This window comes from Nomascus leucogenys, chromosome 2, assembly GCF_006542625.1.
Source record: "Nomascus leucogenys isolate Asia chromosome 2, Asia_NLE_v1, whole genome shotgun sequence".
In the NCBI taxonomy this organism is placed as follows: domain Eukaryota; kingdom Metazoa; phylum Chordata; class Mammalia; order Primates; family Hylobatidae; genus Nomascus; species Nomascus leucogenys.
The window spans coordinates 44582068-44868390 of NC_044382.1; the positions used below are offsets into that span (position 1 = coordinate 44582068).

The window sequence follows — 286323 nt, forward strand, 5'->3', positions numbered from 1 at the left end:
ACCCGGGTCTGCGTCCACGCGGGCCTCCACGGCACGCTTGGCCTGGCTCAGCCACTGCATCTACAAAAGACGCCGGTCCTTTGGATCGCGATGCATTCAACAGCAGCCCCCCTTGCAGGTTTCTGTGCTGGATTCACTGTAGACGCTCACGCCTCTTCTGAGAGCAGTTGGAATAGAGGGTGTTTGGGGGAGGGCCGGGTATTGGACGCCTCTCCCGCTGAGGGCCCCACAGGACCCCTGGCAGCGGTGCAAAGCCGGGCCGGAAGACAGCCGTGCCTCCCTCCGGGTCCAGGCCCGGCGTGGCTGGCTGCGGATCAAAGAGCTAGGGCATGCTTCCCTGTGTTCAGATCCTATCTGTGCCCGCCCAGCGGGGTGCCTCGGACATCAGCTCCCACACTCCACTCCCCCGCCACCTCCGGGCTAGGGTGCCCACTTTTCCTCCTTTCCCCAGGCTGGGGCTGGGGGGTGGCATGGGCACGAGTGCTCAGCTTGGTGATGGAGTTGAGGGGGACCCTGCCCATTAGGTCTTCCCAGCCTCCTCCCAGGGTGGGCTTGCCGCTCAGTCTCGCCTTATCTGCTCCTGATTGGCGGGGAAGGTGGGGCTCGGCCCTGCCCGGAGGGGAGAGGTACAGGGACAGGAGTTCAGAACCTCCGCCACCTCAGCTCTTCAGGTTATAGGTAGGGTCTGGCTTGGGCTGAGCCTCCTCTGGGACAGCTGAAAGGGAATCCGGATCTGCCCAACCCAATGGCTTTAGGGGTCCTCATGTGTTTGTAGGGAACCCTGGTTCAGCAGGAACCTCCTCCAGAATAGCTGTCCCCAGACCCATGAGTTCCCCCAACACAGATCAGTGGAGGCTGAAGTGTTCTCCAGTCCCTGGCGAAAGGAGAAAAGTCAGAACAACAGTGAGGTTCTTTTTGTTTTGTTTTCTCAATAAGGTTAAAACTTTCCAGCTTCGTATTAGCCTTTAATCAAGGATTATACCCTTACTGCTTTATTGGTGTGAAAACATCCTTTCTTTACTAAAATGGTGGCGGGACAAGTGTTTTTTTTCGTGTCTTTATTTGGTGAAAGAACATAAGGAACATTTTTTCCCCATCTGTTAACTCCCCCACCCTCAAGTTTCTTTGGACATTTTATAGTCTGGGAACAACTGTCCCATGGGGTCATAGCTCCAACTCCCCACCCTGCTGGCTGGAACCAGAGGAGAGGGTGGGTGAGTAGGGAGAGTGGGACTGTGAGGAGGAGTGAGGGAGAGAAGGGCTGAGTCACAGGCATCCACAGCCCCACTGAAATCAGTCTGAAGGCTTGCTAAGGGATCATCTACTGTGTACCTAGCCCTGGCTTGGGCTGTGGAGAGGGAAGGGCTAGAGGTGTCTGCCTTCCAGGAACCATTGGCTGCTTTGAGAAGCTGAAGAGTTATTAGAGCCGATTTAGGTGCTAGAGTAGTCTATACAGATAATGGACAGAAAGAGCTCAGATATGGTGAGATCAATGTGGACTAGAGTAGTCAGGGTAGCTTCCTGAAGGAGGTAGATTTCATGTGGGCCTGGATGGCTTAGGAGGGTTTGGAAAGCTGGAAAGGAACAAGAGCTCTGATTTGTTCCCCAGAAGTTGGTGCAGCCCCACAGGAGCCCCTGGTCTAGTCAGCACTGATTCCTTCACCATCATCTACACAATGACCAACCTCATATAATGAGTGATTACTATGTGCCAGGCATTCTGTCAAGAGCTTCACACACATTATCTCTATTTAATCATTACACCAACCCTGTGACATAGGGACTCGTATCCCCATTTGACTAATGAGGAAACTGAAGCTCAGAGAGGTTAAGTCACCTAAGTTCTCACAGCTTGAAAATGAAGGTGTCAGAATTTGAAACCCACGAAGTCTGACTCCTGAGCCCACATCCTAACTATCACACTCTAGTGTTCCATTATGAAATTCCAGAGGGAGTCCTTATTTGCTTTGTGGTCTTGGCAGACAAATGCTGACAAATGAGCTGTCACTAATCTGGAGCCCTGACTTTCTGGGTGGCTCATGTTGCATGAAGGGGGCCATCAACAGGTTTAGGGAATCATCTTGGTGGTCTATATAGGGGGCCCAAGACCTTTGCTGGCAGAGAGGGCCTAGAATCTCTCCCTTGAGCCAGACAGATCTCAGTGTGTACCATCTCTCTCCTGAGCCCACCCAAGGCCACCTGTTCTGGGAATTGGCTCAGATCACATACAGAGATGATAGACACTGGGGTTCTTCCACAGGGTAGTGAGTACAATCTGCTGTGGTTGCCCCTGTGGAGGTGACCAGGGAGTTTCAGGACAAGGACCAGCTGCAAGGAGGCCCCAAAGTCTTCTGGATTCATCCAGACCAGACCAGGCCAGGGCTGGTGATTTAATAAGGCTTCATCTTCATGCAAATGAACTTGCACTACTCAGATGCTGGAAACAGGACTAAGTCAGGACTCCCAAGGCTTGAGGGTTGTTGGAGCAGAAGAGCTCCAGCTTTAGATTTGGGCAGTCTTTAGTTTCCATCTCTGCCCTGCCACTTACCAGCTGTGGGACCTCAGGCAAATTGCTGACCCTCTCTGAGCCTCAGTCTCCCCATAGCGGGCCTGCCCTGCTCTGTTGGAGTGCAGTCGAGATGAATCACTGTACCCTAGTGAAGAGCTTAGAACAGCAGCCTGGTGCATTCCAAGTGTCTAATGGGTGCTCTTGAACGAGATATTTTTCGGAAGTTGTTAGGCTAATTGGCTCTTCATGTAACGTCATGTAAATCATCTGAATGTTCTCATGGCCTGAGCCCATTAATCATGGCTAAAGCTGAAAATATACATTTCCTTTCCTTTTCTTTCAAGCTCCTTTAACATGAAAGGCCTGCGTGAACTCTCTGACCTTTTCTAACAGGGAGACCCTTGAAATGTGGCATTTCCAGAAAACGGCTCAAAGGAGCCCCAGATGGATTTAGTAAATTACAGCAAGGAGAGGTTGTGAGCGGCGTCTCTTCCTGCTCACCAGCCCGCCTGGCATCCTGTTGGGGCTTGCCCAAAGCCGCCTGGAGGCTGGGCTGCTGGCTCTGGGCAGGAACACTTCCCATGGAGCATCCTCTCAGGGCAAAACCCGGTCACAGGTCCTAGAGGTAGACTGTGGTTTGTTACTAGAAACACAGTTTGCTTTCTGGAAACTCTGTGTAGTTTCGCTGTTTGTTGAGGCGTGTGTGTCCATGTGTGTGCATGTAGGTGGTTGTGACCTACAGAAAGGCAAGCACACACAATTGCTGGGATGCTGCTACTCTGCATCAGGTACCAGACAGCTGCCCTTAAAATGAAGCAAGGGGGCTTTGGGGTCAGTTCTTTCTTCATAAGGAAGGAAGGACTCTTCTGTGGGTTCTCCCCTCCAGCTCCATCCCTCGGACTTCTTATAATAACCAAGAATTGTTATTAAAATAAAGACAATAACGAAATTGGCAGTTCATATTTCCTGATGAAATCCTAAGGAAATTTGGCCAAAGTGGCTTGAGAGGTGATGGGCAAATTATGAGAAGAGCTGCCCCAGAGCTTCACAGGGCTTGTTAGGGCTATTTCCCGTGGGTTATTTTTCCCACATTGTGCCAGCCATTGTTCCTGATGAATGGGATTGTGGTTCCCTCACCAGAAGGAAACATTAGGCTTGAATTTCCCCAAGAAGGGGTCTAGAGTCAGAGACACCAAGGTGGCGACAGCAAAGGCAAACGTGGAGTGGCCACTGTGTGCCAGGTCCTAGGCTGCCAGGTGTACCAGTTGTCCAAGGGGTTGGGAGTGCCAGCCTATGTAATAGTCCCTGACCCAACACTGGCTTGCTGAGTGAAGTCAAGTCAGTCCTCTGCCTTCTTTGGACCCAAATTCACCTGGAAGCTGCAGGTGCCTCTAAGTTCTTTTTTTTTTTTTTTTTTTTTTTTTTTGAGATGGAGCCTCGCTCTTATTGCCTAGGCTGGAGGGCAGTGGCACGATCTCGGCTCACTGCTACCTCTGCCTCCCAGGTTCAAGCAATTCTCCTGCCTCAGCCTACCCAGTAGCTGGGATTACAGGCGCCCGCCACCACGCTCGGCTAATTTTTGTATTTTTAGTAGAGATGGGGTTTCACCATGTTGGCCATGCTGGTCTCAAACTCCTGACCTCAGCTGATTCAACCGCCTCGGCCTCCCAAAGTGATGGGATTACAGGCGTGAGCCACCACGCCCGGCCAGGTGCCTCTAAGTTCTAAGGATGCCATGAAGAGCTTATGGCCTTGAGACCAGAGGTGAGAGACAAGAGGCGTCACAAATGCAGCAGAAGGTGGAGCACACCAAGGCCCGGTGTTCATGTGGGAGTCACCTGCAGCTTCACAGAGGAATGCGCCTGCACTAAATCCTATGTGGCCTGGGGAGACAGCCTCAGACACGTTGAGAGAGGAATGTCTTATTGAGAAAGAACTATTCAATATCGCGTTTTGAGACAGGGCTATACAGGGCTTTGTTGCTTATCCCTAGGGCCTGGCACAGAACTGGCAACCTGCAGTGCTCAGAAGTTTTTGGATGGATGGCTGAATGGAAGGATGGATCATCCATAGCGGTGATCACTTAGAATCCAGGGAGTAGTTAGCAGGCCCCGTACCTGCCGTCAGGCAACTCACCATCTTGTGGAAGACATTAGGTGCAAAAGAGGCTCTGGGAGCCAGGGGTTCAGAAACCCTCCTGGCTGTTTTATGCATGTCATGGCACACAACATGGCAGTTAGGGAGGGCTTCCTGGAGGAAGGAGGTCCTAGGTCAGCCTAGGAGAGAAGAGGGATTAAAGAGGATGTGGCCTTTTCCAGGTGGGGCAGTAAGCCACGCTCTGGGTGATGGTGGACTTTGACCCCATAGGGTCCCTAGGACCTAGGTGAACTAGGTCCTAGGGGAGAGTTTGGCCATCCATTGAGCCTTGCCTAGAATGGCACCTTTTCATGTCTCAGTTCCTACAGTCCTCCAACCCCCGCCACCTGGGACAATTCCCCCAAGTATTCTCTCCCCAGGACACTGGCTCTCCCTCTCTGTCCCCTCTCCTAGAATAGACTACCTCCCAGTATATGACCCACTGCCTTGCATGGGGCTTCAAGACTTTCCTGGCTCAGTGCCTCGAGGAAAGCTCACCGTCTTATTCCATATTCACCCCTCTCCAGCCCAGGACAACAGGGGTAGTAGGGGAAGGAGCAACAGGATGTGGTGGGCAGGGTAAATTTGAAGAGGACCCATACCAGATCCTGTAGTCACTGCTCACCACAGCTCTAACCAGGCCTCCTGCCTGCCCAAATGGATTCTCACTTCTTGGGATCATGGCATCTTCATCTGTGGCCCTGCTGAATACTAACATGGGCCAAGCATACTGTGGCACTTAATAAATGCTTTCTGACCAGGGGATGGGGCTGTTGCATAATGGTCCAGTGTGTTTCCTCAGGCTCCCAGGGTGGGCGTTGGGAGTGGGGACGGATGGGTTTCCAGTTTGTTTGTTAGCTGGGTATTCTGCAGTCTGAGGCGTCTTTTTCTTTTTAAGGCCCATTCCTGGTCTCTCCCTAATCCAAGAAGCCTCCCCACCTCCCCAGGTCTGCAGAGATCCTTTCTCCTTTCAGGAGTCCCATTGCCTTTAGAATTGAAGCCACCATCATATCCTGAGCTGTTGGCCTCTGTTTCCTGTGAGTGAGTCTCCTGTCCCTCTGCTGCTGTGTCTTTGTTTTCTGTTGGTCAAGAGCTGAGCTTGAAACTCACGGCCTGGGTGTGAAATCAGCTTCTCCACTTACTCAGTGTGAGCGGGACCTTGGGCAAGCCACCTCCTTCCTGGAGCCTTCTTTTTCGCATCTGTTAAGTGGGGGTAAGAGTAATACTTGTCTCAAAGAGCTGGGAAGATGGGATGAGTTCCTGCTTGTAGAGTACTTAGCCCAATGTCTAGGGCAGAGTAGATAGATACTTGCTGAGTGGTGACTGTTGTCACTTATTATTATTGTTCCCAGGCAGCAGGGCTGAGCTCAGGACCAGGCCTGTCACGGTGCTTAGCATCTGTTGCCTGAGCAAGCAGCTGCCTTTGCAATCCTGCAATCTTGCAGGGGTCATGGGTGGAGAGTGGGGACCAGGGTGGGGAGGGCACCAGGAATCCTGCTTTCTGAGGCCAGGCTGAGGCTGCCAGGACGTTCAGCCTGAGTGGTGACTCCTCTTGCCAAGAGATGGCCATCTCCAGATGTCTGCAGGTTGGAGGAGCCGGCTGGCCGTGTAGGGGCCTGGGGGCAGAGACGGGACTAATGGGAGGAAATTACACAGAGAGATTTCATCTCGGCTTGAGGAAGCACGTCTAGCAGTCAGAGCTGGCCAGCCATGGCCCGCCCGGGCTGCAGCAGAGGCAGTGAGCTCCCTGTCACCAGAGGTGTATGAGCAGAGGCTGGGGGCTCTCTAGGGAGGGAAGCCACGGAGGGGCTGTCGGCCCTCCTGGCCCCTCTGAGGCTGTGAGCAGTCCCTTCTACTTCCTGTGTGGCTCTGCCCATTGCTTGGCCTGGTTGAGCCTACTGCAGGCATCTGACCAGCTGCAGGCTCTGAGGTGAGTGTGAGGGCAAAGGTTTGGACACCTCTGGCTCCAAAGTGGGGCTGGAGGCTGGAGCAGGGGTGGTCTCTGTAAGAGTCTGATCTCGAGGGGGCCTCATACCAACAACATCACCTTCTTTTTGGAGAGGCAGCCTAGTGGAGTGGCTGGTAGCCTTAGGCCTTCTGGGGCCAGGGAGGACAGGGACCAGAGGGAGAGATTATTCTTAAGCCAGCCACCCCTCATGGGCTTCAACTTTTTCTAAAACCAGGAACTGGAAGGAGAAAAATGGGAAGAAATAGGAGAGAAGAGAGCCTGGGTTTCCATTTTGCTCCCGCCACTTGGTAGCTCTGTGGCTTTGGCAGGTCACTTACCCTTTTTGGGTTCGTAAGTCACTTACCCTCTTTGTCATTTACCCTCTTCAGTATCATCTGTAAGATAGGATGACAGGCCAGGTGCGGTGGCTCACGCCTGTAATCCCAGCACTTTGGGAGGCCGAGGCGGGTGGATCACGAGGTCAGGAGTTTGAGACCAGCCTGGCCAACATGGTGAAACTCCATCTCTACTAAAAATACAAAAATTAGCTGGGCGTGGAGGCGCGCGCCTGTAATCCCCAGATACTCGGGAGACTGAGGCAGGAGAATCGCTTGAACCCAGGAGGGGGAAGTTGCAGTGAGCCGAGATCGCGCCACTGTACTCCAGCCTGGGTGACAGGATGAGACTCCGTTTCAAAAAAAAAAAGATAGGATGACAACACTGCCTGTCTCACTGGATTCTTGTAAGGATTAAACTGGTTATTGTTTTTAATGTACTTGGAAGAGGTTGTGGTCCTGTGTTTGTTAAATGTATACAAATTAACTGCCCAGCTCACCCATGCCTAGTATTATGCAAGGGGCTTCACATCAATTACCTTGTTTGGTCTTCACCACAGCCACATGAGCTTGGAATGACTATTATTAGGGAAAGTGGACCCAAGAAGGTCAAGTTCCTTGCCTGAGGTCACACAGCTAGTAAAAGGCAGAGCAAAGGTTGAAACTCAAGATGGTCTGTCTCCAGGACCGGGGCTCTTCACCACTCAGCCCTGCCTATTCCAGGGCTGGCAGCCTCTCTACGGAGTTGAAGCATCTACTGGATCACATTTGACCAACAACACATCAGCTGGTAGAGGGAGGAGGGGTGGGCCAAGAAGGGCCCCTTCCCCCTCAGGCCGGAGAGATTCCTCTGACTAATTTGCTGGGTGACTTTGATGGCAAACTGCAGCCCTGTTCCCTCCAGCTGAGTAAGCTCTGTCTTGGGGTCCTAGAAAGAGGGGGTTTCTGGTGTGGGCAGCTCCCAAAGTCAGATCAGGGGTTGGCTGTGTTTGCCTGGGCAGGGGCACTGCCAAGGGAGCAGGGCCACCCCAGATGGCCTCCAGGAGCAAGGCACAGGAGCTGGGAGACCCGGGTCCCCGTGCAGGTCCCTGGGTGTGGGTGGTGGCTGCAGCCTAGGGTGTTTTGCTCACTCTCATTTTCTGTTTTCTCCCAACAGGACTCCTCAGTCTTGCTCATGACTGGGTCCCCTGGGCAGAGCCAGGGCCTGGCAGAGAGCAGATGTCCAGTAAATACCTCTTGGCCATAAGAATGACTGGGAACACTCATGCAGTGAGAACACCTTCCTGTGTGTTATCTCATCTCATCCTCACAGCAGCCCAGAGAGGTAGGTCTTTTAACCCCATTTTACAGACGTGGAAACTGCGGCTCAGAGAGCGGAAGTGACTCGCCCAGGTCATACAACTCAAACTTTTGGGCTCCAAAGTTTTGGGGCTCCAAACTGACTCTAGTTCTGCAGCCTACAGAGAGCTCACCCTGTTCCTTTTGTGAGGATAGTGGGGGGCAGCAGGAACCCCAAGTTATTGGAGGCCTCCCCGGCCTCCTTTAACACAGAGGAGCTCCTGGGAGATCAATGGGGATGGTGTTATCAGCCAGCAGGAGGACAGAGCCTGGGGCTGCAGAGCTTCTGGTGGAGGTGGGGCATCTCAGGGTTGCTGATGGTCATCCATTCACGGAGTTCTTTCCCAGCCTCTGCTGGGTGCCAGGGCTAGACAGGGCCACGCTCTCAGGAGCTCTCGGGAGGTAGGCTAGATGGGTCCAAGTCACTGTCCCAAGGCAGGGGCATCAGAGTGCTGCCTCACTTGCAGGGAATAGCATGCTGTTTACGGGAGACAGTATCAAGGAACCGCTTGGGACCCCTGCCCCCATGCCTACAGCCTTCAGGGCTGTCTGGGATTGGGCGTGGCAGGGCAGCTCCTCTGAGTGCATCCGTTGTGAGTGGTGAAAGTATATCCCCTCGCTTTGGGGTCACTGGTGGGCCCCTGTGGTTTTCCTTGTCAGCTTTGCTGTTTTTAGTCTTTGTTCACTGCTCTGTTATTACCGACATCTTAAAGGGTTTCCCCATCGTGGTCAAATTGGTCTTTTGTTTTTAGAATTTCAGAATTTCTCTCCTTTTCTCCTCCTGGCCCATGGTTTTGGAAAAAGCTGAAGCAGGAGGTAGGTGGGGGAGGGAGGTTAAAAGCAACCCCACCCTGCATCCCTTGCCTCCTTCTCCCTACCCTCAGCAGGCCTGAGGGGCCCCCAGGGTGGACCTAGCTCAGAGGGCAGCATCTCAGGGAGAGGGCACCCTTATAAACTGGAGATTCTTGTTCCTGTTCTATGCGAAGCTTTGGTGCCTCTCGCCCTGCACGTACAAGACCCTTTGTGCGGTGATCCAGCCATTCTCCCTCCCTCTGGGATTATCACCCGCTCAGGGACGCCCACCCACTGTGGGCAGCCGCCAGCACCCCTGCACCCGCTGACTGTGAGCAAGTCACCTCCCTTCTTGGGGCTTGTAGTGGCCTGGGAAAATGGGTACATGGCAGAGACAGATGAGGGATGAGGGGAAGGGCTTTCATGGGGCCTCTCTGCTCATTCCTGATTCATTGTGGGACTGGTTCTGTGGCCAAAAACTCCCCTTTTGAAATTCACAGCCCCTTGGTTGGGGCGGGGGTTTCCTCAGTTGCAGCAGGCTGGGCCCTAGTGACATAACTTGCCCATCATGGTGGATTTCGGGACCCAGGCCAGGGCTCAGGGTGGGCTGGGTGGGTCCCTCCAATCTGCCCCTGGGGCTGGTGCCTGGCATCTGGTTCTGAGAAGGTGGGAACTGAGGAGCTGAGGAAGCCCCAGGTCCGCAGAGATGAGCCTGCCTTTCTACTCCCACCTAGGAGCCGAGCAGCGCTCCTAGTGCCCCTTGCTGAGCCCTGCTCTTAGGGCCTCAAATTGGGGAGGGACAGAAGTCCCAAGGCTTTTTGCCCCCGCTCCTTCTGCTACAAGATAGCCGCTGAGCTATCAGTGTGGTGTTCTGGCCTGTGCCTGAGCTACTCACGCTTGTGTGGCAGTGCTGGTAAACATTTCGTTTTATGTTTGAGGATGAGATTTAAATCTGCAGGGGGGAAGCACTTAAAAACAACCCTTTGGCTGCTGGGACTCATACCTGAGACAGGCTCACAGTGTGTCTGCATTTCCAAGCGTGAGAAATGCTGTCTGGGCCTTTCCTATGCGCCCACAGAAAGTCTCGAAGTACTCAGGGCACCAGCTTGAAGGCTGGCGGAGAGCTAAACTATGAGGCCCTTGCAGAGGGGAGTCGATCTCTGCCATGGGAGGTGCCAGAGCACCCAGAGAAACAACAGTGTCAGTTGGTGTGAAGTTAAAGAATGACACCAGCTTGGCACAGTGGCTCATGCTTGTAATACCAGCACTTTGGGAGGCCGAGGTGGGAAGATCACTTTGAGCCCAGGAGTTTGAGACCAGCCTGGGCAACATGACAAAACCCCATCTCTGGCCAGGTGTGGTGGCTCACGCTTGTAATCCCAGCACTTTGGGAGGCCGAGGCGGGCGGATCACGAGGTCAGGAGATCGAGACCATGGTGAAACCCCATCTCTACTAAAAATACAAAAAATTAGCCGGGCTTGGTGGCGGGCGCCTGTAGTCCCAGCTACTCGGAGAGGCTGAGGCAGGAGAATGGCGTGAACCCGGGAGGCGGAGCTTGCAGTGAGCCGAGATTGCGCCACTGCACTCCAGCCTGGGTGACAGAGCGAGACTCCGTCTCAAAAAAAAAAAAAAAAAAAAAACCCATCTCTACAAAAAATACAAAGGTTAGCCAGGCGTGATGGTACATGCCTGTAGTCCCAGCTACTCAGGAGGCTGAAGTGGGAGGATGGCTTGAGCCTGGGAGGTGGAGGCTAGAGTTAGCTGAGATTGCACCACTGCACTCCAGCCTGGGTGACAGAGCCAGACCCTGTCTCAAATAAATAAATAAATAAAAGAATGACACCGTCTGGACAGGGCGTGGGGTCATGATGTGCCCCAAATAGCAGAGACTCTGAGCTGAGCCGGCCCTCAGAGGGGAGGGAGGACAGTGAGGGCTCCTGTGGGAGGGGCAGAGGCCTTGGGAGCAGAGGCCGAGGTTTGGTCCTCCCTGTCCCACTTTCTCCGGGACCAGGCTTGAACACCAAAGAAAGAGACTCTAACAACTCCCTGAGAACTCAGGGAGACTCAAGAGAACACTAGGACCTCCAGACATGCACCAAGGGGAAACTGAGGCCCAGAGGCAGGGACCCTCCTCTGCCCCATAGCCCAAACTCAGGAAATCCTGAAGCATGCAGCTAAGTAAAACAAACCAGAAAACCCAGAGCACCCATGTCATGAATTGACCATGAGTTGCTTTTGTAATTAAAAAAAATTATTTAATGTTTTTATTTTATTTTATTTTTTTGAGACAGAGTTTCACTTTTGTTGCCCAAGCTAGAGTGCAACGGCATGATCTCGGCTCACCACAACCTCCGCCTCCCGGGTTTAAGCGATTCTCCCGCCTCAGCCTCCTGAGTAGCTGGGATTACAGGCACGCGCCACCATGCCTGGCTAATTTTGTATTTTTAGTAGAGACGGGGTTTCTCCATATTGATCAGGCTGCTCTCGAACTCCCGACCTCAGGTGATCCGCCCGCCTCGGCCTCCCAAAGTGCTGGGATTACAGGCTTGAGCCACCACGCCAGGCCTAATATTATTTTTAAAATGCAGGTGGAAATAAAAGCTTTGGGGTGGGGAGTGGGGGGTGGGCTGGGGAATCTGCTCCATTCACACCACCAGTGTGGCGCGTTCCTCAGCCTCCTCCCCTCTCAGCCCAGGCGAGGCCCGGAGTCCCCCGAGGGGCGGGGGCTGCTCACAGACCCCCCCTGGTGGCTGGATTTGGAAGGGGCCGTGCCTCTCAACTGCAGGAGTGGGAAGTAGCCAGGGTGATGTTTGGACCCCGGGACCCTCAAAAGGAAACCGCTCCCCTGTGCCTCCCGTCACAGCTGCTGCCACTGAATAGTGGAGGATGGGCAAGTGGTCTCGTTCCAGTCACCAGGGAGCTGCGACAGCGTTCTCGCCTGGACTCCAAAGCTGGCCTAGTGGCCAGCATGTTGGTTCCCATGACTCCTAGAAGGGTGTCTCTTGGAATGAAGTCGCTAACATGGGGCCTAATGGGAGGGCCAGGCTGCATCTGAGCCCTGGCAGCTGCTCAGCAGTTCTGAAACTCCTGCTGGGGCCCCACGTCAGTGTTGGTGACAGCTGTGACACACAGCTGACGAGGACCCTAGTGAGGGATGGCACAAGGTGTCCCTGAGAGTGACCCAGCGGTCAGGAGTCCCGACCCTACCCTGACTCAGCTACTCAGGCTGGTGGGATAATAGCAATAACAATGGTGACAGGAACAACGTTAACTCACATTTACGGATTACCTCCTGTGCCGACACTGGTGAAGCTCACAACAGCTCACAGGCCAGGACTCTTTTTTTTTTTTTTTGAGACAGAGTCTCTCTCGGTCGCCCAGGCTGGAGTGCGGTGGTGGATCTCGGCTCACTGCAACCTCAGCCTCCTGAGTAGCTGGGACCACAGGCATGCACCACCACGCCCGGCTAATTTTTTTGTATTTTTAATAGACATGGGGTTTCACCATGTTGGCCAGGCTGGTCTCAAACTACTGACCTCGGGTGATCTGCCTGCCTCAGCCTCCCAAAGTGCTGGGATTATAGGCGTGAGCCACCGCGCCTGGCCAGTCCTGTGTTTCTTAATTAACAGCATCATCTTCTAGGTGAGAGAATTAGGGGCTCGGAGAAAGGAAGTGCCCAAGGTCAGGCCCCTGGAAACTGAGAGGAGCAGGATTTGAAGCCATGCTGGTCCCTTGAGGGTGGCAGAAAATCCAGACATGTGTCAGGAGCTGAAGGTGGCCTTTGTCAAGGACTTCAGGGCATCTTGCCATCACAGAGAATGTCTGGTTTCTGTTGGGATTACTCCCTGCAAGCAACAGAAATCAGCTCTGGTGGTCTTGCAGAATAGTTTGCTGCATGTGTATGGGTAGCTCAGAGAGAATGGATCAGAAGGAGGAAGCCAGGCCAAGAAAAATATGAGCATAGAGCCCTGGGGCCTGCAAGGCAGCAACTGCTCCCGGGTCCAGTTCCAGCTCGGCCCCTGGGATGAATCCACTTCTGCCTCTTTCTCTGCTTAGATGTAATTTCTGAGCCCAAGAACCCAGAGAGAAAGTCAAGGGGCCTGGATGAAGTGACATGGCCGCTGCCCATCCTGGATGGGAGGCACAGCACTTTCTTGGAGGGTTCTAGAGTGCTGGGCCATGGCCAGGGCTTTTTAAAGGAGTGAAACAGAGAGGGAGCTGGAGGGGATTCCCCGACGGAGTCTCAGCCGGCTCTGGTTTATCACACTGTAATTCTGCTTCTGGTCCTTGGTGTGAGTCACACGTGAAAGTACCTTGTTTTGCTAGGCCTGTGTCTGCTGCTGCCACCCCCTTCACAGGAGCTGCTACCTTTAGGCAGGAGGCCACAGGCTGGGTCCCAGGCTGCAGGGAGCCCAGATCTAGATCACAGGCAGGACCCCCGTCTGTCACAGGGTGCCACAGCTGTGGGAATAAAGTATTAGAGACTGTAATCTTGGGGCTAAGCACTGGGGGAATTTTCCATTCTTTACATTGTATGCAAATCAAATGTGAATGTATGTAAATGAGGGGGATACTCTCAAAGCTTAATGGCTGGGTAAGATTAGAAAGGAAGGTAGTTCTGGCTGGTTTATGCCTCCTCTGCCCTAAAAATATTTAACCCCAGCTTGCTTTCAGGGAGAGCCCTGACTGCCTCGTCCTCCTGGAGACCAGCCCAGGCCACTGCTAGGGTCTATACTCCTGGCACTTAGTACTCCCTGAGGGGCCTCCACTCCTTGTGAGAAGGAGATGGGGCATCAAAGCTAGATTAACAAATAAAAAGCATCCTGCTGCTTCTGTTTTCTCTGCCTGTGCCTATGCACAGGGCCAGCCACATAAGGCTGGGCTCACAGGGCATGTTTGGATTGACCCCATATCAGCCAAGGGGCCAGGCTGTACCAGCGAGGCCTGGGGAATGTGGGATGGACCCCTTCCCACTCTCTCTCAACCCTGGGCCTGGACAATAGATTCTGGGGAGATAAAGAAGGTAGTTGGGGCCAGGCATGATGGCTCACACCCATAATCCCAGCACTTTGGGAGGCCGAGACTGGAGGATCACTTGAGCCCAGGAGTTTGAGACCAGCCTGGGCAACTTAGGGAGACCCTGTCTCTACAAAAAATAAAAACAAAATTAGCTGGGGATGATGGCATGCGCCTATAGTCCAACTACTTGGGAGGCTGAGCTGGGAGGATTGCTTAAGCCAAAGAGGTCAAGGCTGCTGCGTGTTGTGATTGCACCACTGCCTTCTAGCCTGGGTGACAGAGCAAGATCCTGTCTCAAAAAGTAAAAGTTAAAAAAAGAAGGTGGTTGAGAAAGGTGAGAAAGGCTGCCTCCAGGAGGCCATGCAGCATGTTCATTATGACTCCCCATACGTGATGCTCTGACCCTCTGCAGCTGTGCCAGACTGTGCCAGGCTGGTCAGATAAGGAGCATGAGCCAGAGGAGGAAGTGGAAAGGAAGGGGGTGAGAGGGACCCCATGGGCTCCAGCCTCCTCTAGCATCCCCAGATGGCACCTTTAGGGCCCTGAGAAGCAGAGGGGTTTTCTGGGAATGTAAAAGACTGGTCCCATTGAAGGGCAGTTCTGCAGTGACAGAGGGTAAGCCGGAGCCACCCTCCCCAAGCCAGACCCAACCAGATGCTGGCTTATTTTGATGGCCCAAATCACAGTCCACCCAAAGCCCTACTTCTAAGAGGCTGTGCTCGACCTGAAGCACACAGGCTGTGAGCTGGTAAGTTTCAATGAGTTCTGCCTTTCCTGCCTGTCCACCTCTCTGCCCGCCTTCCTTCTCTCCTACAGTGTCTCTCTATGAGTCTCCGTTTCTCCTCTGTGTCAGAATTTTACCCAGTATTTGTGTAGCCCCAGTGGCGCCTGGTCTGCCTTCTCATTGCTCCTTCAGGATCAGAGCCTGGAGTCCAGCCTGGCTTGCCCTCTGCTCCTGAACAGGTTGGGCCTTCAAAATTACAGGCCTTCAAACATGACTTTGGATCTGGTGCAGCTGAGCTGGTTTGTTTTCCTACCCATTGTGGACTAGAACTTGGACCTTTTGCACTTTGCTCCCTCCCCAAGTGACTCAGCCCTCTGGGAGGGCCCCTCAGGGTAAGAGTAGGAGCTGGGCTTGCCCTGGTCACCGTGGCCTTTGTCCCCTCACTTGTGCAGGTTGCAGACAGCCCCAAGGAAAAGATCAGGCCCAGCTCATGCAGAAGGCCTCAGAGGCCTGGGGCCAAGGGTCTTCATGTTATAAAGATGGAGCTGGTGGTCAGGGCCACCAGGACACCACCACCTTTCCAGGAGGTTGAGAGGAGAGCATTGTCAGAGGTTAGCAGAGGAATGGTCCGGAAAGAAAGGAATCCTTGGCCAGGTGCGGTGGCTCACGCCTGTAATCCCAACACTTTGGGAGGCTGAGGCAGGTAGATCACCTGAAGTCAGGAGTTTGAGACCAGCCTGGCCAATATGGTGAAACCCTGTCTCTACCAAAAATACAAAAATTAGCCAGTAATGTTGTTGGGTGCCTGTAATCCCAGCATGGTGGTGGGCACCTGTAATCCCAGCTATTTGGGAGGCTGAGGCAGGAGAATTGCTTGAACCTGAGAGGTAATGGAGGTTGCAATGAGCTGAGATCGTGCCACTGCACTGCAGCCTGGGTGACAGAGCAAGACTCTGTCTCAAAATAATAATAATAAGAAGAAGAATAAGCAGGGCATGTAGCTCACACCTGTAATCCCAGCACTTTGGGAGGCCGAGGCTAGCGGATCACCTGAGGTCAGGAGTTTGAGACCAGCCTAGGCAAAATGGTCAAACCCCGTTCTCTACTAAAAATACAAAAATTAGCCAGGCGTGCTTGGCAGGCGCCTGTAATCTCAGCTACTCGGGAAGTTGAGGCTGGAGAATCGCTTGAACCTGGGAGGCAGAGGTTGCAGTGAGCTGAGATCTTGCCATTGCACTCCAGCTAGGCAACTAGAGCGAAACTCCATCTCAAAAAAAAAAAGAAAGAAAGAAAAAGAAAAAGAAAGGAATCCTTGTGTTGGCAAGACTTGTCCCAGTAGAAAAAGCTTCAGAACCTTGAGCTGCAGTTGCAGGCAAAATTAGACGTCTGGCTCCTTCTGTCTGTGGGCCTCATTTTGAGAAAACACACACTCTCCTATTCTCCCTGCCACGTCCAGAGGAGCATTTCCACCACCTTCACCAGCGGCCCCTCCACCGTGGGTGTGGGATGTGGGACCAAGCACCTTCCAGCCATTGAAATGACCTCTACAGGGTGAACTGAGGTGGCCGAGGGATTCCGGGAAGAGGCTCCCCTATGCCTGTGCTCATCTGTGATCAGAAACATACCCTCACCATTTCAACAAGCAAAGGCTTTTTGAAAGAGTTTTGTGTTGTGGCTGTTCTGGATGAAGTTCTTGATGATCTAATTTTAAAAACCGTTTTTTCCCTGGACCCTCTGTGAGTTGCCATAGAGATAAGTTAGAGGCAAAAAGAGCTAATGAGCTTGGTTGGGTCTTTTGTGTTCCTGAATGTTTTCCATTCTGAGTCCTTAACATGTAATTAGACAGATTATTTAGTGAGGACTTTTTCTTTTATTGTAAATTAATTTCAAAACCAAGTTCTGAGGTTAAATAATGATTGTATTTGTTAATCAATCCAACCTGGGTTTCCTTCCAAAAGAAAACAGGATGCCATTATCAAAATGTTGCAAACAGGATGTTTGAGACTGTGGGGTTCATTAATTGCAGTGATGTGAAGGGTCCTGACAGCACTAATGCTGATATCTTTTTATGAGACAGGCATGTACTTTGAGAGAGGCAACACTGGAGACGCTGGTAGGGATGTGCGCCGGGACCATGAGTCTCTAGCAATGGGCTAAGTCCCAGGAAATCCACAGCTTCCCCAGAGGGGGCTGCAAGCCCCTTAGCTAGGCCTTAGTTTGCCTGCTGGAGAGCCCATAACTGTCTATCTAAAGATGGGGCTGGTGCGGTGGCGTATGCCTGTAATTCCGGCACTTTAGGAGGTGGAGGCAGGCAGATTGAACTCAGGAGGTCAAAACCAGCCTGGGCAACATGAAAAACCCTCTCTCTACATAAAATACAAAAATTAGCCAGGTGTGGTGGCACACACCTGTAATCCCAGCTACTTGGGAGGCTGAGGTGGGAGGATCACTTGAGCCCAGGAGGTGAAGGCTGATCATGCCACTGCACTCCAGCCTGGGTGACAGAGTGAGACCCTGTCTCAAAAAAAAAAAAAAAAAAAAAAAAAGAAGAAGAAGAGAAAAGAAAAGAAAATATAGATAAGCATAGAAAGGAGGAAGGCAGGGGTGTGGGAGCAGATCACCCTTAGTTGGCTAGATAAAGGAGAGATCGTGTGGCCCACAGCCCCCTTCCCCAAGACTGGGATTGGATAATGCCGAGAGCCCTGGCAGAGACAGCTCCTAGAAGCTGCCCCAAATCCTGCAGCCGGGGCTGCTCAGTCAAGCTGTGGGCCCGGTCCCTGGCTGGGGGCAGAAGCAATCTTTTAGATGCCTTGTCACCTGGCATGGAGGGTGAGGGCACTCTGGGACTGGGACTCCACAAAGCAGCACTGGAGAGAGGAGTGCAACCCCTCACTTCCCTCTTCCAGGACTCACTGCCCTCGGCAGTGTCAGTGGGGCCTGGGGAGGGCTGAGGAGGAAGCCCCTAGGAGGGAACCGAGGCGGGGGAGTCAGGGGCTGCCCCGCACAATCCCGGGCCCTGGGGAAAGGAAACACACACTTCCTTGCAGTTTCAGTGAAACTCCTCTGACACACGGCGTAGAGTCTGACTTGGTGGCTGGCACCCATGGCTTCTCGGTCTCAAGGGAGCTTGGTTCTCAGATTCTGAAGCCAAGAGTGGGAGGGTGAAGCTGGTTTGGCTCTTTCCTAGAATTTTTCTATGGCTCTGGGCTTGTCTCCCAGCCTCTCTAGAAGCTAGATGAGCACCATTCTTCCAGAACTTTCTGCAGTGACGGAAATGTTCTCTGTGTTGTCCAGTACAGTAGCCACTAGCCACATGTGGCCACTGAGCGTTTACAGTGGGGCTGGTGTGACCGAGGAACTGCACTTTACATTTGATTTAGTTGCAATGAATTTAAATGTAAATAGTCACGTGTGGCTGGTGGCTGCTAAACTGGGCAGTGCAGTCCTAGAGTGCTGTGCCTCAGCTCGCCTCTCCCAGCTCACTAGGATCACTGGGCAGTGGGAGGGGATGGCAGCATTAGGTATAGAGGAAGGCCACCCAAGGATTCCAATAAACCCCAGTCTGTGAGAAAAAGTTAGATTACATCTGGCAAATAGTCCACTCTGTCTTCCTCTTGGATTTATTTATTTACTTATTTACTGAGACAGAGTCTCACTCTGCTGCCTACGCTGGGGTGTAGTGATGCAATCATAGCTCACTGCAGGCTCAATCTCCTGGGCTCAAGCAATCAGCCCACCTCAGCCTCCTGAGTAGCAGGGACTATAGGCACGTGCCACCACACCCGGCTAATTTTAAAATTTTTTTGTAGAGATGGGGTCTCCCTGTAGTGCCCAGGCTGGTCTCGAACTCCTGGCGTCAGATGAGCCTCCTGCCTCAGCCTCCCAAACTGCTGGGATTATGGGTGTGTGTTATTGTGCCCAGCCTCCTCTTGGATTTTTGAGATGTGTATTTGCATGTTAAATAAAGGCACTGAGATATTCTGCTCAGAAAACAACTGTTTTATTTAATCTCAAATTTTCCAAATGTATTTGACCACACCACCTTTTTTACATGGCACATCTATTGGCATTTTGTGGAGTTCCCCTTGGGAAATGCTAGAAAAGGACACTGGACATGTGGAGGCACTGATGCTCCCAAATGGGGTGACTCCTGGGTTCTGCAGCATGTACGTGGGAAACTCAGAGCTCTTGGTTAAATTGAAGACATTTCCTTGGGTTTCCCCAGGCCTTTGCAGTCTGGGCAGGAGCCCAGCAGTGGCCCTGGCAGCCCCATCACTGTGTACTCTGCCCTGGACATGGCAGCTGTGGGGCCCAGGGCAGCTCCTCCCTACTCTGCAGGCGGCCCGTTGGCATTAGGGCCTCTCACTGAGGAGCACAAAGGCAGCTGCCCCATTTCATGTCTTTTTTTTTTTTTTTTTTTTTTTTTTTTTGAGATGGAGTCTCACTCTTCGCCCAGGCTGGAGCGCAGTGGCACGACCTCAGCTTACTGCAAGCTCCGCCTCCCGGGTTCACGCCATTCTCCTGCCTCAGCCTCCCGACTAGCTGGGACTATAGGCGTCCGCCACCATGCTCGGCTAATTTTTTGTATTTTTAGTGGAGACGGGGTTTTATCGTGTTAGCCAGGATGGTCTCGATCTCCTGACCTCGTGATCTGCCCGCCTCGGCCTCCCAAAGTGCTGAGATTACAGGCATGAGCCACCGCGCCCAGCCTTTTCGTGTCTTTTCATTCTGTTGCTCCTCTAACACACCAGAGTTCGATATGGAAGAAACTCTGTCGTTGTTCCGGTACCTGGGCTGGACCCTGATGGGAAGACAGACAAGGCAGGGCGGATATCCATCAGGCACTACCTCTGACTGCCCAGGTATGCATTGTGGAGGCCAGGGCCCAGAGCTGCCTGGAACGCGAATGACCTGCACCTGCAGGGAGGATCCAAGCGCTCCGGCTGGAATAGCTTCGTGCTTGGTTGGATGAGGCAGTGCTCAAGCCTGTTAACTTTGCATTAAGCCAAGAAGCAGGGCACCTGCCTTCCACCCTGCCCCCCCTCGCTCACTGGCCTCATGGAGTCCAGGATCACACAGCTCTGGTCTCTGGGGTATTTCAGTGGGGTTGATGCTACAGATTGCAGGAAAGTAACAATTACTCTCAGATGAGGCAGACAGGAGACTCACAGCTGGGGGACATTCAAAGGTATCTCACAGTGCTTCCCAGAATAGGGAAAGGCCCATAAGAGAGGGGCTGCCTTGGCCACTTTCTGTCCCTCTCTGGGGAGTATCGGCTCAGCAGCCTGTTTCTTCCTGGGCTCAGTCCTCTGGGCAGCAGAGAGTGGTACCCTCGCCTCCACTCCCCCTAGAACTCTGTGGGTGCAGGTGGAGCCATGTATGCTCAGGGCTGACCCAGGAGGCCCATTCTCCTGTACCCAGCCCACTGCTTTGAGCCTGATCGAAGAACCTGGATGGAAGATCTGGAATGCTTCTCTCTGCCGGCTCACGCTCTTGACACCGGTGCTCATCTGAAGTCACATCTGGGAAGCCTGGTAAGACTCTGTGGAAAGACATCACCAACCAGCCAGGAAATTACAGGTCTGTTGGGCTTGGCCAGAGATGGGATTCTCTGCTTTGCATTATGAGGGGACAGCCTGCCCTGGCCTGGAGTGCATGGCGTGGTCTGTTTTCCTGTAGACATGCTATAAACATATGCATGGCTACCGTGTTGCACAGCTCTGGGACACCACTCTAAAGGAACACAACCTGGGCCTTTCTGGACACACACACACACGCTTATATGTGTGTGTGTCAATCTTGCCACTGTGCACACCTTCCTCACCATACCTCATACTCCCAGTACGTCAGTATATAACTGCACTCAAAAGCCAGGCAGTGGTATTACCCATTCTAGGAAGCCAAGGGCTTCCCCCAGGGCATTTGAAATGAGGTTCTCTTTACATCTAACCTTTCAGGACCCATATCCAGTTCTATCAATTGAAATGCACCTGTGCTCAGATGACTCACAAGTACATGCAGGCTTGCCAAGGGCCAGAAAGCTGCTGTTTCCAACTGCAGCAGATTGCTGGTAGATTTATGACTCAGGGTCATGAATCCATAAATCACCTTATCCCCATGGAAGGATGATTGTGCATTAGCTTGAAAGAGGCCTTTGCTGCAGGTGTCTTTGGCAAAACTTAGTCAAAGCTGTGAACCACCAGACAAGGAAATTCTAGCAGCTCCACTGGTCCCTGAGAAGTGGCAAGGGTTGCAATGGAGAGGGAAGACTTGCGTGCAAATCTATAGTAACCTAAGCCCTAGCATTTACTGAACTGTGTGTCAATCCTGTAAGTATAGTACCTTTGTTCCTTCTGTGTGGGGGGTCGCTGGGGTTTTGGGGTAATCTGACACCAGTGATTCCAGAATCAGTGTCAGAGGTCACCCAAGGAAACCAACAAATCTTTTCTTTTTTTTTTTGAGACGGAGTCTTGCTCTTTCACCCAGGCTGGAGTGCAGTGGCGCGATCTCGGCTCACTGCAAGCTCCGCCTCCCGGGTTCACGCCATTCTCCTGCCTCAGCCTCTCCGAGTAGCTGGGACTACAGGTGCCCGCCACCACGCCCGGCTAATTTTTTGTATTTTTAGTAGAGACGGGGTTTCACCGTGGTCTCGATCTCCTGACCTCGTGATCCACCCGCCTCGGCCTCCCAAAGTGCTGGGATTACAAGCGTGAGCCACCGCGCCCGGCCCTTTTCTTTTTTTTTGAGACAGAATCTTGCACTGTTGTCTGGGCTGGAGTGCAGTGGCACGATCTCAGCTCATGCGACCTCTGTCTCCCAGGTTCACGTGATTCTCCTGCCTCAGCCTCCGGAGTAGCTGGGATTACAGGCGCCCACCACCACGCCTGGCTAATGTAATGGATCCAGAAATGTCAAGACACTACCCCAGGATTCAACAGCACATGAGGGACAAAGCCAGGACCCCACCCTTATTCTTTCAAGGCTGGCCTATGCCCTGGAGCTCTTCCACACACCTCCCTCTCCAAAACAGGGAGAAGCCCAAGACAGTGACTCAGAGCCCCCTTGGCAGTTTTGCTGATAATTTTTTTGTTTTGAAGTGAGATGTTCTGCCTCTATTAAAGTCTTTAGGAAATTATAGTGATTTTGACTTTTTCAGACATGTTTGAATTACTCACAGTCTGGAATTCCCAGGCAGGGGGTGAGATTTAGAGAGGCCTTAGAATACAGAAGTTAGGGGCACAGGATTTGGGATTAGAGGGATCTGAGTTCAGATCCCCACTCTACCACTTAGTAACTATGTGAGTTAATCACAATGAGCCTTGGTTCCTCATCTGGTTTTGATAACAAACACCAGGACTTAGTTCAAGGGTTGCTGGCGGACTAAATGAAGCAACGAGCAGAGAGTGGCGCAAAGGAGACCTGAGTACACGGGCACTGGGGTTATTCCCTGGACACCTACTGAAGCAGGAAGGCCAGGATCTGACTTATCAAGCACACTCCCAGCCTGCATGAAGGCTCGAGTGCGGCCTGCGTGGGCTTATTCATCAGGAGCTGGATTGCATGGTTTCAGATCTGGCTCTGTCACTAATCTGGGGCCAAAGAACGTCCCCTCTCTGAGGCTCTGTTTCCCTCTAGGAAAAATGTGGACAATGACAACTCAGTTCTGTTGTCAGGACCCACGTGGTCAGTGCTTAGAACGGTGCCTGGTACACAGTCTGTTTATGGATGATCCTTTTATCACTGTCTCTGTTTTTTCTGCTTGTACCTGTGTTTCCAGCAAGGCAGCAAGAGCTCATGTGTCTGCAGACCTTGTGGGAGAGTTTCCATACTTCTATTTCTGCCAAATATGGTGTGCATTTGTGCTTTTCTTGTTCAGTGTGGCCCAGCCTTTGCCCATGCTCTTCCCTTTGCCCGGAACTCCCATTACTTCTCTGTCCCCATCGGTCGACATGCTTCCAATGTCCAGTTCACAAGGTTGTGTGAAGACCTTTCCCCATCTGCCCAGTCACATCTGATCTGACCACGCACAATGATTCTGTGGTGTTAGGGGATAGGCAAGTTTGGGGGAAAACCTGAAACGTTCTAAGTGGTTACCCTACGTTGGAATAGTGGTAACCTTCAGTGAGGAAGAGGGAAGGATGTGGGTGGGACAGGGAGCATTTCCAGGGCACAAGCCATGCTCTATTTCTTGATCTTCATGAAAAGTTCAACACATACTTATTGTCTGTGCTGTCCAGGGACTGTGCTAGAGTTAGACCCTCTGTTCCTTTTTCACAGCCCATTTCTGTGCTTGAGCACTGATTTTATTCTGCTCTACCCTATAGCATTAATTTTTCTCCCTAGAGTGCAGATAGTAAAGGGCCTTATAAACTTGCATAGTGTTCTGTGGCCAGTTTGTGCCCTGGCAGCCTCTCTGTTCTGGACTTTTCTTCCTGACCATAGATCAGGGGTAGGACCAGCTGTATGAAGTCTCTGAGCCACTGCAGTTGGATCTGAGCATGCTCAGAAGGACTATAGGTTACCACCACCCAGCTGGGGATTCAAAATCCTTGAGAGGTAGACCCCAAAGGAAGATGAAGGCTTCAAACTGTTATTGTAAGTGTGTCTTCTCCTCCGTGGGTTGCATGGAGATCAAAGCCCGAAGGAAGTAGAAGGTTGCTCTCTGACAAAAACACCGTATTTTTAGAAGCATTCGGTGGTTTAGGATGTTTGCCCCAATGCTGCCTTTCAGTGGCAGGGGGTGGGGCTGGGGGTGGAGGCCAAGGGCTGCGACCTTGAGTGGAGGTTGGTGGGAGCAGGTTTCCTGGCACAGTGCCCAAGGGTGGAGGCTGAGGGTGGGAGGACAGCCAATCATCACTTACCTTTCCTGAAGACCAGAGAACCAGGCCAAAGCATTTCATGGTTGTGGGGAAGGGGGCTTATGGAGTCTCTGTGCCATCTCCTTCTTTCAGAGATGGAAAAACTGAGGCCCAGAGAGGAGCAGAGGCTTGGCTTAGCTCCACCCCCACCATCCACGCACCCTTCCCATCTGGGGATTTGGGGTTTGCACATATGAAACTGTTAGAGAACAATGCGTCCATTCTGTAATCAAGGCTAATTGGTGTGGTTCAGAAGAGGAGAAACGCCAGGCGTTTGGGGGCAGAACATCAGTGGGTCTCTGAACCAACCACCCAGGAATATTCCACGAAGAATTAGAGTAGCTCCTGGGGCCTGGGAAGGGCAAACCTTGGGTAGGTGAGAGGACATTCAGGCAGCATGGGTAGTGCTCGGAGGTGGGACCTAGCTTGGCCTGAATGTGGGGACTGATGGAAGGAGAAACTGGGGCAGAAATTTGGGTCCTCCCCAGACTGAACGAGGCCTGAGAATGAGCACTTTGGTGCCCACCTCACTAATTCCTACTGAGCCACATTTTCTTTCTTTTTTTGGAGGGACAGAGTTTCGCTCTGTCACCCAGGCTGGAGTGCAATGGCATGATCTCAGCTCACTGCAACCTCCGCCTGCCAGGTTCAAGCCATTCTCCTGCCTCAGCCTCCCGAGTAGCTTAGATTACAGGCATGTGCCACCATGCCTGGCTAATTTTTTTGTATTTTTAGTAGAGACGGGGTTTCACCATGTTGGCCAGGTTGGTCTCGAACTCTGACCTCAAGTGATCCACCCGCCTTGGCCTCCCAAAATGCTGGGATTACAGGCATCAGCCACCACACCCGGCCATGAGCCACATTTTCAAAGGTACCTGGGAGAGGTGAACTGGCTACTCTGCATGCAGAAGGGAGCAGGGAAAGGCATGTTGGGGGTGTTTCCTGGCTCCCCCCACCTCTCCTCATTGCCTCTACCTTATAATCAGGGTGGCCCTGCCTTAATGTGTCTTCCAATATCCTAAACAGCCAGGCTGGGATGGCGAGCTGTAATTTCTATCATTTTTCGTATGGGTTATAGTCTCCTTCAAATGGGAACCACATTGGAAAAGGGGCAAACCATAAGGGCAGGATGTTGAGAAATATGGTCCTAAGAAGCCACCTGCTTCTCATTTGGGATGTGCACAGTTTATTGCTTGGTCCCAGTGCCCAGCTGGTTTCGGAGCTGGCAGAGCAGCCATGGATTACTGTCCTCATCAGTCATCTGTGTTGAGGCTGGGGCGAGCAGCTCAGAGCCTGGGGTGTGCCCCCATGCAAAGCTTTGCAGAGATGGTTGGGAGCACTCTGCTCTTTGTCCTCGCCTGTCCCTGCAGGTGGCCATCTGGAGAAAAGCAAGTCCAGGCAAAGCCCCAGAGCCTGTGGCAGGCTGGGCACCCCCGGCTGATGCAGGCCAGGAAGGACTCTGGGCTCCCACAGTCTTAGCTTCTTGCAAACTGAGAATTAGGGCACCAAAGTAGGCAAAGGGGCCAGCTGCCATGATGATGAAGGAACCACGCTGCATGCAACAACGTAGATGAACCTTCAGCATGACGTGTGGAGCAAAAGCTGAAAGGATGTGTGTGATTGAGTCCATTCATATGAAGTTCACAACCGGACAATCTATTCCATGGTGTTAGGGGAGAGGTAAGCTTGGGGGAAAACTTGGAACGTTGGAAGCAATTACCCTAAGTTGGAATAGTGGTAATAGTGGTAACCTTCAGTGAGGAGCGAGGGGGAAAGATATAGGTGGGACATTTCCAGGGGACAGGCCATGCTCTATTTCTTGATCCTGGAGGTGGCTACATAAGTGTTCACTTTGTCATAATTCATTAAGTTATACATTTATGCTTTATGTACGTTTCCTGAGTGTTTTTCTTTTCACAATAAAAAGGGTTAAGAAAACAAAAACATGTATTGAATGATTGAGCCTGGCACCTTCCCCAGTTTGCCTCCTTCTCTGTCTCATTTTTGCCCACTGGTACCCCTGGAATGCTCTCCCTTGCCTCCTCCATACCTGTGGTCAGTCCCCTTCCAGCTGTGTCTCCCAGCCTGGCTCAGGCGTAGGCCTGCCCTAAGACTGATGGAGTCACAGGCTAGTGGGGCTTCCTGACCCCCAGAGAGCTTGGAAGCTCAGCAGGCCTTGGGGGCCCCCTTTTCAGTAGCGCCGCCCACCCTGTGCCTAGTCCAGCACTGGGATCTGTGATGGGTTTCATTGGGGGCTCTGGGGACAGGTTCCCTTGCTCAGAGATTTTCTGCTTTTTCCCTCATCAAGTAGTTGTCAGAGCTGCTTCGTTTTTGTTTTTGTTTTTTTTTTTTTTTGAGACAAAGTTTCGCTCTTGTCACCCAGGCTGGAGTGCAGTGGCGTGATCTCGGCTCACTGCAACCTCTGCCTCCTGGGTTCAAGCGATTCTCCTGCCTCAGCCTCCCGAGTAGCTGGGATTACAGGCATGCACCACCACACCCGGCTAATTTTCTTTGTATTTTTAGTAGAGATGGGGTTTCACCATGTTGGTCAGGCTGGTCTCAAAACTCCTGACCTCAGGTGATCCGCCCGCCTTGGCCTCCTAAAGTGCTGGGATTACAGGCGTGAGCCAACGTGCCCTGCTTGTTTTGTTTTTTAGGGTCTCACTCACTCTGTCTCCCAGACTGGAGTGCAGTGGCGCGATCTCCGCTCACTGCAACCTCCGCCTCCCGGGTTCAAGTCATTCTCCTGCCTCAGCCTCCTGAGTAGCTGGGATTACAGGCACGTGCCACCACACCCAGCTAATTTTTGTATTTTTAGTAGAGACAGGGTTTCACCATGTTGGCCAGGCTGGTCTCAAGCTCCTAACCTCAGGTGATCCACCAGCCTCAGCCTCCCAAAATGCTGGGATTAGAGGCGTGAGCCACCACGCCCGGCCACTCTTTTTGTTTTTAAGAAGAACTGTGGATACATGAGGGCGAGTACTGCCTTTCAGTGGGCACAAGGAATCCCTGGGTGTTAATGTTGAAGAAACCATTTGAGAAGGTGAGGCTTGTGGGGTCGGGGTTCCTCGGTGGAGGGGGTTGGGCTGCAGGCTGGCTTCCTCTCCACTCCCTGTTTTTCTGGGCTAGATGAGTCTCCCCAGCGCCCAGGCCTCCTAGCTCTTCCCCGGACCTTTCAGGTGAGAAACTTTCCATTGTTGCCTTATCTCAGCAATCCGCCTCCCCTCCTTGCAGCAACCGCAGGTGCACACAGATCTGAGGGCCTGATCTGTTCCACTCTCTTTATGCCAAATAGAGGAGGGACGCGAACCCCAGCATGAAACGGCGCCCACAACCACAAGGCCCGGTGTGCGCCCTCTGAAACCGTAGGTAAAGACAATTACCGGCAATTTCCACAGCATGGTTTGTTTTTTGTTCAAAGGCCGTGGAGGCATTTTCAGCAGCAGGCCCAAAATGTAGTATTCCTACCGCACGCCGCCCTCTTGAATTTGTGATAAAAGCTGTGGTCGCTTTGTCTCGGCTCTTTCTTTTAACAGTCAAACCTTCAGGTTTGATGTTGAAACTGCTTTTTTCTTCAAGTGTACTTTGATGGTGCAGATAACGCTCCATGATAAGGAACCTGCCTTCAAAACCACTCACTGTACCTTGTGCTTACCATTAAGATGAACGTCACAAGGGAAAATCAAGCACCCGAATTTTTGAGTAGTGGGATGGGAATGTGCTGAGTCTGTGAAATTCTCCTCTGTGCTGCCCGTACTGGAGATTTGGCATCCCCCAACCCCCAAGAAAAGGAGAAGAAGAAGGGGAAGGGGAAGGAAGAAGGAAGAAAGAAGAAGGAAGAAAATGAAGGAGAAGAAAAAAGCACCAGGCATTGATCAGAAGGAGGTCCTGGGACAGGAGGAAAATGGTGGGAAACGTCCTAGAAACAGCTGTTTTTCCTTTGGCAAAAGCTGTCAAGAATCTACACATTCACGCCCATCTGTTTTCCTTAATTAAAAAGACTCTGCGAAGCTGATGCTAAGTGGCCCAGAGTCTCTAAGAGCTTGTGAATATCCGAGCACTCTTGGGGAGGCCGCCCAGGTTCCAGATTCCTCAGCTACTGCATCTCCTGTGGTTGTGTTTAAGTTCTTCCCTTTGCTCATAAATATTTGCAATCTCTCAAGGGCTGCCTACCCTTGGAGCCATTACATCACAGTAGGAATACGCCCTGTGATGTAATACACAAAGCTGTTGCTTTGTGTAAGCAATGATTGTTTTTTCTTTCTTTCTTTTTTTTTTTTTTTTTTGAGACGGAGTCTCGCTCTGTCACCCAGGCTGGAGTGCTGGGGTGCAGTGGCGCGATTTCAGCTCACTGCAAGCTCCGCCTCCCGGGTTCACGCCATTCTCCTGCCTCAGCCTCTCCGAGTAGCTGGGATTACAGGCACCCGCCACCACGCCCGGCTAATTTTTTATATATTTAGTAGAGATGGGGTTTCACCGTGGTCTCGATCTCCTGACCTTGTGATCCGCCCGCCTCGGCCTCCCAAAGTGCTGGGATTACAAGCGTGAGCCACCGCGCCCAGCCGATTGTTTTTTCTTTCTAAAGCACTTTCATATCTATCATCTCCCATCCTATGGAGAAAGTTTTTATTATTATTATTTAGTATTATTATTTGAGACGGAGTCTTGCTCTGTTGCCCAGGCTGGAGTGTGGTGGAGCAATCTTGGCTCACTGCAACCTCTGCCTTCCGGGTTCAAGTGATTCTCCTGCCTCAGCCTCCCAAGTGGCTGGGATTACAGTCACACGCCATCATACCCGGCTACATTTTTTTGTATTTTTAGTAGACACAGGGTTTCACCATATTGTCCAGGCTGGTCTTGAACTCCTGACCTCAAGTGATCCACCCGCCTTGGACTCTAAAGGTGGTGGGATTACAGGCATGAGCCACTGTACCCGGCCTTATTTTTTATTCTGCTTTTCAGAGATAGGGTTTTATTCTGTCACCCAGGCTGATCATAGCTCATAGTAACCTCAAATTCTTGAGCTCAAGTGATCCTTCCAACTCAGCCCCTCGAGTAGTTGGGACTATAGGTATGCGCCACCATATACAGCTAATGAAATTTTTTTTTTTTTTTTTTAGAAATGGGGTCTTGCTATGTTGCACAGGCTGGTCTCAAACTCCTAACCTCAAGTGATCCTCCCACCTTTGCCTTCCGGAGGGCTGAGATCACAGGCGTGAGCCACTGCGCCTGGCCCTGTGTAGAAGGTTGACCAATATGGCAGCCCATGCAAACCCCTGAGGTGTTCTCTGCCCATTTTACAGAAAAAGTAAGAATGATTTGAGCAGCAGCTGCAGAAAGAACCCTGAGGCCAAAGGAGGGCTTCTGGGGGAGGTCCCATAATTGTGTCTGAAGAGACTAGGCATGTTCAAAGACCTCCAAGCTTTGTACTGAAATCAGTGGCTTCCCAGGTTTCTTAAGGGAGATCATCTCAGGCCACATGCCTGTAATCCCAGCACTTTGGGAGGCTGAGGCAGGCGGATCATGAGGTCAGGAGATCGAGACCATCCTGGCTAACATGGTGAAACCCCATCTCTACTAAAAATACAAAAAACTAGCCAGGCGTGGTGGCGGGCACCTGTAGTCCCAGCTACTCGGGAGGCTGAGGCAGGGGAAAGGCGTGAACCCGGGAGGCGGAGCTTTCAGTGAGCCGAGATCGCGCCACTGCACTCCAGCCTGGGCGGCAGAGTGAGACTCCGTCTCAAAAAAAAAAAAAAGAAAAAAAGAGATCATCTTGGCTCTTGATTTTATTTTTCACTTTGTCTTGTGCCCAAGGACCCCAGAGATCCCAGGCCTGTGAGGTAGAGAGGTGAGAGCTGGCTTACATTAGCCAAACCGTAGGTTGAATCCTGGCCTACTGGCTGTGTGACACTAGGTAAACTACTTTAGATCTCTGGGACTCAATTTCTTCATCAGGAAAATGCCAGTGTCACAGTAAAATCTCTTTAGGGTACCTGCCAGGCGTGACAGTTCATAGTTCTGTTATTCCCTGGATTGCCCTGGATTTGCACCAGCCTAACACCTGGCAGGTTTTGAAGCCCATTCACATGCTTTCAGCAGCTCATTCAAACCCCACCACAGCTCTGTGGGTTGGGGAGGCAGGCAGGCCTGCCATGTTTTCCCATTCCCATTTGAGAGATGGGGAAACTAAGGCACAGAGAGTTGAAGTGGCTGGCCATGGGAACCACAGCAGGCTGGGGGTAGCCAGGACCTGAGCAGGCATGTGGGGACCTCTGGACCACTGTCTCGTGGGCAGCCCCATCAGCAGGGACCCCCACCATGCCACCCTGGAGGGCCAAGCATTTTCATGGCCATGACACCTGCTTAGACCAAAGTTCGGGCCAGTTTCAGGGTCTGGCTTGGAGTGTCTGGCCCTCTGAGCCTCCTTACCCCATGCAGCTCCAGTAGCTCAGCTCTCGGCCCAACATAGAACACTGGGCAGGATTCAGGAGCTGCTCCCGGAGGCCCCTACAAAGGCCTTTCAGAGGAGAAGGCCCTGGAATCAATACTCCAGTAGACTCTTCCTACCTCGGCACTTCCCCTCTGTGTCCACACTCCCTGCCTTAGATCACACAGGTTTCCTTTCTTGGGATCCTCTCATTCCTTCTCCCTGCCAACCTGATTCCTAGCTATCCTTTAAAGCCCAAGGACCCTGTGTTTGAGCCAAGTGCTCTACATACATTTTCTTATTTAATCATCTCTAAGTTTGTTTTCTCATCTGTAAAGTGAGAATAAAAATACCGTCGATAGCATAATTTGCCCCCTGTTTTACAGATGAGGAAAATGAGGCTCATGCCACATACCTGAGGTCACACAGCTCATAAGGGCTGGAGCCAGGATTGAACCTTAGGGCTTAAAAAGCCTGGGACCTCTGCACCACTCCACTTTGACTTGTTTTTCCTGGTCACAAAGCACTGGAGGACTGCTCAGGCCCGTGGCCACTCTTCCCTCACTGGAGCATTCCCAGCCTCTGCTAAGTGTCTGTCATCTGGGTCTCTCTTGTCTCCCTCTCTGGACTCTGAGTCCTACAGGCCAGAGACTGCATCCTGTCTGCTCCACACCCTAGCCTGGCACGTAGTTGCTCTTGGTAAGTCCTTGCTAGTTGAAGGCTTGTAGTGGAGACATCTGCTGTGCAGAGGGGTACCACGGCCAGCTGAGGCCTGGAAGTCTGGAGCCTGGATATTCCAGAGCTCTTTGACAGCACTTAGAGCACAGAAGTACAGTTTTCCCCACTGACCACAAACTTGGTCATGATTCTTCTAACCATGCAGGATAATGCGACATTTAAAAGCACAGGCTTGGCTGGGCACAGTGGCTCATGCCTGTAATCCCAGCACTTTGGGAGGCCAAGGCAGATGAATCACTTGAGGTCAGGAGTCTGAGACCAGCCTGGCCAACATGGTGAAACCCCCATCTCTGCTAAAAATACAAAAATTAGCCGGGCATGGTGGCAGGTGCCTGTAGTCCCAGCTACTCGGGAGGCCGAGGCACGAGAATCACTTGAACCCAGGAGGCGGAGGTTGCAGTGAGCTGAGATTGTGCCACTGCACTCCAGCCTGGACAATAAAGTGAGACCCCATCTCAAAAAAAAAAAAAAAAAAGAAAAAAAAAGCACCGGCTCAGGGTTTGACACTCTGTCTTCCATCACTGTGTGACCTAAGGCAAGTGACTTTATGTATTTCATAAATCTAAATCTTATGTATTTCATAAATGTAAATCTGCATCCATTGTAAGGTATACCATATTTTATGTCATACCACAAAAGGAAAAGCACTCCTTGCCAGTTTAGCTATAAAAGCCATCAATTGTAAGATGCATCTCAGTTTCAGAGATGCTAAGATTTATACAGACATTTCACCAAAAAAGTTTATATATATATAGATATAATATTAATTTGCATTTCCCTGGTGACATATATATATGAATGGCTGATAAGCAGATGAAAAGATGCTCAACATCATTAGTCATCAGGGAAATGCAGATTAAAACCACAGTGAGGTACTACTACTGCATCCATTAGAATAGCTGAAAAACAAAATGAAACAAAACCCGAACTGACCATACCAGGTGTTGGCGAGGAGGTGAAGCAGTTATATTGCTGATACGAATATAAAACCAATTTGGATAACAGTTTGGCAGTTCCTTGAAAAGATAAACATGTATCTATTATATGATCCAGACATTCTACTCCTAGATATTCACCCAATGGAAATTAAAACATGTCCACCCAAAGATTTCTACACAAATGTTTATAGCAACTTTATTTATAATAGCCCAAAGCTAGAAACAACCATAATGTCTACCAATAAATGAGTGGATAAAGATACTGTGGTGTATCCATGCAATGGAGTAGTATTCAGTGATCAAAAGGAATTTACTATTGGTATGTGCAACAACATGGATAAATCTCACAATAATTATGTTGAATGAAAAAATCCAGACAAAAGAGAGTTCCTACTGTATAATTTGATTTATATAAGACTCTAGAAAACGTGAAGGACTCTATATTGACGGAAAGCAGATCAGTAGTTGCCTGAGGATTGGGGTGGAAAGAAGGAGGAATGCATTACAAAGAAGCACAAGAGAACTGTTGGGAGTGCTGGAGATGTCTGTCATATCGATTGTAGTAATAGCTGCACGGGTGTAAACATGTTCAAACTTATCGACTGGAGGCTCAGACCAGCCTGCAGAGCTGCAGCCATCCTTCATGCCCTCCCTACCCTCGCTGCTGATGATCATGCTCCAGTTCCTACTTGGATTCACTTTGGCCAATGTGGTTGGAATGTATCTGGCTCAGAACTATGATGCACCAAACCTGGCTAAAAAAAGGACTTGATGCCAGGAAGAAAGAAACCCCCTAGTTCATGAGGCCGACTCCAGCACTGCCTTCTGGATACACTGATTCCACCACTCTTGAGGGCCTCCTTTACCATCTCAACCAAAGCCTTTTGTTTTTATCTCCAGCCTCAGTGATTTTCTTCCTTGCTAGACCCTGTGTTTTTGCCTTAGAGGAAGCAAAATGGGGCCCCAAGTTGAGAACTGTCATTATGTTTCCTCTTGCCATATCCTTCTTCCAGCTGAGTGGGAGGTTCTAAGACTGGAATTATGGTGCTAGATTAGTAAACATGACCTTTAATAAGTAGTCTCTTATTTATTTGGGATTTCTACTACCTTTTGTCAAAAGAAAAATTGATGAGTTTTGTATAGCAGGTCAAATACAAATAATACTTTTATTTCACAGTTTTTAGCAATTAAAATAGGTGCTTGTTAAACATTTGGTACTAAATTGTGTTGTTTTGGCTGGACGCAGTGGTTCACACTTGTAATCCCAGTACTTTGGGAGGCTGAGGTGGGTAGATTGCCTGAGGTCAGGAGTTTGAGACCAGCCTGGGCCACATGGTGAAACCCTGTCTCTACCAAAAATACAAAAAGTTATCTAGGGCTGGGTGCAGTGGCTAACGCCTGTAATCCCAGGACTTTGGGAGGCCGAGGCGGGCAGATCACCTGGTCAGGAGTTCAAGACCAGCCTGGCCAACATGGTGAAACCCCATCTCTACTAAAAATACAAAAAATTAGCCGTGTGTGGTGGCGCATTCCTGTAATTCCAGCTACTTGGGAGGCTGAGGCAGGAGAATCAGTTGAACCTGGGAGGCAGAGGTTGCAGTAAGCTGAGATCGCGCCATTGTGCTCCAGCCTGGGCAACAGAGCAAAACTCCGTCTCAAAAAAAAAAAAAAAAAAAAAAGTTAGGCATAGTGGCGCCCACCTGTAATCCAAGCTACTTGGGAGCTAAGGTGAGAGGATTGCTTGAGCCTGGGAGGCGGAGGTTGCAGTGAGCCGAGATCACGCCATTGCACTCTAGCCTGGGCAAGGGTAAGACTCTGTCTCAAAATAAATAAATAAAATTAAAAATTTATGTAGTCTTAACATAATTAAAATTAATATATAGAGAACCTCTTGTCAGTTATACACTTTAAATATGTATAGCTCAGTAGACTTTGATTATACCTCAATAAAGTTGAAAAATATGAACAAATGTTTATTTTAGAATAGAACCATGTCCAGGAATATTGTTGTGAGAATTAAATGAGATACAGCACTAGCCCAGTCTGGTGGGTGGTAAGAGCACAATAAATGTCAACTCATGTTGTTGGTGCCCCAACACTTAACCTGCCCGTGGTACTGTGCCTCCGTGACTTAACCTGCCCGTGGTACTGTACCTCTGTGACTTAACCTGCCCGTGGTACTGTACCTCCGTGGAGGCTTGCAGTTTTTGTTCCACTGCAAGGTCCCATTACAGACAGGGGTCTGGGGCTGGGAGAGACCAAGGGCTCTACCCCAGGTCCCACAGGGAGTTCATGCAGTGCAGGCCAGCTTTTCTGGCCCAGAGTGAGTCCCGGGCCCCGTGGCATCTCTCACCGGCTTGACCCCAGGCCGGGCAAAAGGAGATAATCCCAGTGTCCAAGGGCCTAGAAATAGTCTGTTTTGTGGGAGTAAAGGCCACCAGCGACTGTGAAAGTGGCCACCGGACATGTGAGAGATCTTTGGTGTCTGATCATGGGTTCTTATCGAGGGCAATTGACCACAGTGAGCGGCCTGAGAGGGGCCAATGTTCAGCCGGCTTTGATGTCACACATCTTGTGGCCTGTCTACATGGATGCAGTGTTTCTCTATGGAGCACCCACTGGCCGGGCCTCACGTCCCCTGTAAGCAAATGCTTGAAAGCCACTCTTGACAGCAATTGTGAGAAGCCCCCACCGCAGGCTGCCTTTGGGGCAGGCCAAGATTCAGCATTACTCAGAGCTTCCAGTACCTGCATAAGCTCAAACAGGAAGCCTGGTTTTTCCTCTTATGTCAACAACAGCCTGTATTCTCTGTTCTGGCCTCTGAGCTCCCTCATGGAGTGGGTTTCTTGGGGTGAAAGTTAGGGTATCAGTGGCCCTTGAGGCCCCACCAGCGGATGCCTCCACCAAAAGCAACTCACCTGGGAAGGCCTGGGGCTTTGTGCTACCAGGCCTTGGAAATGATCTAGCAATCTAAGGCTTTGCAAACAAAGGGAGGATCTGGCTGGGCACATGGTAGGCCTCCAACTAATTTAGATTGAAATGCAACCTGTCCCAAAACAAATGCCACTTCTCCCAGATTCCTGGCTCAGCAAATATCACCTCCACCTGCTCCCTTTAGCCAGACACCCTGAAGGCACCTCCTGGGCTTTTTTGCTCCCTCATTCTCCACCCTGTGGAGACCAAGTCCATCTGTCCTTCTCCTTCAGTGTTTCCCAAATCCTCCCCCTCCTCCCCCTGCTCTCTGTGATGGTTTTAGTCCAGACCCCTGGTCCCCCTCAGACGGTGATGCCACTCTGTCCTCACTGTGTCGCCTGGTCCCATTCCATGTACGGGCCACACAGTGGCCAGAGCATCTTTCCTAGATGCTTCAGGGGGCTGGGCGTGGTGGCTCATACCTGTAATCCCAGCACTTTGGGAGGCTGAGGCAGGAGGAACCCTTGGGCACAGGAGTTGGAGATCAGCCTGGGCAACATAGTGAGACCTGGTCTCTACAAAAAGATTAACAAAATTAACCGGGCATGGTGCATGAGTCTGTAATCCTGGCTACTCTGGAGGCTGAGGCAGGAGAATCAATTGAGCCTAGGAGGCAGAGGCTGCAGTGAGCCAAGATGGCACCACTGCACTCCAGCCTGGGCCACAGAGTGAAACCCTATCTCAAAAAAAAAAAAAAAAAAAAAAAAAAAAAAGTCAAAAAAAATAGACCAGGCACAGTGGCTCATGCCTGTAATCCAAGCACTTTGGGAGGCCGAGGTGGGTGAATCGTCTGAGGTCAGGAGTTTGAGAGCAGCCTGGCCAACATGGTGAAACCCTATCTCTACTAAAAATATAAAAACTAACTGGATGTGGTGGTGGGCACCTGTAATCCCAGCTACTTGAGAGGCTGAGGCAGGAGAATTGCTTGAACCCAGGAGGTGGAGGTTGCAGTGAGCCAAGATCGTGCCATTGCACTCCAGCCTGGGTGACAAGAGCAAAACTCTGTCTCAAAAAAAAAAAAAAAAAAAAAAAAAAGTTGCTTGAGGGACGACGTCACAAATGGACCTTCTTACTTACTATCTTGTACGCCTGCTATGTGGCAAATGTAAAGGCTCTACTGGGCCCAGGGTGGCCTTCCATCTGTCAGAACTCATCCTTGCTCCCCAGTGTGCTCTTTGCTCATTCTGTGAACACCCAGGTGCCTTGCGGTGGTGGGTCCCTAAACAAGCCCCAAGTCTTCCTGTCCTCCTGGGCTTTGTGCAGTGCTCTGAATAGGCACCTGCTCCCAGCTGCTGCCTGCCCCTGGACTGCACATTGCACCAACTCTCACCTTTCAGCCGAATCCCTCGCCTCCTCCCTGTCCTGCCCCACCCACTTCACCTTTCCTGACCACAGCTGGAGTGGGTCTCCCTCCTCTGTCTGTGCGTGCAGCTCAGTTTTGCATGCACCTTCCACGGGCATCTCTCGTCTGTCTGAGGGCAGGGGTCCAATTTGGCTCTGTGTCTGCAGGCCAGCCCAGCCCGGCCCTGCTCAGTCAAGAAGGGTCTGGCATAGAGCAGGTGTTGGGCAGTGTGTGCTGGATGGCCACCTCTCTGTGCCTTTCATAACCTCAAGGCGTCAGACTGGGCCTGGAAGCAGCTTGTAGCATGTGACAGACTCCACCTCTCCCCTGCCTCCCAGGCTCCCTGATGCGGCTTGCTTTAATAAGGAAAAAGTCCCGTGGCATTGATAATTAGTGGGCAGGGCCAAAGGGAAGGGTCTTTTTTCAGGGAATTTCTCTGAACATGGAATACCTTTCATATCCTTCTCTGGCTTTAGTAGGAGAGCTGACCTGTGGCCAAGGCTGGAACACTCAGGCAACCCACATTCCATTTTTGTGGAGCTCTGAAGAACATATTACTGGACTCCTAGAGAAATGCCTTCCCTGCCCCGGGCTGGGTAGCTGCTTGGGGGGCAAAAGGGAGGCCTAGCTCTTCTCTGTGCCTCAGTTTTCTCATTCTGTACAATGGAAAGTACTTGCCTCATAGGGTTATGATGATGATTAAATGAGCGAGTATGCATTAAGCTCTTAAACAGAGTTGTCACACATTAGTTCTGATCGTGATGGTTTATGGGGCATCCCAGCGTGATGGGAATTGTACAAGTCACAGTTTGGGAAGGTCAGATCCCATGCACATGAGAACAGTTCATAGATCCCTCTCTCCTGAGGAGTAGGCTCCATGAGGACAGAGGCTGCATCTGGCACATGGTAGGTGCTCAGTAAGAGTTTGCTGAATGGATTTTCAGACCAGGCTGAGCTGAAGTTTTTTTCCTGTGCCGGGGAAGAAAGGCTTTGGTAGGCAACTGGGAGAGTAAAGAGGTTTAAGGGTGAATGTTTAATCCCTTTTTTTTTTGAGATGGAGTCTTGCTCTGTTACCCAGCCTGGAGTGCAGCGGTGCAATCTCAGCTCACTGCAGCCTCCACCTCCTGAGTTCAGGCAATTCCTGTGCCTCAGCCTCCCAAGTAGCTGGGATTACAGGTGCATGCCACCACGCCTGGCTAATTTTTGTATTTTTAATAGAGACAGTTTTGCCATGTTGGTCAGACTGGTCTCGAACTCCTGGCCTCAAGTGATCTGGCCGCCTTGGCCTCCCAAAGTGCTGAGATTACAGGTGTGAGCTACCGTGCTTGGCCTTCTTAAACAAAGAAATACTTAAATTGCTTATTTACAAGGGTAGTGCTAATTAGTAATAATTACTATCTGGTCATTAAATTAGACCTGCCTCTGGATCTCCTGCTAGGTACCCACAGAGGCCCACATCAGGTGAAGAACAGGCAAACTGTACATGTTTAAAATAACCTGATCAGCTCCCAGAGAGCCAGGTGGTTGTCTCTCCTGCCTCTTCAGCCCCCTATACCTAAGGCCTCTGGAGTCTTTGGATGGGGTGATAGTCTATCTGATCCAGCCCCCTGCCTTACAACTAGATGCACACAGCCACTGGGAGGAGGGCCGTGTCTTGAGCCCTTTGAAAGCTGTGTGGTGTAAGAACTCTCAGCCAAGGATGAGCCTGCCTGGGTATGGAGTCCCTCACACACACCATAGATCTTCCTGGGACCTGAATCCACTGGGTACTGGGCTGCGCTGGGTGCTGGGGTGAGAGCAGTGAGCTAAACAGACTCAGCTTTGCCAGTACAGGACTCAGGGTCTGGGAGGGGAGATCGAGAGACAGACATGCACAAACTTTAGACACACCTAAACACATATGGCAACAAAAGAAATCTCTGAGGTGACAGTGAAGGCTGACCTTGCAGAAAATGACCTGTGAGTCTGGGGGACTCAGGAAGGTCTCCACAAGATGTGAGGATCCAGCAGAGATCTGATGGGTGCATAGGAGTTATCAAGGTGAGAGACAGCTGGGCGCGGTGGCTCACACCTGTAATCCCAACACTTTGGGAGGCCGAGGCGGGTGGATCACCTGAGGTCAGGAGTTCGAGACCAGCCTGACCAACATGGTGAAATCCTGTCTCTACTAAAAATACAAAATTAGCCAGACATGGTGGCATGTGCCTATAATCCCAGATACTTGGGAGGCAGAGACAGGAGAATTGCTTGAACCCGGGAGGCAGAGGTTGCAGTGAGCAAGATCGTGCCATTGCACTCCAGCCTGGGTGACAGAGGGAGACTCCATCTCAAAAACACAAAAAACAAAAAAACAAAAAAACCATGAGGGGGGTTGAGAGAGAGTGTTACAAGCTCAGTAGTGCATGAGTAGTGTTGTGAAGAGTATTGTGAATAGTATGAAAACAGTAGCATGGGCCGGGCATGGTGGCTCACGCCTGTAATCCCAGCACTTTGGGAGGCTGAGGTGGGCGGATCACGAGGTCAGGAGATTTGAGACCATCCTGGCTAACACAGTGAAGCCCCATCTCTACTAAAATAATACAAAAAATTAGTCGGGCGTGGTGGCACGTGCCTGTAGCCCCAGCTACTCGGGAGGCTGAGGCAGGAGAATCACTTGAACCCGGGAGGTGGAGGTTGCAGTGAGCCGAGATTGTGCCACTGCACTCCAGCCTGGGCAACACAGCGAGACTCTGTCTCAAAAACAACAACAACAACAAAAAACAGTATCGTGTATAGTGTGTGAATAGTAGTGAGTAGTGTATGAATAGTAGTGTGAATAACAGTATGAAAGCATTGTGAATGTAGTATCAGTAACAATGTGAATAGCAGTGTAAATAGTGTGTGAATGGTAGTCTGAATAGTAGTGTGAGTAGGGTGCTAACAGGAGTGTGACTAGTGTGTGGATAGTATTGTAAATAGCAGTGTGAAAATAGTGGGAAAGGCAGTGTGGATAGTGCTGTGAATTGCAGTGTGAATAGTAGTGTGAATGGCAGTGTGAATGGCAGTGTGAGTAGCATGCAGATAGCAGTGTGAATTGTATGAATAGTAATAGCATGAATAGTGTGCAAACAGTGCAAATAGAAGTGTGAATGGTGGTGTGAACTGTGTGCAAATGGTATATAAATAGCATGTGCATAGGAGTGTTACTAGTATGTGGCCAGTACTGTGAATAGTAGCAGCGATGGTAGTATGAATAGAATTATGAATGGTAGTATGAATAGCATGTGAATTGTGTGCAAATCATAGTGTGAATAGTGTATCCAGACTGTGTGCATAGTGTATGAAAAAGCTCTGTGGCCTGCTGAGAGGCCAAATGGCTGGAAGAGCTGCACCACTGAGCAAAGTTATGAGTAGAGAGGGGGGCTAGGACCCAGGTCTGGGGTCTGGGGCCTGGGGCAGTCACTGTGGCACCCATGACTGTGCCATTTGCTCTGTCTAGGTTTTCCTGGCGAAGGAGCCTTTGATGGCGGATGTCTTCATGGCACATGTGAGGACCATCAATACCAAATCTCCCTTCATCTGCTTGGAGTTTCCTGAATCAGTACATGATCCCTTATAGGGCAGGGTAAGCATTGTTCTTCAGGTTTCTTTTTAAAACTCTAAGTGCTATTGGGAAAGGGAAGCCAATTGTCCTCCCACCATTGAGTGACTGGGGCTAAACCTGGAGGAGAAGAGGCCTGGGAAGGGTGAGGCTGCCACAGGTACCTCATAGGTTGGTTGACCAGGTCTGACTGGTGGCCTGTAAGGCTGCTACCTGGCAACCAAACCTCTGACCTGGGCTTGCACTATGAGCCCCTCTTCCCTCTTCTCAGGGTGATCTCGCATTGGTGAGTCAGGGTCAGATCTCTGGGGCCCAACTCCCATCCAGGCTCTGTGTCTGACATGAGGTTACAGAACACCCCCATGCTAGCATGTTTGCTCCCAAGTTTAATGTCCTTTTTCAAAGTAGATGTAATTTCAAAGCTCAAAGCTTTTATTCATTCTTTTTTTTTTTTTTTTTTTTTTTTTTTGTGAGATAGAGTCTGGCTCTGTGGCCCAGTGTAATGGCAGGATCTTGGCTCACTGCAAGCTCTGCTTCCCAGGTTCATGCCATTCTCCTGACTCAGCCTCTCAAGTAGCTGGGACTACAGGTGCCTGCCACCACGCCAAGTAATTTTTTTGCATTTTTAGGAGAGATGGGGTTTCACCATGTTAGCCAGGCTGGTCTCGATCTCCTGACCTCATGATCTGCCTGCCTCGGCCTCCCAAAGTGCTGCGATTACAGGTGTGAGCCACCGTGCCCAGCCAGCTTTTATTCATTCTTAGGTTGACTTTCAATGACATATATAATACAAATAATGGGAAAAAACAGCATCATTAAAGCTAGAGTTCTCCCATCTCTGTTCCCCACTTAGGGTTATTGGTTGGATGTGTCTTCTTCCAATCTTTTTTAAATGCATTTTCACTGATAAGTATGTAGATACAAAAATAATTTTGTTTGGGATATACACACACACACACAAGTCTGAGTTATATGTATTATTCGGCAGCTTCCTTTTTCAGCTACTGGTACATGTTGGAGATCTTTGCACATCAATGTATGTAAACCTACTTCCTTCTTTTAAATGACTGCTTAGTATTCTCCAGTGTGTATTCCGTGGGTTATTTACCATTCTGTCTCTGATGAACATCACATTGTTTCCAGATTGTTACCATCACAAGCAACACTGTAGCAAACATCCTTGTGTGTGAATCAGCCTAGCTCAACTCAAGGATAGCTGTTTTGTTTGGTGATGAGGTCTGCATCAGAGGAGGTATTCAAGTAAAAGGTGAAATAATATGTCTTCTTCAACCCACAGCAGTGATGCTCAAACTTTGTTGGGTATGGAAACTACCTGGAGAGCTTTTTAAGCTATACATTGGCGGCCCAGACCCCTGGAATTTCTGATTCAGGAGGACTGGGATGAGGCCTGAGAATTTGCATTTCTAGCCAGTTCCCATGTGATGCCCCTGGTTTATGGACCTGACTTTGGGAATCACTGCCTCAGGGTGTTAGCTGCTCAGCCTCTACTTACTTGAAGAGTCACATCATCCTAGGAAGACAATATTCAAGGAGAATTAATCTTGGGCCCCTCCCTCTACTAAGAGGTAGGCACCCTACTACCTGGCATCCCTTTGGGAGGCAGGGGCTTCAGGGCACTGGTGATGGGTCCAGAGGTCTGGCTAGCAGGGCTGTTGGGTCAGATGTTCCAGCTAGGCCTAAAAGCCTAGGACCTCTTGACTCTTGACATAGCCTGCAGGACTGTCCTTTTCTTGGCATCCAACCGCCCACCCCTGTGCAGTGAGCGACTCACCCCATTCTTCCCTTTGGAGCCAAATGAAGGGTTCTGAGGCTGGCGGCGAGCTGTTTACACAACATGATTGGGAAGTGCTCTGGGGTTTTCATAACAGAAACAACGGGAGACCACATCCCCAGAGAAGGTCTTCTAAAAGTCTTGAGGTTTCAAGACCCTGATGTTCTCTTTGTTCCCAGCTGGACTGCAGGAGGTCACAATGGGGTTGGAGGAGACCATCTCTGGGGCAGAGGTAGGAGGAAACTGGAGCTTGGACCCTTGGAACTAAAGACCATCCAGAAAGACTTACTGCCCTTCCTGGGCTTACTTGGTGGCTCAGACACTTCTGCACCTGAGGATGGTCCAGTTGCAGGCTGAGGGTCAGACCCAATGGGCATTTGTCTGGTGTTTCTGCCCAGAGCAGAGCTGTGTCACCCTGCAGTTCACAGAACTCCTGGTCCTTCCCCCCAGTGTGCTGTCCACGAACATCAGCCACCTTGATCATGAGAAAGAGGATTCCTGTCAACTGCAGCCTCCTCCGTTTGTTGCAGGTAGCGAAGGGAGGTGGGAAGGAGGCTCTGTTACCTATCACAAAGTGACCACAAATCCTGTGAGATGGATGGAAGCTCCTTTGGAGCTCCTGAGAGCTGCAGCAGGTCCTGCCCCTTCAGTGGGACGGAGTCTGGCTCTAGTTATAATCCTGGGCAGTAATGTTTGGGGTACCCTCTCTCTCTGGTTGGGTAATGTATAAAGTCTTGTCTGTCTTGACTGTTGTTCATGGTTGTAAGCCCAACACCTAATATATAGCAGGTGCCTAACAGCCCCTGTTGAATAAATAATGAGATAAAGTTCTTAGAAGGTGTCTGCAAGATGGACTAGCCTTTGTATTCCCTGGAATCGGTGGGCTGGACCCTAGGGCGAGCTGCTCAGCTACTTGAGAACCGCTTTGCATCGCTGCTGCTGTGGGGGACTGGGTTCCACTACCAGAAACAACTTCCACACAACCTCAGCTGCCAAAGGAGCCCTGGGGGGGAAACTCCAGCCTCCTATCCAGGGGTTACCCTGGGACAGGCCCACCACAGACGAGCATGTACAGAGAGGGGAGACTGGCTTCTCCCTTCCCAAGGAGGAGGGGTGGAGTGGATCTGTGACCATTATGTCAGCATTTCGCAGACCCCAGGTCCGCCCACACGGGCTAAGGGTAAGGCCATGCTGTGTCCAGGATCCATCTCCCCACCCCTCAACCCACAGCCACCCTCCAACTCCTCACTAATACTGGAACTGGGTGGGGGTGGGGGCAGAGAATTTTAATTCTTTCAGACTCAAAACTTAACTTCTCATTTCTTTCAAGACATTAACCCCTCACCCAAAAAACGAAAGTCAAGGCTAAGGGGAATTCTGCGTGGTGGAAAAGCTTAAGGTGTTACTTTTGCTCTGGGTGAGGCTGGTCATCGGCATTTACCACACGCAGCCAAAAGTGCCCGAGGCTGAGAGCCCTGAGGCTGAGGGTCTCTAGGTGGGAATGACAGAGTGGGGTGGGGGCGTGGATAAGGGCGCTCCTCTGAGGCTGGGCGAGGAGGACGTCGCCACCTGCACAGCTGGCGCGGCTGTGCCCGGGGTGGGGGGAAGGGGCGAGTCCCTTTGCAGGCTCCAAGTCCAGTCCTTCCCCCGCAGCCCCACACGCGGCGCTTTGAAGTGGCCGCGCTGGCTGCCCCCTCCCGCGCGGCGCCGCCCCCGCTGCGTCCGCACCTTGGCAGTGGCTGAGCGCCGTCAAAGGGAAGGGGCGGGTGGCACCCGCTGGGAACTCTTTGTAAATTCATCCCCCAGGAAGGCTGGGCCGAGGAGCCCTTCGGGGGAATCCGCCTCCGGGGTCGCGGGGTCAAGGTGTGTTGGGTTAACCCCTGACACTTCCTGAAAGATTGGTCACCCCTCGGGACTCAGGGTGGGACTTCAGAGCCCCCACCCCTAGGTTCTTCTGCTGGGCGGGGTTTACGGCCCTGGGAAGCGGCTGGGGCTGGTGAAGCTGGGACCAGTTTCCTGTGAAAATCCTACGAGCCATTTTGGCAATAATTTGTACAAGTTCTTTAAAACTGTGCAGACCTCTGATCCAGCACCTCCTTGCTGCCTAGAAAATAATCGCAGATACGTGCAAAAAGGTATGTGCTATGACGCATTGGAGCATTGCTTAGAACTGGGAAACCGTGGGAATATTCAGCAGTAGAGATTATTATATTCACTAATTAACTAATAGTTTACCACTGGCCAGACAGCATTGGAGAAAATCCGAGACTTCAAATCATGAGTAATGATGACATGGAATATTTACTATGAACAAAAAAAATGCTTTTGACATTGTTAACCAATAACTATATAAGCCTGTATGGAAAAAAGACTGGAAGGAAATAAGACAATACATTCTTAGTAGTGGTTCTCTCTGGGTGCTGGGATTAAAGGATGACTGTGATTATCTTAGGCATTTCTGAAATGTTTAATACTCTATGCCATAATCATGTATTTAAAAATAAATGTTATTTAGATAAAACCTTAGTTCAGCCAGGTGTGGTGGCTCAAGCCTGTAATCCCAGCACTTTGGGAGGCCAAGGTGGGCGGATCACCTGAGGTCAGGAGTCCGAGGGCAGCCTAGCCAATGTGGTGAAACCCCATCTCTACCAAAAATAAAAAAATTAACTGAGCATGTTGGGAGGCACCTATAATCCCAGCTACTTGGGAGGCTGAGGCAGGAGAATCACTTGAACCTGGGAAGCAAAGGTTGCAGTGAGCCGAGATCACGCCATTGCACTCCAGCCTGGGCAACAGAGTGAGGCTCCACTTCCAAAAAAATAAGAAAGTAAAGGAATAAAAGAATGGCTACTCCATAGACAGAGCAGAGGGCTGCTGGTTGCCCATTTGTATGGTTATTTTTTTTATTACATGCTAAACAAGGGGTGGATTATTCATGCCTCCCTTTTTTAGACCATATAGGGTAACTTTCTGATGTTGCCGTGGTATTTGTAAACTGTCAGGGTGCTGGTGGGAGTGTAGCAGTAAGGATGAAGATAGTTCACTCTTGTCGCCATCTTGCTTTTGGTGGGTTTTGGCCAGCTTCTTTGCTGCAACCTGTTTTATCAGCAAGGTCTCTATGACCTGTATCTTGTCCCGACCTCCTATCTCATCCTGTGACTTAGAATGCCTTAACCATCTGGCAATGCAACCCAGTAGGTCTCAGCTTCATTTTACTCAAGATGGAGTTGCTCTGGTTCAAACACTTTTGACACATCCATCAGCATGCAAACCAGCCCTAACCCAACCTGAACCCTCAAAGGTAGAGAAATAAAGAGAAACGCTGAGAAGCAGGAGTGAGACCCCCTCACTCCCCAAAGGCCATAGTGTGGTCTCCCAGAGGTTCTGGGTCTGATGATTCAACCTTTCTTCGATGCCATTCAGGAGGCCTGGGTGGTAGAGGAAGCTTCCAGGACTTGTGAGACACTCCACTCAGCTTCCTTCCTAATAGGTGGTGATCAGCTGGCTATGGGAGAGACCCCTCACCTCTGAGGGGATCATCATTCCTTCCTCCTGCCCTGCTCCACCTTCATATGTTCCTCTGATTAAGAACAGTCCTGAATTATTAGGTGATGGCTGGTGGAGAAGTATTGAGAACTATGTTCTTCCAGGATTTATTCAGAGGGTTTGGACTATGGCCCATTGAAATGGGCCCCTCCATCCTGCACCATAAGGTTTAGAGAACACTAAAAAAATTTCCCTTATCTCTAGTCAGCTGTGGTGATCCTTTGAAGTTTTTGTTTCTAATTTGGCAGATTATTACTGTAAGTCATTTTGTGCTTCTGATTTCTTTAACATTCATTTTTTTTCTTCTGAAAGCACAGTAAAACATGGGGGGTGGCTGTGTGGGTGGGAGTCTTGCTGGGACTCCCAGAGAGGACTGCTACTAAGTAAACTTTGCTTTTACTAAAATGGGCATGCGAACACACACACACAAACACACACACACACACACAATCATCTCCCAGAGAAGTTTTTTTCTGTTCTAAATTCACTTTAGATAAGTGTACTGATTCAGCCTAGAGATTTTTAAAAGAGAAAAGAAATGAGAAAAGAAGACCAAGATGCACAGAAGATAGAGTAAGTGGAAGAAACACCTCTACTATTAATTTCGGCAGAAGACAATGGAGAGAATGGGGAAGAAGCAATATGCAAAGAGCTGACAGCTAATAATTTTCCAGAACTGTTGGGTCTGTGACTCCTCAGGCTGAAGAGGCACAGTGGTTTCCGAACAGAGAAAATCTAAATCACTTTATACCTAGCCACGTTGTAGTGAAACTTCTTGACACCAAAGACAATGAGAAAATCCTAAAAGAAACCACAGAAAAAAGAAAAATTACCTACAAAGAAATCATAAGTAAACAGCTTTCTCGTTAGCAACAAAAGAGATCAGAATAATATCTTCAAAGGGCTGAGGGAAAATAATTGTTATCCCCAAATTCTAAACTAAAATACATGTTGTTCAAGAATGAGTGCAAAATAATGACGTTTCAGACAAAAAAAAAAAGCACTGAGAAACATTTTCACATACATCCCCTCATTGAAAAAATTGCCGAAGAGTATTCCTCAAAAAGAAAAAAAAAAACTGATAGGAGTGGAAGGAAAGACACAATACTAAGGGGGAAAAGAATATATGTTGGGTAAATCTCATAATCCTTGTGTATAAAACAACAACAATAATGATAGCAACTAATTGGGAGGGTTTAAAATGAGAAAAAAAATAAAGTGATAGGTAACAATAATTAAGAAGATGGAGTAGAGTAATTGAAGTGAAGCATTCTGTTTTTGTTTTGTGCTTTTTTTTTTGAGATGGAGTCTCCCTCTGTCGCCCAGGCTGGTGTTTAGTGGCACGATCTCTGCTTACTGCAACCTCCACCTCCCAGGTCCAAGTGATTCTCCTGCCTCAGCCTCCCATGTAGCTGGTATTATAGGCTCACACCACCACGACCGGCTAATTTTTGTATTTTCAGTAGAGACAGGGTTTCACCATGTTGGCCAGGCTGATCTTGAACTGACCTCAAGTGATCCGCCTTCCTCAGCCTCCCAAAGTGCTGGGATTACAGGCCTGAGGTATCATGCCCAGCCGAAGTGAAGCATTCTAAGGTTCTTTTGTTGTTTTGGAAGAGAGTGTAACAGAAAGTGAATTGATCATGAAGCTAGGGAAGTATAAGCTGCAAGAGTAATTTCTTCTCCTTCTCCTTCTCCTTCTCCCTCTCCCTCTCCCTCTCCCTCTCCCTCTCCCTCTCTCTCTCCCTCTCCCTCTCCCTCTGCCTCTCCCTCTGCCTCTCCCTCTACCTTTCCCTCCCCCTCCCCCTCCCCTTCTCTTCCTCCTCCTTCTTTTTTTAAAAAAGAGAGCTTCCAAATTGAATAAGCTTCAGATCCCATAAAACCTGGATCTGCCTCTGAGGTAGCACTAATATTTTATATTTGGACTTTATTAAGACAGCTCTATAAGTTAAAAATGTAAAGACAACTAAAAGTATAAAAAACAGAATATATAACTTTTTTTTTTTTTTTTTTTTAGAATGTATAACTTCTAACCTGCTAGGGAAAATAAAGATAAGAACATTTGATCTGGCTGGGAGCGGTGGCTCACGCCTGTAATCCCAGCACTTTGGGAGGCTGAGGCGGGCATGTCACCTGAGGTCAAGAGTTCAAGACCAGCCTGACCAACATGGAGAAACCCTGTCTCTACTAAAAATACAAAATTAGCCAGGCATGGTGGCATATGCCTGTAATCCCAGCTACTTGGGAGGCTGAGGCAGGAGAATCGCTTGAACCCGGAAGGCAGAGGTTGCAGTGAGCTGAGATTGTGCCGTTGCACTCCAGCCCGGGCAACAACAGTGAAATTCCGTCTCAAAAAAAAAAAAAAAAGAACTTTTAATCAAACCAATCAAAAGCAGGAAAAGGGAAAAGAAACAAAGAAAACACATTATAAACAAAAAATACAAACTAGAATGGCAGATGTGGCAAAATTTATTACTTAACCCTAGATATCTGTTCTCCCTTCCTAGCATGGGAAAGGATATTTTTTGCCAAGCAGATTTAAAATCTATTACACATCCCTCAGCCTCTCTTACAGATAGATTTGGCCAGTGGTATGTGACCAGAAGTGACATTGCAATTTCTGTGTTGCCATTAAACAGGGGGAAATTCTCTTCTATTCCCTTCTCTTTCTCTTTTTCCTTTTCTAATTGGCTGGAATTCAGGTGTAATAACAGGAGCTACATCATCTATCTTGCACCAAAAGATGGAAGCTGTGTATTGAATATGACAAAGCAATAAGAAAGGAAGAGACTGGGCCCCTGATAATTTTGTGGAGAAGAGCTATCACACTAGCCAGGACTTTTATGTAAGAGTTAAAAATTTCATCTTGTTTAAGCCACTTTTAATTTGATTTCACTGCAAAAGCAGCTAACAAATACACTAACACATGTAGCAGGTATAAATTATGTTAGAAATTACAGTAAAAGTAAATGGAGTAGACTAAAAGATAGTGATTTTCAGGTTAGAATAAAACAAAGACAAAACAAAATAAACACAGACATGCTCATTTGCTACATACTGTCTATAGCTGCATTCACACCTTACTACGAGTTGAATAGTTACAACAGAGACTAAAAGGTCAAAAATATTTACTATCGGCCGGGCACGGTGGCTCATGCCTGTAATCTCAGCACTTTGGGAGGCTGAGGTGGGCGGATCACAAGGTCAGGAGTTTGAGACCAGCCTGGCCAGTATGGTGAAACCCCATCTCTACTAAAAATACAAAAATTAGCCAGCACTCTCCAGCCTGGGCAACAGAGTGAGACTCCGTCTCAAAAAAATAAATAGATAAAAATATTTACTATTGACCAGGCGCAGTGGCTCATGCCTGTAATCTCAGCTTCTTGGGAAGCTAAGGCAAGTGGATCATGAGGTCAGGAGTTCGAGACCAGCCTGCCCAATGTGGTGAAACCCCATCTCTACTAAAAATACTAAATTAGCAAGGCATGGTGGTGGGCACCTGTAATCCCAGCTACTCGGGAGGCTGAGGCAGGAGAATCACTTGAAACCAGAAGGCAGAGGTTGCAGTGAGCCAAGATGGCACCACTGCACTCCAGCCTGGGCAAAAGAGTGAAACTCCATCTCGAAAAAAAAAAAAAAAATTTACTATCTGGCCCTTTACAGAAAAAGTAAGTTTGATGACCCCTGAACTAATTCATAAAGCAAATTTTAACAAATATCAAAGAATAGCTGTCATACTGACTATATTATCTCATCTTAATGAAATAAAACTAGAAGTTAAAACCAAAGAGGCAGGGCACAGTGGCTCATGTCTGTAATTCCAGCATTTTGAGAGGCTGAGACAGGTGGATAACTTGAGGCCAGGAGTTTGAGACCAGCCTGGCCAATATGGCAAAACCCTGTCTCTACAAAAAATACAAAAATTGGCTGGGTGTGGTGCCACACGCCTGTAGTCCCAGCTACTCGGGAGGCTGAAGCATGAGAATTACTTGAACCCAGGAGGCAGAGGTTGCAGTGAGCCGAGATGCACCACTGCACTCCAGCCTGTATGGTAGAGTGAGACTCTGTCTCAAAAAAAAAAAAAAAAAAAAACACCCAAATAATTAAAATTAAAACCAAAGAGTTAGCCAAAATAACCCCATTATATTTGGATGTGTGTCTAAATAATTCATAGCGAAAAGAGGAAGCCACAAAGAAAATTACAAAACATTTGGAAGTGAAGGTCATTAAAACATTATATAAAATATTTTTGGAATCAGCTAGAACAAAGATTAGAGAGAAATTTATATATATATATATATATATATATTTTTTTTTTTTTTTTTTTTTTTTTTTGAGACGGAGTCTCGCTCTGTCACCCAGGCTGGAGTGCAGTGGCGCAATCTCGGCTCACTGCAAGCTCCGCCTCCCGGGTTCACGCCATTCTCCTGCCTCAGCCTCTCCGAGTAGCTGGGACTACAGGAGCGCACCACCAGGCCCGGCTAATTTTTTTGTATTTTTAGTAGAGACGGGGTTTCACCATGGTCTCGATCTCCTGACCTTGTGATCCACCCGCCTTGGCCTCCCAAAGTGCTGGGATTACAAGTGTGAGCCACCGCACCCGGCCTATCCTTTAAAGAATATATTAGAGAAAGAAAAAGACTAAAAAGTAATAAGCTGAGTATCCAGTTCAAGAATTAGAAAAAGAGTAACAGGATAGCCTGAAGAAAGTAGTAAAAAAGGAAATGAAATAGGAAACTAAGGCTGGGCATGGTGGCTCATACCTATAATCCCAGCCCTTTGGGAGGCTGAGGCAGGCAGATTGCTTGAGCTCACAAGTTCAAGACCAACCTGGGCAATATGACAAGACCCCATCTCTACTAAAAATAGAAAAAAATAGCTGGGCATGGTGGTGCACGCCTGTGGGTCCCAGCTACTTGGGAGGCTGAGGTGGGAGGATCACTTGAGCCCAGGGAGCAGAGGTCACAGTGAGCCGAGATCATGCCATTGTACTCTAGCCTGGGTGATAGAGCCAGAACTTAGCTCAAAAAAAAAAAAGAAGTTACAGAAAAACTGAATAGTTCTATGTTAGTTCTATATCCCTTGTATCAGTTATCTATTGCTGAGTAACAAATTATCCCCAAAACATAGTATCTTAAAACAATAATCAGACCAGGCCCTGTGGCTCATGCCTGTAATCCCAGCACTTTGGGAAGCTGAGGTGGGCAGATCATCTGAGGTCAGGAGTTCGAGACCAGCCTGGCCAACATGGTGAAACCCCATCTCTACTAAAATACAAAAATTAGCCAGGTGCGGTGGCAAATGCCTGTAATCCCAGCTACTCGGGAGGTTGAGACATGAAAATTGCTTGCACCAGGAGGCGGAGGTTGCAGTGAGCCGAGATCGAGCTACTGCACTCCAGCCTGGGTGACAGAATAAGACTCTCTCTCTCACTCACAAAAACAAAAAACAAAAAAACAATAATCAGTCAGCTGGGTATGATGGCTCACGCCTGTAATCTCAGCACTTTGGGAGGTTGAGGCAGGAGAATCGCTTGCCCAAAATTACAGTGGAAGAAAAAAATTGCAATTTTATATTCAAGATGCCATGATTGTCTATATAAAAAATTCATGGACCAGGCACAGTGGCTCTTGCCTGTAATCCCAGCACTTTGAGAAGCTGAGACAGGAGGATCACTTGAGCCCAGGAGTTTGTGACCAGCCTGGGCAACACAGGGAGAACTTGTCTCTAAAAAAAAAAAAAAAAAAAAAAAAAAAATTAGTACGGGTGGTATGCGCCTGTAGTCTCAGCTACTGGGGAGGCCAAGGAGGGGGAATCGCTTGAGCCCGGGGGTTTGAGGCTGCAGTGAGCTACAATTGTGCTACTGCACTTCAGCCTGGTGACAGAGAAAGACCATGTCTCCAAAAATAAATAGACAACTAAGTAAATAAATAAATAAAAATAAGACAACAATCATTTTATTTGCTCATGATTCTGTGGTTAGCAGTTCAGGCCAGGCACATCTGGACAGTTCTTCTGCTGGTCTTACCTAGGGACACTCTGGCAGTGACAGCCATCTGGCAGCTCTTCTGGGTCCAGACAATCCAGGATGCCCTCCCTCATGCGTCTAGCCGTAGGTGCTGGCTGTCAGCTGAGTCACACATCTCCATCAGGTTATTCCAGACTTCTTGTGTTAGCAGAAGGATTCCCAGCAAGCAGCAAAATAGAGCAAGCCCCAGTGCACAAGTGTTTTTCAAGCCTCTGCTTATATCACACTTGCTGATGTCTCATTGGCCAAATTATAACAAATCTTGGCCAAAGCAAGTCACTGAGTCAACGTGGGAGGGATTATACATAGGTAAGGATACAGGGATAGAGACAGAGATGGGGGTAGGGAGGCTGTTACTATAACAACCAACCAAGATTGTTAAGTAAACATATAAATCAACCCTCCCTGAATACAGTGTGGTAGTCCACACTGGATGTTGGAATGGAAAAAGGACATTAGTGGGAAAACTAATGGTGGTGGTGGAATCCAAACAAAGACTGGAGTTTAGTTAACAGTAATATATCAATGCTAATTTCTTATTTAGACAAATATACCATGGTTATATATTCATATATTAACTTGAGGGGAAACTAGATGACAGATATAGGGAAACTCTGTTTACCATCTTTGAAACTTTTTTGTAAGTCTAAAATTATTCCAGAACTAAAAGTTTATTTCAAAAAAAGCAACAACTTTCCAACATACTGGGAAACTATAGGCCTAGGTAATTTTATGGGTGATTTTTGCCAAATTATTCGAGGAACAGATATCCCTCTCTTATTTAAAATGTTTCAGAAAATTCAGGCCGGGCGCAGTGCCTCATGCCTGTAATCCCAGCACTTTGGGAGAGCGAGGAGGGCAGATCATTTGAGGTCAGGGGTTCAAGACCAGCCTGGCTAACATGGTGAAACCCCATTTCTACTAAAAATACAAAAACTAGCTGAGCGTGGTGGTGGGCGCCTGTACTTCCAGCTACTCAGGAGGCTGAGGCAGAAGAATCACTTGAACCTGGGAGGTAGAGGTTGCAGTGAGCTGAGATTGGGCCCCTGCACTCTAGCCTGGGCAGCAGAGCCAGACTCCATCGCAAACAAACAAACAAAAGCAAAACAAAAAACAAACAAAAGCTGTTTCAGAAAATTGGAAAAGAAGGAATGTTTCTTAATTAACTTTATGAGGTTAGTATAATCTTGTTTGGTCAAGGGCAATATGAGACTATTACAGGCAATCTCATTTGTGAAGAGAAAGGCAAACTTCCTAAATGTATTAGCAAACTGTATATAGATACACACATGCAAACACACATGCACACACCAGGGATACAAGGACAGTTTAAAATTAGAAAACCTAAAGTAATTTGCCAAATTAACAAAGTAAAGAAGAACAATCATATAATCATCTCAACAGATGCAAGTAGAAAAAGCATTTGATAAAAATTTCGTATCACTCATTGTAAAAACTCTTGACCAGCCAGGCACGGTGGCTCAAGCCTGTAATCCCAGCACTTTGGGAGGCCAAGCCAGGAGGATCACGAGGTCAGGAGATCAAGATCATCCTAGCCAACATGGTGAAACCCCATCTCTACTGAAAATACAAAAATTAGCCGGGCATGGTAGTGGGCTCCTGTAGTCCCAGCTACTCAGGGGCTGAGGCAGGAGAATCGCTTGAACCCAGGAACCCAGGAGGCAGAGGTTGCAGTGAGCCAAGATCATGCCACTGCACTCCAGCCTGGACGACAGAGCAAGACTGTCTCAAAAACCAAACAAACAAACAAACAAACAAACAAAAAAAACAACTCTTGACCAATCCAGAATTGAAGGAAACTTCCCAAACCTGAGAAAGGGTATCTACCAAATACTTAACAACAAACAATATCCTTGATGGCAAAATATTTTAAGCATTTCCATTAAAATCTGACATGAGGAAAATCTACCTGCTACCACTGATACCACTCAGCATTGTGCTAATGTTTTAGCTAGCATAGCAAGATGAGAAAAATAAATTCAAAGAATAAAAATTACACTGGAAGAAAAAATTGCAACTTTATATGTAAGATGACATGATTGTCTTCATAAAAAATTCAAGAACTGTGTGCAGTGGCTCTCACTTATAATCCCAGCATTCTGGGGGGCTGAGGCAGGAGGATCCCTTGAGCCCAGGAGTTCAAGACCAGCCTGGGCAACATAGGGAGACCCCATCTCTACAAAAAAATTTTAAAATTAGCTGGGTATGGTGGTGTGTGCCTGTAGTCCCAGCTACTTGGGAGGTGGAGGTGAGAGGATTGCTTGAGTCTGGGAAGTTGAGGCTGCCGTGAACTGTGATCTTACCACTGCATTCCAGCCTGGGCAACAGAGTGAGACCTATTCCAAACAACAATAACAAAAAATTCAGGGACATTTACAAGGGAGCTGTTTGAACTAAGAAGAGTTTAGTTAGGTGGCTGGATATAAAGTCAGTATAAAAATGTGAAATAGAAATATTTAACAAGTATATCCAGGAGGGAAGATGAGGAACAGGAAGAACAGGATGGAGGATGGGGCTTTAGCCATAGGTATAGTTTGTTTCTTTAAAAAAAACAGAAAAAGAAAAAAGGCTAGATGTGGTGGCTCATGTCTGTAATCCCAGCCCTTTGGGAGGCCGAGGTGGGCAGATCACTTGAGGTCAGGAGTTGGAGACCAACGGGGTGAAACCCTGTCTCTACTAAAAATACAAAAAATGTGTCAGGTGTGGTGGTGTGTGCCTGCAATCCCAGCTACTCGGGAAGCTGAGGTGGGAGAATTGCTGGAACCTGGCTGGAGGTTACAGTGAGCTGATTGCATCATTGCACTCCAGCCTGGGTGACAGAGTGAGAACCGGTATCAAAAAAAAAAAAAAAAAAAAAGAGGAGGAGATCTGCAGCAAATAAAGCACAAGTATGTCTACTATATTGTTTTCATTTGTTGAATGTTTCCATGTAATATACATAATACGCATAGAATGATATATGCAACACATATATGATTTATAAGGTATAATTTCAAAATAAGCCTCATGACCCTTACAACTAACTTAAAAACTAGAGTTTTACCAAGACCATTTTACTATTGTATCCTCCTTCCCCATCCTTTGTCTTCCAGCCTACAGGCAAGCTCTATTCTGAATGTTGCAGTTATAAATTCTTCGATATTTTAAAATAGGGTTTGAGCTATCATATTATTTTCTGTACTTTTCAATGTGTTTGAAATGCTTCCAAATTTTAAAAAATGCAAAATATGTCTATTCACGAGTGTATCATATATCTCTAATAAGAAACACGATTATTGGAAAAGAAATGTTTGGAAATGACTAGGAAGCTTTTTGGTTTCCTAATGTGTACTGACCTTACTATTCATTCATTCATATTTCCTGAGCACCTTCCTGGTGCCAGGCACTGTGCCAGGTGCTGGGGATGCAGACACCTGCATTGGGCCAGTGGTCGATCCCCGGCTGGGATGAGGTGCGTGCAGCGCATCAACGTGGTAGCTGGAGCACAGTTGCACTCAGTGGTAACCAGTATTATTATTAGTTCCTAAGGAATGGCACAAAGTTTCCAGCTGCTGAAATCAGGATCAGTCTCTGACTCTTGGCTTTACTGTGCCCAACATGTGTTTGTTAGAGTCTGTATCTGGCTTGTTCCATATACTTGATGAGGCCAGCATCTTTAGCAGGGGCCCTGGGGTGTGGGAGAGGATCTCCGTGGAACAGCCCTGGAAGGCGTGCAGGGTGCAGAAGGCCTGTGGATTTTAGAGATGCTCAGAGTCCTGGGGGTGGGTGTGATTGCTCCTGAAGGAGACACACAGTCTCCCTGGGCCTCTGCCCAAGCCTAGCTTTGGCTCTCATTCCTTGCTGTTTGTGCCTCTCTGCGTCACCTTCAGCCACACAATCAAACATGTATAACAAAGAAACCCAAACAAGACATCAAATTCGGGTAGCATTTAAGTTTGCTGTTGCTGAGAATCAGTTCTTGAACCGAAAGGAATTTTGTTGGGGGCAGGATTGAGGTGGGGGGTATAGGGTCTGGTTGGCTTCATTATACTAGCACAAAATAATGACCCAGTTCTCTGAAAATTCTGGAAACCCTGCTGTCATGGACAAGGATACCCAAATGGCTCGGGGGTGTGCTGATGCTCAGAGACCTGTGGGGTCAGCTCCTGTTTGGTGGGAGCTCATGAAACAGTGCGACGGGCTTCTAGCTTCCTGGCCCTATGAACAAGGCTACTCCAGGCCCTCCCTGGGTGTGGGGATATCTTAGAGGGCAGAGGACCACTTCCCTGGGGCCACCGCCTACAGCACGTGGGAGGCTGTCCCATAGTTTCACTTGAAAGATGCAGACTGAAAGTGCTAGGCTCTGATGCCAGCCGCTTCCTCTTGGTCTAGAGCCAAAGAAGCCCTGGGTCAGAGCGTGTCCAAGCCTCTCTCCTGGGATCACATCACTGAAACTGTGCCCTGGCTCTGTGTCCTGGGAGCCTGGGAGCCTCACGTTGGCTGGTGGGGAGGGAAGCTATAAGAGTGCCCAGTCTGCTGCTCCTGTCTGGGCCTTTCTTTCCTTACAGCCCTAAGCCTGGAGCTCTGGAGCTCCTTGCCAGCGTTGCCACCCCGTAGGCTGGCAAAGCCTGCTAGGACGGAAGGCCTGTAATTTGTGACTCATGGCCTGTCGCCGACCATGGGTTGGCAAGCCACAATCCAGGCGGTGCTGAATCACTCTGGCTTGCCTGTTCTGCTGGCATGCAGGGTGCATAGCCTCTGCATTGGCACGCAGGCATGAGGAGGCGGTTATTGTAAAGCCCACCCTTGATGGCTGGGTGGAGTTGGGCTCAGCTCCTGGGGAGAGTGCAAGGTGGGGCCAGGGGCTGTCTGCTTGGGCTGCAGCTCCCTGCAGAGAGGCTTGTGGAAAGGCCTTGGAGTGCCGGTCATGTTGCTGTATCAGGTTCAGACACCCTCTGCCTCAGGAAGGCCCTGCTTGCTCAGGTCCCCTCAGTCCCTGGGAATGACGGGCTCCATCTTTGCTCTGTTCCCTACCTGGCCCTGATTAGAATACAGTTTGCATGATCAAGGCTGGTGCAATGCATGGTCTGCCTAAGGTCTCTCAGGTGGCCTTAAGAGTCAGAGTCCCTGGGCCGGGCACGGTGGCTCATGTCTGTAATCCCAGCACTTTGGGAGGCCAAGGCGGGTGGATCACAAGGTCAGGAGATCGAGACCATCCTGGCTAACACAGTGAAACCCTGTCTCTACTAACAATACAAAAAAAATTAGCCGGGTGTGGTGGCAGGTGCCCATAGTCCCAGCTACTCGGGAGGCTGAGGTAGGAGAATGGCAAGAACCCGGGAGGCAGAGCTTGCAGTGAGCCAAGATTGCACCACTTCACTCCAGCCTGGGTGACAGAGTGAGATTCCGTCTCAAAAAAAAAAAAAAAAAAAAAAGAGTCAAAGTCCCTGGCTGGCCAGGGACAGCCTGGCTGCTGACCTGGGCCCGCTGGCCACTCACTCAGCCTTTTTTTCATCATCAGCTTACAGAACAAGGACAGAAGTCAAAACAGTGAGAAGCGACCGGGCGTGGTGGCTCACGCCTGTAATCTCAACACTTTGGGTGGCTGAAGCAGGCAGATTATTTAAGGTCTGAGACCAGCCTGGTCAATATGGTGAAGCCCTATCTCTACTAAAAATACAAAAATTAGCCGGGCATGGTGGCGGGTGCCTGTAATTCCAGCTACTTGGGAGGCTGAGGTGGGAGGATTGCTTGAGCCCAGGAGGTAGAGGTTGTATTGAGCCAAGATCATGCCACTGCACTCCAGCCTGGGCGACAGAGCAAGAACTTGGTCTAAAACAAAACAAAACAAAACAAAAACAGTGAGAAGCACCTTTTATTTTTTTCTGCCCATCAGACTGGCAAAAAATTTAAAAATATCCAGTGTTGAAGTGAATGTAGGGAAATGGGTACTGCAATGTGGCAGGGGCAAGGGGGTCAAGACTGTTTCTGAAGGGCCATTTGGCAGTATCTGTTAAAATTCAAAAGACATATATCCTTTTTTTTTTTTTTTTTTTTTCCAGATGGAGTTTCGCTCTTGTTGCCCAGGCTGGAGTGCAATAGTGCAATCTCTGCTCACTGTAACCTCCGCCTCCCGGGTTCAAGCAATTTTTGTGCCTCAGCCTCCCAAGTAGCTGAGATTACAGGCATGAGCCACCACACTTGGCTTATATATAGATATAGATACAGATATAGAGATAGATTTTTTTTTTTTTTTTTTTTTTTTTTTTTTTTTTTACGGAGCCTCACTCTGTCACCCAGGCTAGAGTGCAGTGGTGTGATCTCGGCTCACTGCAACCTCCTCCTCCCAGGTTCTAGCAATTCTCCGGCCTCAGCCTCCCAAGTAGCTGAGATTAGAGGCGTGTGCCACCACAGCCAGCTAATTTTTGTATTTTTAGTAGAGATGGGGTTTCACCATATTGGCCAGGGTGGTCTTGAACTCCTGACCTCAAGTGGTATGCCCATCTTGGCCTCTCAGAGTGCTGGGATTACAGGCATGAGCCACTGTGCCCAGCCTTCACTTGGCTAATTTTATATTTTTAGTAGAGACAGGGTTTTACCATGTTGGTCAGGCCGGTCTCAAACTCCTGATGTCAGGTGATCCACCTGCCTCGGCCTCCTAAAGTGCTGGAATTATAGGTGTGAGCCACTGTGCCCAGCCAAAAGACACATACACTTTAGACTCAGCAGTAAACTTCTGAGAACACTTCACATAGAAAAACTTGGGCCGGGCGCGGTGGCTCATGCCTGTAATCCCAGCACTTTGGGAGGCTGAAGGGGGCGGATCACCTGAGGTCAGGAGTTCGAGACCAGCCTCAACATGGAGAAACCCTGACTCTACTAAAAATACAAAATTAGCCGGGCGTGGTGGTGCATGCCTGTAATCTCAGCTACCCAGGAGGCTAAGGCAGGAGAATTGCTTGAACCTGGGAGGCGGAGGTTGCGGTGAGCCAAGATCTCGCCATTGCACTCCAGCCTGGGCAACAAGAGTGAAACTCTGTCTCAAAAAAAGAAAAAGAAAAACTTACACAATAATACAGAAAACATTTTGCAATCCCAAGAATAACACAAAACACAAAAAGTTATGTTCAAGAATGTTCACTGGGGCCAATGCAGTGGCTCATGCCTGTAATCCCAGCACTTTGGGAGGCTGAGGCTAGAGGATCACTTGAGCCCAGGAGGTGGAGGCTGCAGTGAGCCATGATGGCACCACTGTACTCCAACCTGGGCAACAGAGAGAAGCCCTGTCTCAAAAAAAAAAAAAAAAAAATTCACTGCAGCTTTGTTGGCAATTGTAAAAAAGTAAAAAAGACAACAGCCTTAATGTTCATCAATACAGTGATGTACACACTAGGCTACTCACAGCTGCACATCTTTATGTATTGATTTATGTGAAAATCATATATTGTAAGGTAAAAATAAATCACAGACCCCTAGATCTTTTTTTTTTGAGACGGAGTTTCACTGTTGTCGCCTAGGCTGGAGTGCAATGGTGCTATCTCGGCTCACTGCAAACTCTGCCCCCCGGTTCAAGCAATTCTCCTGCCTCAGCCTCCCGAGTAGCTGGGATTATAGGTGCACGCTACCACGTCCAGCTAAATTTTGTATCTTTTTAGTAGAGATGGGGTTTCACCATGTTGGCCAGGCTGGTCTCAAACTCTTGACCTCAGGTAATTCACCTGCCTCAGCCTCCCAAAGTGCTGGGATTACAGGCGTGAGCCACCGCGTCCGGCCGATCTCTGGATTTAATATGATCTATTTAGGTAAGCAGGTTCTCTCTGTGTGTGCATGCATGTGTGCTTGCACGCCCATAGGAAGGGTCTGGAAGGATGTTAATGGTGCTTGTCTCTGGGAGGGGCTGATAATAATTGAGATAATGGGAGACTTTCACTTTTTAATCTATATAGTTTACAGGCATGTATTTACTTTTAAAGAAAAAGAAAAAGACAATTAAAAACAAAATAAGCAGCTGGGCGCGGTGGCTCACGCCTGTAATCCCAGCACTTTGGGAAGCCATGGTGGGCGGATCACCTGAGGTCAGGAGATCGAGACCACGGTGAAACCCTGTCTCTACTAAAAAAAAAAACATATATACAAAAAATTAGCTGGGCGTGGTAGCAGGCGCCTATGGTCCCAGCTACTCGGGAGGCTGAGGCAGGAGAATGACAAGAACCCGGGAGGCAGAGCTTGCAGTGAGCCGAGATCGTGCCACTGCACTCCAGCCTGGGTGACAGAGCAAGACTCCATCTCAAAACAAACAAACAAACAAAATAAGCACTTGTCCTCACATGTCATGAGGACCAGAATGCATGTACATGTATTTGTGCATGCCTGAGACACGGGGAAATCTCCTCCAAGGCTGAAAACTCTTCCCATGCCCCCCTTCCTCAGATCAAATCACCCCATAGCCACCACAGCAGGGTCCAACTGCCATTCCTAAGAAACAGACATCCCATATCCACCCTACACCCCACCCCTGTGGCTTCCTGGGGGCCACCTGCCCCATCTCCCAGAGCTGCCAGCCTGTCTCCTTTGTGGCTGCTTCCCACTCTATCCAGCATCCCCACCCCATGCAGCTGAGCTGTGGGCACCACCAGGGCAGCCATCCTGCCCTTCTTTGCTTTCCATTTATGTGCACAGAGAGGGGACTCAATCAATGTCTGGTGATCGACATATGACTGAACAATAAAGGAACCACCAGAGTTGCACTGGGTGGGGACGGACCTCTAAGGTCACCTAGCCCACTTGCCTACCCGATGCCCAAATGCCCTCTGCTCGCCACCTCTAGCAATGGGGCAGTAACCTCCTTCCCAGGCAGCTCAGTCCCTGCTTCCTGTGGTAAGTGGTTCGTCAGGTTAATCAGGAGGAGGACCAGTAACTGAGGCACTTCCCAGTTTGGTTGAAAGACTGTGGTCTGGTCGGGTGAGGTGGCTCACACCTGTAATCTCAACACGTTGGGAGGCCAAGGTGGGCGGATCACCTGAGGTCAGGAGTTCAAGACCAGCCTGGCCAACATGGTGAAATCCTGTCTGTACAAAAATACAAAAAAATTAGCTGGGCATGACAGCGGGCGTCTGTAATTACAGCTACTCCGGAGGCTGAGGGGGAGAATTGCTTGAACCCGGGAGGCAGAGGTTGCAGTGACCTAAGATGGCGCCACTGCACTCCAGCCTGGGCAACAGAGCGAGACTCCATAAAAAAAAAAAAAAAAAAAGGAAGGAAGAAAGAAAGAAAGAAAAGAAAAGAAAGACAGACTATGGTCAGTTCTCAACAGGGAGAGTCTAGAAGCTTGCCAGGGTGAAATGAACTACCTCCATTTCCCCAGGCAGGAGAGCCCTGAGCCACTGCACCTTGTTCCTGCCTGCGAGATTCATCCAGTTCCAGCAGGGCAGCACCACCCTATCCACCATGCTGGCAGAGTAAATCAAGCATTAAAAACAAACTAATTAGTACTTCAGGGCAGTTTCATTCAAAAAATTACCACACTGAGAAGGTGTCTCATTTAGAACCGACTTAATTAAAAGACACTTTGTAAATTCCTGCCACAGATGAGGACAGTACTTTCCAGAAACGCCATAATTGAAATGTTTCACTGCATATACCAAATGGTTATTAAATCCTTAATATCATAATTCCTTAAGAATGCCATTGTCAGTGACAAACAGCAACTCGCACAACAAAGGAGCTGATTGTTCCCTCCTCTGGCCCGTAACCCACAGGAAGTCATAACGTAAGACTTCCCTGTTGCTGTACTTGGTTCTTTGCATTTTTAATGAGTAGGAGTAAATGCCAGCTCTGGGAGGAATCCACCATAAAGATAAAGAATGGAAAGAAGCCCTGTTTCTGACTTGTTGACTTGTGGTTTAGGGAAAAAGGCATCTTCCCCAGGTGAGGGCAGGCGCTGGTTGACTGTCTGCTGTATGGGTGGGCTGCCCTGACTGGGTAGCACAGAGATGCTGAGTAAGTTGCCCAGCAAAGTGGAGGCTGGAGAGAAAGTCCCACCCATGCAATGTGGAATGGCCTGGAATATGGCTGAGGGGGACAGGATGGGGTGCCCATAACCTGTTCTGTTTCCCCGCCAGGCTTCCTCCCAGAGCAGCTGCCCTGGGGCGAGGTCCTCCAGGTCTGACTCCATGCAGGCTGCGCTCAGTGCTTCCTCCTGCAGGATCCTCCTTCCTGGCGCCTGCCCCTGGCACGGCTCACAGGAGCCCTAGACAGTGATGAGGGTTGAGCAATGGGTCCATTGACCCACAGCAAACTGACAAAATGCAGAGTATCCCCAGGCATGGTGGGTGCGGGTTGGAGGCGGATTGTTTGTAGAATGGAGAGTTTTCAGAAGGAACTGAAAGCCATCTTTTTGCTGACTTGCTGGGTGACCAGGCAAGTGGCATGGCCACTCCATGCTTCATTTTCCTCATTTAAAAAGAAGATGGTGTTACCAGGGCCTGGGTTTGGAGTCAGTCTGATCTGAGTTCAAACCCTGCTCAGTTACACATTGAGGTATTTGGGGCTTCTGTTTCTTTTCTTTCTTTCTTTCTTTTTTTTTTTGAGACGGAGTTTCGCTCTCGTTGCCCAGGCTGGAGTGCAATGGTGCTATCTCAGCTCACCACAACCTCCGCCTCCCGGGTTCAAGGGATTCTCCTGCCTCAGCCTCCTGAGTAGCTGGGATTACAGGCATGCGCCACCACGCCCGGCTAATTTTGTATTTTTAGCAGAGACGGGGGGGGGTTTCACCATCTTGGTCAGGCTGGTCTCGAACTCCCGACCTCAGGTGATGGCCCACCTCGGCCTCCCAAAGTGCTGGGATTACAGGCATGAGCCACCGCACCTGGCCAGGGTTTCTGTTTCTTAACTTTGCAAAGTTGGGGGAGCAGCAGTAGCTCCCCACGGCATGGTGTCGGGGCTAAATGAGCATGTGTGTAGAGCACCTAGCACAGCGCCTGGCCCATGGCAGTGCTCAGGAAGTGGACTGAACAGGGGAGCGAGAAACATCTTTCCTTTTAACCTTCTAGGTTCTCAGCAGGGACTCATAACAAAAGACAGCTTAACAAGAGAAAAGCCTGCAAACTTATTTAATATAAGTTTTGGCTGAGCACGGTGGCTCATGCCTGTGATCCCAGCACATTGGGAGGCTGAGGTGGGAGGATCACTTGAGCCCAGGAGTTCGAGACCAGCCTGGACAACATGGAGAGACCTTTGCCTCTACAAAAAATACAAAAATTAGCCAGGCGTGATAGCACGGGAGGATTGCTTGAGCCTGGGAGGTCGAGGCTGCAGTGAGCCAAGATCAAGCTACTGCATTCCAGCTTGGGTGACAGAGTGAGACCTTGTCTCAAAAAAAAAAGTTTTACATAACACAGGAGGCTTCATAGAGAAATGAAGACATGAAGACAGTTAAACCTGCGTTTTGTACCAGGTTTAATGAAGTGTGGAGAGTTGTGGGAAAAGGTGACAGGACAAAAGAGAATGAGGTCAATCAGAGTAGCAAACTGGGCAAAACGAGGAAAGCTTGACCCTTCAGATTTCTCTTTGTCTTCAGAGGTAAGAAGACGCATCTTCCTTTCCCGCTGGTGGAGGGAGGGTGCTTTCAAATGAGGGGTTATGACCTGCTTCAGGGGAAGGTCAGAGAGTCCTTCTTGCTTGTACCCGCTGTTGCTCAGATTCCTTCAGCTTAAAATATTCGGCCTTATGCAGTGGCTCACCCCTGTAATCCCAGCACTTTGGGAGGCTGAGGTGGGCGGATTACCTGAGGTCAGGAGTTCAAGACCAGCCTGGCCAACATGGTGAAACCCCATCTCTACAAAAATACAAAAATTAGCTGGGCATGATGGCAGGTGCCTGTAATCCCAGATACTCGGGAGGCTAAGGTGGGAGAATCACTTGAACCTGGGAGGTGGAGGTTGCAGCGAGCTGAGATTGTGCCATTGCACTCCAGCCTAAGCAACAGAGCAAGACTCCATCTCAAAAAAAAAAAAAAAAAAAAAACTGCCCGGGCACCAGGGGTAGCGTGTCCTGAACCCTGTTGATTGGTATTGATGATTAACATGATTTAATATCTGTAGGAAGAGAGATATGGAACAGATGGTGTCACATCCAGGTATTGAGCAAGGGGACTGGCTGACTCACTCAACAAGATTCTTACAAATGATCAAGCTCACAGAAGGGCACTGCCTGAAAGGGAAAGGCAATGGAAGAAGCTCTGGCCCCAAACCAAAATGTGAGTGACTCTGGAGTAGTCTTTTGTTTGAAAAACATTGGTTAGTCTGGTTGCCCTAACCTGTAGAAGCATCCTAGGGCGCCTTCTTCACTGTAGCCCAGGCCTAGCCCACTGTGGGTGCTGCCAGAGCTGCTGTGGACTCTGAGAGCGGGCTCAGCATCAGAGCTGGGTTGGGACCATTGCAATCTGGAGGGCTGTGGCAGAGTTGGAGTCAGGGCCTGGCCTCCCTGGCTCCTGGGCAGTGCTCCTTCTCCATCTCACTGTCTGTACAGTCCAGGCAGCTGTTGGCCCACAGGGTGCCTTTGAGGAAACTGGAAGAAGGTGCTCTGTCCTCCTCTAGCTGGAGGGCATGGGGTGGATTTCGGCCTCACTGGTTCCCTGGGCCAGGTGCCCTTGTTCAGGGCACAACACATACAACTGTATAAGGCCTAATACACTGCCAACTCTTCCCTCAGCCAGGAGTTCACACATGCCCTCAAGAACCACCAGAGGCCTCTTCACTTGCAAGGCCCTTCCTTATCCCCAGAAACTCCTGACGGCTTTTTTGCTGGGAAGGAGTGGATTGTTTTTATCCGCCTGAGCCCCTGCTCCCATCCCCACCTTGACTCTGCCACCACACTCGCCCAAAGCCAACTCAGCAAACACAGATATGCCCAGTGACACCCTCATCTCCAATCTGACATGTTTTTAATATTCCACTTTAACAATTTTTGCATCCTTTGAGTTTTTCAAGAAGTTTCTTAGGCTAATTCCCATTAGGAGAATTCTGCCTTAACTTTAAGTCAACCAGTACATTGTGGAAGCTTCTAAGAAGAAGTGGAAGACTTTGAGAGAAAGTCATTCATGTGGAGAAGAACGGGCAATCATTCCCCTGTAATTTAGGAAGACATCGTCCTCGCTATTTCACACTCTCAGTATTTTGCATTCTCTTTCATCTCTCCCCCTGCCCAGAGGAAACAGTTGCTGGGGGGGCTTGGAAGTGTAAATGGGGCTTCTCTTCAGCGCATCCCCCAAAGGATGTGCTGAAGAGCTAACGCATTGAATAATTTAAAAGCAAACTGTACAACCACTAGAAAATAGAATTATTAACTTCTGTAGAAGGGTAAAGTACTTCAAATCAGGAAACAGTGAATAATATTGAACAAGAGAAGGTGGTGGATTTATTTATTTATTTTCTTTTAGACAGAGTCTTGCTCTTTCACCAGGCTACAGTGCAATGGCGTGATCTCAGCTCACTGCAACCTCCACCTCCCAGGTTCAAGTAATTCTCCTGCCTCAGCCTCCCAAGTTGCTGGGACTACAGGCGCCCGCCACCACACCTGGCTAATTTTTGTATTTTTAGTAGAGATGGAGTTTCACCATATTGGCCAGGATGGTCTCGATCACTTGACCTCATGATCTGCCTGCCTCGGCCTCCCAAAGGGCTGGGATTACAGCCGTGAGCCAACGCGCCTGGGCGGTGGTGGATTTAGTACATCTAAATTTCCATATGTAAAAGCTAAACTAACTAAAGTTGAGTGGAAAAACACACCTCAAAAGCTTTAGGCCAGGAACGGGGTGGCTCACACCTGTAATCCCAGCACCGTGGGAGGCCAAGGGGGCCCAATCACTTGAAGTCAGGAGTTTGAGACAAGCCTGGCCAACATGGCTAAACCCCCATCTCTACTAAAAATACAAAAGTCATCCAGATGTGGTGGTGGGCGCCTGTAATCCCAGCTACTTGGGAGGCTGAGACAGGAGAAATGTGTGAACCTTAAGGATGGAGGTTGCAGTGAGCTGAGATCACACTACATTCCCTCCTGGGCAACAGAGTGAGACTCTGTATTAAAAAAAAAAAAAAAAAAAAACAACTTTAGAAATGTTTGTACCAATTGAACTAGTAATTCACTTTCTGGGGAATTTTTGCTAATGAGTAACCCTTAAATATGGAGTTGGGTTATGCATCAAGTTGTTTATTGCAGAATTATTTATAACAATAAAAAATAAAACCAGAAAATAATCTAAATTTGCAGTGATTGAGGAATAGCAAGGGGTGGATGAGGTGGCTCACACCTGTCATTCCAGCACTTTAGGAAGCAGAGGTAGGACGACTGCTTGAGGCCAGGAGCTGGAGATCATCCTGGGCAACATAGAGAGACCTTATCTCTATTTTATTTAAAGAAGTTAAAAATTAAAGGATAGTATGAAATCATTTTAAATGCTGTTTCTGAAAATATTGACAGAGAGTCAGTGATACATACTATTAGGAAAACAGTCTTGACATCAGCCAGACCTGGGTTAGAAACCCAGTGCTACCCATGTGCTTTGGGACTTAATCTCTCTCTAAGCCTAAGTTTACACATCTGTAAAATGAGGATAACAGTAGTGGCTACGTCATAGGATTACTGCATCACGTGAGATAATGCATATAAACTACTTAGCACAGAGTAAGCCCTCAATTGTCACATATCATGATTATTATTACTTTTGTGTGACATAGAAACATTATCCATGTTGGTTCATTAATTCATTCACTCAGCAAATATTTACTGAGGTACCATTTGTGCCAAATACTGCTCTACATACTGGAGCTGCAGCAGTAAATAAAGTAACGCTAAGTGAAAACACAGAAGGTATGCATGCAGCACGAGCACAGATATGTTTAAAAAAAAAAATGCCCGGCGGGGGATAAGGACTAGAAGAAAGATGTCCAGCGGGGGATAAAAGCTAGAAGAAAATAGATCAAGATACAAGATACTGTATGATCTGGATTGTCTTTTTTTTTTTTTTTTTTGAGACAGAGTCTTGCTTTGTCACCCAGGCTGGAGTGCAGTGGCGCGATCTCGGCTCACTGCAAGCTCCGCCTCCCGGGTTCACGCCATTCTCCTGCCTCAGCCTCTCCAAGTACCTGGGACTACAGGTGCCCGCCACCACGCCCGGCTAATTTTTGTATTTTTAGTAGAGACGGGGTTTCACCGTGGTCTTGATCTCCTGACCTCGTGATCCGCCTGCCTCGGCCTCCCAAAGTGCTGGGATTACAAGCGTGAGCCACCGCACCCGGCCTAGATTGTCTTTGAATAATGAGGGCATTGGGTGGTGTTTCCTTGTGGCCCAGTTTTCTTTAATGAGTATTTCTCTTATGAGTAATAACGAAGATTCTATACATTTAAAAAGTCAGGCCAAGCACGGTGGCTCATGCCTGTAATCCCAGCACTTTGGGAGGCTGAGGCTGGTGGATTACTTGAGCCCAGAAGTAGGAGTTTGAGACCAGCCTGGGCAACATGGCGAAACCCTATCTCTACTAAAAATACAAAAATTAGCCAGGCGTGCTAATGCACACCTGTAGTCCCAGGTACTCGGGAGGCTGAGGCAGGAGAATCGCTTGCAACTGGGAGGCAGAGGCTGCAGTGAGCCAAGATTGCACCACTGCCCTCCAGCCTGGGCGACAGAGCAAGACTGTCTCAAAAGAGAAAAAAAAAGGCCTGGTGCGGTGGCTCACGCCTGTAATCCCAGCACTTTGGGAGGCTGAGGCAGGCAGATCACGAGATCAGGAGATCAAGACCATCCTGGCTAACAGGGTGAAACTCCGTCTCTACTAAAAAATAGAAAAAGCCAGTCATGGTGGTGGGCACCTGTAGTCCCAGCTACTCGGGAGGCTGAGGCAGGAGAATGGTGTGAACCCGGGAGGCGGAGCTTGCAGAGAGCCAAGATCGCGCCACTGCACTCCAGCCTGCCTGGGCGATGGAGCGAGACTCCATGTCAAAAAAAAAAAAAAAAGTCAGAGAAAAATGATGGTGCTTGTTGACTAGCCTCTTATGATGCAATGTCATGCCGTCATGTTCATGTGGATGTCGTGAAAAGCAGGGCACTGTGCTGAACTGTGCCTTTAGGACCCGCCTCTCGACATCCCCTTCACTGTGCAGCCAGCCTCACTTGCCCTGTGGTGACAGCACTGGGCCATGTGCAGATTTGCTTTGCCCATCTCTACATTGCACAAACAGGTACACTGAACCAAAAAGGAAAACAGAAAAAACAGAAGAAACAGCCCATTGGGTTGCAGCTGATGGATGGTGCCTGCAGCACCGTGAGCTGATACAATACTGCTTAGCAGATGGCAGTGAGGAGGCAGCACCGAGAGGGGCCCAGGAGGCCGGGCAGCCTCTGCCGCCAGTTTCCTCCTGTGTGGGCTGAATGGAGTCCCTGGAGTCTGGAGTTGGACACGAGAGCATTTGTCCTCCCATAGGAATGGTCCTTTTCTGAGGCCCCACTCATGGCTTGGGCTCTGGAAGCCTTTCCAGTCCTTCGGGAACCATCCCCACCTCCCGTGTGGAGATGCATGGGCAGCACCTCTGAAGTGGCCCCCTCTCTGTGGCCTCTCTGTGGGTGCCCCTGCCCTCAATGTACCACCTGCCTGCGTCTCTGCAATCACTTGACACCCAACCTTTTATTAACCAGGGTTTCTGCTCTCCCCCAGCAGGCGGCTTTTCATGCAAAAAGCATCCCTTTGTTCCCTTTCTATGACCCACTTAGGTATCAAAGGCTTCATTCACTGGGGAGTTTCCAGGAAAGTGACCCCCCTGGCTCCGGTCTACTGCTCTGGGAGGGGCAGGAGAAAGGTGAAGGGCATTATCTCAGTTACCAGCCCTGCTAGTCCGAGTATAGTTCCTTCCCTCTCCCTGCCCTCACGTCTCCCATTTCTACATGAATTAGGGTGTGTCTCTGGGCAGGGTGGCAAAAACATTTGCCAAAGCTCTAACAGTGCAGCCACAAAACAGGCTCCTTGTACCCTCGAAACAGGCCACATAATGGCTCCTTATCATTGTCCCCACTTTACAGATGAGAAGATCGAGGCCTGGAGGAACTAAGCCACATGGCCAAGGTCACCCCACTGGTAGGTGTAGAGTGGAGATGAAACTCAAACCAGGTGCTATTGACCACTCTGTGTATAGCATTTTTTAGGAGACAAGCTTAAATATGTGTTGTGGGGTAGTCCTTTTCCTTTCCCCTGAGGTGCTGCCCAAAACGACCCAGAATTGGGGGACCCGCAGCCTGAGTTCTGGCCTTGGTCAAGCCCATCAAACCTTGGGCATTTTCCTCTATTTCTGGTGTGGTAGGCAGAACACGGTCCACCTGCCCCAAGATGTCCACATCCTAATGCCTAGACCTGTGAATATGTTGTTACCTTATATGGCAAAAGGGACTTTGCAGGTGTTTGCAGATGTGAATACATTAAGAATCTTAGGGCTGGGCATGGTGGCTCATGCCTGTAAACCCAGCACTTTGTGAGGCTGAGGCAGGCGGATCACTGGAGCCCAGGAGTTCAAGACCAGCCTGGGCAACATAAGGAGACCCCGTCTCTATTTTTTAAAAAAATAAAAATGAAAAGGCCGGGCGTGGTGGCTCATGCTTGTAATCCCAGCACTTTGGGAGGCCGAGGTGGGTGGATCACGAGGTCAGGAGATTGAGACCATCCTGGCTAACATGATGAAACCCCATCTCTACTAAAAAATAGAAAAAAATTAGCTGGGCGTGGTGGCAGGTGCCTGTAGTCCCAGCTGCTTGGGAGGCTGAGGTAGGAGAATGGCATGAACCCAGGAGGCAGAGCTTGCAGTGAGCCGAGATTGCGCCACTGCACTCCAACCTGGGTGACAGAGTGAGACTCCATCTCAAAAATAAATAAATAAATAAATAAATAAATATGAACAAAAAAAAAAAGAATCGCCGGGGTCCATGGCTCACGCCTGTAATCCCAGCACTTTGGGAGGCTGAGGTGGGCAGATCACCTGAGGTTGGGAGTTCTAGACCAGCCTGACCAACATGGAGAAACCCCGTCTCTACCAAAAATACAAAAATTAGCCAGGCGTGGTGGTGTGCCCCTGTAATCCCAGCTACTTGGGAGGCTGAGGCAGGAGAATTGCTTGAACCTGGGAGGCAGAGGTTGCGGTGAGCTGAGATCCCGCCATTGCACTTTAGCCTGGGCAACAAGAGTGAAATTCTATCTCAAAAAAAAAAAAAAAAAAAAAAAGAATCTTGGGATGGGGAGACCATCCTGGATTATTCAGGCAGACCCAATGTCACCCCAAGGGCCCTTCAAAGAGGGAGGCAGAAGAGTCCGTATTAGAGGAGATGAGACTATGGAAACAGGCCGGAGACAGATTTGGAGATGCTGCTGGCTTTGAAGACGAGGATGACGTCCTGAGCCAAGGAACGTAGGAAGCTTCTGGGAGCTAGAAAAGGCAAGGAAATGATTCTTCCCTAAAGCCTCCAGAATGAAGGCAGCTCTGCAGGCATCTTGGTTTTAGGACTTCTGACCTCCTGAACTGTAATAGAAGACATTCTGCTGTTTTAAGCCGCTAAGTTTGTGGCACTTTTTCCAGCAGCAGTAGGAAGCTGATACACTGGACTTCAACTGTCCTCTCTGTAGATAAGTGGGGCAGCTGGCCAGACAGGCCACACACACTGTGCTTTCTTGACTGAAGCTGATGAGTCCAGGCCAGCAGGGCCTAAAATTGTTCTGATTTTGTGGACTTTCTTTGGGAATCTAGTTCTCTGGCTGTTCTTCCTCCCCCGTGGAAGGAGCTTTGTCCACTGTGGCTTTGGAGGGTTTTCACCTGTGATGTGACTGGGAAGCACAAGGAATGGAGCTTCACAGGGCCGGCCTTTTTGGGAGTTTCTGGGCCCCTGCTCTGGGCCTTGTCTTGGAACCAGCTGCCCAAAAGGCCAAAACTGCCCTCTGGCTCCCAGGCCTAATTACAGCCCCTGCCTAGGCCTCCCTTCCCCAGGATGGCCAGGGTTGAGGGGGTCTCACATGGTGATGAGCTCCTTGAAGGCTCTGAGCTTTAGGCAGCCAGTCTCTTCTGTGCCCCTAGCTCTGGCGCAGTACCTAACATGGGGTAGGAGCTCAAGAAATATTTGCTGAATGAATAAATAATTCAGTAGCACACATACACAGACACACACCCAGCTTGGCAAATCACACAGTCTTTTCTATACCTAGATGCATACCTAGATAAGTACCTACATACCTGTACACACACACACACACACAGATAGCAATATGCACACACAAACACACACAGATAGTTATGTGCACACACACGTGCACCAATGGGTATGTGCACACAGACACATACAGATATGCAAATATGCCATGGAGCCCTATTCTGAAGCAAGAGAGGACACTTCTGTCCACTGAGGGAACTGAAATGCCAGCTAGCTTAGCAGGGCCTTGGAAGTTTTTATCAATCCATAAAAATCCTTCAGCTGCCTGGGGAGCCTCCCAGCAGCTGAGGAGGTCCCCCGACAGGAAGGATGGGGCGGATCTCCCATTGATGGGGAGGGGACACAGGTGTTGGCTGCTGTTGGAAGGGCCGTTGTACAGACACCTGCATACGATGGGAGCTGGAGCTAGGGCGGAAGGGGCTGGGAGCGCAGATGTCTGAGTTGGCCCCCAGTGAGGGGAGATGGGCCTCTAAAGTTCAGGCTGCCAATCATAACCTACCTTGGATCTTGGAGGAGGCCCAGCTTTTGGACAGCTATACGGAAACGAGGGGGTATAAGCTCAACATTCCGTTGGTAAAGGGATAGGGATGGGAGGCAGCGTACTGAGCAGAAAACAGCGCCTGCTCTGGAGTTGGAAAGGCTCGGTTTGAGTCGCAGTCTGTACTCATCAGCTGGGTAACCTTGGGCTGGTTGATCAACGTCTCTTTGCGTCAGCTTCAGCATCTCTGAAATGGGCGAATGAGGGCACCTACCTGTCAGGGCTGGAGTGAGGATTAGGTGAGAGAATGGAAGTCAAGTGCTCCATCTATCACCAAAGAACTAAAAAAATGGGAGCTTAAGAAAAATGGAGGCACTGGATAAAAGTCTACCTAGGCTGGGCACGGTGGCTCACACCTATAGTCCCAGCACTTTGAGAGGCCAAGATGGGTGGATCGCTTGAGCCCAGGAGTTCAAGATGAGCTTGGGCAACATAATGAGACCCCATCTCTACAAAAAATACAAAAATTAGCTGGCCATGCTGGTGCACAACTGTAAGTCCCAGCTACTCAGGAGGCTGAGGTGGGAGGATCACTTGAGCCTGGGAGGTCGAGGCTGCAGTGAGCTGTGATTGCACCAGTACACTCCAGCCTGGGCAACAGAGTGAATCGTGTCTGGGAAAAAAAAAAAAAAGAAAAGTCTACCCAGCCCATCCTAGGGCAGAATAACCAGAGAGGAGGAGGTGAGAGTCCTTTCCACCCACCTCCTAGGTAATCCCGCGGCCTAGAATTTTGCTTTGGTTGGGCTAATTCCTGGGAGGGGTGTGGCCCAGTGCTGCCCTGGTCCTAGCCCTGCCTCTGGTGCTAGCTTGCTGTGTGACCTGGAGTATGTTGTTTTGCTTCTCTGAACCTCAGCAGCTCCTTTTCTCTATCCTGGATAGTTGTGAAGCTCACATGAGACTGTGCATCTGAAACTATTTGGAGAGGTGAGAAATCCTCACTCAGAGGGGAGCATCTCTGGTCACCCTCAGACAGTCGAAATTGATGATATCACTTTGCCAGGCCGACAGGCCCACCATTCACCCTGAAGCCTCGATCACTCTTCTCCTGCCACCCTGGCCCCAGGATCATAGTGTTCACTGAGGCTCTTGGCAGGATCCAGCGGCATCAGTTGGACCTCCCTGGATCTGCCCCTGCTGCTCCCATTCTTTCATCGAAGCTCAGGAAAAGAAAGGCCTAGGCAGGGTTTCCACCAGTCTGTCTCCTAGGACCCACATACTCAGTGCCAAGGGGGATCCCCAGAAGTTTGGAGCACTCTGGTTTCTGTCCCACTGTGTCCTTTCCTCTGGAGGTGGGGGACCTGGGGGAGCCCAGTTTCATTAAGAAAGATAAGTTCAACAGGCAGGTAAGATGGTGCCTGGCCGAACTCCCATTAAAAGACCCAAAGCCAGGCACAGTGGCTTACGCCTGTAATCCCCAGCACTTTGGGAGGCTGAGGCAGGCAGATCACTTGAGGCCAACAATTCAAGTTGGCCAAAATGGTGAAACCCCGTCTCTACGAAAATAGAAAAAGTAGCCAGGCACGGTAGTGCATGCCTGTAGTTCCAGCTACTCTGGAGGCCGAGGCAGGAGAATCGTTTGAACCTGGGAGGCAGAGGTTGCAGTGAGCTGAGATTGCACCACTGCACTCCAGGCTAAGAGACAGAGCAAGACTCTGTCTAAGAAAAAAAAAAAGAAACAAAAACAAAACCAAAAAATGCCCAGTGCTGAATGGGCCCTTGTGGTCTCACCTACTGGCTAGGAGTTACCACGGGGCAGGTCACCTAGCCTGGGCACCCAGCATGGGCCTGTGGGCAAGGGATGGCAAGATAGAATGGGTGGGGGCCGTGAGGTCCAGGGTGTCCCCACACTCCTCCATGGTGAGGAAGGAGGTCTGGACCAGTGACTGGAAAGCTTGTCCCTATCAGGGCCTGGTCCCCCCCGAAGCCCACAGTGCCCAGGATGAGTGAGCGTGGCCATGACCCTGAGCCCACCATGGCAGCTGTTGACCCCAGGCCATCAGTGCCTGGTCAGTAGACAGCCCTGCTTCTGACCTTCCCATGCTGCCCCTTGACTCATTCTGAGAGCATTGCCACAAGGGATTCTGGCCTCCAAGTTCACCTTTGGTTTGGTTTCTGCTCGGGCAGCTCAGAGCAGTTTTGTTTTCAAGTGGAAACCCACAGAGCTGCTTTCCCCTTTCTCTGATCCCCCAAAACAAACAAAGGATGTTGGTCTGCATTTTGGTTTGTTTTGAAGCTGCAGAGGAGAGTGAGGGAAATGGGTCACCTCAGGAGCTTCGAGGGTGGCCAGGCCAGCCAGGGAGTGTGGGGTGGTGGCCAGGATGGCGCCTTACTCTGGAGGACTGGCTGGCCAGCCCACCCTGGGTGGGCCCTGCTCCCAGGGAGCCACTCATCAACAGGGATGCTTGGAGCTGGGGGCTCCTCATGGGGCCATGCAAAGTGCCCTGTGTGGAAGGCAGGAGGCCCAGGTCCCAGGCATGGCTCTAAGACCCCTTGCTGTGTGATGTTAGGCAAGGCCTGCCTTTCTCTGAGTTTCAGTCTGGTGAAATGAGGCGCACCAGCTCAGTTCTACCATCTCTCCCATCCCCGCTGGAGTGGGGAGGGGGCACTATGGAGTCCCATGCCACTCACAGCGCTGATGTCCAGGGCTCCCTGAGCAGCTAGTCCTGGGATCACTGGATAAGCACCTTATATTCTGCTAGGACTTTGGCCATCAGGACTGGCCTTCTCTAGCCCCAGACCCATTCCTTCACCTTCCCACTGGTCAGCAGAGGCCCCTATACTGCTTGGTTTACATGATCCATGGATGTGCCCCTGCTGGGCCTGTGGCCCCTCCCACAGTGGGTGTAGGTACCTGAAGCAGTAAAGATTAGGTCAAGGAATTTTCAGCAGCAACCTCTTTTCTGACATCCCCCAAAGAAAGAAGTCCCCTGAGCAAGGTGAGCTCTGTCATTCCCAGAGCCTGCAGGTGACCAAAGATGTTTGGAAGGAGCCTGTGGGTCAGCCAAGTCTTTGAAGCATCAGGAGAAGGAGCTGGTAATGTTTTCCCTTGAGTAGGATCAGTAGCAGGGGGTTGAGCAAAGTGAGTGCATTTATTCCAGAACAACTGAACTGGATCCCAAGGACAATATTTTAAATTTCTTCATTAAAGTCCATCTGTTTGGACAGTTCTTCATCTTTTGTATTATTAATCCTTTTAGTGAAAGCTACAGATTCTCTTCTTGGGGGAAAAACACACACACAAAATTTTGTACCACATTTAAAAAGGTTCGCAGCCCTCCATGTGTAATTCTTGGGAAGTTAAAGTAATTCAGGGAGAACTGACTTCCTAGAGTGACCCCTTTCCCAACTAGGGAGGAGACACTATTGGATAGCCTGGCTTTTTCTTCAAAGGATGTTTTGGAGAGACACAGAATCAATTGCTCCTTTTATTTTTTAATTTTATATTTGAGACAGAATCTCGCTCTGTCGCCCAGGCTGGAGTGCAGCAGTGCGATCTTGGCTCACCGCAACCTCCACCTCCTCGATTCAAGTGATTCTCCTGCCTCAGCCTGCCTCCACAGGCACATGCCGCCACGCCCAGCTAATTTTTTTTTTTTTTTTGAGACAGAGTCTCACTCTGTCACCCAGGCTGGAGTACAATGGCACGGTCTCGGCTCACTGCAACCTCTGCCTCCTGGGTTCAAGCGATTCTCCCACCTCAGCCTCCCGAGTAGCTGGGACTACAGGCACATGCCACCACACCCGGTTAATTTTTGTATTTTTAGTAGAGATGGGGTTTCACTATGTTGGCCAGGCTGGTCTCGAACTCCTGACCTCGTGATCCGCCCATCTCAGCTTCTCAAAGTGCTGGGATTACAGGCATGAGCCACTGCTCCTGGCCTATGCCCAGCTAATTTTTATATTTTTAGTGGAGACTGGGTTTTGCCATGTTGGCCAGGCTGGTCTCCAGCTCTCGACCTCAAGTGATCCGCCCATCTTGGCCTCCCAAAGTGTTGGGGTTAGAGGTGTGAGCCACCGCGCCCCCTAATTGCTCCTTTTAGAATGGGAGTGCTAACCTCAGGGGTCTCTCTTTCGGGTGCCAAAAGAGGAGATGCCTTTTGTGTGGACCCATGGAACTGAAGCCTCCGTCCTTGTCCCTGGAAGGGCCCAATTTTGGGGTTCCAGGAGCTCCTGCGCCTAAGGGGGTGCTGGCACCCTGTGGTTTTTCTTATCTGACAGCTCATAGGTGCTTGGGAATGTGCTGTGTCTGCGTTCCAGACCGCGGGAGCAGTCTGGAAACTTGGCTGTGGGCAGACATGCCACCCTCCTAAGGTGAAAGAAACCTGAGTGGCCATAGCCTAGTGTTTGCTCCCCTAATTTGAGAGCAGGGAGCTGTGCCTCCTCCTGGAGACCGCAGGGTTTGGGAGCCGGGAGATGGCCCATCTCGCTTCTTTGGACAGCTTCTAGCGCCACCTCGTGGCTAATTCTCTAATAGCAGCCAGGTCTCATTCTGGCACAGAGGGTTCTCAGTAGAACCACCAGAGGGAGCTTTAAAAATACGCACGTCTGCCGGGCGCGGTGGCTCACGCCTGTAATCCCACCAGTTTCGGAGGCCGAGGCGGGCGGATCACGAGGTCAGCAGATCGAGACCATCCTGGCTAACACAGTGAAACCCCGTCTCTACTAAAAATACAAAAAATCAGCCGGGCGTGGTGGCAGGAGCCTGTAGTCCCAGCTACTCGGAAGTCTGAGGCAGGAGAATGGCCAGAACCCGGGAGGCAGAGCTTACAGTGAGCCGAGATTGCGCCACTGCACTCCAGCCTGGGCGACAGAGTGAGACTCCGTCTCAAAAAAAAAAAAAAAAAAAAGCCACTCATGTCGGGGGCCATTCCAGACCATCTGTTTCATTGGGCCCCAGCATCAGTATTCATTAGGGCTCTCCAGATGACATCAATGTGAAGCCAGGGTTGCGAATCACTGTAACAGCAATAGGTTGGTTCCTTGGTCTTGGCCCACCGGCAAGGGAGGAGAAATTACAAGGGCTTTCTGGAGAATGTGTTTCACTTTGCTTGCATGGACCTACTTGGTGCTCTGGAAAGCACGGAGGTCAGCGAGTAATGAATGCCACAATACAGAACGTTGTAAATAAAGCGCCTATTGCAAATAAAGTGTCTATTACTGGGCCTTTACATTAGCATCTGTGGGCGTTTCCATGGGCCCTCTATGGGCATTTGTTCATTTTGTGTCTATCTCAATGATAACATTTAAAAGTCCACATATAAACACACCTTGGCTTACCTGGAAGGCTATTAACTGACTTTCTCTCCTGGTTTCGGTGTCCAAAATAACTTTGGAATTTACTATCCTATTGCTGCAAAGCAGAACTACTTTAATTGTCACAGGGTAATTAGCAAAGGGTAAAAGGATTCACTTGGTGAGGGATGTATTTGAGCCAGGCAAAGACAAAAGACTTGGCAGAATTGAGTTATCTTTTCAAAATATTTTCATGTTCACAAAACAATGCTGTAGATGTTTTGAACTCACAAGTACCTGCCCCTGAATGATACTTGTGCGGGGGTGGGATAGGGAGGGGGTCGTGGATAGGAAATAAAGTCCCAACTCTTGGCCAGAGCAGGCAAAACCCTGTATGCTCTGCCTCTGCCTTCCTTTCAATCCCCGCTCTTACACTCCATGCTTACTGGCTCCCCTCCAGCCACACTGGGCTTTTTGCTGCCTCTCAAACATGCCACCTTGTTCCCATCCCAGGGGTCTCTGAACCTGCTGTTTGCTTTGCCTGGGGCGCTCTTTCCCCAGCTATTTATGTGGTTGGCTTTCTGAGTTCTTTGAGGCCTTAGCTGGAATGTCAGGGGCCTTTCCTAATCACCTTAATTAAATTAGGACCCCTGCCTAATTCTTCTCCCCATTGTGTATTCTCCATCGTACTTTTCACTGCTTGAATTGTATTGTTTATGTGCTTGTTTCCTTGTTTATTGCTTGGGAACCCACATGTGTTGTAACTCCTTGAGGGTAGAGGCCATATCTAGCATTTACCATAATTTCCCCAGTCTCTGGCACATTGACATGATTTAATAAGCATTCTTTTACAAATTCTTGTATTTTGGAATAATTTTAGTTGCAATGATATTACAGAGTTATGGTATATTTTCACTCTGATTGCCTTAATGTCAATATCATATATAACTGTGGTACAATGATCTATAAAAGGAGTTAACATTGATACAATACGATTCACTAATCTACAGGTTTTTTGTTGTTTTGGGGGGCTTTTTTTGCAGTGAGAGAAAGAGGCATTTATTGCAGGACATCAGGCAAGGAGGATGGGGAGCTCACGCTTAAGACCCAACCTCCCTGATGGCTTACAAGCAAGGGTTTTTAAAGGCAGGGGTACATTTCAGGAAAGGAGAAGTTACAGGCCAATGTGTAAACAAACATATGGAAGCTATACATTGGTTTAGCCCAAAAAGGTGGGATATCTTGAAGCAGGGGCTTACAGGTCATAGATAGATTCAGAGATTCTTTGATTTGCAATTGGTTGAGGAAGGAAGACTGTCTAAAACACTTGGGGTCAGCAGAAAGGAATGTTAAGGTTTGGCCTTAATATAGGCTAGTTAAGATCAGGAAACCCATTAATCATCAGGGGTGCTATGCCAGTCAGGTCACCAGAGCAAGCCCTAATGCACCAGGTCAGAGTGACCAGTTTAGCAAATTGATGGCCTGCAGGTGTCACTTTCTCCAAGCACCTCAGGAGGAAATTTAGAACACAGGGCAGCGATCAGAGTTCAGTCCTCAGTTCCCCCTTATCTGAGGTCCACATGACAGCAATGGGCATTTTCTATCTGGTGGGCGTCCAGGTTTCTGAAAAACAAATCTATTAGGATTGTTGCTTATTGGGCCTCGTTTCTTCCATCTGACTTTCACTTCTTGTCCTGCAGTGTCCATCCTGGTCTCTGGATGGTTGCCTGTTTGTGCTGTGGTTGTTCCTCTGTTGTCCTGCACTTGGTTACTTGTTAAAGGGCACTTTCTGCATCCTCATCAGCCTGAGGAACTGCTAATAATGTCATATTAACAGTTTGTGTATTTGCTTCAATTTTTTTTTTTTTTTTTTTTTTTTTGAGACTGAGTCTCGCTCTGTCGCCCAGGCTGGAGTGCAGTGGCGTGATCTAGGCTGACTGCAAGCTCCACCTCCCGGGTTCACGCCATTCTCCTGCCTCAGCCTCCCGAGTAGCTGGGACTACAGGCACTCGCCACCACACCTGGCTAATTTTTTGTATTTTTAGTAGAGACGGGGTTCCACTGTGTTAGCCAGGATGGTCTTGATCTCCTGACCTCATGATCTGCCCGCCTCGGCCTCCAAAAGTGCTGGGACTACAGGCGTGAGCCACTGTGCCTGGCCTTTTTTTTTTTTTTTTTTTTTTTTAGACAGTGTCTTGCTCTGTCACCCAGGCTGGAGTGCAGTGGTGTGATTATAGCTCACTGCAACCTTACACTCCTGGGCTCAAGGGATCCCTACAGATCTTACTAGAGGTGCACTTGACCTACTAATGTCCTTTTTTTCTGGTTGGTGTTTTAGTCCAAGGATCCCACATTACGTTTAGTTGTCATGTCTCTTTAGTGTCTTCCAATCTGGGACAGTTCCCCAGTCTTTCATGACCTTGACACTTATGAAGAGCGTTGGCCAGTTATTTTTTGAATGTCCCTCAATTTGTGTTTGATTTTTTCAGGATTAGACTGAAGTTATGCATTTTAGCAGAAATACCACAGCAGTGATGTGCTATTCTCAGAGGACGGTATCAGGAAGCACATGATGTTTATGTGCCTCCTTTCGGGTGTTACTAACTTTCATCACTTGGTTAAGGTGGTACCTGCCTGGTCTCTCCACTGTGAAGCTACTATTTTTTCTCTTTGCAATCAATTAAATATCTTGTGAGGAAATACATGGAGATGATCCAAATGTTATATTTCTTGTCATATTTTGGCTCACTAATTTCAGCATCCATTGATGATTCTTGCCTGCAACAATTCCTGTACTGTTTGGCAAATGGGAATTTTTGTTGTTGTTGTTTTTGAGATGGAGTCTCACTCTGTTGTCCAGGCTGGAGTGCAGTGGTGCAATCTCGGCTCATTGCAACCTCTGCCGCCAGGGTTCAAGCGATTCTCCTGCCTCAGCCTCCCTAGTAGCTGGGATTTCAGGCACCTGCCACTGCGCCTGGCTAATTTTTGTAGTTTTTAGTAGAGACGGGGTTTCACCATCTTGGCCAGGCTGGTCTTGAACTCCTGACCTCATGACCCACCCACTTCAGCCTCCCAAAGTGCTGGGATTACAGGCATGAGCCACTGCGCCCGGCCTGGCAAATGATGATTTTCTATTTGCATTATTCCTTCTGCATTTATGAGTTGGAATTTGAATGTAAGGAAGAGCTGTCCCTTCTCCATTTATCTAATCGATTTTTTATTTCCATCAGTATGGATTTACAGACATTTATTCAGTGGGTTATCACCCTTTATTATGTATTTTGTTGCTCAAATTGTCGCTGGTGTGTTGGCTTAAGCCTGTAATCGCAGCACTTTGGGAGACCAAGGTGGGCAGATTGCTTGAGCTCAGGAGTTCAAGACCAGTCTGGGCAATATGATGAGAACCCTTCTCTACAAAATGTATATTTTTAAAAATTAGCAGGGTTTTGTTGTGCACACCTGTAGTCCCAGCTACTTGCAAGGCTGAAGTGGGAGGATCACTTGAGCTGGTGAGGTTGAGGCTGCAGTAAGAGGTGATGGCACCACTGCACTCCAGCCTGGGTGACAGAGAGACCTTGTCTCAAAAACAAAACAAAACAAAACAAAAATTGTCCCAGATTTGGCTTATTACTTTGTTTAATTACAGGACTTTAATTACACATCTTTAATTACCAGGACTGCAAGAAGTGCCAGGTTCATCTTGTACTTCTCCTGCCTCAGCCCAGGGGCCAGCCATTTCTCCAAGAGCCTGGTCCTTTCTATTGCAGCACAGTGCTTGGAAACCGAGATCTGGGCACTAGATGTCCTCATTGTTGGGAGTGTCATTGCTCCTAGGCCCTCTCGGTGGACAGAGCTAGGAAGTGTATGTTCAGACAGACATATACATGCACATGTATATCCATTTCTACATATCCCCCATCTCTCCATCTACCATAAAAACCAAGAATTTTTCTCCCTATGATCAGTTGTCAGAGGAAAACATCATGAATGTATACCGATACCTCAGATTCCAATTCAACACCACAGGGTTCATTTTAACCTTGCTCCTTTCCTTACTCGCAGCTCCTTTCTTCCATAGTGGAAACCTGGCTCTCACTGTCCGCCATGTTTATTCACCAGCTCGGTCCCAGCATGCACCTTGCATTAGTGTCCCAGGGCCGCACAAGTTACCACAAGCTGGGTGGCGTCAAACACAAAATTTTATTTTCTCACAACCCTCGAGACTAGCAGTACAAAATCAAAGTGCCTGAAAAGGCATATTGGTTTCCTGCTGCGGGCTCTGGGAGAAAACCCTATCCCGGCCTCTTCCCAGCGTCCAGCGCATGGCATTCTGGGCATCCCGGGCTAATGGATGCGTCGCTTGGATCTCTGCCTCAATCCTGGCAGGGCCTGTGTCAGGCCTCTCCTTTCTCTCCGGAGAACACTGGTCACTGGAGCTAGGGGCCCACCCTCGTTTCAAGATCCTTAACTTAATGATAGTATGTGTGAAAATCCTGTCTCCGAGGGTCACATTCATAGGCTCTAGGGGTGAGGACTCAGGCTTGTCTTTTGGGGGACACAATCTACTCCACACAGAAAGTAGTTTCAAATTGCTAGCCGATATTCTTCTGAAAAACAAATATACTAACATATATGTGTAGAGTTCTTTTTATTTTTTTTTGCCCGTGACACAGCCCTCAGGAGATCCTGAAAACATGTGCCTCGATCTTTTTGTCTTTAGTCTTACAAATGCATAATCAAATAATGCTTTCCAAAGTCATACAGATTAGCTTTTTTCTTCCCCACCTTTTTCATGTGGCTGGTTCTATTATTTATTTCTAATATATTTCGGTTCTTTTTTCTTTTTTTTTTTCTTTTTTTGAGATGGAGTCTCGCTCTGTCGCCCAGGCTGGAGTGCAGTGGTGCGATCTCGGCTCACTGCAAGCTCCGCCTCCCGGGTTCACGCCATTCTCCTGCCTCAGCCTCTCCGAGTAGCTGGGACTACAGGCGCCCGCCACCACGCCCGGCTAATTTTTTGTATTTTTGCTAGAGAGGGGTTTCTCCGTGTTAGCCAGGTTGGTCTCAATCTCCTGACCTTGTGATCTGCCCGCCTTGGCCTCCCAAAATGCTGGGATTACAGGCGTGAGCCACCGCGCCCGGCCTATATTTCGGTTCTTTTTTTACTTTTTTTTTTTTTTCCCCATTTTGGGCTCACCCATTTCCTGATTGATTTTAATTAATTAATTAATTAGTATTATTGGTATGTGAAATACTGTCATGGTTTTAAGACCCGGAACTACAAAAGTGGAGCTCCCCCAGCATGACTTCTATCCATTCACATTTCCTCATTCTTACTATTCTATAAGCACCTGCCTGCCCCTCTAGGCCAACAAACCTTATTTACATTTAGCTTCTCTGTGGCCGGGCGCAGTGGCTCATGCCTGTAATCCCAGCACTTTGGGAGGCCGAGGCGGGGGGATCACGATGTCAAGAGATCGAGAGCATCCTGGCCAACATGGTGAAACCCCGTCTCTATTAAAAATATAAAAATTAGCTTGGAATGGTGGCGGGAGCCTGTAGTCCCAGCTACTTGGGAGGCTGAGGCAGGAGAATAGCTGGAACCCGGGAGGTGGAGATTGCAGTGAGCCGAGATCACGCCATTGCACTCCAGCCTGGGTGACAGAGCAAGACGCCGTCTCAAAAAAAAATCAGTTTCTACTTCCTAGATTTCCTTGAGCATATACATGTATATTTTCTTTCTCTTTTTCCCTCTCCTCTCCCCTCCCCTCCTTTGCTCTCCTCTCCTCTCCTTTTTTGAGATGGGGCTCTCACTCTGCCCCCAGGCTGTAGTGCAGAGGTACAATCATAGCCTTGACTTTCTGGGCTCAAGCAGTCTTCCTGTCCCAGCCTCCTGAGTAGCTGGAACTACAGGCGTGCACCACTGCACCTGGCATTATTTTGTTTTATTTTGTAGAGAAAGAGTTTCACCCTGTTGCCCAGGCTGGACTTGAGCTCCTGGCCTCAAGTGATCCTCCTACCTCGGCTGCCCAAAGCATTGAGATTACAGGTGTGATCCACTGCTCCTGGCTTTATTTCTTTGTATCCTCTTCTTTCTTACATGAAAAGGAGCATGCCATAGATAGTCTTTTGTATTTTTCTCTTTCCAGTTAATATCTCTTGGGAATCAATTTGTACTAGTTTCCTCTTTCTATTTATAGCTGCATACTACTCCATTGTGGGGTCATACCGTGGCTTATTCAACCATTCTTCCATGCATGGACATTTAGATAATTTCCAGTATTTGGCAATTATAAACAATTTTGCACAGAATAACCTTGCACATGTATGTTTTGTACTGTTGGAAGTGTATCTTCAGAGTGAAATCCTAGGAGTGGGTTGTGGGTCAAAGGTGCAGATGTGGATTTGTTAGGTAATATATTGGTTTCCTATTGCTGCTGTAACAAATTACCATACATTTATTGGCTTAAAACCAGGCACATTCATTGTCTTGCTGTTCTTGGGCCACAAGTCTGAAATGGTTTAACTTGACCAGAACCAAGGTTCGTCAGAGTTTGTCTGAGGCTCTAGGAGAGAATCTGTTTCCTTGCCTTTTCCAGTTTCTAGAGCCTTACTCCTTGCATTCCTTGGCTCTTAGTCTCTTCCTGTGTCTTCAAAGCCGGCAGAGTAGCATTTTTTTTTTTTTTTGAGGCAGAGTCTTGCTCTGTGGCCCAGGCTGGAGTGCAGTGGTACAATCTTGGCTCACTGCAACTTCCACCTCCCGGATTCAGGCAATTCTCTTGCCTCCCAAGTAGCTGGGACTACAGGTGCATGGCACCACACCCAGCTAATTTTTTTGTTCATTTTTTTTTTTTTTTTTGAGATGGGGTCTCGCTCTGTCACCCAGGCTGGAGTGCAGTGGTGTGATCTCAGTTCAATGCAACCTCTGCCTCCCAGGTTCAAGCGATTCTCCTGCCTCAGCCTCCCAAGTAGCTGGGATTACAGGCGCCTGCCACCACGCCCAGCTAATTTTTGTATTTTTGGTAGAGACGGGGTTTCACCATGTTGGCCAGGCTGGTCTCAAACTCCTGACCTCAAGTGATCCGCCTGCCTCAGCCTCCCAAAGTGCTGGGATTATGGCATGAGCCACCGCGCCTGGCCTAATTTTTTGTATTTTAGTACAGATGGGGTTTCGAGGCTGGTCTTGAACTCCTAAGCTCAGACAATCCACCTGCCTCGGCCTCCCAAAGTGCTAGGATTACAGGTTTGAGCCACTGTATCCGGCCCAGAGTAGCATCTTACTTTCCTGGTCACATTGCATTCTGTTTAGAATCTCCTGTCTCCCTCTTATAAACAGACTTGTGATTGCATTTAGGGCCTGCTGGGATAATTTTCCTATTTCAAAATTCTTATTTTGTGTCAGCAAAGTCCCTTAAGCCATATAAGGCAGCATTCACAGATTCTGAGGATTAGGACCTGGATATCTTTGGGGGTCAGTATTTAGTCTACCACAGGTAACACATTCTTTTTTTTTAAACTAATAAAGTTAATCCCTGAAGACTTACTCTAAGTCTTCATTTTCCCATATACGAAAGGTAGGGATAAAACCAGGAGGTCTTCAATGTTCCTCACTGTCTAAAATCCTGTGCTGGGCTTAGTTCTTTCTTGATCAGCTGGAATGGCCTGCAAATGGCTGCTTCCAAGGCTAACTTGATCCCCACACCAGGTGGTCATCCAGGACCACCTGAGGGCAAAAGCGTGAGGTCCCTGTAGTCTGTCTCATGAGTGGCAAGTGATGGTAATGGAAGTGGTAGCTGGAACATTACTGTTGTTGCGTCCCTTGGGATCCCTAGGGAAGGGGCCTTGTTCCAGCAAATCTAGGCATAATCCATGATTCTAGCACAAACAGAAAGCTGAGGAGAGGCCGGGAGCAGTGGCTCATGGCTGTAATCCCAGCACTTTGAGAGGCCAAAGTGGGCAGATCACTTGAGGTCAGGAGTTTAAGACCAGCCTGACCACCATGGTGAAACCCCGTCTCTACTAAAAATACAAAAATTAGCCAGGCGTGGCGGCAGGTGCCTGTAATCCCAGATTCTCAGGAGGCTGAGGCAGGAGAATCACTTGAACCTGGGAGGTTGGGAGGTGGAGGTTGCAGTGTGCTGAGATTGCTGTCACTACTGGACTCCAGCTTCCAGCTTGGCAGACAGACTGAAACTCCATCTCAAAATAAAAAAAAAAAAAAAAGAAGGAAAGAAAGCAAGAAAGCAAGCAAGCAAGCAAGCTGAGGGGAAACTTTTCTACCCTTACTGAAACCCGCTGGTCTGAGCTTTCTTATTATTAGAGCTTTCAAACAGAACCTTGTGAGGAGGTGAGCTCTCTGCCACTGATAGTTCTGAATGACTAGGAGATTTTGCAGAGGGCTGTATGCATTATTGGGGCCTCCCTGTCCAACATGATGGGCACTAGCCATATGTGCTATGTAATGCTTATTTCATATTAACATTCTTTTCTCTTTTTTGTTTTTTTTTTTGAGATGGAGTTTCACTCTTGTTGCCCAGGCTGGAGTACAATGGCACGATCTTGCTCACCGCGGACCTCCGCCTCCCGGGTTCAAGCAATTCTCCTGCCTCATCCTCCCGAGTAGCTGGGATTACAGGCATGCACCACCACGCCCAGCTAATTTTGTGTTTTTAGTGGAGACAGGGTTTCTCCATGTTGGTCAGGCTGGTCTCAAACTCCTGACCGCGGGTGATCCGCCAGCCTCAGCCTCCCAAAGTGCTGGGATTACAGGTGTGAGCCACCATGCCTGGCCTTTTTCCTTTTTCTTTTGAAATAATTATAGATTTTCAGGAAGTTGCAAAAAGTAGTTGAGAGAGGTCTCATGTACCCTTCACCCAGTTTTCCCAAGGGGTTACATTCTACATTACTGTAGCGCAATATCAAAACTGGGAAGTTGATGTTAGTACAATGTGTGTGTATAGTTCTGTGCCATTTTCTCACATGTGTAGATTTATGTAACTACCACCTAATCATGATACAGAACTATCCCAGCATCTCAAAGACTTCCCACAGGCTATCCTTTTATAGTCACTCCCACCGCCCTTTTCCCACCATCCCTAACCCTTGGTAACCACTAATCTGTTTTCCATCTCCCTACTTTTGTCATTTCAAGAATGTTACATAAATGGAATCCTACACAACTGCTATTTAAATGTCAAGTTTAATTTATTAAAATTAAATCAAATTAAAAAGTTAGTTCCTCAGTCATATCAGCCACATTTTGAATGCTCAATAGCCACGTTTGGCTAGTGACCGTCAAATTGCACAGCACAGATACACGACTGTTCTATCATTGCAGAAAGTTCTATTGGAAAGTGCTGCTTTAGGGAGTAAGACCAGATCGTGGTTCACAAATGCTGATTCATAAGCCCAATTACCCAACAGTGTGACAAAATACAGATTCCTGAGTGTATTACTTATATATTGTGGCATAATAAATTACCCCAAAATGCAGTGGCTTAAAACAATGATCAACCTTTATTACTCCACATATTTTCTGTAGGTCAGGAGTTCTTGGGTGACTCAGCTGTGCTGTTAGGCACAGAATCTCTCACGAAGCTACAATCAAGAGTTTGGTCAGGGGCAGCCATCTGAAGGCTTGGCTGGGGCTGAAGGAGTCTCCTCCAAGGTGGCTCACTCACATGGCTGGCCAGTTGGTGCTAGATGTTAGATGGGCACTCACTTCTGTTTGCCTGGGACTAAGAGGTTCCCTGGGATGTGGGACTTTCAGTGTGAAAACTGGAACTGTCCTAGACAAACCAGAACGATTGGTCACCCTACTGCTGCCAGGAGGGCTCAGTTCCACCCAACATGGGCCTCTTCCAGGGCTGCTTGAGCATCCTTATGCCGCCATCTTTTCCTAGGATGAGGGATCCAGGAGAGTGCTCTGGTCCACATTCAAGGACAGGGGAATTAGCATCTGCCTTCTGAAGGCAGGATTCTCAAAGAATATGTGGACGTATTTTAAACCTTCCATACTGTCTCATCTGATTGGGCAGATGATACAGAGCCTAGGAATCTGTACTTGGCTGAGGGATCAATGATCCCTGATGTACAGTCACATTTGCCCACTAGTGGTTTGGCTGGCTGCAAGGTCTCTTCCCACTGTGAAATGACGGTCATCCCACCTACCTCAGGAGGCATTCACGGGAGGGAAGGAGGGGGAAGAGCAATGCCAGGCCAGAGGAATTAGTGAGCTGAGCATTGTTAGATGACTGGATGTTCCTTCCCACAGAAAAAATGAACAATAATTAGAGAACCATTTAGAAAATCCTCAGTGAACATTGAACATTGAAACATTGAACACTGTTATAAATGATGATCACCAAGCCTACATAGCAACATGGAAGAAAAAACTCACAATACAAAATACACCCTCAGGGCGGGGCGCAGTGGCTCATGCCTGTAATCCCAGCACTTTGGGAGGCCAAGGCAGGTGGATCATCTGAGGTCAGGAGTTTGAGACCAGCCTGGCCAACATGGTGAAAACCTGCCCCTACTAAAAAGATAAAAATTAGCCAGGCATGGTGGCGGGTGCCTGTACTCCCAGCTACTTGGGAGGTGGGGGCAGGAGAATTGCTTGAACCTGGAAGGTGGTGGTTGCAGTGAGCCGAGATGGCGCCACTGCACTCCAGCCTGGACAAGAGAGTGAGACTCTGTCCCTAAATAAATAAATAAATAAATGTATACACACACTCAAAGGATGGCTAAAATGCTATAGAAATACCTGGACATGGCCGGGCACAGTGGCTCATGCCTGTAATCCCAGCACTTTGGGAGGCCAAGGCAGGCAGATCACCTGCAGTCAGGAGTTCGAGACCAGCCTGGCCAACATGGTGAAACTCTGTCTCTACTAAAAATACAAAAATTAGCAGGGTGTGGTGGTGGGCGCCAGTAATCCCAGCTACTCAGAAGACTGAGGCAGGAGAATCGCTTGAACCCAAGAGGCGGAGGTTGCAGTGAGCCGAGATCACACCACTGCACTCCAGCCTGGGTGACAAGAGCGAGACTCCATGTCAAAAAAAAAAAATAGACAAGATCTGGAAATGAATTTATTATACCAGAAATAACACAGAGATGCAGTCATGGTAGGTGGGCAGGGAGAAGATCACGGGTAATTGAAACAAATGCAAGTTAGTGTTGGTTGTGTTGTCTTTTCAATTAAAGTGGGTGGCTCCTTCTTCAGACCTTAGCTCAGCACTCACCTTTTCAGAGGCTTTTCCAATCTTCTTTGTTTAAGTTGGTCCCCTCTGTATTATTCTGTGGCTCAGTCCCTTTTTTGTCCCACACTAGCACTTGTCACATTTGTAAATACTTTGTCTCTCCCCGCAGCCTGCGCTGCTGGAAGGAAGGCAGGGAGGGGCTGTCTCTCTCTTGTTCCCCGTGTTCTCTCCAGGGCCCGGCACAGCGCCTGCACACCTTGGTACTCAGGAACTGTTCATGAAGCAGTGGGTCTGAGGGAGGGATGAGAGAGATCTGCAGGTGAAGGAGGCAACGGGAGCCCCTCTCATGGCTGCTAAGGGGGCAGAGGGGGAGGAGGGCTGGGATCATCCTATCCAGTGGCCCCTGATCCAGGGATGTCTCAGCACTTTGCAGGCCATTGACTCTTGAGAATCTGATTAAATCAGTGTTTCTCAACCTCATCACTGTTGATATCCTGGGCTAGACATTTCTTTGTAGGGCAGGGTTGGGGCCTGTCCTGTGTAAGATGTTTAGCATCATCCCTGGCCACCACCTGGCAGATGCTAGTAGCACCACCTCTTCCCCAAAGTTGTGAAGTTAAAAATATCTCCAGATATTGTCAAATGCCCCTGGGAGTCCAGGGTCAGGTTGCCCTTGGAACTGGGTCAGAAAACCAGCCTAACACTCTAGTGGGAATGAAATCTTTGCAGCTCGGGCTTAGAAGCATTTCCTCAGCAGCCTCAGTTTCCACATCTGTAAATGAGGGAATCTGATGCCAGTTTCACACAGGGGAAAATCTGTCTTGAGAATTTACCTTTGCGCAGATCCCTGCAGGCTTGGGGTGACGGGCTTGGAGAGTGCTGCCGCTTGTTGGTGAGTAGGTGGGAGTGCACCCGTGGCTCATTCAGCTCCAGTCCACAGGGAGGCAACTTGCCTGCCAGGTGGAATGCAGCTGGCTTGGCTGGTAAAAGCCTGGCTCTAAGACTGGGCCAGGGAAGCCGCAAATAAGGCCAGCTAGGGTGTGTGTCAGCCAGGGGAGTCAGTGGGGATGGGACATTTTTCTATCATTTTGATCAATTGTTTAGTGATTTTTTTTTTTTCTGAGATGGAGTCTTGCTCTGTCGCCCAGGCTGGAGTGCAGTGGCGCGATCTCGGCTCACTGCAAGCTCCGCCTCCCGGGTTCACACCATTCTCCTGCCTCAGACTCCTGAGTAGCTGGGACTACAGGAGCCCGCCACCACGCTCGGCTAATTTTTTGTATTTTCTTTTTTTTTTTTTTTTTTTTGAGATGGAGTCTCGCTCTGTCGCCCGGGCTGGAGTGCAGTGGCGCGACCTCGGCTCACTGCAAGCTCCGCCTCCCGGGTTCACACCATTCTCCTGCCTCAGCCTCCCGAGTAGCTGGGACTACAGGCGCCTGCCACCGCGCCCAGCTAATTTTTTGTATTTTTAGTAGAGACAGGGTTTCACTGTGTTAGCCAGGATGGTCTTGATCTCCTGACCTCGTGATCTGCCCGTCTCGGCTTCCCAAAGTGCTGGGATTACAGGCATGAGCCACTGCGCCCGGCCATTTTTTGTATTTTCAGTAGAGACGGGGTTTCACCGTGTTAGATGGTTAGCCAGGATGGTCTTGATCTTCTGACCTCGTGATCCGCCCGCCTCGGCCTCCCAAAGTGCTGGGATTACAGGTGTGAGCCACTGTGCCCTGCCGTTTAGTGATGTTTAAAAACAGTTGGGTCAACTTTGTTTATTTCCCTCTCCCTTTTCCTGCAGATTCAGAGATCCCTCTCCCTTAGAATCTCTCTAATTCAGGGCTTGGCTATTTGGATTTGCATGAGGGCAGGGAGTCTGAGGGTTGGAATCATGTCTAGCTGCTTTCCCGGCAACGACTCCCCGTGGCCAGACTGGTGGTGATTCCAGGCAACTCCCTCCTCCAGGCCAGGCTCGGTGGAAAAGGCAGAAGGTTGGCACTGCCCATGGCAACCCAAACTCACATCTTTCCCTAAACCTGCCCCTCCTCCAACCCAGTAGGGGCTGGACCAGACCCTGAGTTCCACAGCTAGAAACATCACCTCCACTTGGGAGGCTGAGGTGGGAGGATCGCTTGAGGCCAGGAGTTCAAGACCAGCCTAGGTAACATAGTGAGACCCTATTTCTATGAAAAAAAAATGAAAAGAGAATTAGCTGGGCATGGTGGTGTGCGCCTGTAGTCCCAGCTAGTCGGGAGGCTGAGGTGGGAGGATTGCTTGAGCCCAGAAGTTTGAGTTGCAGTGAGCTGAGATTGCACCACTGCACTCCAGCCTGGGTGACAGAGTGAGAACTCAAATAAAAATAAATAAATAAATAAGAGAGAGGGAGACAGGGAAACATCACCTCCGTCACTGAATCCTACTGGCTCTACTTCCTAAATAAGTCCAGTTCATCAATTTCCCCCACCCCTACTGCTGCCCTCAACTCAATTTGAGCCTCTGATATGGTCTAGATATTTGTCCCTTCCGAATCTTATGTTGACATGCGAGTCCCAGTGTTGGAGGTGGGGCCTGGTGGGAGGTGTTTGGCTCATGGGGGTGAACCTCTTATAAATGATGAATGGCTTGGTGCCCTCCCCATGGTAAAGAGTTATCATGAGATCTAATTGCTTAAAAGAGACAGCAACCTCCTCCCAACCCCACGGTCCCTCTTTCGCCATGTGATGTGCCTAGCGCCCCTTCACCTTCTGCCATGAGTGGAAGCTTCCTGAGGGCCATGCTAGAAGCAGATGCTGGCATCATGCTTCCTGTACAGCCTGCAGACTGTGAGCCAATTAAGGTATTTCTTTATGGCAACACCAAAACGGACTAACACAGCCTCCCTCATCCCACGCCTGGGACAGGGCAGTGGCTCGGCTTCACCATGCTGCTCCATGTGGTGTCGGCTGGGGCCATGCATGCGGCTGCCTTCAGCTGGGAGCTTGGCCAGGGCTGGAATCTTCTAGATGGCTTCACTCACATGTATGGTAGCTCAGCTGGCTAGGGAGTAGGGGAGTGGGTGCAGAGGTAGCTGAGCCTCTCTCTCCAGCAGAATAATTGGACTTCTTACTACCAGTGTGGGTCTGGGCTATAAAAGCAAAGAACAGAATCTACGTGGCTTCTCAGGTCTAGGCCTAGCACTGGCATAGTGTTCCTGCAACCACATTCCACTGGTTAGAGCAAGCTCTAAGGGCAGCACAGATGCCCAGTGAAATGTGAGGTGAGTAGACTCCAGCTCTTAAAAAATTTTTATTTTGCTGCAGTCATTTTATTTATTTACTTTTTTTTTTTTTTAAGTTTCTACCTCTTGAAGAGAGAAGTGGTTGGGAGGAATTGGCCACGTTGTTTTTTTTTTTTTTTTTTTTTTTTTGAGACAGGGTCTCCCTCTCTCGCCCAGGCTGGAGTGCAGTGGTGCAAGCTTGGCTCACTGCAACCTCTGCCTCCTAGGTTCAAGCAATTCTCCTGCTTCAGCCTCCCAAGTAGCTGGGACTACAGGTGCCCACCACCACACCTGGCTAATTTTTGTAGTTTTTGGTAGAGACGGGGTTTCACCATGTTGACCAGGCTGCTCTCAAACTCCTGACCTCAAGTGACTGCCTTCCTCGGCCTCCCAAAATGCTGGGATTATAGGTGTGAGTGACCGCACCCGGCCTGGCCACCATTTTTGCAGGCGATCCACCATGCCCACCTTCTTCAAGTCAGGTCAGGGGTCTCCATGAAATACTTGCTCACTTCATTTTTTTTTTTTTCCCTCTGGAGATTGAGTCTTGCTTTGTTGCCCAGGCTGGAGTGCAGTGGCACGATCTCAGCTCACTGCAACCTCTGCCTCATGGTTCAAGCCATTCTCCTGCCTCAGTCTCCTGAGTAGCTGGGATTACAGGTGTGCATCACCATGCCTGGCTATTTTTTTTTTTTTTTTTTGTATTTTTAGTGGAGACGGGGTTTCTCCATGTTGGCCAGGCTGGTCTCAAACTCCTGACTTCAGGTGATCTGCCTACCTTGCCCTCCCAAAGTGCTGAGATTACAGGCATGAGACACTGTGCCCAGCCCACTTCATTCATTTCTGCTTGTAAGTCACCTCTTTGGAGAGGCCTTCCATGACAGTCCTGAGTAGCCCTCATCCGTTATGCCCACTCTGCCTTATCAACACTTGCCATCATACTCTTTTTGCTGTCAGTCTTGCCCCCTAGACAGTAAGTGCCAAGAGGGGAGGAACCACATTTATTTTGTGCATTCCTGAGTCTCCAACACCTAGCAGAGGGCCTGGCCCATGGTAGGAGCTCAATAAATATTTGTTGAATGAATGAATGTTCCGAAGAACGTTTCTTCCAAAGCAGTTATCAAAATCCATAATTACATATTTATTTATCTGCCATGGAGAGGGGGCCCAGAAGAGGGTTGTCTTTTGTTTGTTTGTTTGTTTTTTACTTTAAGTTCTGGAATACATGTGCAGAACATGTAGGTTTGTTACATAGGTACACATGTGCCGTGGTGGTCTGCTGCACCTATCAACCTGTCATCTAGGTTTTAAGCCCGGTATGCATTAGGTATTTGTCCTAATTCTCTCCCTCCCCTTGCCCCCAACCCCGACAGGCCCTGGTGTGTGATGTTCCCCTCTCTATGTCCATGTGTTCCCATTGTTCAACTCCCACTTATCAGTGAGAACATTTGGTGTTTGGTTTTCTGTTCCTGTGTTAGTTTGCTGAGAATGATGGCTTCCACCTTCATCCATGTCCCTGCAAAGGACATGAACTCATTCCTTTTTACGGCTGCATAGTATTCCATGGTGTATGTGTGCCTGTGTCTTTATAGTAGAATGATTTATATTCCTTTGGGTATACACCAGGTAATGGGATTGCAGGGTCAAATGGTATTTCTGGTTCTAGATCCTTGAGGAATCGCCATACTGTCTTCCACAATGGTTGAACTAATTTACACTCCCACCAACAGTGTAAATGCGTTTCTATTTCTCCACAGCCTCACCAGCATCTGTTGTTTCCTGACTTTTTAATAATCATTCTAACTGGTGTGAAGGGCTTGTCATTTTTACAGTTGAATGCAAAGACTTTTATAAGAAACTGATGAAGGCTGGATGTCTTATTTGCATAAGGCACAAATTTCTGGTACCTCCACCCCCATCCTCGTAGCGCTCATGTGGGCCCTTAACTTGAGTTTCTCCATATTGCTTTGTTCCACTTACTGAGCATGTGTTAGGGGATGGAATTTTCCACTGTGGGGGGGTAGGACCTTTAAGAGATGATTAGGTCTTTAGGGCAGAGCCCTCATGATTGGATTAATGCCATTATCTTGTTATTTTGGGAAATGGGTTGGCCTCCTCTTTCTTCCTCTCTCCCTCTCTTTGCCCTTCTGCCAAGTGATACTCTTCCACTATGGGATGATACACAAGAAGGCCCTCGCCAGACGGCAGCATCTTAATATCAAACTTCCCAATCTCTAGAACTGTGTGCCAATAAATTTCTGTTTATTATAAATTACCCAGTCTGTGGTATTGTTATAGCAGTACAAAATGAATGAAGACATGGATGTAAATAGTAATTTTCTGAATTGATTTTTTCAACACCCCAGGGAGCTGGTGTTTACAGCAGCCACATCCTGAACTTCTTTCCATGATACTGTGTAAGGTCACAGCCTTTCAGCCGGGCACAGTGGCTCACGCCTGTAACCCACCACTTTGGGAGGGTGACACGGGCAGATCACCTGAGGTCAGGAGTTTCAGACCAGCCGGACCAACATGGAGAAACCCCGTCTCTACTAAAAATACAAAATTAGCTGGCGTGATGGCACATGCCTGTAACCCCAGCTACTCAGGAGGCTGAGGCAGGAGAATCACTTGAAGCCGGGAGGCAGAGGTTGCAGTGAGCCAAGATCATGCCATTGCACTCCAGCCTGGGCGACAGAGTGAGACTCCGTCTGAAAAAAAAAAAAAAAAAATCACAGCCTTTCTCTGAGCCTACTGCTCCAGTATTACTTGGGTGCTTGTGAGAAATACAGGTGCCAGCCCCACCCCAGAAGTATTAATGGAGAACTTCCAGGGGCTAGGGGCTAGGCCCCCCCACCTGCACATCCCAGCAGCCATGCAGGTGATTCTCATGTGCACCACATTTTGTGGTAAGGTGTCATCGCCTTCCCATTTCTATGCTCTAAGATGGAAGTTTCTTGGGCTGGTTTTTCCTTTAAGACATCCTGTGTCTCTTAAGACCTTGGTAGCTTTATTTCCCCAGAAGGCTTATTTTTTCTTTTTTCTTTTTTTTAAGACAAGGTCTCAATACTATGCAGTCATAAAAAAGAATAAGTTCACGTCCTTTGCAAGGACATGGATGAAGCTGGAAACCATCATTCTCAGCAAATTATCACGAGGACAGAAAACCAAACACCACATGTTCTCACTCAGAGGTAGAAACTGAACAATGAGAACACTTGGACCCAGGGCGGGGAACATCACACACCAGGGCCTTTGGAGGGTGGGGGGCTGGGGGAGGGATAGCGTTAGGAGAAATACCTAATGTAAATGATGAGTTGATGGGTGCAGCAAACCAACGTGGCGTATGTATACCTATGTAACAAACCTGCATGTTGTGCACATGTACTGTAAAACTTAAAGTATAATAATAATAATAAAAGACAAGGTCTCATTCTGTCACGCAGGCTGGAGTGCAGTGGTGTGATCACAGCTCACTGTAGCCTTGAACTCCCGGGGCTCAGGTGATACTCCCGGGGCTCAGGTGATCCTCCCAGGGCTCAGGTGATCCTCCCACTCCAGCTTCCCGAGTAGCTGGGACTACAGTTGCACACCACCGTGCCTGGCTATTTTCTTTTGTATTTTTTGTAGAGACAAGGTCTCCTTATGTTGCCCAGGCTGGTCTCAAACTCCTGGGCTCAAGCAATCCTCCCACCTCGGCCTCCCAAAGTTCTGGGATTACAGGAGTGAGCCACCATGCCTGGCCTCCCCAGAAGGCTTTGTAAAGAAGCCTGTTCCGTAGCTGGGCATGGTGGCGGGCGCCTGTAATCCCAGCTACTTGGGAGGCTGAGGCAGGAGAATGGCGTGAACCTGGGAGGCGGAGCTTGCAGTGAGCCGAGATCACGCCACTGCACTCCAGCCTGGGCGACAGAGCGAGACTCCGTCTCAGAAAAACAACAACAACAACAACAACAACAATAAAAAGAAACCTGTTCCATAATCCCTGAAAAATGCAGCATGTTTATGTACCTTTTGAGGCTTGTGGAGAGGTTACATGGCCCAGGGCCTTATGACTGGGCAGGATGACGCTGAAGCCACACCAAGTAGGGAGGAAGCAAAGCTGGATTCTCTCCCTCTTCAGATTTACTGTGTGTGGAATTGGGAAGTTTATGTTTGGGGTTTAGGGAGACAAGGGGTGGGGTCCTTGGCTGTGGTGATGGGGAGGAGACTTGAGCACAGTTAAGGGGAAGCAAATATTTCCTCGGGGGTGAACAGGAGCTGGGGAGGGGTGAGCGGCGGAGTCATGGAAGAACCTGTTTTGTAACAGGTTGGGTGGCAGGCTGCTAGGTTTAGATTCGAACCTGAAACTTTTGGACTTTGAGAGGCATCTGAGGCTGTTGCTGCCTCTGACTATGCTGGCTCTGGCAGGAAAGTCTGCATCTGTGGCTTGGCGAAACAGTGGCATTAGAAAAAGGTGGGACTGAATGAGTTTCAGGAAAGCTATGATATTTCCAGAGAAAATCCTGATGGTCAGCGTACCCCTCCCCACAGAGTCTCTCTTCGAGCAGGAAAGGCTAGAGAGTAGGTGATGGGGGATATGAAAGGATGGGGTGAGGACAAAGGCAGGGGCACTTGCAGCCTCATTGGCCAACCTGGCTATTAATTTATTGTGTATCTACCTGTCATTGTCCATGTCAGAGAGAAAGTCCTCCCTGGCAACCAGGACAGAGGAGGAGGTGTTGGTGTGGGGCCATGGAGGAAGCAAGTCCTCTCCAGATTCAGGAGGAGGCTGGAGAAATAAGAGCCCATAGGCAGTGTGGTCTCAGACAGGCCAGCTGCTTGGTTTGATACCAGGCCTCAGTCAGCCAGGAGAAGCCAGTCCTCATTCAGGTGCATGTGCGTATGGGATGGGGGTTGGGGCAGCTGTGGGACAGTGCAACGTTAAGAGTTGTTGTAGCCTTAGGTAGAGAAATGTGGCTTCTGTTATGTTGCTGCCTGGAAGGGTAGGAGGTGGGGAAATAAATACTCCATTTTTTGTTTGTTTGAGCCAGAGTCTTGCTCTGTCACCCAGGCTGGATCACAGTGGTACGATCATGGCTCACTGCAGCCTTAATCTCCTGGGCTTAAGTAATCCACCTACTTCAGCCTCCTCAGTAGCTGGGACTACAGGTGTTCCCCACTATATCTGGCTAATATTTTTTTATTTTTCATAGAAACAGAGTCTCACTATGTTTCACAGGCTGGTCCTGAACTCCTGGGCTCAAGCAATCCGCCTCCCTTAGACTCCCAAAGTGCTGGGTTTACGGATGGGAGCTACCGTGGCTGGCCAAAGTTGTGGTTTTTGCAGTCTTTTGTGATCATTCTTGAATTAGGTGTACATGCAGGAGAACCTTCAGTTCACGGCCTTCCCTGTGTCTACTTGTAGGGTTTTTTTTGTTTGCTTGTTTTTTTGTTAACACAAACGACTCCATTTTCATTCCAACACCTTCACACATTTTATAAGTCATTGGAGGGACCCAGTGCGATCTTATCCTAACAGTTACATTTTATTACAGGGGAAGGATGTAGATTAAAATCAGCCAAGTGGGGAGATGCATGGGGCAGAGTCAAGGAGGGTTCTAAACACAGAGCTTCCATTGTCCTTTCCTGATGGAGGCATATGGAGGGTGTGCATTCCTCCAGGCGATGATGTGTAGGGGTACACATGGAGTCTTGCCAACCAGGAAAATTCACCCGAGCCTTGGGACCTAGAGTTTTTACTGGGGCTCCCTGGTCAAATGCCCACTAGGCTGACATCGTCTCCATTCTCCAGAGATCCAGCTGAGCATGCTTGACTCAAAGTCCTCACCCTGAATCACATATTAGTTTATCCAATGTGGCCAACTCCACCCTAAATCACATTGTTCGTTTATCCGGTGTGGCCAGCCTCTGCCCTAAATATCCTCCTATCTGGCATGACATTGCAAGGGCTTAGAGATTACCTTCTGGAAGCTGAGGGCAAAGGCCAAGGCTCTCCTTGGGCAAGGTTAAATTATTTACTCCACAGGCAGACTAAACCGTCCCCAGCCTACGCCAAGGGTGTGAGTCCATTGTTTCTGGCAGATTGACAACCCAAGAGGCATGATTCCTATAGCTGTCCCCCAAATATGTGATATGGTTTGGATATGTGTCTCCTCTAAATCTCATGTTGGAATGTGAGCCCCAGTGTTGGAGGTGGGGCCTGGTGGGAGGTGTTTTAGTCATGGGGGCAGATCCCTCATGAATGGCTTGGTGCCCTCTGCAAGGTAATGAGTGAGTTCATGCTCTGTTAGTTCATGCTAGAGCTGGTTGTTTGAAGGAATTTGGGACCTCCTCCTTCTCTCTCTTGCTCCCGCTCTTGCCACATGATGTACCTGCTCCTTGTTGGCCTTCCACCATAATTGGAAGCTTCCTCATTAGAAGACACTCACAGGCCTCACCAGAAGCTGAGCAGATATCTGCACCATGCTTTTTGTGCAGCCTGCAGAAGAACCATGAGCCAATTAAACCTCTTTTCTTTATAAATTACCCAGCCTCAGGTATTTCTTCATGGCAACACAAACACAGACTAACACAGTGTGCAACCTGCATAGAGGGGTGATAAGCCCCTCTACGTCAGTCACCTGCCTTTATGCCACACGTCATTCATCATCTATTCAGTTATTTTTTTTTTTTTGAGACGGAGTCTCACTCTGTCGCCCAGGCTGGAGTGCAGTGGCGCAATCTCGGCTCACTGCAAGCTCCGCCTCCCGGGTTCACGCCATTCTCCTGCCTCAGCCTCCTGAGTAGCTGGGACTATAGGCGCCTGCCACTATGCCTGGCTAATTTTTTGTATTTTTAGTAGAGACGGGGTTTCACCGTGTTGGCCAGGATGGTCTTGAACTCCTGACCTCAGGTGATCTGCCTGCCTTGGCCTCCTAAAGTGCTGGGATTACAAGCGTGAGCCACCACGCCCAGCCTATTCAGTTATTTGTTTACTCACCATTTATTATTTATTAGGTATTAGTAATACCTAAGATGTGGCAGGCACTATGGAAAAGACACAAGCATGGACAAAGCAGAGCTGGTCCCTGCCCTCACGTCCTCACTCTAGCGAGGAAGCCGGAGCAAACCAATGATGAAATACTTTTTTTTTTTTTTTTTTTTTTTGAGATGGAGTGTTGCTCTTGTTGCCCAGGCTGGAGTGCGATGGCGCGATCTCGGCTCACCGCAACCTCCACCTCCCAGGTTCAAGTGATTCTCCTGCCTCAGCCTCCTGAGTAGCTGGGATTACAGGCATGTGCCACTACGCCCGGCTAATTTTGTATTTTTAGTAGAGATGGGGTTTCTCCATGTTGGTCAGGCTGGTCTCGAACTCCTGACCTCAGGTGATCCACCCGCCTCAGCCTCCCAAAGTGGTGGGATTACAGGCATGAGACACTGCGCCCGGCTTGAAATACTTATAAGTTGCTACAAGCTATGAAGGAAACAGACGGCTGAGCTCAGAATAAGGAAAGAGAGGAGAAAAGATCCTGTGTTAGATTTTGTGTCAGGGAAGGTAGATTCACGAAGGTCCCGTTTAAGCGGAGACCAGAGAATGAGAAGGCATCAGCCATCTGGGAAGAACATGCCCAGGAGAGGGGCACATGGGCCTTGCTGCCATGCCCCCTACAGACTGTGAAAGCAGAAACACAGCCCTTTCCTTGTGGCTGACATAGTCTGGTCAGAATCCAAGCTTGCAAGCCGTGCATGGCCAGGGTCTCAGCCCTACACATCCCCTGTGCTGATGCAGTGTGTAAGCCACACGACCCTACACAGTAGGTTTGGACAGACAGTGCCTGAAAGCCAGCACCCTGTGCAGCTCTACCAGGCTGGCACCAAGATGCCAGGCCATTTTAATTGCATCTGGCCTCAACCACATTTTATTTTTATTTTTGTATTTTTCATGCTCCCTGTCCTTGCATTTGTCCACATTTTAAATAATAAAAAACAAAGTGGTGCCCGTTAGCAGAGGCCATGGTGACAGAAACTGGGACACTCTTCAAGTCCCAGCCACTTAGGCATAAATGCAAGTCAAGTGGAAGATACAGCTCCATTTTTTTTTTTTTTTCGAGACGGAGTCTCACTCTGTCACCCAGGCTGGAGTGCAGTGGCGCGATCTTGGCTCACTGCAAGCTCCGCCTCCCGGGTTCACGCCATTCTCCTGTCTCAGCCTCCAGAGTAGCTGGGACTACAGGCGCCCGCCACCGCGCCCGGCTAATTTTTTGTATTTTTAGTAGAGATGGGGTTTAACTGTGTTAACCAGGATGATCTCGATCTCCTGACCTCGTGATCCGCCCGACTCGGCCTCCCAAAGTGCTGGGATTACAAGCGTGAGCCACCGCACCCGGCCAAGACAGCTCCATTTTTGGCTCAAGGAAAAACTGCTTGGGTCCACTCACTGGTGGGGTCTGGAGAAGGGGTTCCATGTCCTTTGCAATACAAAGGGATCCCAGCCTAATTTTTTCCTGCTTTTCTTTAACCTTTATCAGGGACCAGAGTGTGCTGAGCAAAGGGGGAAGCCCTTGCCTTCTCAACTCAGAATTTTCTGGTAGGATTCCAGCCCCAGGCCAGTTCTCCTTACAACACCCACTCCCCATCACAGCCATGTGCACAGGCACACACAGTCCCTCTCAGAGAACGTCACAGTTACCAGCACTGGGCCCGAGTTTGCTGTACAATAATAATGAGATCTGCACTTACCCCAAATTGCAATCTGTCTTATGCAGCAAGAATCCCTGCCTCTTTCCTGATTGTTTGATTTTAATACCACACCCAGCCTCCTTTAAAAGTTGGAGACCTCCTTTAAAAGTTGGAGGCCAGGTGTGGGGGCTCATGCCTGTAATCCTAGCACTTTGGAAAGCCGAGATGGGCAGATTGCTTGAGCTTACAAGTTCAAGACCAGCCTGGGCAACATGGCAAACCCCCATCTCTACAAAAAATACAAAAATTGCCTGGGTGTAGACAGGGCACCGTGGCTCATGCCTGTAATCCCAGTACTTTGAGAGGCTGAGGCAGGCAGATCACAAGGTCAGGAGTTCGAGACCAGCCTGGCCAATATGGTGAAACCCCGTCTCTACTAAAAATACAAAAATTGGCTGGATGTGGTGGCGTGCACCTGTAGTCCCAGCTACTTGGGAGGCTGAGGCAGGAGAATTGCTTGAACCCGGGAGGCAGAGGTTGGAGTGAGATGAGATCGTGCCATTGTACTCTAGCCTGGGCGACAGAGTGAGACTCCGTCTCAAAAAAAAAAAAAAATTACCTGGATGTGGTGGGACCTGTAGTCCCAGCTACTTGGGAGGCTGAGGTGGGAGAATGGCTTCAGTCCAGGAGGCAGAAGTTGCAGTGAGCCGGGATCATGCCACTACACTCCAGCCTGGGCAATAGATCCAGACCTTGTCTCAAAATAAATAAATAATTATAAATATTTATTTATTTATTTTGAGACAGAGTTTTGCTCTGGTCGCCCAGGCTGGAGTGCAATGGCGCTCAGCCATAAATATTTTTTTAAAAGTTGGAAAGCAGGGAGAATAAAAGAAAAAGGCTGGCTGGGTGCAGTGGCTCATGCCTGTAATCCCAGCACTTTGGGAGGCTGAGGTGGGCGGATCACCTGAGGTCAGGAATTCCAGACCAGCCTGTCCAACATGGTGAAACCCCATCTCTACTAAAAATACAAAAATTGCTGGGCGTGGTGGCGTGCGCCTATAATCCCAGCTACTCGGGAGGCTGAGGCAGGAGAATTACTTGAACCTGGGAGGTGGAGGTTGTAGTGAGCCGAGATCACTCTACTGCACTCCAATCTGGGCGACAGAGTGAGAGGAGATTCTGCATTAAGAAAAAAAGAAAAAAAGGCGGGGAGGGGGGCGGGGCGCGGGCACGGTGGCTCACGCCTGTAATCCCAGCACTTTGGGAGGCCGAGGTGTGTGGATCATGAGGTCAGGAGATCGAGACCATCCTGACTAACATGGTGAAACCCCGTCTCTACTAAAAATATAAAAATTAGCCAGGGGTGGTGGCATGCACCTGTAGTCCCAGCTATTCAGGAGGCTGAGGCAGGAGAATCGCTTGAACCCGGGAGGCGGAGGTTGCAGTGAGCTGAGATCGCGCCATTGCACTCCAGCCTGGGTGACAGAGCGAGACTCCATCTCAAAAAAAAGCGATTCAAAAAAGAAAAAAAAAAATCGTTCAAGCGATTCTCCTGCCTCAGCCTCCCGAATAGCTGGGATTACAGGTGCTCCTTACAATCTTGCCATTTGTCTTAGTTCATCCAGGCTGCTATAACAAAATGCCATAGACTGGGTAGCTTATAAACAACAAAGTTATTTCTCACAGTTCTGGAGGCTGGAAGTTCAAGATCAATGTACCAGAAGATTCAGTGTGTGTTGTGGGCTTGCTCTCTGATTCATAGATGGCACTTTATTTTTCTTTTTTCAATTTTTCTTTTAGATTCAGGGGTTACATGTGCAGATTTGTTACAAGGGTATATTGCATGGTGCTGAGGTTTGGGGTATGATTGAACCTGTCATCCAGGTATCGAGCATAGTACCCAACAGGTAGTTTTTCAACCCTTGCCCCCCTCTCTCCCTCTCTCCTCTCTCTTGTAGTCCACAGTGTCTATTGTTCCCATATTTATGTCCATGTATATCCAATGTTTAGCTCCCACTTATCAGTGAGAACATGCGGTATTTGGTTTTCTATTCCTGCATTCATTCACTTAGAATAATGGCCTCCAGCTGCATCCATGTTGCTACAAAGGACGTGATTTCATTATTTTTTTTATGACTGTGTAGTATTCTGTCATATATATGTACCACATTCTCTTTATTCCATCCACCACTGATGGGCACCTAGGTTGACTCCATGTCTCTGCTATTGTGAATCACGCTGTGACAAACCTACATGTGCATGTGTCTTTTTGGTAGAATGATTTTGTTTCTATTTTTGAGATGAAGTCTCATTCTGTTGCCCAAGCTGGAGTGCAGTGGCATGATCTCGGCTCGCTGCAACCTCCACCTCCCGAGTTCAAGCGATTCTCCTGCCTCAGCCTCCCGAGCAGCTGAGACTACAGGCTTGCACCACCATGCCTGGCTAATTTTTGTATTTTTAGTAGAGACTGGGTTTCACTATGTTGGCTAAGCTGGTCTTGAACTCCTGACCTCGTGATCCGCCTGCCTCAGCCTCCCAAAGTGTTGGGATTAGAGGCGTGAGCCACCAAGCCCAGCCATGACTTATTTTCCTTTGGGTGGAATGGTAGTTCTATTTTTAGTTCTTTGAGAAATATCCAAACTGTTCTCCACACTGGCTGAACTAATTTACATTCCCACCAGCAGTGTATAAGCATCCTTTCTCTGCAGTCTCTCCAACATCTATTTTTTAACTTTTTAATAATACCCATTCTGACTGGTGTGAGGTGGTACTCATGGTGGTTTTGATTTGCATTTATCTGATGATTAGTGATGATGAACAGTTTTTCATGTTTGTTGACCACTTGTATGTCTTTTTTTTTTTTTTTTTTTTTTGAGACGGAATCTCACTCTGTCATCCAGGCTGGAGTGTGGTGGCACGACCTCGACTCACTGCAACCTCCACCTCCCGGATTCAAGTGATTCTCCTGCCTCAGCTTCCTGAGTAGCTGGGATTACAAGCGCGCGCCACCACGCCCGGCTAATTTTTGTATTTTTAGTAGAGTCGGGTTTCACCATGTTGGCCAGGTTGGTCTCAAACTCCTGACCTCAGGTAATCCGCCCACCTTGGCCTCCCAAAGTGCTGGGATTACAGGCATGAGCCACCATGCCCAGCCGTATGTCCTCTTTTGAGAAGTGCCTGTTCATGTCCTCTGCCCACTTTTTTTGGGGGGGTGGGATGGGGGACGGAGTCTCACTTTGTCACCCAGGCTGGAGTGCAGTGGCACGATCTCAGCTCACTGCAACCTCCACCTGCCAGATTCAAGTGATTCTCCTTCCTCAGCCTCCTGAGTAGCTGGGATTACAGGCGTGGGCCACCGCGCCCGGCCGTTTGTAAATATTTTCTCCCATTCTGCAGGTGGTCTATTTACTTTGTTGATAGTTCTTTTGCTGTGCAGAAGCTCTCAAGTTTAATTAGGTCCCACTTGTCAATTTTTTTTTTTTTTTGAGACACTGTCTCACTCTGTCACCAAGGCTGGAGTGCAGTGGTGCGATCATACCTGACTGCAGCCTCGACCTCCTGGACTCAAGTGATCCTCTCACCTCAGTTTCCTGAGTAGCTGAGACTACAGGTGTGCGCCATCATGCCAGGCTAATTTTTGTATTCTTTGTACAGGCGGGTTTTTGCCATGTTGTCCAGGCTGATTTTTGTTTTGCTGTAACTACTTTGGAGGACTTAGTCATTTATAAATTCTTTGCCATGGTTGATGCCCAGGAGGGTATTTCCTAGGTTTTCTTCTAGGATTTTAATTGTTTGAAGTCTTACATTTAAGTCTTTAATTCGTCTTGAGTTAATTTTTGTATATGGTGATAGGCAGGGGTCCAGTTTCATTCTTCTGTATATGGATAGCCAGTTATTCCAGTACCATTTATTAAATAGGGAGTCCTTTCCCCATTGCTTATTTTTGTCCAACTTGTTGAAGATTAGTTGGTTGTAGGAGGGTGGCTTTATTTCTGTGTGCTCTGTTCTGTTCCACTGCTCTATGTGTCTGTTTTTGTACCAGTACTATGCTGTTTGGGTTATTGTAGCCTTTTAGTATAGCTGGAAGTCAGGTAATGTGATGCCTCCAATTCTGTTATTTTTGCTTAGGATCCTTTGGTTATTCTGGCTCTTGTTTTTTGTTTAATATAAATTTTATAGTAGTTTTTTTTTCTAATTCTGTGAAAAATGATGTTGTTAGTTTGTTAGGAACAGGATTAAATCTGCAGATTGCTTTTGGCAGTAGGGACATTTTAATGATATTGATTCTTCCAATCCATGAGCATGGAGTGTTTTTCCATTTGCTTGTATCACATAGATGATACTTTCTAACTGTGTCTTTACATGGTGGAAAGGGTGAACGAGCTCTCAGGCCTCTGCCCTAATGATAATTACATTTCAAAAGCTCTGCCTCCTAATACCATCATCTTGGGACTTAGGATTTCAACATATCAATTTTGGGAGATAAACATTCATACTATAGACCCATTCTAATAAGTCATTTCCAGAACTGTCTTTTAGAGGTTGTATATTAGTTTCCTATTGCTGTTGTAACACTTCCTATTGTGTTGTAACTGTGAACCACAGACTCAGTGGTTTAAACAACTCAGATTTATCATTTTACAGTTCTAGAGGTCAGAAGTCTGAAATCAGTCTCTCTGGGCTAAAATTAAGGGGGCATCAGGGCTACCTCCTTCTGGAGGCCTCGGGAGGAGAATCTGTTTCCTTGTCTTTTTCAGCTTCTATAGGTTGCATGCATTCCTTGGCTCATGGCTCCTTCCTACATCTTCAGAGCTAGCGGTGTAGCATCTCCAATCTCTCTCTCTCTCTCTCTTTCTTTCTTCTTTCTTTCTTTCTTTTCTTTCTCTCTTTCTTTCTCTCTCTGTCTCTCTCCCCACCCCTGCCCCACTCTGCTTCTGTCATTAAATCACTTTCTCTCACTCTGACCCTCTTGTCTTCCTCTTATAAGAACTGTAGGCCGGGCATGGTGGCTCATGCCTGTAATCCCAGCACTTTGGGAGGCTGAGGTGGGTGGATCATCTGAGGTCAGGAGTTTGAGACCAGCCTGGCCAACATGGTGAAACCTCGTCTCTACTAAAAATACAAAAATTAGCTGGGCCTGGTGGCGGGCACCTGTAGTCCCAGCTACTTGGGAGGCTGAGGCAGGAGAATTGCTGGAACCCGGGAGGCAGGGGTTGCAGTGAGCTGAGATCATGCCACTGCACTCCAGCCAGGGTGACAGAGTGAGACTCTGTCTAAAATAAAATAAAAAAAGGAACTTGTGATGACATTCTTGTGATTACATTGGGCCCACTTGGATGATCTAGGACAATCCCCCCATGTCAAGATCCGTAACATCTGTATGATCTCACTTAAATGTACAATCTAAAATAATCACACTCATAGAAGCAGAGAGTACAATGGTAATTTTCAGGGCTGGAGGGAAGGGAAAATGGAGAGGTGATGATCAGATGGTATGAGGTTTAGTTACGCCAGATAAATAAATTCTGGAGATCTATGCATCTGACAAAAGGTCTAATATCCAGAATCTATAAGGAATTTAAACAGTTCAACAAGCAAAAAAACAAATAACCCCATTAAAAAGAGGGCAGAGGGGGCCGGGCGCAGTGGCTCACACCTGTAATCCCAGCACTTTGGGAGGCTGAGGCAGGCAGATTGCCTGAGCTCAGAAGTTCGAGACCAGCCTGGGCAACATGGCAAAACCCCGTCTCTACTAAAAACAAAGAAAAAAATGTGGGCAGAGGACATGAACAGGTGCTTCTCAAAAGAAGACATACAAGTGGCCAAGAAACATATTAAAAAATTCATCATCACTGATCATTATCTACTATACATCACAGTGCCTACAGCTAACAATACTGCACTGTATACTTAGATTTGCCAAGAAGATAGATCTTAAGTGCTCCTACAAAAAAAAAAGGGAATGCGGGTGGGGGAGGAAACTTTGGGAGGTGTTGGGTATGTTTATATGCTTTATGGTGATGATGGTTTCATGGAAATATACTTATCTCCAAACTCATCTACATATATATATTAAATATGTACAGCTTTTTATATGCAATCCTATCTCAATGAAGTAGTTTTTGTTTTGTTTTGTTTGTTTGTTTTTTACATTCACAGGTTCCAGTGAGTAGGACGTGGATATCCTCGGAGGGCCATTGTTGTACTTACCACAGTTTGCCTCCACAGTTTTTAATGTTGGGGCTGCAGTAATACTGAACATAGATTGCCTTCCATTAACATTGTAACAGAAATATTTCCCCACACGAAATTTGTTGTTGTTGTTGTTTTTTTTTTGAGACAAAGTCTCGCTCTTGTCCCCCAGGCTGGAGTGCAATGGTGTGATCTCGGCTCACTGCAACCTCTGCCTCTCAGGTTCAAGCCATTGTCCTGCCTCAGCCTCCTAAGTAGCTGAGATTACAGGCGCTACCACTACGCCTGGCTAATTTTTGTATTTTTAGTAGAGACAGGGTTTCATCATGTTGACCAGGCTGGTCTCAAACTCCTGATCTCAGGTGATCTGCCCGCCTCAGCCTCCCAAAGTGCTGGGATTACAGGTGTGAGCCACTGTGCCCGGACCCCCACAGGAAGTTTTTGTAACCATATTTCCTCAAGGTTGTGAGTGATTCAATATGCCCCAGCTGGAAACCAGGTTGTGTTCCGTCCTGGGCTGCTGTCCATTTTCCTGCAGCAGGCATTCCCCATACTTACAATGATGGTCTTAGCCTGGGTTCCCAGCAGCAGGTCAAGGGGGGTGGAATAGGATTATGATTCTGATCGCATATAGCCTAATTGCTTTTCAGAAGGACTGTATCACTTCACACATCTCCTGATGAACCTCATATAATTTTCCTAAAGCTGAAAAAAGTTCGCTCTTTTTATAATCAAGGTATTATGTCCTCATTAAAGCATATTTGGAGGCCGGGCATGGTGGCTCATGCCTGTAATCCCAGAACTTTGGGAGGCCGAGGCAGGTTGATTACTTGAGGTTAGGAGTTTGAGACCAGCCCGGCCAACGTGGCAAAACCACGTCTCTACTAAAAATACAAAAATCAGCCAGACGTGGTGGCACACACCTGTAGTCACAGCTACTTGGGAGGCTGAGGCATGAGAATAGCTTAACTCGGGAGGTGGAGGTTGCAGTGACCCGAGATGGTGCCACTGAACTCCAGACTGGGTGACAGAGGGAGACTCTGTCTCAAAAAACAAAACAAAACAAAACAAACAAACAAAAGAATATTTGGGAAATGTAAAAAGAGCCAAAGGAAAACATCACTTATAGTCTCATAAACAGAAACACAACTTAATAATTGTGTTTCAATTTATAAGAATTGATCAATTCTGGCTGGGTGCGGGGGCTCACACCTGTAATCCCAGCACTTTGGGAGGCTGAGGCCGGCAGGTCACAAGGTCAGGAGTTCGAGGCCAGCCTGGCCAACATGGTGAAACCCCATCTCTACTAAAAATACAAAAATTAGCTGGGCGTGGTGTCATGTACCTGTAATCCCAGCTACTTGGGAGGCTGAAGCAGGAGAATTGCTTGAACCAGGACCTGGGAGGCGGAGGTTGCAGTGAGCCAAGATCATGCCACTGCACTCCAGCCTGGGCTACAGAGCAAGACTCCATCTCAAAAAAAAAAAAAAAAAAAAAGAATTGATAAATTCCCATAAATACTTCATTAATACTTAATACATTTCTTTCCAATATTTGTCTCTCTGTGTATATATATACAAAATTCTTAAAAATCATAGCTATGATGTTGAAACTTCTTGGAATTGTTTTAGATTAGATCTAGGACACCTCATGTTTTGGGATATGCAGGAGAACATTATCAATTGTGTTTACCTTGGGATGGTTTCTGTCCTGTTTCCCCAGGAGATTACTGCTGTCACTCAGAACCTGGAGGCCTGGCTGGGTCCTTCCCTGGATGCTGAGTGTCAGGGCACAGTGTGGGGAGTGTGGCCTGAATTCCTTGACCACAAACACGCCATCTTGATTCTTCCTACCCAGACTCTAGTCTGAGGAGTTCACTGGAAAATGATTGGAAGGTTAGGTTTTATGACAATGCAACTTTATAATCCAATTAATTGATGCTGGTTACAAGCAGAATATTTTTCTCTTTAAAAATTAATTTACATAAGTTACTACCATTTCTGCCTTCATGAACTTCATCTTCAAGCTCTGGTACTTGGCATAGACAATGCTAAGAAACCACATAGAAATCCAGGGACATCTGGCTCTGAAAAGACAAGAGCTGGGAGTGTTTCAACCTATGTTCTTGAAAGGGGGTGGAATAGGTTTATGATTCTGATCATAAATTGGCTGCTTTCCAGTTTGATAAACATCTACAGTAGAAGCCCTAAGGCTGTAAGTTAGAGATAAGAAAAAAACCAAAAACTCCCTAAAATGAAATAGTCTTACATTGGTAATCCATTCCAATATTAACAATGAAAGAAAAATCTCATTTTCCCTGGCTGTTTTACATTGTTCTGCTTGAATGGAGGAGAGGAACTGAGTTAGCATCTGGAAGAAAACAATCCAAACTGGACTAGGCAAAACAGGAATCCGTTGGCTCAGGCAGCTGGTAAGTATAGGGTGTAGGCTTCAGCATGGCTAGATTCAGGACCTCATCTCTGCCTTTCTCTTATGGGCTGACTTCATTTTCAGGGAGTCTTTATTTCTGTAGCCCCAGAAATTCTCATCTGGTCTCATTGGTCCATCCCTGCGGGGCGGGGATCGGGGGCGGGGGGGTGGGGGAGGCGAGGATGTGCGGGCGGGGGAGAGGGGGGGCAGGAGAGGTATACAGGGCTCTAATTGGTCAGACTGGGCCATGTGGCCATGTGGCCACTCCCAGGAAGGCTTTGGAGTCAGGGATGGAGTCAGCTCCATGAAAGCTTGCTGACTGAAAGGAGAGGGAAACAGGGTCATTCCCCCAGAGAAAAACTGAAGTTTGGATTGTCCTGTCCCCACAGACCTCCTTCTCCACCCACCAAGATTTGACTGTCTTCGCCAGGGACTTGCTCTAGCCGGGTCAAGCTCAAGTGGGGTTATTGAAGTGGCACAGGGAAACCCACGCATGGCAAGAACAGGGGGGCACTCAAGGAACAGGGGCCCAGAACCACCCTCTGCAGCGGCTGCTCCATTCTCTCTTCTGTGAAACGCCCTCGTTAGCTTCCCAACGCCGACAGGGATGCCAGACCCAGGTCTACCCAAGGGCCTTGAAAGCTCCCGCATTTTCCCCTCTGCCATACTCATCTCTGGGTTTCTCAGTTCAGATTTGCAAGAGAGGATCTCATTGACCTGGCTTGGGTCAGGGGCCCAACCCCGACCCAATCAGCTGTGGCAGATGGAATGGAGGTGGGGCTCAGGGGGTTTCCCTCTCCCTCAGGGTTGTGGTGCGTCAATGGATTCTAGTGATTATGGGACCTGCAGATCTCAGCTGATTTTCTTTTTAAAAAAATTACTAATACTATTTCTTGAGACAGGAACTTGCTCTGTGGTCCAGGCTGGAGTGGTGGGATGCTAGCTCACTGCAGCCTCGAACTCCTGGCCTCAAGCCATCCTACCTCCTTGGCCTCCCAAACAGTTGGGATTACCCGCATGTGCCTCCGAGCCTGGTCCAGTTACTGAGTGCCTACTCTTTTTTTTTTTTTTTTTTTTGAGGCGGAGTTTCACTCTTGTTGCCCAGACTGGAGTGTGATGGTGAGATCTTAGCTCACCGCAACCTCCACCTCCCGGGTTCAAGCAATTCTCCTGCCTTAGCTGCACGAGTAGCTGGGATTACAGGCATGTGCCACCACGCCCAGCTAATTTTTGTATTTTTAGTAGAGACGGGGTTTCTCCATGTTGGTAAGGCTGGTCTTGAACTCCCTACCTCAGGTGATCCGCCCACCTTGGCCTCCCAAAGTGCTGGGATTACAGGAGTGAGCCACCGCACGGGGCCGAGTGCCTACTCTATGTATCCCATTTTAAACTTACACCAACACTCTGAAGCTGAGGCTCTTAGAGGCCAGCCTTCTTGCCTGGGTCAGGCAACCACTAAGTGAGTGGTTAATCCGAAACTAGCACCTAGGGGAGCTGGCGAAGGGGCCCAGGGTAGCAGAGGCCATGAAGATCTCTTTCCAGGTTGTTCTTGTTTTTTTGTTTTTTTTTTTGCGGGGGGGGAAGTCTCACTCTGTCACTCAGGTTGGAGTACAGTGGCTCGATCTCAGCTGACTCCAGCCTCCTCCTTCCAAGTTTAAGCGATTCTTGTGCCTCAGCCTCCTGAGTAGCTGGGACTACAGGCGCGCGCCACCACGCCCAGATAATTTTTGTATTTTTAGTAGAGACAGGGTTTTGCCATGTTGCTCGGGCTGGTCTCGAAGTCCTGGCCTCAAGTGATCTGCCTGTCTCGGCCTCCCAAAGTACTAGGATTACAGGCATGAGCCACTGCGCCCGGCCCAGACTGGTTCTTTAAAGCGGAGTTGAGAGGTGGCGCTGGAGGGGAGGAAGCCCTTCGACATTTGCTCCCAGCCTCAAAACTGGGCTGCACTGGCATCTGTTCCTAGCCCTGTGAGGTTCCTGGAGCCCTGCCTTGTCCCGCCCGGCCTCCCTGAGTTCTTGTCCTCTCCCTGCCCACCAGTCTCAGTGTGCGGGGTGGGGACCACCAGGCTGGGAAGCCCAGAGTCCCCAGGCAACTCGTGGGCCCGGGAGGGTCATAGAATCCGTCCTACATCCCCAGGATCTTGAAGGGGGCTCTTCCTTACATTCCCAGTCACCCCTCCCCCAGCCCCTACATAGCACCCTGTCTGCACCCCACTCCCACTCTGTATCAGCTGCCCTCTTCCTCAGCACCCTATCCCACTGGAGCACCTTTTCTAACTCGAGTCGCCACTTTCACATTTAATCTGCCGCCTCTTTCCAGCAGCCAGTCCTGATTGCCTCTTCCGCAGCCCCAGTTGCCCACTGCTTTAGCTAGTGTCGCTGCTGGCTGTGAGGAGTGTCCTAATTCTGTAACCCGGCACCTCCTCCACAGGGACCTAGACGCCTCAAGCCTTCCAGGACGTTTGTTGATCAAAGGCGAAGGATGTGCAGAATCTTCGTCCATCTACGAATTAATTCTCGAAACCTGCTTCGAGTGGGCCTCGCGCGGAACACAGGGGACACTCAGTGGTGAACGAGACCACTCGCTTAGGCCTAGCAGCGAGAAGGTGACCGTTCACTCAACACACACTAACTGGGTCCCGCAGGACAGGCCCCGGCTGGTCGCGGAGGTTCCCCGGGGCGCCCTCAGCCGGCCGGCCGGCCATAACCGGCGTGATCTCCTCGCGCCGAGAGACCAAGAAGGGACCTCGCAAAACCCAATTCACGTTTTGTTTAATTTTATCTTTTTACCTCTCAAATGCATGGAAATTGGCTGCTAGTAGCTTTGCTACAGGAGAAAATCGCTAATCTGTATCGCAAAATCGGCGCACAGGGATTTTCTCTGCGATTGTCTAGACGCCGCGCAGGCGGGTCTGAGGCGCCAGACACATTGTATCCTCAGCGCGGAGCTCAGGAGCAACAGTCGCCGCCTCTACTCTGTATCTGCGCCGCCCCAGGAGCCCAGTGTCCGCACTGGGCCTGGGACTGCCCTCGGGGGATGGGGCCCACGCGGGCTTTGATGGGGGGCCGGGGGCCACTTCGTCCACCCAGGCGAGGCTCGGGTCCAGCGCCCGCCACATCAACTCCCGGGGGATCTAGCAGCGCGGAGGCCGAGCAGGAGGCCCAGGAGCCCCGCGCGTCTTCCATTAGCGCAGGGACCCCCGGGCCACAGCTCAGAGAATCGGAAGGCCTCCTCCCCCTTCCTGAGAGCTGCCACTGGGGCCAAGGTTTCCAGCAAGAACCCGCGTGTCCCTGCGCACGCACACACGGTGCACACGTCAGTCCGGCGCCTCCCCGTGCCCCGGCTCACGCAGGTTCTCCCGCTCGCCCGCAACACGCCCGCAGGCTCTTGTGTCTGCTACCGGGGCCGCCGGGCCCAGAAGGGTAAGAACGCGGCTCGCCAGCGGCATGGGGACCCCGGCCCAGCCTGGACTCTGTCCCGGGCGGGGCCTGGGGGCGGAGCGCCCCGGGCCGGGCGCGCGGGAGGGGAGGCGGGTCCGCGCCGCCGCCGTCCGCGCCGCCCCGCCCTTGGCCCCGCCGCTCGCTGGGCTCCGCTCCCTGCCTCCGCGTTGCAGCCCCCGCCGTAGCCGCCTCCGAACCCGCCGCCACATCCTCTGAGGTAGGCGCAGCGGAAAAGGACCCCGGCTCCCTTGCGCCCTGGACGGCGGGGGCCAGACCCCTGGGGAGCTGAGAGGGAGGTGCTGAGGCGGGAGCGGGCGAGGGGCCCGGGCAGCCCGGCCCCGGGGAGGGATCGCGAGCGGCCGGCGCGGGCCTGGCTGGTCAGCGGGCGGGCAGAGAAGGCCGCGCAGGCGGGCGCCGAACGGGTCCGGGCTGGGGAGCGCGAGGCCGAGGGTCCAGAGACGCCTGCGGCTGGCGGCGAGAGGCGGCCTGGGCTTGCTGGCGGAAGGGCAAGGGCAGCCGCGTGGAGGCCCGGCGGGCCGCGCGTCTAGGTGACCTTCCCCGGCGGCGCCCTCTGGCCCTGGATCCCACCAGCGTGCATCCGGCGGGGACCCACTCGCCCCCCACGCTTGCCGGGCCAGGCCAGCGGGAGGGTGCCGGCCACGCTGCCGCCTCGGGGTGAGCTCACGTGACCACCGTGGCCCCGCGTCCCCAGGCCCACGCGCCCTGGCCGGCCCACGCCCGCAGAAGCTGGCGCCCGGCACCGCCCGCCTGTGCCAGAGCCTTCTAGAGCGGAACGCGCCGGCCGAGAGTCGACTTAGGCTGTAGAGGCCGGAGCTCGGGCCTGGGCTGAAGGTTTGGCCTCGGAAAAGGAGGCCCCACGGGGAGGGATGTGGCCTTCTTGGTCTTAGGAGTGATTACTGGTTTGGTCGTTCATTCATTCGCCAAATGCGGCGGTGCATTCCGGAAACTGTTTTGGAGCCTGACTTTGGATTAGAGGCCCGCAGTCCTAGTGGTTTGTACAAGGTCACACAGCTGGGAAGACCCCAAACCTTCGTTTTCTCATCTGTAGGATGGGAGCAATGATACCTCTCCTTCGTTGAGTTTTGGGGAATAATAAAATGAATTAACATGAAACCTTTAGAACAGTGCTGGTATGGAGAAGGGCTAAGTAGAAACCCTGACACCCTTGGGGCTTTTTGGGTGAGTCCAGCCCATCCCCCGCAGACCATTTTGCTACACGTGGCGTTGTGGAAAGGGTTCAATAAATGTAGCTCCTGTTTTTAAACATTCTTGCACTATTATTGACAAGCATTTGTATACCAAGTATGGAGTAACTTTCAGGTTAATTTATGAAAAATCTTGTAAGTTTACAAATGGACATTGTCAAGCTCGAGCAGTAAGTTTGCATGTGGAGATCTTGAATGCAGGAGCAGACCCTGGTTTAGAGGCCCGTTCCGCCTGGGGTCCTTCTCCCCTTGACTAGCCTCCCCTCTCCTGGGGAGATAGGGGAAAGGGCTCCTCTGTTGCCTAAACTTCTCCACTGAGGCAGAAGAAGGCCAGAGCAGACTATCAGGGGCCAGCCTTCATTCTGCCCACCCCAGCTGTGGACCGACTCAGCTCCTAAGGGTCAGACTTGAGGCATTGAGGCCCTGTGCTACTTTGTCTTCAGTGCCTGGGGTGGTGCTGCCTGGCACACAGTAGGTGCTTGAGAAGGGTCTGTGGGGGTAAATGCACTCTTGTATCAGAATCCACCCACCTTTATTACAGAGTTTTACTATTCCAGTACATGGCACATGGTAGGTGCTTATTAGGTATTTGTGGAATTATTGAAAGGGCATATGAAGGGCTGCAGACCCAGACCACAGTCCTTTGATCCTGGACTTTTTTTTTTTGAGACAGAGTCTTGCTCTGTTGCCAGGTCTGGAGTGCGGTGGCACCATATTGGCTCATGGCAGCTTCTATCTCCTGGGTTCAGGCAATCCTCCCACCTCAGCCTCGCAGAGTATCTGGGATCCCAGGCACACACCACTACGCCTGGCTAATTTTTGTATTTTTAGTAGAGTCAGGGTTTCACCATGTTTGCCAGGATGGTCTCAAACTCCTGGCCTCAAGCAATCCACCCCCCTCAGCCTCCCAAAGTGCTGGGATTACAGGCGTGAGCCACCATGCCCGGTCCTGGACATCCTTTTGAGGGACACAGACATCTCACTTGTGGAAAATAGCCTCACCTAGCAGAGAGTCACAAATATTTAAAGAACTGTAGCAGTATATATAGTCTCTTGAAATAAGTGCTTTAAACACATCGTCTTCATTCTCTGGTTTTCCAAGTCCCAAGGGAAACTTGTTGAACTGGTGTTTCTGGGCTTGCAGGGAGGCTGACATGGGTGACTGGGATTCTACAGAAGGTATTGGGCCTGTTACCCCTTCCCTCATGGTGGGTGGATGGACAGTTTGTGCTGGGGTTGTCCTGAGTAGGGTGCCTGCCTGTGGGTAGTGGAGACTACTCATTGTTGATTATTTAGTTTTATTTCTGCTATTCTAGAGTGGGGCTGTAGGCAGGGGTTATTTGTAGCTCAGAAAGTGGGGGACCATACAGGGATGAGGTGCCTGTGGGCCCCTGGCCTTGCTGAACAGTAGGCAGGTGTGGACAGTGAACTCCATGCTGGGGTGGTGAAGGGCATCTATCCTCCACCCTTACCAGGAAGATGCTCCTGAAGCACTGAAGTCCACTTCGCCCTTGATGGAATTTCCCGTGGTGCAGTGTCTTCGGTGGTAGTGACTGGGAGAGACGCATGTGTGGTTGAGGACCAGCCGAAGCCTGGAGGCAGCCCCTCCCGGTGCTCCGAAGATTCTGTAGTCTGCGGCTTTGGGTTTTCCATGGAGTCCTGTGGTAGCCACTGAGAAAAGGTGACCAGTGGTCTCCTCAGCTGGGTCTGGGCACATTTCTCCATTTTACCACGTACTCAGGGGTTTAGGGATGAGTGGGACTTTAAGTTCTTTACTCAGAACTGTGCTGGAAACAGCACTGGAGAGTAGCTTGGGCCCACAACACAGGTCTGATGAGCCATAGGGTCGGTCTCATACAGGTCAAGTCACTTTCTTGTGCCTCAGTTTCTCTCTCTCTCTTTTTTTTTTTTTTTTTTAGATGGCGTCTCGCTCTGTCGCCCAGGCTGGAGTGCAGTGGTGCAATCTCAGCTCCCTGCAATTTCTACCTCTCGGGTTCAAGCAATTCTCTGCCTCACCCTCTCGAGTAGCTGAGATTACAGGCACCCGCCACCGTGCCCGGCTAATTTTTTTGTATTTTTTAGTAGAGATGGGGTTTCACCATCTTGGCCAGGTTGGTCTTGAACTCCTGACCTCATGATCCACCCACCTCGGCCTCCTAAAGTGCAGGGATTACAGGTGTGAGCCACTGAGCCCGGCCCAGTTTCTCTGCTATAAAAGTATGATTGTCGTCATTACAGTGATTGCTGATTGAGGGCTTGCTCAACACCCTTCTAGGGGCTCAACGAATGTTCTGTGATGTTGAGTTCACCACCCTACACCCTGGGAGAGAGGTAGTGTGTTTCCATTTCGCAGGTCAGCAGCCTTGAGCACAGAGAGGTGAGGTAACCACTCTGAGGTAACACAGCCTGGCAGGAGTGGAGTTGGAATTCAAGGCCTGGTCTGAATGGTGGTGCCCTCACATTGCAGTTGCACTCCAAGGGACCCTTGCAAGGTGCTAACAGATGTGAATGCCTTTTGGAAAGTCAAAATTGGTGTTCAGATGGGAGACATTATTTTTCCGCACCAATCAGAGTGAACTCGTGCATGGCTGAGTGTGGGCCAACTGGCAGTGGACAATGGAGTCACCTCTATTTCTTGCAAGGACAGTGGTGCTGAGTGTCTATTATAAGGGTCCGTTTTCCCTGGGATCTGGTGGGAGGCATTCTTCCAGGACGTGGTCAGCTAAACAGTGCCTCATTGTGGACATGAAGGACTCTGGACTCTGTGGTTCAGGGTGACCTTTTGAACATGCTCAGCAGCCATTATTATAATAAATATACAAAACGAAAACTTGTGATAAAATGCCGTGTGTGTTCCCTGCTTACCAAGCGCCAGCCACTGTACCAAGTGTTGTATGTTAATGAGCTAATTCAGTCCTCACAGTGACGCCAATGCAGGCTCTCTTTCTCCATATTAGAGCTGAAGAAAAAGGAGTAGAGAGGTTGCGACTTGCCCAAAGTCACATACCTAGAAAGTGGTGGGGTGGGTTAGAACTCAGGTCTATTTGATTCCCAAGGCTTCCTGCCTAAGCACTGTCTGTCTCAACCCCACCTGGTCAAGCCAAGCAGTGAGGCTCCAGGGAACTTGAGGTGCCTGAGGTCAGGCAGGAGCCCCAGGTATGCCTGGGATCCAGACCATAGTGTACTGGCTGCCAGCCCAGGCCATCTCCCCTTGATAGGTGGGTGGGCAGGCTGCCCTGAGTCAGCAACCTTCTCTTGAGCCCAGGAGCTCAGCATGGAACTCAGCTGTGCTGGTGGTGGCCCAGCTGCCAGGGTGTTTCAAAATAGAAGCTACCCCTGGAAAGCTCTTCTGCCCACTGTGAGACTGTTGTGGAAGGATGGAGGGAGAGAACAGCTGCATTGGGTACACAGACCTGCTACCAGAGCACAGAGCCATCAGCCTTTGCCAGCATCCTGGAGCTCGAACCAGGAACTGTTCCCCTGGGTTGTTTCTTCCTAGCAAGAAAGAGAAAGTGCTGGAGTGTATATGTGTGCATGCATGCGTGCGTGTGTGTGAGCGAGCTGCTGATTGTGTTCGCCCCCATGTTGGCTTTTAGAGCTAGGGTTGCCTTCTGCTGGGGAAGTTGCTTTTCCTGGTCCTCAGGGCTAGGAAGAGGTGCTGTTGCTGTGATCCCTGGCTGGTCTGATAGCCCTCCTATAGGCTGGCCTAGTTCTGCCGTGACAAACCACCTAGAATGGTGTTGGTGAAACAGCGGGGCCAGAGACTTTTCCATAGTACTCTCTTCCTTGGCAGAATCATAAGATGATGGCAATGATGGTGATGATGATTGTGATTGCTCTGTTGATTAGCGTCTTTGCAGGGATCTGGTGCACATGTACACTTGGTAATCCAAGAGAGTTTAATGGAGACATCATTTGCAAAGCTGTGGACAGGGTGTCAGGTCTGGTCTGTTAACACCCTGAGGCCTACAAGAGAGGGCGCTTCTTGGCAAGAGCTGTGGCTTTGGGTAGAGGAAGGTAGTCATTGCCCATCTGAATGACTGATTCAGTCATTCAGTCTCCCATGGAGGGAGACTCGGGGTGAGTACCCCGACTTCATTCTTCCCTAAACTCCCATCTTCTGCAAGTACCTCACGTTGAAAGGCTAAGCCCAATCATAAGCCCATGGATAGCAGTCCATAATGATCAGTTCTGGGGGCACAGAGCAGGGTGGAAGGGAGGAGAATGGATCTGGAGGGGCAGACAGAGTATCCAGTGTAGTGGATTATGGTTACTACTGCCATTTGTTGAACACTTACTCCATGCCAGATACTTCTGCCGTTCTGCCTGTTTCATTTATTCCTTGTAACAACTTCCTTAGGCCTAAGGCTTTTCCTCCCAGCTGTTTTTAGCTGAGTCTTGGAGACCCATGGCTACCCTGCTCCCTGTATCAACCATTGCAGTAGTTGTTGGCTCTCCAGAGGTGCAAAGCTCGTCTGTCTGAATCCTCCTATTATTACTATTTATTTCTTTTTATTTTTTATTTAAAAGAGACAGGGTCTCACTATATTGCCCAGGCTGGTCTCGAACTCCTGCATTCGGGCGATCCTCCTGCCTCAGCCTCCCAAAGTGCTGGGATTAGAGGCGTGAGCCGCCATGCCTGGCACATGCCTGAATCCTTTTGAGGGAGCCTCTGCAGAGAAAAGAGCATATTTCTACCAGGTGGGGGCCTGGTAGGTGCTTAGTGCAGGGACGGCCCTGAGCTGCTGCTTCTCAGTGGCACCTGGGGGCAGCCCTGCCTGTTAGGCACAGGCTGAGAGGTAGGGCAGGAGGAGTTCCATCTCCTCTGGCAGGCTCTTCCTGAACAAGCGCCTCCGGTGATTCTTGTGCACCCTGAAGTTAGGGAGCTCTGCCCTGCTCGTGATTCCTGGCAGGGTGGCCAAGCCACTAGTGGTCACCTGGGAGTGAAATGTGCCCCGACGTACCTTGCCTGATAACTCTTCCATCTCAGTGTAGTTTAAATCTGTTCTCGCAATCTGTATGGACACTCTAGGTAGCCTTCTGGCATTGCTACTGCAGCAGCCTTGGAATGTGATTTGGGACACAACACAGCTCAATTTCAGGCACAGTGGTTGGCTTTTAAAGTGCTTTTTTTTTTTGAGGGGGAGTCTCGCTCTGTCACCCAGGCTGGAGTGCAGTGGCACGATCTCGGCTCACTGCAGCCTTTGCCTTCGGGTTCAAGTGATTCTCATGCCTCAGCCTCCTAAGTAACTGGGATTACAGGCACTTACCACCACACCCGGCTAATTTTTGTATTAAAATTCTTTATCCTTAAACAAATTATCAGTATACACAAACAGCTTAAATAATGAAGCAGAACAAAAAATGAAAATTCGATTTGAAGTCCATTCCTTCCCTAAACCTCCTTCTCCAGAAGCATATCTAAGCCAGCCCCAATTTGCAGATTGGCTTGTATCCTTCCACATGCTTTCCCATCCATTCACGAACACAGAAAGATGTGTAGAAAGGTTTTCCTCCAATTACATGGAATTACAAATTTTCTGACTTTTTTCATTTAACTGTATCATAGCTAGCTAGCTTTCTTTCTTTTTTTTTTTTTTTTTTTTTGTTTTGAGACGGAGTTTTGCTCTTGTTGCCCAGGCTGGATTGCAGTGGCATGATCTGAGCTCACCGCAACCTCCACCTCCCAGGTTGAAGCAATTCTCCTGCCTCAGCCTCCCGAGTAGCTGGGATTACAGGCATGTGCCACCACGCCTGGCTAATTTTTTTTGTATTTTTAGTAGAGATGGGGTTTTTCCATGTTGGTCAGGCTGGTCTCGAACTCTTGACCTCAGGTGATCCGCCCACCTCAGCCTCCCAAAGTGCTGGGATTACAGGCATGAGCCACTGCGCCTGGCTATCATAGCTTCATAGCTAGCTTTCTATGCCACCACATACATCCACCTTCTTCTTCTTTTTTATTTTTATTTTTTTTGGTGAGACAGTCTCGCTCTGTCATCCAGGCTGGAGTGCAGTGGCATGATCTTGGCTCACTGCAACCCCTGCCTCCTGGTTTAAGCTTGTGCCTCAGCCTCTCAAGTAGCTGGCATTACAGGCGTGCACCATCACGCCTGGCTGATTTTTTTTTTTTTTGTATTTTTAGTAGAGACGGGGTTTTGCCATGTTGGCCAGGCTGATCTGAAGTCCTGGCCTCAAGTGATCTGCCCACCTCAGCCTCCCAAAGTGCTGGGATTACAGGCATGAGCTACCCGCCTTATTCTTTTTGATTACCATATGGTACTCCTTAGTTTGCAAGTATAGTACCTTAATTTTTATTCATTCATTTTCCTTTTGATGGACTTTTAGGTTGCTTCTGGGTTTTGTGTTAGAAATATTGCTGCAGTGAGCATCCTCATGTACACATCTTTGAGTAGTGCCTTGGTTGCTACAGTGGAGCAGGTTCCTAGAAGTGGAATTGCCACTAGGGTTAATGCTGGGTTAATTGCTCTCCAAAAAGAGTGTACCCGTAGTACTCCCCCTTGGCGTGAATGAGAGTGACTGTTTTCCACACACTCACTGACACTGGATATTATTTACGTTTTTGCCAGTCTGCTGGTTAAGTGAGCTTCTGAAACACAGATGTGGTAGTCACTCAACAGTGGCTCTTGGTGGCCCTTAGAATAAAATCCATGCATGATATTGAGATCAGAAGCAACCAGTGCTTCTGATGGCACTTGGTCTCCTCAGCCTGAGTTCAGCTCTTCTTAGGCCGAGGTGGGAGCAGGCAAGGAGTGGAGGTCATTGCTAGTTGAGGGTCTCCCCAACTCCCCCACTCTTGGTGATGCTGAAACAGTGACCCTGCAGAGGGAGCTCTTACTTCCTGGTTGCATTGTAATGAGTTCCTATGGTCAGATTCCAAGTTTCTACTTTTTTCCCCACTGCTAAATAATACTTTGATTCTCATTGCTCATTCACTCATCAAACACATTTACATTGAATGCCTATTATGTGCCAGGGCTTAGCATCTTTATATACATAACTTTTTCCATATTTTGGATAAATTTATGCATGACAGGCTCTGGGGTGCTTTGAGTTCAAAGGTGTGATTTGGGGGTAGGTGTATGGGGTAGGGTGGGGTGGGGGCACGGTGAGCACAGCAGCTGTCATTGCCATGCAGCTGATCAGCCAAGAAGGATGTGTACCCCCAAGACAGAGGTTACGTAAGTATTATGCAGACTGTGCTGGGTGATAGATACACTATCCTTCCCCTCTGAGCTTCCAGTATGGGCCGGATTTTCATTCCTCAGCTGGAATGGGGCTTGCATAATTTGTTCAAGGTCAGCCAAGGAAAGGTTGGGTAGGTAGACTGGCAGGCTGTGGAGGGGAACCAGGGACTCCTGTATCCTGGTGTGACTTGCTGGTCCTTCTCAAAGTCTTCAGTGACTGCAGGCAGGTCTGCTCAGCCTGGCCCTGCCCATCCCTCTGTTTCCTACCAACCAGTGGGAACGAAGCCCCCAGGCTCTGCCCTGAAGCCATCACTCAGGCAGAGAGGCCTGTGGTTCTGTCTCCCCTAGGACGCCCTCTGACTTCTGTCTGTCCAGGGCTAGCTGCTTTGCTGATGCCAGACTACCCTGCTTCATGCCCAGCCTCTAGAGGCTTAGCTTGTGAAGGCCCCTTGGGGGTGGATGCTGCAGAGACAGCTGTGTGTCAGTAGCTAACTGTACAGACTCCCATTTAGAGCAGATCTGGGTGGAAGGAGTGACTGGGAGGGGTGGGGGCCAGGGTTCAGCCTTCAAGTCAGTGCCCTGGCAGGGTGTTAAGTGAAAGCAGGTTGCTGACTTTTCTTTCCTCCAGTCCTCGCCTTAGAAAACTAATGCAGATTATTATTTCTATCATAAAATTGTCTCTGAAATGGGTTCGAGAGCTGTGTAAAAATGGGCATTTTGAGGGTGCTGTCTGTGGCTGTAAGAAAGCTGAACTTCTCAGGGAGCGGCAGAGCTGTCTCGGGCCTTCCTTAGTTCTGTCAGATCAGTGCAGCAGGGGATGGGCCAAAGTGCACAAAAAGCAGGAGGGGAAACTACCACTACCTGGCAGTTGGGGGCCTTTAATGAAAGGGCGAGTCATCCTTTTGCTGTCTTCGGTGGTGTCACTTCAGGCCCAGGAGTGGACTTGACTCCATTCAGCCAGTGGTTTCTGTGCGTCTTCCTTGCCGGGTGCTGTGCTGGGGAGAATGCTTACCTGGGGGCCCAGAACGGGGGAGATTGTGCTTCATTGTCGATGTTCAAGGAGATGGGGAAGAGAGCAAGACACAGATGAGAAAGCCAGCATCCAGTATGTTTACAGTGAGGCGTTGGATAAGGATGTTGTGCTGCTGGTACCAACTACATGCTTGTGTTGTGGGACCCCACAGCCCCAAAAGAGCTTGGCCATGTTGGAGCTCCTAGAGGCCCCAGGAGGAGTCCGTTCTGCTCTTCTGAGCTCTACTGTCTGAGTCCCTTGTTCTTGGGTGGTAATCTCCTTAGTGGCCTTGTACTTTAGGCTGATGTTTGCTGTGGGTGGGGTGTTTTTTGACAGGTGGCTGTGCTTGTTGGGTTTTGGGGATTAGCGATGAGAGAGGGCATTTGGGGAACATTTAATGGATGAGTGCTCTGCCTTTATCCTGAGCGGGGACCAGTCCAGATGTGAAGGCTGCTGTGTCTGGGAGGCGTCTCTTCTGTGGGGTCAGGGGAGAGTCGTGGGGAAGGCTCTGGCTCCTAAGGTCCAGGGAGGTCTTAGCTGACCCGCAGATATTACCACTGGACTGCTTCTCCTCCTGCCTCCCTAGCCCCCACCCCCGGCTGAGTTTGTGGCCCCCCTGGGAGGGATAGCACTGAAGAGGGGTGCTTGGTTCACTGATGGTTTGTTAACCCTGTCGGGTGGAGAATGTTCTGGGCACTTTACTGTTATGTTCTGTGTCTGCCTGGGGTTACATTGCCTCAGCTTTCAATCCAGAGTTGTTCTCCTAGGAAGGGGTTAGGTAACGGGTATTTCTTGAGGATCTGGTGAGTGGTTTCCTGGTCTATCCTGGAGGGATGCACCTACAGGGTTAGTTTGGGAGGGAGGAACAAGTGGGGAGAGGGGAGCCCCCAGACTTGAAAGAGCCAGTGGCGGCAGTGTAAAATGAATCTTCCCCCCTCACCTCTCTACCCTGATACTAATGTGGGCTGACCTGTCCATGGTTTCAGCCTGATCATGTCCAAGAAATAACACAGCAGTGACAAAAATAGGACAGAGTAAACAGCTCGCTGCTCTTCTGTCTGTGCTCTGACACAAAAGTGAGCTGGGATAAAATTAACAAAGCATCTGGAAAAAGTAAAGTAGGACCTGGATCACAACTTCACAATTTAAAATTGTAGAAGTTTATACTGTTTCTTTTACAACATGCTCAGTGAGTCTGTGGTCTCCTGCAATGCCTTTGAAGTTAAAGCTTTGGCCAAGAATGCAACTACCATTTGTGATATTGTTCCCCTGGGATCACTTGAACCACTTTTTAGTGGGCTCCCTCCCACTCACCAGGAGCATGTCATACATGTGTTTATTTGTGTGAATATATATACATGTAACTTCAGATGGTATATATGCAGATGAATTTTGATAATTTAGGTATACTGTATTTTAAAACGAATGGAATGGTCCTTCTGGTTGAGACTAATTGATTCTGGGGATGGAGAAGGTGCAGGAGATGAGGCTTTCTCATGCATGACCCCCTCTCCTCCTGGGCAGAGCACACCATGTACAGTCCCAGATTAGGATATTAATCCTGTGTACACAGCATATACAGCATGCCAAAGCAAAGCCTTCCAGGAATGCAGTGTGGTCCTTAGGGCAAAGACTATTTGAGTTACTCTCCTTCCTTGAACACCGGGTGCTTAATAAATGTTTGTTGATTGACTTAGTGATATGTAGCAATCCCAAGTAGTCCTCTGATGGTTGGTTTTAAAAATAAAGTTACACTGGAGCTCAATAAATGTTTGTTTAAATTAATGTATTTGGAGGATGTATTTGGGTTTTTTCCATGTGAAGAGCTGCCAAACTGGTTAGGTTTTACTGTATTCTCTATGAGAAATATGAAGTGGGTTCCCATAAAGTCCAAAAGTTTTGTGAAAAGTTGGGCCCATCCTGGCATATAGTAGGTACTCCATAAATATTTGTTGAATGAATGAAATCAGAGCCACATGGAAAATGATGTTCCCATGAAAAGCTCTGATTTCTATTCGGTGCATTTAGTGTCCTAGTAGCTGACATTTTGTAAGATGATATGTTTTATTGGCAACAGTCCTATAATTCAGTAAAGTCACTGGCTCATGGGAATGTGTCTTTGACAGTTTATTCATTAAGCAAATATTTCCTGACTCCTACTCTGTTCTGGGCCTGGGCTCAGTCCTGGCGATGCTGAGGAGGAGAGGTCTAAATTGTTCATCCTCTGTCAACAAAGACTCATTGAGTGTCTCAAGCTCTGGCCACAAAATGAAGGACAAGACAGCAAGGGCTTCTTGGCCCATCTGGGAGGATAAGCTACTTGGAAGTCTTAGTGCTAGGTGATTTTTATTGGTTGCTAATTACATCTAATAATTGTTATTGATGGAAAGCTAATTTCCCTAATTACCAATGCATTTATTCTGGTGATTCTTTTATCATAGCAGAAGATGGCTGTGCCACCCACGTATGCTGATCTTGGCAAATCTGCCAGGGATGTCTTCACCAAGGGCTATGGTGAGTGTTGCAGAGAGGGGGTGCCTTTCAGCTCACAGACTGTGTTGGCATGTTTGAGACTTTACCGATAACTGTTTAGGAGACCCGGGTAGGTCAGCTGTTCTGAACTTTCACGTGAGGGAAAAAAGAAGCTTTCATTTGTGTGGCAATTGAAGCAACTTTGGTTGTGCACCCAGTTGGACAGGCTCCTGCATTGGTGCTGTCAAGTGGGTATTCTTGTTTTCTCTTCCAAGTGTGGTGCAGTCCTGTGGAAGCTGGTGCAGTGGAGCACGGCTTCTATATTTAGCCTGTGCTTAGGCACATGCCCACGAGGCCCAATGACTGTGTCTCTGCCAGCTGTCAGGCGTCTTCTTATCAGACCCTGCTGGGAGTGCAGGTGGGACCCAGGTGGGGGTGCCCCTTCTGTGCCCATTCTGTCTGCTGCTGTTTCATGGCAGCTGAGCTCCCCCCACAAGCAGCAGCAGAGACTGGGTGCCCTCAGCCCTTGTGGCAGGAGTGTGCTTCTTTTAAAAAAGCATTTCGAAGCAACCGTGAGGGGGGCAGAGGTGCTGTTCTCTAGTTAGTTATTTAACCTATTGACAGTTGTCTTCTTTCTTTAGGATTTGGCTTAATAAAGCTTGATTTGAAAACAAAATCTGAGAATGGATTGGTAAGTTGTCCAACCCACATGGAACATGAGTATTTATTTATTTTTATTTTATTTTATTTTATTTATTTATTTTTGAGATGGAGTTTCGCTCTTGTCGCCCAGGCTGGAGTGCAATGGCGTGACCTCAGCTCACTGCAACCTCCACCTCCTGGGTTCAAGCGATTCTCCTGCCTCAGCCTACCGAGTAGCTGGGATTACAGGCGCCTGCCAGCATACTTGGCTAATTTTGTATTTTTAGTAGAGATGGGGTTTCTCCGTGTTGGTCAGGCTGGTCTTGAACTCCTGACTTCAAGTGATCCGCCTACCTTGGCCTCCCAAAGTGCTGGAATTACAGGCACGAGCCACCGCACCTGGCTTAGTTTTATTTTTAAAAAAGATTTTAGATTCAGGGTGTACATGTGCAGGTTTGTTACATGGATGTATTGTGTAATGGTGAGGTTTGGGCTTCTAGTGTACCCATTACCCAAATAGTGACCATTATATGGAACGTGGGAATTTGTTGTAGATCAACAAATAACTGTCCTGACCTGGCCGGCAAAGCCAAAAGAAGGTACTTTTTTTTTTTTTTTTTTTTATTCTGGCAGTTTGTGGTTTTCACATTCATTCCATTTTCTACATGATGGGTGGTCCAGGGGAACCATGCCAGTAGGCCCCCAGTTCAACAGCGGGTAATACTCAGAGGAGAATGGGGCAGGTCTCAGTTTTAGTTTTCCTTGTGCTGCTTATTTTCAAATTCACCTGCGTTCAACCACATAAGTGTTTTTAAAGTAATCTTAGTAGTCCCTTTTAAATTGTGTGTGCAGTAATTATTGGAAGGAAGAAGTTTTGGGTTTGAATTACTGCTGTGTCAGCTTTAGCTCAGTGCTTTTCTCTGAGCCAGGATGGAAGGGAGATGCTTTCCTGTCCAGACTGAAGAGTTACAGGGAGGAAGGAAGCTGTCTGCTGACAACAAATTCCCCATAAGATTTCTTTACATAGCAGGCTCCTTTACTCCCATCTGTACTTCAAATATCTATTTGAATTATAGAGTTAGCCTTGGCCCTCCCCCATTCAGGGTCTTGCCTCTTGCAGAAAGGCAAGTATAGTGTTTAGGAGTGAAGTGAAGCCAAGTAAGTGCTATGGTGCAGGCTGTGACTGTCTCTCTCCTTTGAAGGAATTTACAAGCTCAGGCTCAGCCAACACTGAGACCACCAAAGTGACGGGCAGTCTGGAAACCAAGTACAGATGGACTGAGTACGGCCTGACGTTTACAGAGAAATGGAACACCGACAATACACTAGGCACCGAGATTACTGTGGAAGATCAGGTAATGGCTGCTGTGAAAAGATGCGGATTTATTAATTCACATCTGCCAGCCTGCCTTGTGACTAAATCTACTGGCAAATTTGTTTTCTGTTCAGCTTGCACGTGGACTGAAGCTGACCTTCGATTCATCCTTCTCACCTAACACTGGGTAAGAGTTTCATCTGTTTTCTCTGCAAGGATGTTCTCTGATGTTGCAGATGGTGGAAGCCCTTTGTGACAAAATGTTTTGGGGGCTCACAGCACCTAAAATATGGTCTCCAAGACCTGGCGATTTAAGTCCTCTGGTTTTGATTTGGTCCCAGGGGTCGTATCCACATCTATGCACTAACAGACTATGCTATAATGAGCACTTCCTAATTCAGGATTGGTGTTTACCCAACAAACGATTTCTAAGTGCTGCCTGTGCTTGGCCCTGTGCCCATCTGGAGATCTAAGGGTGCCCAGGCCATGATTGTTACCTGCCAAGGAGCTCACTTTCTAATAGAGGATTCAGACCAGTGTTTAGCTGTGTTTTGTAATAAGATTCTGCATTTTGTTAGTGTTCTCCTAGTTTCTGCCATGGAGGTTGCAAGATTTCTGTTCAGTAATAGCCATTTCATGTGAGTTAGGCTGCTGGTGATATAAGTGGCCATGGCTAAACGGGAGTGGGTGACATTTGGAAGCAGGGCCTAACTGGTCACTGTTGCCAGCCTCATTTCTTCAGGCGTGGAAGTCCTTCTCCCAGCTTCCTGCTTAGGGACACTGAGACCCTGTGGGTGTAACTGCAGGGTGGGTCCTGAGGCTGCACTTTCCCCAGGCCTTCTGGCCACAGATGTATTAGGTTTGTTAGTTCTTGACCCATCACTTGGCAAGATAGCATGGTAGTCTGCCTCAATTCCTGGGTGCTTTTCAAAGTGCCTAGAAGGAATTATCCCCTTTTAGAATACACCGTTGTTTTTTTCCACTCATATTGGTGGGTCTTCTAAACCTGGGGAAGATTGTTTTATATACTGATGTTAGGATCAAGGGCATGTACTGAATTTCAGTTTTTAAAAATTGTGGGCCGGGTGTGGTGGCTCATGCCTGTAATCCCAACACTTTGAGAGGCTGAGGCAGGCAAATCATCTGAGGTCGGAAGTTTGAGACCAGCCTGACCAACGTGGAGAAACCCTGTCTCTACTAAACATAAAAATTAGCTGCGCATGGTGGGCGCATGCCTGTAATCCCAGCTACTTGGGAGGCTGAGGCAGGAGAATCGCTTGAACCTGGGAGGCAGAGGTTGTGGTGAGCCGAGGTGGTGCCATTGCACTGAACCCTGGGCAAGAACAGCGAAACTCCAACTCAAAAAAAAAAAAAAAAGAGTCGGATGCAGTGACTCATGCCTGTAATCCCAGCACTTTGGGAGGCTGAGATGGGTGGATAGTTTGAGGTCAGGAGTTTGAGACCAGCCTGGGCAACATGGCAAAACCCCATCTCTAATAAAAATACAAAAATTAGCCAGGCATGGTGGTGCGTGCCTGTAGTCCCAGATACTCGGGATGCTGAGGCACGAGAATCGCTTGAACCCAGGAGACAGAGGTTGCAGTGAGCTGAGATTGTACCACTGCACTCCAGCCTGGGCTACAGAGAGAGACTCTGTCTCCAAAAAAAAAAAAAACTGTGGTAAGATATACATATAAAACTTAACATCTTTAAGTGTGTAGTTAAATGGCACTATGAATTTTCCAGTTTTGCCATTTCATTTTTTTTTTCTTTCTTCCTTTTTTCCTTTCCAACAGATACTTATTAGAGGGAGGATCTACCAAGTGCAGACCTGTGCTAGGTGTGCAGTGCACACAAGTGATTGGGCACACAGGGTTCCTACCCTCTGGAGATGTCTTCTTATAGCCTGGCTATAGATGATCTGAAGAGACCATTGTTACGGGGCTGATTTACTCTCATTCCTCTTCGCTGCTGTAGTTTCTCCTGCAAGAGCACTGCCTTTTTGCAGTGCTGTGCACTCTCCCCCCAGGAACTCTGCCATGGTATCAGGGAGTGGTTATCCAGAAAGATCCTGGGATAGGATGAGGGGCTGGAGGATGTGCCCACATGCTTGAATTTGCTGCCTGGGACTTTGCCTGCTGCCCTGGGATAGCACACTTTGGAATTTGTAGGCAAATTCCTTCCCATGACCTTAGGGAGCTTTGCAGAGGTCTCCAGGCCCTGCAGTATAAAACACAAAGGAAAGTTTTTTGTTTTTTTGTTTTTTGGGTTGAGGGGGACGGAGTCTTGCTCTGTCACCCAGGCGGGAGAGCAGTGGTGTGATCTCAGCTCACTGCAACCTCCTCCTCCCGGGTTCAAGTGATTCTTCTGCCTCAGCCTCACAAGTAGCTGGGACTACAGACACGGGCCACCATGCCTGGCTAATTTTTGTATTTTTAGTGGAGACAGGGGTTTCACCGTATTGGCCAGGCTGGTCTTGAACTTCTGACCTCGTGATCTGCCTGCCTCGGCCTCCCAAAGTGCTGGGCAGATTCATGTGTTTCTCCTGCCTCAGCCCCCTGAGTAGCCGGGATCACAGGAATGCACCACCATACCCAGCTAATTTTGTATTTTTAATAGAGGCAGGGTCTCTCCATGTTGGTCAGGCTGGTCTTGAACTCCTGACCTCAGGTGATCTGCCCACCTCAGCCTCCTAAAGTGCTGGGTTTACAGGCATGAGCCACCACACCTGCCCTTTTTTTTAAAATTTACTTTTTATTTCAAAATAATTTTATACTTAGAAAAAAATGTGGTAAAAATAGTATGCAGAGTTCTCCTGTGTTCTTCACCCAGCTCCTAATGTTAATGGCTTACGTAACTATAATGATCAGAATCAGCAAGTTAATGTTGATCTCATATAGTTAATCTGTTGTCACAATGACGTCTTTTTTCTGATCTGCGATCCAGTTCAGTTTCCTAAATTGCATCTAATTGTTAAGTCTTCTCTAATCTGGAATATTTTCTGACTCTGACACTTTTGAAAAAGAGTGGCCAATTATTTTTTTAAGATGTCCCTCCCTCAGTTTGGATTTGTCTGATGCTTCCTTATGATTAAATTTAGGTTATGCATTTTTGGCAACTGTGGAAGTTGTTGTGTTATATTCTTCTCAGCACCTGATGTTAGGAAGAATATATCAGTAGGCCTCATTTTTGGTGATCAGTTTTGAAGTGGTGTCTGCCAACTCTCTTCACTGTAAAGTTACTATTTTTCTCTTTGCAATTAGTAAGTATCTTGTGGGTAGACACTTTGAGATTATGCAGATATTCTATTTCTCATCATACTTTTGCTCACAAATAGTAACATCCATTGGTGATTCTTGCCTGCAACAGTTACGCTTGGCAAATGGTGACTGGAGTGCAGTGGTGCGATCCTGGCTGACTGCAGTCTCTGCCTCCTGGGCTCCAGCAATGCTCCTTCCTCAGCCTCCCAAGTAGCTGGGACCACAGGCGTGTGCCACCAAGCCCAACTAATTTTTGTATTTTTAGTAGAGATGAGGTTTCACCAGGTTGGCCAGGCTGGTCTAGAACTCCTGAGCTCAAGCGATCCACCCGTCTCAGCCTCCCAAATTGTTGGGATTACAGGCGTGAGCTACCACGCCCGGCTACAAATGGTGATTTTCTTTTCTTTTTTGTTTTTTTGAGATGGGGTCTCACTGTCACCCAGGCTGGAGTGCAGTGGTGTGATCTCGGCTCATTGCAACCTCTGCCTCCCCGGCTCAAGGGATCCTCCCTCCTCGGCCTCCCCAGTAGCTGGGACTACAGGTGCCTGCCACCACCCCTGGCTGATTTTTATATTTTTGGTAAAGACAGTGTTTCACCATGTTGCTCAGTCTGGTCTCGAACTCCTGAGCTCAAGTGATCTGCCCTCCACCTTGGCCTCCCAAAATTCTGGGATTACAGGTGTGAGCCACCACACCTGGCCTCAAATGGTAATTTTCTATTGCCATCCTTCCTTCACTTGTTAATTGGTATTCTACTGTAAGGAAGAGCTATTCCTTCTTCCCCATGTATTTATTTAATCAATTATTTATTTATATTAGTATAGATGCATGGACATTTACTCTATGGGCTATAATCCACAGTGTCATTTATTTTGTTGCTCAAGTTGTCCCAGATAGGGGCTTTGGGAGAATACCTTCTGTATGCTTTTTGACAAACGTCTGTCGTTTTTCAGAGCATGGCTTTATTTCTGGTTTTAGAAAGTGTACCACGCTCATCTAGTACTTGTTTTTCCCCAGTCCTGCTATCTGCTGTTTCTCCAAGGAGCCTTGGTTCTTTATGTTGGAGAATGATATTTAGAAACTAAGATTGTGGGCCTGGCGTGGGGGCTCATGCCTGCAATCTTAGCACTTTGGGATGCCGAGGCAGGTGGATCACGAGGTCAGGTGTTTGGGACCAGCCTGGCGAAAGCTTGTCTTTACTAAAAATACAAAAATTAGCTGGGCGTAGTGGCACACACCTGTAATCCCAGCTACTCAGGAGGCCGAGGCAGGAGAATCGCTTGAACCCGGGAGGTGGAGGTTGCAGCGAGCCGAGATGGTACCATTGCACTCCAATGAGGGCGACAGAGCAAGACTCCGTCTCAAAAACAAAACAAAACAAAAAAAAACACTAAAATTCTGGGTGCTAGATGTACATATTGCTACTGGGTATTTGAGGAAAGTTCTGGTGATGCATCATGGAGATTAGAAATGAAAGCTGGCTTTCCAAAGTGACTGAGGGTACAGCCTGGGAAAACACCTGGCTCCCAGGAGGAGTGGAGTGTAGACCACATCTGGATGAGGCCGCAGACCTCAATAAGGACCAGCACCCACACTGAGTATCCACCACAAATAAAGCTTGCTTGTTAACCACAAATCAGTCAGGCCTCTCTTGGGTGCTTGTCAAATTAGCACTACTGTTGAAAGAGCTTAAAAATAAATCCCAATAATATCTGAAAGAGGAAGACTCCACAGACATGGTGTGTAGTGTTAGAAAGAGACCTGGAGAGAAGCCTGAGCCACTCCCAAGCACGGCCCTTTCTCTTGGGGATCGCGCCGCCCTGGCCAGAATCCAGTGAGACAGTGGGTGGGGGTGTCATGTAAACCGGTGCAGGTGGTGCACACCACTGGTCAGAGGCCCTGCGGTAGGCATCATAGTTTGTGAACATCAGCAGCTTTTTATTAAAAATTGAAAAAGGAGGTGGTTAGAAGATGCCCGATTTTATATTTCTTTTTCCCTTTCTAAATGTCAGCCTCTCAATAGCTGTCTAATCATCAGTCATCTCAACCACCCTGGTGCCAATCACATACTTGGCTGAAACCCAGGCTTCTTTCCCCAAAGAGCAGGCAGATGAAGCTAGGTTTCTTTTTCTTTTTTCTTGAGACATCTCGCTCTGTCGCTCAGGCTGGAGTGCAGTGACGTGATTTCAGCTCACTGCAACCTCCACCTCCCGGGTTCAAGCAATTCTCGTGCCTCAGCCTCCTGAATAGCTGGGATTACAGGCACATGCCACCATGTCCTGCTAATTTTTGTATTTTTAGTAGAGACAGGGTTTTTCCATGTTGGCCAGGCTGGTCTCCAACTCCTGACCTCAAGTGATCCGCCCTCCTTGGAGTGCTGGGATTACAGGTGTGAGCCACTGCACCTGACCAGTTTTGGATTTTTCTTATTGAGAGATAATTTGGTTGTTACTCCTTTCCTTCAAACCTTGCCAAAATGTACAGAAGTAACTTGAACAAAGTTGAGGTTAAGTTTCATTGTCACTTGTTCTGTTGGTGAGCAGGTCTGTGCACACCTACCCCTAACTGCTGAGGGAGCTGAGCGGCCAAAGAAAGAGACTGACAAATCCAGTTTCTCAGAAAGAAACATTTAATAGAGACTTACAAATAGAAGCGATGTCTCAAGCAGCCAAGAGACAGTGGATCCCTGCATTCATCCTCCAGAAAGTATTCTTTATATAGCAAGCTTTTAGAGTAAAGACATGTGCATGTCTTAGACCATCTTGCAGAAAACTCTTGCAAACTTGTGACCAAAGGGAGGTTAGATAAGCATCTTTACTTTTTTAATTTTTATTTATTTATTTTTTGAGACAGTCTCACTCTGTCACCTGGGCTGGAATGCAGAGGCGTGATCTTGGCTCATTGCAACCTCTGCCAATGAGCCAATCCAGCGATTCTTCTGCCTCAGCCTCCTGAGTGTCTGGGACTACAGGTGTACACCACCACACCCAGCTAATTTTTGTATTTTTAGTAGAGATGGAGTTTTGCCATGTTGGCCAAGCTGGTCTTGAACTCCTGGCCTCAAGTGATCCACCTGCCTTGGCCTCTAAAAGTGTTGGGATTACAGGTGTGAGCCACTGTGCCCGGCTGGCATTGTTTCTTTTATGGATTGTCTATGATGCATTCCTTGGTTGTCATGGATGTATTAGGCTGTTCTTGCATTGTTCTAAAGAAATACCTGGGCAGGCAAGGTGGCTCACGCCTGTAATCCCAGCATTTTCGGAGGCTGAGGCAGGCAGATTGCTTGAGCCCAGGAGTTGGAGACCAGCCCAGGCAACACGGTTAAACCCCGTCTACACACATGCACACACACACTAACTGGGCCTGGTGGTGTGCACCTATAGTCAGTTCCAGCTACCTGGGAGGCTGAGGTGGGAGGATCACCTGAGCTCAGGAGGTAGGGGCTGTAGTGAGCCATGATCGCACCACTGCACTCTTGCCTGGACAACAGAGTGAGACCTTGTCTCAAAAAAAGAAGAAAATACCTGAGGATAGGTAATGTATGAAGAAAAGAGGTTCAGTTGGCTCATGGTTCTGCAGTCTGTACAAGCAGAGCACAGGCATCTGCTCGGCTTCTGGGAAGGCGTCAGGAAGCTTTTAGTCATGGTGATTGATGAAGCAGGAGCAGGCACATCACATGGCAAGAGCAGGAGCAAGAGAGAGTGGTGGGGAGGTGCCACACGCAAACAACCAGATCTCATAACTCATTATTGTGAGGACAGCACCAATCCATGAGGGATCCGCCCCCATGATCTAATCAGCACCCAGCAGGTCCAATATTGGGGACTGCATTTCAACATGAGATTTAGAGGGTACAGCATCCAAACTGTATCAGTGGTGGTTTTGCTTCAAGACGGTGTCACTTGCCGTGGAACAGGCTATTTTCCTACATCACTTGGGAGGGGTGCTGGCCTTATTTTCAACTGTGACCTCTAAAATTCTTGTCTCATTGAGAATTTGGAATGTTTAACCTTTATTTTTTTTAATGAGAAATCTGAAACATACAAAAATATACAGAAAAATATGTTTAACCCTCATGCTATTCCTATTACACAGCTTTGATAGTTACCAACCTGTGGCCAATCATGTTTTATTTATACAGCCATAAATATAACACTCCTCCACACACATATTATTTTAAGTAAGTAACAGCACTTAATTTCAGCTGTAAATATTTTGTTATGTATCTTTAAATGGCAAGAATCCATTTTAAAGGAGCATAACCATGATATTATTATTATATTGAAAAAAGTTGATCATTTCTTTTTTTTTTTTTTTTTTTAAAGATGGAGTTTCACTCTTGTTGCCCAGGCTGGAGTGCAATGGTGCAATCTCAGCTCACGCAACCTCTGCCTCCTGGGTTCAAGTGATTCTCCTGCTTCAGCCTCCTGAGTAGCTGGGATTACGGGCATGGGCCACTACACCCGGCTAATTTTGTATTTTTAGTAGAGACGGGATTTCTCCGTGTTGGTCAGGATGCTCTCGAACTCCTGACCTCAGGTGATCCGCCTGCCCTGGCCTCCCAAAGTGCTGGGATTACAGGCATGAGCCACTGTACCCAGTGGATCTTTTCTTAATATTGTCAAATCTCTAGTCTGTTCAAATTTACATGATTGTTTCATGATTTCTTTTTTTTTTTTTTTTTTTGATACTGAGTTTTATTCTTGTTACCCAGGCTGGAGTGCAGTGGCACGATCTTGGCTCACTGCAACCTCCACCTGCTGGGTTCGAGCGATTCTCCTGCCTCAGCCTCCCGAGTAGATGAGATTACGGGCGTGCGCCACCATGCCCAGCTAATTTTTGCATTTTTAGTAGAGATGGGGTTTTGCCATGTTGGCCAGGCTGGCCTTGAACTCCTAATCTCAGGTGATCCACCCGCCTCAGCCTCACAAAGTATTGGGATTATAGGCGTAAGCCACCGCACCTGGCTTTTTGCTGTTTTTAAAATAACAGGTTGGTTCTCTAGTCTCTAAAGATGACAGCTATGTGATTTGAGTGTTGTTATAATAATTTTTTTTTTTTTTTTTTTTTTTTTTGAGACGGAGTCTCGCTCTGTCACCCAGGCTGGAGTGCAGTGGCGCGATCTCAGCTCACTGCAAGCTCCGCCTCCCGGGTTCACGCCATTCTCCTGCCTCAGCCTCTCCGAGTAGCTGGGACTACAGGCACCTGCCACCACGCCCGGCTAATTTTTTTTTGTATTTTTAGTAGAGACAGGGTTTCACCGTGGTCTCGATTTCCTGACCTCGTGATCCGCCCGCCTCAGCCTCCCAAAGTGCTGGGATTACAAGCGTGAGCCACCGCGCCTGGCGAGACGGAGTCTTACTGCGTCGCCCAAGCTGGAGTGCAGTGGCGCGATCTCGGCTCACTGCAACCTCTGCCTCCCGGGTTCAAGCGTTTCTCCTGCCTCAGCCTCCTGAGTAGCTGGGATTACACATGCCCACCACCACGCCCAGATAATTTTTGTTATTTTTAGTAGAGACGGTGTTTCACCATGTTGGCTACAGTGGTCTCGAACTTCTGACCTCGTGATCCACCCGCCTCAGCCTCCCAAAGTGCTGGAATTACTGGCATGAGCCACTGCGCCTGGCCCCGAGTGCCATTATAATGCCTAAAATAAACATACTGTTTAATATGTTTCAGCCTATTGCTGATATTTTTCATATTGAGGTTCACGTTGCTCCATTGTCGAAGCCCTTGGGAGCCTCTTCAGGTTACCTTGTAAGTCCCTTTGCCTCCACCCCAGTAGTCTTCAGTAGCTTTGATAGATGTTTTAGGTCACTGTGTACATTTCCTGCCTAAGATCTATAGTCGGCTATTTCTCCAGGGAGCACTGGTTCCATTTAGGAGGAAATAAATGGTCTAGGTGCTGAGGATGAAGCATTAATCTCAATGTGAATAAAGCTAGAAGTGAACAGTGCTGTGTAGTCCTTGAGGCTCTGAGCGGATCTGGTTCCTCCTGTGGTCTCTGCTGAGAATGCAGCTTCCTGTGGGAGATGTCAATCTTGTAACTGAATGATAGAAACAATCAGATAAAAATGGTCCATGTTTTATTTGTTCGATGTGATCTTGTTCTCCAGTGTGTACTTTTGGTAAAAGACATGGTAATAATAGGTCTGCAGGTGACACTATTCACCTGCTTTTCCTAAGAGATGCTGGGTCTTGAGGAACAGGCAGTAGAGACACTGAACTGCCTATAGACTCACATCTGGTATCATCAGGTTGGACCTGGGGTACTGTCTGGCTAACTAACACTTCCTGGCCCCCATGACTGCAGAGTTCCAGGTTCTACGTCAGTACCCGGTTCTCTGAAATATGTACTCATTGGGGTCTCATGAATATGGAATTGAAATCTATTTTACTGTTGTATTCACTTAGAAGGAACATAGCCTTTGTTTGCTTACTTAACCGTGTGAGCCACAGAGTAAGAAGATAACCGTCTCTTTAAAAGCTGCTATTTAGGTAGTTGCCTTCATGACAGATAAATCTTTTCCACAGGTTTGGAAAATATCAAAGATGCATCTGTTTCATAATTACATGGTGGCTTTCTACCTAATGAATGCCTGTGTAGGCTGCTACATTAAGCATACAGAGAGTATAGGAGAAGAAAGTTACTTCGTATTTATTTTTCAGGCTTTTCCTGTCTGTGTTCTCACTTCATTAGTGTGGGGTTTCTGCAGACTGGGTCCCCATGGAAGAGAGGTTGTGTCCTGCTCATTGTGGTACGGCAGTGGCTTAAGGGAGAACTGGAGCCCTGACTTCACCCCCACTCCACTCCCTTTATTTGACCTGGGATTAAAAAAAAAAAAAAAGACAACTTGCATTTCAAGGTGACTTAGCTTCTGATCTTAATACAACTTCTTTTCCTTCAGGAAAAAAAATGCTAAAATCAAGACAGGGTACAAGCGGGAGCACATTAATCTGGGCTGCGACATGGATTTCGACATTGCTGGGCCTTCCATCCGGGGTGCTCTGGTGCTGGGTTACGAGGGCTGGCTGGCTGGCTACCAGATGAATTTTGAGACTGCAAAATCCCGAGTGACCCAGAGCAACTTTGCAGTTGGCTACAAGACTGATGAATTCCAGCTTCACACTAATGTGTAAGTGTACATGGGGGCAGCAGGGTGGGAGGGGTTGGGTTGGAGTGTGTGTGGTAAGGGGATTGCTTTTCACTATTTTTTTTTTTAAAGAAAGCCCGGTTTTTAACCACTGTAAAGTGAGTTTGCTGGCATTAGATGAGCCACATGGCCTGCTGCTATCTTTTGTTTCCCACCTACTCATTTCCTGGAGTGTCTTAGATCCTTTCCACTCTATGAACAGTAAATATTGCCACAGATACACAAAGTGGCTGATTAATTACAGCAGGGACATGGTGTCAGTCCAGAGCGTGTCCCTTCCCTGCAGTTTTTGTTTTAGTTAACAAAACAGCTCTCTTTGTCTTTTTTTATTTATTTTTTATTTTTTTATTTTTAATTTTTTTTTGCACACAAAACAATAAACATTTTCTAAAAGTACATACAAACAAAAAGATGCATATCAAACATATTAGGAAGGTTGCACATGGGAAGGCGGGGAATAGAAATGGGGGGTGGGAATTAAAGAAAATAAATGAGAGAGGGACTTTGTATGGATCAATGATAATAACTCAATCCTCTATTTGACAAAAAAGAAGGAGAAGGAAGAGGAAGAAAAAGAAAGTGGGATAAAGGATCAGAAAGGGAGGAAAATAGAAAAAATTAGAGTATGACTCCAGGGTAGACCTGTTTTGTTGTCGCTTCGTTGGTTGGTTGGTTTGTCAGTTGTATTTTTCATATGTTTCGCCATGTTGGCCAGGCAGGTCTCGAACTCCCAGCCTCAAGTGATCAACCTGCCTCGGCCTTCCAGAGTACGGGGACTACAGGCGTGAGCCACCATTTCCAGCCCCCACATTGCTTCTGGCCTCTGTGGTAGACCTCCCAGACGGGGCAGCCGGGCAGAGGTGCTCCTCGCTTCCCAGACGGGGCGGCCGGACAGAGGTGCTCCTCACTTCCCAGACGGGGCGGCCGGGCGGAGGCGCTCCTCACATCCCAGAAGGGGCGGCCGCGCAGAGGCGCTCCTCACTTCTTCCTAGACAGAGCAGCCGGGCAGAGGTGCTCCTCACTTCCCAGAAGGGGCGGCCGCGCAGAGGCTGCAATCCCAGCACCCGGGGAGGCCAAGTGGGAGGCGGAGGCTGCAGCGAGCCAAGACCACGCCACCGCGCTCCAGCCCAGGCAACACCAAGCACCGAGTGCGCGAGCCTCCGTCTGCAGTCCCAGCACCTCGGGAGGCCGAGGCGGGCAGACCACTGGAGGTCAGGAGCTGGAGACTAGGCTGGCCGACATGGCGAAACCGCGCCTCCAGCCAAAGGAGAAAAAGGAGGGAGGGGTGGTGGCGCGCGCCGGCAATCTCAGGCAGCCCGCAGGCCAGGGCAGGAGCATCACGGGAGCCGGAGGCCGGGAGTCTCCAGCGAGCCGAGTGTACTCCAGCCTGGGCCACAGAGGGAAGAAAAGAAAGAAAGAAAAAGAAAGAAAGAAGGAAAGAAGGAAAGAGAAAGAAAGGAGAAAGAAAAGGAGGAAAGGAGGGAAGGGAAGGCAGGGAAGGCAGGCAGGCAGGCAGGCACAGCTCTCTTTCTCTGTCTAATGCCTGAGGATTAGTCTGCTGGGCTTGATGACATGTAGACATGGTACACAAATTTAGGAGCTGATTATCTCAGTTACAAAGTATGTTCTCTGTACAATGAAGCATGTAAAAGTAACTATTGGACAGTATGGTGAAGGGAAACAGTGATTATAGGTTAGGAGAGAGCCCCTTGAGAATTGAAGTAGATTGATGATTTAGGTTAAGGGAAACACATTTCATTCATGAATCTTGTTTTATCCATAAACCTTGTTTTATTTAGTTTCATGAGGAATTAACCTGTGACAGGCACAAGTTGGGTGCAGAGTTACCATGTTTATTTCTTTCCACTAGAGGTCACTAAAGAAGTAACTTCTTAAATTTAAGGCAAATCAATGATATTAATGTGTAAACTAATATTTCCATTAATAAATTTTTTTGAGGAATTTTTATCATTAATTTGGAATCTGTTACAGCTAAAAACTCACAGGAAAACTATAGAAATGGACAATCTAGTTGTTGGCAGGGGGCGGGGAGGGTATGACTACAAAACGGTGACTGAGGGAGTTTGGGGGAGGGAACTGTTCTATATTCTGACTGTGGTCACGGTTACATTAATCTGTGTACGTGTGTTAAAATTCATAAAAATGTATACCAAGAAAATATCCATTTTGGCCGGGCGTCGTGGCTCACGCCTGTAATCCCAGCACTTTGGGAGGCCGAGGTGGGTGGATCACGAGGTCAGAAGTTCAAGACCAGCCTGGTCAAGAAGGTGAAACCCCATCTCTACTAAAAATACAAAAAATAGCTGGGCGTGGTGGCGGCGCCCGTACTCCCAGCTACTTGGGAGACTGAGGCAGGAGAATCGCTTGAACCTGGGAGGTGGACGTTGCAGTGAGCCGAGATCACATCACTGCACTCCAGCCTGGGCAACAGAGCAAGACTCCGTCCCCCCCCCCAAAAAAAAAAGAAAATATCAATTTTATTGTATGTTTAATTAAGAAAAGGTGAAACATACAAAAAAGCTATAGGAAACATACCACATGCATAGAAATATTTTTGAATGTAGAATTCTGATTAGCATGGGAAGTGTTTTCCCTGGTTTGAAATTGGGCATTGGCACCAATTCTTTGGCACCAATTCTAGGAGGAACAATGGCTGTTAGCCATTTCCCCCATATATCTGAGCTTCAGCATTTTAAATAAGCAACAAGTGGGTATGGTTTATTTTTGGAACCAGCATGAAGGCAGCTGACACAACTCATCTGGGTTGCCCTGGTGCTTGCAGGGGCCCAGATGCATAACAGAAATTCTTTGTGCTTCATATAGATGAATTTGAACAGTTCCACCTGTTTGTTTATTTATTATTTTTTGGTGACAGGGTCTTGCTGTCTCACCCAGGCTGGAATGCAGTGGCACGATCTCTGCAGCCTCCACCTCCTGGGATTAAGTGATACTCCCACCTCAGCCTTGCAAGTAGCTGGGACTACAGGTGCATGCCACCACACCTGGCTAATTTTTGTATTTTTTGTAGATACAGGCAGGATTTCGCCATGTTGCCCAGGTTGTTCTTGAACTCATGAGCTCAAGCGATCTGCCCGCCTTGGCCTCCCAAAGTGCTGGGATTACAGGCATGAGCCACTGCATCTGGCTTCTGTTTATGGTTTTGAAAGCTCTGTACAGGAAGGCAGTATTGTGTTCCTGGTTTTAGGATATTCTGAAAAGTCTGGTCTTTTTAAAAACATGTAAGCCCAAGAAACTTCCCCATTTGAATATATTACTAAAGTCATTCAAAAATCTGTTATTTTTGACAGGCTGCTGTTTTATTGTAGCATACTTGGGCTGTCTACAGAAGACAGGATTCTCTGTGAATCAGGCAGTGCTTGGGTCTCCCTGTACTTTCTGGAAGCATAATGTCTGTCTTGCTGAATTTCTTGGGGAAACGAAAATTTACAATGTGTGGCTCATACATGTAATCCCAGCTACTTGGGAGGCTGAGGCGGGAGGATCACTTGAGGCCAGGAGTTTGGGACCAGCCTGGGCAACATGGAAATACTCTGTCTCTAATAAATTTTTTAAAAATTAGCTGGGCATGGTGGCAACATGCCTGTGATCACTTGAGCCCAGGAGTTTGAGGTTACAGTGAGCTACGATTTTGCCACTGCTCTCCAGCGTGGGAAAAAGAGCAAGATCCCATCTCGAGGAAAAAAAAAAAAAGAAAATTTAGAATGTATTCTCTGATTTAGGGAGAGTGTTTTGTGAAGACTAGAGTTTTTGTTCTTAGGTCCTGAAGTCCTTTGCTGGATTCCAAAGTACATGGGCTCTGACTCACAGTTACCAATGCCATTTCCACTGGAAATGCCCACAATGATGAGGCAGAACTCAGACACTGATTTTATGTTAAAGATGTTCGAGAGGGTCTAGGCAGGCTTGAAGGCCATCTCATGCAAGGAGGATGGCCATTCCTTTTTAAAAAATTGCAGCATTAAAATTTTTCTCAATTTTTTTAATCTAAGGAGTCTGAACCCATGGTTGTAAAATCAAACAGTACAGATGGGCTTATGAAAAGCAGTGATTCCAGCCTGCCTCAGCCTGCTCATCCCAGCTCCCCGGTGGCAGCCACTTTAACTGTTTTTGTTTTCTGTGGTTCCCTCCGTGGAGAAGGTTGCTTCTGACCAGGCACCAGTATGCACTGTGCGTATAAACAACAATCTGAAAGCAGTAATGAGAGAGTCTATGATCTGTGCAGATCCCAGCCCGACAGAGGACAAAGTGTAGACTCAGTTCTTCGTATGCTTTTTTAGGGGTGGCAGTGACTGCAGAGTTTGTATAGGCTGTTCAGCTGGGTGGCGCAGACGTTCAAATTCTGAGAGCTTAAGCAGGGTCCCAAAAAGAGGAAGAGGAGAATTTGAATGACTGAAGAAGGGAAAGGGATATTCCCAGCAACTGGAGTCATTCAATGTGTTTGTAAGAGAGGAGGGAGCTTGGCCAGCTGGAGTTTCATTCTGAATGTTTTTGAAAGAGGGAGACATTTTACGATGTAGCAAAAAGCTCCCTTTCAAATCCTGCCAGGCTTAGATGTTGCAGCGTGGGTGAGGAGTATGCACAGGTGGACGAGATGAATTGTGGATTAAGCTCTTTTGAAGTGCTGCTCCTCCAAGAGGCTGGGTCAGTGCCAACTGTATCTCCCCAGCAGTGGCTGCAGCAGGTTGTGCCAAGGGCTCTAACTTGCCTTCTGAGGCATATGTGCAGCCCCACCTTTCTTGCCATTTCTGGCTGTGTTCTCTTCTCATTTTCTTCTCTTTCCATACCATTTTTTATTTTTACTTTTATTTTTTGAGCCAGAGTCTCACTCTGTCGCCCAGACTGGAGTGCAGTGGTGAGATCTCAGCTCACTGCAACCTCTGCCTCCTGGGTTCAGACGATTCTCCTGCCTCACCCTCCCAGGTTGCTGGGATTACAGGCACCCACCACCATGCCCAGCTAATTTTTATGTTTTTAGTAGAGACAGGGTTTCATCATGTTAGCCAGGCTGGTCTCAAACTCCTGACCTCAAATGATCTGCCTGCCTTGGCCTCCCAAAGTGCTGGGATTATAGCATGAGCCACTGCATCCGGACTTCCATGCCATTTTTCTGGTAGAATCATTTATAAAAGTAATAACATCAGTAGCAGTAAAAATAAATCACTCAGAATCTCAGTGCTCTACTTGCTTCTTCTTTTTTTTCCCTTATAGAGACAGGATCTCGCTCTGTTGCCCAGGCTACATCCTGGGCTCAAGCAGTCCTCCTGCCTCGGCCTCCCAAAATGCTAGGATTACAGGCGTGAGTCACCACGTACCCCCTCTCCCCTGGCTTTTTGTTTTTTTGTTTGAGACAATGTCTTGCTCTGTCACCCAGGCTGGAGTGCAGTGGCGCGATCTTGGCTCACTGCAACCTCTGCCTCCCAGGTTCAAGTGATTCTCCTGCCTCAGCCTCTTGAGTAGCTGGGATTACAGGCATGTGGCACCAGCCCGGCCAATTTTTGTATTTTTAGTAGAAACAAGGTTTCACCATGTTGGCCAGGCTGGTCTCAAACCCCTGACCTCAAGTGATCTGCCCATCTCGGCCTCCCAAAGTGCTGGGATTACAGGTGTGAGCCACTGTGCCTGGCCAGGTGCCTGTTCTATACTTATCAGACTTCCTGTAATTTAGTACCTGTTTTGTGAAATTTGGTGAACTTCTGACTTCTCTTAATACCAGTATTGGTTCAGTCCATTTCTGGCATCCCTGTCTTCTGGGAGACTTGGGTGGATCTGTCTGGGCTGCAGCTCACCTCGCTGGGAAGCTCAGCATCTGTGCTGTGCTTGTTTGCAGGAATGACGGGACAGAGTTTGGTGGCTCCATTTACCAGAAAGTGAACAAGAAGTTGGAGACCGCTGTCAATCTTGCCTGGACAGCAGGAAACAGTAACACACGTTTCGGAATAGCAGCCAAGTATCAGATTGACCCTGACGCCTGCTTCTCGGTGGGTATCTGTGGAATCACGCATCTCACAGGCAGGCCCATCTGCTCTTTATGTTGGAATCCTTCAGGTTTGCTGGAGTGCTGTGCTTCAACTTACTCAAAGTGAGAGATGCTGCTGGGTGCCGTGGCTCATGCCTGTAATCCCTGCACTTGGGAGGCCAAGGCAGGCAGATCACTTGAGGTCAGGAGTCTGAAACCAGCCTCGCCAACATGGTGAAACCCTGTCTCTACTAAAAATACAAAAATTAGCCAGGCGTGGTGGCGTGTGCCTGTAATCCCAGCTACTCGGGAGGCTGAGGCAGGAGAATTGCTTGAACCGGGGAGGCAGAGGTTGCAGTGAGCTGAGATCGTGTCACTGCACTCTAGCCTGGGTGACAGAGTGAGACTGTATCTCAAAAAAAAAAAAAAAAGACTCCGTCTCAAAAAACAAAAACAAAATGAGAGATGTTCTCACTTTGAAAAGAGTTCCAAATGAGTACAGTGATCATACTACTAATACTTCTTATGGGTACCAGGCACTGTGCAGAGCCTTTTATGTAGATTACTGTGTTTAATCCCATTTGAAATAGGTGCTTTGTTTTTTTAATCATCTCTGGGTTTTTTTTATTTTTTGTTTTTTGAAACAAGGTCTTGCTTAGTTGCTCAGGTTGGATGCAGTGGTGTAATTACAGCTCACTGCAGCCTCATCCTCCTGTGCTCAAGTAATCCTGCCACGTCAGCCTCCCAAGTAGCTGGGACTATAGGCACACCACCATGCCTGGCTAATTAAAAAAAAAAGTTTTTGGTAGAGACAATGACTCGCTCTGTTGCCTGGGCTGGTCTCAAACTCCTGGGCTCAAGCTGTCCTCCCACCTCAACCTCCCAAATGTTGGGATTATAGGCATGAGCCACCATGCCTGGCCAACCATCTCTGTTTTTTTTTTAAATTTTTTTTTTGAGACGGAGTCTCCCTCTGTTGCCCAGGCTGGAGTGCAGTGGCACAATCTCAGCTCACTGCGCAACCTCCATCCCCCAGGTTCAAGTGATTCTCCTGCCTCGCCCTCCCATGTAGCTGGGACCACAGGCGCCCACCACCACACCTGGCTAATTTTTGTATTTTTAGTATAGACGGGGTTTCACCATGTTGGTCAGGCTGGTCTTGAACTCCTGACCTCAGGTGATCTGCCTGCCTCGGCCTCCCAAAATGCTGGAATTACAGGCATGAGCCATGGCGCCCGGCCAGTCATCTCTGTTTTTATAAATGAGGAACTAGAAGCTTAGAGAGGTGAGTAACTTGCTTAAAGGTATACAGCAGGAAAGTGCTGGGAACTGGATTTGAGCCAGACTGGCTTACTGTTGAGCTTCTTCCGTTAATACCAGTTCCTGTTCTATAATGCGGACTGTTAAAAGGGGCACTCTGAAATCTAGGGTTCTAATTGATAATCCCCCCCGCCTCACTTTTCATTCTCCTTTTCAGCTCCTGCATAGCATATTAAGAAATCAGTAGTCAGTTGGCATCTTACAGAGTCTCTGGCATTGCTCACAGGCCCTCGAACTACTTCACAGTTTTTGCAGTAAATCCTACTGGGCTCATTTCTGTTGTCACAGGGCACTGGAGGCTGTATCTCTTTGGGGTGAAATGAGGGAATCTCATGTTGCAGAATGGTGTCTGTACTGGTTTGTGTAATTTATGGACAGCCCTTTTTAAGTCTCCTAAACTAGAACCGAATTTGGCTCCCTTAACAGCAAGCACTTAAAAACAAGAGAAAAGGAGCCTCATTATTTATATGAGCAAAAGGACACTGGCCCCTAAGAGGCCTTCCTTCTCTGCTTTGTTCTTATGAGGGGTGTCAGATCTCAGCACACCATTTGAACAGGAAAGTATGCACCTAAAATTGATGTATTTTATATTGAATTTAATGAATCTCATGAACAAGATGGTCATAAAAAATTTTGATTCTAAAGTCCAAGGTTGGTTGACTAAAAAGCTCTAATTTTGGAGATGGAAGTGCAAAGTATTATACTTAATGTTTTCTCTGTTTTGTCATTTCCTTGATTAGGCTAAAGTGAACAACTCCAGCCTGATAGGTTTAGGATACACTCAGACTCTAAAGCCAGGTATGTGTTGCTTGTGTGTGAAATCGGTTCTTTATCTTAAAAAAATTGTGGTGCTGGTTTGCTGATTTATGTCATTGCTTATAAAATGTTTATATAATACAGTGGGCATATATAAGTGGATATATGTAAAGTATAATTAAATGTTTATAAAGGAGTATGGGGTCATTATAAAACATTTGGAGAATATGAGATGTAGCAAGCAGGAGGAAAAAGGCTGAGGCCAACATATGCTTAGCTATTTTCTTCCATCCTTTTTTCCAGTGTGTACATAATGCTTGATACTTATTTCTGGCAGATTCTCAAAACTAACTTATAAATCAGCCCCACTGTAAAAAGACAAATAGGAAAAGTGGTTTGCAGGTTTCCTCTGCACAGCTGGCCAGGCCAGTCCACGGTGCATTATAGTTCTAGCGTGTAACCACCTTTGAACCCTGGAAATCTAAGATTACCAGCTACTCCCTGAATCAGGTTATTCCAGGGAATGTCAGTTTGTTGTGTGCATCTGTGGATGTACATGCACACTACACGTGTGTGTACACTATGAACATGAACATGTAAGACCTTAGGTTGGATTCAGGATTGAGGTTTCATTTAAAGGGATGATTGCCAAAGCAGCTTACTGCATGCTACCAGTGCTAGAGAATAATTGTACCAGGGGAACAGTGAGAGGAAAAAGGAAAGTGGGGTTCCAGAAGTAGATTTGGGTAGGCTGTCTTGGCGGTGGGATAATTATAGTTGTTTTATAAGCCCACTGTAGGATACCTGTTGGGTCAGATGGTGCTAAGTAACAAGGATTGAAGGGCCATGTAGTTTGGACCCTGCTGATAATACCTGGAACAGGTTCTGAATTTGCTGTTAATCTTTCTTGTCATTTCTTTCCACCATTCCTCCTCCTTTCCTATCCCTCATTTTTCTCCCTGCAGGTATCAAACTGACACTGTCAGCTCTTCTGGATGGCAAGAACGTCAATGCTGGTGGCCACAAGCTTGGTCTAGGACTGGAATTTCAAGCATAAATGAATACTGTACAATTGTTTAATTTTAAAATATTTTGCAGCATAGCTACCTTCAGAATTTAGTGTATCTTTTAATGTTGTATGTCTGGGATGCAAGTATTGCTAAATATGTTAGCCCTCCAGGTTAAAGTTGATTCAGCTTTAAGATGTTACCCTTCCAGAGGTACAGAAGAAACCCATTTCCAAAAAAGGTCCTTTCAGTGGTAGACTCGGGGAGAACTTGGTGGCCCCTTTGAGATGCCAGGTTTCTTTTTTATCTAGAAATGGCTGCAAGTGGAAGCTGATAATATGTAGGCACTTTGTAAATTCATATTGAGTAAATGAATGAAATTGTGATTTCCTGAGAATCGAACCTTGGTTTCCTAACCCTAATTCATGAGAGGCTCGCTGCTTGATGGTGTGTACAAACTCACCTGAATGGGACTTTTTTAGACAGATCTTCATGACCTGTTCCCACCCCAGTTCATCATCATCTCTTTTACACCAAAAGGTCTGCAGGGTGTGGTCACTGTTTCTTTTGTGCCATTTTGGGGTGGAGAAGGTGGATGTGATGAAGCCAATAATTCAGGACTTACTCCTTCTTGTGTTGTGTTTTTTTTTTTGCCCTTGCACCAGAGTATGAAATAGCTTCCAGGAGCTCCAGCTATAAGCTTGGAAGTGTCTGTGTGATTGTAATCACATGGTGACAACACTCAGAATCTAAATTGGACTTCTGTTGTATTCTCACCACTCAATTTGTTTTTTAGCAGTTTAATGGGTACATTTTAGAGTCTTCCATTTTGTTGGAATTAGATCCTCCCCTTCAAATGCTGTAATTAACAACACTTAAAAAAAACTTGAATAAAATATTGAAACCTCATCCTCCTGTTGTCTTTATTAATAAAATATAAATAAACAGGGCATTTGTTTAGATTTGTTTTCTGTCTTCATGCTCTGTGTATGTATTATATGTTACTCGTTTTCACTCACTGTACAACAGATTACCATAAATTTAGCAGCTTTAAACAACACTCATTTATTTCACAGTTCTGCAGGTCAAAGCGAGGCAGGTGTGCATGCCTGCCTGGGCTCTGCTTAGCTTCTCACAATGCTGGAATTAGGGTGGCGACTGGGCTGTCTTCTCATTTTATCTGGGGGCTTGGCGTCCTCTTCCAGGCTTTCAGGGTTGTGGTGGAATTCAGTTATTTTCAGTTGTAGGATAGAGGTCCCTATTTCTTTGTTGGCTGAGCCACTCTCTGCTCAGAGGATGCCAGCATTCCTTGCCATGTGGTCCCCTCCATCGCCAAAGCCAGAAACAGAAAAACTCCCTCATGTGAAATCCCTCTCACACTTCCAGTCTCCTCCAGGAAGAGCCCCAACCCTTTTAAGGACTCACCTGATTAGGTTAGGCCCACCGAGGGTAAGCTCCCTTTCTTCAAGTTAACTGCCAGGTAAAGTGACCTAATCACTGGTAATATCCTTTCATATTTGTAGGTCCCTCCATATGGGTCATGGGAAGGGGTGATTTTGGAATTCTCCCATATATTTATATGTTTTTAATAACTTGATTGTGGGTTTTTTTTTGAGGTGGAGTTTCATTCTTGTTGCCCAGGCTGGAATGCAATGGTGCGCAATGTCTGCTCACTGCAAGCTCCGCCTCCTGGGTTCAAGCGATTCTCCTGCCTCAGCCTCCCAAGTAGCTAGGATTACAGACATGTGCCACCACACCTGGCTAATTTTGTATTTTAAGTAGAGACGGGGCTTCTCCATGTTGGTCAGGCTGGTCTCAAACTCCTGACCTCAAGTGATCTGCTCACCTCGGCCTCCCAAAGTGCTGGGATTACAGGTGTGAGCCACCACGTCCAGCCTATTGTGGAAACACAAATAGTAATAAACTCTATGCATGATCCAGCTTCAACAAATATGAACATTTTTTTCCATTCATGATTTTTCAGCAGAATTCCTTTTTCTTTTCTATGTTTGAAAGTGACATTCAAAACAGGAACCATCTATTTTTAGCATTTTATGCAACTGATCACCCAAAAACTGTGGGTCTCAGTATTTGTCATACTGTCTTCAGGGACTTGCAGCTATTTCTAAGTGAATGTTCATAGAATTTATCCAGAGAGTATGGCACATAGTGGTTGCTGGCTACATCTAGTCAGATGTCAGGTACAGTATTAAGGTATTTTACTTTTAGAGACAGAGTCTTACTCTGTCACCCAGGCTGAAGTGCACTGTCATCATAGCTCACTGCAACCTTGAACTCCTGGGCTCCCGTGATCCTCCCATCTCAGTCTCCCGAGTACTTGGGATTACAGGCATAAACCACCATGCCTGGCCCTAAAATATTTAAAAATGTATAAAGGGTTCTCTTGAGTATGAGGGAATATTTCCCTCACTAGTTACTTATTGTCTGCCTGTTGCATGCAGCATGTTGGAATATCATTGTGCAAAATGCTTTGAGTTCATAATATCTCACCAGTTAAGAGAATTGAGACAATCTGGTATGAGGACACAAATGGACAAAGTGGACAATGAGTCAGGGAAGAGGACTGCAGTGTGTTTATTATAGATGAACTTTAAAGTCAACAAGCAGAAACTAAGATTGAGAAGCTCATTTGTTGAACTGAGTGGTTTTACAGAAAACTTAAGTACAGCTCAGAGAAGGGAAGCTCCTGGGGGACTGGGAGGACTTTGCACCTTGGCTAAGGTGGAGAGTTTGCAATAAGGACACCATTCAGTCTAATATGGGCTTCTGGGGGATTTCGGGAAATGTGCAGATGAATGACTTCTTAGTTTTCTTAACACAGAGTTTGTGTGTTTCTGAGCTGTCACCAGGGTGAGATAAAGCTTAGGGGAAACCAGATTCAGGAGTAGAACACAGGCCCTTTAGAGAGACAGCTCAGCTGTGTCTCTGGGGGATAACAGCAATCTTCGCAGGGAATCATAGAGACGAAAATGGTGAAGCTGTGGGCACAATAAATGTCTTGCTTAACGTCACATTGATTTTCCTGAAATTGATCAAATGAAACTTTTATGAATTGAAGTCTGTATCTGTTTATTACGGAGACATTCACAGAACGTACACACAGAGCAAAGTATGGCGCCAGGGCCCTAGGTGAACTTGGAAGTTTGTAAGTTTGCATTTTTAGATACTGGGGATTTGAAGTAACAAAATTTAAAAAGAGAAGCTTATTTTAGGAAATCTGGAAGTTATTTTCAATGGCAGCCCCTCACCTCTACTTCCTAGCTACCTTCTTTTCATTTTTTTTTTTTTTTTTGAGACGGAGTCCGTGGCTTAGGCTAGAGTGCAGTGGCATCTCGGCTCCCTGCAGCCTCCACCTCCCGGGTTACAGCGATTCTCCTACCTCAGCCTCCCGAGTAGCTGCGATTACAGGCACGCGCCACCACGCCTGGCTAATTTTTGTATTTTTAGTAGAGATGGGGTTTCTCCATATTGGCCAGGCTGGTCTCGAACTCCTGACCTCAGGTGATCCGCCCTCCTCGGCCTCCCAAAGTGCTGGGAGCCACTGCACTAGGGCCGGTCCATAATATCTTTATCATCTTGTATAGTGTGTATTTCACACCATAGTCGTCCTCACAAGAAAATAAACTGCCAAGGCGGGGGGGGGGGGGTTCTTTTTGTTCACTGCTGTATCTTAAACAGGGAGAGGTGCTAAATCTTTGTTGAAAAAAATAAATGACTGTCGGGAAAGATTTTTAAAAATTACTTAGAATCCCATCACCCAAATAGGACTACTTAACATTTGTGTTTCTTTCGCCTTTGAGAGAGAAAAGAGCAGTTACTTCGCTTTCGTGATCAGTCTATTCTACAGCTGGATCTTCCTTTTTAAAATGGCTAAAAACGCTTTTTTTGGCTGTATAGTACCCAATCATGCAGGCGGCAGGGAGGGGCTCGCTTTGGCCCTCTTCAGCACGTCACACCCTACCTTTAACCCGCAGCCAAGTATGTGGCAGTCCCCACTTTCGCCTTGCTGCAACTCCCTCCTCCCTGCAGTCCTTCCTTCTTATTCCGGTTTCCAGAGCACGTCTCCAGGCTTCGACGTCACCACGCTGGGACGTAAGTGCCGAAGGCCGCGGCGTCTGACCTCATGGCGTAGAGCCTAGCAACAGCGCAGGCTCCCAGCCGAGTCCGTTATGGCCGCTGCCGCCCTGAAGAGGATGAGGGGGCCAGCACAAGCGAAACTGCTGCCCGGGTCGGCCATCCAAGCCCTTGTGGGGTTGGCGCGGCCGCTGGTCTTGGCGCTCCTGCTTGTGTCCGCCGCTCTATCCAGTGGTAAAGGGGGCGCGGCGGCAGTGCGGGCTTAGGAAGGCTAGGAGGGCTCGGGCGCAGGGCAGGAGACAGGCCGGGCCAGGGAATGGGCGATTCCAAGTGTCAGGAGCAGACGGCGGTGTCTGGTTGGGGCAGGGTCTCCGCGGGCCTGAGGACGGAGGGTATGGTGTCTGAAGGGGTCCAAGGTGGTAGGGTCTCCAAGGGGCCTGAGAAGTGGGGTCCCTGAGAGATGCAGGAACCCAGGGAGCAGGGAGCAGGGTGTGTAGATGGGCGGGGAGGGAGGAGTGGTGTTGGCGCCTAGAGATCGTTGAAGAATGGGCTGCCACAAGGAATGGCGGTGGTGGGGTCTCCAAAATTTCTTGGATCGGAAAGTTAGGAGGATCTAGAAGAGAGGGTGGCGACAGGGGCTGAGGAGGTGGCCGGGGCTGGGGGTGTGGTGTCTGGAAAGGGTCCTGAGTTTGGGGGACTCAGGAATCTTGCAGGACCAAGGAAATGTGCGGGTTTTCCAGAATGGGAGAGGTCAGTGGTAAAGACCGAGGCGGGCAGGGGCAGTAATCCAGTGACTGGACTGAGCCAATGGAATATTTCCGAGAGGGAAAGTGAAAGGGAAAGAGTTGTCTTGGTTCTGGTGCATATTTGAAGCCTGGGAGGTTCTGGTGTTTGATAAAGATTCAGAATACTGGGGCGTTGAGCCGCTGAAGGCTTGGGAGGCAGAGAGGAGTTTGGAGACAAGGGAGATCATGATTCCTCTTCCCTGTGTTCCGAGTTAACCAGGATAACCCTGCCTCATTTTAATGGATCTGTAGGATTCGATTGATAAAAGATTTCATTTCTTGCAAATGTTGCATGGTGAAATCAAGAGATTGAAGGCTTTTATTGAGAAATTAGGAAATCTGTAAACCAGTGCCTGATACTTGGTGGGAAAAATCCACTATTAAGAACTTGTAAGGAGGCCGGGCGCGGTGGCTCACGCTTGTAATCCCAGCACTTTGGGAGGCCGAGGCGGGCGGATCACGAGGTCAGGAGATCGAGACCACGGTGAAACCCCGTCTCTACTAAAAAATACAAAAAATTAGCCGGGCGTGGTGGCGGGCGCCTGTAGTCCCAGCTACTCGGAGAGGCTGAGGCAGGAGAATGGCGTGAACCCGGGAGGCGGAGCTTGCAGTGAGCCGAGATTGTGCCACTGCACTCCAGCCTGGGCGACACAGCGAGACTCCGTCTCAAAAAAAAAAAAAAAAAAAAAAAAAAAAAAACAAAACTAGTAAGGATTAAACAGTATTTTGTTTAGTAGTCCCATTTTTCTTTCAGGCCAAGACACAATCCTGCGTTTCTCCCTAAATTTGAATTTTCAGCTGCAAAACAGTGTGACCTGGTATAGTGTTTTCCTTCTTGCCAACAGGGCCTGTACAGCCCTACATTGCTCTGCGACAGTACTGTGGGTACATACTTATGTTTCCTCAGCAACATTTCAGTGTTGCTAACTGGACGCCCTCCCAGAAGTCTTTGCAGTCTCTGAGGAAGGACTGCTGTCCATTTCCTAAGGCCCTTTCATCATTAGTGAAATGTAATGAGGATTTCCCTGGTTGATGCAGATATACCCGTTCCTAAAGTACTTAAGTAGCTTAATTGTTTTGGCCACTTAATCATCTAAAAAAAATAAAACACAAACATTTATATTTCCTGCTGGAATGCTTAAGGGATATATATCTGGCAACTGTAGTTTCAGAAACAGCTTTTTTTCCCCTAAGAGATGGTTGAAAATTGGGCAAGCAGTGAAGCAGAATGTGGAGTGTTGTGTCCTTTAGTCTCTGCTTTTATTTGTTAGTTCCCTATAAATATTGTTCTAACTATACTGAGACATTTTAGAGAATCTTTATCTTTTAAATTAAGTCTTTACATACACCAGTTTAAAATGTCATAAATTCAGATTATTCTGTCCTGAAAAGAACCTAAATGAAAATGAACATAACGTGTCTTTAATAGGCGAGCAGCCCCATTGCACTACAGTGTAGCTTGGGATATAAGTATTTTTTGTTAGCATACCTTATAATTTAAAAGTAGTCACTCCTGTAATAAGAAAATTAGTCTAGAATGTGTTGAGTTCCAAATTTCAAGTGAGTTTACAAAAGTTAGAAGGTTACCACATTAGATTTATTTAAATTTGTTCCATATTAGGTTTTAAAAACTATCAATGCTTGGTTATATGCTTGTCAGTGTGTAAGAATTTTTGTTTTATGTTTTTGTTTGATCAAGTCTAAAAAAATTAACATAAGCAGTTTGGATCACTGGGTGACTAATTCTTGGTCATGCCATTTCAGAAATGCCTGCTTCTCTATATTTGCATTATATTGTCCCCAAATGATCACCTAAACTTAATGTATAATGCATTTCATTTTTAAGGCATTGTTTCTCAAACCAGTGTGTGAATGAGTTCTCGGGGTCCTCTGCATTCTTAAGTTTAAGAAATGCTGATATAGTTTTATTTTAGGGCAGTTTTTAAAAAGGGACCAGTAGGAGGGGAGAATTAAATTTATAAAGTTTTTTTTTTTTTTTTTTTTGAGTCTGTCGCCAGGCTGGAGTGCAGTGGTGCGCTCTCTGCTCATTGCAACCTCCGCCTCCTGGTTTCAAGTGATTCTTCTGCCTCAGCCTCCCGAGCATGCTGGGACTACAGGCGCGCACCACACCCGGCTAGTTTTTGTATTTTTAGTAGAGACGGGGTTTCACCGTGTTAGCCAGGATGGTCTCAATCTCCTGACCTCGTGATCCGCCCACCTTGGCCTCCCAAAGTGCTGGGATTACAGGCCTGAGCCACCGTGCCCGGCCTTTTTTGTTTGTTTGTTTGAGACAGGGTTTTGCTCTGTCGCCCGGGCTGGAGTGCAGTAGCACAAATTTGGCCCATTACAACCTCCGCCTCCTGGGCTCAAGCAGTCCTCCCACTTCAGCCCCCTGAATAGCTGGGACCACAGGTGCCTGCCACCGTGCTCAGCTAATTTTTGTATTTTTTGTAGAGATGGGTTTTGCCATGTTGGCCAGGCTGGTCTTGAATTCCTGTGCTTAAGCGATCTGCCTGCCTTAGCCTCCCAAAGTGCTAGGGTTACAGGCGTGAGCCACCGTGTCTGGCCCAAGCTTTATTTTTAAAATGTTAAGCTTCAACTAGAGAGGTAATATCAATTAGGAAAGGGAAGATTTAGAAGTCTTATTTATATACTCATAGAAGGTCAACAGTTAAATCCGTAAAGTCAGAGTTGTACCTTTGTTCTGAATACTCTTCATATCTGACTTAATCAACTTCTCTGATTTGAAGGAGAGCAGTTTGAGTAAGTTGATAGCCTTTGTATTACATGTTTCAGATCAATTATTTGTTTTTTCTTGTGCTGTATTTGTGTATTACTTCCAAGATTTTACTGTTTGACTAATACATATTCTGCTCCTACTTGGTGCTAGGTATTGGAGTTAAACAATGAATAGGGTGATATTGGGGGTATCCTTAGAAGAATGAGTGGCGTTTTGCTGAGAACCACGGGATGGGCTCTTGAGGGAGTGCAGTAGGTGCATAGATGCTATGTGGGATGTGGTGTGGGATTTGTGGTGAGAGTTGAATCGAGAGCATATTCAATAGATATTTATTGAGTGCCTGCTATCTATTAAGTAGGTAATGGGGATACAGCTGTTAGGGAGATTAGTAAGATAATGAGAGTGAGGTAATGGGGGCCAGATCATGTAGGATCTTGAAGGCTATTATAAAAACTTTCACTTTTGTGAGAAATGGATGGCCCTGGAGGGTCTTAAATAGAGGAGTAACATTTGATGTAAGTTTTTACAGAATGACTCTGGCTGCTGTGTTGAGTATAGACAGTAGAAGTTAGGGTAGAAGCAGGCAGATGAATTAGGAAGCTATTGTAATAATCCATGTGAGATAATGGTTACTTGGACCAGGCAGGAGCAGTGGAGGGTGAAAAGCTCTCAAATGCTGCATATGTCAGAATAACAGATTGGATGTGGGATGTTAAAACAATGACAGCTCCAAGGTTTTTAGTTTTAGTAACTAGAAAGATGTAGTTGCCATTAACTGAGATGGAGACTAGGTAGAACAAGTTTTTTTGTTTTTTGAGTGGGGCATAGGAATTTATTTAAACTTTTTATTTTGAGATAATTATAGATTCACTTGCAGTTGTAAGAAATACTATAGAGATCCTGCATATCCCCTACCCAGTTTTCCTAATAGTAACGTCTTTCAAAACAATAGTGCAATATCACGACCAGGATATTAACATTGGTACAGTGAAAATACGGGACATTACCATCACCACAAGGATATCTCATATTGCCCTTATAAAGCCACCCCACTTCCCTCCTACCTCACCCCTCCTGAACTCCTGGCAACCACAAATTATCCATTTGTATAAGTTGGTAATTTTGAGAATCTTACATAAATGGAATCATACAGTATATAACTTTTGGGATTGACTTTTTTCACTTAGCATAATTCTCTGAAGATTCACCTAGGTTGTTGCATGTGTCAATAGTTTGTTCCTGTTTAAATTTTAACTTTTATTTTTTCGAGACAAAGTCTTGCACTCCAGGCTGGAGTGCAATGGCATGATCTCGGTTCACTGCAACCTCCGCCTCCCGGGTTCAAGCATTTCTCCTGTCTCAGCCTCCAGAGTAGCTGGGATTATAGGTGCACACCACCACACCTGGCTAATTTTTGTATTTTTGGTAGAGACAGGGTTTCGCCATTTTGGTCAGGCTGGTCTCGAACTCCTGACCTTGTGATCCACCCGCCTCAGCCTCCCATAGTGCCCGGATTACAGGTGTGAGCCACCGGTCCTGGTCGTTTGTTCCTTTAAATTGCTGACTAATATTCTATGGTATAGGTAGACTACACTTTATTTATCTGTTGAAGGGTGCCTGCTTGTTTCCAGTTTTGGGCTATTATGAATAAAGCTGCTATGAATGTGTTTGTGCAGCACTCCAGCCTGAGTGACAAAGCGAGACCCTGTCTCAAATAAAATAAAATAAAATGAGCTTTCTATGGACATCATGTAGTTGAGTCTGCCAATCTCTGTTTTTTAATGATGTATTTAGGTCATTTACATTTACTGCACTATGGATATGTTAGAGCTGAAGTCTGCCATTTTTATTTTTTGTCTTTAGCCTGGGATATATGAGGTAAAAAGAAAAACCTAAGGAAGTCACCACCATGTTATTTCACATATCCGGAGGTCTCTAACTGTTCTACCCAGTTCTTTCCACCTTTCAGAGTGTTCTTGTGTTATTTTATACATAATATCCAGAGCTTTTAGTTGTTATTAGTGGAAGAAGTAGGGAAGAGTGTGTTTGTCTTCCTGAAAGCCAGCCAGAATTCATTTTGAACATATTAATGTGAATGTCAGACATCTAAGAGGAGATGTCAAGTAGGTGGTTGGATTTATGAGTCTAGAATTCTGGTAGTTCTTGGAAGTTCTTTTAATTTTTCTCAGAAAAGTTAGGAAGTGATGTCATCAGTTGAAAATGAGGATAACAGAGAAGACATTTGAAGTTTGTGGGTAGAGGAAAATGTGATTGGTGTCCTAAGAGAGTAGAAGGGTAAATGGACTAGGAAAATATAATTGCCAACAATTTTAATTGCCAACAGCTTTAAACATACACTTGAATCTTTGGCATTGAATTTAAAATGAAATGAAAACAGTGGCATGGTTGTATATTTTTTCCAGCCATGTTCAGCTGCTGAGTGCAGATGTGAGTAGTCAGAGAGCTTGATTTATTAATAACTAGGGATGAGTGTAGTCTCACCAAGTGAATGGGTCAAAGTGGACAAGGGGGAAGGGAATTGAAGATGGATGTAAGAGAGTGATTATAAAGCAATTATAATAGCTGACACAGAATTGAATCTGGATAAAGAGAGAAGAGAGTGTATTGGGCAAGTTTTGATGGTGACCGTAAGGGAATGAAAAGGACTAGAGGGTTGTAGGTGTTGATGGATTGAGAATACCAGGGAATGAACTGGAAGGATAGGAGGTCTTGCCAGCAAATAGAATGCATGAAATTGAGATTATGGAAGAATTGTGATAATAAATAATGACTTTGGGAGTGAGTGGCTGAGGTAAAGAGGAGGGCTAGCTCATGAGAAGAGAGGAGGTCAAAGATTTTGAAATCAAGGCAGGAGTACTTGTCTTAGATTGAGTGAACTCTAGAGCCAGGAGCTAAAGATCATTAAGAATTAGGGGGCATGACTTTGGATGGTGGATGAAAGTAAGTTAGTGCATTATAGCTTAAGATAAGAGAATCAAAGCTAGAGGCCTTTAGGGAGAAGAACGGGAGAATGGTCAGAAAAGGGCAATGAGGAGAACTGTGCCTCCTCCAGACTCAGTGGTTCAAGGATGTGGGAGAAAAAACAGCTATTACTTAAACGAGCTGAAAGGAAAATGTCCTTAAGGGAGAGTCAGGTTTCAGTAATAAGAAAGCGAAGGGTGAAAGAAGGGATTTGCAGATGACTGTGAATTCTATACTGCGTGGTGGAAATTTCTTTATAATTATTCCCACCCTATCAGCTTGTGTCCTTTAAAGGTACTCACCCATAGAAAAACTGTTCTTTTAAAAGTTAAGTTTAGTTAGTTGGCTCCCACTTATTTCAATTTTCAATTTTATTTTAAAACATGTTTTTTGTACTTTGGGAGGAAAATTTAATGTATCAGAAAATAATAATTTTTATTTTTTATTTTTATTTATTTATTTTTTTTTGAGACGGAGTCTCGCTCTGTCACCCAGGCTGGAGTGCAGTGGCGCAATCGCAGCTCACTGCAAGCTCCGCCTCCCGGGTTCACGCCATTCTCCGGCCTCAGCCTCTCCGAGTAGCTGGGACTACAGGCGCCCGCCACCACACCCGGCTAATTTTTTGTAGTTTTAGTAGAGATGGGGTTTCACCGTGGTCTTGATTTCATGACCTCGTGATCCGCCCGCCTCGGCCTCCGAAAGTGCTAGGATTATAGGCGTGACCCACTGGGTCTGGCCTTTTTTTTTTTTTTTTACTAACTTACTACATTATTTTTCTGAGATCCTCTGTTCATTCTAATTGACACCAGCTGTTTCTTTTTTCCTACACAAAATGGATGTCAACTGTGGTACACAAACCAGAGTGAATTCACATGAAGAAAGGGTTGTCTGTTAGATTGTTAACTTGTGTGAATGCACATGTTTGTGAAAGCACTAGAATGACTTGGTTTAATCTTACCCCTATAAAATATTTTACTTTAATGGGATAGACTTTAAAATATTGTCTGAATATGTTTAGATCTCACATGACAGGTTTTTTTTTTTGTTTGTTTTTTAGTGTGGTAGAGGTCCTTGAAGTTCTTCAACAGATACTACATTAGATTATAAATTAGAGACGGTTAAATTTCAGCAGGGATTCCTCTGTTGAATCTTCCTCTATTCATTCTTCTTGGTAAAAGAATAATAAGAATTCTTATGTAAAGAATTTTACCTTTAGTAAACTATGCTGAGTAGGTAGCAGCACAGGGAAACAGATGCCTTCCCCCATCTTCAAAATAGTCTAGTTGTCACTTAGCTCTCAGGTTCCCGTTTCGGATGCTTCTCCTTTAGAAGTTTTTTCTTCTTTGTAAGGATCCTTCTTTTTTTTTTAATTTAGGAGAGGGAGTCCTCTAGTTCAAGTATCACTTAGAATTACTGTCTACAGCACGCTTATAGCTTCCCCTGGATTTGTTATGTTGTGTTGAAAGTATTTAGGTCCAAACTCCATATCTTTTTTGGGACCTACTTGAGTGAGAATCAGCCACTTTTTGTTCTGTTCTAGGAATCAGGTAGAGTCTGGAAAAGGTAACTGAAATCCACACCCTTTATGAAATGAAAACAGAGGGGATGGGTGAGGGCTGTATGTGAACTTTGTCATTATGACCTAAAGTCAGACCTTTTTCTTTTCTTTTGGTGGCAGGCTGTATAATGCAGTAGGTCTTTTATGCTGCTTAAGTTGTTAGTATCTAGCAAAGCAGTTATTATCTGAAGAATGACTGACTAAGAAGAAATGTAACTGATTGCTGGCTATTGAGACTTAATAACTAGTTTTCGAGAAAGTTATAGGAATGTAGCAGAGAGGAATGCTTAGTGTAAAATTTGGGTAAATATGCTTTTAGCTTGGTGGAGATAAAGTTGGAGATTTCAGTTTGATATGCTTTGTTTGTTTCAGTTGTATCACGGACTGATTCACCGAGCCCAACCGTACTCAGCTCACATATTTCTACCCCAAATGTGAATGCTTTAGCACATGAAAACCAAACCAAACCTTCTATTTCCCAAATCAGCACCACCCTCCCTCCCACGACGAGTACCGAGAAAAGTGGAGGAGCATCTGTGGCCCCTCATCCCTCGCCTACTCCTCTGTCTCCAGAGGAAGCTGATAACAATGAAGATCCTAGTATAGAGGAGGAGGATCTTCTCATGCTGAACAGTTCTCCATCCACAGCCAAAGACACTCTGGACAATGGCGATTATGGAGAGCCAGACTATGACTGGACCACGGGCCCCAGGGACGACGACGAGTCTGATGACACCTTGGAAGAAAACAGGGGTTACATGGAAATTGAACAGTCAGTGAAATCTTTTAAGATGCCGTCCTCAAATATAGAAGAGGAAGACAGCCATTTCTTTTTTCATCTTATTATTTTTGCTTTTTGCATTGCTGTTGTTTACATTACATATCACAACAAAAGGAAGGTAGGTTTGGGATTTTTTTAGCCCTTTATTATTTCAGTCATAATGCTTTTGATGATTCGTGGTTCTTTTTTTTTTTTGCAAAAAAAAGTGTAGTGGGTTTTCACTCTGTCACCCAGGCTGGAGTACAGTGGCACAATCACAGCTCACTGGAGCCTCAACCTCCTAGGCTTAAGTGATTCTCTTCCCTCAGCCTCTCGAGTAGGTGGGAATACAGATGCACACTACCACACTCGGCTAATTTTTAAAAATTATTAAATTAAAATTTTAAAAATTATTAAATTAAAATTTTAAAAATTATTATTATTTGTAGAGACGAGGTCTTGCTATGTTGCCCAGGCTGGTCTTGAACTCCCAGGCTCCAGCAGTCCTCCCGCCTCAGCCTCCCAAAGTGTTGGGATTACAGACATGGGCCACCATGCCCAGCCCTCTTTCCTTTTTTTCGGTGAAGTTTAAATTCATAGTAAAATATTGAGATGTCTAATCAGCATGTAAATCTATTGCGTATTTTAACACACTGCAGACAGAATGCCCGAATGTAACGTACTTCTAAAAAAAGAAATAGTCCTATTTCTTAATGAGTAATACCAAAGCCCAGTGATTTTTTTTTAAGAGTTTATGTCTTAATTTGGCATCATTACTTCAGTAGGAATACTTGTGGAGAAAGTGTTAATTTAATATTTGTCTTTTAATTTATTAACATTGAACTTAATCTTTTGATTTTTTTTCTGGTTATAAAGTGTTACACGTTTATTTTAGGGAGTTCAGAAAACAGAAGAGTTGAGAAAAGAAATTTTAAACTACTTCTCAGCATTAACATTTTGGTGTATTTCTGGTCTATAAATGTGCACATAATTTATATATATAGGTGTATGTTATGATTTTTAATGAATTTTATCTCACAGAGTTTTTTTGTTTTTTTTTTTGTTTTTTGAGATAGAGTCTCACTTTGTCTCCCAGGCTGGAGAGCAGTGGTGCGATCTCGGCTCACTGCAACCTCCACCTACCTCCCAGGTTCAAGCAATTTTCATGCCTCAGCCTCTTGAGTAACTGGGACTACAGGCACAGGCCACCACGCCTGGCTAATTTTTGTATTTTTAGTAGAGACAGGGTTTTGCCATGTTGGCCAGGCTGGTCTCAAACTCCTGGCCTCAAGTGATCCACTCACTTCAGCCTCCCAAAATGCTGGGATTACAGGCGTGAGCCACCGCACCCAGCCTATCTCATAGAGTTTTGTGTCCTGACCAATCATGAGCATTTTCCATATCCTTAATAGTCTTTAAAAACATTATTTTTTTTTGAGACAGGATCTTGCTATGTTGTCCATGCTGGTGAACTCCTGGCCTCAAGTAATCCTTCCACCTCAGCCTCCCAAGTAATTGGGATTATAGGTGTGAGCCACTGTGCCTGGCTAAAAACATAATGGATTCATCGTTTACAATTTTTGGTTCAGAAATAATATTGTGATGAACATTTCTGTGCTGGTACCAGTTTGCCGGATTACATGAGGCACAAGAGACATCTATAGGACAGGATACATCACATTTAGTGTGAGGGTACATGTTGGCACTGTACAGTCCCAAAGCTGAATAGTTAAGTCTTTTAAAATACTTAAAGGGAAATCAAACACACAGTTCCTTTTTAATACTTACTGGTCAGGAAGTCTCAGTTCTTGACTTTATTGTAACTTGCTTTGTAACCCTGAAAACCACCTTCCCCTTCGGGGCCTTGATTTCCTTATCTGACAAATAGTGAAACTGGACCTGATAATTTCAAAATGTCTTCCTGCTTTGAGAATCAGTGACTCTAATAACAGTTCAAAAAAAAGCAAACCAACAACTGTTCTGGTTATTTGTATTTAGTGATATACTGCTAGCTTTGTAAGTGTTTATGGGTAGACAGAACCTTGAGTGCTGCTGATATTATATCCCACTGTTTAGTGTTTGGCCATCTCTATTATGAACATCTAAGGGACTTGTTAAACAAGTAGGTTCCTGGGCCCCACCTCAAGTACTAACTCGGTCTCTGAAGATAGAGCCTAGGAATCTGAGTCTTTAACAAACATTCCTATATATACTGAAATTTGAGAAGCACTGTTTAGCCTTGTTTACAAGATGGAAAGCAAAATAGCTTTTTTTTTTTTTTTTTTTTTTTTTTGAGACAGGGTCTTGCTTTGTCACCCAGGCTGGAGTGTTGTGGTGTACTGTGATCTCTGCCTCCTGAGCTCAAGTGATCCTCCACCTTAGCCTCCTGAGTAGCTGGGACTACAGGCAAGCGCCTCCATGCCTGGCTAATTTTATATTTTTTGTAGAGATGGTGTTTCACCATGTTGCCCAGGCTGGTCTCGGACTCCTGGGCTCAAGTGATCTGCCTGCCTCGGCCTAAAATAGCTTTTTTTATTGTTGATATTTTGTGTTTTATATTTAGAAACCTAGAAGAAAGATATTTTACTTGTTATACAAATGTTTACCATATTCTCTGTTTTCTCTTTTGCCTATTTAATGACTTTTGTTTTCCAGATTTTTCTTCTGGTTCAAAGCAGGAAATGGCGTGATGGCCTTTGTTCCAAAACAGTGGAATACCATCGCCTAGATCAGAATGTTAATGAGGCAATGCCTTCTTTGAAGATTACCAATGATTATATTTTTTAAAGCACTGTGATTTGAATTTACTTATGTAATTTTATTTGCTTGACTTTTTATATGATATAGTGCAGATGTTTGCCATAGGCAATTGGTACTTAAATGAGAGGTGAGTCTCTCTTTTGCCTTGGTGCTTTGGAAATTAAATGTCACAAATGAGTATATAATTTTTTATCTGTACTTTTAGAGCTGAGTTTAATCGGGTGTCCAAAATGTGAGTTAAACATTACCTTATATTTACACTGTTAGTTTTTATTGTTTTAGATTTATTATGCTTCTTCTGGAAGTATTAGTGATGCTACTTTTAAAAGATCCCAAACTTGTAACTAAATTCTGACATATCTGTTACTGCTGACTCACATTCATTCTCTGCCATTCAAATACTATTTTTTATCCACATATTTTTTTTTTTGTTCCCAAACTGTAATGTACAAGGATATGTGTGATAATGCTTTGGATTTGAGTAATATTTTTTTTTCTTTCAAGAAAACTGCTTTGGATATTTTTAGATAATTTAAACATAATTTAGGATAATGATATTGCTCAATCTGACCACAATTTTAGGTAAAACATTAAATGTGTCAAGAAATCTTGGCAACAGAGACTCTGCAGCTTGCAGTGGACATAGATAAAATGTTACAGAGATACTATTTTTTTGGTTGGAATTACTATATTAAATTTAGAAGCAGAAACTAGTAAAATGTTAAATACATGTACAGTTGCTTTTAGTTAGCAATTGATTGTAGCATGGGTTTCTCCAAGGTTTCAAGCAATGAGCAGAGTTTAAAATTATATCAGATTCGTTTACTTCGTTTATTATTTTACAATAAATTTGAATAAATCTTAGGGGCCATTATCACTTAAATAATACTGTATCTAGGTCTTTCAAATTAAAATTATACCTGAATGAAGTTGTTTGTATACATAAAGGATATTTGTGTACAAGGACCTTTTTTCCCCCACACTTGTTTTCTTGGTTTTTGTTTTTTGTGGCAACTGGAAAGTATTTACTATGGGATTCATTTATGTCTGTCTTTCTATCATAAAGAATTGATCAATATGTAAATATGTGATTTGAACCATGGTTGACTTACGAGTGTCACTACAGCTTTCTAGAAAACATAGCCCTAATATATGTTAAGCAGGACCCGGGTGAGCCAGTGGGCTTGCGCTTTATGTAGAGCTGGAAGAAGGCCGTCCATCCTGTCTCTTGGGCGGACAGTGTACTTTCCTAATAGGGAAGGGAAGCACAATGGAAATACCCCTGAACCGTTTTATTGCAGTAATTTTTTTCATATCTGAAACTATTATTTAATATTTTGAATAAGATTTTAAAAAATAAATGGCAAAGATATAAATCTATGATTTCACAAGTGTGTTTCATTTCAGTGATGACATTTAGGTGGTGATGGGGAGTAGCGTATGTCTGGGAGCAATTTAACCTGACTCACTTGCAGGTGTCCCTCTCAGCAGTGCAACTCTGCCTCTATGAATTCCACTTACATTTCTAAATTCTTCTTTGGGTCCAACTTCCTGCTAGGTACTGAAGTTTATTGAAAACTGTAGCAAAGTAGGATGGCAAAGGAAAGCAAAGTGGCTAAATCAGTGTGCTCTTTCTAGCATCCTGGGGTCCCTATCTGGGATGGAAGGCTCCCCAAGTGTGGAGGCTCATCCCCCTTAGTGGATTGGGGATTCTTGGGTACTTCCTGGTGGTCCAGCCACCTAGGTCACAGTGCTGCAATTAAGTAGCCGCAGACTTTTGGAGCATCAGATCATACATTGATTAAAAATGCCGCTGGAGGCCGGGCGCGGTGGCTCACGCCTGTAATCCCAGCACTTTGGGAGGCCGAGGCGGGCAGATTGCGAGGACAGGAGATTGAGACCATCCTGGCTAATACGGTGAAACCCCGTCTCTACTAAAAATACAAAAAATTAGCCAGGCGAGGTGGCAGGTGCCTGTAGTCCCAGCTACGTGGGAGGCTGAGGCAGGAGAATGGCGTGAACCCCGGGGGGCAGAGCCTGCAGTGAGCCGAGATCACGCCACTGCACTGCAGCCTGGGTGAAAGAGCGAGACTCCTTCTAAAAAAAAAAAAAAAATTGCTGCTGGAGTCTCACAGAGGCACTTGAGCACTAGGTGCTAGTGCTAGGGACTAGGCACCCAGGGGCCACGGTCGAGCCTCACAACCTCATGCCACCTCCTCCTGTGTGGTGTTATCTGCTCCTTTCTCCTAGACTCACTTTCTGGACAGACCAGAAGCTCTGCACCCGATTTTGGTACTAATGGTATAATAGATTACCTTTTAGCTCCCATTTCTGTGTCTTAGCTGAAAAGGAATGTGTTGGAACTTGTGAGGCAGACAGAAACAGACATTTAGAATTTGGGCAGGCAGGCAGGCATGCTGTATTAGTCTGTTCTCACATTGCTATAGAAATACCCGAGACTGGATAATTTATAAAGAAAAGAAGTTTAATTGGCTCACAGTTTTGCAGGCTGTGGAGGGAGCATGATGCTGGCATCTGCTCAGCTTCTGGGGAGGTTTCAGGAAGCTTACCATCATTGTGAAAGACGAAAGGGGAGCAGTTGTCTCACCTGACAGGAACAGGAGCAAGAGAGAGTAAGGGGGAATGTACTACACAGTTTTTTGTTGTTTTTTTTTTGAGACAGAGTCTCGCTCTGTCACCAAGGCTGTAGTGCAGTGGTGCAGTCTTGGCTCATTGCAACCTCCACCTCCTGAGTTCAAGTGATTCTCCTGACTCATCCTCCTGAGTAGCTGGGACTACAGGCACCTGCCACCACTCCCAGCTAATATTTGTATTTTGTATTTTATTTTTTTTTAGTAGAGATGGGGTTTTACCATGTTGGCCAGGCTGGTCTTGAACTCCTGACCTCCAGTGATCCACCCGCCTCGGCCTCCCAAAGTGTTGGGATTACAGGCATGAGCCACTGTGCCTGGCTTTACTATACACTTTTAAATCACCAGATCTCATGAGAACTCACTATCATGAGAACAGCACCAAGGGAGATGGTGTTAAACCATGAGAAAACCACCCCCATGATCCAGTCATCTCCCACCAGGCCCCAACTCCAACACTGGGGACATCAGTTCGACATGAAGTTTGGGCAGGGCACAGGTCTAAACCATACCACATACCTTGACTGGGCTTTCTTGATTTTAAACGTGATCTCCTGAGGGTGAGTGCAAGCTCTTGTGGAATGTGTGTAGTTTGCCCCACTGAGTGAGTTGCTTGAGAACAGGAACTGGCTCTTATTCCTCTCCAGCCCCAAGCTCATTACTCTACCTGGCACCTGCTAGGCCCCTTTAAATTGTTATTCAATGAAGTATTTGAGAAATTAGATGAGGAGAAAACCAAGACAACTCAGGCTCTGCACAAGATCACATAGTCTGCATAGAGTCCAATACTACTAACGTCCTGGGTACACAGATGCATGTGCGGGATCAGAGCTGAGTACAGCGTGTCAGTCCTTATGTGCACATCCACAATTCTACGGGAAGCTAAAGCCCACACTAGCTTGTACGAGATATCACCCCTTCCTCCAAATCCCAGGTTCTGATCAGAGCAGGTGCTGCCTGTTGAAGGTGAAGGACGTCACTGCCGGCCCTGCTGCCGATGTTCCGGTTCTCCCCCACCCTGTGTGGGGGGTGGGGTGAGCAGGGCTGGCTTTGCCCTTCGGCCTTCTTTAAGCCTGGTTTGCTGGTGCAACAGTTTGCCTCCCTTCTGGATTCAGCGTGAAGCAGTTCATCCTTCCCAGCTGAAGTTCAAAAGGTTAAAAGTCTTTTGAGGACCAAATGTCTTCCAAGGGAACATAAAAGAAGGCTGTCCTGAGGTTGTCAGTCTGGCCTGACCCAGCACAGCTTGAGCCAGGATATATGGGGTAGTTCTCTTCAATTAGCTGGATTCTGTTTTCATTTTGACGTTAGGAGCGGAAGTTGCTGGGACAGATTCTGGAAATGGAGCCAGGGCTATTTCTGTGTAAGTACCACACGCTAACCAATTGCACCACTGGAGCTCAGAGCTGGAGCTGTTTCTGACTCACATCTCAGTAGCTGTCTGTGGTAATGGCATGCTGTCTAGGCTGTTTAAGTGGCTCAGGGGAGCCTGATTTTGGACCAGTAAGCAGCAGCTTCTACCCCATGAGGTCTAAGCCCACCTCTCTTCTAGCTCCATCCTAAAGAGTCCCAGACCCATCTGTACTAGCTGGTACCAGTGGGCACCACAGGGGCAGAAACGGCGTCTGGCTTGAACCACCCTGTCATCCCAGCACGCAGCACAGGGCCTGAGTAAAAGGAATCCAGGTGTTTTGCTTTTAATGCAGTGCCTATCCCATGAGGGATTTATTTATTTTTTTTTTGAGATGGAGTTTAGCTCTTTCTGCCCAGGCTGGAATGCAGTGGCACGATCTCGGCTCACCACAACCTCCGCTTCCCTGGTTCAAGTAATTCCTCTGCCTCAGCCTCCCGAGTAGCTGAGATTATAGGCATGCACCACAATGCCTGGCTAATTTTGTATTTTTAGTAGAGATGGGGTTTTTCCATGTTGCTCAGGCTGGTCTCAAACTCCCGACCTCAGACGATCTGCCCGCCTCAGCCTCCCAAAGTGCTGGGATTACAGGCATGAGCCACTGCATCTGGCCGAGGGGTTTTTTAATCTAATGAGGCTCTAGATTAAAAAACCCCTACTCCTTGCTTAGGAAGCCTTTCTCCACCTATCCTAATACTTCCGCTCTGAAACCCTATGCTGCTTTCTCTCACAACGTCAAAACTGCCTCATTTCTCTGCTGGGAAACCCAGAGATGCCATGTTCTGGGGATCCTTGACTTCCTGGATGCCTTTCTTCTCACAGGGCCCTTTGTGCTTCTCTCCCCTTGGCATGTGGATCGGACAGCACTCCCACCTGAGGAGGCCATGCTTTGCAGTGGGCCCTGCAAGAGCTAGGATAGGCCATGAAATCATACAGGCCTGGGTTGGAATCCCTCTCTGGGCCTAACTCCTAGGCTGAGTGTCCTCCCCAGGCCATTTTTCCTGACTGTTCCTTGGAAATGAGGAAGGGTCAAGGGTCTTGAGGGCTAACACCAATGTCCTGCACCTTGCTGGGACTAAGGTCATCCTGGCCCATGTGGCACCTACCTGGTCTTCTAGGAAGACAGACCTAGGGAGGAATGGAGGGAAAGAGGGTATGGGTTGAGGTCAGGGCTGGATGACCATAGTCTGAGCTTGCTGTGCCTGTTGCAGTCTCCTACCTTATAAAATGAGTGATTGATTATCTCGCTAGTCTGTTAGGAAGAGTAAACGGATTGATTTTTGTGGAAGGACTTTGTGCATAGGAAGGAGTTTTCACCATGTCACTGACCACAGAAGAGCCAGCTTGAGCCTTGAGTCCACCAAGGAGGGATAGCCCACAGTCCTGAGGCTGCCTTTCCTAGTCCCCTTGGGACTACCTTGAGGCACACAGCTGGTCAGAGCTGGGTTTCTCCTGAACCATCCAGGCATGTATGGTCCTATTAGAGAATAGGTGGGTCTCCTTTGGAGCCTCTCAACCCCATTCCCTGTTCTCCAGCCTCATCCTTTCCCAATAAAGAGGCCAAGGGTCCTTCCCATCATTCCCTGGACTGTTCCCAAAAATAGACAGCAGAGAGGCAAGGGGACCGAGGACCCCAGAGAGGTGGCTACTTTTAGGCTACATGGTATGTATGCCTGAGCCTCTCCTCAGGGAGCATGGATGGAGGCAGGGCTTGGGCTGTGGAGGGTCACTCTCAGGGGTCCACACTCTACTATGACCATGGCACTGCATTAAAAGCAAAACACCTGGACTCCTTCTACTCAGGCCCTGTGCTGCGTGCTGGGATGACAGAGTGGTTCAAGGCAAATGCTGTCTCTGCCCTTGTGGTGCCCACTGTCAGGTAGAGAAGAAAAAGAATCATAGTGAAGTGTGATGAATGCTATAGGCTGAAAACTGCATTTTACTTCTTTTTCCTTATAAAGGTAATTTAGACATTCTGATAACAGCTAACACAGGGCTTACTACAGATTGAGTATTTGCCATTTCTGTGTGTGCAACCAACCCAATAAGGCAGTTACTATTATTATCCTCATTTTACAGATAAGGAGCCAGGAGCATGGAAAGTTTAAGCAAGTTGCCCAAGGTCACGGAGCTGATGAGAGAGCTGGGATTTGAATTAAGGCACGGTGTGTTTCCATACTCCCTGCTCTCTATCACTAATTCCCCATTACTCTAGAAAATGAAACAGTTGCAGAAGGTAAGAAAAAGAAATTATTCAAAGGTTCTCTACCCTTAGGCCCTCAACATTTGTGTGTATTCTCCTTTTTTTCCTTTTAAACTTTCTTTTATTATGTTATGACATAGCACACTACAGAAAAATACATCAAACAAATGTACAGCTTAACAAATTATTATAAAGTAAACACTGTTTAGCCACTGCTCAGCTAGAGAAATAGAATTTTGCCAACACTCCCAATCCTCACTTGCTAATTGTTACCTTCAGTCTCCCCCACAAGGAGTTATCATTTTGGTCTTTATGGCAATTATTTTTTCACTTTGCTTTTTAGATTTACTATCTAAGCATATATATGTAAAACCATCATTTAGTAGGTTTTGGAATTTTAGATAAATTGCATCACACTGCATGCATTATACATGTTTGTGCTGGCTGTTTTCACTCAACATTAGATTGTGAGTTTCATCATGGTAGTTGATTGTGTAGCATCAGTTCATTCATTTTCATAGCTACATTGTATTCTATTATAAAAATATACTCACTGTGCTTATCTAACCCATATTTGATGGACATTTGAGTTGTTTCTAGTTTCATACGATTATGGGTGATATTGTTAGGAATATTCTTACACATGTCTTTTCTTGTTTGCAGGGGTATTTGCATCTCTGGTGGGTATATACTTGAGTGGAATTGCTGGATGTATATGTCCAGCTTGAATAGCTAACGTCATACAATTTTCTAAGGTGATTGGACCAATTTATATTTCTTTAAAAAAATTTTTTTTAAGACAGAGTCTCGCTCTGTTGCCTAGGCTGGAGTGCAGTGGTGTGGTATCAGCTCACGGCAACCTCTGCCTCCTGGGTTCAAGCAATTCTCCTCCTTCAGCCTCCTGAGTAGCTGGGGCTACAGGTGTGCGCCACCATGTCCAGCTAATTTTTGTATTTTTATTAGAGACAGAGTTTCAGCATGTTGCTCACACTGGTCTCAAACTCCTAAGCCCAGGTGATCCATCCGCCTCAGCATCCCAAAGTCCTGGGATTACAGGCATGAGCCACTGCGCCCGGCCCGATTTATATTTCTTCCAGCCTGTGCAAGTTTCTGTTGCTCTCTACATCTTTGCTAACAGTTGGCATTGTTAGTGTTCTTAATTTCAGCTATTCTGGTGGATATGTAGTGGTCTCTCCTTGTGGTTTGACTTTGCCTTTCCCTGATGACTAATAATATTGATAATTTTTCATATCTTGATTGGACTTGTACATATCTTCTTTTGTGATGTGCTTGTTCAAGTCACTTGCTTATTTTTCCATTGGGGTGTTTGTCTTTTGCTTATTTGTGTGAGTTCTCTGTTCTGGAGAGAACCAAAGCCCTCATTGGTTCTATATGCGATAAATAGCCACCCGTATGCTGTGACTTGCCTTGTCACTTTCAGAATGGTATCTTTTCATGAACAGTTTTTTTTTTTTTGGAGGAAATTACAGCTCTGTTTTATTGAGGTATACTTTACATACATAAATTCATAGATTTTAAACATTTAATCAGTTTTGACAACTGTATATATCTTTGTAACTGCCACCCCCAAAGAAGATAAAAGATATTTCCATCACTTCAGAAAATTCCCTAGTGCCATTTTCTAGGCAATTCTTCACCGATCTTCCAGAGGTAACTACTTTCTGATTTCTATCACAATAGATTAGTTCTGCCTGTTCTAGAATTTCAGATAGATAGAATAAAAAGTGCATGTTCTTTTGTGTCTAGCTTCTTTTGGTCTATATAATGTTTTTGCTTTTAATTTTTTAGATTCATATATATTGTTGAATTATCAATAGTCATTCCTTTTTATTGCTGAGATTCATCAGTAACACTGAGTAGTATTCATTGAGTGAATAAACCAAAATTTGTTTATCCATTCTCCTGTTAATGGATGTTGGTGATGTTTCCAGATATTGATCTAGCTATATATGAATTTAATATTATAAACATTTTAATATATTAATCATATATTTTAATATTTAATAATTAACATATAAAATATTATGAGTATATATAATTAACCTTTTTACTTTGAGATAAACTGTAGATTCACATGCAGTTGGAAGAAATAATACAGGGGTCCTATGTACACTTTACCCAAGTTCCATCAATGATAACTTCTTTTTTTTATTTTTGAGACGGAGTCTCCCTCTGTCGCCCAGGCTGAAGTGCAGTGGCGTGATCTCGGCTCACTGCAATCTCTGCCTCCTAGGCTCAAGTGATTCTCTTGCCTCAGCCTCCAGAGTAGCTTAGCTGGGATTACAGGGGCACACCACTACTGCCCAGCTAATTTTTGTATTTTTAGTAGAGACAGCGTTTCGCCATGTTGCCTTGGCTGATCTTGAACTCCTGACCTCAAGTGATCCCCCCACCTTGGCCTCCCAAAGTGCTGAGATTATAGGCGTGAGCCACTGTGCCTGGCCTGACATAGTTTGAGTCTCCAGATCTAATGTTGAAATGTGATCCCCAGTGTTGGAGATGCGGCCTGGTGGGAGATGTTTGGGTCATGGAGGCAGATCCCTCCTGAATGGCTTGATGCCCTCCCCGTGGTAATGAATGCATTCTTGCTCTGTCAGTTCATGCAAGAGCTGGTTGTTTAAAGGAGCCTGGCACCTCCTCCCACCCTTGTTCCCTCTCTTGTCATGTGATGCACCTGCTCCCCACTTGCTTTCTGCCATGATTATAAGCATCCGGAGGCCCTTACCAGAAGCAGATGCTGGCACCATGCTTCGTGTTCAGCCTGCAGAACCGTAAGCCAAAGTAAACCTCTTTTCTTTATAAATTACCCAGCCTCAGGTATTCCTTTATAGCAATAGCAAACTAACACGTGGTGGGAGGGCTAGACTGGTACCAACTACTCCATCATAGTTGGAAGCAGAAGTTTCCCTCTTTCTCTCTTGATGAAGTGAAGCATGTGTTGGCAAAGACGTTGAGATAGAGGCCAGGCAGAGCTAGCCACTTTCTCTGACCCTTTGTCAGGTCTCTATGAGCAGTATGGCAACTACCTGTCAGGCTCTGTAAGTGCATAGCTGTAATGTCTTGCAACCCCCTGCCTTTAGCATACTCCCAATGAAGGAGTTTCTACTACATAAACACTGGCGTAAGATTTTCTCGGATCCTGGAAATGATTCATCTTACCGTTACCACCAAATAACGTGTGTTCATTTCTTATTACAAATCCAGTTCTGCCTATATGAGTCTGCCGTTTTACAGTGAAAAAGTTAAGGTTGCCCTGCTGCCTGGTTGAGAGTAGTAGACCCTTTCAAAGGTCTACTGGGCTTCTTTGCTGCTGAAAGTCATTAACTCATGGGCTAGATTGTTGGCTTTGGGCCTGTAGGCAGAAAGCCATGTAGTAAACAGTGTTCCAACAGAGGGAGACACACAAGGGATGTCTTTCAGCCCGTTAGGAAGGAGGCATGGCCAAATCAAACACCAGCACAGGAAAGTTACCCTGAGACATGCTATGCCTATAAAGAATGTGAAGCTTGGCGTCTCACTCTGTTCCAGGAGCCCACAAGCAACTCATTCATTCAATAGACATCTAGTGATTGCCTGTACTGAGCCAGGCCCTGTGCTGAGTTTTGGGGATACAGGGCGAGGGAAAGGTTCACCAAACACATGATGCTTGGATTGGCTCCTGGGGTCAAATCTTGGTTCCAGAGAAAAAATATTGCAGTGAGCTCATCTTTTCCACATTTGAAGAAAAGAACATACAAATCAAGTTCATATTTTGGAAAGGAACCCAGAGATTTCATTTTGGAGCTCGGGAGCATTGCTTGGAGGGGAACCCCTGGCCTTGCCCAACCCATCTACAGGCTCTCAAAAACCCAGACCCAATTGTATTTCCGTAGTGGAAGATATGAACACGCTTCTGTCCTTTTTGGAAGCCTGAGGACTCCTTCTGATTCTCTCCTCCTTTTCCCCCTTTCTCCCAGAAACAGATGTCTGAGCTTGAGGACACCAGTTTCACACTGTAGGATCAGGCGTGGCCCTTTGGGATCCATCACTTGGTTACTCTGGGGGCTGGACCCTCCCTTCTTGCCCTTCTGGCACCCATAGTCTGTGGTTGGGTTTGTGATGGGTAGAAACATGGTAGTTCTATTTTCGGTGCCCTGAGCAGGGAGACTGTTGGCCAGGGTGAACATTTATGGGGTCTGTATGTTCTTTGGATAAGTGAATCTACCTCCCTAAAGTCTTGATGTTTTCTCTGAAAATTCAGTTTCTGTTGAAGGGGAGGTTTCTGCAGGTTCTAAGATTGCAGAGACTTTCTAGTTTCCAAAGATGATTTCTGGGCTTCCTTTTGTTAGTTTTATAAATATACCTCCGACTTCCTTTCTTGGTCATGTTCTCGTGAGCCCTCTGGCTTTGGGGCCTAAGGTCATGAACAAGGGAAGCAGGCAGAGCTACCTTGCTTACTGGGTCTGGTTTTTTGGGGTTCACTTGACCACATTGGTGGATAATACCTCGAGGCCAGGTAGGATGGTGTGCCTGGACACACCCTTGACCATATCTTGTCCTGATTCCCCCATCCCCTCTCTCTGCCCTCCCACCAGGTTGCAGAGTCCTTTTCTGTCTTGTATCCACTGTCACTGGCAGGATGATGATGTTCCTTCCATGGACAGGCTTAGATTTTTGAGGAAACCCAGGTGTGTATTTTTTTTTTCAAGGGAGGAAAATTCTATGATATGATGGTCAGAATTAGTTACAATGAAATAATGAAAGTTTGTGGATTTAAAAATAAAACAATTGGGTCTGGAAAATACAGTGTAGAGGAGGTTGTCTAAGTGGAAATCTGTGAATGCTGTGGCATTCTAACTTTTCAGCTGGAAAGGGGTTACTGAGTTGGGAAGCTGTATCCTGCCCTGGAAGCTAAGAAGGCAAAGGGAAGCTTGATCTACTACCAACTGAGTGGCCATCAGAAACGGGAGCTGCAACCTTCCTGGGTGATGGTATAAGGCCTCTTTGCTCTCTCAGTAGAGCAAGTGTGAATGCCAGTCAATGAAGGGCACAGTGTTTTCCTCACCTGCCTTTCTGCATGAAACGAGGAAACCATCTGATAACACGCCAAGGCTCACCACACAGGGAGGGGACTGAGGCTTCCAAGTGATGTGTTAGATTCTTTGGGAATGTAACAGAAGGGTACAGCTTCCTGACTCAGTAATCCCATTCCAACCAGAAAACATGGCATGCCACAGAGTCCACAGATTCCAGTTAGGCCAGGGAGAAAGGGAGTCTATAATTACTTCTGATAAAAAGATACACAAATAGCCGGGCACGGTGGCTCACGCCTGTAATCCCAGCACTTTGAGAGGCTGAGGCGGGCGGATCGCCTGAGGTCAGGAGTTCAAGACAAGCCTGGCCAACATGGTGAAACCCCATCTCTACTAAAAATACAAAAAATTAGTCAGGTGCGGTGGTGGGCGCCTGTAATCCCAGCTACTTGGGAAGCTGAGGCTGGAGAATCGCTTTAACCCAGGAGGCAGAGGTTGCGGTGAGCAGAGATCACGCCACTGCACTCCAGCCTGGGTGACGGAGTGTGACTTCGTCTCAAACAAACAAACAAACAAACAAACAAATGAAAAGATACATGAATAAGTAGGGAAAATTCATGAAGGTGTAGCCAGTATTGGATAAATGTATCCAAAGCTTTCTGATGGACCAGATTTTAAGAAAAGGATTATCCTGGTACGTAAACTGCTCAGAGCCTCCAAGAGTTTGATTCTTTCCTTCCAGCTCTCCTGGCACAGCCAGAGGAGGGTTTTGTGTAATTGGCCCTTGAAACATTATTACAATCACTTTGTGGCCTCCTTCAGCTTATTTTTAATTACAAGGTCTATTGCATTTTTAAATTATTAACTCTGACAATTACTTATCTTGGCATTTTCTTATCTTGATGAAAATGAAAACAGCAAGGTCATGTTAGCTCACTTGAGGTTTCGGTCTGCTGCGGCTTAAATTGAGCTGAATAGATCAGCAAATGTTTGCAGTGCGGGGACCAGCTGAGGTTGCAGAGGGTCTGTTCATGGAAGAGGGACAGAAAGAACTTGGCAACACAGAGGCTAGTTCAAGGGCATTTGGGGCCCAGGTGGTCAGAGCCTGTCTGTAGAAGTGGGAGGTACCCTTGTAGGTGATGATGGCCCATAAGCAGCTTCTTCCCCTCAAGAGCTCTGCGTACATCTCCCCTGGGATAGACAGCCAGAGGCAGAGCCCGGAAGGAGATAGCTACCCTCTGCCTCACAGTAACTTCTTTCTCTGACCTTCTGTGGTGGTCCTCACTCTATGACAACAACAGCAACTAAACGATAACAATAAGTGACTGTTACTGAGTGCTTACTGTGTGTCTAATGCCTTGCCCACGACACTTGGCAAATATCCACGGATGCCGGGCATGGCAGGCCCTCGTCGCCATGCTGCCTTCTGTCCAGCAGGGGGTAGTGTGACTACACCATAAAGGGGACCTCCTTCTTTACCTGGGTTCTTAGGAAAAAGCATCTTCGAGTTTCTGCTGGATGCTGGAAGGATGCTTCTGGCAGTGAGTCCAAATCTCTGACAGTGAGGGCAAAAGAAAGTATGATTATTGGCTAGGCATGGTGGCTCACGCCTGTCATCCCAGCACTTTGGGAGGCCAAGGCGGGTGGATCACCAAGTCAGGCGTTCGAGACCAGCCTGGCCAACACAATGAAACCCCTTCTCTACTAAAAATACAAAAAATTAGCTGGGTATGGTGGCGCATTCTTGTAATCCCAGCTACTTGGGAGGCCGAGGCAGGAGAATTGGTTAAACCCGGGAGGCAGAGGTTGCAGTGAGCTGAGATCATACCACTGCACTCTAGCCTAGGCGACAGTGCAAGACTCCATCTCAAAAAATAAATAAATAAATAAACAAATAAAAATAAATAAATAAAATAAAAATAAATTAAGAAGAAAAGAAAGTACGATTGTCATACCTCCCCCAATCTCAGGGCACCTGCGGGTCCATTAGTCCCAACCCGAAGTTCTTCGGTGTTCAGTCCCTGGCTCCACTGACTCCACCAAGGGCAAAGGGAAGGCATGAACTTGGAGAAATGGCTTTGGCCTTAGTGGACAATGCTGGCACCACGGTAGGGTCCTTGGCAACTTGCCTCCTTAGAGATACACAGACGGTTCCTCAACCTGAGAGCCACTTGGTGGGAAGTAGAGATGGGGTGCACCCATCCCCAGATGTGTTATATGCATTAGCTAATGGGCACTGCTGTTGAGAGACTGCTTGGCCATTTGGGGCAGCTGGCTCAGAAGGCACATCCCTCGGATGTCTGCAGCTTCTCAGCCAGAAGCCTGCGAAAAAGTTCCATCTTTCCCATAGGCTGGGAGCCAGTCACACCCAGGATATAATGCTGAAGGAGAAGGGAGCAAGACTGTTGGTGGGACATGGTTGTCCCACAGCAAGACTGTTGGTGGGACAGGGCTCCGACTGCCCTGGCCCTCTGCAGAGCCTTCTGAGACGGTAAGGTAGTGGCTGGCTCTCTGCTCTGGACGATTTCTGCTGACCCAGTTCTGGGAGTGGTTTCATGGCTTGGGGAACAGCCAAGAACTTCGAAGAAAGGACTACACGGAAATTTGTGCCAGCCCCACCAGGGCCTCCTCAGGACTCTGAGGGCTGAATTTTTTTTTTTTTTAATCTTGGGGAGAGAGTTTTGGTTATGGTCCCCAGCAAAGACAGGCTGGGAAATTTCTTCTACCAGCCTCCATGAGGAGTTCAGATCCTGGGTCCCTCAGCACAGTCCACATCTGAGGCTGTAGCTGTGATGAACTTAAAAATCAATGCCGCCGCCCAACCCCTTGGCTTCAGAAGTGCCCTTGGTTCAAATGTTCAAAGCAGCCCTGAGTTATCTTTGCAGCTTCTCCAAATTCCTCCACTACTCTAGGCCCTGAGAAAGGAAAATGTTAATCCATCTCAGACTGCCAACTCCCCCAACCCCAACCCCAACCACCCTCCTACTGCTAGGCTGGAAACTTTGCAAACTGGAAAATGTCTGTGTGCTGGAGGCCAAGGCCCACGCTCCAGGCTTCTTGCTCCCTGACCCCAAGCCTCATCCCAAATCCAGTCCTCCCTGTAAAGTTCTAAAGCTCAAAAAGCTGCTTGCGTGTGTGCAGGCAGGCAAGCGATGGTGGTGGGCATGCACGGGTGTATCTGTGGGCCTCTCCTCTAGAGAGATTTGCCTTTCATTGCCTGAGATGCAGCTGAGGAGGAAATGTTCCCTGATTCCTGACCTGGTAGATCAGCTGGGGCCTTGTGTGCTCTGGTTTATAATATTAATAGGAATACTAATAATACCTGCCATTTCTTGAGCACTTTAGGTTCTTCACCAGGGTTGTTCAATTTAATTCTCACAAGCGCCCTATGAGGTAGATGGTATATAGAATATAATATATATAAAATAATATAGCTTTTTTTTTTGAGACGGAGTTTTGCTCTTGTTGCTCAGGCTGGAGTGCAATGGTATGATCTCGGCTCACTGCAACCTCCACCTCCTGGGTTCAAGCGATTCTCCTGCCTCAGCCTCCCAAGTTGCTGGGATTACAGGCATACCTGGCTAATTTTGTATTTTTTGTAGAGACGGGGTTTTACCATGTTGGTCAGGCTGGTCTCAAACTCCTGACCTCAGGTGGTCCACCTGCCTTGGTCTCCCAACGTGCTGGGATTACAGGTGTGAGCCACTGCACCTGGCCACTTTTCTTTTCTCTTTTTTTCTTTTTTGAGACAATGTCTCATTCTGTCGCCCAGGCTGGAGTGTAGTGGTGTGATAACTGCTCACTGTAACCTTGACCTCCTGGGCTCAAGTGATCCTCCTGCCTCAGCCTCTTTTAGTAGAGATAAGGTTTTGCTATGTAGCCCAGGCTGGGCTTGAACTCCTGAGCTCAAGCGATCTGCCCGCCTCAGCTTCCCAAAGTGTCAGGGTTACAGGCCCTGTTTTCTGAGATTCACCTGAAGACTCTAAACATGAGACACAGTGGGGGTAGATGGGAAGAGAAGAAAGGGGAGGAGGGGAAGGGAGGAGACAGGGTAGGGGGTACAGAGACACACACACACACACAGCGAGAGAGAGAGAGGTGTGAGGCATATTTGGAGCCAACTGTGCTTCTACCAGTAGTAAGACCACTGATGCATAAGTAAGTGTTTCTTACAGACATGGGCCACATGGGGCAAAGGGCTGGCCTCATTCCCCAGGAGGGAAAGCTGACCCTGAAAACAGATGGGCCCCCAAATTCCTGGAGATTGAGGGAGGAAAGCAGCAGCCACACAGAGGAAACTGCAGCCAAGTGTTCCATTTGGGGTCCCCAAGGAATCCACAAAGCACCCATGAGGGGAAAGTTCAGGCCAGAGAAAACCCGCCTTAAATGTCAGTTGTGAGCAAAAAAAGGCAATGCCGGGTGACACCGGTAACAGTCAAATAATACCGTTCCTGCCCTCCTCCTTTTCCCGCTCCACACGTACCCAGTGTGGGAATCAGAATGTCTTGATGAATGGGCACTTTGGTGGTAGCTGCTTTATCTGGCGCCTCTAGGATTGAAGTGGGTGGACAGCACACTGAACCATCCTGACAAGCACAATCTGTGGCCAGAAGCCAGCTTTGGCCCCCACAATGCAGTCATGGTCCCCCCTTCAGTTTCCCAGACCTAAGCCGGTTCACGTCCTGGAACCACATGATCAAAGCGGTTCTTGGCCTTCTTGAGAAAGAAATCTGCAAAATGCCACAAATACATCCATATACATACTGCAAAACTACTCCTAAGCCTTGACCACTGGGATCTGCAGACCCTGGATCTGAGGAATGAGGAAACAGGCAGTCCTTTTAGGGGCCGCTAGACACTAGATTTTAATTTTTGCTAATTCCTGGGAACTCAAACTGCCCCCTTGGTCTACTAGTCAAAGGAAAGGTTTATGGTGGTGAGCTGATAAATGGAGTTTTGACCAAACTTCATCTGACACTGGGCCCATGGACTCACTCGTGATACTTCCCTAGTCTCTAGGTATCTGATTGGAATAGACATACTCTGCAATTGACAGAATCATCACATTAGCTCCCTGACCTGTAGACTGAGAGCTATTATGAATTTCCCTCTTCCTGCAAGGATAGTAAGCTAAAAACAATATTGCATCCTTGGCAGGGGGGTGGGGGGAGGATTTTAGAGAATAGCATCAAAATACAGGGATCCTGGAATCAAGAGGGTAAAAGTGGGCAGAGCTTCCTTCACTGCTATACCTAATAACACTCATAATTTTTGCTTCCTGACTTTGCAACTTTGGACTCAGCTAGTTTGGAAGTCTTGGTTTTCAAGGGAGAAACCAGGAAACACAACAATGACACCACAGAATTGGAAGTTGAGACTGCTACCTAGCCTCTAACGTTAGGCTGCAAACAGGCAAAGATGGCGTTTACCATTTGTATTAGTTTTCGCATTGCTATACAGAAATACCTGAGGTCGGGCGCAGTGGCTCACGCCTGTAATCTCAGTGTGTCCAGAATTAGTGGGTTCTTGGTCTCACTGACTTCAAGAATGAAGCCGCGGACCCCCACGGTGAGTGTTACAGCTCTTAAGGTGGCGCGTCTGGAGTTGTTCGTTCCTCCTGGTGGGCTCGTGGTCTCGCTGGCTTCAGGAGTGAAGCTGCAGACCTTCGCAGTGAGTGTTACAGCTCATAAAGGCAGGGTGGACCCAAAGAGTGAGCAGTAGGAAGATTTATTACAAAGAGCGAAAGAACAAAGCTTCCACAGTGTGGAAGGGGGCCCGAGTGGGTTGCCACTGCTGGCTCGGGCAGCCTGCTTTTATTCTCTTATCTGGCCCCACCCACGTCCTGCTGATTGGTAGAGCTGAGTGGTCTGTTTTGACAGGGTGCTGATTGGTGCGTTTACAATCCCTGAGCTAGACATAAAGGTTCTCCACCTCCCCATCAGATCAGTTAGATACGGAGTATGGATACAAAGGTTCTCCAAGGCCCCACCAGAGCAGCTAGATACAGAGTATCAATTGGTGCATTCACAAACCTTGAGCTAGACACAGGGTGCTGATCAGTGTGTTTACAATCCCTGAGCTAGATACAGAATGCCGATTGGTGTATTTACAATCCCTGAGCTAGACATAAAGGTTCTCCACATCTCCACCAGACTCAGGAGCCCAGCTGGCTTCACCCAGTGGATCCTGCACCAGGGTTGCAGGTGGAGCTGCCTGACAGTCTCGCGCCGTGCGTTCGCACTTCTCAGCCCTTGGGTGGTGGATGGGACTGGGTGCCGTGGAGCAGGGGGTGGCGCTCGTCTGGGAGGCTCAGGCTGCACAGGATCCCACAGAGGCAGGGGAAGGCTCAGGCATGGCGGGCTGCAGTCCCGAGGCCTGCCCCGCGGGAAGGCAGCTAAGGCCTGGCGAGAAATTGAGTGCAGTGCCAGTGGGCTGGCACTGCTGGGGGACCCAGTACACCCTCTGCAGCCACTGGCCCGGGTGCTAAGCCCCTCATTGCCCGGGGCCGGCAGGGCCAGCCAGCTGCTCTGAGTGCAGGGCCCGCCAAGCCCACGCCCACCTGGAACTCCAGCTGGCCCACAAGCGTCACGCGCAGCCCCGGTTCCCACTCGCGCCTCTCCCTCCACACCTCCCTGCAAGCTGAGGGAGCCGGCTCCCGCCTTGGCCAGCCCAGAAAGGGGCTCCCACAGTGCAGCGGTGGGCTGAAGGGCTCTTCAAGTGCCGCCCAAGTGGGAGCCCAGGCAGAGGAGGCGCCGAGAGCGAGCGAGGGCTGTGAGGACTGCCAGCACGCTGTCACCTCTCATCAGCACTTTGGGAGGCTGAGGCGGGTGGATCACCTGAGGTCAGGAGTTCGAGACCAGCCTGACCAACATGGTGAAACCCCGTATCTACTAAAAATACAAAAATTAGCCAGGTGTGGTGGAGCATGCCTGTAATCCCAGCTACTTGGGAGGCTGAGGCAGGAGAATCACTTGAACCTGGGAGGTGGAGGTTGCAGTGAGCCAAGATTGCACCTTTGCACTCCAGCCTGGGCAACAAGGGCGAAATTCCATCTCAAAAAAAAAAAAGAAAAGAAATATCTGAGACTGGATAACTTATAAAGAAAAGAGGTTTAATTGGCTCAGAGTTCTGCAGGCCATGCAGGAAGCATAGTGGCTTATGCTTCTTGGGAGGCCTCATGAAACTTAGAATCATGGTGGAAGGCAAAGAGGAAGCAGGCATGTCTTATGTGGCTGGAGCAGGAGGAAGAGAGAGAGAGAGGGGAGGAGCTACACACGCTTAAACAACCAGATCTCACGATAACTCACTATCACAAGAATAGTACCAAGGGGAATGGCGCTAACCCATTCATGGGAACTTCACCCCACATGATCCAGTTACCTCTCACCAGGCCCCACCTCCAACAGTGGGGATTACAATTCAACATGAGAGTTGGGTGGGGACACAGATCCAAACCATATCATAATACTAGTTGGGATGATTGATCCTGATTATCAGTACATTCATTGTTTTGCTTAAGTTTGTTTGAGTTGGTTTCCTGTCCTTTGCAACAAAGATATATAGTAGGAGCTCAATAACTACTAAATAGTGAGTTAGGTTCTCTTCCACCTCTTTAGGTTGCTCCATGAATAGGCCACAGAATAGCATGAATAATTCCCTTTTTTTTCTGTGGGTGGGAGGGTCCATTCTGACCTGGTTCCTGACTACACCTGGAAATGGAGTCCACTCTGAGGTGGGGTGGGAGAAAAGGGGGTGCAACCTGGAGAGAGCAGCAGAGAATGGAAACAAACTTTGGTTGTTTTTTAAAACATGAAAAAAAAAATGTAGCAATTTCACTTCATGTTCAGTATCACTTTACATTTTATTCCTCTCCCCAAACACTCTCAGGGCCTCTGAAAGTTTCTGCAGTGCACAATTTGAAATTGCTTCTTTGTTTCACAACTCCAGGGATAGCTTGAGGTATAAGAGTCAGAGGTCTAAAGGAAGTCACCTTTGTGCCCCCCTTCTCTTTGTTACAATGCCCAGTGATGCTTACTTAATGGGTCGGAAATGAGGTCTCAGGTGTTTATGTCAGAGCTTTGAGAATCTTATCTGGTGGTGCAACTTTCACTCAAAATTAATGTGCTGCATGGTGAGGGGGATGAATAAACTCGTTAGGAGAGTGAATGGATTTCCTCATTGTCACCTAACAGCATTCATTGTGTGTGTGCTTAGAATAATGTCTTTTCTAAAAGCCAAATGGGAAAATGCGCTAATGTATTTCCCTGAATTTGGCCTGCCACTATTGTAAATTACCTTGCTTAATGGACTTTGGGATTCTGTTATCTATTTGGAAACTTCTGAGCTCCTTGAGAACCAAATCAAGTGTCTTAGTCCCCAGGAAGGGAAGGCAGGCTTAGAAGATTTACAGCTCTGTGAACATCATTATTGATGTCTGTTGTGTTTTGCAAACAACTTTCCTGTGGAATAAGTGCTTATGATGAGGCTGCGGGCAGTTTTTTTGATAAGTCGCCCTGAAATAATGACTACCAGGGACCATAAATTCCCTTTGGAAATCAACATTCCAGGAAGGTATTTGGCAATTATTTCAACCCCACCCCCACCCCCACTTCAGCTGAGTGTGGGAACCCTGCCAAGTTCCTCAGCAACCTTCAGGGTCGCTAAAATAATCATAACAACAACTCCAACAACAACTCCAACTTCAACTCCAACAGCACACATTTGTAGCTTACAGAGGGGTTCATAGACCTTATCTCACTGAGGAGATGCGGAAGTTGAGGCCCAGGAACACCAGCCAGTAGTGAGGGCTACTGGAAACGGGGCAGGGCCCACTGTTTCTACTCTCTACTTCTGTGTTGGTTAATTTTATGTGTTGACTTGACTGGGCCACATGCCACCCAGATATTTGGTTAGACGTTATTCTGAGTGCTTCTGTGAGGGTGTTTTTGGATGAGGATAACTTTCCTTATTTTTTATATTATTTTTTTTCAAGAGTCAGAGTCTTGCTTTGTCACCCAGGTTGGAGTGCAGTGGCATGATCACAGCTCACTGCAGCCTCAAACTCCTGGGCTCAGGTGATCCTCCTTCCTCAGCCTCCCAAATAGCTAGGATTACAGATGTGCACCACCACATCCAACTAAGTTTTTATTTTTATTTTTGTACAGATGAGGTCTTGCTATGTTACCCAGGCTGGTCTTGTTCTTTTTGAGACAGGGTCTCCCTCTATTGCCCAGCCTCCAGGCTGGAGTGCAGTGGTATGATCTCAGGTGACTGCAGCCTCTGCCTCCCAGGCTCAAGCGATCCTCCCACCTCAGCCTCTGAGTAGCCGGGACTACAGGTGCGTGCCACCACGCCTGGCTAATTTTTGTATTTTTTGTAGAGATGTAAGTTTCACCATGTTGCCCAGGCTGGTCTTGAACTCCTGGACTCAAGTGATCCACCTGCCTCAGCCTCCCAAAATGCTGGGATTACAGGCATGTGCCACCACACCTTGCTGAGAGTAACATTTAAGTCAGTAGACAGAGTAAAGCAGGTTATCTTTTCTAATGTGGTTGGGCCTCATCCAATCAGTTGAAGGCCTTAATAGAACAAAAACGCTGACCCTCCCCCAATTAAGAATTCTTCTGCCCGATGGCCTGTGAAGTGGAACATAAGCTTTTTCCTGGTTCCACAGCAATTTCTGGCCTTTGGGCTTAAACTAGGACATCGGCTCTGCAGATTTTGGCTTTGAAAGACCCCATAATCATGTGAGCCAATTTCTTGGAAGTCTCTCTCTCTCTCTCTCTGCCGTCTCTCAGTAGCCATGTTCACAAACTCTTTATATGTATATATGGCTGCTATTGGTTCTGCTTCTCTGGAGGACTCTGACTAGTACAGCCACTCATCTCATGTCATTAAAAAATGTACCCCCACTGGCCCCCCTTGCCAGTCCCTGAGCTGAGGTGCAGGCTTGAGTTGAGGGAGACAAAAGGCTAAGATTGCTTGTGAGATTAAAATGTTTTTAGATTTTTAAAAATTTAGATTGTGGTAAAATACAGATAAAAATTTACCCTCTTGATCATTTTTTAAGTGTACAGCTCAGTAGGATAATATATTCACAGTGCTGTATAAAGTTTTGATTTTAGCTGGACTAGATAAGACTCTTTAATACCTGAAGATAGCATCATCCTTAGAGCCAAAAGTGACCCCAAATTATGGGATTTTCAGGGAGAGGAAAAAAACAAAAAAAAGCTCTTGCCTGTTTGCCCTGTGGAGCTGAGGCCTTTCTCTAAACCATGGCAGAAGTCAGCTGTAGAGCTGTGATAACATCAAGGTCATAAGGAGCCACAGAAACAGAGGAGGAGCCGCAGAACCAGAGGAGGGGCCACAGAACCAGAGGAGGGGCCACAGAACCGAGGAGGGCCACAGAACCGGAGGAGGGCCACAGAACGGAGGAGGAGCCACAGACGAGGAGGGGCCACAGAACAGAGGAGGGCCACAGAACCAGAGGAGGGGCCACAGAACTGGAGGAGGAGCCACCGAACCAGAGAGGAGGGGCCACAGACTGGAGGAGGGGCCACAGAACCAGAGGAGGGGCCACAGAACTGGAGGAGGAGCCACCGAACCAGAGCAGGAGCCACGAACTGGAGGAGCCACAGACTGGAGGAGGGGCCACAGAACTGGAGGAGGAGCCACTGAACCGAAGGAGGAGCCACAGAACCAGAGGAGGGCCACAGAACCAGAGGAGGGCCACAGAACTGGAGGAGGAGCCACGAACCAGAGGAGGAGCCACAGAACCAGAGGAGGGCATAGAACCAGAGGAGGGGCCACAGAACCAGACGGAGGGAGCCACAGAACCAGGAGGAGGGGCCACAGAACGGAGGAGGGGCCACAGAACGGAGGAGGGGCCACAGAACCGGGAGGGAGGGAGGCCACAGAACCGGAGGAGGAGCCACAGAACCGGAGGAGGGCCGCAGAACCGGAGGAGGAGCCACAGAACCAGCCACAGAACTGGAGGAGCCACAGACTGGAGGAGGGGCCACAGAATTGGAGGAGGAGCCACTGAACCGAACGAGAGCCACAGAACCAGGGAGGAGCCACAGAACCAGAGGAGGAGCCACAGAATCAGAGGAGGAGTCATAGAACCAGACGACGGGCCACAGAACCGGACAAGGGGCCATAGAACTGGAGGAGGGGCCACAGAACCGGTGGGGAGCCACAGAACCAGAGGAGGAGCCACAGAACCAGGGGAGAAGCCACAGTACTGGAGGAGGAGCCATAGAACTGGAGCAGGAGCCACAGAATCAGTGGGGGTTTGGGGAGGAGGGGTCATCCTAGCTGAATGTTGAAGAATGGTGGGATCTGAACAATTGAAGATGGGGAGGGCGAGGGGCCTGAGGTGGCCAGTGCAGAGAACAGCCTGAGTGCAGGCCAGTCTCAGCACACACACCTGCCACCCTGCTGTCAGGATGGTGGGCATGTGTCCTCGGGCCACAGCCATCTTGTTGACCATACATATTCCTGTTGCCTCTGCAGTCCTAGCTGGTTCTCTAGCAGCTCTATAATTCTGGAGGAGCAGTGTGCCCATCCCCTACTCCCTCTGAGCTTCCTATCCACGCCTGAGAGACATTTTATAAATAGCCTGTTGACAAAACCTTAAATATAGTACCCCTGGGAGCTAAATTACCCAGTGGCACAGCTGTAAATAGGTAAGGGCCATTGGGGTGTGACCAGTGGGGCTGGCAGGTGCAGGGAGGGGCAGAGCATGGCCCTTTGCTCCCGGTCCATGTCCTGAGCATGACCCGGCCTGGCCTGAAGGAGTGGGATAGGAGCTGTCTGATCAGAGAGCCCTTCCTCAGGGCCCTCTGTCCTGACCAGCTTCTTCTCTGAGACCATGAAAGAACAGAGCATATGGCTGGGGGCAGTTTGGGGAGGAGCCAGCCTCTGGGGTCAGGCCTGCGATCCTGCACCAGGATTCCACCTGAAGCAATTCAGCCCCAAGCAGTGGTCTGTATCCCAGGCCTGGGGGGTCTGACTTCAGCCTGCTGGCCGCCCCCACTCACCACACTGTGGCCACAGGAGCCTTCTTCCATGACTTCATATGCATGAAACCCAGGTTCCCTGTGGGGTCCCTCGCCTGCCAGGAACACCCTCCTCTTCTTACTCTTTTGACCAGCTTCTTACCTGCCCCTCAAATCTCAACCAAAATTGTGCAGATGGGCTTTCCCCTATTATTCCATCCCTGGCCTGGATGAAATCAGAGCCCCGGTGTACACTCCTGTGTCCCTCAAATTCTAATAGTTATTATATACTCATTGTTGAGTATCATTGTCGTTGTTGGCTGAATGCCTGCCATCATTGAAAGCTCTGAGGACAGGGCACTGTCTGGCTGTTGCTCCCTGTATCCCTAGCATTTAGCATGGGGCCTGGCACGCCATGGGTGTGCAGGGAGTGTGACTGAATGAAAGATGGAATCTTTAGCAGAGCCCACACCTTTTTAAAACCAGAAGCACCCATACTCCAACAGCTGAGACCTCCCTTCACCTCCTTGGAAACATATGGCAACCTCCACAACTCAGTCCAGCTGAAGGAGGTGGAAGGGCCAGCCAGACCTTGCACCAGGGTGTCCTGAGGACATACAGCTGGGAGCACTGGGCTGTGATCTTTAGCCAGGCAGGAGTGGGATGGCAGGAGAGGCGGTGCCTGCACTGGAGGATCCTGGTTGGTGCCATCATGTCAGTCACCCAGAGTGGGCCACAGGGGACAGAGAGGCCACCTTACACTCTACAAGGCAGGTTGTGGAGAGGTGAGGCCTTCGTGGGCAAGGGCAACTGGGCAGTGTGGTCTGTTAAGGTGTCGGGAGTGTCAGTGGGGAGACAAAGCTCCAGGCTGTGTCAGGATGTCAGGAGACACAGAAATGAGGCCACAGCGAAGGTACAGGACTCGCCGTAGTTCCTTCATCATGAAGCCCTTCCTGATGAGCCAGGCTTTGCTGACCACACCAGCAGCATTAAAGTGAAGACCTGGTCATGTAGATCTGGAAGGTTGGCGTCCCTGGGACAGGCCACAACCCAGCAGGTCCCAGGTGGGAGGGAGAGGGTTAGGCAGCAGTGAGCAGTTGGGCCCACCTGGGGCCACAAGATCCCCACAGGCTTTCAGGGCTCAGATGTGTGAGTGGGGGTGGGATCGGAGGGGAGAGACAGTGGAGGAGGGTACAGGGAGACAGAAGGATGGGTGGGAGGAGAAAGTGGGGATGAGGAGGAGGAAGGGAAGTGGATAGAGAAGGAGGAGGGAGGAGCAGGGAAAGAAGAGGAATGAAGGAAGGGGTGAGAAGGGAGGGGAGCCCTGGCCGCGTGGTCGTTGGGCAGGCCTGGTGCAGGCAGTGTGGCCCACGTGCTGCCCCTCCAGACACGGGGCTCAGCCTGGTGGCCAGGGGCAGGGAGCCTCTTGGCCTAAGCTTCACATTCACAATAGCCTCTTTACATTCAGATGTTGGGAATGGTTCCAAGTGAGGTTTTAATGCTAGGAGTAGTAATTTGTTAAATGTAAGCATTTAACACCTGCCACAGGATTTATATCCGCATCTTGGTATGTCTTTGGTTTTTAATCTATAAGAGGCCTGATAAAGTGGATGTGGTCCAGACCTCTGGGCCTGGGGCAGCCCCAGGGGGAAAGCATTTCTCGGGGATAGAGCCTCAGGCTGCGGGAGCCCTAGGCCCAGTTCCCACTTGTACACATTGCTGGATGTCTTACCTCACTGGCTCTGCAAGCCTTGGCCAGCCACCAAGCCTCCCTACCACTGGGAGAACTTAAGGTGTTTTAATCAATTCTTTTTCACCCCATTAGTGAGGGAGGATCTCACCTTATGGTTCCGGGATGTGTGAACACTTGACACCCAGCACTGGACAGATAGATTGACAGCAGTTTATCAGTCATATGTGCTCACAGCCCCAGAGAGGAGGACTCAGCACTCCACAGCAGCCACAGGGGAGTCACACTCAGGAGCAGTGTGAACCACCTGGGGCTGTGGAAGCAGGCTTTGTAGTACCAAGAGGGCGAGGTGCCCCTGCTGCCCACGGGAGGATGTGGTTGACTTGGCTGAATAGTTCTGAGGGCTGGCAGGGAACTGAAACTCAGAGAGAAGCAGGAACTGCATCTGGTCTCCCAGATAAGGAGGTTGTCTGGCCAGAGGACCTTATCCACAGGAACAGAGGTGGAGGGGGAACTTGCGGTTAGACCATCCGAAGCCCTCCCAATTTTACCAGTTGTCACGGTGGCACATAGTAGGCCTTCATTTTAGGCCTTATAGCACAAATGAACTAATGGGCTTAGAGCTCCTGCTTCAAGTGCAGGGTAGAGGAGGAAGGCTGGAGCTGGAGCAGATGGCAGCATGGTCAAGGGCTCAGTGAGAGCTCGGGAGAGGCTGTCAGGGACTGCGAGGGCCCCAGGAGGTCGCCCAGGAAGACACATTAAAGCTGTCTGGCACATTCTTGCCCCTGCTGTGCTTAAACCAAATCAAACTTATTCCTGGTAGAGGACCGTTCCATTTTTCTGATCCGATGGAGAAGAAATACATTGAATTGAATGAAGATACATTGAATGTCTTCAGGCCAGTAGTCTCAAGGTCCAGCCACCAAGAGGGCAAACTGACTTTGACAGGTGCAGGCTTAGGGTCCTGGGATGTGGGAAGCCCTAGAGTGTCTTCCGTCCCCCTTCTCCCGTTGAAACCCTAGATCTGGGCTCACGGATGGCCTTGAGGAGCCATTAGAAAGATGGAGACAGGCTAGGCACAGTGGCTCACGCCTGTAATCCCAGCACTTTGGGAGGCAGAGGTGGGCAGATCACTTGAGGTCAGGAGTTTGAGACCAGCCTGGCCAACATGGTGAAACCCCATCTCTACTAAAAGTGCAAAAAATTAGCTGGGTGTGGTGGCGCATGCCTGTAATTCCAGCTACTCAGGAAGCTGAGGCAGAAGAACCACTTGAACCCGGGAGGCAGAGGCTGCAGTGAGCCGAGATCGTGCCACTGCACTCCAGCCTGGGTGACAGAGCAAGACTCTGCCAAAAAAAAAAAAAAAAGAAAGAAAGATGGAGACGTGGCCCAGGGCCACACATTCCAGATCTCCATGGTTTCCTTTGAAGTCATTGTCTCCATCTTTGCAGACTGACAGGTCAAACCCTCCAGTGTGCCCTTAACCACAGCAGTCTCTGCACCCTCCTTCCACTTGGGCTTCGCTGCTCCTCTGAGCCCAGTGCCAGACTCAGGGGCTGCACAGGACCCCACCCTTGCTTTCTTGGCCCTCACGCTGTGGTTTCCTCGGCCTTTCCACAACCCTTCCTGATTCCGTAGATGCTGGAGCTTCTTCCTGCAGTGGCCAGTGGTCCATTGTCCTTCTCACACTTTTCTGACCCCAGTGAGGGGACAGTGTATTTGGATATGAATCTGTTTTTGTCTCACTGCAAGATTTGGGACACTTTTCCTAAAGCTGGGAAGGGGCTGGTAGTTCAGTGTGCAGGTTTCGCAAGCAATAGAGAATGGTACACCTGGCCTAGGCACTTGCTAAGACCTGGCAGGATCTCAGGGGGGTATCCGGCAGAGGCTCACCCTTGCTGTCACATCAGGGGTGATGTGAGACTCTTCCCTGAATGTTCTGCTGTGTACAGGACCCCCAAGAATATTGCATGACCCTAGGGAGGGAAAGAGGCCTCACTAAAACCTGACCAATGTTGGCTTTCTCATCAGCCTTGGAAAGTGGCTCATGAAACACCACCTACTCATTTTTCCCCCTAACTATAAAAGCAATTCGTCTTAAAAAATTTAGAAAATATGGAAGAATGCAAAGATGACCAGACTCACCCTGAACCCCACCACCCAGGAGGAAGCACTATTGCCATTCGGGTCTCTTTCTCTCCAGTCATGATTTTGCCTGTTTAGTGATGAATGTATGCAGTTTACAGGATGAGGGTTCCACTGTAGAGAGAGTTCTGTCTGCTGCCTTTTGTTTAACAGCTGCACAATATTCTCCTGCGTGGATGTGCTATCATACAGTTCCCCTTTTTTCGGCTATTTGAGTTGTTTCCAGTTTTTTTTTTTTTTTGCTATTATTAATAATGCTGCTGGAAACGTCCTTGCATATTGGTCTTTATGTATGTCTCTGATAACGTGATTTGTCAAGAGTCACTGTGCAAAGACCCAGCTTGGGTATAAGGAGGTGTCCTGACCCAGAGCTCCAAAGTTAGACGCAAACACCCATTTTCAGAGCTCTTGTCCCTTTAGCGAGGGTGTAGTGTGTGCCAGATTAGAGCTAACCTTTTCTTTACCTGCCTGAAGGGTTCAAGTCTTCCCCACATCCCTTTAAGGTGACAGTATTTCTGCCCCTGGTTGACAGACAAGAGAACTGAGGCACAGATAGAGGCTAACTAGTTGCCCAAGATCCCAGAGTCAGTGGCAATGCTGGAACTTAAAACAAACAAAAGCAAACCACCCACCGCAGTGCAGGGACGGTGGCTCTGACACAAACGTAAATCACATCGTCACTAGCTGACTCCCACATGCCTGTTCGCGTTTTCACTTTCTCTGCTGCTTGGGTTTTACACACCCCGTCTTCCGGGTGGGTGTCTGAACACTTCCAATTCAGGACTGTTGAGCCTGACACTTCCTCTGCATTTGTTTGGCTCAAAGCTCCTGTCCACCTCCATCCACCACATCTGAGACTTTGAGAAGGAATCTTCAAAATGTCGTTGGAGCTGGAACAGCACATTTGCTGGTGGGGGACCCTGCTGTGACTCACTGCTGGGCTCAGAGCCACTGGAAACATTTCTCTTGGTAAGGAGGCCAATGTGGCCAGCAGAGCTTACAGGCCCAAGGCCTTGCCTGAGCTACCTCAGAAGACAGGAGGCACCGTGTAGTGCTTCCAGAAGGCCTCCCACGGTCTCTCAGGGGAGTGGGGACCCACGGATGTACTGAGGAGAGAGATCCAGACTGTGGGTGACACATACAAATGCCCAGTTGCCACATATGCTGGACTCTTCCCAGTTCCAGGAGCCTGCAAAGCTCCTGAGCCTGTCTTTCCAGAATGTTCTTCCAGCCAAAGTCTAAGGTGCTGATGAGGAAAAAGCAGAGTAAGACTGTGATGATGCTGGAGAGTGTGTACCCGTACTGGAGGCAGTACAGAGACTGTCGTGGGTTGACCTGTGCCATCCAAAAGACATGTTACAGTCTTAGCCCCATCATTTCAGGATGTGACTTTATTTGAAAATAGGGTCTTTACAGATGAGATTTGTTAAAATAAGGTAACACTGGATTAGGGTGGGCCCTAAATCAACAGCTGGTGTCCTTATAAGAAGGCCGTGTGACAATAGAGGTGGAGATTGGCGAGATCCAGAAGTGAGGAGACGCAGGGCATGGATTCTCCCTGGAGCCTTCAGAGGGAACATGGTTCTGCAGACACTGTGATTTTGGAATTGGCCTCTAGAACGGAAAGAATACATTTCTTTTGTTTAAAGCCACCTAGGTTATGAACACTAATATAGGGGGTGAATTGGAGGGCTTGGCCCACCCGGAGGCACTGGATTCCATTCCTAGAGGCTGGAACGATGTCCTCAAAAGAGGAAGGAAGGGTTAGGACAGGATTTTCAATCCAAAAGTCCAAGTAGAAGGAAACATATTCGAAGCTTGGCCATAAGTCTGTGTTCTTGGCCTTCTCAATGGTCTGTCCCTGGGGCCTCCCCAGTTTGGTCAGGCTCTGGGGCCTGTGTAGGCCTGACAGTACATATCCTCTGTGCAAGGACTGGACTGGCTGAGAAGTTTCTGTGTGTTATGGGATCAATACTGAGACTAGACTTTGTACGTCCAGGCCAGAAAGTAGAAAGTGATTTCCTTTAAATCATCTTAAAAAGTTTCTGACTAGAATTTTAAGTCTGTTTATCAGCACAAGGGACTCTATATCACTCTCTACCACCCCCTATTTCTCTATTTTAACTGGAAGATAAAAATAGTTAATCAGAGAGTCAGAGTTGGATGGAGAAAGTACCTGATTCTCACATTCTTTCCTTTTTCTCTCACTCGCAAAGTGAATTTGGAGATAGGGAGCAGCTGGCTGAGGGAGGAGCGCCCCAGTATCTGTATTGATGGAGAAGAAACCCGGCTGGGTCCATGGGGACCCACAACCGCCACCATCAAAGCCTCAGCCAGCATAGGCCGGAGCAAGGGTAAAAGCTTATTTGTGGGGAGCTGAACTTCCCCTTCCCCAAAGCCAGACAGCAACCTGAGTGACCCGGCTCAGAGTGGAAGCCTGAATCCTCCCCTCCTTTCTCCTGGCTCAGAGTGGAAGCCTGAATCCTCCCCTCCTTACTCCCGGCTCGGAGTAGAAGCCTGAATCCTTCCCTCCTTTCTCTTATTTGTCATTATTTAAAAATCCTTCAGTCCCCTTCAGGGTTCAGATCTTACTGCTGTTGATTCCCGCCCCCGCCCCCACCTTTTTTTTTTTTTTGAGACAGGGTCTCACTCTGTCACCCAGGCTGGAGTGCAGTGGCACGATCTCAGCTCACTGCAACTCTGCCTCCTGGGTTCAAGCTTTTCTCCCACCTCAGCCTCCCGAGTTGCTGGGATTACAGGCACGCGCCACCATGTCCAGCTAATTTTTTGTATTTTTAGTAGAAAGGAGGTTTCACCATGTTGGATAGGCTGATCTTGAACTCCTGACCTCAGGTGATCCACCCACCTCGGCCTCTCAAAGTGCTGGGATTACAAGCGTGAGCCACCACCCCTGGCCCCCGATGTCCATTTTTTATGCAAATGGTTGTTTATTATGTCTGCTCACAGCCCCAGGAGGACAGGGATTTTGTTTCTTTTGTTCACTGCTGTGTCCTCAGTGCGTAGAATGTGCTTGGCCCATAGTGGGTGCTCAGAAAATATTTATCGAATCAATTAATCTGAAAAATATTGCTGCTTCGCGGAGACGTGTGCTGACTGTGATCTCAAATCCATGTGGAAGGAGACAGAGAGGGAGGGCGCACACTTTTTTCCTAGAAAGTGAAGAAGAAGAATCCAAACCACATATTCACAGTGCCTGTAATTTCTCCAGAGTACCTTTATAGGTATAAAGTGCTGGAGTGGGCATTATGATCACCGTGTCACTGATGGGAAACGGAGCCTGTGTGGAGTGAAATGACTTGCTCATAGTGACACAGGACTGGGCCAGGAACCCTGCTGTCTTGCCTGGAGTCCATGTCCCATGGCCTGGATCAGTGTGGACTGTAAAAGTTGTATTTATTAATTTATATTTGAATCATGGCATTGAAAAAGAAAACCGGCTGATCCAGCATTTTCCAAAATGTATCCTTAGACTCTAGGTCCTCAAGATCCTTTGTGAAAAATCTGCAAACTTTTGTTCCTCCCACAGAGGATATAGGGGAAGGCATCACACACACACATCTATCAGGATCTCTAAGTCCTACAAGAAGAGGGCCCATTTAACTTCATCGAGTCCTCTGTTTTCTTCTGGTTTTGAACTTTAGGAGGCCGCCCCCTTCCCTCCCTTTCTCCCTCCTCCTTTCCTTTCTAGTAGTAAACATCCTGCAGTGAGAAATTTGGGTGCTGTCCAATTCCTTGGTATCTTCCTTACAAGGAAAGCCCTCATTCACCACTTTCAGACGATGGCATGGAGGGGAGAAGGGCCTAGGGCTGAAACCTCACTGCTAAAGGCTCAGGCCTGGCAACAAAACCCTCCTGGGCTCTTGTGCTGGCTGGTCCTCTTGGGAAGGATGGCTGGGCTCTAGAGGGGTGGGCGCCTGGGGTGTCGCTAGCAGGATGGGCATTCTGTGGGAAGGAGCCAACTCCCATAGCTGGCAGCTGCCCTCCTGGAGCCGAGTGGAACAATCTGTGGTTAATTATTTGCTTCTCCTGAACAGCACTGCCTACCCCGACCCGCAGCTCCCTGAGCCTGATTACATTACCCCTTCCACGCAGATTTATCTCAAACTTGTTTGATGCCTCTCCAAAGAGCTCCATCCGGTTCCCTCACTATTCCTGCCAGGTGGCTAACACAGCTCTCTGAAGCCCCCCAAACACCAGGAAGCATCTTCTACAGAACTGACTTGGCTTTTCTGTCACATTGCTGTCTCCCCATCGTGTATTTGCTACAACCACAGACATTTGTATGGAAATGGAATCCATGTTTGTGAGGGCTCATCTGCTCAGGCTGTGTTGTGAACAGGCACTGGGGTACAATCTGCCCAGCCAGCACCCACCCACGTGGCTCTGAGGATCCTCAGGCAGGACTTCTCCAGCCTCTGAGAGTGGGGGACGCCATTGGGCTGGGATTTATGACCCAGGTGAGCCTTCCTGGGCCACAGGAGCATCTGCTTCAACACTGCAGCAACGTCTCTCCATCTCTAAGCATATGTCCAGAGTTGGGCTGTCCCTCGCCGGGCTGCGGGCTGTGCTGTGGAGCGCTTGGCCAGAGGGTGGGACCCTGCTGCGCCAGGAACAGTGTTGGGGAGGCCTGGGGCCACGGACTGTAACAGAGGCACAGAGGAGCCACGTGCAGCACATCAAGAGAGGGATTAGGCACGAGTGCACCTTTTTCCATCCAGATACACCCTACAGGAGCATGGACTCAGGGTTTACAGAGCACTTTCACCTCCCTTCTGAGTCTTTCTTCAGGACAGGAGTTACCGAGTGAATGCTTGTGTCCTCACCAGAGTCATCTGTTAGAGGCTAACCGCCAATGCCGAGGCATTAGGAAGTGGAGCCTGTGGGAGGTGATGAGGGTTGAGGGGAGGGCATGTGAGTGGGGCCCTCCTGATGGGATTAGCGCCCTTGTAAGAAGAGGAAGAGACGCCAGAGCTTCCTCTCTCCACCATATGAGGACCCAGCAAGAAGGCAGCAGCCTGCAAACCAGGAAGAGGGCCTGGCTTCAGAACCTGGCCATGCTGGCAGCCTCCTCGGAGTCCCAGCCTCCACAGCTGGGAGAAACAAGCAGCTGTTGTTTAAGCCCCCAGGCTGTGGTGTTTTTTTACAGCAGCCGGAGCTGACTAAGACAATGGGAGAGTTCACCTTGCAGGAAGCGGAGATTCATCGACTCCAGGTCACACAGTCTGGTCCTGCAGCTCCAAATTCCAAACCCCTTGCTCAGCACCAGTGGGTCAGGGTCGGAGAATTCCAAGGAAGGCCAGGCTGGGGAGGGGCCCCTGAGGGTGGGGATGCGGACAGTCCACCCTGGAGATGGGGTCCCACTCTGCCACATGGTTCAGAGCAGCCCCTGCCTTGGCGACCCTCCCCTCCATCACTTTCAGCCTGTATGGTTTGGGGGCCCCCCACCTATACCAACCCACCTTCGGCAGTGCATTAGACCTAGGCCTGGCCAAGCCAGTAAATGCCTGTTGAGCACCTTCTACATGGCAGGTGCTGTCCAAGTGCCTGGGAAATAGCAGTGCATAAAACAAGGAAAAATCCCATGCTGTGGACTTTACGTGTTGGTGGAGGAAGAAAGACAATAAAAATCAAATATCCACTGCATTAGAAAGTTAGAATGGTTGGGAGGACAATACAGTGAGGAGGGGACAGGGTGTATGTGGGTGGAATGGAAGTGGGGAGGACTGAGGAGGTGGCACCTGAGGAAGTACTTGAAGGAGGGGAGAGAGGAACTCGGCAGAGGGAATGGAAAGGGCAGAGTCCCTGAGGCAGGAGCACTGGTGGGTGGGTTTGAAGAGCAGCAAGAAGCTGCTGTGACCAGAGCAGAGAGGAGAGGATTTGGAGGTGGGGGCCGAGATAGGGCCTTTGGCTGGTGCTCAGAGGGTGATGGCAGGCCATTGAGGGGTATGGGGCAGAGAAATGCCACCGTCTCACCCACATTTTGACAAGAGCACTCTGTGTTGTGATGAATGGCCCGTGGGGAGGGGGCCCTGCTGGAGGCTGGTACGGCAGAATCCAGGTGAGAAACGGTAAAGGGGACAGGAGTCTGACACAGTATGTACTTTGAAATGTTTGCTGACCACTTGAATATGGAGTGAGAGAGAGGGAGGCAGTGAGGATGCTTTCAGCATCAGCAAATGGGAGGATGCATTTCCACTGATTGAGAGGCAGATGAATGTACGAAGAACAGCCTTGCAGCTAAAGACAGGATTTCCCCCTTGGAAACGTGAGGTTTGTCATGTCCCTTAGAAATGCAAGCGAGGCTGTCAAGTGAGCCTCCAGCTCAGGGTGGGTTGGGGCTGGTGATACAAAACTGGGGAGCACATGAAGGGCATTTGAAGTCAGGAAGCTGCACGGTGTTGCAAGCTGGTGATTGCTGGTGCAACGCAGAGGAAGCCCGAAGCTTGCATCCTCAGACATCCAGTGATTAGCAGTGGCACAGGCCAGGTGGAATCCACAAAGATTCAGGAAAGAGGCCGCCAGGGAGGTGGGAGGAAAGCCAGGAGGGTTTTCATGCTGGCAGCTGAACCTCCTGGCTTCTTCTCACCCCTGGCCACTGTGTTGCCCATGGTGCAGGCACAGGACCCATGTTGGTCTGATCAGAGCACAGCCAGGGTACTTACTGGAGTCACAGAGCACAGGAAGCAAGCTCTCTTCTGTCTTACCGTGCTTAGCTGGGGAGAGGAATGAGTCTGGAGCTGTTGGTAGCCATTTTCCCAGTCCAAGTAAGCAGCTGGCACCAGATCAGAATTGCCAGATGCAAGATGCAGAGGGAGGCAGAGTCCCAGGCCATTTCAGCTCCACATTCAACCATGCCCCAAGCCCCTGGCTTTTAGTTTCATCAGCCAATAATTTCCTAGTTTTGCTCAAATCAGCTTGAGCTGGGTGTCTGTCATTTGCAACTCAAACAGTTCTGACCAAAGCATCAATGTACCCACATCCACGCAGGGAGAACCTCCCCCACTGTCATTTTGAGGCTGTGCCCTCCAGTTGAACACCTGTTCTCTGTGGCACTGACACCTCTTTCCATAGGGACATCTTACAACAGTCGCCTTTATCTGAGGTTGTGCAAAGAGGGATGGAGGAGAAAACAATGGAGAATCCCTGGTGAGGATTTTTTTGTTTTAAAAGAAACGTTTTAGATAAATGTATCGGAGTTTAATTGAGCAAATAATAATTTGTGATTCAGGCAGCGTCTGGCACTAGAGTAGGCTTAGAGAGATTTTGGTGCTGTCCTGTAGTTGGAGAGAATTTACAGACAGAATAAGGAAAGTGAGGTAAAGAAAACGGAGGTGACTGGAAAAGGAAGGTACAGAAACAGCTCGATTGGTTACAGCTCTGCATGTGCCTTATTTGTTTTTTTTGTTTTTTTTTTTAGATGGAGTCTCCGTCTGTTGCCCAAGCTGGAGTGCAGTGGCGCGATCTCGGCTCACTGCAACCTCCACTTCCCAGGTTCAAGTGATTCTCCTCAGCCTCCCAATTAGCTGGGATTACAGGCAGCTGTCACCACGCCCGGCTAATTTTTGTATTTTTAGTAAAGATAGTGTTTCACCATGTTGCCCAGGCTGGTCTTGAACTCCCGATCTCAGGTGATCTGCCCACCTCGGCGTCCCAAAGTGCTGGGATTACAGGCATGAGCCACCACACCTGGCCCTGCATGTGCCTTATTTGAACATGGTTTGACAATTGGCCATTTGTGAGTGGTTGACATGTGGCTGTTGTGATTGGCTGACACCTGGCTACTTGTTATAAGATAGGCTATAGTCTGTTTCTATATTTAGTTAGAGAATGGTTTACTATGTTTAGGGAAATCTTTATACCAAACTTAAAATATGTTAGGAGGCAACTTTAGGCTAAACTTAATTTAATGTTTTTTTGATAGTTTGTTATTTTCCTTATTTATTTAAAAGAGTAGGGGCCAGGGGTGGTGGTTCATGCCTGTAATCCCAGCACTTTGGGAGGCTAAGGTGGGTGGATCACTTAAGCCCAGGAGTTCAAGACCAGCCTGGGGAACATACTGAAACCCTGTCTCTACAAAAAATACAAAAATTAGCCCAGCATGGTAGTGTGTGCCTGTAGTCCCAGATACTCAGGAGGCTGAGGTGGGAGGATCACTTGAGCCTGGGAGTTAGAGGTTGCAGTGAGCTGAGATCGTGCCACTGTACTCCAGCCTGGGTGACAGAGCGAGACCCTGTCTCAAAAAAAATAAATAAATAAAAAGGTGGGGGGTGGAAATGACAGGACCATGCCTGTACCTTCCACCCCAAGAGCTGTGATGGGGATGAACTGAAGGGGCCGAGGCTCTCCTGAAAGGTGGGCTGGAGGGCAGATATTAGAATGAGCTCCTGAACTCAGGAATAGGCAGCATGATGGGTTCAAGAGAAACAGAAATCTTCAAGAGGGAAGACATTGATCTGAGGGGCTTGCGGGGAGAATGGAGTGTTGAGGTTTTTTTGGCTGAAGCGACTGGGTGGACAGTGGTAAAAGCCAGAGTCAGAAAAGGATGTGGGAGAGGTCAGCCCCTGGGAAGGGGAGAATCCAGGCCTGACTCCCGAGACCTCTCCCCATATTATTAATCTCCTGCTCTATCTACCTGTTTGCTTTTGAAGGACATTTTCCCTCCATGCTTTGAAGCCACTTAATTCATTAGTTCTTTATCATTTATGTCCTATTTCATTATGTTGTAATCTTTACAGTTGTTAATTTGCATTTCATTTCCTGCAGTGACAAAAAAATTCTACCCATGAAAAATGTTATTGTTGTAAATATTAATACAAGTCACAAATGATCACCATCCAGACCCATTTATCGTAGCAGCGGCTCCCTTTGTCTGAGGCTGGGAGGATTCAGGGTAATTATTAAAAGCTAGAGCTCTGTATGCCCCCGGGGCTGAAAGAAACAGAGCTGGTCACAAGCCCTGAGACAATGTTAAAAGAGGCAGAAAAAACAGTGCCTGACTACAGCCGACTACCTGCATTTGTACCTCCTGTGCCACTCTTGACACAGACTTCACACTGCCTGCACCTGAGCTTCTCAGAGGCCAAAGAAGGACAGATGGCTGCTTTCATGCCCAGCAGGGGAGAGTCTGTGACCAGGAGGATGGAGCAGGGAAGGAGCTGAGGTGAGGTCTTCCCTGGAGGAGAGCCGGGAGAAGATGTGCTGCAGGCCTGAGAGGGAAGGGGGCATAGTCAGTGGTGGGGCAGTGAGGGTTACACATATCCCAGCCCCACGCGCCTCAGTTGCTTCCCTCCTGGCTCAGAACAGGACACTTGCCCCTGGGTCTTCTTAAGGAAAATCACACTGCAAAGAGTCATTTCACTGCCCTGCAGATCAGAGATGATGAATACTCCTAGCCCCTGAATGAGCTGCCTCAGTGTCTAGGCCTGGTGGGAAATGCCCCTTACTCTTTTTCTTTCTTTCTTTTTTTTTTGAGACGGAGTTTTGCTCTTGTTGCCCAGGCTGGAGTGCAGTGGTGCGATCTCGGCTCACTGCAGCCTCTGCCTCCTGAGTTCAAGTGATTCTCCTGCCTCAGCCTCCCAAGTAGCTAGGATTACAGGCATGTGCCACCACACCCGGCTAATTTTTTGGTATTTTTTTAAGTAGAGACGGAGTTTCTGCATGTTGGTCAGGCTGGTCTCAAACTCCCGACCTCAGGTGATCCACCCACCTCGGCCTCCCAAAGTGCTGGGATTACAGGCATGAGCCCCCACGCCCGGCCCCGTTACTCTTTAAAGAAATGCTGCGGCCCTGCAAGAAGCACTGGGAGCAAACCAGGTGGCGGCCGAGTCAGAGCTCTGCCAGCCGGGGCACAGTGCTGTAGTGTAGGGCTTGAGGCTGTGAATGTTGTCCCTGCTGGGGTCCTGTGGCCTTGGCTCTATTCCAGAACATATCCGAGTCCCAGCTCTGATCCATGACTAGTCCCCCATCCCACACCTGACCTGTTCTGCCTGGATCCCAGCTCCAGACTGGGCTCCAACTCTGACACCCACACTCTTACCCTTACCCTGGCGTGGTGACCACCACATCTCTTCACTCTAAAGTCACATTTTCCTCTTCATAAATGTTAAGTCATCTGTGGGTGGTGCACTGAGATCCTGTTCCCCAGCATCCTTTCTCCCAGTGGGCTTAGCATCTATTCATGATTCCTAATGGACTCAGTTTTCTAATTTGATCATTTCTTCTACATTTATTGGTTGTCATTCTCTGATAAAAAAGAGATTTTTCTTTTTTTTCTCCTTTCTTCCTTCCCTGATCTCCTTTTGTGGAGTATTGCTGTGGTTTCAGAGATTTATTTTTTTCACTAAATATGTTAGATTCTCCATGCTTATCATTATTCTTTTTGATGTGGTAGTTGTCCAAGTTTGGCCCATGGGACCCCCCTTTCTGTTGGCACATGTGTCTTTTAGACATGACTCCCTGGTCTTTGATTTTTCCCTTGCTTTCTGAACTGGGATACTCCAGGTACACTTGTACTTCACTTGCTCTACAACCAGACTCAGCTGTTTTTCCAAGAAGCCCTACTTCTTTTTTCTTTTTTCTCTGCACAAGCTGGGCACAGAGCACGTACCTACCTACTTCTTATAGAATGGGTTTTTTGGAGACATCTTCTGCACCATATTGTTCACTGTTTGAAGGTAGTGTCTCTGGTGATGGTGGTCATGACAAATAGAGATGACCTTTGGGCAGTCACAAATCATCAACCTGAATGGTTGAACCAAGCATGGATTAGGTACCAGCAAAGCACAGGCTTTGTGGTGGCTGAATGAGGTCCCCTCAGAAGACATGTCCATCTTCTGGAACCCGTGAATGTAATTACAGTCAGGATCTTGATAAGAGCCTCCTGGGCTACCCAGGTGAGCCCTACAGCCAATGACAATTATCCTTATAAGAAACAGAAGGGGAGAAGGTGCAGACACCGAGGAGAAGGGCAGATGAAGATGGAGGCAGAGATTCATGGGACGCAGCCACAAGCCAAGGAACTCCTGAGCTGCCAGGAGCTAGAAGAGACAAGGTTCACCTGTAGAGCCTTCAGAGGGGGCACGTCCTGGCGACACCTTGATTTTGGACCTCTGGCCTCCAGAACGGTGAGAGCTAAATTTCTGTTGTTTTAAGCCATCTAGTTTGTGGTACAGTAGTCCCCCCTTATTTGCAGGGGACTTATTTGCATGTCCCCCCTTATTTGCATGTTCCATGACCCCCAGTGGAGGCCTGAAACCGCGCATAGTACCAAATCCTATATCCACTGCTTTTTCCTATATGGTAAAAGGTGAGTAATGTACACTGCCCTGCTCTGTCCCACCTGGGACAAAGGGATAATTCACATCCCAGGTGGGATGGAGCAGGACAGTGTAAGATTTCGTCATGCTGCTCAGAACGGTGCGCAACTGAAAACTTATGAATTTTTCATTTCTGGAATTTTCCATTTAACATTTTCAGGCTGTGGTTGACCGTGGGTAACTGACACCTTGGAAAGTGAAACTGTGAATGAGGGGGAGCTACTGCGCTTTGCTATGGCAGGCCCAGAAAACCTACACAGGCTCCAAGAAAAAAATTGACTGAAAAAGCATCAAAGCCATTGCCGTGGGGGAAATCAGAATGGTGCTGACTGCTGACACTCACAACTGGTTTGCTGTTGTTTTTATTTGAAATTAGCATTGGATCCTCTAAGGTCTTAATCCAGTGCAGCCCTGTGTCCTGCTGGGCTGGTGCTGTAGTGTGGTGGTGTTAACCAGGGTCACAGAATAGTTGGCACAGCCCCCAGATTTGGGGTGGCCTGCTTGGAGCCCTGCGCCCAGGAGTCTGTGGGGCTGCTTTCCACAAGAGGCTGCTGCTCCAGCCTGACAGCCCCCCTGCCCCAGGTGGAAGGGCACCCTGTGCTTGACTGTGTCTGTTATTCCCTGGTCTGCGCACCCCAGGCCACATAACGGGAGGGGCCTGGGGACAACTCTAAGGCAATGCCGAGGAGCTGGTGTGGAGCCGGGGCCATCATAGCTGCACATGCCCCTGCCAGTTCTGAAACTGCCTGGCTGTGGGCAGCCCCCGTAGGGCAGGCCTGTAGGCCGAACTGCAAGGCCAGGGAGATGCCTGTGGTGGCTGGAAAGGCCAGGAAAGTCTGAATACTGAGTATGATGCCGAGCAGCCCAGAGAGTACCACCTGATTTGGTGAGGGCATCTGCTGGAGGGCGCGATTGGTGAGCCCTGAGGGGATGAGAATGCGGCCTTGAGGCAAACCCACCCCGGTGGCTGCCTGGGTCTGACCGAGGGGAGAGATGCTCAGAGGAGCCAGAGGGAATCCCCTGTGGAGATGGGTCTGACTCCAGGCTTCGCTGAGTGTTTTTGCTGGCTTAGTGGTTTAGCACTTTTGGGAATGTGAGTCCACAGAGATGAGCCAGGACAGTGGACCTAAGTCCGGCCTTGCGGCCTGGGCCACAGGGGTGTGGGGAATCTAGAGGAGAGCTTTCCCCAACCTCCATCCCTGAGGCGCACAGGACCCTGGCCTTCAGACCGGAGGAGGGCAGGGGGCATGACCTTGGGCCCCAAAGCTGGCCGAGGCCTCCAGCTCTGGAAAAATGAAACTGCTGTGACCCTCCTTATCTCCACTCACTGCCAAACAGAGCCATAAATTCCGATTAGGGAAAGATACCGGTTGGCAATGACATACAAAAAAGTTTGTGATTAGTGAACTGTAAAAGCTAACATGACATGCTCATAATTGGGATGTATTTACTGCCCGAAAAACGCCACGCTGCCATTTGGGCAAAGTGACTTTGAGGGAACTTTCTAAAGGAGACTGACACAACTTCCCTCTTTTGCTTACCACACAGCAATAACCATTATTGATGGTGTTTTTCAAATGACAGCTACAGAGAGAGAGGGGCTGTGATTTCTCGTCAGAACTGCTTTATGGGGTCGTATTTTCCGGGTGTTTAAGGAACCCTGTTCATTTGCGGCATTATCCTGGGTGATTTATGGGCCCTCAAAGAGCTTGCTTCATTTCGATGTTTTAGGCGTTTCACTTCTTTACAACAAACCTTATTCCAATATAATCAATGCAGGTTTCTCCTTCTGGCCTGGGAGGGAGTGCCGTGTGGGTTTATAGCAAAATCAATATGAGGATAAATGGACAGCAAAGAAGGTCCATTGTCAGAGTGGAAAGAGGCGTGTAAGTCCCTGGCCCAGCAGCAAAGCCATCAGGAGGGGCTTGTCCAGAGCCTGGCTTTACAGAATGTGGCCGCCAGGCGCACTCCTCATTGACTGGCCCAGAAGGACTAGGAGCGACATAGTCAGACAGTTGAGGAGAGGGCTCAGTCACACTTTTATTAAACATAGTAATAAGTTCGTTTATAAGCGACCCCCTGCAAGTCTCATTAATGTTTGATGCCATTCAAATGTGTATTTTCTAATTAAGGTAAAAAAAATGATTCTCAAATACATCAAAGTTCCAACATTCGCTTTCTGGGGGATGAGAAAGCAGATGAGTAGCTCACAGCTGGGCCTATATGTCTCCTAAAGGAGACCTGGCAGCAGCAGAGGCCCTGGAGGAACCCCAGGGTTTCTTGCTCACCCTTTTCCCCCCGTCAATGTCAGGCAAGCCCTCGAAGTTTCTCTGGAGACATGGAGGGGAACCATAGCATGTTGCTGCTTCCAGAGGGGCTTGGAGATCGGGCAGAGTGTGGGACACAAAGATGGGGCTCACCATGAGGTAATTGAGGTAATTTAAGACAAATGCAAGTTTGCTTTTACTGGAGAAGGAAAACCTTTATGCCTCTTGAGGTCCCTTGGTGGAACATAGCAAGTATTGAATTAATGAGCAAACAAAAGAAGGTCAGGCTGGAAATGAAATCAAGCTCCAAGCAGAGTAGATACACATGTAGGGGGTAGCTTCCTCCCCTGGGCAGCCTCATTGTGCAGCCAGATGCTCACTGCCCCACCAGCTGGCCTTACATTCATTCTCTTGTGTGTTCATTCAGTGAGCACCTAGGTGGGCCAGGGCCTGCTCGGGACCCTGGGAACACAGTGGTGCGCAGGACAGGCAGGCTGCTGCCCTTAGAGAGCTCACACTCTAGAGCAGGAGGAGATTCTAAAGAAGCACGCTTGTCATCCCAGCACTTTGGGAGGCCGAGGCGGGCGGATCACGAGGTCGGGAGATCGAGACCACGGTGAAACCCCGTCTCTACTAAAAATACAAAAAAATTAGCTGGGCGTGGTGGTGGGCGCCTGTAGTCCCAGCTACTCGGAGAGGCTGAGGCAGGAGAATGGCGTGAACCCGGAAGGCGGAGCTTGCAGTGAGCCGAGATAGCGCCACTGCACTCCAGCCTGGGCGACAGAGCGAGACTCTGTCTCAAAAAAAAAAAAAAAAAAAAAAAGTAGGCATGGAAATAAATATAAAATGACCGGTGTTAAGTATCATGAAGGAAAAGAACCAGGTCCCTTCCCTGGTCCTCAAAACACCCCTGCTACCTTCTGACCAGGGAGATCACTGTTGTTCCTAGTGCTTGATGTATTCACCCCCATCCCCAGGCCTTTATTTAAGCTAGTTCCCTTATAATCTAGTAACCCTCCACCCCCTAATACTCCTTCTAAGGAAGGCCACAGAATACTCAGGGCTGCCACTTTCCCCTTCTCTGTCCCATCTTCCCAGACAGCTTGAGTGGGCAGGGAACTTTCAAGGTTTGGCTCTGTGTTAGTTCCCATGCTGAGCACTAAGGACTCAGTGGTTAACACAGAGATACAATTCCTCTCTTCAAAAAAATATACACTCTCATCTTTGCTCTAGGCACTGTTCAGTGTTTACCCCCCTGCTATGGGCTGGTCTCTGTTGATTTTATGCATTAGAGTCCCAGCAAGTCTGCAGGTTCCTGGAAGTTCCTTGGTTTCCCCTGCAGCACATCTGAGCATAGGGCCAGACACAGAGTTGGGGGTCCTACTAGATTTGCTTCTATCTGCCCTAGTGGACAAATTACCTTGCTCTAAACTGCAGTGACTCTGTCACTAGTCTGTAAACTTCTACAGGGCCTAAGCCCTGTGTGGCAGAGATGGCTGACTCCCTACCAAAATCCATTCTCCTCTGGCCATGGCAAAGAGCGTAGATGGAAAGTCTATCCAGGAACTGCATTTTCCAGCCAGCCTCTATTCTTGCACCCTCATCCCTATGCATCTCAGCATGGGTGTGAGACCAGATTTTAACCATAGAATATGAGCAAAGGTGATATACATGCTGCTTCCAGGCCAAGTTCTTTCCCTTTTATCAGCTGGCTGATGACCACAAGGTCCTAGGAGATGGCAGAGTCACAGGATGGAAAGATCCTGGGTCCCGGAATCACTGAGTGGAGAACAGCTGTCTACCTACCTGGGACCTTGGCTTTAAACTGGTTTATAAGCAAGAAATAAACTGCCATTTGTTTGTGTTTGAGTCTTTACACATATTGAGATGTTTTTGTTATAGTAGTAGAAATAGACCTTAACTAAAATGCCATTTCTCATTCCTCACCTGGCCTGGAATATAGGGAACGCTAAACAAAACCGTGACAAATGAATAAATGAATGCATGGTTAGTAGCTACTTCTTGGCTTACATTAATAGCCTCCAGAAGGAGGGATTACTGTCCTATGATATCAAGAGTAGAAAAGTGAGCAGAAGTAACATGACTAGTCTCGGATTAGATTTTAAATTTTATGGTGCCTGGGGTGTGACAAGGGAGGATAGTTCTAGAAACAGATCCCAGGAGCTTGTTCTCCCTGATCTGGGCACCAGGGTGAGCCCTGTGCTTTTGGCCCCTGCCGGGATATACTTTCTCGGAAAATGGCTCATCTCCCTCTGCCTGTTGCTTGTGAGGGAATTGTGCCTTAGCCAGAGCAGGTCTCTGAATCATCATGCTTTGCTGCTTTTGTTTTTAAACTTAATTACATATAAACATATATAGAAAAGCAGAGCAAATGATGTAGTGAGCACTCATATGCCTATCCCTAGGTTAAGCTACTGTATATATCTTGCAGTATTTGCTTCATCTTTTTTTTTCCTAAAGTATTTAAAAATAAATGACAGGTATTTTACCCCTATTTCAACATGCACTTCTAAAAAAAAATTAGATACTCCTGGCCAGATGTATCCTATAATCCCAGCATTTTGGAAGGCCGAGGCAAGTGGATCACTTGAGGTCAGGAGTTCAAGACTAGCCTGCCCAACATGGTGAAACCCCAGCTCTAGTAAATATACAAAAATTAGTTGGGTTTGGTGGCGCATGCCTGTAATCTCAGCTACTTGGGAGGATGAGGCACGAGAATTGCTTGATCCCAGGAGGCAGAGGCTGCAGTGAGCTGAGATTGCACCACTGCACTCCAGCCTGGGCAACAAAGTGACAGTCCATCTCAAAAAAAAAAAAAAAAAAAAATACTCCTGTGTAATCACAATGCCATGATTATACCTAACAAAGTTAACAGTTTCCTGACACCATCTAATGCCTTGCCTGTGTTCAAATTTACCCAAACGTGCCTTATAGAAAAGGTTCTTCGGACTGGTGTCCATCAGGAACCAAGCTTTGCATTTGGTTGTTGCCCATGACTGTCAGAGAAGCCCAGCAGTCAGGGTCAGTGACTCCTCTAGTCCTGTGGGGTGAAGATGTTTGGATGTGGCTGCAGGACTATGAGGATAATTATTCATTACTGAGAGCAAGCACAAGCACGTCATCATAACACTCAGGACTCCATCTCTGGTAATTTATGGCCCCAGTAGTTGAGCACTTATGTCTCTAAGTGCTTTACATCGTTTATTAGATACACCCGGGAGCCCCAGCAAGAGCGAGTCAGCATGACCAGGGTTACGTGCGGCAGAGCAAGAGACACTGAGTGGCCCACGCAAGGTCACCAAGCTTGTCTGGGCCTGAGTGTGGGCAATGGCCTCCATACCCAAGGCCTGGCCCCAAGAAGCCAAGCCCAGCCTGAGAGGGGCTTGGGCACCACCGGGCCCTGGCCAAGCATTTCCAGGCCTAGGATTGGATTTGACCTCCTTCCCTGTAGGGGAAGAAGGACATCAGCTAAAGAAGCCTGGGGACAAATATAGTTTCCCATCAGGTCATGGGCAGGACACCAAAAATCCTAAGTCAGGTCACATTTTAAATGCATGAAGGAAGTTATGCTCAAAGTCCAGCTGAATCCTTCCCCAAGGTAAAAGATCCTTTTGTTATGTGAATAATTTATCCCTAAAGTATCAGATTTCTGTGAACTGGGTTTTCTGAAACTGAGCAAAAAAACACAGGAGTTAAAAGCATGGACCTTGGAATCGAACCCCCTGGATTCCAGACTCTGCCTCCCCACAGGTGACTTGAGTGCTTAATCCTCAGTTTCCCCATCTGTAAAATGGGGATTATAACTCTACTTTAAAGAGAGATTATGAGGGCCATATAAGATAATGCTTACCTTAGTGGCTGGCATATAACTAACAATGTTGGCTAGCTGTTATCATTACCAATTGTTAATTTATTAACCAGACAACCGGCCAAAATTGTACAGGAGTTAGCTCAGGTCCAAGGACTCCTAGAGGTCACTCAGACTATACTAAAACCTGGAAGAAGTCCTTCTGGCACAATGGCCACAAGCTTGGGTTCCTGGTGGGATGGGGATGTCAGAACAGGAGAGGGGAGCTTAGGCTTGGGAGGGTGTCTGGGGCTGGTCTGGGCATCATCCATCACCAAGAAGAATCCCAAACATAGATCTTGTCCAAAGTTCAGCCAGGACAGAGACTTTGTCGTGCTATTTAATCTCCTTGTAGTGTTAGTTTCCTTGTCTGTCAGATGAGGATAGTAACGTCCACCTCCCAGCGTGGTGATGACAGAATGGAATTTAGTGTAGAAGTTCTTTGCCTAGGGATTGGCATTAAGTACTCTGAGGTAGCTGCTCTAGGTGCTGGCCTGATTCTTAACTCTCCCTGAGGGGTGGCTCCAGAGATGGTGGCTGCCACCAGGAGCAGTGATGCTGTAGTGTCCTGACATCCTTCACTGGGTCCAGGGCCTGTCTGGCCATTCCCACTTCCACATTCCAAGTCAGGAGTGGCGAATTCTTCTTGGAGAGTCCTCCTGCTGGGGTGAGTGGACTCCTGGCTCCGGGTGTTCCCTGCTGTGGAGTTCCCTCCCTGTGGAGCAGTTCAGTATGTTCCTGCTTGGAATTCACAGCGGGCTGCCTCTGCTCCCCCACCACATTATTTTTCAAAGCAATGATCCAATGAAGCAATTACCGTTCCAATCGGGATGGAGATCTCTGCAACCCACAGCCAAGCACGGCCTCTATGGCATCTGTTACTCTCCTTATCTCTCCCCGGGCCTCCAAAACCATCTCCATTTTCATGCCGATGGACGATTTATAACGGCTGCAACAGCAAGGCCAGGATCCCCTCTGAGCAGAAACTTTTCTTAAGAAAAGGGGCTGCGCATTACCCCAGGCATCTCTGTGAAGAAGCCTTTGATTCCACCTGTGCTGTTTTGATTCTGAGTGTTTTTTCTTCTTGGGAAAGTAAACTTAATTACAATTACATTTTGGCCAGGCATGGTGGCTCACGCCTGTAATCCCAGCACTTTGGAAGGCCGAGGCGGGCAGATCACAAGGTCAGATCGAGACCATCCTGGCTAACACGGTGAAACCCCGTCTCTACTAAAAATACAAAAAATTAGTCGGGTGTGGTGGCGGCGCCTGTAGTCCCAGCTACTCGGGAGGCTGAGGCAGGAGAATGGTGTGAACCTGGGAGGCAGAGCTTACAGTGAGCCGAGATCGTGCCACTGCACTCCAGCCTGGGCGACAGAGCAAGACTCTGTCTCAAAAAAAAAAAAAAATTTCGTTTTTCATTTTTTGAGACAAGGTCTTTCTTTGTCGCCCAGGCTGGAGTGCAGTGGCACCATCATGGCTCACTGCAGCCTCGACCTCCTGGGCTTAAGTGACCCTCCCACATCAGCCACCTGAGTAGCTGGGATGACAGGCCCACGCCACTATACTTGGCTAATTTTTAAAAACTTTTTGTGGAGACAAGGTGTCGCTGTGTTGCCCAGGCTGGTTTCAAACTCCTCGGCTCAAGAGATTCTCCCACCTGTACCTCCCAAAGTGCTAGGTTTACAGACATGAGCCACCACGCCTGGCCTTACAATTACATTATTTATTTATTTATTTTTGAGACGGAGTTTCGCTCTTGTTGCCCAAGCTGGAGTGCAATGGCACAATCTCAGCTCACTGCAACCTCCACCTCCCAGGTTCAAGCGATTCTCCTGCCTCAGCCTCCTGAGTAGCTGGGATTACAGGCATGCGCCACCATGCCTGGCTAATTTTGTGTATTTTTAGTAGAAACGGTATTTTACCATGTTAGCCAGGCTGGTCTCGAACTCTTGACCTCAGGTGACCTGCCTGCCTTGGCCTCCCAAAGTGCTGGGGTTACAGACATGAGCCACGGCACCCGGCCTACATTTTATTGATAAATTGTGGCTACAGAGTTTAATTGTGGAATAGCAGTTCTACAGTGCTTGATTGGACATTGTTGGTCTATGAAGTTACTGCTCCAAGGTACCCTCTAGCACAAATAATTCCAGAGTGGAAGGAAGTAAGATGGGGTAGCCCCCAGAGTTGCTTCATATCTGATTGATGGTGTATAGACCTGGCCATGTGGAGCCACATTCCATCTTACATGATGGAGGTGGATCCCCAGCCTGGAACTGTGAAGAACAGGGACAGGCAGCATCCCAACCATGGGGAGCATTTAACTGCAGCCATGGGATATTTGCACTTTGAAATAAGCAGTGTGGGCAGGGCGATGCTTGACCCTTTCTATGAAACCTTCCACTCTCAGTCCTCCGTCCCCTAGAAGTGTCCCTCCAAGAAGCTTAGCTGGCTTGGGCTCTAACAGGCCCTCCTTGACCCCTACCTCCCCTGGAAGCCTTTTCTGGTTAAAGCCACCGGGACGACTATGCCTGGTCCACTCTTCTGTCTGGCTGCACAGTGAGTTCTAGTTCCCCAGTGTTGTATGCCCCTGCAGTCCATGGGCCTCAGCCATTTCTGTAATGAACTTGGACCAAACTAGGACATGGGTAGCAGAGTCCTTGCTCCCCCCTGCGCAGGTATGTGAGCAGATATTCTTGAGCTTCATAAGAGGTTGAAAATCTGTGCATTTCGGATTTCCCAGTTCCGAGGCATTGCGTGCACATGTTGGTGGTTCTTGATTCAAGAAATTGCACCCAGGATGTCCTTTCACAGGGAGGACAATTGGAGTTCACGCCTGGCCCCTTCAGACTGCGATAGGCACTCTGGCAGTGATACCATTCCTGACTGTAATGCTATTGCTGTCTTACATCCTCTTCTTGCAATAAACCGTAGGCTTGTAAGCACTGTCATTTGGGTCCTATGCGTCTTGTTTAACCATTGAGCCCTGTCTAACTGCCACCGCAGGTCACTTTGCTGGGGAAGGGGGGTCTTGGAGGGACCATTTCCTGACATGCTGCAGAACTTCTCCCAGCAGCCCCGCCTGAGGCCATCTTGGTTGCCTGCCGAGTAGGACACAGTGGACACCTGGGCTTACAGGCAACTCCCAAGCCCTGTGGTTAGGATACCCAACTTTTCCCAAAGGGCCCAGCTTCAGAGCTGTCAAGACAATGAGGTGTTTTTGAATACCAGCGCCTGGCATCCCTGCAGGAGGACTCGGAACTGCACTCTCCCAAATCAGAAGCAATGGCAGTGTGACTGTCATCACATTTGTTATTCTCCGCCTGCATTTACATAACATTTCTGCAAAGTGCTTTATAATCATTTCATTAGTCATTCATTTGCTTAATTGCATAGCCTTCAATTCAGTTAGAAAATCTGATTTGAAATTCAAGTTTCCACTACCACAAGTTTTAATTCAGGAAAATTTTTTCCTCCCAGAATTTGGAAACATTTCCAAATTTTGAGTGAGCCCCATCTCACTAACAATGACAGGTTCTGGAGTACAAAGTGAAAAACAAATTTAAAAGAGGCTGCAGTGGTGGCCTGGTTCTAAGACCTAATTGAGAAAGACAGAGAAACCCTGCCCAGCAGTTGAAACATGAAGAGTGCTAGAGAAAGCACTGAGGGTGGCAATTAGACAGGGTTTGATGGATAAAGAAGATGCACAGGACCCAAATGACAGTGCTTACAAATTTATGGTTTATTGCAAGAAGAGGACATAAGACAGCCATAGCATTACAGTCAGGAATTGTATCACTGCCAGAGTGCCTCATCGCAGTCTGAAGAGGCCGGGCGTGAACTCTGATTGTCCTCCCGGTGAAAGAGCATCCTGGCTGCAATTTCTTGAATCAAGAACCACTGACATGAGAACGGAATGCCTCAGAACTGGGAAACCCGAAATGCAGTCTTGGCTGGGGCTTCTGATATCCTGCTGGTCACATACGCCTATTTCTCGTCAGGGTACCACACCAATGGAAGTGCCCTTTGGGGGCCTCATTAAGACCGGGTGCAAGTCATCAATCTCGCTGTTATCAATAAACAATGCATCAAGCTGGTACAAACTGCCCTGCAGCTCCATGGCCGGAAAGCAACACTGTTAATCCGTAAGTTTCTCAACCTGACCAGGGCTCAGCACTGTGTAGGTACAGCCTTCATTTTAGCAACACAGCCCAGATGAATTCCAGGCCTGCTAGAAGTAACCCTCACAGCTCAACTCAGGGAGTGTGTCTAAGAATGAAGAAGGCATAGAACCCACCCACCCTGCCACTGTGAGCTTGGGGAGCCACTGGGCTCAGCCTGCAGGGGGACAGGGCTACCCAACCCCAACCATTGCCCTAGCCCCTAAGTGTGGCCCCAGTCGTCCAGCTTCCCCTGTCTCCTATTCATTCACTATATCATCACCTAAGCAAACTCCTGAGCATGCAGCTTTGACCATGTCTTTACTCAGCTATCACCCTCTCTGTGAGCCTTACTCTACACCACCCAGTCCCCTTCCCTACTTTCTCTTTCCATTGGTAACTGACATGATCCGTGTTTTGTCCTCTTAGGTTTGCTCATTGTTGTCTGTCCCACTGGAGTGTAGATGCCACGAAGCAGGGTTTGCATCTGTTTTGTTCACTGTGCGCCAGCACTAGGGTGATGAGAGCTTGGCATGTACTGAGTGAATGTCTCTCCTCCATCACTGGCTCCCCCTGGCTTCAGAATCCCAGCAGGGGCCCATCTGAAGGTGGGCCAGAACCACCTTCTTACCACTTCTCCCATAGCTTCCTCTATCGCACCCAACATGAACCCGTCCTTTGTCAGCAGCTGCTTCCTAGGCCCTTAATAAGCCTTAATTTCAACCTGTCCCCATTTCATCCATGCTGTTTCCTGCCTGGAATTCTCCCTCATCCTTCTCCTTCCTGCAACCTCCATCACTGCCCCAACCACACCCCCGGCTCCCATCTACTGTTCAATGCCCAGTTGAAATAATGGCTTCTCCCGGATGCCTGCCCCACGCTGCTGCCTCCAGACCCAACCCTCCGTCATGGCACCTCCCACATGGGCCCAGCTGAGCATGGGTCCAGCCACCCAGCTCTGCTCCTGTGTGGTGAAGTCCTGTCTGTGACCACCTGCCTCCTGGACTGTGAGGCCTTGAAGGAGAGGCTCAGATAATTTCAACGACCACCACAATAGCCACCACCATCACGTACAGGGCATTGGGTTAAGGCCTGATGTGGATTATCTTTTAGATTTTTCAGTCTCCCCGTGAGGCAGGTGTGTGGCTATCCTCATTTTACAGAGGAGGAAGCTGAGGCTCAGAAAGCCTAAGAAACTTAGCATCACACAGCTAGTGAAGCCAAGAGTGGAACACAGGCCTTACTCAGAAAACCTGTGTTCTTTTTTTTTTTTTTGAGACTGAGTTTCACTCTTGTTGCCCAGCCTGGAGGGCAGTGGCATGATCTTGGCTCATTGCAACCTCCACCTCCTGGGTTTGAGCAATTCTCCTGCCTCAGCCTCCTGAGTAGTTGGGATTACAGGTACCCACCGCCACACCCGGCTAATTTTTTGTATTTTTAGTAGAGACAGGGTTTCACCATGTTGGCCAGGCTGGTCTCGAACTCCTGACCTCAGATAATTGACCTGCCTCAGCCTCCCAAAGTGCTGGGATTACAGGTGTGAGCCACCGCACTCTGCCAAAGCCTGTGTTCTTAGCCACCCCTGCTCTGTGCCTCCTCCCCCTTGCTTGTTTGTGTTTGTCTATGCCACGATGTTAGGGGAATAGCACTTCCCACACCTCTGCTTTCCCAATCGCTCCTGGCTCTTGCCCCATCCTGGCTGTTCCTGGCTGACAGGTGTGGGACAGGAAGGGGCATGTACACCTGCCCATCTCTTTCCTCCTGGTCCTGGGAGCCAGGCTGCTTCTCGACAGTGTGTTCTCAGTCCTATGGCGTGTCCTCACCTGACTCGATGGGACAGTCTCCCTCATTTTGAGGTAGAAGAGGAGAAAGCCATTTGCCCTTAGACACAAGTCATGGTCTCTAATTCAGGCTATTTAGAAATAAAGATGACCTTTTGGTCCCCTACCTGCTTTAGTGTCTTATTCATCAACTGGTTTAGAGTTCAGGTGGAGAAGGGGGCGCTACTTCCCAGGCCTCTGAATGTGGGCACCATGAAACATTTCCTGAGTTGAACCAAAATGGGAGAAAAGAGTGTGAGCCATGGGAAGGGACGGCAGGGAGGGTCAGGCTCTTTGCACAAAATGGAGATGTTCTCCAGGTATAACGAAAGCCTAGGGACAAAGGAGCAGCTAGAATAACAGTTCAGGTTAGTAACCCTTGGCCCTGGGTGACCCATGCTGGGTCTCAGTGAGAGCGGAGTGAAGGGAGATGGTGGACCCTCTGGTGCAGCTCCCAGGGCGGCCTCTGAAGATGCCCTTGGTGCTTCTCCCATTGGCTCGGCCTCCATCTGTTTAGTATGCTGCTAGGGGCCTCGTGGCCCATTTTCAGAGATTATGTGAGGCCGTGGCCTCTGGGGGAAGGTGGAAGGCCTCTGGGCTTTCCTCTGGGCCCTGTGAGTGCAGCCTGCACCTGCTCCAAGCTCAGGGCCTGCCATCTCGGTCTTCCAGATGCCTGCCCCTCAGCACAGTAGGCTTCTTGCCAGCTCTTGACTGCGAGGCAGTCTGGAGCTCCCGTGGCTGGTGCCCAACCTCCTGTGGCTGGGTCTCGTCTACCACAGAGCAGTGTCTCTAGTCCGTCTGCTTGGCTGGACCCCACTAGGCCCTTTCTGCAGGTTGGAGTCACATGGAGCCCTGCGCAGGCAGGCTCCCCACTGTGGACATGGCTGCTCAGAGCTACGACTCAGGGGCTGGATAGTCGTTTTGTCTGACAAGATTTAGCTCTCGAGCCCCAGGTCCGCGGGCTCGGTCTCGGCAGTCTGCCCCTGTGGCTTGGAAGAGGGAAGAGTACAGAGGCCCAGGGACTTCTACAGCCTCAGCCAGGGTCTTCTGGTCCCGCCCTCTTCTCCACTTCCTTCTAAGCATGTCAGCTAACATTTAGTAAGTGCTTGTTGTATGCAAAGCACCTTCCGTGCAGCACCTCATTTAATCCTCACCAATGTGCTTCCCCCTTTGTGGCTGAGGTCAGAGAGGCCAAGGCTGAGGTCTTACAGCTAGTGCTCACACTCTCCTTCACAGAAGAGTCACGAGCTGCTCCGAGCAAGGGGACACTGCTTTAGACACATTTCAGGGTGATCACTGCTTGCAGTGAGTCAACATCATCACCAAGATAGAAGCCACGGTGAGATCCCTTCCTCCAGGATAGAGATTCCCTCAGAGAAAAAGATCCTTCCTTACTTGACTTTTCAAACCATCTCCTCGTTTGTCGTATCACTCAGTTCTCCCGTAACACTATTAGCAGCTCTCTGGGCTGGCTTGTTTTTTGATAGGTGAGGCATCTGAGAGCCCCTTAGTGGGTATGCTGCATGGGAAGCCAGATTTCTAGAGGGGCAGGTAGTCTCCACCAGGACCGCCCACCTCCCATTGCCATGAGTTGTGCATGAGCCTGGGAGGCCCAGCCTGGAGCCAAAGTGTCTCTACCCATGGGAAGGTTCTGGCCAGGACAGAGGTCACGAGGGCATCTGTTCCTTTTCTGTGTGGCTGATGTCTGACCCTCGCCAGGTCCCTGATCCTCAACTATCACTCTGTGAAGGAAACGTGACTTAAAGTGCTGGGCCTGCAGCCACCTGGGCTGGGAAAGGAGACCAGGAGCTACTGGTCACAGTCCCTTGGAGTGCCTGGGGTCTATCAGGGCAAATGCTTGCTGATGAGATGGAAAATCCTTGCCGTCTCTGTAGCTGAGCTCAATAACACTATAAAGTATCTTTCCTTTTCACACCCAGTCTAGTAAGAGTGACCCAGGTCAGGCAGCTCTCCTCCAGGCAGTGATTCGGGGACCCAGGCCCCCTTCTGTGTCATGACCCCTCCATCACTAAGGGGTCATCTCCATTCCTGCCAGAATGGAAAGCAGCTGGGTGAATCTCCCGTGGAAGGTTTGGGTGGGCCAGGCTGGCAAGCCCATCGCTTCTGCCCACATCCCGCTGGTCAGAGCCCAGGTACATGGCCACTCCTAGCCACAAGGGCAGCTGGGAAATGCCTTGCAACTGAGGGCCCAGGAGGAGAGCAAAACAAGTTCTGGTGCACTTGGTCCACTGGAGTGTGAAATGAGGCCTTCTGGGCGTTTGTTTCCTCCCTCCCCTGTGTCTGGTGCTGAGATCCCAGCAGGACGGGGACCTAGGACGGGGACCCGCTGTCCTTGTTATCGCCCTTGCATTATGCAGTGCTCAGCCTCAGAATGCTGATGTCTCTCAGGCTGCATGCTCCCCTTGCTGGAGGCCCCAGTGCCTCTGTAGGATCAGAAACCCTGAGTAGTGGACCCTGGGTTAGGGCTGGATTCCAGCTCTGACGGAGGCACCAGGTGACCATGGGCGAGGCCTCTTATCCCTTGTGGCCTCCAATACTTGATAAGCCCAGCTTGCTCCTCGAGCCAATGAAGGCCCCAGAGATGATAAAGTCCTGAAGGGAAGAGGAGCAGGAGGAGGTAGACTCGGAGCTGAGAATGCCCCGCAGAAAGGCCCTGAGGATGGCCAGGTACCCAGCAGGCATGAGTCATTAGGCACTGCCCTACCTCGCATGGCCAGACCACCCACCTGGACTGATCACTCCGCACCATACACGAGGCCCAGGGGATCTTAACACATTAGTAGCATTTGATCTAGCCCTGTTCCACTCCAGTTAAAAATAAGGCTCATAAATTGAGGCCATGCCCTAAGGGACAACAATGTTATAAGCTCATCACTTGATGATGATCAAACCTAGTTATAAAAATACACAGCACCTCTGCACCAGGGAGGAAGTGACCTACTTTATACCTCATGGACTGATACTAGGTTGTCAGGGGTAAGGTCCAGGCCATTATTCTGTTTCTAAATTCAAGACAGCTCACGGATTTTGGCTGGTTGCTCTTCCTAAAGTCTGAAGCCCCTACCAGTGTGTTTCTGGGATGAATGCTGCAGCCTTCTTGGCTCCTGGTCCACCTGGCAGGACTCTCTACAGGACAGGCTCACTGGGCACCTGAGCCGGAAACCTCTTGGTCTCCGTCTCCACCCCGATGTGGTCCGTCCCCTGGAGTGAGGCACGAGGCTTTCCCAGGTGTTTGTCTCTGTGCCCGGAACTGAGGACCCCATAGGAGGTATCCCGTTTGCCCTTGCTCTTTTTATTTTTATTTTTGAGACAGTCTTGCTCTGTCACCCAGGCTGGAGTGCAGTGGTGCCATCTCCGCTCACTGCAACCTCTGCCTCCTGGGTTCAAACAGTTCTCCTGCCTCAACCTCCCAAGTAGCTGGGATTACAGGCATGCGCCACCACGCCAGGCTAATTTTGTATTTTTAGTAGAGATGGGGTTTTACCATGTTGGCCAGGCTGGCCTGGAACTCCTGACCTCAAGTGATCTGCCCACCTCAGCCTCCTAAAGTGCCGAGATTACAGGCATGAGCCACCACACCCAGCTGCCCTTGTTCTTATTATCTGTAGTCAGTTTGGAAATCTTTCACTTGGGTGTCTCTCTGGGGTCCGGAGCCCAAGAAATATTCACTCGCTCTTCACTCATTTGTTCAGCAAGTGTATCCTGAGTATGTTCTGTGAGGCAAATGTGAAGCCTTCTCTGGTGGAGCTCAGCCTCTGTTCATCACCAGAGCACATGTGAATTTATAGTGGTGGTAAATGCCAAGAGAGAGGCACACACGAGGTGCTGGGAGAGCCTAGCGTGGAGGTCGACTCAGTCATTGAAATCAGGAAAGGCTCCCCAGAGGAAGTGGCGAGGGAGCTGAGCTCTGAAGATGAGGAGGAGTAAGCTAGGTGGGAGAAGTGAGGGCAGTATCGGGAAAGAGACCCTGGAGCAGAGAAGGTCAGCCGAGGAAGCCTTCCTGAGACCACCTGACCGTAGCTGCATCTGGCTTCTACTGGAGTCTGCAAGGGCTGTGGAGAGGGGCTGTCTCCTCCTGACCTTCTCCCTTTCTATCTCTGCTTCCAGCAACCTGGGTGCACAGTGGGTGTGCAGCAAGCCCTTGTGGGTTGAATTCAAGAACAGTTCTTTCTTTTTCTAGCAACCGTCTTAAGCCCCCAAGGTTTATGTAGCTACTTTGAGGTCACAGTACAGCAGTACAGCTCAGCATCACCTGCCTGGTCGAGGCTGGCAGAGCTGACAAGGTGACTACATTCTGTCTTTTTTTTTTTTTTTTTTTTTTTTTTGAGACGGAGTCTCACTCTGTCACCCAGGCTGGAATGCAGTGGTGCAATCTAGGCTTACTACAAGCTCCACCTCCCGGGTTTACTTACGCCATCTGCCTCAGCCTCCTGAGTAGCTGGGACTGCAGGCACCCGCCACCAAGCCAGCTAATTTTTTGTATTTTCAGTAGAGACGGGGTTTCACCATGGTAGCCAGGATGGTCTCGATCTCCTGACCTCATGATCCACCCTCCTCAGCCTCCCAAAGTGCTGGGATTACAGGCGTGAGCCACCGACCGCGCCCGGCCTACATTCTGTCTTTCAGTCACCTTGGTGGCAAATGCCCACACTATCACTGCCTGTCCCTGTGGATTTTAAATATGCTTTTTTTCCCAAGGTAATAATATGTATATTTAAAAAATAAATTTTATTGCACATATATGAGGTTTACAACACGATGCTATGGAATACATACGGGTAGTAAAATGGTTACTATAGTGAAGCGGATTAACAAATCTATAGTGAAGCGGATTAACAAATTTCACAGTTTCTTATATTGGTGACAAGAGTAGCTAAAATCTGCTTATCAAATATATCCTTGCCATTAATGTTTTAAAGAATGTATTTGTTTGCCTGCACAAAAAATGAGGAAATTGTTTGTGTGCTTTGGGAGCAGGGGCACCATCCTACTTGATGTATTGAGAAGCTGGGCCTGAGCATTTAAATTGCCCCTTTCTGCCTGTGGCCTCCTGGTGGATCTCGACTTCTTACCCTTTCGTGTGTTGGCAGATGGCACTGCTGTCAGGTCTGTGGGTGTCTAACACGCTCACTGTGGCTGGGTCTGGCCTGAAGAGGCTCCAGGAGGTGGCCATTGGGCTCATAGGAGCTACCATCTGGCAGAAGCCTTGGGGGATGCTCCTGAACATGGTGGGTGGGGGACAGTGATAAGATGAAGTTGCTCTAGGCAGCACAAAAGCCTCTGTCCCCTGGGGCCCTCTGGAAGACCACTGTCAGACCTGGAGGCTGCAGGCCCTGCTCCAGTCTGAATGCCTCCGTCAGCATGTGGTGCCTCCTCTTCTTCCACATCTTAACCCCTGCACTTTTTTCACGGGTGTGGAGCCAGTTTGCTCTGATGTTATCCTGGGAGGGGTTGCCAGGGCTCTAGCTTTACTCTTGAGTGCAGGTTCTAATGTGGTCCTAGCAACTTCTTTTTTTTTTTCTTTTTTCTTTTTTTTGAGACTGAGTTTCCCTCTGTCGCCCAGGTTGAAGTGCAGTGGCACGATCTTGGCTCACTGCAACCTCTGCCTCCTGGGTTCAAGCGATTCTCCTGCCTCAGCCTCCTGAGTAGCTGGGATTACAGGCGCCTGCCACCACACTCAAGTAATTTTTGTATTTTTAGTAGAGATGGGGTTTTACCATGTTGGCCAGGGTGGTTTCCAACTCCTGACCTCAAGTGATCCACCTGTCTCGGCCTCCCAAAGTGCTGGGATTATAAGCGTGAGCCACCGTGCCTGGCCCTTAGCAACTTCATGTTAGAGCTGGACGTGTCACTTCCCTAATTATTTCTGAGGCTGCACTTACCTCTGTTTATGGAAACATCCAACCTGCTAAACCAACCTCCAGGAGGCAGCCTCTCTGGAGGGAGAAGCCCTCTCAAATGCTGCCGGTCCAGGACTGCCTGGGAGACCTAGGACATGAGCCCAGAGGGGTCTCCAGATCTCAAAGGGCCAGAACTTGGCATTAGAGATGTGGCTAAAGAGATTATGGCTGATATTACTGTTATAATCATCTAATTATTGTGGAACAATTAGAGTGTAATTAGGTGAATAAATGAATTGGCAGCACTGATTTACCACATTGATGACACATTGTGACACACTGACACTTTCTGAAGAGCTTTCTCAACTGGGCTCTCATGTATTTCCTTCTAAAATGATCCTATGACATCAGGTCCTGCTAATATCATTTCCCAGAGGGGGAAATTGAGGCCCAGAGAGGCTGTTGACTTGCCCAGGTTTTCTCATCAGGCCCAGCAGAGCTGTGAAGCCCTGACGTACCACAGCCCCCTGTCCAAATCCTTAGGTGCACAGCCTGAGAAACCAGAACTAACACAGATAAGGAAGTTTGGACTCTTGCCTGCCACCCCCCGATTATAAGAAGTCACAGAGACTTGTTGGTGGTGCTGCCTTTGCCTCACCACAACCATTGTGAGAACTGGCCTTAGTCGCCTGTGACTTCTGGGGTCTTGTGTATTCCACGATCCACAGGCAGATTTCCCCAGGACGAGAGAAGGATACCCAATTGCTCATCAGGGAAGGTGCTAGGTCTCCCAACCAGACACCCTCAGAGGCCGGTGTCAAGTCTCCCTCACCTCTGTGATGTGAAGTCAGCTCGTTCATGACCCGGGCAGGCCAAGGGTCAGAGGGGCAGATGGAGCACTCCTGGCCAGATGAAGGTAAGCTTTGGGGACACCAGAAGAGAAAAGCAGGGACCCCAGGAGGGCCAAACACACCCATCCTCAAAGAGGCAACACACGCGTGGAGTGGCCCAGACTCACGCACTCTCGCTGGAGGCCGCATGTGTGATGCCTGTCCTGGAAGGGCCTGCTGGAAATGGAGCCCCCCCATCACTATGCTCAGAGCCGAGTCCTCCGAGCTCCTGCTATCCTGCCCGCCCTGCCCAATGCGTTATTAATGAGGCAGCCTTCATTTCCAGTTTTTGGGTAGCTAATTTGTTCCTACAATCATGATTTCAAATATCGCATGAATAATTCAGAAAATGATTTTACTGTAGTTAGATAAGCCTGTTAGCTGTCACACATCTGAATAAATTAGCTTCTCCATCCCATGGGGCATGGAGGGGTGGTGCCGGCCACGCAGCAGGGGCCCTAGCGCCGGCCACCATAGCACTCAGAGCTTTACTTTGAGACCAAGGTGGCCTCGGGGCCAAGGGAGTAATAGGCACCGTAATTTGTCATGGAGGAGCTTGGTCACTGCTGAGAGTTGGTTGGTCACAAATGGCAATTAGTCTCCCCCTCCCAGATCTGGATTAGAGATGCACGTGGTTGCTTGACAAGCCCTAAGCAATGACCGCTCCAGCTCAGAAATGCAGGCAAGTGTCCTTCCTCTGCATGTGAAGCAGCCAGCTCTGCCATGTGGCAGTTAGATATAGAAAGACCCCCTCCCCACAGCCATATACTCTCTTCGGGAAGGCAGGGCCTAAGAAATTCACCTGAATTTTTTTTTTTTTTTTTTTTTTTTTTTTGTGGTGGTGGTGGTGGTGGTGGTGGTGGTGGGGGAAGGGAAGGCACTGTCTCTGTCCCTTACTAATTGTGTTATATTAGGGAATTTGCTTCCCATCTCTGAGCCTCAGTTTCTTCATCTGTAAATTCAGCATAATATTCCCAGGACTGCCTCATCTACTGGGTTTTTGTGAGAGATAAGGATGAAATAATGGACGTGCAAAACTTGGCAAATCACAGAGTGCTGCAGAGATACAAGGCTTACTCTGTGCCTGCCTCCTTCAAGAAAGGGACTTCTCTGCATTCCTCCTCAATAAATACCCGAGAAAAGGCAATTCTGGCCCTTCTCCCTGATGCTCATTCTTGCATTTGAGAACTTACATGGTCCCTCATTTATGGAGCAGTCACTCACCATGGCCTGGCACCTGCCTTTGACCTCAGTCTCTTGCATCCGCAGGAGACCTCTGGCTGGGACAAGAGGCCACCTGTGCCAGGGGCAGTAATACTTCTGACTCTTGGCATGGAGCTGACTCTGGTGTAACCATATGTCTGAGGAGGTTCACTGGTAAAGACAGAGTGTCAGGGTGCCCATAGGCCCCATCAGAGAGCGGCCTGAGAACCACAGGCCAGGGGAAAAGGGATGTGGTCTGGTGGGATTTCCACCTGTGCCTGGCACCATGCTGGCCACAGCACATGCTCACCAAACGCCTGCAGAAGGCATGGCTCAGTGACACATTCCCACTCAGGGGAAGGAGGCCCTGTCCACCTGTGGATTCCAGCTGGAGCACAGCTTAAGGCTGCAGATGGGAGCAGCCAGGCCAGGGTCTCTGAGGTGGACGTGGGATCCACAGCTGGGGCTATTGGCTGAGGTCAGGATGAGATCTGGGGTCCTGCTCGGGGGATGGGAGAAAGAAAGCACCAGGGAGGGCAGGGAGAAGGACAGGAGAGAAGAGCAGAGGCCCGAGTACAGGGACAAAGCTGGGATGCCAGGGAGAGGCGGGATGGGGGTGGCCAGGAGCACCACAGCACAGGAGGTTAATAAGGCGGGTGCTTGGTTCAGAAGAGGGTCAATCCTTGTGCCACCACTGGGCAAGAGGTGTGACCTTTCCAGACTTCAGTTTTCTCAAAGGTAAGGTGAAGATGATAACACTCATCTCTTGGCACTGTGGTATGGGCTACATGAAGTGAGGCCCTGAAAGTAGGTGGCACAGTGCCTGGCATGCAGGGAGGGCTCAGTGAACATCAACTCCCACCACTGCCATTATCATGACCATTGCACCTGTTGTGATCCTCACTGGTTTCCAGGAACATCTCAGCTGTCCCTGATTGCAGAACTTTCCCTGCAGTCCTAGCCAGGCAGGCAACAAGACCTGGAGATAGGGGGTGTGCACACTGCCTACCCTCTAACCGACTCCCCCAGAGGCTCCCAAGTGAGCATCTTGTCTGGTACCGCCTACTACTCGCTGCCTGGGAGTCCAGAAACTCCTTGTTGTCTCCGGTTTTCCCTCACTCTTTTTCTCTGGGTAGGACCCTCAGGCCCAGCCTTTATGCCCCCAGGCATGTTCGGAGGAGGTGGCCGGATGACATCCTTAGAGACACTTGGCAAACTTAGCTGAGAGATCAGCCACTGAAGCACCTGGTGCTGGCTGAGTGGGTGGAGAATGTCCTGGGGGAGGCAGCGGAAGGGCAGACTGGTCCTGTCTTTTCAGGGAGCTTGAGGACAGAGTTGGGAGACCAGACCCGCCCAGGGAAGAGGGGTCAGAGTGCTACATGAGGCCCTGGTGGAGAGAGGAGTCGGTGAGACTGTGCAGAAAGGGGTGATGGCTGGGCTGAGCTTCTGGATGCAAGCAGGGCTGCTGAGCAAGCCATTTATCAGGATGGTGGTGACAGGTGTTTAAAAGGAGAAATATTTGCATGTGTATGTTTTTTTCAAAATGATTAATATTCAAATTAGTGTTGGAGATCCAAATCGCTAAAGTGTAACTAGGCAGAAAACTTCTCTGATAGCTTGTAATTTTCAGACCATTCCACCGTTCCCACTGCATTCCCCTCCCCGCACCCCACTTAATTCTCACAACTGGGCTTCCACAAACTTGTCCTGGAATGTCAGCGGCTCCTGGGACTCAATTCCTGAGTCTTGCCAAGCTAAGGGCACCTGACCCTCCGCAGCTTCCCTGTGTCCAGCCAGAGCCAGTGACAGGCCATGTCCTGACACACTCCTCTAAGGTGCCCTTCTGCACACATCGCCCTCCTGAGTGCCTTAGAAAGGTGGCTTTCTAAGGCACCGCTGCAAGCACGCTAAGCCCTGCTCTGGCGACATCAGTGTTCCTTCCCTGCTTGCAGAACCAAGTTTGAGCTCCTTTTTCTGGAAATGTTCAACAGGCCCCAAACTAGCTTTCCAACACCATAACCTCTGCCTTTCTCTGCCAGGCCTCCATGGCTGCTGGGCATGAATCCATTTCCCACTCCACACTGTTGCTTTGCTGTGGCTGCAACTGGAGTGCTTTCGCTTCACTCGCAGCATCGAAGTTCATCGGGGCCCATGTCCCCTTAAGTGAATGTGATCCTGTTTTAGAGTCTAGAAAACTAATCTGGAAGGAGGTAATCTCAATAGATTTCTCAATAATCTCAATATTTTTATTTCTCAGGTTTAGAGCGGAATCTACGCGTGGCATTCCAGCTTAGAGACCGCACCTAATCCTATAAGGCATGCATGGAGGAAGCGTGTTCATAGCAGCTTTGATTTCATAACCTTTGACAGCCCTTATGCCCCACCTATGAGAGCTTTTGTCTTAGGAGGTTTCACTGAGCATGCGCCCCAGGAACAAGCTGCTGGCAGACTGATACTACCAGGCCGTCACACGTTCCACCCACACCTAGTCACCTGCATCCTTATCCTTGGCTTGTCTTTTCTGGACCGAGTGTTCCCTAAGGGCAGGTACAGTGTCTTAGCACTTTCCATGTCTCCAGCATTTGCCATTCATCTACCTATTCATCCATCTATCTACCCATTTATTCACCCATCCATCTATTCACTCATCTACCCCTGCATCCACCCATGCATCCATCCATCCACCCATCCATTCACCCATTCACCCATCCACCCATTTATCCATTAATCCACTTAGTGAACACTTAATGACCTTTAAGCCCTTTCCTAAGTGCAGGTAATAGAGCAGCAGACAACCTGCCCTCCATTTCTGCCTTCAAAAAGCTCCTTGTCTTAAAGGCGAAGGCAGGAAGGCAAACAAGCAATTACCCATCAGCATAGCCACAGGGCTGTGGGACCAGAGGCGGCACAGGCCATCATGGGGTAGGGAAGGAGCAGAGGGCAGGGGTCAGAGAAGGCCTTCCAGAGTCAGTGAAGAGTGCTTGAGAGTGGGGACTTTGGAGTAAGGTGGCCCCAGATGTAAGCCCCAGTTCTGCAAATTGAGGGACTGTGGATGAGCAGCTAACCTTTCTGAACCTCAGTCTCTTCATCTATGAAATGGAGATAACATATACCTGTCTCATATGGTTATTATGAGGATTTAATGAATTAATATATGTAAATTACTCAGCATAGTGCCTGGCACTTAGCATGTGCTCAAATCTCAGCTGTGAAGCTGAGACCTGAAAAGTGAGTAAGAAAGAGCCAAACAAAGGCAGAATATTCTAAGCAGCTGGACTGGCACAGGGAAGGTGCGTGCCTTCTCCTGCCTCTGAGAGGGGGTGGGTGGTGGCGAGGGAGGTGAGACAAGCTCAGAGCCAGTCTCTGGAGTGAACGCAGTGATGGCCTTTTCACTCAAGTGAATGCAGTGATGGTAGCTGGTTGGGGCTGAGCCAGGGAGACCTCAGGAAGGAAAGGCCTGATCAGGCGGTAGGGCGTGCCACTTCAGAGGGCTGGAGGGGTGTTCCGAGGAGGGTGACTTTGCCTCCTGGACGTCACTGGAGATAGGGAAGGAGCCAAGGCCTGGCCACAATCCTTGTCTGCCTGGCATCAAAGGCCCCCAGAACACCCCCAGAACTCTGCTGTTGACTTCACAGATCTGCACCCAGCCACTGGCTTCACATAGGGAGAGCAGGGCCCCTGTCACAGGTGTGACCAGGATGGAAGCACCCACATTCTTTTCCTCTCTCACCTCCTCCCCTAGCTCATCCCTGGCTGAGAGGACTCTAGTCTTTGTAGGGTCAGTTCAGCAGGCCGATGTACACTGGGAAGGCCAGAGAAACACAGGTTGGAAGCAGAAAAACTGTTGTAAGAAGGGGGAGGGGCAGAAGAGATCAGGAGTTGAGTCAGCAATCAGAGTAGTTGAGTCAGCCATCACTCCTGGAACCCCAAACAGTGCCACTTCTCCTAGAGCATGCTGGACTGTGGGTAAAATTCCACTTACCACATTCCCAACCGTAGCACAAGAAAGTTAGAAATAAACAAAGTAATTTTGGGGTGCCCCACTAATGGACATTAAAAAGAATTGCCTTAAAAGATGCCTAAGCCAAGAAGAAAGTCCAGAACAAAAATCATAATTTTTAAAAAGTGTAACATATCAAAACATATGGAACATTGCCAAAAGAAAAACTGTATTATTTTAAATCCCTGTGTCTATAGGAAAGATTAAACACACACACACACCTTCACACAGAGTAAACTAAGTCTCTGCCTTAAAGGTCTTAGAGATGTGAGAAGGAGGTCAAGAAAATTAGGAAAGCAAGCAATAATAAAGCTGAATAAATAGGATGGAAAAAATGAGTACTGATGGACAAAACCAATAATTAGGGCTTTGAAAAAATCTACAAAGCCATTAGTCCAACTGATCAAAGAACAAAAACATAAACTAATAAAACCAGAAATAAAACATGAACTGCAACAAATAATATAAAAGAGATTTGTGAGATTTGTGGAGAATATTGATTTCATTTATATGAATAAATACGTGGATGTGGAAGAATATCTGCAGAGTCCAAGTCATTGTACTTGGTGCCACTAGCACATTTGCAAAGAAAATGCATCTTCTTGCTTTGTCATTGGGTTCTGTCGTGGGTTGAATCATGTCCCCAGAAATATATGTTGAAGTCCTGGCCCGGGCATCTGTGAATGTGGCCTTATTTAAAAATGGGGCCTTTGTAAGTATAATCAAGTTAAGATGAGGCCAGTAGGGTGAACCCTAATCCAATATGACTGATGTGGTTATAAGAGGACAGAAAACTGCGCATAGACAGATGTGGGGAATGCCATGTGATGTCAGAGGCAGACATTAAAGTAATGCAGTTAAAAGCCAGCAAGGATTAACCATGAGAAGCCAAAGAGAAGTGAGGAAGGATTACACCCAGGGTCTCAGAGGGAACATGGCCCTCCTGATACTTTGCTTTCAGACTTCTGGCCTCCAGAGCTGTACTCTCTGGAGAGTACAGAATACTCAACAGAATAATTTTCTCTTAACAGAATAAATTTCTGTTGTTTTAAGCCTCCCATCTATGATACTTTGTCATGGCAGCCATAGGGAATGAATATAGGTTCCCTCCATATGTTGGCTATTAGACCACATTTGCCACATTCTTCAGGCTTATAATTTCTCTGTTCTTGGTCTGCTTGATCTGTCACTTAGAGAGGAGAACGTACAGTTAGGTGCATAGAAATGTCCATCTTTCTTGCATCTATTTTGTGGTCATGGTGTTTGAGCTGCCTATTTGTGTTGACTGCCATTATTGTTTCATTTTTTGAAAATATTCTGCTGTAACTTTGTGTATCTCACAATTCTCTTTGCTACCAAATCAACATTATCTGTTGCAATGTGACTCTTGCATAATTTTTTTGGTATAGACAATATCAGGGTCATATTTTAGCTTTTACTACTTAGAGCTAGGGTTTGTTAGGGTTTTTATTAGCAGTTCCCTAGGCAGATATACATGCTGATTTTGTTTTAGAATTTACTCTTAAAGTTTTTCAAGAATTATTTATTATAGAGGTATTGGGTACAGGCACAGGGGTAAGCCCTGGGGACCCTGAGGGGGACATACTGCCCTAGATTTGCACTCATAGACCCTGGAGCCCGAGGAAATTCTGTCAGCGATGGATCTTTTTTTAGCAAAGAGGTCAGCTCGTGCATTTCCTGCCAGAACTGATGCAGAGAGAGAACACTCTGTCAGTGTCCATAAAGAGATGGTGAACACTGGAGAAAAGCAGACCCAGGAAAACACACAAGGGAGGCAGAAAGGAAGAGAGGCAAGAGGTGAGCAAAGAACACGAGGGCTTTGTGCTGCACAGCTACTGTCTTACGGTCTTGAAGGATGCTGCTACACAATGTTTAGAGAAGTGTTGTTTTCTTGCAATCAGAAGTTAAGAGGCAGTGTCCCTGGTCCTGTTCCATGGGTCAGAAGTAATTTGGACCAAGGTGGGGCTAGCGCCACAGGCAATCTTACCTTTCTCTTTCTAGCATTCTCAAGTCCCAAGTCCCTTCTTGGCTGAACCACTGTCTCTGCCCTTGAGGAGACTAAAAACAGCTCTGATAGTTCTTTGTTCTCAGAGTTCTTTGTTTTCAAACTCCTGAGTGAGCTGGATCCCCAAACCCTCTGCTCTCATCACGACTGAGAAGTCCCTGGAAAATTGCGTTCCTCTGGGACAAGACAACCAGTTTTCCTCTTTGGAGGCAGTGCCTTGTGATCTGATGCCTCATGCCTCTAACTTTGAGAAGCTGTGGCCTCTAACATGAGAGAGAGGGCCTCCAGTTAGAGACCATCCAGCTCAGCCAGCTCACAGGACAGATGAAGGAACTGAGGCACAGTCTGGTGAAGACCCAGTCTGACCTCCCATGGTGAGCTGGTGGTGGGTGGCCTGACTCGCAGGCCAGGGTTCGCTTGGCCCTCTCGTGGGCATTGGTACGGCCCTCAGAGGTCACTCAACTCTGAATACCCAAAGGGACAGCCAAGCCTGAAAGCAGCCAGTGCCCTGGATGCACCTGAAAGCAGCCAGTGCCCTGGATGCAGAAGGCCTTCTTCCAACCAGCACACGTTCACCCCCACTTTGACTTCCAGCTCCCGTCGAGCCATTAGAGTGAGTGCATCCATTACGCCACAGCTCCTGCCCTGGGACCTTCACGATTTAAGAGGCCTTTGCTAAAATATGCTTTATTAATGGAAGCCATGGGTCCAAGTCCTCTGCGAGCTTCTCTGGACTAGAATTTCTAACTTAGCCAGGTTTATTTATCTGGTCATCACTGGCCATGACGGGGAGGCCCTAAAAGTCCATAAACCAAGCAGCGTGGGGAGGGGGTGAGGAACTCAGAAATAAGTCGCCAATCCTGGGGCCTCTGTGCTCTGATTCTGAGGCCCAAGGATGCAGAGTGGCTACCTCCCCCAGTCTTAGGAGCTTCATCCAGCTGGCTCATTGCAGAGGGTGGTGGGACGACCCTGCAAGGGGCATGTTCTGAAAGGAGCACTGGGTGAGTGGACCGTGAAGTGTTAGATACATGGGCAAAACAGCAGCTTCCATTGCAAGAAGGAGTCTTGCTCCAGGGCACACGAGCTTACCCTGTGCACCTCTGGAGGCAGCATCTCCATGCCTGCCCTGTGTCTGCCCCCAGTGGTGCCCTCTGGAGAAGCTAAGTGCTTTCCTTGCAGCATGTCACTGAAGACTCACAGCCAGCTAATAAACTGGGTATTATTATTCCCATTTTTCAAGTCAGGTCACCCATCCAAGGTCTCAAAGCTGCAAAGTGGCAGAACTGGAATTAGTACCCCTGCATTTTTGACTCTAGAGTCTGTGCTGTTAAGCATCCACTGTCCTCCACTGCTCAATTGGGAGGGGTTGGCTGGAGGGGAGGCCAAGTCTTGGATCCTTTCTGATGAGCCCTGTTCTTTGAGTCCTTTCTCTATACCAGCCAGATCCACTCAGAGGAAAGAAGATGTCTATCAAGTTCAGCTGGCCCTCAAGGCCAATAGCTTGGTGGGTCTGAGGCTAGAGGTGGGGGCTGGCTCAGTGATGTGCTCCCCATCAGAGCTGCTTACCTGCAAGACTCCTATATTCCAGCTGCACTTGAACCCCAGACCCAGCCATCCTCAGAGGGCAAAGAGATGTCCCAGAGGCCAGAGCAAGGGCTCGGCTCATCTGCATCCTGATCCCTGAGGGCCACTCATGCAGTTGATTCCAGGGGCAGGGGTGGGTGGATGGCTTCCATGGCTCCTCTGCAAGCCTTCTCTCCATCTCAGCCCACTGGTCAGGGATTCTTTCCAAAGATTATCCAAAACAGTGACTGTCACTCCACCCCCCACCCCAGATACCCACCGGTGGCTTTGGGATACACACAGGGCCTCTATTTCTATTTTTTTTTTTATAGATGGCAAAAACCTATGTCAGTTTTTCTTCTCTGAATTGCTGGGCAGTGATCAGGGCCCAAGGACAAAGAAACCAAATGAAAGTTGCATGTTCACTCAGATAATTCACACTTGGAGAGAAGCTGCCTGTGACAGCTCTGAAACTTTGGCAAAATTCTGGGAAGGGGCAGCCTCATAGAGAATGAAAAGGGAGTCCTGTAATTTAATCCTGAGACACCGGTGTTAGTTTCTAAAACTTCGTTATTCCAATTTGATATTGAATACTGAATCTCCCAAAGAGCAAAAAACATCATACACGTGGACCTTGGTTTTTTGGGCTTCCGTCATCAACGTTTTTATCCTGGGTGGGAAACTGGGAGATTTGGAATTTGCAGATCCACTGAGTATCTGCCTCGGCGTGTCTCTAAGAGACTTCTAAGCTACCTGGGTATGTGGGGCGAGGTGAGAGGTGGATGTGGGGGAGGCTGATGGCTGGTTCCTGAGCCTCCGTGTCTGGGTGGTCAAAGTGGCTCTCCCAGGGCAGGTCACACTGCCTCCGAGCCAGGCTCCCCACCTTGCTATCCACCCCTCTCCACAGCAGCTCAACACAGTCCCCAAGCCTGCCAGCCTCAGAGGGGACTGGTTCCACCTCCGCAGCTGCTGCTGCCTCCACAGACTCACACATCTGCAGTCTCCACTCCAGCAGGGCCCCAGAATGTTTGCAGCCTTGGAAATAGTATGTGCTAAAAATGCAGTGACAACAGCCGCCTTTGGAGGATATTTTTAAGGGTGATAGGATCTGAGAGTCATTAGTGCCAGAAACCCGGGACTCATCTTATTTTTAAAAACAAAGTGCCACATCTCCAGATGCTGCGGCCCACACCTCAGGCCATGTCCTCCAACAACCATGCCCCTGGTGTTCATGGGCCGAGACTCTGGCACAGAGTGCTGGAGATACAGCCAGAAACCAAAATGGGGTGCCCACATTGGGCTCCAAATCTATATGATTCCAGCTTGGACAGAGATGCCAGTCTGCAGAGGCAGGGCTCCCATCTCAGCCACTTCTTTGACCTCAATGCATTCCACAAGAGACTCACCCAAGGGAATGACCATGTTTGGGGCCCTCTGGGCACAAAGGCCACATCTGGCAAAGGAGCCTCCCATGGAGCAGACATGGCTGACCTTTCTAGCCAGTGTCTGAGGCCCAGGCTGCAGGGGACTTGGAACTCCATCAGCAGCCACTGAGGCTGGTGCTTCCTGGCTTCAGACGAGGATAAGGCTTTCTTATTTCTTGTGATGAACAGGCAGAAGCAACTCTCTGGGGAGGGAGCATGGGGACCACAGAGGAAAGCCTCCCACCTGTGCTCAGCATTGCTTCCCACATGGCTTTTTCCCTCCAGATCAGCACTGTCCTACGTAAATACAGTGTGAACCACACATGCAACTTTACATTTTCTAGTAGCCATGTGAAAAAATGTGAAAAGGAATGGTAACATTAATTTGAGTCATGCTTTTTTATTTAATCTAATTTCTCCAAAATACCATCATTCAATGTGTAATCAATACATAAAACTATTAATGAGAGTTTATATTTACATTCTTGTTTTGTACAAAGTCTTTGAAATCCAGAGTATATCTTATGCTCACATATGTCAGTTTAGATTAGTCGCAGTTCAAGGCTCAAAAGCCACATGTCGCTGGTGGCTACTGTATTGGGCAGCAGAACTCCAGCTGTTCTAGGTGGGCGTGTGGGAGGGCCCACAGTAGGGAGGGGAAAGTCCCTGGACCTGGAAGGACAGATCACATATCATCCATTGTTACCTTTCATTAGGGGATCCGGGACAGCAAGCAGTGATGGGCCAGTCCTCAGGCCTTTGTACATGCTGTTTCCTGCCCACATGGCTGCTGCTTGGGGTGGGTAGAGGGCCAGGTTCTGGGCCCCTCGTGGGTCATCACACAGGGTGGAAAGAGTTCAGAAGCAAACTTGCTGGGGATGTGGGCCGTGTGAATAGACAACCTCCCACTTCCCTTAACAATACTGTTTCTCCACGAGACAGGGGCGAGGTCATGCAGTCCTCACCAAATATTCCAGGGCCCTGGGTACACACAAAGCACTGCTTTAGGGTCTGGAAATACATAGCGAAGTGACAAACATAGATCAAAATTCCTGCCTTCATGGGGCTTACCTTCTAGTTGGAGGTAGGGTGGGACAGAGGAAAAGACAGTAAATGAATATACATATATATGAGGTGCTAAGAAGATAAATCAGGAAGGGAGATGGGGTGTCCTGGGGCAGGAGGAGGTTTGCACTTGCATGTGGAGGAGTCAGAGAAGGCCCATCTGAAAGATGACATTGAGCAGACACTGAAGGGAGGGAAGGAGGCTCACAGACATCTGGGGCAAGAGGTCCCAGGCAGAGGGAGTAACCCATGCAGATGTCCTGGAGCAGAGATGCACTCGGTGCATTGAAACAGCAGCAAGGAGAAAGCCAGGAGGAGCTGGGGAGAGCCAGCGGGGAAGCGAGAGAGGGAAGGGCAGGAAAGGGAGGGCCCAAGCCACAGGCCTTTCCAGCTTTGTCAGGACTTTGGTTTTTACCCTGGGTCAGATTAAAAGCCAGTGGAGTGTTTTGAGCAGAGAAGTGACATGATCTGACTTCCATTTTGCCAGGCTGCTGGATGGGGAATTGGATTAGTTTCCAGCTGCTGCTGTAACAAATTACCACAAATTTAGTGGCTTAAAAAACCACGAATCTATTACTTTACAGTGCTAAGTCAGAAGTCTGAAAAGCTCTTGACCTTGGCTAAAATCAAGGTGTCAGCAGAGCGTGTTCCTCTTGGGACTCTAGAGGAGGGTCGGTTTTCCTCACTCTTTCAGGTATTGGCCGAGTTTGGTTCCATGGGTTGCAGGCCTGAGGTCCTGTTTCCTTGCTGTCAGCTGGGGCTGCCCCTGCCTCCTACAGGCCCTGCTGGGACCCTTGCGTGGAGCCTCTTACCTGTCAGAGCCAACAATGCTGTTGGATCCCCACGCTGTCTTCTCTCTGACCTCCTCCTTCCATTGTCACGTTTGTGACCACCGCCAGAAAAGGTTCTCTGATTTTAAGGACACCGGTGATTAGACTGGGCCAACTTGGGTAATCTAGACTGCTGTCCCTGGCTCAAGGTCGTGAACCTCAACCCCATCTGCAAAGGCCCTTTAGCCATGTAAGGCATCAGAGTCATGGGTTACAGGGATGAACAGGTGGGCGTCTTTGGGGGCATCATTCTGCTGATCATAAGAACAGACTAGGTGGTGGTGAGTAGAAGGAGGCCAAGGCAACAATCTGGCCAGAGAGGGTGGTGGCCTGGACCAGGGCTGCAGGATGGAGGTGGAGTGAAGTGATCAGATCCTGCACATGTTTTGAAGGTAGACCTGGCAGGACATGCTGACAGATTGGACATGCATGTGGTCTTCGAAAGAAAGGAAGGAATGAAACATGACTCCTAGGTTTTGTCCTGAGCAACTGGAAGGATGGCGTGGGCCCTCTCTGAAATGGAAGGCTGTGGGAAGAGCAGGCTTAATGTTTGCAGGGTCAGGATGGGAATCAGGATTTCTAAGAAATCCTGACTCTTGCAGAATCCTGATGTAAACTTAGAGAGGAAGAAAGATGGAGAACACCATTAAGGGGTCAGCCAGCAAGCCTCCTGGAGAGTGCTCACTGCGGCTGCAGCTTATCTGATGAGCACCTACCTGCCAGGTGGCGTGGAAGCACTCACCTCATCAGCTTAATGCTGCGGCAGGAGCTAACCACCACTGGGGACTTGGCTCTCACTGAGGAGACTAGAGTCAAGTGCAAGACACACTAACCTCCAGGGCAAGATAGTGGCTTTGTAGAGTCTGACTCCAGGGCCATGTAGATCTGACTTTGATGTTTGATGTCTCTCAACTTGGCTGCTTGTTTTTTTTTTTTTTTTTTTTTTTTAAGGGCTGTACATGAGGTTTCCAGCTGCAAATAAGCATTGTCTGGTCCTGGCAGATGGTAGCTGCACCTGACAACAATAACTTAACCATACCCTGAGAATGACCCCGGATGGCAGATGTACCTGACAGCAATGGCGTGGTTTGAGAAATGAGAGTTGCACAAAGAGGTTTCTGGGGGGAGGGTGCTAAATGAAGGTGCTATAGAAGCTGAATGCTTTTTTTTTTTTTTTTTTTTGAGACAGAGTCTCACTCTGTTACCCAGGCTGGACTGCAATGATGTGATCTCGGCTCACTGCAACCTCTGCCTCCGGGGTTCAAGTGGTTCTCTCACCTCTGCCTCCTGAGTAGCTGGGATTACAGGCACGTGCCACCATGCCTGACTAATTTTTGTATCTTTGGTAGAGATGGGGTTTCACCATATTGGCCAGGCTGGTCTTGAACTCCTGACCTCAAGTGATCCACTCGCCTCGGCCTTCCAAAGTGCTGGGATTACAGGCGTGAGCCACTGTGCCTGGCCAGGTCCTAGTTAATTGATGTGGGATTTGTATTCTATTTCAGGTTTGAAGGTAAATTGGAACTTTGTTCTGTAAATATATATATGTGTGTGTGCATGTGTGTGTATATATATGCATGTATGTATGTATATATAAAACAAGGCTTCTGGATGGGTTAGATAAGGACTTGGTCCTTAAAAATTCAGAAGATATTTATTGAGTGCCTGCTCTGTGCCAGGTATTCTAGGCACTGGTGTACAGCAATGAACAAAACAGATGAAATCCCTGCCCTCACAGAGCTTATATTCTTCTTAGAGAGTAGACAGGAAGAAACAATGGACAATATAAGTAAAATGTATGGTACAGCAGGAACTCATAAGTGCTAAGGAGAGAAGAAGTGGCAGGAAGGGAAGGTGGGGCCTCAGGGTGACTGGGCAGGGAAGGTTCTATAAAGAAGGGGCCTCTTGAGGAAAGACTTGAAGGCAGAGAGGAAGGAGGCCTTGGAGATATCTTAGGGAAGGGCATTCGAGGCGAGGCACCAGCAGATACAAAGACCCAGGGCTTCGGTGGCTTCCAGGTCCAGCCGGGGAGGAGGCTAGTGTGGCTGGATTGGGGGAAGTGAGGGAGAGGGTATGAGCTGGGGGCCAGATCCTGGAGGGCCTTAGTAGGTCTTGGTTGAGAGGTTGGCATTGGAGGGTTCCAAACAGAGGGGTGACATGACCTGATTTTCATTTTAGTAGGCCTGCTGTGGCTCCTGTGTGGAGAATACATTGTGGGAAGTCAGAGGCACACAGAGGGAGAGAGACAGTGGTGGTTTGGACCGATCATGGTGGCCGTGAGGGTGAAGGCTGCCTCAAGAGATCACTGGGTCTGACTTCCTCTGTTTTAGATGGGGAAACTGACTGAGGGGGCATAAGGGGAAACCCTTGTCAAGCTCTCCCCAAGGGCTGGTGGCTGGACGGAACCCCAGATCCGGCCTCTGGCCTCGCACACCATTGCCCAAGCCTTTCCCTTGGGTGGCTTTTCTTCCACACCTGGTCTCGATTGGACCCTTACTTTGGGGGATAGGGGGTGTGGATAGGGACCAAGTCCACTCTGCCTGTCTTCTGTCGCCCTCACCTCCCCCCAGCTCCTCCCCCTCACACTGAGGCACCCTCCTTTCCCATCAGCTCCCCTGACTTTTCCCTCCCTCCTTTCTCTGCCTCCTCTGCTTCATCTTCCTCCTCCTATTTCTCCTCCCCCTTGTCCTGCTTGAAGAAGGAGTTGAGGCCAATTTGAGGGTAGCCTGTTGCTGAAGTCTGGGTGTAGGGGGTGGTAGTCAGTGCCCACCAGCTGTCTGGGCTCTGTTCCTCGGCGATGAGGAGGAGAGGCCTTGGGTGGCTTTCCTGCCCCAGGTTCTGACTCACAGGGAAGCGGGGGGACATCTGATTTTCTATGTTGGAGAATCCCTGGAACGAGGACTGTCTTGGGGCAAGTCTTCTGCAAGCTGAGGAGGCCATCTTGGAGGAACGCCTGTGACTGTGACCTTCAGAGGGCTCCATTTGTTGGGCTATGTGGTAAGTAACGTCATTAAGATGAATGTGTGTTTTGGTAAAGGGTGTAAATATATGAATAGTGTCCTCTCCAGCCCCATATATCACCCTGTGTTTATTCAGTGCCTGGTGCATAAGCTAGAAGGCACACATTGCTATTTGGGGCTGTGAGTTTTACAGTACATTAAAGGAGTTTACTGAAAACTCTTGGCAAACAGATAAAATACAATTACTCTAATTCCCAAGGCATTGCAGTCAGAATGTGCTGAAAACCTGCAGTGTAATAATTCACAGGAAGCCGTGGCAGGCAGCCTTTGAGGCATCAGAAGCGCTGCTTTTGTAAACTTCAGAGGCAGCCAAGAGTTGTCCCTTGGGAGACCCTCGTCCTGTGTTTTATTAACCTCCCTGTTTCTGGCTGAGGAGCTGCAGGGGGAGTCTAGCCCGCAGGGCTGGCTCCTGCCCTCGCGAGCTTTTCTAGCATCACGGTGTAGGGGAGGAGGAGATGAGACCTCCTGTGTTCTGTGCATGCCTCCCTGTCCATGTGACCTTCGGCAGCAGGCTCTGCTAGTCAGTCACCTGGTGTGATGGGGAATTCTGACTCCCCACGAAGTGTCATCCAGGACTCTTAGCCCTTCCTGAGAAATGGGTGTTTTTGGTGGGATATGTGGAAGAAGGATAATAGGGATCAGAATAATTCCTGGTGCAGAGGTGGAGGTGTCACCCCATGGAGCTGGAGCAAGATCCCACAGGTGCTCTGGCCTGCCCTGCTTCACCCTACTCGCCGGGGAGATGAGCATTCAGACTCTAGGCACCACTGAGCAAGCAGTAACCTGTGTCACAGTGGGTGCTAGCGCTGCTCTCCGGAGCCCAGGGAGATCCAGGACGGTCCTGGGGAGGAGAGTTGGTAAACAGTGGATGGCTTAGCTTCTGGGCCTCTGTATAGTCCGAGGTGGATGACAGTCAGAGAGCCAGAACTTTGAGGGCCTCGGCCCCTTCTCCTGGAGCAGAGGGAGCAGAGGATGGGCTTTCCTTGAGCAAGCCTCCTCCCTGGATGCCAGTCCTGCAGCTGAGGGCGGGCCCACTCCCTACGAGTTGGTCTGGGTCTGCTATGCTGAAGGCCACGGGTAGGCCCAGAGCATTTGTGGGAGGTGAGCAAGGGGTCTCTAGCCAGTGATGCATAGAGTGGGCAGAGGTGGCTGGAGAGCAGGGGCAGCCCAGCCCCTTCGCTGAAGGCCCCTGCATCATCCAGCATCTGTGACCAAGTTCTCAGAGCAGAACACATCCTTGTGGGAGAAGCACCTTCCACAAACCAGAGACATTGCAGCAGCCAAACCCAAATCGATTGCATGAGCTAAAACGCTGGGGGTCTGAGGAAGGTGTCAGGTGGGATGAAAGTCTGGAGGGAGAGATTTCTGGACACCACTGTCTACCTGCGCTGATAGTTGACTGTGACACTGCACTCACCTGTGTCACAAAAATACAGTAATAACGAATACCTGCCCAAAATGGCTGTGCTTGGAATTTACCAAGCATGCACTTCCGGGTGCCAGGATTGCTGGTAAAGGGCCAGAGGGAGCGTGCTCCCTGCGGCTGCCTCAGTGGGGTGGTTCATGTGCTGTCTTTTAGGGAGGTAGTCCCAGGGCCTTCAGCCAGAGTCTGACTTTGATGTCTCTCAACTTGGTGGCTTGTTTTCTTCTTTTAAAGGCTGTACATGAGGTTTCCAGCTGCAAATGAGCATTGTGTGGTCCTGGTGCTTAGCACACACAGCCTCATAGCTAGGTGTCGTGCTTGGAGTCCAGGCCAGTCAGGGTTCTCCCTTGGTGTGGGGATTGGGAACACTCCAGGTGGCCCACATGGACTCCACCTGGACTTTCTTTCAGTCCCAGGCTTATCGGGAAATTGATAGCTTTGGCTGAGATTTAATTGCTTGGATAGAATAATACAAAGTCTCTCAAGGGAGATCCAGAGATTAGACCTGCTTAGCTTCCTGGACTGACCCCTTCTCAGCCACAGCGGCTGTTTGAAAGCACTGTCTTCCACCACCAGTGAGACCGCGTAAGTGGTGGTGTTTAAAGTAGTTCGACGGGGCTACTTATTAATCTAGCATTAGTTACGGTAGTTAAGCTTTTAGAGATAATGAAATGTAAATGTGCCTCCAGAACATGCCGCGTTTCCTGAAACTGAACACATTCGTGAAGAAAAATGGTTGCGGTAAGATTATGAAGAGTATTAATTGTATGGATTTACATACTCTACAGATGGCAATGCAGACGCTGGGGACAGCCAGGAGCCATGCCAGAAGCAGGCAGAAAGAGGGGCCGGCCTTTCTTTGCTCTTCCTGTAGAGGATGCTGCCTCAACTAGATACCAAAGCTTTCCTGCTGGAGTTTGTTTGTGTGTGTGTGTTTTAGTTTTATTTTTAAGAGACAGAGTCTTGTTATGTTGCCTATGCAGTCCTTAAACTGCTGGACTCAAGCAGTCCTCCTGCCTTGGCCTCCCACTGGAGTTTTACGAGTGGAGAAACAGAGGGTCAGAAAGTTTAGAACGCCTGTCCAGGGCCACACAGGAAGGAGCGGCATAGCTGGGCCACAGGCCTGGGCAGCCTGATCAGGCACTGGCTTCACCAGCTGCCCGCACAGTGGCTCCCAGGCTGCCCTGTCCATCTGTGTCTCCGGTGAGGGCTTCAGCTCATCACTCGGCATCTATGCTGACCGCTTCTTTCCTCTACAGCCCTCTTCCACCAGGACAGTGACCCTTAAAGTCAGAAGAGCCAGTGATGATGATTTTTAATCAACAGGTGTTAATCACAGAGCACCTGTGCATGCCAGGCACCATGCCAGGCTTCAGGTTATGCTCATCTTGGAGCTGACATCCCAGCAGTCAACAAATCACCACCAAGCAGATGTGCAGCCACCACCTGCGAGAAGGGCTGGGCAGGCAAAAGAAGGAGAGTGATGCGAGATTAGAAGTGATGGTAACGATAACAACAGCTGACACTGGTTATTTGCTGCGTGCCCCACACGATTCAGAACATTTAGAGGGGACGACACTGTCCTTTTATCTTCATAACAACTCTATGGATTAGCTTTGCTTTAAGGCGAGGATACAGGTAGAGAGCGATTAAGCAGCTTATCCACGGTCCACAAGCAGGTGAGCAACAGACCGGGATTTGAACCAGGAAGTCTGACTCCAGATCCCCTGCTGTCCATCACTGTGTGTTATTGCCTCTTACAGAAGAAAAAGTAAACTAGGATTACTCAGGAGGCAGGGAAGCCTTGGCAGCAGAAGGCAGGCTCACACTGGACCTGGGAAGTAGTTGGCCATGTGCAGGTGGCAGGGAGAGGGGAGTTCCAGGAGGGGAGCTGGAGTGGGGGAAGCCACAAGAAGGGAAGAGCTGGGTGCCTTGAGGGAGCTAAAGGCTTCCTTGGGCTGAGGCTGGGAGGCCAGGCCAGTGGGCTGCAGCTCACCTTCACGGAGGCCCCTGGGGCTGGTGAGCTGTGAGTCCTTATCCTAAAAGCCACAGGAGGCCAGGCCAGATTTCTGAGCAGGGAAATGGCAAGACTGATCATTCTTTCTGAGGAAATTCCTCAGTGAGGGGATGAGCCCCGCCCCCCTTCTGTGCCCCCATCAGCTTGGGAAATTGACATTTGGTATATGGGGAGAGCATTGAAGTCAAGGGCAGTCTGGGTGCAGCACAAGCATCTGTTGGCTTGCTCAGTCCGTTTCCAGACTTTGAAGAGGGAGGGAAGAGCCTGGCCACATCACCTTCCGAGGTGGTGTGGTGTGCAGGAAGGATGACAGACCAGCCAGCCCTAGAGCCGTGTGTGTGTGTGTGTGTGTGTGTGTGTGTGTGTGTGTGTATGTGTGTGTGTGATGCCTTCTGAGACAGGACAATTGGTGAATGCATTAGCACTGGCATGCACATTAATCTTTGAGGGAACTGCAGCCCAGTCATGGCTTATTGGAAAGATTATAGCTCCGAGGAAAGACACACATTGGTTAGTAATGACCTGAAGTTTACGAGTCCCAGGACCACTGACTCTTAGTGGGGAACGATTATTTGTAGTACAGAAGGAAGTGTCCCTTGGTGTTAAAAAGGAAAAGGCTACAGTGCATGAAGGAGATGGGGACTGAGGAAATGTCTGATTCTGCCCTAGAGTGGGATTCTCTGGGGGAAGATTTTGGTTGGTGTGTTATTTTGTCAAGCTCCAGGAGGCCAGGGTCTCAGTGACCAGAGTAGGTCGAGAGCTGGGAATGTACAACACACTTTTTCCTAGAAAATAGAAATACCAGCTGGGCGTGGTGGCTCACGCCTGTAATCCCAGCACTTTGGGAGGCTTAGGCAGGAGGGTCATGAGGTCAGGAGATTGAGACCATCCTGGCTAACACGGTGAAACCCCGTCTCTACTAAAAATACAAAAAATTAGCCTGGCGTGGTGGCGGGTGCCTGTAGTCCTAGCTATTTGGGAGGCTGAGGCAGGAGAATGGCGTGAACCTGGGAGGTGGAGCTTGCAGTGAGCCGGACCACACCACTGCACTCCAGCCTGGGTGACAGAGTGAGACTCCGTCTCAAAAACAAACAAACAAAAAAAGAAAATAGAAATACCTCCATGGTACAGTTGAGGAGGTGAGAGGAGGTGAACATACCAGCTATAAGAAAGTACGATAGGTGTTCACAAGAGGGGTAAGTCCAGGAGGGCTTCCTGGAGGAGGCAGGCATTGAGCTGGATTCCGTGACTCTCAGGACAGTGATCATTAAAACCTTGAATGCCTCCACAGAATGGCCCAACCTTAGGGAAAGGTCCCACTTCTGTTAGATCCTCACGAGGTTCCATGAGCTGAGGTTGAGATAACAGCTCTCGAGACCAAGTCCAGGCTTCTCCTCTTGCTGGCCAAGCTTTGGGGCAGCGGTTCCCTACCTGTAGCTCTAGAGTTCCTCCGTAGGAAGGAGAGGCTCAGGGCAAGGGTCTGTGCAAGGACGGAGCTAGAGGACTAGCTATGTTTGTGTGGTGCTTCACATGTGCAGGGAAACATGGACAACTGTCCTATCAAGAGTGGGGACACTGATAGAGCTGTGGCCCCAGAGACACCCCCAGCCACTCATGATCTCTGCCACCGTTCTCAGGGTCTGCTCTGAAGCCACTGCTGGGCTGAGGGAGGCTTACCAACAGCAGCCCTCTCTCCTGTGCCTATGTCTAAGAACACAGGCTCGCCTAGTTTTCAACCCACCAAGGGCTGTTCTGGACCCAGAACAACCCCACATCCTTCTATGTCTGCCAAATTCCAGCCACCCTTTGGGACTTCTTCTCAGTCCTTCCTTTTGCACTCCTTAGAAGCTCCACAAGTGCAAGGATTCCTGACTTCATTCCTTGATGTTTCCCTAGAGTGTAGAACAGTGCCTGGTGTGTACTAGGTGCTCAGGGAATATCTGGGTAATGAATGAATGAGGCTTTCCTCTCCCTCCAGCCTTGGAGGTCCCATGGGATTTTTATAAGCCGCAGCTGGCATTTACTGAGTTCATTCCTGTAGTCGTTGAATAGTATCCTCCCAACATTCATGTCCATGCAGAAACTCAGAATGTGACTTTATTTAAAATAGGGTCTTTTCAGATGTAATTAGTTACCATCTTGAGATGAAATCATCCTGGGTTTAGAGTGGGCCTGAATCCAATGACTAGTCTTATATGAAGAGGTGAAGACACAGAGTACCTACAGAAGAAGGGCCTGTGAGGGTGGAGGCAGAGATTGGAGTAATGCATCTAAAAGCCGAGGAATGCCAAGGATTGCCGGCTGCCACCTGAGGCTGGGAGAGCCACTGGGCAGATTCTTCCTCAGAGTCTCCATAAACAGCCAACCCTGCCAAAACCTTGATTTTAGACTTCTGGCCTCCTGAACCGTGAGATTATAAATGTCCGTAGTTTTTTGTTACCCAGTTTGTGGTAACTTTTTACGGCAGCCCCATGACACTAAAACAATCCTTATTAATATTTTGTAAGCTCTCACTCCTTTCTAGACCGAGGGCTTGCTCAGATCAGGGAGCAAGTCTGGTTTACTGCTGGATGCCCAGTGCCTAGCACATGGGGTGACCAAGCATCCGGGTTTGCATGAGGACTGAGGGATGTCCTGGCAGGTAGGACTGTGACTGGTGGTGAACCCGTAAGTTTCTGCAGCAACCTCAATTCTTGCCTCCTCAGAAGAAAGACTTTGACCGAAGGGTATAAGTCAGAATGACACAGTGAGGCAAGTTTTAGAGCAGGAGTGAAAGTTTATTAAAAAGCTTTAGAGCAGGGATGAAAGGAAGGAAAGTACACTTAGAAGAGGGTGAAAGGGGTGACTGGCAAGATCAAGTGTGTGGTTTAACCTGACGTGGGGTTTTATATGTTGTCATGCTTCCAGGGTCTTGTGTTACTTCTCCCCTGATTCTTCCCTTGGGGTAGGCTGTCCGCATGTGCAAGCAGCCTGTCAGTACTTGGGAGGGGAGCATGTACAGTGTGTTTACTGGAGTTGTACGCATGCTCACTCGAGGCGTTCCCAGTGTTCCACTGGGAACATTCCTAGAAAGTCATAGACCAGTTAAACTCCGCCATTTTGCCTCTTAGTGTGCATGCTGAGCCCACTCACCCAACTTCTGAGATCTTACTGGGAAGCTGCTGATCACCAGTTTCAGGGTTTTTTCTGTCTATTGGGAGACTGCCTTTCCCTGTTGCCGGCTATGACCAATTATTATTTTACAGAGACAGTGTAACAGCTGCCTGACCACAACTTGATGGTCATCTGACATTCCTGGTTGCAGAACGCAGGTGGGGATGTGTTGGGGGCTCTCTCCTGCCCTGCTCATGTCTGCCTGACTACCTACTGTAACAGGACTTTCAGAGCTAAAATTGAGACAGACAACCGGTCACCCTGCCAGCACAGTGCCTAGCACCAGGCTGGGGAAGTTGTGCCTCATGTGTGGAAACACTAGACGGCTGGGCCTGCTGTAGGTGGTGTGTGCAGCAATGCTATGCAAATGAGCCTGGAGCTTGACACGAGAGGACTGAAGAATTAGCACCTTCTTCTCTGGGCAATGGGGAGCTGCGACAGGTCTCTGAGGGTTGCAGGGCTATTCCTGTGGAGGCCTGGGGATTCCTGGGCTGGAATGGGGTGTTCCCTCTAGGTCTGTTCCTGGGAGGTCCAGGCATTTCCCCTCAGAGCTGGCTTCCCACCCCTGGGGCCGTAGCTGGCACCTGCCAAAGCTAGGAGCTTCTTTCTGAAACACAAGCTCACCCTCCTCCCATTTGAATATTCCGAATGGAGCTGATTGCCTAAATTGAAGGTATTATGCCATAATGATTGTTATAATTAAAACTATTATCATCTGAAAGAGACCAGAACATGGGAAACCACTGCAAAGACTTTTAAAGCTTTCAAAGCAAGATAAAAGCGCTTTTGTATGGAGTGTTTTAAGGAGAGAGAGACTGAATGGGCACCTGTGGGCTCTGAAATGCCACTCTGGCTGCAGCCAGGACAGGGATCCTGGTTCTCAGTGAGGTGGGTGGGGGTGGCAGGGATATGTGGTCAAGGGGTGGCAGCTGCCCAGTTGGCGCACACCAGAGACTATGTGTGATGTGGGCAGAGAAGAAGCCGTTTTGAGGGCCCAGGGTCATGCTAGGATCCACAGAGTGTTGTGAATGTGGGGCTTGTTGAAACAGTTGCATCCTCCCACATTTGGGGTAGACAGCTTGACTTTTGCAGGAGAAAGGGAGGCAGTATCTGGGCCTGGAGGTAAGAGACCTTGGGGCCTCCAGATGGTTGCAGGAGGGGACAGAGCCTCTAGAGTTGTGGGCCCCGGGAAGACCTGGTTTGGCAGTGTTACCAGAAGCGGGTCCCAATCCAGACCCCGAGAGAGGGTTTTTGTACCTCATGTAAGAAAGAATTCAGGGTGAGTCCGTAGGGTAACAGGAAAGCAAGTTTGTTAAGAAAATAAAGGAATACAAGAATGGCTACTCCAAAGGCAGAACAGCGGCATGGGCTGCTCGACTGAGTATACTTATAGTTATATCTTGATCATATGCTAAACAAGGGGTAGATTATTCATGAGTTTTCCAGGAAAGGGACCAGGATTTCCTGGAACTGAGGGTCTCTCCCCTTTTAGACTATATAGGGTAACTTCTGGACATTGCCATGGCATTTGTAAACTGTCATGGCACTGGTGAGAGTGTCTTTTAGCATGCTAATGCAGTATAACTGCTTATGAGCAGTGAGGATGACCAGAGGTCACTTTCATTGCCATCTTGGTTTTGGTCAGCTTCTTTACCACTTCCTGTTTTATCAGCAGGGTCTTTGTGACCTGTATCTTGTGCTGACCTCCTGTCTCATCCTGTGACTAAAAATGCCTAACCTTTTGGGAATGCAGCCCAGTAGGTCTCAGTCTTATTTTACCCAGCCCCTATTCAAGATGGAGTTGCTGTGGTTCAAATGCCTCTGACAGCAGGACCTGTGCTTGCCACAGGCTCTGAACTTGGCACCCCGAGGCTCAGGTTACCCAGGTGGGTGTGGAGCTGGTGTGGAGGAGGAGATGCAGGCTGAGAAGGGGAGGTGCTGACGTGGCAGGCAGTCACACTCCTAAGACCATTTAGACTCTCGCTCTGCCCTACCTCCCCACCCCGCATTGTACAGGTTAGGAGACTGTGGTTCTGAGAGGGAATGGGTAGGCCAAGGTCACCCAGCTGGTAAGGGGTAGGGCCAAGCTCTGGACCCCAACCGTAGGGTGCTGGGCCCTTCACCTTGGTCCTCTCTGGCAGCTGGTGGTGGTGGCCATGCTGAACAGGCTCTTTTTGGATTGGTACTGTGGGTGTGAACTCTTGGCTTGGTTGAGCTCTTTGTTATATTTTGTCCAAACTTGGTTTCACTTTTTTCTTTTCCTTCTTTAAGATGAAAAGATTACATGATTAGCATATTAATTAATTCTTGATAAGAAATCAGAGTACGAATGATAAAAGCTAACATATAGTCTTAATTTTAGACATTTGTGTGTTTGAATATATGTATGTATACTACATTTAATCCCCATGTAATCCCATGAGGTAGGTATTATTTCTCTTTTATACACGAGAACATGGACACCCTTGCCTGAGAACACACAGCTGAACTTAGAACCCAGGCAGGCCAGAGCCTATGCATTTTATTCCTAGGCTATCTTGCAAAGGGTCACAGAATATGCCACCCCCCAAAATGCCACTTTGGCATAAGGATTATTTTGAGCTAAAGGCAATTGAGATGAAGCAGATACAAGAAAATTATTTTCCTCCCCTACAATTTCTTCCGTTTATCCTTATGGAGAAAGTGAAAGTCTCCCTTGAGAATATTCCCTCTCACTCACCAATCTTACTCTCTCCCCGTCTCACAGAAGCCCACAGTTATTCTTTGGTCTGCCTTGTTTCATACCTTTTCCCATGAATTTACACACACAGTTTCTCTGCCCTCCCCATCTTTGCCTAACACAGGACGTACATTTACAAAGGTGTCCCTCCTCTCCTCTCTACCAGGAAGGACAAAGGTTGATCACAAAATACAATTTAGACCCTGATGAGTCAGGAGACCACACCAGAGGAATCTATGTACCAAAATTTAGTAGTCTTTACCACTTGTTTCCCATATGTTTGCCTTCCCACAATTTGTCTCCTTTAGAGACTGAAGGTTTTTTTCTTTTGTCTTGTCACTTCTCTAAAAATTTATTGTTCTTTGTTAAGATGCTATATACCCCAGAGTTGAAACCACCTCTTTGAGAGTTACTCTTTCCCTGACTTTTTGCCCATGTATATATGAAATATACATATTGATAAGCTTTTATTTGTTTTTCTCTTGCTGATCTATCTTTTGTTACAGCAGACCTAGCTAAGAACTCACAAAAGTAGGAGGAAAATTATTTTCCTTCCCTACAATTGCTTCCATCTATCCTTATGGAGAAGGTGAAAGTCTCTCTTGAGAACACTGCGTCTCACCCACCAGTCTGACTCCCTCTGCCTCTCACAGAGGGCCACACTTATGCTTTGTTCTGTCTTGTTTCATACCTCTTCCTAAGAATTTACACAAATAGGTTTTCGTGTTTTTGAACATAAGTCGTATCATTTGCTACATATTGTTTGCAACTTGTTTGCTTCACTGAACAATAAAATTGTACCTATAAACCTTATAAAATTAAGAAAAAAGGGAGAGGGCCGGGTGCAGGGGCTCACACCTGTAATCTCAAGGGCAGATCACTTGAGGCCAGGAGTTTGAGACCAGCCTGGCTAACATGGTGAAACCCCGTCTCTACTAAAAATAAAAAAAATTAGCCGGGCATGGTGATGTGCGCCTGTAATCCTAGATACTTGGGAGGCTGAGCCACAAGAATTGCTTGAACTGGGAGGTGGAGGTTGCAGCAAGCTGAGATCAAGCTACTTTACTCCCACCTGGGTGACGGAGCGAGACTCTGTCTCAAAAGAAAAAAAAGAAAGAAGGGAGAGGGAGAAATGACAATAAACCAAGCTTGCAGCATACCCAGCATTGATCATGAGGTCAGCTTGCTCTCTGACCTCCTGCTTCGTCATAGTTGTTTGGTGCCAATTGACTTAGAATGATGTAGATCCTGTTACAAGATTGTAGTTCCTCTTAACTGTTCTGCAGACAACAACTTGAACACTATAAAACATTGTTTTCCATTTGAGATATTCTTTCAATGAGATATTCTTTCAATACTGATGTCAGCTGGTGTGAAGGGCCCCACAGGAGCTGACTCACCAAAGTATGCAATTTCCACATCCGGATGATTCAATCCCCCTTACCCTGACTAATCAATGACTACAATTTTCCAGCCCCTCACCCTCCATAAAAAACCCCTTAAAAACCCCAGCCCAGAACTCCTCAGGGAGATGGATTTGAAGGTCTCCTCCCATCTCCTCAACTCAGTGCTCTGTGATCATTAAACTCTTTCTCTGCCACAAACCCTACTGTCTCAGTATATTGGTCTGTTACTGAGCAGCAAACACAGGAACCTGTTGGTCCTATAACAACAATACATTTTGGAGATATTGTCCTGCCAACACCTTACCCTTTTTAACTGTTGCAGACTATTCCCTGTTTATTTACTATAAAACACATGCCAGTAATCATGAAGGTGCAAATTTTAAAAAAAGAAATGCAATTTTTTCACCTGGCAGTTTGGCAAACATTAAGAAGATTGCTATTATCAAGTGTCAGCAAGGATAAGGGAGAACTCTGCATCCCTGCTGGTGGCAGTGTATGCTGGTACAGCCTTTGCAGGGGGCAATTTGGCAGTATCTATTAAAATTTAAATCAAGTACACCATTGTCCCAACCACTCAGTTTTCAAGATCTCTGGCCTAGAGAAATACCTGCATACATGAGCAAAGAGGCACGATATTTGCCATAGCACTGTAACAGTGCACCATTGAAACAGCCTGTTTTCTTTCTTGTCTTGTCTCTCAGCTGACCAATAAGTTCCAGAGGCCAGGAGCTGGGTCCTTGGCTGTTTCTCAGCCTCCCCGAAGTGGATGCAGATCTGACTGCATGCCAGGAGATCAGCAAACACTTTCTGTTTTTTTTCTTCTTTAATATTCTATCCAGGTTCTGTGTACATAGGTGTCAAAATAGAATACTGAAAACAAACAAACAAACAAAAAAACCCAAAATGGGACTACTGGGCTTGTAATGAAAGATGGTAGTGTCCCGTCCCCTCACCCCCTGCTCCCATCTCCTGGGTTTCACCTGTTTTCAGTGTTTGAGTTTTTCTTGTATTTTCTCTGTATTTCTATGAAACCTAATGTAACTGCTATTTTTTTATTTTGTTATTTTCCATTTTAGAGGTGATCAATTGACTTCCCTTTGTGGAAGGGAAGGTTTTTTTTTTTATTGTTATTACCTGCACAGCCTCCCCCATGGCCCCCACAATCTTTCCCTTCCCCTGGCCTCTTGAGAATGTTAAATCTTCATTTTAGGCTAAGTCAATATTCAATGTTTACATTATTATGACTATGTAGCCATTATTCACAGCAAGCCACATGTAGTACTGTGATTATATTTTTCTTTCTTGTACAACTTTTAATTTTCTCAGAAGTTAATAATTGCCCCATTTCTTTTCATTTGTTTGTTTTATAGGTACCAATTACAAATTATTTCCCAAACTCCATGACAGAACTGAAAATCTCTGAATATTTCAAACACCTCAGGCAGTCTACTTGTTTTATTTGTTTGCTTATTTTTCAGACAGCCCTGCAGAGCCTCCCAGCCCCACCTCTGTCTAGACTGCTGTTCTCTAGCAGGTTTTCATTCTAGAACTTTGTCACCATCAACCAGGGCATTCCCTGGACCCTGGATTCCATTTTTCTGGATCATGCTTTTTCTTGGCTCTTTCTCTTCTTTGGGTGAAAATATTTCTGGTAACTTCCTGAGAAAGGATGAAAAGGTGGTAAGTGTGTTTGAGACCTTGTTTATCTGAAATGTCTTTATTCTAGCCTCATATTTGATTGATAGTATGGCCGACTCTAGATTGTAAATCATTTTCCCTCAGAAATTTGAAGGCATTGTTCCATTGTCTTTTAGTTTCCATTGTTGTTGAGACATCAGATGCCTTTCAGATTCCAAGGTTTGTATTTGAGCTGCTTATTTTCTTTGGAAGATTTTAGGATTTTTCTCCATTTCTGTGTTCTGCATTTCATGATTATGTTCCTTGGGATATGTTTGTTTTCTTCTTTAGGTATAATTCATGGTGCCACGCACTTGGAGAATCCATAAAATCTTGAAATACAGTCCCTTTAGTTCTGGAGCGATATCTTGTATGATTTTTTTATAACTGCATTCTCTCTGTTTTATTTTCTTTTTCCGTAACTCGTTAGTTGAATGATGGACCTCTTAGATTTATCCTTGAATTTACTTATCTTTCTTATTTTCTACTTTCCTCCTAATTTTAATGAAGATTTTCTCTATTTTTGAAACATTTTATTAAAACATTCCTGATCTCATACTTTTAATTTCCAAGACCATTTTTTTGTGAATGTTCTTTTGTTTGTTTGTTTTTGTTTTTTGTTTTGTTTTGTAAGAACTGCCAAGCTGTTTTCCCAAGTAGCTGTAGCATTTTGCATTCTCATCAGCAATGAATGAGAGTTCCTGGTACTCCACATCCTCACCAGCATTGGTGCCAATGTTCTGGATTTTGGCCATTCAAATAGGTGTGTGGTATCTCATTGCTTTAATTTGGAATTTCCTTCCTTCCTTCCTTCCTTGCTTCCTTCCTTCCTTCCTTCCTTCCTTCCTTCCTTCCTTCCTTCCTTTCACAGGGTCTAGCTCTGTCACCTAGGCTGGAGTGCAGTGGCACAATCAGGGCTCACTGTAGCCTTGACCTCCTGGGCTTAAATGATGCTTTTGCCTCGGTCCCCTGAGTAGATGGAACTACAGCCTAATTAAAAAAAATTTTTTTTTGAGTTGAGGTTTCACCATGTTACCCAGGCTGGTCTTGAACTCCTGGCTTCAAATGATCCTCCTGCCTCGGCCTCCCAAAGTGTTGTGATTACAGGCAAGAGCCAAGTAATCACAGTGCTTGGCCAAATTTGTAATTTTTTTTAATGACGTATAATGTAGAGCATCTTTTTATATGCTTATTTGGCATCTGTATAGCTTTGATGAGGTGTCTGTTGAGGTCGTTTGCCCACTTTTCAGTTGAGTTGTTTATTTTCTTATTGTTGAGTGTTAAGTTCCTCCTGTTTTCAGCCCCACCTATGCCTCTGCCTTCTGAGGAAGTTGGTGCTCTCTCAATTCCTGGCTTTTCTGGGTTCTGAATGGGCTCACTCATGCAAACCGAGGCTTAGGTTTCAGCTCCTTCTGATCTGCTAAGTCAGCTCTTGCCTCTGCTTTTCAGCATCCAAAGTCTTGTTGATGTAACTTGTTTTCTGCCATGTTCTCTCTTCTTTGTCCTTGTGGGTTTCTGTCACTTTAAGATACTGCTATTTTAGGGGAGTTTTTTTGGGAGATGGGGATTGATACCTGTTTGTACTCCCACCGGTGAAGTATGAGTGGCCTGTTTCCCTACACCGGTAGCATGTGTTCTCAACCTTTTGGGTTCTTGCCAATATGGTGGGTGAAAAATGATTCTTCTGTCTCTATTTAGGAGCTAAGAAACCGTTCCATTCCCAGGAGCCTCTCTAGCAGACTTGTTCTCCCGAGCAGTGTCTTCTTGGCCAGAGTTTTGCTAGTCATCAGCAAAAGGAATGCAACTGCCCTAATTGATTTAAGGTTAATCCAGCTTCACATCCTGTCGTGGGGCTGGAATACAGGCAAGCCTTCCTGCTGCTTGGATGCCTGCACAGCACCACGGTTCTGTTAGCAAGGGAGATGTGGTTAGTGGTTGTGTGTCTGTGACTGTATTCCTGCTCTACCCACCTGCTAGGGGCCTTGGCCTCCAACCTGTGCTGCCAAGGTCAGGGAAGGCTGCTCTTAGGAGTCCCCATTCTCATGTGGTCAATGCCACTTGGCTGCCTGTGATGGGAGAATGGTTTTTGGTTGTGGAAATAGTCTGTTTGATGATCAGATCTAACATATTGGTTGTATAAACCAGATAAAGGAAAAGTCTAGGCTTTAGAACTGGGCAGCCTGGGTTCAGATCCCCACTCTACCACTTACTAGCTATGTGACTGCTTAACCTCTCTAAACCTCAATTTTCTCAGTAGTAAAACTGAGCCAGGAACTTCTATCTCAGTCCCCATCAGGAGACTGACAGGTTTGTCTATAGCATGTCCAGCCCAGGGCCTGGCACATAGTGAGTACTCAGCAGGGGACCACCCTGACTCAGGTCTCCCACCTTCCAGAGGGCAGGGAGAATTCTACCAGCTCTGCCCTGGGTCATGAGCTCATGGGGGATGGTGATGGGGAGGCTCAATTGTCCCTGTGTCCCCAGACTGAGCACATGGCCAAGCTCACAGAAGGTGCTCAGTCTCTTCTTGTTGAGTAAATAAGAGAACAGTAATAAATTAGGGCAAAAGCAGCTGCTGCACATCCTAACAGCGTTCGGCATTCTCGGCCATATTGAGGGAGAATTTCCCCAGATACCAATCTGTATTGAATCATTTACACATGCCGTGCCTGCTGATGACTCGCGCTGTTTATCTACAGCATCAGCTCCATATTGATTTATCAATGCCCATTTTGCACGAGGATCAATAGCTTAATTGTATCTCTGGCCAACATTGGGGAATACAACCTGTTTGCGATGTAGAGAGCAGGCCTCAGTTGAGAGCTGCCAAAGCCTTTGTTTGCTCCTTGTGAGTCTTCCTGCACACAGTGCAGCTTTAATGGTCAGCACCCAAGTCCCGAGTGACCAGCCATCGTCACTGTCCTGGCCGAGGACCGTTACTTCACCCAGGGGTCAGGACCAGGAGGGACCTGGCAGCTGTGTTGGGTGTGTAAAGTGGTCTGAGTGGATGAGGAAGAGGGCTTTGCCTGCTCATGGCCAGTCATCTGGTGGGAAGTGTTGGGGGCCTGTAGCTGACCTGGGCTTCTCTCTTGTGACTTATCCCGTGGTGGATGTCACCCCGTGTAGCTCTGCCTCCTTGGTCATTTCTCTTGTAGATTGAACATCTCGGAGCAGGGATGCGTTTTGTCTTGTCTGTTCCCCCAGGGTCTGCCACATACAGAGTCAGGGCTGGCTGAATGCTTGAGAATAAAACACACTGTTTTCTACTTTTTCTTGTGGCGATTTTATTAATAGCGGGTCTGCGAGAAGGTGGTGAGGCTCGGGCAGTAGGTGGCGCTCTGTCAAAGTCTGAGATCCAAGCCCGGGCAGGAAAGCCTGTCGCACGCAAGGGCTTTGAGAATCTACCCAAGTTTAAAATTAAACAGGAAATGATGATTAAGCGTTTCGTATTTTTAAAATGTTGACATGATATTGAAAAGCTTTATTTTATAAATGTTAGGGAATTTCGATCAATCGAGTAATATAATATCCATTTATTAAGCACCTACTAAGTGCCAGGTACGGTATTAATTAGCATATTCATTCTGATGGAGCCTTCCTTTTTATGTAACATGTCACCCCTCGTCCCCATCTAATATTTCTATATTACCTACCTTTGAGAGGAATACATTGATGAATTGCTCTATTAAAAGAAAATAAAGATATTTAAAGTCTTTAATGGGAGAGGAATCACAAAGGAGTTTTTAAGATTAACTTAGAATTGTATAGAACGTTCAGCACATTATGCTAATTTTTTTTCGGAAGTTGAACAGCTTAGAGGGGAAAAGAATCAGCCTGTTCCCACCTTGTTGCAGAAGCTGGGTAATCTATGTCTCATCAACATTAACAAATATACCCCCAATAGCATTTTGTGTTCGTAACAGTGAGAAATGCTTCCCTGGAAAATATTATTAGCACTTATGTTATCTTACAGATTGCACTCTTGATCAACGAGGGTCCCAGTAAAAATATAATGGCAGATTGCAGCTGATGGGCTCTCTGTTTTTATGTTAGAGATGTCATTATTTTGCAAAGTTGAAAGTATTTGAAGATGCACACAGGCACATGCATGCATGTGCGCGCGCGCACGCACACACACACACACACACACACACACGCATGCATACATACCCTCTCCCTTCCCCACCTCCTGCCCCACACCTGCCAGAGCCTAAGTTGGCTAAGAGCGTGGGGCTGGGACGGGTTGTAGTTTGCAGGTCCCAGGCAACTTCCCTTCCATGTCAAGGAAGCTGGGGGAGCAGGCAGAACATGGGGTGGAAATGGTGCTACCTTCCCCAGGATGGTACCGGCCAGGCTGTCACCCTGAGCTCTGCATACTTGCTCACTGGCCATCTTCCAAACTGGGCTGTTGGCTCCATGAGGACAGGGTGCAGCATGTCTGGTTTCTGCTGTTCCCTCAGCACCCAGCACTGTGCCTGGCACACCTAAATGCCTCAGTAATCCTGGATGAGCTGAGGTACTAATATTTAATGTACAGGACAAGTGGTCAGAGAGGCAGGCTAAATGTCACCCAGGGACCCAGCGAGCACTTCTCCCCCTGCCCGGGCCACCTTTTGAGGTCATGAACAGGATCCCAGGCTCTGGCTGTACTTGAGGGCAGGACTGTGGCCCTGGAAAGCTTACTGTAAGGACGAGTGGATGGCAAGATCTGCCTGGACTGGGACTGAGTGAGCTGGAGACGGCTTCTGGAGGAAGTGGGGCAAGTTATGAAGAGGAGGAGGGAAAAGTCTGGGAGCAAGAATGAGATTCGGGTGTCTGTTGCAGGCCTGAGGATGGGGCAGGGCAGGGAAGAACCTGACTTGATGCGAACCCAGGCTTCTGGGCCCCAAGGGACCTAAGTTCAAGGCTCCACTTTCCATCCTTTTTATCCTAGGAGGAGTGCTTTGGGCTTTTCTCCTCCCAGGAGCCCCTTCTCCTTTCTCAAAGGACCATTTCCCATCTGCAAAGTAGGGCATGCGGTCAGCTGTGTCTCTGCAGACTGTAGTGCTGGCCGTCAGGGAGTCTGTGGAAATGTTTCCACCCGTGTGTTCACCATGTGCGTCACGAAGTGGCTGCTGCATTTCCCTGAGGGTGGCTGTGTGTGCTGAGCAGGGAGGGAACTCCCCCAAGGAGCTCACAGTCCAGTGGAGGAAACAGAATCGGCTCGTGGGATTATGCGGTTCAAGTGCCACTTCAGGAGTCTCATTCTTAAGTCTTTGTGTCCCCAGACCAAGTACACAGCTTGGGCCTCAGCAAGTCCTGATCTCAGTGAATGGAAGAAAAATCATAAGGGTGTCAGGGACTAAGAGCTGAGCCACTTCTTCCTAGAAGTATGGGCAGGGCTGATAAACACGAAGGGGAATGGCATTCTGGGTGAGGCAGTGGTGAGGACAAAGGCTCAGAGATAGGAAAAGACGACAATGTTAGGAGTGACCCAGGCTGTCTTGCATGGGGTGCAAGAAGAGGGGCCAGTGCCTTTGAGGTCAGATCATAGGGGGCCTGAGAGGCCAGAGCAAGGTGTCTGCACTTGCTCCTCCTCTGTCTCTCTGCTTGGGGATTCTGAGCAGGGTATGCCCAGAAGGGGGTGGCATCCTGTGGGCAGAACTATGGAGCCCTCTGAGGTTGGAGCTGCTCCTCTATCTGGAGGGCTGAGCGGTTGGAGAAGGGATTGGAGGACAAGGGGCTCCAGCCTAAAGCTTGAAGCCAGGGAGGGCTGGCCTCTCACCTTGCAGATGCTGAAAGAGACACCACACCTTATTCTGGAAGGAAAAGCAATACCTGGGGAGTGTGATGTTGGCTTTCCGGGTTTCCGGCAGGGCCAGGGGCTGCCTTATGGCCTCTCACCCCCTCAGCCGGGGATGGAGCTCAGGCCTCCGGGGTCTGTGTGAGTCCAGGACCGGGCAGTCTCTAGGCCCAGGCAGTGTACACAAAGAGAGGAAAGTGAGGACAGATACTGTAGACCCCACGGGTCCCTCACATCCCTGTGGCCCCAGGGTATGGCCTCTGCATCTTTTACAGAGCTGCCAGGGTACGCTTATCCTGATGGGGGCTGTGCTCTAGGAGATGGGTCAGTAAGGGTTGGCAGCCAGTGGGCAGGCTGCCAGGATTTGCTGGGCTCTGGGGAGTGCTGGCCCTGGCTCTTATGGGAGGGAGGCAGGGAAGAGAGGCTATGCTGCTTATGGAGGCTCGTGCTTTCTCTCCTTCTGCGGGTGAGAAACTAGCCCAGGCAGCAGCACAGCAAGGAGGAAGAAGACCTCAGTGCTGTCGGAACTCTGTGCCTGCTCCCTTGGGGAAAAGGTTGAGTATCCTATTAAATTACAGCTCTGCAGAGCTGTGCACATATTTAAGAGTGAGGCACTAAAGCGTAGAATGGAAGAGTGTGTGTGTGATGTGTGTGCATGCCCGTGCACTGTCTAGCAGTGGGCTTCACTGCAGAGGGTAATTGGATTTGAGGGGTATCATATCTTTAGTTTCCTAAAAATGCTGCAACAAATGACTATAAACAGTTCTGGAAGCCAGAAATCTGAAATCAAGGTGCAGGCAGGGCTGCCACCTCCAGCTGCTGTGGTGGCTCCTAGTGTCCTTGGGTCATGGCAGCACAACTCCCGTCTCTGTCTCTGTCTTTGCACGGCTGCCTTCCCCATGTCTCTCTCTGTCCATTTTTTGTCTCTTATAGGGACATTCTCATTGGATTAGGGACCAGCCTAACCCAATATGATCTTGTCTTGGTTTTTACCTCAACTATTAATATATCTGCAAAGACTATTTCCAAAGAAGGTCACATTCTGAGGTTCTGAGTGGACATGACAACCCACTAGAAAGGGGGACCCTTGTCTGTCTGTATCTATAAGTCTCTTTTCTTGAGGTTGTAATCTTCCGGTGAGCCAGGTCACCAATGTTATCAGAACCAGGCAAGGAGAGGGGCTGTGTCTCTTGCCATTTGGTAAGTAGACTTCCACTTCATTTATCTTTAGGGTGAGCCCTGCACTCAGCTGGGCCTAGGATCCCAGAAAGCAGCCCTTGGGGACCAGCCTGTCCTGAGAGCAAATTTCCAGCCTGCCAGAGACAAGTGGGGAGGTGGGGGTGGTGAGCAGCTCTCAGCTGTACAAAGCGAGGAGGATGCTGGGGATCCAGTTCTTCTTCCATAGACTTCTGGCAGCCCCTCAGTGTGCACTGCCACCTTCCCCCAACTCTCACAGGCTCATGGGCCTCTCATTCCAGAGCCCGGGTGGCATTGAGGAGGTTGCAAATCAGTTGCTTCCAGACTTCTCCACTGCTGGCTTCGCCTTGGCTTTCCCTGGTTGGCTGTGTCAGTCACTGTTTACCCATCTGCTTTCCAGCTGCCTAAATTTGGATGCCATTTGCCTCCTATCCCATTCACATTCTTGTGGGTGTCACCCTTTTACTGTCTCTTTCTAAAATCTGCCAGTGGACTCTAATCACATTCAGAATGAAGCCTGGACTCTTACCACCTTCTTCTGGGCCTGTGGGAGCTGCTGCTGCCACCGCCTCTAGCCCCTCCTACCCTGAGCCTCCTCACACACCACATGCCTGCCTCCAAGGTCCTCAGCTCATCCTTCTTATCCTGTCTCCTGAAAAAAGTCACTCTTTGGAAAGATCTTCCTGACCTCCCTCCCATTCATCTTATTGCTGTGCCCCATGCTGCCCAGCAATAATTTGTCTTTCTATATCTGGCTTGTCCACTCATCCCTTCAGACTCTGCACCCCCTCGCCACCTGCTCTGGGCTGGGAAGCTTCCACGCATGGGCCATGCCATGGGGCTCCCTTGCCTCCAGCATCCTGTTGTATTCATTCAGTGCAGGCACAGGCCAGAGACTGGAGAATGGAAAGAAAGGGAGACGGGCGTGTTTATACGTTGACCCCTGTGTCCCTTTGAGGAAGGCCGCGGTCCCCCATCAGGGGGTTATCTCCGTGCAGTTCCCCTCCCAGCGTTCTAGAAACTTTGCTCTTCCCTTGACTCTCAGGCTTAGAGGTCACTGCTTCCTCCTTAAGTACTGCCTTACACACACTTTAATCAATAGTCCCCCCTCCAAGTAGCAGGTCTGATGGTGCCATTACTTTCTGACTAGGAATCCTACCTACTTTTCTTTTAAATTTATTTGTTTACTATTCATCTCCCCTTCTAGATGACACACTCTGGCGGGACCAGCACTGTCTGGTTTACTGCTGAATTCCCAGGATCTAGCACACACGGGGTGTTCAATAAACATCTGTCAAATGAACGTGCACACCCACGCACGTGTGCCTACCTATAGACACGAGCCTGGGTGTACATGCAGACATATCCATACACGAGAAGCCTCTGCAGGCTGTGGCAGCTTGGGGCCTTCAGATAGTTAGGAACAGAGGTTGCTCCTGAGCAAGTGGGCCTGGAACTTCTTGACCTCCTTCCATTTATTTGTGATCCAGTTTGTGGAAGCCACCAGGTTCCTACAGTGTGGCCACACTGTGTCAGCTTAGCCTCTCTGGGCTCCAGCTTCCCTGCACAGGGATAGCAGTACCTTCTCTGTGACCACCTCCCTTGGTGATCCATGAGCTTATGTGCCAGTTTCTCTTGGTCTATTGGTGACCCCTGGAGGTCACAGTGTGGAATGTGGGATGTGCCAGGTCAGCTGTGACAGCTGCAGGAAGGTCACAGGAGTCTGGAGGGACTTGCCCAGGAGTGAGGATGGAGAGAGACTCCATGAAGGTTTATGGTGTCAAAATGCCTTCTCACTAAGTGTTTACTCCAGGCTATAGTCGAGTAGCTGGTGGGTCTAGTTTTCCATGGAATTTATATACAAAAGGGAAGTGAGGCTTGGGAGAAGTCAGCTGGGCAGCCGGGCACCCAGAAGGGATGCCCCGCTCAGCTGGGAGGCTGGAGAGGGACAGATGAGCCTCTGTGCTGGGGAGAGAGTTGAGGAAAGCAGTGACCCCCTCTGGTTGTTCCTCTCCTCCACTCTCTTCCTTCTGCAGATTTCTGTTCTCCCTCTCTGCCTCTCTCCTGGTCTGCCCAAGAGAGCCTGGAAATTTCTGGAAGGTTTCTTGGGGAGTCTGGGATATGAGGCTCATTCTCATTGAAGCTTTAAAAGGAGGCCATCAAACCTGTCTGAGGTCAGGTTTCTATTACATGTGTGGAATGTCGAAGCTGATGATAGTCTATGAAAATTCAATAAACCTTGAAAATGGCATCAGGGTTGATGTCTGTAATTTAAAATAATGGATACCAAGAAATTGTTTCTCATTTATCTCTACTGCTGAGATGTTGGCACCAAAGAGACTTCATTAGGCGTGGATTTTTTTTAAGTAAAAAATAGTGTCATTTATCTCAATCAATGACATATATGGGAGGTGCTGATGGTTGTGTTTATAATACCTAACCAATAAAAGCCCCAGTTCTTTTCACAGTTTGGGACAAGTAAACGGATATGCCAAAATTGCTTCACAGTGGGAGAGGCACAGAAACTTATAAAGCCTCATTCTGATATAAAAGTGCCACTTTTGGTTTGTTAAGCAGCACATTTGACTTGTGCTGTTGTTCAGAAATAGGGGAAGGTGGCAGAAGGGTTCGGACAATGTGGCCAGGTCCTGGGCCATGTTTAATCAGAAGTCCTCCTCTCTGCAGCCCTTTTCCCATCTAGAAGCCTTGAGCTGAAGCTGGGAAGGTACCTGTGAGAGACAGCCTCTTTCAGAGTAGTTACTGGCTCTTAGCTCCCAAGATGAGCTGTGCTCAACTGGAGAGATTCCTGAAGTGTATGTGTGTATAAATACATGAGTACGTGTGTATATGTATGTATGTGCATATGTGTGCCTGTGTGTCTGTGTGATGCTCAGGCTTCTCCCTAATGAGTCAGGAGTAGCATTCTTCTTTTTGCAGTGTTCTTGTTACCTGGTGTCTATATTTTAACTCCTTCACCCCTCACTAGTCAAGAAGTTGATTTGTAAGCCAAGCTCCTGCTTCTCAATTCTTTCTTTTTTTTTTTTTTTTTGAGATGGAGTCTCGCTCTGTCCCCCAGGCTGGAGTGCAGTGGCACGATCTCAGCTCACTGCAAGCTCCGCCTCCTGGGTTCACACCATTCTCCTGCCTCAGCCTCCTGAGTAGCTGGGACTACAGGCGCCCGCCAACACGCCAGGCTAATTTTTTTTTTGTATTTTTAGTAGAGATGGGGTTTCACTGTGTTAGCCAGGATGGTCTTGATCTGCTGACCTTGTGATACACCCACCTCGGCCTCCCGAAGTGCTGGGATTACAGGTGTGAGCCACCGCGCCTGGCCCCTCCTGCTTCTCAGTTCTACTGCCATGAAATAAAGCCTGCACTGCTTGATGCTCGCTTTTGGTTCTGTGTATTGGCTTTGTGGCACCAAAGAGGGAAAGACCTCATTTTCTAGGGGGGGACTGGCTTTGTAGGTAACATTCTCATTTTAGAAACTGAAGATCAAAGCAAGTATCTGGTTTCCTGCAAGTGACAATTGGCAAAGCAGAAGACAATCCATCTGAGGGTGATTAATTAATTCCTTTGTTGGGACAAAGAACATTTACATAAGATCATAAACTCTTCCACAGTCCTGGCTTGGCTGCAGGTGGGAGGCAAGGACTGGTTCTGAGTCTAAACCTACGGGACATCTGGGAGTAGAGATTTCACTGAGCCCCCAAGTTTGGATCATTTGTTTCTTTGATCCTATGCTAGTTTTGTGCTGTGTGCCCACATGGTGCTGCCAAAGCCATGGTGGGGGTGGCAGTGATGCAAGCTGATTGGGCATAGATGGCCCTGTGGGTGCTCAGCTGGGCAAGGCAGGGGATTCCCAGGGAGACGTCTACTCTGCTAACTTGTGAAGCCCTGCTCTGCTTGCTCTCCTCAAGTCTCAACATGAGCTCTTGTACTTCTGTGTTTCATGCACAGGTCACAGGTGTGTGTGTGCGCCTCTTCCCCTTGCACATGCACATGCACACACTTGCATACACGCGAGCCCACACCCACAGCCACCTTCTGAAATGAGCCTCGTTCATCCAGTGACAGCAGCCAGGGACATCCTACTGTTAGGAAATGGATCAAAGATTGCTAATTGATCAAATATTAAATGCTAGTTAAACACCACACTGAATAATTCACCTTTTCTTATGCGAGCAACTTTGTAGCTACTGGAACAGGAAGTAGGAATTTTCGTGCTGCTATCAGTGTTAGAGATGCGGGGAGGATATGTTGTTTGTTTTCCTGAAGTGTTGCGGAATGTGTGAGAACCAAAATCTTCACTTATTAAATTCAGTCCTGTGGGAATACAGTGTCAAGATTTCCTATCTCAGCCTGATTTTTTAAAGAATCAGGTGGCAGAGACATGGAGAATATTGAGAGGAGAGGTGGCCTTCAGATCAATTTATTTTATTTTATTTCATTTTATTTTTGGGCTGAGATTTGCTTTGTCACCCAGGCTAGAGTGCAGTGGCATAATCATGGCTCACTGCAGCCTCAAACTCCTGAGCTCAAGTGATCCTCCTGCCTTAGCCTCCCAAGTAGCTGGGACTACAGGTGTGTATCGCCATGCCCAGCTAAGTATAAAAAAAAATTTGCGTAGGCAAGGTCTTGCCTTTTTGTCTGGGCTGGTCTCACACTCCCGGGCTCAAGCAGTCCTCCTCCGTCAGCCTCCCAAAGTGCTGGGATCACAGGTATGAGCCACTATGCCCAGCCTGGAAAGGAATTCTTTGGTGGGGGGAACAGGGAGCAGCCTTGACTGGGGAAGACAAGGCTCAGAGACCAAGGAGGAATCCTGCCATGGTAGGCTCAATCATGTACCCCAAAATGTCCATTTCTTCATCCCCAGAACAGTGCATAGGTTCCCTTACACAGCATCAGGGACTTTGTAGAAGTGAACAAGTGAAGAGTCTTGAGACAGGAAACTTACCGTGGATTATCCAGGTGGGTCCAATGACATGACAAGGGTCTTTTTAAGAGAGAGGCAGCCGGGTGCTTCGGCACTTTGGGAGGCTGAGGTGGGCGGATCACTTGAGGTCAGGAGTTTGAGACTAGCCTGGCCACATGTGAAATCCTGTCTCTACTAAAAATACAAAAATTAGCTGGGTGTCATGGCACATGCCTGTAGTTCCAGCTACTTGGGAGGCTGAGGCAGGAGAATCACTTGAACACAGGAGGTGGAGGTTGCAGTGAGCCAAGACCGTGTCACTGCACTCCAGCCTGGGTGACAGAGTGAGACTCTGTCTCAAAAAAAAAAAAGAGAGGCAAGAGTGTCAGAGTCAGAGAAGGAGATGTGACAATGGAAACAGAGTTCAGAGTGGTGCCACCGAGACCCAAGGAATGTGGGCAGCCTGTGGAAGCTGGACAGGGCCAGGAACGCATTTTCTGTTAGACTCCAGAAGGAACACATCTCTGCCGACACCTTGATTTTAGCTCTGTATGAACCCATTTTGGATTTCTGACCTCCCCAGCTGTAAAGTAACACATTTGTGTCGTTTTAAGCCAGTACATTTTTGGTAATTCGTTACAGCCACTATGGGAAATGATACATGCACCCTTGACTTTCTACATACAGCTTGCTATGTGCCTACCATGATACCACCAGACTCGGTCCTTTAGAGGCACTTGCGGGAAGCAGATATTCTCTGTTGTAATTAATATTTGTAAGAACTTACTATGTGCCATGCTCTGTGCTAGGAGCTCTACCTGCTCTTGCCTATTCACTCCTCACTACGAGCCTGCAGGCAGGTACCATTACTATTTATACTGTATCTACTGCCGTGTAACAAAAAACAGCTCAAGACAACACACATGTATTATCTCTCAGTTTCTGTGGGTCAGGAATCCAGGAGAAGCTTATTTGGGTGGTTCTGGCTCAGAGTCTCTCATGAGACTGCTGTTAAGGTGTCATCCAAGAGCTTGACTGGGGGAGGGTCCCCTTTCCATCTCAGGTTCCCTGGCTGTTGGCTGGAAGCTTCAGTTCAGTTTGTCACGTGGGCTTCTCCACTAGGCTGCTCACAGCATGGCAGCTTGTTTCCCCCAGGACAAATGATGAGAAAGAGAAAGAGAATGAGAGTGAAAGAATGCAGAGTGAAAGCCACAGCCCTCAATTTCAGAAGTGACATCCTGGCCAGGCAGAGTGATGCAAGCCTGTAATCCCAGCGCTTTGGGAGGCCGTGGTGGGAGGATTGCTTGAGGCCTGAATAACCTTGTGAGACCCTGTCTCTCCAAAAACATAAAAATAAAAAAATTATCTGGGTGTGGTGGCCTATGTCTGTAGTGCCAGCTACTCAGGAGGCTGAGGCAGGAGGATGGTTTGAACCCAGAAGCTGGAGGCTGTAGTGAACTATGATCATGTCACTGCACTCCAGCCTGGGCAACAGAGCAAGACGGTGTCTCAAAAGAAAATAAAAGAGTGACATTCTATCATTTCTACCATACTCTATTTATTAGAAGCCAGTGGCTAGATTGAGCCACACTCAACTCAAGGGGAGGGGTCTCCACTGGGGTGTGAATACAGCAGGCAGAGATCACTGGGGATCATCTTAGAAACTGCTTACCCACCAACTTTACAGGTGGGATAGCTGTAGTCCAGAGAGGTTAAGCTAATAAAAGATAGAGCTGGGGTTTGAATCCAGCCCTGGGTGAGCTCAGAGCCCGCCTTCTTAACCATTTTGCTGTCTTGCTTTCTTGAGCCTATGTTATTTAAACATTTTTGCTGTCCTCAGACCATTTGAATGGCCCTCCTTGGTGTGCCGATGGCCCTCATGTACACCTCGGTCCTAGGATGGGCCTCCCTGCACTGCCATAACTGGTTTCTTCTCTGTCTGGCTAGACAGGATGATGAGCCAGGCACAAGACAGGTAACTGAAAGTAAGGAATGAAGGCATGGGCTCAGGAGAGTTTGCTATTTAAGGAAGAGTGCTCTGGCAACATGGGGCCACAGGATGAGGAGTCCTTCCCTGATGGGGAGTAGCGTGCACTGACATCGGCTTTCTGTGTTTGGCTATCTCTGTGTGGGGCTTTCCTGGGCCCTTAGAAGCTCACAGTTTGGCAGCTTCCTTGACCTGCCCTTCATCTCTCCTGTAGCATCTCTTTGGACCCCACGGCACAGTGGCAGGACAGAGCAGTGTCCAAAAAAGTTCAAGGTGAATGGATCTTGAAGGGCCCATTCTGGGAAAAGGAGAGGCCAGCAGTGTCCTCTGGACACAATTCAGGGACACAAGTGGTGTCTATTGTGCATTGTCCACGTGGGACAAAGCTCAGGGATCCCTAGAAGGTTGACGTCTTCCTGCAGGAGTGAGGAGGTATTTTCCCATCATTGATTCAGCATGGTGGTGTTGCCTTCTTCCTAAATGCCATCTGCTGGGAGCTTCTAGGACAGTGGTTTTCAAAGGATCTGGACCAGCCGCATAAGCCCAACCTGGAATGTGTTAGACGTGCAAATTTTCAGGCTTTCCTACCCAGATCCAGAGTTAGAAACTCCAGGCATGGGGCCCAGCAATCTGTGTTTTAATGAATCCTCCAGGTGATTCTGATGCAGATAAAATCTGAGAACAATTGCTCTAAGCAGTTTTGTCTTTAAATCCTCCCAAGCTTTTAAATTTTTAAAAATAAAAATTTCCCAAAGCAAAAATGTTCAATATATAAATGTTGGAAGATCCAGGGAAGCACAAAGAAGAAATTTTAAATCTGCAGATTAGTATTAATTTTTTAGTGCATATCACATCATTATTATAGGTATATGCTTGTATTTATAAATGTACACAATTTTGAACAAGATTGAGATTTTACTGTAAATATTGTTGCGTATGCTGCTTTTTAAACATTTCTCCAAGTCTTAAACATTGTCCCACTGCACCATTTATGCATGGCTGCGTAGTATTCCATGGTTGGAATATACCATCATCTGACCAATCTCTGGGCCTGATGCAATCCGTTCCTTGGAGAGGGCGTTGATTGTGAACTCTGCTCAGATGTGTTTGCAACACAGACAGATGGTGGGCAAAACCAATTAACCTCTCCCTCCTCCTGGGCTAGGAGGGAAGACCAGCTAGAGGGTAATGGGAGCCCGGCCTTATGGCACTGGAGAGTCTGAATGCAGCCACAAAGCAGTGAGAATGCAGATAAAGGGACAAATGAAGGAGGTGCCACAAGCTCGCTGAGTGCCCAGAAGTGGGTTTTGGGGGAGCAGGAGTCATAGATTCTGAGTCTGTGTGACAGAGAATGCACTTTGATAGGAACAGAGATAAGGAAGCCAATGTTCGGATCCCATTTTTGCTTTAGAAAAAACACCCCCACAAAACCAAAAACCTGTCTTCATATGCACACAAAAATGTGCGGAAGACTATAAACCAAAATGTTAATGTGATTTCTGAGTGGTGATATTATGAGATATTCTCATTTTCTTCTTACGGCTTTTCTGTATTTTTTGAATTTTCTATAATGAACATCTATTACTTTTGTAATAAAAACATGGAAGAGAAGACTAGGGAAGTCAGGGGGAGTAGTTGTTTTGGGTGAAAGATGCTTGATGATTCCATTTAGTTATGCTGAGGTGACAGGCCCCGCGGCATTTAGGAGAAGAGGGTCAGAGTTCAAGGAGTGAATTTGTGAATCTTTCTCTTGAAAATGCCCCTGGGCAAGAAGGAGCATTCTGCAGGTGGGTTGATGACCCTGGGCTCCTTGGCAGTTGATCGAAGGATGCTTGCTGGGTGAGAGAGGGTGCTGGCAGGGAGGGGCGCTGTGGCCTGGCCTCTGCAAGCCCGCTGGGTATGTATGCATGTGTGCACATTTGTGTGTTCCCAGCCTAGCCAACGCATGAAGTGACCGTGAAGGCTGAGCCCTGATGTGGGCTCAACAGGTCCTTGGCAAGGGGCTTTGGCAGGCAGCAGGCATCCAATCCCAGAATCCCCTCCCAGCTGAGACTGATTAGACGGGAGTCGGAACTATTAACCTCTCCTCCTTCTCCTTGGCTTTCGCTCATTGCAATGCCCTGCGGAAGGAACCTTGAAAGACAGCGCTCAAATGAGTTTCAGTGACATCTATCTAATCTGACGCTGAAGGGGCTGTGCTGGTTTTTTATTAAACTTCATTACTTTCAATTACAAAAGAGTGGGTTTTGTGGGCGTATGCCTTAAACCTAATTGAACTGTTTCTCCTATTCTTCTCCCTAGTGTGAAACATTCTCACCCTTTGGGGGAGAAAAAATTTCTTCATTTTAAGGAAACATGTTTATCCTTAAAGGGCATTAAGAATTGAAGAAAACCTAATGGGCTTTGTGTGGAAGTGAGGCAGGCAGCAGCTGCAGCAGGGAGAGTCAGCAATCCTGGAGGCCCTTGAAATCCAACACCAGCAGGGAGGGTCTGTAGTGCCAACTCCAGGGATTCCTGGGTCCTTGATGGAATTCCATAGGCCGGTTTGTTTGCCTGGACTTAGAAGCTGCTTCACAGTGAAAGCTTTACAAAGCTGTTGAAGGGCCCCTTGGCTGGAATGACAATAGATTAGTTCCGAGGCTAGCAGATCTCTCTCTTCTCTTCCATCCTTTCAACAAGATTTCTGGCCTGGAAAAAAGTGATGATGGCTGGAAATGGTGCTTGAAAGGTGCTGAGCTAAGAAGGCTGAACTTCCATGAGGGCCTCCCAGGGGTTTCATCATGAGTGTGTGGTGGAGGGACTGGGGCATGTCGTACAGGGTGCTAGGAAGATCAGTGTTGTACTCGCAGTCACCAGTTTGTTTTGTAATGTTTTTCCTAAAGCATTTCTGCAGGAAGTTTGATTTTAGAAGGCATGCAATCCAGCAAATGGCAAGAAGTGGGCTGGGGATGAGGAAGCAGGGTCCTTGAGGCTGTTGCTGTGTGACGGGGGATCTGGGGGACCACACTGCCCTTCCTGTGTAGGAGACTCCCTTACTTCCTTTACCATTATGTAATGCCCTTCTTTCTTTCTTTTGATCTTTGTTGGTTTAAAGTCTGTTTTATCAGAGACTAGGATTGCAACCCCTGCCTTTTTTTTTGCTTTCCATTTACTTGGTAGATCTTCCTCCATCCCTTTATTTTGAGCCTATGTGTGTCTCACGTGCAGAGATGGGTCGCCTAAATACAGCACACTGATGGGTCTTGACTCTTTATCCAATTTGCCAGTCTGTGTCTTTTAATTGGGGCATTTAGCCCATTTACATTTAAGATTAATATTGTTATGTGTGAATTTGATCCTGTCATTATGATGTTAGCTGGTTATTTTGCCCATTAGTTGATGTAGTTTCTTCTTAGCATTGATGGTCTTTACAATTTGGCATGTTTTTGCAGTGGCTGGCACCGGTTCTTCCTTTCCCCGTGTAGTGCTTCCTTCAGGAGCTCTTGTAAGGCAGGCCTGGTGGTGACAAAATCTCTCACATTTGCTTGTCTGGAGAGGATTTTATTTCTCCTTCACTTATGAAGCTTAGTTTAGCTGGATATGAAATTCTGGGTTGAAAATTCTTTTCTTTAAGAACGTTGAATATTGGCCCCCACTCTCTTCTGGCTTGTAGAGTTTCTGCTGAGAGATCTGCTGTTAGTCTGATGGGCTTCCCTTTGTGGGTAACCTGACCTTTCTCTCTGGCTGCCCTTAACATTTTTTCCTTCATTTCAACCTTGGTGAATCTGCCAATTATGTGTCTTGGGGTTGCTCTTCTCGAGGAGTATCTTTGTGGTGTTCTCTGTATTTCCTGAATTTGAATGTTGGCCTGCCTTGCTAGATTGGGGAAGTTCTCCTGGATAATATCCTGAAGAGCATTTTCCAGCTTGGTTCCATTCTCCCTGTCACTTTCAGGTACACCAATCAGACGTAGATTTGGTCTTTTCACATAGTCCTGTATTTCTTGGAGGCTTTGTTCATTTCATTTTACTCTTTTTTTCTCTAAACTTCTCACTTCATTTCATTCATTTGATCTTCAATCACTGATACCCTTTCTTCCACTTGATCGAATTGGCTGCTGAAGCTTGTGCATGCATCACGTAGTTCTCGTGCCACGGTTTTCAGCTCCATCAGGTTATTTAAGGTCTTCTCTACACTGTTTATTCTAGTTAGCCATTCATCTAATCTTTTTTGAGGTTTTTAGCTTCCTTGCGATAGGTTTAAACATCCTCCTTTAGCTTGAAGAAGTTTGTTATTACCGACTTTCTGAAGTCTACTTCTGTCAGCTCATCAAAGTCATTCTCCATCCAGCTTTGTTCCGTTGCTGGCGAGGAGCTGCAATCCTTTGGAGGAGAAGGGGCACTCTGGCTTTTAGAATTTTCAGCTTTTCTGCTCTGGTTTCTCCCCATCTTTGTGGTCTTATCTACCTTTGCTCTTTGATGATGGTGACCTACAGATGGGGTTTTGGTGTGGATGTCCTTTTTGTTAATGTTGATGCTATTCCTTTCTGTTGGTTAGTTTTCCTTCTAACAGTCAGGTCCCTTAGCTGCAGGTCTGTTGGAGTTTGCTGGAGGTCCATCCAGACCCTGTTTGCCTGGGTATCACCAGCAGAGGCTGCAGAACAGCAAATATTGCTACCTGATCCTTCCTCTGGAAGCTTCATCTCAGAGGGGCACCTGGCTGTATGAGGTGTCAGTCAGCCCCTACTGGGAGGTGTCTCCAAGTTAGGCTACACAGGGGTCAGGGACCCACTTGAGGAGGCAGTCTGTCTGTTCTCAGAGCTCAAATACCATGCTGGGAGAACCACTGCTCTCTTCAGAGCTGTCAGACAGGGATGTTTAATTCTGTGGAAGTTTCTGCTGCCTTTTGTTCAGCTATGCCCTGCCCCCAGAGGTAGAGACCTCCTTACTTCCTTTTTTGCTGAAGGGGGCTGATGTGGGGACACATAGACAGTCCTCTCTCATCACCCCAGACTAGAGCCAGAGTGGTGGTGGCATGATTCAGAGAAGTGAAGCTTGGAGAAGTATCCTGGCTGAGTGGATGCTGATTACTTTGTTCCCTACCTTTTATTTGAATCTGAAGGAAGATGGAGGAGAAGGGGCACAGAAGGGAGGATTTGCTCTTCTGGCGTAGCTGTTGGAGAGAAGTGGGTGATTGTTACCGAGCCCGGTTTACCATCTGTCTGACTCTAGGAAACTTGGGGTCCTAGCTCTTAACTCCACTGTTAAATCTGGGTCCCTGGGGAATCAACAGAGAGCCTCATCCTTAATCAGAGCTGACAATACCGGCTCTCTCCTTCTCCCATCTTGGAGATTGGAAACCTCTTGTATTGGTTGCCTGGGTCATATCTAGCTGTGTGCCCACCTGGGCCTTCTGAGGCCATCTACTCCCACTAGGCCCCCTGTCTTCTGGTTCCCTGGTCCAGGGCCCAGAGTCCAATGCCAACACCACAGGAAAGCCTTGAACACTCTGAAGACTCTGCCAGTGGGAGGGTTCTTGGGGAACCCATGATGGTAGATGGTGGGGATGAGGAAGTCCAGAGCTGGCATTTGAATTTTGTCATTGTTTTATTAAAGTTTAAAATTTAATAAAACAAAATTTATGGGAGATGTTCCAGTTCCACATGCATCATTCGACTTCCGGTTGACACAGCATGTTAGCAAGTGCACAGCCCAGCCTCCCGTCTCTGGATGTCAAAAATGGTAAGGCTTGATCTTTTGTGTCTCCTAAGTGTGATGATTTAGTTTTCATACTCATGTGAGGTGTGCCTTCCTTAACCTTATTATGACATCAGCATATTACCCATCTGACGTTAAAAAAAAAAGTTGTGGTTGTTTGAGGATTTATAGGGATGTGGGTATGCTGGTTTCATGGTCCATACTTGCCAGGGCTGGGAGCGAGACAGAGCCTGGATGGGACAGAGCCTCAAGTCCTTGGTGCTGCTGTTGGAGGCCCCAGACTCTCAGCCCAACAAACATTTCTGCCTCCATTACAGCAGCATGTCCTTGAACCAGCTGTGGAGGATAAGCTGAGAGTGCTTACCTACCCATGGGGGAAGGAGTGGAGCAGAGCCAAGAAGGAACCGATTGCACAGCCACGCAGCCAGATCTTGGCTCTGCTGGTTACTTGCTGTACAAGATCCTTCTTCATCTGTAAAATGGCAATAACAAGAGACCTTCTTCCCTCATTGGGTTATAGCCAGATAGTGCCTGTGAGGTACTCTCAGTGAGCACTAAATGTGTGGTCACTTTTCACTGTAGGCTAGATGCTTGCTGGGCATTAGGTCACTGCTTCACAGAGCATGCAGTCAAAATAAGATTGGAAAGTTCACAGATATCTGAAATACTTCAAGGTGTGCTAAGTCCTGAGAGGAGCCAATAGAGTATGTGTGCCTGTGTGTGCACATGCAATCTGGGGTGACTTCTAGGAGGAGGTGATTTTTGATGTGGCCTTTAGAGACGTGGGAAAGATTTCAATTAAAAGATCTAGAGAAATTTGACAAACACTGCTTCAGCCAGGTGACCAGTATAAACATCAACAATGATAAATCATGTCAATAGTATGTACTCCGGGTATGAAATGATGAAAATGGCACTTCACCTCTGTGGTTTTCCACCCATAAACCCAGTTTAATAATGAGGAAAACATCAGACAAATTCTGATAGAGGGTCATTCTATAGAACACCCAACCAGTACCCTTCAATACGATTGAGGTCATCAAAACCCAGCAAAGCTATGAGAAAAATCTCACGGCCAAGAGGAGCCTAAGCAGATGTGACAACTAAGGGTAATTGGGATCCTGGAGAAGATCCTGGAACAAGAAAAGGACACCAGGTAAAAACTACTAAAATCTGAATAAAGTATGGACTTCAGTTAAAAAAACAACAGGAAGTAAGCTCATTTTCTCGGAAAAGGGAAGACTCAGAAGTTTAGCCTATGATAGTTCTAAGGGGGTCTTAACAGTGATTAACCCATTTATGCCTGAGGTTGTAATTTTCTGAATTTGAAAAATCAGAGCTTGGTGATGACCTTGAGTAGTAGGATATAAATAAGTCCCACATGCTCAGCGTTCCAATAATGGAACGCTAGGCATAAATGAAGGCATTAGCCAAAGGCTGGAACTGCAGCCATCACTGATGATTGTTGATAATAATAACAGCAGTAACTAACAAGACCAAGCGAGGCTGACTACACAGGGGTCTGTTGGCCGGGGTTTGGCCTCCTTCCTGACATGCCTCTTAGTGTGTGTGTGTGGGACACACCGTTCTTTAGTTAATCTCACTGACTGCCCAGAGCAGGGCAGGGTTCCCTACCCCATGGAAGCCACACACAGCCTGGTGGCACAGGGTGTGATGAGTGTTGTGAAAAGGGGACACCGACCTAGCCTGATGACAGATGAGGGAGGCCTCCTGGACCAGGCGATGTTCAGGGGAGCCTGCGGAGGGGAGTCAGTGAGCGTGCACACCGACCTCTGTGGGACGGCGGCTCCAAGGGGCCCCCTGGCACCAGTGCTTGGTCCCTGCTCAGACCCTCCCCTCCTCAGATCCGAGCCCACCACCCAGGACAGAACACAGTCCCTCAAAGCAGCTAGGGTGACAACAGTTTTTTAAAAATCAGAGAAATGGTTACAGTTTGGCCCAGATTTCTGGGATGGACGGAGCAACGAGACATTTGCATGAAGGCCTCGGAGGGTCTGGAGCTCTCCGCTGTCATTTATAGCTTTCCTTTTAATCACGCTTTATTTCTAAATATCTGTCTAATGTATAATACAAGCTTAGGCTCTTGCGGCCATAGCGTCCCTTTCAGCACTGTTTCTAAAATCCCATTTACAGAGGACAAATAGCTTTTGGGTAAAAGAGTCTTCACCTCTTCAAAGAAGCAGTTAGCTGGCTGTTCTCCCCTGACTCTGCCTATCTGTGGCTGGGGCGACAAAGTGAGATTATTTTATTTCCATTTAAACTCTCTGGGGGTCTGGCTGTCGAGGGAGGCAGCTGCTGTCTTTGTTGGCTGCTTTTCCTCCACAAAGTGCTGTGTAGGTTTCTTGGGGTGGGGGAATGGGGTAGGCAGTGGCACTGGCAGGGGGCCTGTTTTCACCCAGCTGCCCCTATCTTGGCCTGAGGAACTGTGCCCAGCATTTCTCTGAACTTCAAAGGCGCTCTCAGCAGGATATTAGCGGTCATGGCTCAGGAGGGTGTGCTTGCTGAGTCTGTGAATATTTGTGTGTATCAGTGCCCTGGGCCATGTGGTTGGCTGGATTTGTTGAGAAGCATGCTCATTCCACGAGCCAGAATTTTTGGAGTGCCAACTGCATATACCAGTCACTGGTCAAACAAAGATGCCGGGTTACCTCCCAGTTTCCCTTGGGAATGGGGAAGGATGGGGTTCTGTGGGAGCTTGGAGGAGAGGTACCTGGTTCAGCTGGGGAGGGCCTCCTGGAAGAGGTGATGTCTAAATTGAACTCTGAAGGATGAGCAGAGGTCACCCTGCTGGCACTTTTCTCCTCCAGGACAGAAGCATGGGGCACTGGGTCTGCCATGTGCAGGCCTGGCACCTTGAGAGGAATGCTATGAGATATGGGGACACACGTGGCCAGACCCATGGAACTCAAAGGACTGTGGAGATGACAGCAAGGGGCAGCTGGCACCAGGGCCCACCTGGCATGATGAAGCTGTCTTAGGCTGGGGAGGGGAGACTGGTAGTGTTTCTTATCCTCAGACCCTTGGACCAGTTGGGGAATGAAATAGCTTGGGAACAAATAGTATGTATTGTATCACTGGGCAAGGAGAACTTGACCAAGAGGTGGTTCCAGCAGGTAGCGTAGGGAATTAATTATTTTTGTTAACTTCCTCAAGGCCCAGTGGGAGATGAGTGAGTGCCCTCATATCAAGGGTGATGTAGGGGCCAGTGACCTCTCCTGCTGGGACCCTCATCTGGGGATTGCTGGGAGATGGCATGGCCATCAGACCCACCTTCCCTTTCCAGCTGCTGCAGAAGGAGTCCACAGGTTCTTCTTGCCTCTGTTTAACCTAAAAGCTCCCTCCAGTGCCTGGGGATGCTTGGTTCCTGGCTGAGGTTTGGAGGACTTGTGGGTACCTCCTTCAGGAATGTGAGACAGGCAGGCGCTGAGGACCCCTGGCTCAGACTCTGTTAGTATGACTGAGACAAGACTGCCTCTTGACCAGGGGCTGGAAGAGTCCGGGGCATTGGTGGGAGGTTCACTGCTCTCTCAGAGAACCAGGCCCTTGAGCTGTGTGTGTGGCTCCCTGGAGGCTTGGCCAGGCACTGTGCCCATTGGTGCCCCAAAGGGGAGCCAGAGGTGGGCAGTTGGCTCACCTGGCATCCGCTGGTGCAGCAGCATCACAGGACCAGGAATTGGAAAGCTCAGTTCCTGGCTTAGGATTTGCTGGGTTAGGTTGTCACCTAGCCTGACTTTACTTTTCTCCACCTGCTCCTTTTCCTCCTCCTGCCACAGGTTTGATGTCTGTAAAGCGTAGGTAACTAAGATTATATGTGGCATTCAGTGCTTCACTAGTATAGGCTGGTGTTCAAACCTCATGCTCCACCCTGCTCCTGAGTTCTACGAAGTTCACTTCCCCCAAATCCCTACTGGGCCTCAGAGATCCAGAAAGTGGCCAGACTGGAATACCCACTGGGACCGGCTCTCTGGTGCTTCAGCTCTTGAAGCATAGGAAAAGAGCAAAGGATGTGAAAATGAACTCAGCAGCAAGGACCTGAAAATAGCTCCTCTGACAGTGTGAGATGGGTGGGCAGCACTAATTCTATCTTCCTGCGTTTCCTCGATTCACAGTGACCTCAAAGTGCCCTTCCTAAATAGGGCCAGATTGTTCAGGGTGGTTTTGGAGTGGGGGTAAAGCCCCTGCCAGCCTGCCCACCTCCCACAGGAGGCTCTGTTGAACAGTGAACATAGAGGCTCTCCTGTTGGAGCTCTCTGGAGGGCTCAGGCCCCACCCTGGGGAACCAGGTATTAATTGCCTGGAGACTCTAGGTTTCTGCTCGGCAGAATCCAATATGGACAAGCCCCATAAGCTGGGGACAGTGTCTTGCCCAGATTTTGGGCCTAGTGATGGGCAGGCATTGCCGTACCCATTTTGTTGGTGGAAAGGGCTAGGTCCAGAGTTTACCTGACTCTCTTTAGGCAATACGCTGAATGACAGGCAGGGCTGAGTCTAGAACTCATTGCTATGCTCTTTCTGTATTGTCCCAAGGTGGGTCACCCAGTGGCTCCTCCTTGATTTTTCTTCTTTCCTCTCATATTCTTTTCCTTTTCTCCCATCCCCTTGAGCTGCACTGTCCAAAACAGCAGCCACTAGCCACATGTGGCCACTAAGTGCAGAAATGTGGCTAGTTCAGATTGACATGTACTGTAAGGGTAAAACCCACCCTGCAGTTTGAAGACTTAGTACAAAAAAAGAACGTAAGCTATCTCATAAGTAATTTTTTATATTCATTATATGTTGACATAATACTCTTTTAGACACATTGGGTTAAATAAAATACATTATGACAATTACTTTTTGATGTGTTTAGGAGACACTTTAAAATGACTTATGTGGCTCTGCTTCTATTTCTGCTGGGCAGTGCTACTCCTGAGCTTTCCTACTCAAAGTGTGTTCTGTGAACCAGCAGCATGGGTGTCACCTGGGAGCATGTGGGAAATGCTGAATTTCAGGTGCTACTCCAGATTTGCTGAGTCCAAACTGGCACTTTAACAGGATTCCCAGACGATTCTACAGTTCAAGAAACTTAGAGCTCAGCTGAAGCTAGATAGGATCCTGCTTGCTGTGGGCCTGAGCCCACTTGTAAAACAAGAGTCCTGGCTGGGCGCAGTGGCTCACGCCTGTAATCCCTGCACTTTGGGAGGCCGAGGTGGGTGGATCACCTGAGGTCAGGAGTTCGAGACCAGCATGGCTAACATGGTGAAACCCCATTTCTACTAAAAATACAAAAAGCTGGGCGTGGTGGCGTGCACCTGTAATCCCAGCTACTTGGGAGGCTGAGGCAGGAGAATCTGTTGAACCCAGAAGGTGGAGGTTGTAGTGAGCCAAGATCCCGCCACTGCACTCCAGCCTGGGCAACAAGAGTGAAACTCCATCTTAAAACCAAACAAACCAAACAAGACTCCTAGCCCAAAAGTCCTTCCTAGAATCCTGAGTCAGGTCAGCAGCAGGCTGAGGGCTGTGACAAAGGTTAATCCTGCTCCAACCCCCTGGCATTAGCTCTGGGGGGGAATTTTCACCTTGGGGGCTAGGAGAGGGACCTTGGGGAGGACCCCTCAGGCCTCAAGGACCATAGGTGAGGTCACAGTGACTGAGGGAACTCCCTCAGGGAAGGAAGGAGCAGTATAGGCTTGAATCTTTCAATTCAAAGATGTTCCAAAAGGAACACTGGAAAGTTTTGGGATTTGTAGTCAACCAAAACAGAGACTTACCACAATAACCCCAGCAGTGTCAAACACAACCTCGAGGTTTGCCTCAGCATGTTTGAACAGTGTTTGCCCATCCACACCCTGCCTCTGTGACTTTCCCCAAGGTGTAATTAATGACTTGTTGGGCTTGACAGATGCAAACATGTTCTCTGAGTCTCCAGGTCCCAGACGCCAGGGAAAGTGTGGAGACACAGGGGGATGGCGGCAGGACTGCCGCGTGTAGCTATCCCCAGGACACGACCTAAGCTGACTCCCCTGCCAGGGCCCTCTGCCAGGCCTGTTCTCTGAGATTTGCCCCAAGGCTTTGGCGTGGGTGTTGTTTGCTGCCAGGAGAAAGGCACTGATGCCCAGCAGCTCACAGTCATGCCGATGGCTGTGGCTGCCTTTATTCTAAAGTCATAGTCTGTTGCCATGCCTCAAGTCTTTGTCCCCTGCCACCCGACTTTAGAGGGTGGGATAAGGGTTTGAGATGAGGTCCCCACCTGCCGAGAATCTATTCCTAAGTAAGTTGATTCTGGTCACCTGAGTCTGACTCTCATTTGCAGATTTTGCAAAATCTGACTCTTTTTTTTTTTTGGAGATAGGGTCTCACTCTGTCACCCAGGCTCAAGTGCAAGTGATATGATCATGGCTCACTGTAGCATCGACTTCCAGGGCCCAAGCAATCCTCCTGCCTTCAGCCTCCAGAGTAACTGGGACTGCAGCCATGCACTACCATGTCTAGCTAATTAATTATTTATTTTTTTTTTAAAGAGATGGGGTTTCACCATGTTGCTCAGTGTGGTCTCGAACTCCTGGGCTCAATCCTCCTGCCTCGGCCTCCCAAAGTATTCCCAGCTGAGGGGACCCTAAGAGTAAAGGCTCAGGAAGAGTAAGGGGCCCTGGGTGGAGTGCGGAAGGCCAGTGAGACAGGGTGAGGGGCCCCCTGTGAAGGCCTGGGAGTGGGGAGCTGTAAGAAGGTGGACTTTATCTGGAAGGCTATAGGGGTCATTTGGGGTTATGGTATTTTAATTACGATGGGTGTATTTTCATATAAACCTGATTCTTAAAATCAAAAGCCAGTTTGTTTTTGTTTCCTCTCTGGGCTTGAAGAGCTCATTGAAAGCAGCTGGCTCAGGGCAGGGCCCCAGGCCTGCTTCTCCCTGAGAGCTCTTGGGCAGCAGCTCTGGCTGGGAGCTTTACAAAGGCAGATCCTATTTCTGTGGGTCCACTGATCTGGGGGTGGGGCCCAGGAATCTGGGTGCTCAGAACCAGGGTGAGGAAATAACCTGGTGGGTAATGGGATTTGCTTTGCCTCAGTAGTTGGGAGCTTTACAAAGAGGATTTTTTTTTCAGGAGAAGCCGTAAGAAGGTCTGAGGAAGGGCCTTCTTTGGATTGGAAGTGAATTATTGCTACCTGGTGAAGAGAATGCTTTTGCAAATACCTATTTCGTGCTGTGCAGCCTGGGGAGGGGCTGCTTCTGAGCCCCTCCGTCCATCCCTTGCACATCACGGTATCTGAGCCCACTGCTTTCTTCTCCGTTCAGCCAGCGGTGGAGGCTTGGCCTGGGAGAAGAGCTGCCAGATGCTGTAGGATTCTTCTCTGGTGTGTGGGAGAAGGGGAGTGAGATTAGAACCAAGGTCCAGTTGTCAGCAGAAAGGCTGCCTACACACAAAGACGGGCAAGTGGAAGATCTTAATACCGTGTGTGGTGGGCAGGATTCCGAGATTCCCACCCCTGGTATACATGGCCTGCAGAATGCCCCTCCCTCTGAGTGCGGTGGGACTGTGGATAGGAGGGGATATCACCCGCCCCCAGCCCCGATTAGATTATGCAGTTTAAGACTGAAGAGACTCTCCCACTGGCTTTGCAGAAGGAAGCTACCATATTGTGGAGGCGCGGGGGGCTAGGACCTGAGACAGCCTCTAGGAGCAGAGAGTGAGCCCTGGCTGACAGCCAGCAAGAAAGCAGAGCCCTCAGTCCTACAGCTGCAAGGAATGGAAATCCGCCAAGAGCCTGAATGAGATGCACCTGGAAGTGGATTCGGCCCTTGTCAAGCCTCCCACTGCAACTGTGGCCCAGCTGACACTTTGACTTCAGCCTCGTGAGCCCCTGAGCAGAGAATTTAGTCACGCCTGGGCTTCTGACCTACAGAATGGTGAGATGATTAATGGGTGTTGTTTTAAGCTGCTAAGTTTGTGGTACTTTGTTATATAGCAACGGAAATATAGCAGGGAACACCTCTGAGTTTCTGGTGGTGTCTGGGCCCTTGGAAGTCAGGGCCTGCAGGGCTGTGGCCATGGTGGCTCGGTTCCCGGTGGCCAGTCTAGAGCCCTGGGCCCCGTGGCTTACCTCCCACAGAGTCCCCAGTCACATGGCAGCCTACTTTTTAGGGCCTGGCACAGCCATATTTTATTGTCAAATTAGTAGGAATAACAGCAGCATTTTAGTGGCTGATTGGGAGCCATATATTAGTGATTGTATTAATAAGTGCATAGTGACAGGAGACCAGTGAGAGTGAGAAAATGAGACACGGTATTTATCCCCAGTGCAAAATCTTTTTTATTATTAAAGACATTGGGTTAACTGAGGATAGATTTAATGCCTGCTGGTAATGTTATTGGATAATCAGCAGCCTAGAGTCCCCACCTCAGCCTGAGCTCTGGAGCTCTCATGTGGGGCTGTTGGGTACCTTGCAGAAGCCACAGAGTTGGAGAGTTGCAAATGTGGACACTTTCTCCAGACTCTCCCCTGGGCCTGCTGCTCCCTGTGGGCAGATCCAGGGAAGCTGATATGACAGAGTGAATCCCTTACCCATTTGGAGATGAGCAACTTGAAGTTTGTGCAACTGCTAGGCATCTGAAGAAAGGGATTGCAGGGACAGCATCAGAATTGGTGCAGGACAATCCTGGACTTGGGACTTGGTGCTGGGAGCTTTGTTTCTCTAAGGGAAGCTGCCCAGGAGAGGGCTACACACCGGGAGGGTCTTGTGTTCCGGGGACAGCCAGCTTCTGCACCTCACCAGTACCCTGTTATGTCTGGTGCCTAGCTGGTTTTGTACCGCATGTGCCTGACCTTGGAAAGGGGCTGCATATGCTTGGCACTGGCTGGAGGAGCCCCAGGTCTGAGGGCCACCCAGTGGGAGGCGTTTGGGCTAGCAAGGGGACTGGACTGAGATTCCCTGCAGGCTCTTAGTCCTCTGAACATTTTAGAGGAGGGAAGGAGGGTGGAAGATGAGACAGGAGAGAAAGGCACAGAATCCAGAAATGCCGGCAGCCAGTGGTCCCAGCCAGGCCTGCCTCCTATGGACAGGTAAGCCCTAGACCCCTTTGCTGCTTCCCCGTGGTGCTCCTTGGCAGCCCTGCTCAGCCCTTTTTTGCTGAGCTCTCTCAAGGACTCAGGAGTGAAATTCTTTTTGCACCTTCCACCTCCTCTCTCAGCAGACCCTGCGATGAGAAGACAAGTGATGGCAGATGAGGGGCTCATGTGACATGGTTGACAGGGAACATGGCATAAAGGAAAGAATGCAGGCTTTGGAGCGCCATCAACTGGCACCTTCCCTGCTGGCCCTGTGCTGTGTGTTGGGTGGCATTGGCGCTGGGCACATGGCTTGTCGCCCGGCACATGGCTTGTCGCTCTGAGCCTTACCATCCTCTACTGTCAACAACAACCACCATCTCTACCTCACAGTGGGGAGTGGTTGTAAGGACCAAAAGAGAGAATGGACATGTGTAAAGGGCCGTGTAGGCCATCTGGTACATAGTAGGTGCTCAGTATGGAGCATCTTATTATTTCTAGAAGAACTCGGGCTCCTGTATTCTCAGAGGAACCTCCTGGTGGATATGGAGGCCAATTTGCTCACTTGTTTGTTCTTTCCGCAAGTGTTTGGTGCTGGGTGCGGTGATACCGTGCATGGCAAATAGTAGGTGTTCAGTAGATATTTATTGTCTGGTTGGCTACAGAGATTACAGACAAAGTTCTTCCCCTTTGGGAACTTAACCTAGGGGTGATGGTGGTAGTGGAGCTGGTGAGTGGGGATAGTTTCTGATTTTCCCAGGCCAGTTGATCTTACTTTGATACCTAGGGCCAAAGAAGGCTTGAAGATGCTCCCATCCCAGTGGGCCAGAGAAATTGCCTCCTTTTTCCATAGTCTGACACTGGTGTGGGCACAGCCAGGAACTGCAGGGAGAGAGGTGACTGTGATTTCATCCCCGTTGGAAAAGACAATGCAGATGTCCTTAGCCAGTGGCAAGGTGTCAGTGGTACCTTGTGGACATTGCCGCCTTGTGGCCATGAGGAGGTCTCCATCCCCTTCCTAACCATGCAATTCCTCTGCCTCCATCAAACCTAGAGCACACACAAAACTGCACAGCAAGTGCTTAGCAGAGAAACAAGCAATCCCCTTTGGAAAATCTTTGTGTGCTATTCTGGAAGACTTGAGTGAATTCCCGGGGAGGGGTCCCCCTGCAGAAAGATTGACAAGGGAGTGATTTACCTCCTCTTATACTTCAGTTCTTTTTGGGGTAGAGGTCCTTGCCTCCACGTTGAACTCCTCGTTCCCAAATCCTGTGTAGACTTTTAGCCTGGTAGCTCTGGCTTGAATAGCCAGTTTTAGAAGCAGTTGGTAAAATAAAGGTTGACTTTGCTGCCGCTAAAGTTGAAGAAAGCAGATGGGTCTGTGAGCACATGGAGGGCATCTCAAGGGCCCAGGAGCTGGCAGCCTTTGGGCCCTGGGACCTTCACCTTCAGAGGCTAATTGTGCAGACACCAGCAAGAGTCCAGGACCCTGTGATGGTTCAGCCATTCTGAGACTGAGGACTGGAAAATCGGAGTGTTTATTGCCTCCATTTTTTATTATCAGCAAAACTTTAATTACAGCTCTCACTAAACCTACTACCTTCTGCCAGCATTTACAAGGCAATAAATTTCCCCTTCTATCCTTACACAATCTGAACCTCCAATAGGGCTGTGCATATGCACTGGAAGATATTGATTCCCCAAAGAAATTATAACAGCATTTGTTCTCAAGTAAACACACAGAGAGGCTATTACAACACTGAGGAAGAGTCGATTGTCTCTGTTTTATTAAACAACACAGCTCTCAATTGGAAGCACAACTAAATTATCAAGAGATTGGTAGAACAGACAGGCAGCAATGCCTGTAATGAGGCTTTGAGTGGGAGGACTCTCTAATGTGGAGGGTAGAAGGAAGGTTTTGTCCCTTTCTCCTTGTTTCTTACTCTCTCATCAAAGCAACTTTCTCTCCCCCACCTCTCACCCCTGGAGCCCTTTAGCATTGAAGGGGCATTGATCGAGGCTCTCAGCTAAGGAGTGGGCAGCTCACTGTAAGCTGGCAGAAATGAAGCTCACACAAGACCTGCCAACTGGCTAATGGCCCCATGTGTATTGGCAGACAGTAAACAAAAGCCTTTTAAAAACTTCTTGTTGTGTTACTGGCAGGTGGAAAAGGTTGATGCATTCATCAGCCTAATTTGGAAAATGGTACATGGCCCATCTTTGCTTTGGAACACCCAAAAAAGCATACCACTCAGCAAAGGGGCACTCAGCCATGACTTAGCTCCCATAAGGCAATTTGAGACACAATGTTTTATTATGAACAACTTAGCTCCACAGACCCACAAGAGCAATGGTGGGATCAGAAGTCTAGGGATTCTCTGTACAATGTTTGCATGTTCTGTACAGTGTTCATGCGGTGTTAATTTCTGTCCTGCTAATAAAAAGATAGCCCCTCAACCCACTTTCTGTCATTAAATAAATTCACGAAAATGGGGATGAAACAAAGTTTCCTGGCTACAGGACTTTTCAGAGGCTTTATGCTCATAGGCATTATGAATCTGGAAGAGGGGGAAAGAACATGTTAAATTCTCTGAAAAGAAATTTTAACAGAATTCATATCTTGTACAAACAGCGTTTTTAGAGAATATTCTTTGTGCAGTACTCATCTGCAGGAATAAAGCGAAGGTAGAGTGGACCGTGAGGAGTGGTGCGGATTTTCTTTATTGGGCTTCTAGAAACCAGCCTTGGGAGTGAGTCTGAGTGGGGCAGCAGTAGACTCAGGCCATGTCTGCCTAAGCTTTGCTGAAATGGTGCCAAAGCTCTCACTGGGTCTCTGAGAAGATGGGTTCAGCTGAGCTGACACGAGGGCTCCAACACAGAGGCGTCTCCATTAGAATACAGTCACGGCAGTCTTTTCTCAATGACAGAAAACTCCAAGTTATCAGAGAGGGGATTTTCTACTCCTGGAAATGGCAGACTGACTTGTTTGAGACCAACCTCCTATCGAGGACAACTGGAGCCATTGTGGCAGTTGTATTTTCCAGATGGCCACATCACTAGCTCGCCCATGCTGTGTGCCCATGCGTGTGATGTCTCCTTACAGGCAGACATTGACTCACCTGCCCTGAGAGGTGGCTTTTATGTTTCTTCCCTTCAACACAGACAGGCCTTTGTAATTGTCATGACCAGCGGAATGCAGTAGAAGTGAAGCTGTGTGACTTTCAACACTATGCCATAGAAATTACCTCCTGCCTTTCCTTTTCTCCCCTGGGTTACATGCTTTTGGTAGCCCTTAGCCAATTTGTAAAAGTCCAACTAATCTGAAGCTTCCATGTGGTAGCAAGTTATAGGGAGAGAGTACATAAAGATAGTCAGAGACCCTGGAGGAGCCCAATTCTTAGCAATTTGAGTCTTTCCAGACTAGGTACCAGACATATGAGTGAAGCAACCTTTGAGATGAGCCCAGCCAAAGCCAGCATCTGATTGGAAACTCACGGGAGGTCCCAAGCCAGAATTGTCCAGTTGAGCTGCTCCTGAATTCCTGACTACAGTAACTGTGGGAGATAAAAAATGATTGACTTTGTTTTAAGCCACTAAGTTTTAGGGAAATTTGTTTTGCTGCCATAGTAATTGGAATACAACTCTACAAAATTAAATAAAACATGAGTTGAAGTCTTCGGAAAGCCATCAAGGTGACAAGAGCTTGGCTCAAAGGGCCAAGATTCTTGGAAGAAGAAAAATCCCGGCCGGGTGCGGTGGCTCATACCTGTAATCCCAGCTCTTTGGGAGGCTGAGTGGGGTGGATCTCCTGATGTTAGGAGTTCCAGACCAGCTTTGCCAACATGGTGAAATCCTGTCTTTACTAAAAATACAAAAATTAGCTGGGTATGGTGGCAGGTGCCTGTAATCCCAGCAACTGGGGAGGTTGAGGCAGGAGAATCACTTGAACCTGGGAGACAGAGGCTGCAGTGAGCCGAGACTGTGCCATTGCACTCTAGCCTGGGTGACAGAGCAAGACTCCGTCCTAATATATATATATATATATAAAATAAAAATAAAGAAGGGAAATCCCAAGAGGAGAGCCATATACTTGGTGCTACTTTTACCCCAAGTTTGCTGATGTGAATGCAGCTGCTGAAAGGCTGAGCAGAAAGTGGCTCAAAATACCTGAGATGTTGATCATAGCTTTTGGCATTTTCATGGGGCTTCAGGGGAAAATTGTGGTTCTACCAGATAGGAAGTCCTGGTAAACACCTCCCCAACTTTGAGTTGAAATTTATAAGAGTAAAGTTGACCTTGAAATAAGCCAGCTCTCACAAAGGCCATCATTAAATCAGCTCAGTTATTTACTGGATTAGGGTCATCTCTTCCTACTCTCTCTTGGTTTTCAGTCAATTATTGTCTTTGTGCACACCTAGTTATTTCTTTACTGGATTCCAGATACTGTAGAGATAATGTGAGTTTCTGGATGATGTGGCCTCATTCAAGAGAGGGTTCATGTTTGTTTCTGGTGGCAAGTATCAGTGGAAAATAATAGCGGGGCAGGCATTTTCTTAGAGCTTGCTTTACCTGTGGTCTTATGTGCTCATGGAGATTTCTGTAGTATATATAAATAGAGATTACTCACTAAGAGAGGTCTTCCTGGTTCATATGATACAGATCAAGTATACTGCTACATCCAAGTGTTACATAGTAAGTGCCCTGGTTCCTGGGTGTCTAACTACCTGAACAAATTTCAGGAACAGGTAAGAACTTTAAAGAATGCCAAACGTCCATTTTGGTGCTCTTCTAGAACCATATTCTTCTTACTGCCTAATATTTTATATCAGTCAGCAAATTGAGGCTCACACACAGAACACACATGGGCTGATGGGTATTGGCTGTGAGATGCCCAAAAGTGGAAAGACAGACTATCAGAATCGGGACCCTTGAGAGTCAGTGGCAAGAATCAAAAGTGTGTCCCTAGTCTTAAGTGTGCTGGGCTCCCAGTGTTCCCTCCTGCCTCTTCAAGGCAGCCTGTTCATCCACGCAGTGATGATATAGAATGATGGGGAAGTTATAGAAGACCATGGAGGTTGCTGTCTTTGTGTGTGTGTAGGAGGACGGGACTGATCTATGTGACTTATTTAGCATTGAGAGCAAACTTGCCTGAAGCATCTGGATCTTTCTTAATTCAATTATTTTTAAAGAGTTTTGCTTCCTTTTTATTGTTTTTACACATATATGTTCAGTGTAGAATAATCAGAAAAAAGACAAGAAGGAAAAAATTCACTGGTCACCCTACCCCACAAATCACTTAATTTTTATGCATTTTTCATAAAATATATATCATATATATCATAAATATCATAAAGATATTTTCAGTCTTTTTCTCATTTTCCAAAACAGGATCTAACTATACATGTTATTTGATAGCTAACTTAGAAAAATAACTTTTCAATTGTGTCAAGAATACCTTTGAAATCAATAAATATATAGATTTATATTTTTCAGTTTTTACTTCCATTTAATGCTTATTTTTTCTGATTCTATAACAATATGGAAAATGAAAAGTAGAATTCAGAAAATTAACACCTCTAGAGATAACTACTTCCATTTTTGTTATTTTGATATTTTTGATATTTGGTGTTTCCATCTTGATACTTTTTCCAGTCCTTTTTCTATGTATGTCTATAATTTTTACTCCCCCTACCCCCCCGCAAAATTAGGCTCATATAATGTATGGCAGCATTATCTTTAATGGCAGGATGGTATTTCACTTTACCAAGGTACCATTTTTAATTTATATCGTTCCTTACCTTTAGTCATTTACTGTTTCTAATTTTTTTTGTCATTAGAAATGATGCTGTATCTATTTGTTGTGTTACCTAAGTCTTGTGCTTATCCAGTTTTTTTGAAAAAAACAGTAGATGTAGTGCTATTCCTTAGTCAAAGGGGGTGCCCATGTTTATTGCTTTCAATACATATTGCTCTAGAAAAACCATGCCAACTTACTTCCCCATTAGCACAGGGTCTCTGGACTCCCTCTTCTTACCAACATGGGATATGATCCTCCTTATGAACCTTGGCAAAGCCAGTAGATGGAAAATGGTTCTTGATCTTTAAATCTGTATTACTCTAATCTCTAGCAAGACTGAATATTTCCCAGGCTTTCATTGTTCATTGTTCATTTGTGTTTCTTCTTTGGTCGGTTTCCGGGTCATTCTAGATTAATTCTGTGGGATCAAAATAGGGACATGTCTGACTTCTTTAGAAGACTCTTAGATAAAGAGCTAGATTGACTCTTTATCAAAGAGTCCAAAGACTCTTTCTAGTTTGTTTCTGTGGTCAGATCCAAAAGGGTTTGTTTTAAATTGTTGGACATTATATCTAGTCTTAGAATATCTAAACTAAAAGAGCTTATAAATATTATTTTTCCAACTCCTAGTTTTACAGGAGGAAAAAAGACCCAGAAAGGACAAGGGGCATACCTGAAGTCACATGGCATACCTTTCTGCTTCTGCCTCTTCCTGTCTCATTATTAAAATGTGATGTCAGGAATGGTTCATTCTGTCTGGAATCCTACTCATCTCTTGGGTTAAAGACAGAAAGGTTGGGTATGAGACTGAGATTCCCAAACGGTCAGTGTCACTGATGAGACAGATGAGGAGAAAGCCCAGGATGAATGTAAATATCCTTGAAAAGGAAAAGAAAGGTCATGACTCTGAAACTTCCCCGTGATTCTAAATAGATGTAGGAGATGTTAGTCAAGTTTCAGCATATTCAGGATCTGCTTTAACGAACAGATTAATATTCTTTATGCATAATTTATGATTTTAATAAAAATGGGTACTACAAAAAATAAAGTATGTTTCAAAGAAATCATTTCTTAATAATCTCTTTATATTGCAATTTTGTCTAGTCCATTAGTTATCTTAGAAAATCCCATTATAGACCATTTCAGAGGGTAGGTTTGCTGCAGTAACAACCTCCCAAATCTCAGTGACTCCAACAATCAAGGTGTCTTTCTTGCTCACTCTCCATGTCCGCTGGGGACTGACTGAGGGCTCTGCTCCTCATAGGCACTCATGGACCTGGACCGATGATAGAGCTGTCTCAGCAGGGAGAGGGGATATAGCAAATACCCTCTGATTTTATTTATGGCAGGGGTTGGTAAATTATGGCCTTGAGACCAAATCTGACCTGTCACATTTTTTTGTGCATTCTATAAGGTTTTTTTTTAAACATTCAAAAATGGTTAAAAAAATCAGAAGATTTTGTGACACAAAAATCATATGAAATTCAAATTTTGGTGTCCATTAGTAAAGTTTTATGGGAATACACCAACTCATTTGATACTATTATCTATGGCTGCTTTGGTGGTGCCACAACAGCAGAGTTGGATAGTTGGTGACAGTGGCCATATGACCCACAAAGCCTTAATATATGTCTGGCTTTTTATAAAAAAAGTTATCTCCCCCTTGTTTTAAACCACCTACCAGGCACTAATATGTGATACTCATACTCACATTTTGTTGGTCAAAACAAGTTTAATGGTCTTGCCTAAATGCAAAAGAGATGGAGAAATGTATGTAGGGAGGAAAGCTGGAAATATCTGGTGAATGGCCGTATGGACTTACCCATGGGCAGAGCGAAGGTAAATTCCTACCTAGTATCTGGCTGAGATTTCACCAATTCTAATTAATCAAATCTGAACTAAAGATAATTGACTACAAATGTCTGTCAAAAGCCTGAATTGCCTTTGTCCACACAGACCTGGTCCTCCCTCAGAATGACTGCCATCGATCTCTGGTTATTCTCATAACTGCAATTTACAACTTGATAACAACAGCTAGAGAAATTTATAAGCAACCCAATGAGCAGTTTTAAGAAAAAAAAAATCAATTCTAGTTCTCCTGAGTACAAGGGGACATTTAATACTGTAAATCGTCTGAGCTCAGCTAGAAAGAGAAAAAGAAAAACATTAATTTTCTTATTCACAGCTTCCTTTAGAGTAATCACTTCGGACTCTTATCTGGGAGTAATGTTTCCCAAACAATGCAGGAGGCGAAATCACGAGGCTGACACTGCTTCCTGAGACAGCATAAACCCCTCCACCAGCTTCAGACAAGCCCCAGTTAAGTCCACAAGTGCTAAGTAAGCCACTGAATAAATAAGAAAATGCGAGTCATTTCAAAATGTGATTGTAGGGCTGCTGGATTTAGAACCCTCTCATGAGATGAAGGCACTTGCTCACCTTCCGTCCCTGGAGCTCCACTGTGTATTTATCACCAAAATCAGCAGATCAGGCATGCCATACCTAGGCCACTTTCTGAGCCTTGGACACAGGGACCCGAGAGAGCCAGCTTGCGAATCCTGTCCAGCGGTTCCAGAGAGTCAGCCTTGCTCAGTTCTGGCTCCCTGAGATGTTTCTTCCCTGTCCCCTCTCTCACAAATTAGCATTCCTTTCTTTTTAAAAATCTCCAAGCAGCTCTTGTGCTCTTGCAAACCACACTTCTTCATAATGAATCATCCCCAGAGGGCACGTCTTCATGCAGTCTTTCTTACTTCCTTATGGTTCTGGCAACTGAGTAATCAGAGGATATAAGAGCCCTTGTTCCCTGCCATAAAATAAGTTTATAGAGATATAATTAGCAACAATATTATCTTCATTTGGACTTAGCCATGCTAAATGTCCTATAAGAGTTGTTTACGAGGCGATATGAATGGTAATGGTATAAATAACGCCATTAGCCAGAAGTATCAATATTTTCCACCACTTACTGCCTCCTAATGAGGTTGCATGTGGAGTTCTGGGGTGGGGATGAGCTGGTGGATTTATAGAAAGCTGTAAGGAAGCACTTAAGAGTCATTAAAAGGAATTTGGTAACCTTAAGATGTAGGGCCCTTGTCCTTTTTGGAGTTAGTAGCTCAGGGAAAGTCTCCATATGCACAGATGCAGCGGTCTGGATGCACCTTGCTGTTTGAGAGGTTGGACCAGGGGCCATGCAGACATACCCTTCCATGGAGTCCAGCTCTCTTACTACCTCTAGGACACTCAGAGCACTCACTGGGGCTTTTTATAAAAAAAGTTATCTGCCCCTTGTTTTAAACCACCTACCAGGCACTAGTATGTGATACTCATACTCACATTTTGTTGGTCAAAACAAGTTTAATGGTCTTGCCTTGGGGCTTAAATCTGTGCACCTTGTGGGGGACGGCCTTGGCTCATGGGCTGTGTGGAACCATGGTTTCATTTTCAGTATCTTTTACAACACCAGGGCAGAAATAACTTGCACCTCCCACCTGCTAAGGGTCTCAGCCCTGTGGTTTTCAGCACTCTGACAGGTAGTGAACATCTCCCAGATGCCCCTATAATTATAGTGGGGAGAGCTGGGAGGCTCTGGATGCCCTTTACAGATGGAGAAGCTGAGGCTCAGAGGTGATCTGTTCTTGATGAGTGGCCAAGCAGAGAACAGAGACCATCTCTCTGAGTTCCTAGGCCCAGCCTTTAAATGGATGGATAGGAGAAAAGAAGAAGCTCCAGTGCCAGGCAAAGGGTGCTTCACGCTGTACCGCAGAGTCTGGGGTATTCATCTAATTGACGAGGACTCCCCTAAATGAGGCAGAACAGCGCGGAGCGGGGAGCGCTGGGACTGGAGGCAGGAGGCCAGCGCAGGTGCCAGCTCTGTCCTTTGAAGCATGGCCCTGCCTGAGGCTCAGTTTTTTCATCTGGGAAGTGGGGATGATTTTCTGTCCCGATGGTCTCTGTGCCTGTGAGAATCACACAGAAGGTTTGCTGAGAAAGCATTTGTGCTTCTGTGTCCCTTCCCTGGCTCTGGGAGGCTGGGCAGAGATGGAGGGAGAGTGAGTACAGTGAGGCAGGGCCTCGCCCCAGCCCTGTGCCCTTGTTGGCAATGGTGGCCCCCCACTTCCTCCATGCGGTAGTACTTCTAGACCCTGTCCCTGGCAGGGCCTCTGAGAGCTGCTTCTAGCCATGCTGGGCAGCACCCCTAGGTACAGAGAGCCAAGTGGCTGGCTCTTCTGACACAGGCACATCCAGATTTATGGCCAAGAACCCCGTTCAGCCAGGGGTTAACTAATCACTGAGGCAGCTCCAGATCTCACACCCCTCTGATCCTTTCACCTTGACTGAGGTACTCAAGTCTGGGCACAAAATGAACACCCACAGTTCTGGGTCAGGGCTATGATTATCTCATTAGCCCATTTGTCCACTGATGTGAGGACATGCTTATTGATCTTGTCACTGGGGCCTGCATGTCAGGGAAGCATCCTCAGAGCACATCTGAGGGCAGAGGTGGGCCCACCCCTCATCCTCATCCAGACCAACCTTGGCGGTCACCGGGGGGATTCCATCCCTCATTGGGGGCTAGGGTCTTGTTCAAGACCTCATGGGAGTCTTGAGCCAGGGCAGATCACTGGATTCCCAGACCCAGAGCATCTTCTCAGGGCAGAGGGACTATGGCTGTGAGGGTGGAGGGAGGCTGACTGGCTGCCCTGGAGCAAACCCCAGAGACCCTGTCTCTGGGAAGGCTTTCTTCCTCAGGGCTGGCAGCAAGGCTCTAGAAACGGCCTCTTTGAGGAGAACAGACTTCATAAGAAGAATTGGCATGAGGTTCTTCTATCTCTCCCTGGGCTGGGAGCTTTGGGAGCCAGCAGTTCTGGCTCTTTTCTACCACTCTCAGGGCAGCAGGAGCAGCAAAACCATGAACCCTTTCTCTCCCCCTGACAACACAAGGAAAGCATCTGTTAGCCTGTGAATTCCTGAGTGTTGGCAACTGTGTCTAATTCCTCTCCCTACTCACCTTGGTGGACACAGTAGGTGCTCAATATAGAGCAGGTGCTGAATGAATGAATAGGAGAGCAGGGCACAGGGAAGGAAGAGCTGTTTGGTTGGGGTTTTGGTTCCACAAACAACCATGAAATGTTTGAGCTTTTTCTTTCTTTTCTTTTTTTTGAGACAGAGTCTCACTCTGTTGCTGAGGCTGGAGTGCAGTGGCGCAATCTCAGTTCACTGCAACCTCTGCCTCCCGGTTCAAGCGATTCAAGTGCTGAGTAGCTGGGACTACAGGCACATGTTACCACACCCAGATAATTTTTTTTTTTTTTTGTATTTTTAGTAGAAACAGGGTTTCGCTGTGTTGGCCAGGCTGGACTTGAACTCCTGACCTTAGGTGATCCTCCGACCTTGGCCTCCCAAAGTGCTGGGATTACAGGCATGAGCCACCACGCCCAGCTGTTTGAGCCTTTTCTTGGAGGAACATGAGCAATCCCTCTGAGGATCACCTGATGAAATGGTGCCTTTCGGAGGTCCCAGATGAGAAGCATGTGGCCCCGGGAGGCTCTGCCATGTGTTTCCATGCTCCCCTCTGCTGGTGAGGCTGCCTGCCCACTTTTATGTGGCTCCTCTTAGCCCCACTCAGATACTATTATGCCAACGCAAATTGAGTTACAGCATCAAAAGCTCATTGTTTAGTGAAGCAAACACTTCATATTAGTTACTACATCTGTCTTGTTATTTTGCATCATCTTTGCTAGAAGCCTGCATGCATGTCCTTGAGGAGCAAGCTGTAAAGACTAAGTGATTTATGAAATCTATTTTGTACTTTTGGTTATTCTTAAATGGGATGAACAGTGGTGTTGGGGCTCCAGCGTTTGCAGAGGAGAGAACCAGCAGTCCGGTGTCCCCCCTTGGGCCTGGAGGATCACGGTGCCCATAGTGCCTGATGCACAATTAGCCGAGGGTGTGGCTGGGTTTTCTCTAGCATTTAATTAGGCACAGTCTGTTACAAACAGTTGACAAATAGGGCACTCGTTCCTACAGAATGGATGTAGCGATCTGAGATTAAGGGTGCCAATTCTTCGCATTTGTACAGTTTTAAAAAAATAGCACTTTTTCACATTATAAAAGTAATATGGTGTATATTGTAGGAAATTTGGAAAATAGAGACAAAGCACAGTGAAAAATCCTGTCACTGAGGATGAAGCATTGTGAACACTTTAGTGTGCAAACTTTAGGATCCACTAGGCACGTGTGTGTATGTATACCTATATATATGTACTTAGAATTTTTATAAGAAAGGGGTCAGAAGCGCATTTGCTCTTTCCCTTCACAGCCCTGGTGTCTTTGGTTCCCCAGGAAGCTGCCAGACCCATCAGCTCACACGAAGCCTTGTTCTCAGCCTCTGTCCCCCGCTAGGGAATCTTCCCCAGCTTAACACACAGCAGAGGAGGGTGACTGAACACTGACCATATGTCCCCAACCCAAAGGTCTGTGTCCGCCGGGGTGGAGTGTCCATGTTGCTGCCAGGGACAGGAATTGGGGTGGCCAACCCTCTGGCTTCCCTCGATGGCTTTGTGACCCAGGAGATACCAAGTGTTCAGCATTTCTTGGCAGCTCTCTCCTGCCCAGGGGGCTGGGATAGCTATCGACGCACGGGGTGTGACTGACCTCTCAAATTTCGAGGCAAATCCTGATCCTTGTAGCCTGCAAGACCCCCAGTTGTGCCCGTGCCTCATGCTCTGTCCTTTGTCAACCCTGGGTTGTCGAAGATGACCCTCTTCTGCTTGAGGATGGCTCCAGAGAGGTGTGTGACCAGA

At 48.2% G+C, this 286323-nt stretch overlaps 2 protein-coding genes and 1 non-coding gene across 7 annotated transcripts; all 3 read left to right on the forward strand.

The window, feature by feature from the left end:
- The first annotated feature begins 6344 nt into the window (after nucleotides 1-6344).
- VDAC1 (voltage dependent anion channel 1) lies at nucleotides 6345-145473 on the forward strand. 5 transcript variants are annotated; one of them, XM_030829186.1, is made up of 12 exons: nucleotides 6345-7012; nucleotides 7154-7831; nucleotides 8085-8252; nucleotides 39557-39682; nucleotides 123082-123154; nucleotides 123754-123803; nucleotides 124957-125109; nucleotides 125204-125256; nucleotides 135238-135465; nucleotides 141353-141503; nucleotides 143542-143599; nucleotides 144523-145473. In XM_030829186.1, exons 5-12 carry the CDS (start codon nucleotides 123088-123090, stop codon nucleotides 144612-144614), a joined length of 852 nt encoding a protein of 283 aa, XP_030685046.1. In that variant the 5' UTR covers nucleotides 6345-7012; nucleotides 7154-7831; nucleotides 8085-8252; nucleotides 39557-39682; nucleotides 123082-123087; the 3' UTR covers nucleotides 144615-145473. The 5 variants fall into 5 exon arrangements, with proteins under 5 accessions (XP_030685046.1, XP_030685008.1, XP_030685029.1 ...); XM_030829148.1 differs by lacking the exons at nucleotides 6345-7012; nucleotides 7154-7831; nucleotides 8085-8252; nucleotides 39557-39682 and adding an exon at nucleotides 110518-111414; XM_030829169.1 differs by lacking the exons at nucleotides 6345-7012; nucleotides 7154-7831; nucleotides 8085-8252; nucleotides 39557-39682 and adding an exon at nucleotides 110518-111179.
- Nucleotides 145474-148558: 3085 nt separating this feature from the next.
- Nucleotides 148559-161627, forward strand: C2H5orf15 (chromosome 2 C5orf15 homolog). The gene is made up of 3 exons (XM_003266374.4): nucleotides 148559-148893; nucleotides 157097-157623; nucleotides 160140-161627. The coding sequence occupies exons 1-3, from the start codon at nucleotides 148755-148757 to the stop codon at nucleotides 160269-160271; spliced, it is 798 nt and encodes a 265-aa protein (XP_003266422.1). The 5' UTR covers nucleotides 148559-148754; the 3' UTR covers nucleotides 160272-161627.
- A 103085-nt stretch (nucleotides 161628-264712) lies between these two features.
- Nucleotides 264713-264812, forward strand: LOC115832028. The gene has a single exon (XR_004027503.1). It is a non-coding gene; the product is annotated as a small nucleolar RNA U13 (small nucleolar RNA).
- The last annotated feature ends 21511 nt before the right edge of the window (nucleotides 264813-286323 follow it).

Coding starts and splice junctions, on each gene's coding strand:
- VDAC1 (XM_030829186.1), top strand. CDS start 123,088: ATGGCTGTGCCACCCACGTATGCTGATCTTGGCAAATCTGCCAGGGAT. Junction 123,155..123,753: donor TGTCTTCACCAAGGGCTATG/GTGAGTGTTGCA, acceptor TTCTTTCTTTAG/GATTTGGCTTAATAAAGCTT. Junction 143,600..144,522: donor CACTCAGACTCTAAAGCCAG/GTATGTGTTGCT, acceptor TTCTCCCTGCAG/GTATCAAACTGACACTGTCA.
- C2H5orf15 (XM_003266374.4), top strand. CDS start 148,755: ATGGCCGCTGCCGCCCTGAAGAGGATGAGGGGGCCAGCACAAGCGAAA. Junction 148,894..157,096: donor GTCCGCCGCTCTATCCAGTG/GTAAAGGGGGCG, acceptor TGTTTGTTTCAG/TTGTATCACGGACTGATTCA. Junction 157,624..160,139: donor CATATCACAACAAAAGGAAG/GTAGGTTTGGGA, acceptor TTTGTTTTCCAG/ATTTTTCTTCTGGTTCAAAG.